Raw genomic sequence first — 288,358 nt, 5'->3', positions numbered from 1 at the left:
CGCTGTGCTTGACTTTGGCCAGAAATCTGAAACCACAATATTCCCTGAAAGTGTCTATAAAGGTTCTCAGTTATCCAGGTCATTTTACAACTGCTTGATATTCCCCGAAAGTATTTCAAAATCCACTGAAAATTTGAAAGAGAATGAGTTGGGGCTTCATTTCAATAATTTAATCAGTAAGATGTCATATAAACAGCATTATTTGTTTCTCACATTAATATCCTGTTCTGGGACACAAAATACCGATATGCCCATGTGTAATTGACATTCAGGATTGCCGGACAGCTGCTAAATGAGAACAGAAGATTTAAACAGCCTAAAGAATTCAGGCTAATTCTTTACAAGGACACTTTGTAAGCGAGTTAATGTTTTCTTCCCACTCCCCTTCTGTAACTCACTTGTCTGCCACTGATTCTAAAATCCCACAGGAGTGTAGCGATTAGTACGACTCTATTACAGCTCTCCGCTTGCAAAGAGTTTCTATGTTCTCCTCTTGTGCATGTAGGTTTCCTCCGGGTGCTCCAGTTTCCTCCCACAGTCCCACGATGTAGCGGTTAGTAGGTTAACTGGTCATTGTAATTAGACTAGTTTTTTAAGTAGGTGGGTTGGTTTGAAGTGCGACTCATTGGGCCAGAAGGGCCTGCTCAACACTGTACCTCCAGATAAATAAATAATTTTTGCTTTGGTCCACACCATGCTGGCATGAGGAAGAGGTGAATCTAGAGTCAGGCGGATTCCAGACAGGAGCTTTGAGCCAACTGTGTCCTCAAGATTTTGCTCATGGCACTGAGGCAGACAGATGGCATCTAATCTCTCATGAATTTGAAACCTCAGTAGCTGAGCATCTGACCCAGTCATCAACCCCACAAGACTGCAGCCGTGGCCTTGCACTCTTGCATTGATTTATTGTCAATCACTTGGAGGCATTATGAGTAATGACACCAGTCAGGAAAGATTTCAAACGCGCTCTGTGTATATTTTCTGTGCGGGCAACACAGCAGAGGGTTCCCTGCTGTGATGTTGAAATCTTTATGATGCTAGTCATTTTCAGCAGTGCTGTGTGTAAACATTAACATTTTGGCTTGTAATCTGGAAAAAAAATAACTTATAGGCCTTCTGGGACCAAATCTGGGCAGAAGGGGATTTAAAAATCTCATTTTGGTTTATTTCCTTTTAATATTATTCTTAGTAGAAAACATCAGAAGAGTTTCTTGCTCCTTTCTGCATGTTCAATTAACCATGTGAGACATCAGTGTGGTTTTCCACAATCCTTTCATCCTGTATCAGTCACAAAACTCAAAAATGCAACCTTCTCTCTGGTTCTTAAAACCGCTGCTGCTATACTTCATTTCCAGACTTGACGTCCCCAGAACCATGCCGCAGCTGGAAGCACTCTCTTGGCTGAGTTTGGTTGGATTCCAGAAGCTTCCACACAAAAGCTTGTGGCACCGTGTTTAAGAGGGGATAATAAACAAAGGCCCTTTTGATCATTTGAGTGATTGTAAATGATCCCATAGCATTACCGAGCCATAGAATTATACAACACTAAAACCGGCCCTACTGTTTCAAATGAACCGTGCCGACCAAGTTGGCCTCATTCGCTTGCATTTGGCCCATTTTCCTCTGAACATTTCCTATCCATGTACCTGTCTAAATGTATTTTCAATCTTGTAATTGTACACCACTACCACTTCCGCTGCCAGCTCTTTCCACATACCCACTATCCTTTGTAGGAAAAGCTTTTCTCTCAAATCCCCTTTAAATTTTTCCCCTCTCATCCCCAGGAAATGACAGTTAACCATTCACCTTCTCTACACCCATCGAGATTTTGTATGTCTTTACCTGTCATCCCCCTCCACCCTGAGGGATAAAAAAAGCCCTAGCCTGTGCAGTCTATCCTTTTAACTTAGACCCCCCGGTCTCAATTAATATCATTGTGAATCTTTTCTGCACCCTTTCCAGTTTAATTATATCTTTCCTATAGCTGGGAACCAGAACTGTTAACAAAACCCTAAATGCAGCCTCACAAACATCTTGTACATTTGTGATGTGACATCTCAACTCTCATTTTCAGTGCCCTGATCAATGAAGGCAAACAGGCATTTGGAGCACAGAGGATGAGAGGTGACTTGATAGAGGTGTCCGAGATTATAAGAGGCATAGACAGAATGGGCAGTCAGAGACATTTTCCTAGGGCGGGCATGGCTAATACCAGCGGGCATGGTTTCAAGTTGATTGGAGAAATGTATAGGAGATATCGAGGTAATTTCTTTACCCAGAGAATGGGAAATTCATAGAATTCCCTGCCAGGGGTGGTGGTAGAGGCAGATACATTGAGGCATTTAATAAACTCTCAGATAAGCAAATGGATGATAGAAAAATTGAGGGCTATGTAGGAGGGAAAGGTTAGGTTGATCTTGGAGTTGGTAAAAAGGTCGGTACAGCAATGTGGGCTGAAGGGCCTGTACTGTGCTGTAGTGTTCTTTAGTCTATGTTCTAAAAATGTATGTGTATGCAAAAGGAATAAAATCCAATTGTCCTTATAATTTTCTGAACTACTGCTAACGACGTCCTAAGAGTGCAGGATTATTGACATTTAACTAGTCCTTCAGAGTGAATATCATTATTTCTAAAAGATTTTTAATCTTATAGAATAAATATTGAAACTATGTATAAACCTAGAAATCAGCTTCTCATCACTCAGTGATACACACAAACCGCTCATGTTCTTTTGTGGAAACATGTTTGATGAAGGAGCACTAACCAAATATGAGGAAGTGTAGTAATTTGTTCCCAGCAGACTTTTAAATGATTTTCTTTAGCTTATGGGCCAGAATGTTAATATTTATGCATTGTGCTGTTGAAATTGACTGGCAGAGTAAAGCTGCCAACAGCACAGCATGGAAGTATTTGCTGCAAAACCCTTACAGAAAAAGCACAGAAATGCATTAGTGATCTTTCCTGATTGATGTCATTGGTCATAGCTTCTACTGCGAGCCACAATAAAACAGTGTAGAAGTACCAAGCTGAGGATATAGTATTAGTGACTGGGTCAAATGCCCAATGACTGGAATTTCAAATACAATTTATCTGCAAAAGCATTTAAATGTGAAGGTCTGCCTCCATACACTGAAGAACTTCTTGTAGGCAGAGTAGGCTCAATGCTTCAGTTTACTACCCCTTTGCCTTTTCCCTTTTTCTTCGAATAGTGTTGGTGGAAGAAACACAGTGTGCATTACAATTTTGAAATCAAAATCCAGCCCACAAAACTGGTAGGGGTCAAGTAGTGCAAGTCATGGAAGAAAAAATATATACACATGAAGTTTCTGGTTAAATAATTAGTTTGACGAATAAACCCTTCTCAGGCTTCCAGCCGGGTTCAGATGTCAATTTTAACCGATGTTTTGATGGCAAACTCTGCCAACTTCAACAGGGCTTATGCCTCGGCACGTGTAGTCAGTGGTATTTATACCCCGGCCGTCCATCTGTCCTGATTGGTTAGACCTCATCCGATTAGGTCTCTGTTGTCCCACCTTGTTTACAGTCAAATTCCAGTTCTTATTTAGAGAGAGACCTTCGCCTTTGTTAAAATTCTTTTCCTCTAGTTTTATCTTTGATAAGGTCTAGCTCTAAGTAAGAACCAGAATTTGACTGTAAACAAAGATGGGTCAGCAGAAACCTGATTGGATAAGGACTAGCTAATCAGGAAGGATGGACGATGCAGGTATAGGTACCACTGACTAGACATGGACAAGCATTATCCCTGATGAAGATGGCAGAGTTTGTCATTGAAACATCAGTTAAAATCGATACCAGCACCCGTCTGGAAGCTCAAGAAGAGTTTATTTGTTATATACACCGGGAAAGCACAAGATCCTTTATTTAATTATTTTGAATTTATTTAACTGATTAGATCTTCAATTCCAACAATCCCAGAAGTTTATTGTACATCAGCATTTGGATTTATCGGCTGCAGGAAATGTTGAGAAACCAATGTTTATATCTTCCGGTGTATACTTACTATATATGACATCTGCCAGCATTCAGTTAATCAAAATGAACCCCCACCTCTTTCTATTTCCAATCTGCTGTGTCGCAAAAATATAATCTGGAAATAACATTGAAGCACTTAAAAGCTGAAATTATGCACAACAGAGCCCTGCCCATATACACTCAGTGGCCACTTTATTAGATACCTCCTGAACATAATAAGGTGGACACTGAGTGCACTTTGGTAGTCTTCTACTACCATAGACCATCTACTTCAAGGATCACAGTATTGTGCTTTACACATGCTCTTATGCACACCAGTATTGTTACTTGTGTTTGTTTGAGGTACTGTCAGCCTGAACCACACTGGCTATTCTCTTCTGACTTCTCTCATTAACTTTCTTTCTTTTTACAGTTACAGACTGCAACACATAGATACATCTCAACATAAATTGTGTACATTCATATATTGTAATAAAATTGATCAAAATGTGATAGCATAACACATAAAGGTATACCACTCTGTAATCAAAAATTTAAAGATAGGTCATACATCATAAAAGAAATGTTTTATATAAAAAAAAGTCAACCCCCTACCAACTACCAAAGAAAAAAGCTGACGGATGATAATGGATAATTGGAAAAAAAATATTCGCTTAAGAAGAGAAGATAGAAATATACATAAAAGTCTGTGCACTGTTAAACATTATAAATTGGAAAAGTAATTTAGGAAAGGTCCCTAGATATCACAAAAAGATTGTTTAGAATTTAAGACTGAGCAGCGGATCTTCTCTAAATTTAAATAAGACATAATATCACGTAGCCATTGAAGATGTGTAGGAGAGGTAGACTCCTTCCATTTAAGCAAGATTGCTCTCCTTGCTAAAAGAGAGGTAAAAACTAAAACCTGTAGGTTAGGAGTATTTAAAGTTATATCTTCATTTGCAATAATACCAAACAAGGCAGTAAGGGGATTTGGGTCAAATTGGACCCTAAAAAGTTGTGAGAAGGTATGGAATACTTCCTGCCAAAACTTTTCAATTTTAGGGCGAAACCAAAACATATGAATTAAAGAGGCATCAGCAGAGTTGCATTCATTACAACGTGGAGAAATGTTCGGATAAAAACTGGACAGCTTCTGTTTAGAAATGTAAGCTCTATGAACCACTTTAAATTGTAGAAGAGAATGTCGAGCACAGAAAAATGATTTATTAACCCTTCTCTCATCAACAAGACATTTTTTCCCACAGACCTGGCACTCACTGTTTTTTTTCTTTGTTTCTGACACCATTCTCGGTAATCTCCAGAGACACTTTTATTAAGTGTCTTAATAAAAAGACACTTAGATCACATTTCTTCCCCATCCTGATGTTTGGTCCAAACAACAACTGAACCTCTTGACCATGTCTACATGCTTTTATACAATGAGTTGCTGCCACATGATTGGCTTATTAGATATTTGAATTAGCAAGCAGGTGTACAGGTGTAACTTATAAAGTGGCCATGTGTGTATCTCCCATAGAATGTGCATTTTATAGAATCTAATATTAAGCTCTCCCTCATAATAGAAACTTAAAGTTGGCAGCATGGAAGGAAGCCACATCTTACATGTGTCAGTTCTTTTTAAAGAAGTGTGCTGTTACTCCTTTGCCTTTTCATTCCATGGAGCCCAGCAATTGTTTCTTTCCTAACACCCTTCCTAGTTTATCTACTTCCACCAAAGTTTGAGTCAGTGCATTTAGATGATAATAACTTCCTCCGTTAATAGTCATATTAATCAGTTCATCTGTCGTCTTGTTCTTTTCAACAATAACTATACCTATGGTCTTTGGTTATCAGCTCTCTTAATATCGTAAACAGTTTCTGCCTAATCACTCCAGCAAAACATTTTGGATGGAAGCTTGCCCTTGGCTGCATGTGTTAACTACACAATAATATGCCTGCACATTTAACTTCACTTCCAAAATTGTAACATATACAAAATCCTGGAGGAAATCAGCAGGTCTATGGAAAGGAATAAAGTATCGATGTTTCAGGCTGAGATCTTTCATCAGGACTGATTCCATTGAATTGAAACAGATTTTGAAAAAGAGTTACGATAACACATTTAGACATGTGGTCGAGAATGAATTTCTATTCCAAAAACCTCATAGTTCCCACGCCCCGCACTTCCTGTTTCTACCTCCTACCCAAGATCCACAAACCTGCCTGTCCAGGTAGACCCATTGTCTCGGCTTGCTCCTGCCCCACCGAATGCATTTCTGCATACCTTGACACCTTGACACTGCATCCCCCCCCCCCCCCCCCCCGTTCAATCCCTTCCCACCTACATTTTTTCAATGATTTTAAGTTCCCTGGTCCCCACCGCCTTATTTTCACCATGGACATCCAGTCCCTATATACCTCCAACCCCCACCAGGAAGGTCTCAAAGCTCTCCGCTTCTTTTGGATTCCAGACCTAACCAGTTCCCCTCTACCACCACTCTCCTCCGTCTAGCAGAATTAGTTCTTACTCTCAATAATTTCTCCTTTGGCTCCTCCCACTTCCTCCAAACCAAAGGTGCAGCCACGGGCACCTGCATGGGTCCCAGTTATGCCTGCCTTTTTATTAGCTTTGTGGAACAGTCCATGTTCCAAGTCTATATGAGTATCCGTCCCCCTCTTTTCCTTTGCTACATTGACAACTGCATTGGCGCTGCTTCCTGCACACATGCTGAGCTCGTTGACTTCATTAACTTTGCCTCCAACTTTCACCCTGTCCTCAAATTTACCTGGTCCATTTCCGACACCTCCCTCCCCTTTCTTGATCTTTCTGTCTCCATCTCTGGAGACGGCCTATCTACTGATATCTACTATAAGCCTATGGACTCTCACAGCTACCTAGACTATTCCTCTTCCCACCCTGTCTCTTGCAAAAATGCCATCCCCTTCTCGCAATTCCTCCGTCTCCGCCGCATCTGCTCTCAGGATGAGGCTTTTCATTCCAGGACGAAGGAGATGTCTTCCTTTTTTAAACAAAGGGGCTTTCCTTCTTCCACTATCAACTCTGCTCTCAAACATATTTCTCCCATTTCCCACACATCTGCCCTCACCCCATCTGCCCACCACCCCACTTGGGATAGGGTTCCCCTTGTCCTCACCTACCACCCCACCAGCCTCTGGGTCCAAAGTATAATTCTCCATAACTTCCGCCACCTCCAACGGGATCCCACTACCAAGCACATCTTTCCCTCACCCTCTCTTTCTGCTTTCCGCAAGGATCGCTCTCTACGTGACTCCCTTGTCCATTCGTCTCCCCCCCCATCCCTTCCCACCGATCTCCCTCCTGGCACTTATTCTTGTAAGTGGAACAAGAGCTACACCTGCCCTTACACTTCCTCCCTCACCACCATTCAGGGCCCCAGACAGTCCTTCCAGGTGAGGCGACACTTCACCTGTGAGTCGACTGGTGTGATATACTGCGTCCGGTGCTCCCGGTGTGGCCTTTTATATATTGGTGAGACTCGATGCAGACTGGGAGACCGTTTCACTGAACACCTACGCTCTGTCCACCAGAGAAAGCAGGATCTCCCAGTGGCCACACATTTTAATTCCACATCCCGTTCCCATTCTGATATGTCTATCCATGGCCTCCTCTATTGTCAGAATGAATCCAAATTCAGATTGGAGGAACAACACCTTGTATACCGGCTGGGTAGCCTCCAACCTGGTGGCATGAACATTGAATTCTCTAACTTCCATTAATGCCCCTCCTCCCCTTCTTACCCCATCCCTGATATATTTAGTTTTATTCCCCCTCCTCTTTTTCTTCTCTCTCTGCCCATCACTCTGCCTGTCCTCCATCTCCCTCTGGTGCTCCCCTCCCCCTTTCCTTCTTCCTAGGCCTCCCATCCCATGATCCTTTCCCTTCTCCAGCTCTGTATCCCTTTTGCCAATCACCTTTCTGGCTCTCAGCTTCACCCCTCCCCCCTCCGGTCTTCTCCTATCATTTTGCATTTTCCCCTCCCCCTCCTACTTTCAAATCTCTTACTACCTTTCCTTTCAGCCCGAAAGGCCCGAAACATCGACAGCGCTTCTCCCTATAGTTGCTGCCTGGCCTGCTGCGTTCCACCAGCACTTTGTGTGTGTTGCTTCTATTCCAAACTCTCTGACAAGGTGACAAATGTGACTAATATGTCTCGGTTATTGATTGGTCACAAAATTCAAGGTGCTTTCCATGTTTTTAAAGAAGATCAGAAACATTTTAATAAATTCACTAAAATACGAATCAACAGACAGAGAGACAGACAGACAAACAGACATACTTTATTGATCCGGAGGGAAATTGGGTTTCGTTACAGTCGCACCAACCAAGAATAGTGTAGAAATACAGCAAAATAAAACCATAAATAATTAAATAATAATAAGTAAATTATTCCAAGTGGAAATAAGTCCAGAACCAGCCTATTGGCTTGGGGTGTCTGACACTCTGAGGGAGGAGTTGTAAAGTTTGATGGCCACAGGCAGGAATGACTTCCTGTGACGCTCAGTGCTGCATCTCAGTGGAATGAGTCTCTGGCTGAACGTACTCCTGTGCCTAACCAGTACATTATGGAGTGGATGGGAGTCATTGTCCAAGATGGCATGCAACTTGGACAGCATCCTCTTTTCAGACACCACCGTCAGAGAGTCCAGTTCCACCCCCACAACATCACTGGCCTTACGAATGAGTTTGTTGATTCTGTTGGTGTCTGCTACCCTCAGCCTGCTGCCCCAGCACACAACAGCAAACATGATAGCACTGGCCACCACAGACTCGTAGAACATCCTCAGCATCGGCCGGCAGATGTTAAAGGACCTCAGTCTCCTCAGGAAGTAGAGACGACTCTGACCCTTCTTGTAGACAGCCTCAGTGAAGGCTGTCTAAAGGAATTTAATCAGTCCAAATGCCATCATTTGTTAAAAATAGAACTGAAAGGAATTCCTCTGTATCTGATATTACTCCCACTACCAACAAAAGTATGCAAGCCTTCTGGGAGAGAACTCATCTGGTGTTAAGAGCAGGACACCAACCCACTGATATTATAGGAATAATTTACCATTTCTAAGGCTTACAATTTTCTGATATCTATAGTGAGCCCACCCATTTTCCTATAAGATTCTAATAATATGGAACCTATGCTGAGATCTGCTGAGTTCCTCCAGCATTTTGTGTACATTGCTTATATCATTCAATTCTTTCACTCTGACTCTTGTCAATTGGCATTGGAATATGTGACAACATTTGTGGGCTGCCTCCAGCTCTTCCTCAAGTTGGCTGGTTGCTAATGCAAATGCTGTATTCCCCATAAGACCATAAGAGTGTCTGTAATAATTGTATGTACATAAAGTAATGCTAGGTACAGGAGTATCAGTACATAAGGTGATACTGACAGGAAATAGGGTAAAATAGTGGTGATGGGGCGGATTAATGGGTGGAGGGTACAGATATTTAAGTCTGATCATTGACATTTGCACGTGTTCTGCTAATTGTCGATTGCTTACGGCTGTTCATACTATTGTCTTGTAAATTGTTGGTTACTATAGTGTTGTCTGTTATGGTCTTGTCCTGTGCTTTACGCTTGGCACTGAACCACAATCAATTCTGGTATGTTTCACATACTGGCAATAAAGTGATTCTGACCAGAAAAAGCTGCAGGGAGTTGCAAACTCTGCCAGCTCCATGAAGGGAAATAGCCACCCCTGTATCTTGGACATCTTCAAAAGGTGATGCCTCAAAAAGGTAGCATCCATCATTAAGGACCCCCATCACCCAGGATGTGCCCTCTTATTTCTACAATCAGGGATAAGGTGCAGGAGCATGAAGACATGCACCCAATGTTTTAGGAATAACTTCTACTATCCACTATCAGATTTCTGAATTGGCAATTAACCCATGTACACTATCTCACTATTTTTGCTCTTTTTTGCACTTACAATAAGATATAACCAGATCAATGTAATTTATAGAAATCTTTATGTATTGCACTGCAATGCTGCTACAAAACAACAGATTTCATGACCTATGTCAGCGATTTTGATTCTGGTTATTCAGGTGCTAAATAAGACCATAAGACATAGGAGCAGAGTTAGGCCATTCAGCTCAGCAAGTCTGCTCCACCAGTTCATCATTACTGCTCCATTTCCCTGTCAACCCTAAACAGAATAGAATGCAGTCGCAGTCAGATCTGCGCAGGAGGCTTCATGCAGGTCTGGGAGCAAGAGATTTAAGTAAAGGCGCTTTCACGGATCTTTGCCAGCGCAGATGCAGTCGAACTGGTGCAGGAGGCCTCGCTCATTAGCAAAGGCAAATAAAAATAAGGCAAGAACAAGTAGAGCAGCCATTGTGTTGGAGTGGACATTGTGTGAATGGACCAATGTTAGAGTGAGGAGGCTTTGGCTCATCAAACATGGGTGAGGTACGTGTATGTAAGTTTTTTCTTATTTATTGTTCATTCTTTGTCTGCTTGTCCCATAAGACCATCAGAACAAAAGACACAGTAGCAGAATTAGGCCATTTGGCCCATTGAGTCTGCTCCACCATTTCATTATGGCTGATGCAATTCTCCTTTCAGCCGCAATTTCTTGCCTTAGACCAAAAGACACGGGAGCCGAATTAGTCAATTCAGCCGACCAAGTCATCCCCACCCTTTCATCATGGCTGATCCCGGATTCCATACAACTCCCTTCTTAAAGGGAGGAGTGACATTTGCAACTTACAATTTCCCAGTCCTCTTGGATAATGCCAGAATCAAGTGATTCTTGAAAGATCATGACCAATGCATCATTTATCTCTTCATCTTCCGCCATATCTTAAGGCATTCCCTCGTATCCCTTCATGCCTTAACCAATAAAGACTCCATCAGCCTCTGCCTTAACATACATAAAGACTTGCCCTTTGCAGCTGCCTGAGGCAAAGAATTCCACAGATTCACCTGTCTCTGGCTAAAGAAATTCCTCCTCATCTCTGTTCTAAAAGGACACTCCTCTATACTGAATCTGTGTCCTCTGGTCTTAGACATTCTCTCCAAATCCTCCTTATCTAGTCCTTTCAACATTCTGTAGGTTTAAATGAGATTCCGATGTATTCTTCTAAATTCCAGTGAGTACAGGCCAGAGCAATCAAAAGCTCTCCATATGACAAGCCATTCAATCCTGGAATTATTTTCATGAACCTCCTTTGAACCCTCTCCAGCTTCAGCACATCCCTTCTTGGATAAGGGGCTCAAAGATGTTCAGAATACTCCAAGTGAGGCCTCACCAGTGCTTTATAAAGTCTCAACATTACATCCTTGCTTTTATATTCTAGTCCCCTTGAAATGAATGCTAACAATGCATTTGCCTTCCTCACCACAGACTCAAACTGCAAATTAACTTTCAGGAAATCTTGCACAAGGATTCCAGACCCTTTGTGTCTCAGTTTTTTGTATTTTCTCTCCATTTTGAAAATAGTCAGCCCTTTCATTTCTTCTACCAAAATGCATGACAATACACTTCCTAACGCTGTGTTCCATCTGCCATTTCTTTGCCCATTCTCCTAATCTATCTGAGTCCTTTTGTAGCCACTCTACTTCCTCAAAACCATCTTCCCCTCTACCTATCTTTGTATCACCTGCAAACTTTGCAACAAAGCCATAAATTCTATCATCCAAATCATTGACCAATAACCTAAAAAGAATTGGTCCCAACACAGACCTCTGTGGAACAACACTAGTCACCGGCAGCCAGCCAGAAAAGGCTCCCTTTATTTTCACTCTTTGCCCTCATACCAATCAGCCACTGCTTTATCCATGTCAGAATCTTTCTTGTAATACCATGGACTCATAGCTTGTTAAGCAGCCTCATGTATGACACCTTGTCAAAGGACTTCTGAAAATTCAAGTACTCAACATCAACCAATTCTCCTTTGTCTATCCTGCTTATTACTTCTTCAAAGAATTGTAACAGATTTGTCGGGCAAAATTTTTCCTTGAGGAAGCAATGTCTACTGTGGTCCATTTTATCATGTGCCTCCAAGTACCCTGAAACCATAACTAATGCCTCCACAATCTCTCCAACCACCTCGTTGAGAAGTCTGTGGTGTACACAATCTGGTCCAGGTGACTTATCAGTCTTTTCAGTTTCCCAACAACTTTCTCTGTAGTTATGGTAACTTCACACACTTCATACCGCCTGACACATGGAACATCCACCGTACTGCCAGTGTCTTCCACTGTGAAGACTGATGTAAAATACTTAATCAGTTAATCTGCTATTTCCTTATTCCCCATTACTACCTCTCCAGCATTGCTTCCCAGTAGTCCGAGTTGTCTCTTTTACACTCTATGTATCTGATGAAACTTTTGGTATCCTCGTTAATATTATTGGCTAGCTTACTTTCATATTCCATCTTTACCTTCTTAATGACTTTGTTAGTTGCCTTCAGTTGGTTTTTAAATGCTTCCCTATCCTCTGACTTCCCACTAATTTTTGCTCTATTATATGCCCTGTCTTTGGCTTTTACATTGGCTTTGGCTTCTCTTGTTTAGCCATGGTTGTGTCATCTTTCCTTTAGAATACTTCTTCGTCTTTGGGATGTATGTATCCTGTGCCTTCCAAATTGCTTCCAGAAATTCCAGCCATTGATGCATTGCCTTCATCCTTGCCAGAGTTTTTCCAATCAATTCTGCCCAACTCCTCTCTCATACCTCTATTATTGCTTTATTCCACTGTAATATTGATTCCTCTGACTTCAGCTTTTCCTTCTCAAATTTCATGGTGAATCCAAACACATTGTGATCACACACCCCTGAGAGTTCCTTTACTTTAAGCTCTCCTATCAATTCTGATTCATTGCATAACACTCAATCCAGAATATTTGATCCTGTAGTGGGCTCAACCACGAGCTGCTCTAAAAAGCCATCTCATAGGGGCTCTAGAAATTCCACCTCCTGGAATCCAAGAACCAACCTGATTTTCCCAACCTACCTGCTCATTGAAGTCCCCCATGACAATTTGTAACATTGCCCTTTTGGCATGCATTTTCTATCTCCCATTGTAATTTGTAGACTACATCCTTCTGACTGCTTGGGTGTCTGAATACAACTCCCAACAAGGTCTGTTACCCTTGCAGTTCCTTAGCACTTTCTACAATGATTCAGCATCTTCCAACCGTATGTCATCTCTTTCTAATGATTTGATTTCATTTTTTACCAACAGAGCAATGCCACCCCCTTTGCCTTTCTGCCTGTCCTTTTGATACAATGTTTATCCTTGGATATTAAGCTCCCAGCTATAAATTTCTTTTAGGCATGATTCAGTGATACCTACAACATTTAGATACTGTGCAATGAATTGGACTTGATTAGAGAGCTTAAGGTAAAAGAACCCTTAGGAAGCAGCGATTATAATATGTTAGTAATTTGAGAAGGAAAAGCTAAAGTCAGATGTATCAGTATTACAGAGGCTTGAGAAAGGAGCTGGCCTAAGCTGATAGCAAGGGGACACTAGCAGGGATGATGGCAGAGCTGTAATGGCTGGAGTTTCCTGGAAGGAATTCAGAAGGCAGGGAATAGATACATACCAAAGAAGAAGAAGCATTCTAAAGGCAGGATGATACAACCATGTCTGACAAGGGATGTAAAAACCAATATTAAAGCAAAAGAGAGGGCATATAATAGAACAAAAGTTACTGGAAGTTAGAGGACTGGGAAACTGTTAAAAACCAACAGAAGGCAACTAAAAAAGTCATAAGGTGGGTGAAGATGAAATATGAAGGTAAGCTAGCCAACAATATCAAAGAGGATACAAAAAGTTTTTCAGATATCTAAAGAGTAAACAAGAGGCTAGAGTATATATTGGACTGGTGGAAAATGACACTGGAGAGGTAGGAATTGCCAGACAAATTGAACAAGTATTTTGCATTCTATTTTGCAAATAGAATGGTTAATCAGATTAACTATGAAAATCTGCATTGAGGTCAGTGAACAATGGTGTGCCTCAGGGATCTGTTCTGGGACTCCTACTCTTCATGATTTTTATAAATGACCTGGATGAGGAAGTGGGAGGATGGGTTAGTAAATTTGCTGATGACACAAAGTTTGGGGGTGTTGTTTATAGTGTGGAGGGCTGTCAGAGATTATAGTGGGACATTGATAGGATGCAAAACTGAGCTGAGAAGTGGCAAATGAAGTTCAACCCAGTTAAGTGTGAGGTGGTTCATTTTGGTAGGTCAAATATGATGGCAGAATATTGTATTAATGGTAAGACTCTTGGCAGTGTGGAGGATCAGAAGGATCTTGAGATCCGAGTCCATTGGACACTCAAATCTGCTGCGCAGGGTTGACTCTCTGGTTAAGAAGGCAAATGGTGTATTGGCCTTCATCAACTATGAGATTGAGTTTAAGAGCCGAGAGGTAATGTAACAGCTATATAGGACCTTGATGTGACTCCACTTGGAGTACTGTGCTCAGTTCTGGTCACCTCACTATAGGAAGGATGTGGAAACTATAGAAAAGGTGCAGAGGAGATTTACAAGGATGTTGCCTGGTTTGGAGAGCATACCTTATGAGAATAGGTTGAGTGAACTCAGCCTTTTCTCCTTGGAACGACAGAGGATGAGAGGTGACCTGATAGAGGTGTATAAGATGATGAGAGGCATTGATCATGTGGATAGTCAGAGGCTTTTTCCCGGGGCTGAAATGGCTAGCACAAGAGGGCTCAGTTTTAGTAGGTACAGAGGAGATGTCAGGGGTAAGTTTTTTACACAGAGAGTGGTGAGAGCATGGAATGGGCTGCCGGCGACAGTGGTGGAGGTGGATACGATAGGGTCTTTTAAGAGGCTCCTGGATAGGTACATGTAACTTAGAAAAATAGAGGGCTATGGGTAACCCTGGGTAATTTCTAAGGTAAGGACATGTTCAGCACAGCTTTGTGGGCCAAAGGACCTGTATTGTGCTGGAGGTTTTCTATGTTTCTATAAAACTTTGTCAAGTAACTATTCATGATAAGCAGTGAACTTTTATAAAGCAAATGTCTGTAAGAATAAAATTATCTTTGAAAACATCTGTAAATTCCCCTAAATAATGATATTAAATCCTTACTAACATTCTCTTATTCATTCAGGAACAAGTTAGGTGCTTTACTGGATGAAGGGCAATTTTAAATATTGTGATTTGAGTATGCAACCTTTCCAAGTCTAAATGGACCTCGAATGACAATCTCTTAAGATGTGCACTGACTAAACCACAAACCTACTGAATGTATACTCTGTTCCTTTGTCTGCTGAGATGGCTGTAAGGAAAATTCTATATTGGAAAGAGTTTTACCAATTCTGGTGAATGGGGAAGGACAAAAGAGACACATCATTAAATGTGAGGTTAATCTGATTGCAGAGATAAGTATCTCAGAGCTTCCCCAGTACAAGTTTACAAAAAGTGGTAGATAAAACCCAGTCCATTATAGACAAACCCTTCCTCACCATTGAGCTCATCTACAAGGAATGCTGCCACAAGAAAGCAGTATCCATCATCAAGGATCCCCACCATCCAGACCATGCTCTCTTCTCACTGCTACCATCAGGTAGGAGGTACGGGAGCCTTAGGTCCCACTCCACCAGGTTCTGAAACAGTTATTATCCGACAACCATCTGGCTCCTGAACCAGTGTGGATAATTTCACTCACCTCAGTGCTGAACTTACTCCACAACCAAAAGACTCACTTTCCAGAACTCTAAAACTCATGTCCTCAGTATTATCTATTTACTTTTTTTTTAAATTATTTGCACAATTTGTCTTCTTTTGCACAGGTTATTTGTCGTATTGTTTATGTATAGTTTTTGCATAAATTCTTGTACATTTCTTTATTGATCTCTAAATGACTGCAAAAAGAGAATCTCAAGTAGTAAATGCTGACACATATGTGGAATAGATTTCCTTTGACTTTAACTTTGAAGATATAAGTCTATAACCTTTGATGTACTTCTTGATGAGGACAGCATTCTTTGGTCACAGTAGATGCGCAGCCCAATATATACATGGTCCCGGGAGAGTTCCACTAGCATTGTGAAACTAAAACATAATGTTCTCCCAGGATATAAGTCTCTCTCCTACCAGTGGTTAATTGTTACACTCTTGTACATACTATATGACTGATTTCCTGAGTCTGCAACTGTAATCCAATGCACACCAATCACCAAACAGGTTTTCCAATACATCTCAGAACAGTAACACAGAGAAGGAGACCATTTTGTTCTTTGAGTCAACTGTATGAACAATGAAATTTATTGTATTTCCCTTTTCTCTCTCTGTATCATTGCACTTGCTTCAATTTTAAAATCCATGATTGAATTTGCCCTTGAAGTCCTTACAGGAAATGTTTCCCAGATGTCAGCATTTGCTGCATTGTCATTATTGCCAATCAGCAGGACAATAGGTCCTGATTTACGTAGTCTTAAGTCCATAAGACATAGGAGCAGAATTAGACCATTCAACCCATCGAGTCTGCTCTGCTATTCCATCATGGCTGATTTACCATCCCTCTCAACCCCATTCTCCTGCCTACTCCCTGTAACCTTTGACACCCTTCCTAATAAAAAAACAATCAATCTCCACTTTAAATATACCTAATGACTTTGCCTCCATGGCTGTCTGTGGCAACGAATTCCACAGATTCACCACCCTCTGGCTAAATAAATACCTCCTCATCTCTGTTCTAAAAGGATGTCCCTCTATTCTGAGGCTGTGCCCTCTATGGCCACTGTGGTATGGAGATGTTACTGGGGTTAAATTAACCCAAAGGCTTAGATTAACTATCTAGAGGCCTATGTTCACATTCTATTATGGCTACTATGGTATGATCTAGAAACCTTTTTTTTAAACCCTCTGGTGTGAGTCATGATAACTAAAAAAAATTGGATTGTCAAAAGAAAACACCAAGTTACATAATATTCTTCAGGACAGTAAATCTGTCAGGTTTATTTATACACACACATTGTTAAGCTTCTCAGCATTGTCTCATATTCCTCTTAATCTGATCACATATAGCAAATAGGGTAACACACACAAAATGCTGGAGGAACTCAGCAGAGCAGGTAGCTTCAAAAGAAGGGAATGAAGAGCTGACATTTCAAGCTGAGATCCTTCACCTGTTTTTCTAGCATTTACTGTGTGTTGCTCTGGATTTCCAGCATCTGCAGGAATCCATTGTGATACTAATTTAGCATTTTGGCAATTTCCAATCTCTGTTTCTACCTTCAATTCCATATCCAGATCACCATCCTCTTGCCAAATTATTTTCAACCCTCCAAAAAGTACAAGCAAGCTTCCTGAAGGAATATTAGTTCCCAAGTTTACAAATCTAGAACTATCCCTCTTCCAACATCTCCTCATCCACTTATTTTCTTCTATGATTTTCCTAATCCTATAGCCACCAATAGAAATTCAGAGACTGCTACCTTAACTATCATGCATTTAAGTGTTTTCCTTATCTTCACAAAATCTGCCCGCAAAAGCTCATCTTCCTGGCTTTGATTACTCAAGACCTCCCATTCTCCCTCTGAAATCTTTGCAGCCACTCAAAAATATCCTTGAATGTGGCACCAGAAGGACAAAAATTCTGAAATCACAAACGCAACTGCCAACCTGCTTTTCCTCTAACCATGAATCTACTATAATCATTCTATTTCACAATTTCCTTCTTTAATTTTTTAATTGAGTGTTACAGCACAGTAACAGGCCATTCCATGACAATGAGCCCACACCATCCAACTACAGCCATAATTGTATAATTATATAATTAACCTACTAACCTGTGCATCTTCGGACTGTGGGGGGAAAGCAGAACAGCCAGAAAAAACCCATGTGGCCACAGGGAGAACATACAAATTCATTCAGACCACGGTGGGAATTGAACCCTGGCCATTGACACTGCAATGGCATTACATCACCCCTATGCTATTGTGCCATCCCATGTTCCCTACTAAACATCTGAACAATCACTGGAATCATAGGCTCAGCGCTGACAAGCATCTTCAAAGAAACCATTGCCCTCACCGGCATTCAGAGCCGAATATTAGTTACATTGTGAAATGTACTCCGACGTTTGCACGGTCTTCAGAGTTTCAGATCTAAATGACAGTAATGCATTCTCTCTTTGTCTGCAGGGTTTAAACTGCAGGTGATCATCTCCTAAAAAATATGATGCAGGTAACTTTCAGCCTTGTGAGTGCACTTCAGTGATAATGGCTGCTGATCAAACAGTGAAGCCCAGAGTTTTAGTTCCTTTTACTGATGACATTTTCCAACAAAACTGGCTGTCCTACACATAAATAAAATCCTGAACCTCCCAGACGGCATTGGATGTGTATTCATCGGGACTGAGGTACCCTGCCATGCATCTATTACCAGACTATTCCAACCAGTTGTGGTTCTTCTTCACTGAATATCTATTAAAAGTTAGTTTATCTTACTTCCTGCCACATCTTAAGCCACTGTAAGCATATTCTTAATAAAATCTTAGCAACTTCTGCTATGGAAAGGACAAGATTTTAACTACTTACTGTTTGTAGCTTTCTTGATCCAACACAACTATCAGAGGCACAAAGCAGCATCTATGTGAGTGTCTTCAGCACACAGACATTTTCCACCCTGTAAAATACCAATTATAAAGGAAAATATGTCAGGCTATAAGATTGTTGGTTTTAATTTACTCTGAAACCATATCTAGTCTTGACTATTAAAATAGGCCATTACCTACAAGAGCAGATTTGACCTTAGTATTCAATGCATGAATGGTGTGGTAGCTGCCTTAAAATAGAACTGCTCTATTTGATGCTCTGTTTCCCCTTCAATTTCTGATCCATTCCTACTGATGGCCCTTAGAGGAGGAAATCAGTCATCCTATATGTGACCCCAGGCCCACAGCAATATGACTGAATTTTAATTGCCATCTGAACGATTGAGCAAACTATTCAGTCCAAGGACATTTGAGAATGGACAATGAATGTTCTGAGAAATCATTTTGAAAAAATCCATTCCTTTGAACGCAGGAAAATGCCTCTTAAAATTAGCCTATGATTGAACTACTCATGAAGTACAACAAAACAGACAGCACATGTTCCACCCCCTTGATCTTGTTGTGACCAGCCTCTGACAGTAGATTTTAAAGGGTCCGCTGCCATCAGGTCCGCAATGGTGTAGAAGATTTTTATGGATCTAGCAAGAGCGGGAGTGATCATCTCAGTGACATTAAAGTATTGAGGTTCTCCATTCTACTCTTCCCTTCTTAACTTCATCCTCTACTTCCTCATCACCGATTATGCTCACCTGCATGACGAAAACAAGGATAGAAGTCAGGCAATTTACCCACTAAACCTGTTCTGTCACTCAGTGATATTATGGATGATATATATGAATATTCCAATATAACTAAATTATAAGAAGTGTACCAGTTTGGCAGCTCTATTCAAATCTCTATTTTAGATCGTCATTTTATTATCATGCTGATTTTACACTTGAAGTTTGTTTGAAACAATCTTAATCTATCTCAAATTCATAGAGCTTCTGGTGACTGTCAGAGAAAGAACGCAGAGATTCATTCTTCTGGTCCGAGCTGCATTTATGATGCTCTAGAGGTGGGGAAAAAAAGCATAATTACTTCCAAGTGTGTTGAAGGTCCCCAAGATAAGTGTGATATTAATTCAAAAACTGCTTAATATTGAGCACATGAAGTGATGCAAATCTTCTTTTCATTGTTAAGCTCCATTTCAGAGACATTATGCTGGTCCCCAGAACCTCCCCCTCTCTATTGAGCTGCAAAATTAGGCTGTATATCTTAAGTTCTTTGGATGTCACAGTAGCTGAATTAATTCCAAAATGGATTCTGTGGTTGTGCCCATGGTACGAGTTACACTGAAGCTACATTGGTATATATTATAACATAAGAACTGCTGATGATTGCTGAAAACGTGCAGAATGCAAGATCATGATGTCAGTGTGCGCAACACCAACTTGATGCCAGAGAGCCATTTCAGAAATGGAGACCCTTCCTTAACTTTGCCTGCTTTCTGTATAAATAAGGTATGAACAGAAACTGCTGGAAAACTTAGCAGTTCAGACTATGTCTGTGTGAAGAGTAACAGAGTCAATGGTTCAGGTCAGAGATTGTTTCTCACTTGAACTGTATCCTAGACTGAGCAAGCTAGGGCTTTTCTCTTTGGAGAGAAAGAAGATGAGGAGTGACTTGATAGAACTGTACAAAATGACTGAGTGGACAGCCAGACACTTATTTCCATGCTGGAAATAGCTAATACAAGGGGACATAATTTTAAGACCTGTCAAGTTCCTCCAGCATTTTAAGTATATTGCCTTGGAATTCCAACATCCACAGAATTTCTTGAGTTTTTAATTTTAAGGTGGGAGGAGGGAAGTATAAGGAGTTCAGCCTATGGACGCAATTATGGAAAAGGTAGACCAGCGACTATATTTCATTAGGAGTTTGAGGAGACTTGGTATGTTATCAAAGATTCTATCAAATTTCTACAGATGTACCATGAAGAGAATCCTAATGAATTGCATCACTGTTGGGTATGGAGGAGCTAATGCACAGGATCAGACAAAGCTGAAGAGAGTTGTGAACTCAGCCAGCTCCATCATGGGCACTAGCCTCCAATCCATTGAGGACATCTTCAAAGGATGATGTCTCAAAAAGGCAGCATGCATTAAAAATACCCCCACCACCCAGGGCATGCTCTCTTTTATTGCTACCATCAGGGAAGAGGTACAGGAGCCCGAAGACACACACTCAATATTTTAGGAATAGCTTCTTCCCCTCCACCTTGAGCTTTATGAATGGTCCATGAATCAATGAACACTACCTCACTACATTAACTCTCTTGTTTTGTACAACTGTACTGCTGCCACAAAACAATATTTATGTCATCCAAGTCAGTGTGATAATAAATCTGATTGTGATTCATGACAAAATGTCACTGATAAGTAACCTGATTCTCATTGTGATTCTGGGAGATGTCAGAGGCAGGTTTTATTTCTTTTACACAGAGAGTTGTAGGTATGTGGAAAGTGCTGCCAGAGGTGATGGTAGGGTCAGACACATTAGAGAATTTAAAAGAATCTTAAATAGGCACATGGGTATCCTCTTCCTTGTCTGTTGGAAAGACGAATCTCAGGGTTGTATACATACATTGATAATCAAGGTAATTCGAATCTTTGAATCTTCGGTATGAAAGGAAAATAGAGGGCTATGTTGGAGGGAGTATTACATAGATCTTAGAGTAGGTTAAAAGGTCAGCACAATATCATGGGCCCAAGGGCCTGTACTGTGCTGGTGTGTCCTATGTTCATCTTCTACATTCTGTGGAAGTGGCAACAATGGCAGACTACATTGTTTGGTTGGGGAATTGAATGCAAGAGCTGGGACATCATGTTTCAGCTGTATAAGATGTCAGTGAGACCACATCTGTAATATTGAGTACAATACTGGTCACATGCAATGGTCAGAGAGTCTGTTCTCCCAATAATGTGAAATCAATGGCACCCCACCATTCAGGTTAATTCTTGGCTGAAGTCACATTGTCACTATCCAGCAGTGATCCACTGCATCTCTGCATCAGAGCAGCCGATGCAAATGTAAAGGTGGTCAGAGGGCAGCAAGGACTACAAGCTGCCCACTTGGCTTTTAATTCAGTATGCACACACAGACTTTCTGAAACAATGCTGTTTTTGCCTAAGCTGCTCTGTAAGGGTTCCTTGGCACTTGGCAGAGTGGAAATATGCAAATCATATAAATCAGTGGGCAGAAACAGGTTGCAGTACTGTCTATATTATAAACATGGTTTAATCCTGCACTTTGATCTCAGAGACCATTTTACAAAGCCAAGTGAACTTCGCTCCCCACTTACCCTTTGCTCCCCTAATAGATCTCTAAGTGTCTGAAAACTTTGCAATAGGGATCAGCTAGAATTTCTTACATCTCCTTATAGTTTTACTTTGTACCAAAGTCATCTTTTGCAGGGGCCTCCAAATGACATTTGTATAATTAACAGACAAATAGAATGGAAATCAAGACATATATGGGTAGTTAAATTAGGTCACGGTGTATATTTCCGTACAAAAGCTAGTTTAAACCAGTCCTAAATGTAAGTTGGCTGAAACGTACTGTAAGATATTAGCATACAAAAGACTTAATGTGCTCATATGAAATATACTTCTGTCTACATTAGCACAGAAATTAAATGTTGCAAAAGAAAACCAATATCTCCACTGAAAGAACACGAAAAAAAACATAACAAATATGCTTTTATATGCCAGTATCATAATAGATAGTTATCCTATTAATGCCTAAAGAGATTTGAAATATGTGCAAATGTAGAACAACACAGGGGCAAAACACAATGCAATTAATACTTTATCGGTGGCACAGTCGTGCAGTAGGTAGTGACCTGGCTTTGCTTTTGACCTTCGCGTCTGTCTACATGAAGTTTTGCACATTCTCTTGTGTGAATGTGTGGGTTTCTGTCGGGTGTCTCGTTTCCTTCCACTTCCCAAAGGCATGCATGGTGTTGGGTTAATTGGCTCCTGTAGATTATCCTCAGTGCGGATGGGACGTTGGAGAACAAGGAGTGGAGTTGAGGAGCATACGAGAGAGAATACATCAGTGATAGAACTGACCCAGTCTCACTATACGACATGAGAAATATGGCGTGCAGTGGATGGTGTCAGCACTGCTACCTTACAGCTCAACGATCTTGCCTCCAGGCATAACTGAACGTACAAACGTATATTGAGCAGCTGGATGAAGCTTTCTAGAGTTCCTTTAAGTTGCACAGAAAGAAGGATTTTGGCTTGACTTCAGGCTGCTGCTGGAATGATCTGCTACCAGACATAGCATCATCAGTGAGGCTTCCATTGGAGTAGAAGATGATTGGGTAAATGAACAGACACCATGCCGAGCAGGGTAAGCTGCTGAAGAAGGAACATGCATCAGTGGCTAAGGGCTCTTAGAAGGAGACAATAACTCCACCGCTTGTTCAATTCTCATTCTTAAATCCCTCCAAGGAACACTTTTATTGAAATGTGCCAACAGGTCCCAACACAATGTCCTCTGGACTGCCCAGAGACAACGATCACGTTTGGAATAGTACCCCGGCAATAAATTAAAGAACTTCAAGGGCAGATCAGGTGAAGAAAGAGAAGAAATCCTGATGAAGATTCTCAGCCCAAAACATCGACTGCTTATTGCTGTCTATAACTAATTCCTGACCTACTGAGTTAATCCAGCATTTTGTGTGCATTCCTCCAGAACTCTAAGGTGCACGTTCAGCTGAACAATGAGATGAATAAACAGTCAAAATTAAGCAAAGATATGTTATGCTTGACCTGTCCCCAATTCATCTTAATGTTTTTGGATAATTTTTGTCATCCGCAGAGTATCAAGTTTAAGTTTATTGTCATCTGACTGTAAATATATACAACCAAACAAACAAAATGACTGGTTATTTATTTAGCTGAGGTCCTATTTTGGTTGTATACCTTAACTGGAAGTCTTAAGTATAAATTAACAAGCTATGCCATTAGATGACTAATCTATTTGCATTACATTTCAAGCAAATTTACTAGTAGTTTTTAAATATATCTCTAGAGGCTATTGGAAGAATGCCCAAAGTCATTGAAGATGTTTGTATTATGTGGAAAGGAAAATGAAGACCCACTTGTAAACCTGCTACTGGCATCACAGCCAACAAAATGTGCTGTTACTTAGTATCACCCAGCTGTTTCTGACAGTCTCTTGGGGCCCACAGCTCAGCAGTTAAATGCAGATGAGGTTTGCTACTGATCTTGGTACAGATCATTCCAGTGGAGACTGAAGCAAGCAACAATTGCTCCAAGCTCCTCGAATTTTGGATTGATCCCAACCCTATCCCTGGCTCTCTCTGTTCACGCTCCATAATCCTTTTTTCCTCTTGAAATCCATCTATTCATCCATCTGTTGCTGTCACTTTAACAATCTACCCCACTCATTTTTTTCACAAATTTGCTGAACTATAAATGAGATTGAAATGAGCCTGACCTTCTCTCTTCCTCATTTCCTTTAGTTTGACTTTTGAATCTGCTGTTTGAACTCTTCTTTATAGTTAGACACAAATCAGTATTTATCGTGGCTAAACCTGATTGGGAAGGATTATTCTTTGGATTTGATCTATATTTCTGATCTCCTGAAGGCTCTAAATCACAAAATGGTGACACATCGTACATGGAAAATTACTCTATTTATTAATTCAGAAATTAGAGATTTACAGTCCAGAAAACAACAGTGGCAAAATTGAATTGCTTATGTCAGCACTTACAAAATTGTTTATGCAGAGTTGTCAAGGTCATACAATCAGAAACAGTTAGCCTAAAAAAACACAAAATTCAAATAAAGATTTTCATTAAAAACTGAAAATAAGTGAGACAATGACAGCTTTATTGTTTATTTAGAGATATGGTGCGAACAGGGTCTTCCAGCCCAACGGGCCTCATCCACCCCCCCCCAGCAACCCACCCATTCAACACTAGCTTAATTGCAGGACAATTAACCTACTAACTAATATATCGTGATGCTGCAGACTGTAAAATCTAAACGGCGAGTTGTTGATCTCCCCTCTCGCTGTGGAAGGGGAGGGAGAGCCTCTGGCATGCCATGTTTTTGATGGACTATAGATTGGGGTCTTTGGGGGGCTTGATGCTGCTTGGTGGATGGTAGGGGGGCTGACACTTCTTGTTGGAGCGAGTGGAGGAGGGGGGGGGGTGTGTGTGTGTGTGTGTGTGTGTGTGTGTGTGTGTGTGTGTGTGTGTGTGTGTGTGTGTGTGTGTGTGTGTGTGTGTGTGTGTGTGTGTGTGTGTGTGTGTGTGTGTGTGTGTGTGTGTGTGTGTGTGTAGGGGGGACTTCAGGGTTCTAACACTGTCATTCATTCTTTGGGTTTCTCTTCTGTTTCGCGGATATCTGTGAAATTTAATTTGTAAGAATTTAAAATGTAAGAATTTCAGGTTGTATTCTGTGTACGTTCTCTGATGTTAAATGGAACCGTTGAACCATTGAACTGGTACATCTTTGGACTCCGGGAGGAAACCGAAGGACCTGGGGGGAAACCTACACATATCATGGGTAGGACGTACAAATGCTTTACAGAGTAAGCTGGAATTGAACTCTGAACTCCGACGCCCTGAGCTGTAAAATCACTGCCAATGTGCCCAATATATGGTATCCGTTTGATGAAGAAGTTCCAACACTGCAGAAATGTTATAAAATATTCTTATGGGATATTAAAAGGACAACAAAAGGAGAGAAAAATAAACAGAAGGAGTAGCATGAATATTCATCCCGACGGATAAAGTCACTGTAAAATACACATTGGATTGAGAGCAACAGCGGAGTAAATTTTGGCCTCAGATGGTGTGTAAAGTATTTGCAATAAGTAGTGTGGTTTACTGATCTTTGTAGTGCATTGAACCATGTGCAAATCACCAGCCACCTTGTACAATGTGCCAGCGTGGCTGGAGTTCTTAATCAGAGGGCTTAAAATAGAAGCACTGTCGGCAGTATGGGGTCTGTACCTCCAACACAGACACAAGACCAAGCACACAGTTTGCCCACTCCAGATTGGAGGTTGTAGCTGAAGGTGTAAAATGCCACAAAAAAACGTGCAAGGTCTATAGAGTCAGAGAGACACACAGCACAGAAAGAGGTCCTTTCATCTAACCTTGTCTGTGCCAAATGTAATACTTATCTATGCTAATCCCACCTGCTGGCATTAGGCTTGACTCCCTCCTCACCTTTCCTATCTAATACCTGCCAAATGCCTTTTAAATGTTGTAATTGTGTCTGCCTCCTCCATCTACGCGACAAGCCTGTTCCAGATACTCACCACCCTCTGTATGAGAAAATTACCTCACAGATCTCTTTTAAATTTCTACCATCTCACCATAAACCTGTGCCCTCTAGTTCTAAGCTACCTTACCTTGGGAAAAATACACTGACTATATATTCTGTCTATGCTTCTCGTGCATTTGTGAGACCTCAAAATAATTGTCTATTTCAAGAGAGTCCCTTTAAGCTGAAACATGGCTGGGGGGACCACAGACGAGAAATAGACAAAATAGACGAGCCAGCTCAATGCCAGGGACATTTTAGAAATCCTTAAATAGGTGCAAGGATTATCGGAAAAGGGAAGGCTAATTGATAGATAGATAGATAGATAGATAGATAGATACTTTATTCATCCCCATGGGGAAATTCAACATTTTTTCCAATGTCCCATACACTTGTTGTAGCAAAAACTCATTACATACAATACTTAACTCAGTAATAATATGATATGCATCTAAATCACTAACTCAAAAAGCATTAATAATAGCTTTAAAAAAAAATTGGAAGGGAAGAGTTAGATTGATCTTAAATAAGACACACAAAATGCTGAAGGAACTCAGCTATGGAAATGAACAAGCAGTCAAGGTTTCAGGACTCTTAAACTAGGTTAAAAGATCAGCACATTGTGGGCCGACGTACCTATACTGCGCTGTACTGTTCTATCTTCTGTGTTTCCATAAGGTTGTCATAGTCGGGGGTGGTAGTGGGGATAAGCTCCCTCTGCCTATTAAAATGCTTCCAATGGCCTCTGATCCAAAGAGCCTCTGACAACCTAGTCCAGCTCCTGGCCTTGACGTGTGGCTTAGCTACGAAGCCCAACAGAACTGTTTCTACCGACAGAAGAAGGGGCAAAGGCGGGTTACTGGGGCCGTAAGACCAGTTGCTTCAGGCAGATGGGGATAACCAGCAGCTCATCTAAAAGGAAGACGCTGATCTCAAACCTCTGCTGCCTTGCGGCTATACCCACTCGTGGAGAAGACTTCAGGAGTAAACCCTGAAGTAAAATCCAGAGCTGGGATCCCTAAGGCAGTCCTATGCTGAGTTCAATGCTGACTGGCAACTCCTGCGATGCTGCTGGTGCCAAACCATATCGGTCTCTGTCTTTCCTTTGGATTCATCAGCTACATGGAGAGGGGGAGCCTGCTGCGTGGGCAACAGCTTCCTCTCCATATCGTACTGCCCTGGGTGATGACACTCTATATGACCTACCAGAAATTGGCTTCCTAAAATGCATCACTTCCCACTTGTCAGGATTAAATTTTATTTGCCACCTGTCTACCCAAATTTCAACTTGATTTATACCACACTATATCCTTTGACAACTTTCTTCTCTAACGATGCCTCCACCAAATTTTGTCTCATCCACAAATTATTTATCATACCACTTATACAGTCATCCAAGTCTTTTATTTAAATGACAAACAGTAAATGCCCCAGCACTGATTCCTGCTTCACATGAATAATCTCACAACATATATTAGCGATCATAAACCTGATTCTGTTTCTGATTCATAGCAGGTTATTAATTGATTCTCATTTAAGGGATGAGGGCTTCACAGACTGAGCCAGCATTTAATTACCCATCCTTAATGAAAGCAATCATAAACTGCCTCCCTAAACTGCTTCAGCCACTGTTATCAGGCTGAGAGTTCCAGGATCTTAATCCATCAGCAGTGAAGGAAAGATGATATATTTCCAAGTCACCACGGTTATGGCTTGGAGGGCAACTTCTAGGTGGTGCTGCTGTCATGTTTTTGTTGCCCTAGTCTCCCTAACCAGTTCTAGCAGAAGTGAAGTCGTTGGTTGGCTGAGTGGAGTGACAACAAAAACCTTCCACTCAGTCTTCACGAAGGGGAGACTGGGAGAACACACACCAATCCCCATTGAGGGATTAGCTATGGAAACAGTGAGCAGTTTCAAGTTCTTGCACGTCAACATCTCATGGGGATTTATCATGACCCCGCTCTATTTGCTTCAATATTCGCTATGGAAAAGGACCTTGGCTAATATAGGGATGACTTACAGCAGGCTGTAAAGCTTGAGCTTATAAACATAGAAAGAGGATGTGCTGGAGCTTTTGGAAAGCATCAAGTTGGATAAGTCACCAGGACCGGATGAGATGTACCCCAGGCTACTGTGGGAGGCGAAGGAAGAGATTACAGCAGGACATTGATTGGATGCAATACTGGGCTGAGAATTGGCATATGGAGTTCAACCCAGATAAGTGTGAGGTGATTTATTTTGGTAGGTCAAATATGATGGCAGAATGTAGTATTAATGGTAAGACTCTTGGCAGTATGAAAGATCAGAGGGATCTTGGGGTCCAAATCCATAGGACACTCAAAGCTGCTGCGCAGGTTGACTCTGTGGTTAAGATGGGATTGAGTTTAAGAGCCGAGATGTAATGTTACAAGTTTATAGGACCCTGGTCAGACCCCACTTGGAGTACTTCTTCACTACAGCAAGGATGTGGAAACTACAGAAAAGGTACAGATGAGATTTACAAGGATGTTGCCTGGATTGGGGAGCATGCCTTATGAGAATAGATTGAGTGAACGGCCTTTTCTCCTTGGAGCGACAGAGGATGAGGGGTGACCTGATAGAGGTGTATAAGATGATGAGAGGCATTGATCATGTGGATAGTCAGAGGCTTTTTCCCAGGGCTGGAATAGCTAACACGAGAGGGCACAGTCTTAAAGTGCTTGGAAATAGGTACAGAAGAGATGTCAGGGTTAAGTTTTTTTTATATAGAGAGTGGTGAGTGTGTGGAATGGGCTGCCGGCAATGGTGGTGGAGGCGGATACGATAGGGTCTTTAAAGGAATTCCTGGACAAGCATATGGAGCTTAGAAAAATAGAGGGCTATAGGTAATTTCTAAAGTAAGTACATGTTCAGCACAGCATTGTGGGCCAAAGGGCCTGTATTGTGTTGCAGGTTTTCTATCTTTCTATGTATTGATGCAGTCATGACAAAGGCACTCCAGCAGATATATCTCATTTGGAGCCTGAAGAGATTTGGTATGCCACCAAAGACTCTTACAAATTTCAGCAGATGTACTGTGGCGAGCATTCTGACTGGTTGCATCACTGTCTGGTGTCTGGAGTTCAAAGTTCAAAATTTTAAAGTAAATTTTATTATCTGAGTACATATATGTCACCTTATACAACCCGGATAGTGTGGATCTCAGATGATGGATGCTACTTTCCTATGATAGCATTTCATGTGGATCTGCTCAATGGTTGGGAGGACTTTACCTGTGACATACTGGGCCGAATCCACTTCCCTCTATGATTTTCTGTTCAAAGGCATTGGCATTTCCATACCAGTCATTAATGCAGCCAGTCAATAGACTGTACGCCACACATCTATAAAAGTTTGTCAAAGTTTTAGATGTCATGCCAAATCTCCATGGACTCCTAAGAAAGCAGAAGTGCTGTTGTGATTTCTTTGCAATTGTACTTACGTGCTGGGTGCAGGACAGATCTTCTGCACGGCATTTTAAGAAGCTTCAGAGGGTTGTAAACTCATCCAGCCTCCTCACTATTGAGGGTATCTACAAAAACCGGTACCTGAAGAAATCAGCAATATCATTAAGGACTCACATGTGCTTTTCCCATTGCTGCCATCAGGGATGAGGTATAGGAGCTTGATGACCCACGCTCAAAGTTTATACAATAGCTTCTTCCCTTCTGCCATCAGATTTTAGAATGGTCCATGAACCTGTGAACACTAACTCGTTATTCCTCTTTTGTACTATTTATTTAATGATCTGTTTTTTAAAAAAAATTATATATCTATTTATTATTGTAATTTGTACTTTACTGTGCCTGCACTGTACTGCTGCCACAGAACAACAAATTTTCTAACAAACAAGAGTGACAATAAACCTGATTCTGATTCTGAAGATAATGGATTTGGAAGGTGCTGTCTAAGGAGTCTTGGTGAGTCGCTGCAGTATATCTATTAATAGCTTCTGCTCTGTCATTCAACATCCAGCCAAACTCTTTCTGTAACAAAGTGGACATGGCAATTGAAAAGCTTCATAAAAGTACTGTCAGTTTTGAGCGGTTTCTCCTCAACTGTTCAAATTCCAATCTATTAATTCCTTCCTCTCTGCACATTACTAAAATATCTGCCACTTTATTTTGTAAGTCAGAACAATTCCTTCTAATGTCTTTGCGCTAAGGTTTCTCAGTACCTCATAGACACGTAAAAAAAACTGCTCTTGGAATTAGAGGATAACTTTCCCTGAATATTTCAGGCACTAAAGAGGTGACCAAGATGTGGGCTTAAATTGAAATGCCAACTTAGCCACGTGTGGCTATTTTTAGTCCAAAATGCCCAGGAGATTGTTAAACAGATCTTTGCCATTTAAAATGACTGCTCAAGCTTATTAAAGATTCCACGTACTATTTTGGAGATTAGTAGTTGAACTGATGCTCATTACTGAAAACCAACCATCTGCCTGAGAGCAAATGCAGCACTGATGTCCATTTTAATAGTCAGCAATGGCGTAATCTCCCAGATTGTGGAATTCACACCACTTCACAGTCATAAGTGCTCGAGTAGAAAGCAGGAACTGTGAATCATAATTGGACACTTTGTAGGGCATCACATCAACACTTTATAGCATTTGAGCGTAATGTATTCTGAAATATTTCTACGGAAGTTTCCTAAAAAAGAGCGATTCCTGCACGAATCCACTTTGCAAGAGTCACCGAGAGAAAAGGGCCCCTCCCCCCAAGTCGCAGGTATCTTGAACATCAACGGGTACATGAAAAGGAAAGGTTTAGGAAGTTATGGTCCTTTCGAGGGTTATAAGGAGCAGCCCCAATCGGCATCTTGGTAGGCGCGGACCAGAAGGGGTGAAGGACTAATTTCCATGCTGTGTGACTCCATGACTCCGTCTTGCTTTAGGCTGGATGGCACAACTTCTGCAAGAAAACAGGCAGGCGGTAAGGAGTACACATTTCATTCACACTGCCTTATTCAAAACATCCCTTTTCATTAGGTACCATCCATTTGGACCTTCAGAGCCACGTTCAATAAACTGTGTGCTTTCTTCCTTAATAACTGAGCCACCCTTCCCTTTGCCAGGTGAACTCCTCCGCATCTTCAGTGAATGTTGGTGTGAAGACCACTCAGACAAACGTTGCATTCAATCCTACTGTTGTCTGCCTTACCAATCAAAGTTATGATAAACAGCAAAACAGGACTAAAATGGCATTTGAACAACATAGTGATATTAACGCTGCATTTTGTTCGGGTCAGAGAAGATCTTAAGTGTAAATTGGCCCAACCGTACAAGATTTGATCAGGGTCCACAGAGATAAACAAGTCTTTCCGCACCATGATACTGAGCTGCCCTTCAATCAGCCATTGACACTAATCGCACTTTAATCCCTCAATTTCATCAACTCCCTGCTGATTCTATCCACTAGGCATAATTTACAGTGGCCAACCCATCTACCAATTTACATCTCTTTGGGATGTGGAAAGAAACCGGGGCATCTACAGGAAACGCAAATGTCAGAAGAAGGATGTGCTAACTCCGCACAAGCATTAAAAACAAAATAAATAGATATACAAAGCAGTTTTGTTACACACAACGTACAGGGAACTGTAAAGTGGCAGTGCATTTGGGGTGAGGGGTGCTGAGGGGTTGTGGAGAGGAATGGCTGATGTGGATGTTGTAGTGGTGGTGTGGGTTAATGGGTGGATGTGCTTATCAGCCTGATGGCTTGCAGGAAGTTACTCTTTATGAGTCTAGAGGTCCTGCAGTTGATGTTGAGTTGGATCTTCCCTGATGGGAGTGGGACAAACAGTCCATAAGAAGGGTGGGTGGGATCCTTCATGATGTTACTGGCCCTCTTCCAGCATTTTTCTGTATATATGTCCTTGACGGTGAGTAGGTGGGTGCTGCGGATGCTTTGGGCAGTTTTAACTACCCGCTGTAGAGTCCTAATGTCCACCATAGTGCAGAATTGCAAGGTCAGGGTTGAAAGCAGGTCATGTCACTGTGAGGAAACAGATCTACAAGCAGCGCTCACTGTGCCATCTTTTCCCTGCTTTTCCTATAAGCACACTTACTGTTTTGCCAAATTCTCAGTTCTGGGGCCTTCCTGTCAGCTGGAGTAGCCCGCAGTGACCGAGCCTGGAGCATTGGGATTTTGCGGTCTGCTTGCTAGCTGTCCTGGTAAGTGCACGCTGGCTGGCACAAAGCTGGAAAGCAGAATGCGAAGAACACCTGGCCCTTCAGTTCAGAAGGTTTGTGTTCTGTCATTAGCCCAGTGCTCAACCCAACAGCAGAGCTGGTGATCATGTACATGAGAACCCGATGGCCAGTTCAGCTCGAATTTCTGTGTCATGGTGCCAAAGAACAAAGGTCAAAAATGAGCTGGCCCACAAAGAGCAAATCCCCAGCAGCTCAGTATAGGCAAAGGAAGATGCATTTCAGACTAGTGCCCTCCCAAACCTTAACAAAACTCCATTTTGAGGAAAGACCAAATCAAATACTAGAAGTAGGATTATGGTCTTTTTTTCTGAACTATGAAAAGTCCAGTGCAGGTCAATGGGACCAGACAGAATAATTATTCAACATGCACTAGATGGGCCAAAGGGCCTGTTTCTGTCCTGTAGTGCTCTCTGACTCTGTGACTCTATGACTTTTTAAAGAGTTCACTGCAGTGTTTTAAAGAACTGCTGAGGATGCCAGAGATACTGAAAAATACCAAAGAAGTTATTACTGCAAGGTGACTGTGCAAACATTGGACAAATGTGACGAATATTTCCAATGCAATTTACTTAATACTTTACAAAAGTAATGTTCAATCGGAGTAACTTCCCTGGTTGTTCTCCCCCCAACTTTTCCAGTTTCTAGTTATTTAATATTTTTCATTGAAACTCCCACGTTAGATTAATCAGTCAGGATTTCCACTCACAGGGCGTTCATTCTGCCTCTGCAGAATGTATGGTTGCGAGCAGAGCCCTACGTCAGTGGGATGAGGAGCAAATGCCTCAGATAGGTCCTTCATTTAAATGTTAGTTCTGGAGGTGGTAGTGTCTTACATTTCATGTCGCAATGTGCTGATAGATACACAGTGGCCACTTTATTTGGTACAAGGTTCAACCTGCTGTGTGTTCAGAAATGCTTTTCTGCACACCATTTTTGTAATGCATGGTCATTTGAGTTACTGTTGCTTCCTTGTCAGCTTGAACCAGTCTAGTCAATCTCCTCTGACGCCTCTCATTAACAACACACACAAAATGCTGGTGGAACACAGCAGGCCAGGCAGCATCTATAGTGAGAAGTACAGTCAACATTTTGGGTTGAGACCGTGCTGCCTGGCCTGCTGCATTCCACCAGCATTTTGTGTGTGTTGTTGCTTGAATTTCCAGCATCTGCAAATTTCCTTGTGTTTGCGTCTCTCATTAACAAGGCGTTTTTGCCCACAGAGCTGTCAACTGGATGTTTTTTTAGTTCCTCGCACCTTTCTCTGTAATCTCCAGTGATTGTTATGCATGAAGATAAGCCTCCCAAACCATCTCGTCTGGCACAATCACTTCACAGTCGAAGTCACTTGATCACATTTCTTCCCCATTCTGATATTTGGTCTGAACAACAACTGAACCTCTTGACCATGTCTGCATGCTTTTATGCTTTGAGTTCTGCCACATGATTGGCTGATTAGATATTTGCATTAAGGAGGGGGTGTAGAGGTGTACCTAATAAAATGGCCACTGAGAGGAAATCTTGCCTGTGTGAGACTGCTACCCTGGATCACAAGGCAACATACGCAAAATGCTGGAGGAACTCAACAAATCAAGCAGTATTGAAGGAAATAAACTGTTGAAGTTTCAGGCTGAGACCTGTCATCAGGGCTGGAAAGGAATGGGGTAATAGCCAGAATAAAGTGAGGAGAGGGGAAAGAGCATAAACTGGCAGGAGTATCAGAGGTTACAGAAAGGGCACGATAATGTTATGATGAGAATATTTCAGCCAATGCTTAATAATTTACTTTTCTGCTGTCATCCAAGTTGTCATTAGCTTTTATTCAAACTACAGCAAATTATTTTTGGCTTACCCAGTGTTAGTAAAACTGGAAAAGTCAAGATGTTTCACAGAGAAGAGGAAGCAGTGAAAAGATGATTCAGGGTGGATCACAGTATTCAATACTGGCAATACAGATCCATAATTCCCTGAAAGTAGTGTCATAGGTAGATATGGTGGAAAAGAATCCTGTTCAAGATCATCCAATTGTATAGCTTTGCTAAGATGCAGGTCAAGCTGATACCGCGGTAGTTATCGTCTTCGTGAGGGATCCAGACTTGGGGACAGGGATAATGTTTGAGAGTGACCACTGTTCTGGTTTGTCGCCTTTCATCAGTGCCGTATTACATATGTCCAGCAAGATGTCATCCAGGTTGCAGTTCTTCAGGGCATCTGGTGGTATTCCATCTGGTCCAGCACTCCTGTCCTGTTTGAGTGCATATTTGGCCTTCTTCAGTTCCTCAACGGTGAATGGGCCGTCATCGATGTCGACTTGCATTAGTATCGTGGGTATGTCCTTTTCCTCTTCCGTGATTGTTGGATGGCTTCCCAGCGGGTTCTTGAAGTGGATAAACCATGTCTGGATATGGTCCTCTGCTGTTTTACCACTTATTTGACTTCTTCCGTCTGCTGATCTCATTGACTAGGTGCCATGCTTCTCCATGCTGCTTGTCTTCATTAGCAGCCTCTACCCCTCTAATCCTCTCAGCTAGTTCTTCTTCCATCAGTCAGTCATGGGTGGCAAAGAGATTCTTCTTTGCTGTCTTGAACTTGTCTCTTAGCTCTTCTGTTTCACTCCTAAGTTCGGCATGACAAGCATTGACCACATTTCTTGCTGCGACGTCGTCAGGATGTTTCGAGATCTGACTCTTTTTGGTTCACTTCACAGTAGGCAGACTCTTTGTTGCATCTGTGTGTGCGTCAATGAGCCGTTGATAGTGGTCGGTGGCAGTCTCTTCCTCCTCCCACTCCAGTGGGCTGAAGCGATTTCTCACTTCCACAGTGTACTGGGCTTGAAGAATAGGTTGTGAGGTTGTGCCTTCCGCCATTGACCCTAAGCTAAGATTCAATCAGAATGGTTTCCGGCAGAAGTGCACAACAGTAATTCAAATACTTGCTGTCCGTAGAATCATCGACGAAGTCAAGAATTACAACCTACCAACTGTGCTTACTTTCAGCGATTTTTGCAAAGCTTTTGACTCCATTCACGGAGGTAAAATGCTGAAGATCCTGAAAGCTTATGGAGTGCCAGACCATCTACTGAGAGCAATACCCAAGACCATGGTGAAAATTATATCACCAGACAGAGAAACAGCAGTGTTTGAGCTCCTAGCTGGTATGCAGCAAGGAGACACTCTGGCACCCTACATCTTTATAATCGTCCTTGATTACGCTCTACATCAAACTACCAAAGATCATGACGAGCTTGGTTTTACCATAAAACCAGGACGAACCAAAAGGGTCAGACCAGTTTCGCTCACAGATCTCGATTTTGCAGATGGCATGACCAGATGGAGGAAGCACAGCAGCGTCTGACCAAAGTGGAAATTGAGTGCAATAAAGTTGGACTTCACCTAAACACTAAAAAGACAGAGTACATTGCGTTCAACTGCGATGAAGGTACTCTCAAAACCGTAAAGAATGTTAACATTAAGAAAGTCTTAGACTACAAGTACGTCGGGTCAAGAATGATGAGTTCGGAGAAGGACATAAAGATACGGGAGGCGCTGGCATGGAGGGCTATGAATGACATGAAGGAAATCTGGAGGTTTATACCTGACCAGAGGGTTCAAAAAGAGGATCTTCATAGTGGTCATAGAGTCCATTCTCATGTACGGATGCGAGACGTGGACTCTCACCAAGACCATGAGAAAGTCACTAGATGGTTGCTATACACGAATGCTCCGGATGGCTCTTGACGTGAGTTGGCAGCGGCACATGATGAACGTCTAGCTCTATGACAACCTACCAATGCTCCCTACTAAAATCGACGTGAGAAGACTGCAACTAGCGGGGCACTGTCTACGCCACTCTGAGCTACCTGCCAGCCTAGTCATCACATGAGAGCCCAAGCATGGGAGGATGACCCTGGGCGCCCTCCCAAGACTATGGTCAACACGCTCCTAGAAGATAGCAGTGCAGCTAATGTAAATGAACTGAACACACTGATGAGGGAGAGGGAGGAGTGGAGTCCATCATCATGCCCGATGCCGGCCCCCTGGGCTTGAGTCGACGTAGTAGTAGTGGAAAAGAAAGGTTTTGGGACATTGCCCTTCATAAATCAAAGTGTTAAGTACAGTAGTCGGTATATAATTTTGAAGTTGTTTAAGACATTGATGAGGCCAAATTTGGAGTATTGTGATCAGTTCTGGTCACCTATATATAAGAAAACTATCAATAGAATTGAAAGAATGCAGAGGAGATTTACAAGGATGCTTCCAGGACTTGAGGACCTGAGTTATAGGGAAAGGTTAAATAGGTTAGGACTTTACTCCCTGGAGTGTAGGAAAATGAGAGGAGATTTGATAACAGGTGTAAAAAATAATGAGGGTTATAGACAGGGTAAATGCAAGCAGGCTTTTTCCACTGAGGTTGGGTGAGACTAGAACTAGAGATCAGAGGTTAAGGGTGAAAGGTGAAACGTTTAAGGGGAACACGAGGGGGACCTTTGTCACTCAGAGGGTAGTGTGAATGTGGAAGGAGCTGGAAGCGGAAGTGGTGGATGGTGGTTTGATTTCAACATTTAAGAGAAGTTCGGTTAAATACATGAAAGAGAGCTCTATGGAGGGCTAAGGCCAGCGGCACATCAATGGGACCAGACAGAATAACAACGCAGCATGGACTAGATAGGCTAAAGGTCCCGTTTCTGTGCTGTGGTGTTTCTAAAACTCTATGAAGATGGATAAGGTCCCTCCCAGTGATAAATATACATGCAACTCCACAGACAGGGATGAATGTACAGTGACATTTCATTATCATGGAGGAAGAATACTTTGGCTGCCACCCTACCTTTTTTTTTATGTACGGTACAATGAAGCTATTTAGAGAGACATAACATTTTTTACTGTTTTCCCTTTTGGATCGTACCTACCAGTCTTTCTTCAGACTGCATTTAATTGGCCTTGCAGCTTCCTAGCGGTATTTTCCACTTGACTTTCACTTATAATCTACTTGACATTTTTTCAGTGAATGCATTGTCACTATCCTCTTGAACACAGCAGGGACAAAATCACATGTCATCAAATGGTATTTACAGCAGTCGGGATTCACTATTGAGATGGTGTGCAGAGATTCAGCTATTCATTTTGTCTTTCTAAACTCCAGGCAGTAAATTATTGGTATATGAGTACCTGGTTTCACAGCCAACTATACAATAATGGCTCACAGAATCATTTACTATTGGTCAGTGTTTCAAAATGTCAACATTTCTATGGGGGGAGGGGGGTTGAAATCTCATTGAATATTGAAAGGCCTAGATAGTGTGAGCATGAAGGGGATGCTTCCTGTAGTGAAGCAGTCTAGGAGCAGAGGGCAAAGCTTCAAAATAGAAGGGATGAGGAACAGAGATGAGGAGGAATATCTTTAGCCAGAGGATGGTGAATCTGTGGATTTCTTTGCCACAGACAGCTAGGGAGGCCGAGTCATTTGGTATATTTAAAGCTATGGTTCTCGATTAGTCAGTGTGTCTGGTTAGAATCAGAATCAGAATCAGATTTATTATCATGAAATTTGTTAACTTAGCAGCAGCAGTTCAATGCAATACATAATATAGAAGACAAAATAATAAAATAATAATAATAAAAGTAAATCAATTACAGTATACATATATTGAATAGACTAAAAATCATGCAAAATACAGAAATAATATGTTAAAAAAAGTGAGGGAATGTTCACGGGTTCAATGTCCATTTAGGAATCGGATGGCAGAGGGAAAGAAGCTGTTCCTGAATCGCTGAGTGTGTGCCTTCAGGCTTCTGTACCTCCTGTGAGAAAAGGGCATGCCCTGGGTGCTGGAGGTCCTTAATAATGGACGCTGCCTTTCTGAGACACTGCTCCTTGAAATTGTCCTGGGTACTTTGTAGGCTAGTACCCAAGATGGAGCCGACTAAATTTACAACCCTCTGCAGCTTCTTTCAGTCCTGTGCAGAGGCCCCTCCATACCAGACAGCGATGCAGCCTGTCAGAATGCGCTCCACGGTACATCTATAGAAGCTTTTGAGTGTATTTGTTGACATACCAATTCTCTTCAAACTCCTAATAAAGTATAGCCGCTGTCTTGCCTTCTTTATAATTGCATCAGTTTGTTGGGACCAGGTTAGGTCCTCAGAGATCTTGACACCCAGGAACCTGAAACTGCTCACTCCCTCCACTTCTGATCCCTCTATGAGGATTGGTGTGTGTCCTTCGTCTTATCCTTCCTGAAGTCCACAATCAGCTCTTTCGTTTTACTGACATTGTGTGCAAGGGAAAGAAGGCAGGAGAAAGGTATTAAATCAGCCATAATGGAATGGCAGAGCAGACACAATGGGCCGAATAGCCTAATTCTGTTCTATGTCTTATAGTCTTCTTATCTGAGGACTGATCCCTACAGTACCACATTGGTCACTGGTTGTACTGTGACCAGACAGAAGATGAAGTGCTGTTCCCTATGCTGGTATGCTGTTCAGTATAACAGTATTGGAGCCAAAGAGTATTAGATCAGAGCGTGATGGAGAATTAAGTCAAGTAGGCAACAGGAAGCTCAGAATTATAATAATTGTTTGAGTCTTTGGATGATGGGAATGAACAAGATGAAAGGACAGGTGTTGCATTTTTGCAGGAAAGTGCCATTGGATTGGAGAGTGTTAGGTGGGACCACAGCCTTACATTAACAAAACAAACACTCAAAGAAATATAATCTCGATCCTAACTACTCCTTAACTACCATTTTAAGTTATCATAGCTCAATGTACATTCATTTATTTATCACATGTACATCGAAATGCAAGCAGGCGTTTTCTACTGAGGTTGGATGGGACTACAACTAGAGTTCAAGGGTTAAAGGTGAAAGGAGAAACATTTAAGGGGAATACAAAGGGAAATTTCTTGACTCAGTAGATTGTGAGAGTGTGGAATAAGCTGCCCGATCAAGTGGTGCATGCAAGCATGATTTCAATGTTTAAGAGAAGTTTGAATACGTACATGGATGGTAGGGATATGGAGGGCTATGTTCCCAGTGCAGGTCAGTGGGAGTAGGCAGTATAAATGGCATGGCACAGACTAGATGGGCCAAAGGGCCTGTTTCTGTGTCTTAATTTTCTAAGACTCTATGACTACGAAACATACAGCAAAAATATGTCATGTGCGCAGACAACCAGTGTAACCCAGGGATATGCAAGTGTCTACACACACACACACACACACACACACACACACACACACACACACACACACACACACACACACACACACACACACACACACACACACACACACACACACACACACACACACACACACACACACTGAATCCACTTTGTTATACCTGCCTCCCCCCCACCTTCTCTGCTGCCTAACTTATTTTTCCCTTTGCCAGTTTTGATGAAGGACCCCAGACATGAAATGCTAACTGTTTGTCTTTCCCTGGATGCCGCCAAACTTGTTCAGTGCTGTCAGCAATTTCTACTTTTATTTCAGGTTTCCAGACTTGGCAATTCTTTTTTTACTGCTTTTATTTATGTAGTCAGTGTTGTTTTGCGCTGAAGAGAGATACAGGTGTCCTTTACTCTTTCCCAATGTCATGTCGAAAAATCATACCTAGTTTGAAGTCAGCAGTTAATTAGGATCCCCAAATATAAAAAATAATCATCAGGGTCTTATACCATTCAATCACTATCTTTGATAACAGCTTGGTATAGTTACTGCTCTGCCCGAGACTGCAAGAAACTGCAGGGAGTTGTGGACATAGCTCCGCATGTCATGAAATCTAGCCTTCCCTCTATGGTCACTCTAAACGTCTTGCTGCCTTAGCCCAAGCATTCTCTCTGTTCTCCCTCCCATCAGGCAGATACAACAGTCTGAAAGTACATACCAGCAGGCTCAAGGTCAGTTTCTATTCCATTACTAAAAGATGATTGAATGACCTCCTTTATGATAAGAGGGACTCTTGATGTCATGATCTACCTCTTCATAGCCCTCCACCTTGTTGTCTACCTGCCCTACACGTTCTCTGTCAGTGTAACATTACATTGTGCGTTCTGTATCGGTTTCCTTTGTAACTCCTCAATGAACTCATAGTCATTATGTGCCATGCCATATGACATGGACGATCATGTCTTTAATCTGCTTATTTTATACAAGAACACGATTGTTCTTGGCAAATTTCTCTACAGAAGTCGTTTGCCATTACCTTCTTCAGAGCAGTGCCTTTACAAGACAGGTGACCAGTTATCAATACTCTTCAGAGATCATCTGCCTGGTGTCAGTGGTTGCATAACCAGAACTTGTGATATGCACCAGCTGCTCATATGGCCATCTATCACTTGCTCCCATAGCTTCACATGACCCTGATTTGGGGGGGGGGGGGGGTTGCTAAGAAGGTGCTACATCTTGCCCAAGGGTGACCTGCAGGCTAACTGAAGGAAGGAGCATCTTACACCTCCCTTGTGTAGAGATGTACCCCCACCTTGCCACCCATCAATGTACTAATGTTATGAAATGATCTGTATAGTTGGCATGCAAAACAAAGTCTTTCACTGTACTTTGGTACATATGACAATAATAATCGTATTATCAATTGTCCATGGTGATGATATATTTTAGACACCTAACATCATAGAACATAGAATAGTACACCGCAGGAATAAGCCCTTCAGCTCACAATGTCTGGGCTGAACAAGATTCCAAATTGAAACACACACATCAAAATGCTGGAGGACTTCAGCATTTCAGGCAGCATCTACGAAGGGAAATGAACAGTCAATATATTAGGCAGAGACCCTCACGAGCCTTGATGAAAGGTCTTGGTCCAAAACATCCTAATATAAAACATTTAACATTTCCATTGTGGGTGCATGCCCATGATCTGTGCAAGACTTTTTTGTAACATTGTTTAAATAGGAAACACTGATTCCTTAATGTTGTTATAGCCAGGGGAGGTAGTGGGTATAAGTTCCCACTACCCATTAAATATGCTCCCAATGGTGTGTCTCAAATAGCCTCTGACAACCAAGTCCATCTCCTGGCCTTCACGTGTGGCTGAGCTACTAGGCTCAGTAGAACCATTTCTACTGACAGGAGAAAGGACAAAGACAGATTACTGGCTTTTTATAACCAGTTGTTTTGGCTGGGTGGGACTCATCAGCCACAGTTGATAGCTCATCAGGTACAAGGAAACTTCTGACCTCAAACCTCTGCTGGTTTGCAGCTATACCGACTCATGGGGAAGGCTTCGGGAGTAAACCCTGAGCAACAACCCAGAGCTGGAGTCCCTAAGGCAGTCTGACATTGAATTCAATGCCGACTGGCAACTACTGCAATGCCACTGGTGCCAAACTGTGTCAGTCTCTGCTGTTCATTTGAATTCACCAGCTCCATGGAGAAGGGGAGCCTGCTACACAGGCAACAACTTGCTCTCCTTATTGTACTGTCCTGACTTGTCTACCGGCTTGTGTATTACATAGGCAGCTGAGATGGAACATCCGTAGCCGGTTCTGAGCAACGGACGTTCTCAAAAATGAAACATTTCAGTGTGAGTTTTTATATCCGGACAGTACTTAGCCAGGGTGTTGATTAAAGACTGAAAAATAAATTAACATATAATCTGAAACCACTTAGTAGTTCAAACTCATAACAAGTTTTTCTCAAAAGGAATGCTTAAATTTCACTCTTCAAAGACAAGGTGCAAAAAACAAGCAATGTGCGGCTTAGTTGTTAGTGGTGACACAAGGTACTAATTTATAACACTCTTACGTGAAGGAATAACATATGGAAGAAGTAGCGTCAATTTTTTTACATCAAATAGCAATTGTTAAGTATTTTGAATGAAGGTTGGCCAACTGCACAATGGTAAAATTCCTGAGGTATACACACACAAAATACTGGAGGAACTTAGCAGGTCAGGCAGCATCTATGGAAAAGAGTAAACAGATGACCTTTCGGGCCCAGATCCTTCTTACTATCACCTTCCCCAATGCAATTAGGAGATGGAGAATAAATACTGATTTTGCACCACTTCACAAATTCTTTTAAAATGTTTAAAAACACTTACTGTTGTAGTGACAACATAATAGTAATTAAATAAATACAAACAGTGGTGAACAACATAGCTAACAAAGGAAAGTGCTGGCTAGCTATGTATGATGAGCTTTGACTCATTAGAGTAGTAATGGGTCTTCTATAGTGTTGTACATTTTAGGGAAAAATCATATTAAATGTTACAGTTGAATTCCCAATGCCCTCTCTCTGTCTCTGCCCCTCTCTTCCTACTCTACGCTTTGTTTTCCACTTGTGATTTCAGTGATGATAGAGAGCTACATGATACGATGAGTGAAGGATTTTCCAATGGTCATCACAAAATTAGGACACTCATCAGCTTTCTTCTCCCCTTTTCCAATAACGTATACGAAGTTCTCAATCCTGGAAATCCCAAGCAACATATCAAACGCTGAACAAACACAGCAGGTCAAGCAGCATCTGTGGGAGGGGAATAAACAGTTCCCTTCATCAGGCCCGAAACAGTGACTGTTTATTCCCCTCCATAGGTGTTGCATGATCTGCTGAGTTCCTCCAGCATTTTTTGTGTCACTCCAGTTCTCGATCCATTCGTTTTGTATTTAACCTTCTCACTATCAGTCTTCTTTCCACCAGTGTGTGCTCCTATAAATCTAGAACTGTTTCGAAATATTTACATAAATCTGAAAACTACTCTCACCACCTGGTACATCAATAACTCCCGAACAGCAGTTTCAAAATTTCAGCACAAGACCTTTCTCATGCATCGGTATGTTATTGAGGGCTTGACTGAAAGTCCGGTGCATAAATTTCTATAGAATATTTTGTGCTTCAAATGAAACAATTTTTCCTTGAAAGGGAATAATTTATTTCAGTCTTCAAGGGTCATAACTCTAACTTTGGTTGTCTTTATCTACCAGACACAAACTTTTATTTCCACTAGCCCTTTCATTTGCCAGGTAAGATGCATTTTGTCCTCAGCCAAGTTTTCTTCTCTACCTTCCTCCTATCTACTTCTCTGAGAATTTTTTTCTTTTTTACATTTGAACTGTTACTTATTTCAAAGTAACTACATTTGAATTATAAAAGACATAATTAATATAGAATTTTTATTTTGTCTCTACACATGGCTTTGTCCAGCTACAACAATTAGAATGTGTATATTTGCTGATCATGGTGAGATAGTTAACAGCTTCCTGGTGTTTAATTATTTGAAGAATGAGCCAACATTCTATCACTTTAAGTCAAAATTGACACTCTTATTTGCTTTTTTTCTTTCTTAGGCACTAAGAAAAAGAGCCGTGTGTGTTCTGAGAGATTAACATAGGTATAATTTCGAAGTCAAAACCAAACAAACCTGAATCCATCCTTTTCAGTTTTATGCAATATATATATATATATATAATTATTTCATTTTGCTGAAAAGGCCATTTTGTACAAACATATCATTTACTTGAAAGTAACTTGAATAACCTCACTTGAAAATAAAATGCTCACGAGCGTCTCAGTAGCTTTTAGAGCTCATTTTATCGGATCTAAATGAAATCTGTATCTGACTGAAACATCACAGGGGAAGATTTCACTCACTATGCATGTTCCAACATGACACTCTTATTTGTAGTGCCATTTGCCTATGAGCTGGAGCAACAATTTTAGCATATCATAAATGATCAGAGGACTATGAAGTCATTGTAAAGAATTATTTATTTATTATTGACATACAGCACGGAGTAGGCCCTTCCGGTCATTCAAGCCTTGCTGCCCATTAATCCCCCCGATTTAATCCTGACCTAATCACGGGACAATTTACAATGACCAATTAACCTAATTAATTATTAAGACATCTTTGGAATGTAGGAGGAAAGCGGTTCACCAGGACGAAACCCATGTGGTCATGGGGAGAACGTACAAACTCCTTACAGGCAGCAATGGGAACTGAACCCGGGTCGCTGATACTGTAAAGCATTGAGCTAACCACCACACCGCCGTGCTGCTCCAGGATTATGGAGGAAGAACAAAATGAGCCACTACCATTGAATATTATCTTAGTATATATTTCTTTAAAATAATATATATTATAAATTTTACCTGGTTCTGCTCTAATTCTAAATCTCTTAATAGGTTGTGTTTCTCCTCTTGGAGCAGAAGAGGCTGAGGAGGGATCTGACAGAGATATACAAAATTATGAAGGAATAGATAGGGTGGGTAGTAGGAAACTTTTCCCCACGCCAGGGGTATCTAGAAATAGAGGATATTGGTGTAGGGGTAATGGATGATGCAGTTTAGAGGAGATCTGTGGAGAAAAACATTTTTTCCCTGAAGATGCTGGAACCTGGAAGAAAATGAGTGGAGGAGGCAGAAACTCTCACAGCCTTTAAGGTAAATCCAGATGAACACTTTAATTACCAAGGCACATTTAGGCTAGAGGTTAAGTGCCAATAAATAGGACTGGTGATGAGTACTTGATGTTTGGCTTTGGTATTCTGGGCTCAAGAGCCTATTTCTGAATTCTCTGGCTCTATTGCTTTGCACTGACTTTGCCCATAGGCAAATAATATTTTACACAACCAGGGTAATATTCAGAACCTAATCGTGTCAACACTAATGTCTAGAAACTCATCTCCAATTGGTTGCCAATGGATATCTATGGGAAACATAAGAAATTCTCCAGATGCTGGAAATCCAGAGCAACACACACAAAATTCTCGAGGAACTTAGCATATCAGGCAACATCCACGGAGGGGAACAAACAGTCGACATTTTGGGCCGAGACCTTTCATCAAGAACAGATGAAGTGAGGGATAGGGAGGGATGAAGCAAGAAGCTGCAAGGTGATAGGTGGAAGACATGAAGAGCTGAAGAAGAAGAAATCTGATAGGGAAGGACAGTGGACAATAGGAGAAAGGGAAGGAGGAGGGCATCAGAGGGAGATGATGGCGTGCTAAGAGAAGGGAAGGTGTAAGAGAAGTCAATGGAATGAACTTTTAATGTAGAATACCAGCTAAACCGTATGGTTGTCAAAAAGGAAGGCAGGGAATTGTGAAGAATAAAATCTTGTTCTAGGCATAGACTTACTCGAGGTAGTGTTTTGCAGTGTGGGCAAAATGGCAGATCGCAGTCTGTGCTGGTCGCAGGTGGCACAAGTAATTATTCTTAACGAGCAGTGACATTCACACCAAGAAGGCTGTTTGTCTTGACCTCAGTGCTCCAACCTTGCAGGAGACCTTGGCGCCTTGAATGGGTGACATTGTGCTTTCTTCTCCTTTGGCTTGATGCCATATCCTGCTGCCCTTAGGTTTTTTTGAGTGCTCATAATTCTGCCTGAATGTAACAAAAATATCAATAACACATGCAATGAAAAAAATTTGAGAGAAAAAAAATGAGGAAAGTTGTTGTTTTCCTAGCATTCCATTGAAAAGAACAGATCAAAAACCACATTTAAACAGGTGCACGTAAAAAGTTTCCTTCTTATTGCACTGCATGGATCCCTACATGGATGTAATTAACATACTGAGAAAACCTCTGCACATCTCCCTCTAGAGGCTACCTTTGGAAGTTCTCAAGGAATTTCTGAGGCTAATGGTGTCAACTGTTTAGCTGTGTCTTAAGTCTTGGATTTCCGAGTCCATGTAAAATTGTTTTAACACGTGTATTGTAATGCACCATTTATTTGATATGACCAATATTATAATAATTTTAAAGCTTTAATGGCTATTTTATTCAATTAAGTATGCATTAATTAACAGGTGATTTCAGTTTAAATGCCAGGATCTTCATACACAACCCAAACAAGGATAGACTGATTATTTCACTGCCATCATATAGGATTTGAAGATGTAGAATCTTTGTGGGTAGAGTTAAGAAACTGCAAGGGCTGACAAGGGAAGTCAAAGTTAGCATAAAAGCAAAAGAGAGGGCATAAAATATAGCAAAAATTACTGGGGAGTAGGAGAATTGGGAAGCTTTTAAAAACCATTAGAAGGCAACTAAGAAAGCCATAGCAAAAGAAAAGATTAAATATGAAAGTAAACAAGCTAATGATTTAAAAGAGGATACCAAAGTTTCCTTCGGATATATAAGGAGTAAAAAAGAGGTGAGAGTGGACATTGGACCACTGGAAAATGATGCTGGAGAGGTAGTAATGGAGGACAAAGAGATGGCAGATAAACTTAATATTTTGCATCAATCTTCACCATGGAAGACACTTGCAGTATGCCAAAAATTAGAGAGTTTCAGGAGACAGAGGTGAGTGTAGTTGCAATTACTAAGGAGTAGGTGCTTGAGAAACTAAAAGGTCTGGAGGTATGTTGGTCACCTAGGCCAGATGGACTACACTCCAGGGTTTTGAAAGAAGTGGCTGAAGAGATTGTGGAGGCGTTCATAATGATCTTCCAAGAATGACTAGATTCTGGATAGGTTCCAGAGGACTGGAAAATTGCAAATGTTACTCCATTCTTTAAAAGGGAGCGAGGCAGAAGAAGGAACATTATAGGCCAGTTAGCTTGACTTTAGTAGTTGGGAAGATGTTAGAGCCCATTATTAAGGATGTGGCTTGGAGGCACTTGGAAGCACATGATAATGTAGGCCAAAGTCAGCATGGTTTACTTAGGGGAAATCTTGTCTGAAATAGCTGTTGAAATTCTTTGAGGAAATAACAGTCAGGATAGACAAAGGAGAGTCAGTGGACGTTGTTTATTCAGATTTTCAGAAGCCCTTTGGTAAGGTACCACACAAGGGGCTGCTTAACAAGAGTCCATGGCATTACAGGAAAAATGTTAGCATGGACAGAAGATTGTCTGACTGCCCGGAGGTACAGAGTGGGAACAAAGGGGGCTTAATATATTAGGCTACATATGACCAGTGGTGTTCCACAGGATCAGTATTTGGACAGCTTCTTTTGACATTATATGTCAACAATTTGGACGATGGATTGGTAGCTTTGTGGACAAGTTTTCATACGAAACAACATAGATGGAAGGGCCGGTAGTGTTAAGGAAGCAGGCAGTCTGCAGAAGGTTGCGCAAAGAAATGGTAGATGAAATATGGTGTAGGGATAAAGTCTACTCCTATGTTTTATGATCTTATGACCTTCACTCCTCTTGCACAGAATGTGGTCATTTTACTATTGTGTATGGGCCAAATAACTACCTTTGATTCCATGGAAAAGTTAGTGAATTGACCATCTCTTTCAATGTACATAATTCTCTCCCATATGTCGATCCAACTCCTTTTTGTAGCCAGTGATGTGTCACAGCTGGAGAAAGTGCAGTGCAGGTGGACGATAAGGTGCAAGGTGATGAGGTAGGCTTTGAGATGGAGAATCCAATTTGTTGTATGAGGGAACTAATTAATGATTTGTGAATTCTAAACCCTAAACAGTAATTTTTTTGTCTCAGTAAACTTGTCATGTTTGTTCAAAATTTTAAATCTGCGCTGGAAACACAGATGCTTGAACACTGACACATTGAGTGAGACATGGTAGGCAGGAGATGGGTAGTCCAAAGGCAAGCTGAATAAACAAAAAGATGAATAATATTTTATGCATTAGGCTTTGCCATAAAGAATAAGCTAGTTTGGCATTTCAGTGATTCGAGATAAGTAAGTTTCTCATTTACTAAGGTGAAACCAACACACAGTGATCATCAGCCGGAGTGCCCCATTCCTGGAAGCCACAGACTTAGATACAGACTTTTAAAAAATTCTGGCTTCTGTCCCAGAATGAGACCAACTGATTCTCCTACAATGTCATGTTGGAAAGGACACATACTCCTGGAAGGGCATAATTGGCAAAGGTTAGTTAGTGGCACAATAGTGTAGCAGTTAGCATAACGTTTTGCAGTGCCAGCTATAAGATAGGGGTTCAATTCCTGCTGCTGTTTGTAAGGAGTTTGTATGTTCTCCCCATGACCACATAGGTTTTCTCCAGGTGCTTCAGTTTTCTCCCACATTCCAAAGGCATATGAACTAGGGTTAGTAAGTTGTAGGCATACTACGAAGGATGATTGATAAGTTTGTGGCCTAAGGTAGGAGTCAATTTTAGAAAACCTAGCACATTTATTTTTCACCTCCCCTAGTGTTGCCACCATGTCCTTGTGGTCCTCCTTGGGTGATAAGCCCTTGAGACCGAGATAGCGGATGACTGCATGAAGGCCGATGTTGTCCATTTTCAGACAGTGTTTACTTGCAATTTTTAATTATCTGAAACAGAAATACCACAAAAGTTATTAACTTCAAACTTTCTGCATAATCACTCAAAGGGTTGAACTGCATGTGCATGTAACGAGAGCTGTATAACTCATCTCCTTCTACCTTAGGCCACAAACCTATCAATCACCCCTGCTGTGGACTCTTTCTGGAGGTCCAAGATGCCGACTTCCACAAAGGATTCATATGCTCCACGACCGCTGGACTAAGTGCGTAAATGTGGGAGGGGACTACGTTGAAAAATAAATGTGCTAGGTTTTCTAAAATTGACTCCTTCTACCTTAGGCCACGAACTTATCAATCACCCCTCGTAAGTTGGCTCCAGAGCATGTTAATACTTGTGGGCTGCACCCAGCACATCCTCGATGTAAACAACGCTTTTCACTGTGTGCTTCAAAATTTCAATGCTTACATGATGAACTGAGCTGATCTTCAAAATCTTTATCTTTAACGGAAGAAATCGGTACAGTTAACTCGGATGGAGTCCTCCTCCTGACGGAAAGTTTGGCTGTCACAACCAACATCCTGTTGCATCAGAGAGACAAGCACAAGACTTAGCTTGCCTCAATCCATGACTGATTAAATTGTGCCCTTAACCGTGCATGACATTTGAAAAATGTTCTCGTCACCGCAACATAATGACTTTCAAGGATATGATTGCTCTGGAGAAAGTGCAGATGAGATTCACTATTTATATCCAGACTGGGTTTTTTAGTTATGGAGAGAGATCAAATAAGATGGGATTGTTTTTATCTGGAGTAAAGGAAACTGAGGAGTGACCTGATAAAAATAAATAAAAGCATGAACAACAAAGATAGAGTGGATAGTCAGAATCTTTTCCTAAGGTACTATGATAAACTCATCCTGCATACTGTTCATACAGATCAATTCATTACACCAGTACATTGAAGTAGTGCATGGTAAAATACCAAAGCGCTGAATAAAGTGTGACAGTTTAGAGAGTATGCAGTGTTTAGAGAGTATACAGGTTGACAATAAGGTGCAGGCCAAATGAGGTCAAGAGCCCACCTGATTGTACTAGGGAGAATTGTTCAATTGTCTTATAACAGTGGGATAAAAGCTGTCCTTGAACCTGAGGTAAAAAAACACGAAATGCTGGCAGAACTCAGCAGGCCAGACAGCATCTATGGCAGGAGGTAATAACGACGTTTCAGGCCGAAACCCTTCATCAGGAGGGTGAACCTGAGGTACATGCTTTCAGGCGTTTCTATCTTTCAGTGTGATGGGTGGGGGTGGGGGGTAGAAGAGAAATTGTCCAGGGTCGATGGGGTTTTTGATTATGTTGGCTGCTTTAATGAGGCAGTGATAGTGCAGATAGAGTGCATGGACGGGAGTTTGGTTTCCATGATGTGCTGCACTATGTCCACAATTCCCTGCAGTTACATCCCAATAACAATGAGTTAAAGTACAGGAAGGAGATGGACAGCCTAATGGCACTTAAACTGATCATTATTCGGATGTGACTCACTACAGTGGTGTCATCTGCAATGGAGCTGACAGTCATGAATATGGAGCAGCGTTAGGGACTGGGAATTTAGACATGTGAGGTACTAATGTTGAGAATAATTGTGGTGGAGATATTGCTATTCTTTTTTCTGATCGTGGTCTCAGGTAGTCGAAGATCCAGCTGCAAAAGAAAGTGTTGAATACCAGGTCTAGGAATTTGAAAAGGAGTTTGCTTGGAATTATAGTATTGAGGGTTGAGCCACAGTCAATAAACAATAGTTTAACCGAGCTATCTTTGCTGTACAGACACTCCAGAGATGAATGTAGAGCTAGGGAGATTGTGTCAACCACAGATCTGTTTCAGCAGTTGCAGTGGGTCAAGGCTGGCTAGGAGGCTGGAGTTAATATGTGCCATGACTTCTGAAGCTCTTCATGATGATAAATGTCAGAGCCACCAGACAGGAGTGATTAAAACACATTACCTATTTCATTTCTCAGTTACAGTTATAATGGTCTTCATAAACCTCAGACTAAAGTAGTGATAGGTTAAAAATGTCTGAAAATACCATGCCAGCTGATCTATACAGGATCTAAGGACATGGCCAGGGACAGAATCCAGGCCAAATACTTTCCTTAGGTACACTTTCCAGAAGACTGACCTTCCATCCACAATGGTGACTGTGGTTTTAGGTGCTTTGGGATGGGTGGTAACATTCCAATACCCTTCTGTTCAAAACATGCATAGAATGCACCAAGCTCATAGCAATGAGATGCACATTTGTCTGACTTTGTCTGTAACCCATTACACCAGATCAGCCGTGCCACAACTGATGACTGGTCTGGAACAGGATTTTGGATTGAATGCTGTTGTCCTACACATCAATAAGGAATGGATCTCCATGCTCATCCATGGTTTCTGGCTTGTCCTCTTCAGTGCACAGTCTTCTATACACTTGCTAATAAAATCTGTGACAGTGGTGACATAATCATCTTGGCTAGCTGCTGAGAATTTGAACATGAATCATACTAGTGATCCAAACCAGTCACATAGAATCACATCTATTTCCTCAGACTGGTCAACCAGCTCAGTACAACTTTCTGTACTGGATCCACAAGGTTCAGCTTCTGTTTGTAAGGAGAGAGGAGCACAGCCTGGAGGGCTCATTTACTTAAGTGTGGTTGAGGGTGGGTCAATAGGCATCATTGATAGTCACAGAGCAAAGAAAAAGACTCTTTTGAAGCTTCTACTTGAGAGAAGCAAGGGTTAAAAATTAATATGTCTCTCTTACTGTCCCCTCCATTGGAGTTCTGACCATCTTGTCCTCCAGGCTTGCCCAAGAACTGCCCTCTGGTTAAACTGTTATGCCTTTTCCCTCAAACTCACCTGTCCCATCATGCTGGGCTCAGTGCAGGAACCATTGCCTTTCTGTCCCACCTTACTTTAAGTGTATGGACTATGACCATAATGAAAATAAGTTTTAACCGATCAAATATGAGGACTCTGAATCATTCCAAATGGCAGGTGATGAGCTCATATAAGTGATACTCATATACCCACCCAATGAAATCAGTCTTCCAAAAAATAAACCCTGTTCTAGTAATATGTAACTATTTTTAGAGGATATTAAATCAAGCAGAATCAACTACAAGCTAAATTACAATGTAAGTAACAGTTTGTAATTCCAAGGAGTAATTTGGAATTGTACTTATTTAGGAATTTATTAACAAATTTCCAACAGTCGATCAATCATGGCAAACTAACTTGACTTTCCATAAGACATAGGAGTATAAACAGGCCATTTCGCCTATTAAGTCTGCTCCACCATTTAATCATGGCTGTTCCTTTTTACCCTCCTTAACCCCATGTCCCGGCCTTCTCCCCATAACTTTTGGTGCTCTGTCCAATTAAGAACCTATCAATTTTTGCCTAAAAATACACCCAACAAAATGGCCTCCACAGCTGCCTCTGGTAACAAATTCCATAAATTTACAACCCTCTAGCTAAATACATTTCTCCGCATATCTGTTGTAAATGGATGCCCCTCTATCCTGAGGCTGTGCCCCCTTGTCCTAGACTCCCCCGCCATGGAAAACATCCTTTCCACATCTACTCTGTCTAGGCCTTTCAACCTTCAAAAGGTTTCAATGAGATCCCCTTGCATCCTTCTAAATTCCAGCAATTACGGACCCAGAACCATCGAATGTTCCTTGTATAACTCTTTCATTCCCAGAATCATACCTGTGAACCTCCTCTGAACCCTCTCCAATGGCCGCATATCTTTACTTAGATGAGGAGCCCAAAACTGTTCACAATACTCAAGGTGAGACCTCACCAGTGCCTTATAAAGCTTCAGCATCACATCTTTGCTCTTGTATTCTAGACCTCTTGAAATGAATGCCAACATGGCATTTGCCTTCCTCACCACTGACTCTACCTGTAAGTTAACCTTTAGGAGGTTCTGCACAAGGACTCCCATGTTCCTCTGCATCTCAGATTTTTGGATTATCTCCCTGTTTGGAAAATAGCCTGCACATTTACTACTACCATCAAAGTGCATGGCCATGCATTTTCCAACACTGTATTTCATTTGCCACTTCCTTGCCTTCATCCTAACCATTTACCAGTAAGTCCCTCTGCAGCCTATCTGTTTCCGCAACACTACTTGCCCCTCCACCAATCTTTGTATAATCTGCAAACTTGACAACAATGCCACCTATTCCATCATCTAAATCATTGATATACAACATAAAAAGCAGTGGTCCCAACACCGACACTTGCAGAACACCACTAGTCATTGGCAGCCAACTAGAAAAGGATCCTTTTATTCTCACTCGCTGCCTCCTACCAATCAGCCAATGCTCTAACCATGCTAGTAACTTTCCTGTAATACCATGGGCTCTTAACTTGGTAAGCAGCCTCGTGTGTGGCACTTTGTCAACAGCCTTCTGAAAATCCAAATATACAACATCCACTGCATCCCCTTTACTGTACTCACTGCATCCCCTTTACTGTACTCACTGCATCCCCTTTACTGTACTGTACTGCATCACTGTATCCTACTTGTAATCTCTTCAGAAAATTCCAACAGGTTCATCAGGCAAGTTTTCCCTTAAGGAAACCATGCTGACTTTGTCCTATCTTGTCCTGGGTCACCAAGTACTCCATCACCCCATCCTTAACAATTGACTCCAACATCTTCCCAACCACTGAGGTCAGGCTAACTGGCCTATTATTTCCTTTCTGCTACCTTTCTCCTTTCTTTAAGTGCAGAGTGATATTTGCAATTTTCCAGTCTTCTGGCACCATGCCAGAGTCCAATGATTTTTGAAAGTTCATTTCTAATGCCTCCATAGTCTCTAGCCTTGCCTCTTTCAGAACACTAGGGTGCAGTTCACCTGATCCAGGTGACTTAAGTACCCTTAGATCATTTTAGCTTTTTAGCACCTTCTCCCTTGTAATAGTAACTGTACTCAGTTCGCTTCCCTCACACCCTTCAACTGCTAGTGTCTTCCACAGTGAAAACTGATGAAAAATACTCACTTAGTTCATCTGCCATCTCCTTGATCCACAATATTATTTCTCCTGCTTCATTTTCCAGCAGTCCACTCTAGATCTCCCTTTGATGTTTTACATTATTGAAAATGCTTTTACTCTCCACTTAGACATTGTTTACTAGCTCCTTTCATATTTCATCTTTTCCCTCCTAATGATTCTTTTAGTTGATCTTTGTAGTTTTTTTTAAAAACCTCCCAATCCTCTATCTTTGTTGTATGCCCTCTCTTTTGTTGTTACATTAGCTTTAACTTCCCTTGTCAGCCACTGCTGTACTATTTTGCCTTTGAGTATTTCTCCATTTTTGGAATATGCATGTCCTGCACCTTCCTCATTTTCCCCGAAATGCACTCCATTGCTGCTCTGCTGACATTCCTGCCAGCATCTCCTTCCAATTTACTTTGGCCAGCTTCCCTCTCATGCCACTGTAATTTCCTTTACTCCTTTGAAATACTGCTATGTCAGACTTTACTTTCTCCCTATCAAATTTCAAGTTGAACTCAATCATATTGTGATCCCTACCTCCTAAGGGTTCTTTGATTTTAAGCTCCTTAATCGCCTCCCAATCAAGTATAGCTGATTCACCAGTAAGCTCAAAGAAAAGCTGCTCTAAAAAGCCATCTCATAGGCATCCAACAAACTTATTCTTGAAATCCATTACCAACCTGATTTTCCCAATTGACCTGCATGACTATTATAACATTGCACTTTTGACCTGCTTTTTACTTCCTACTGTAATCTGCGGTCTACATCCCAGCTTCTTTCCTGGGGATATAATAGATAACTTAAATTGTGGAACAAATAATCTGATGATCCAGAAAGCACTCCTCGGGGCTCCACGTGACAAAGTTTCAATGCAATTTAAAGTATAAACTATATTATCAAACTATTGATAATATTGTAAATAGTCATGGATTTTCAACTAAGCGACCGGAGATTCGGCTGTCTGCAATAAGATGAATCTCAAGGTTGCATACTGTATATACTTGATAATCAATGTACTTTTAACTTTTTAAATTGGATTCAATGGGCTGAATGGCCATTTTAAAGTGCATCCTGAAGCAATTCAAATTCCAAATGTAATTCTAATGCATTGTATCCTTATTTGACAAAGGCTTATTTCATATCATGCTTTATTTATTGTATAACTTACTACACAATAATTAAAACAACTCAAAAGTTTCATGTTCTTTCAAACATTGGTTCCTTCTCATGGGCTCAGATTGATTTCTATAAGGCAATGCTGTTCTTCATGATACAGAAACTGTATTGCTTTTTGGTAATTTGCCCTTGAACTGCAGGATGACATGAAGGTTAACAATTATCTCTAATGCAGTTATTTACATTCTGGATTAAATGTAATCTTTTACTTAGATTGTTGAAACATCAACACACAGTGGGTGCATTTTAGGAACAAAATAATGTACAATTAAATGGAATACACAAAGTAAAACTCGCTAAATTTGCCAACATGCATGCACTTCTATACCGTAAAGAATTTTGTCATAATTTTCATGAACAAATCTTTTTATTTCATTCTTGCTCTTGTTTTTGAAAGCTTTCTCTTCTGAATTTAATCAGAATTTAAACTGGTCTGGAGGTTTGCACCAAAGACTGGACATTAATCATTAAAATTTAATTTCTGTGTGACAGCCAACTAAAGGAGCTGTCTGGATTTTGTGATCAGTGGTAATCAATGGAAGAGAGCAGCCTGCAAAAAAAAAATGCATCGGGTTATGCAGCAGTAATTTCCCCATATGTTTAGACACATTTTTACACGTTGGGGATTCCAGGTGTCCAGGATCAGAGAAAATCGAACAGGTTAATCAGCCAGCATACTGAAGAACTCCCATGAGCAACAAATCAGAAGTAGGAAGCAAAGCCCACAATAAACTTGTTAAGATCATAAGACATGGGAGCAGAATTAGGCTATTTGACTCATCGAGTCTGCTCCACCATTCAATCATGACTGATTTATTATCCCTCACATCCCCATTCTCCTGCCTTCTCCCCATAACCTTTGATGCCCTTGGTAAACTTGAACCTCTGCTTTAATGAATTAGCCTCCACAGCCATCTCTCAAAATGAATTCCACAGATTCATCATGCTCTGGCTAAAGAAATTCCTCCTCATCTTTGTTCTAACCTATTGCCATCCTGAGGCTGTGCCCTCTGGCCCTAGACACCCTGAATGTAAATATTTCCGAGAAGAACAATATAAAGATGTAGCAAACAAAAAATGTTTATCATCTTGGCTGAATTATCACAAATTTAAAAAATATTAAGTCTAGAATTTAATTTATCTGCATAGAAGGAATGACACTGCATATTTATAAAAAAATGTATTCAGAGCTAGAGATATTGCTTCAAGGTAATCATAACTTGATACCTTGTTATTCACAACTTATTCAACAAGCAGTAACATTTCAATGGCTTTTACAATGAGAGTACAGTACTCCAAAAAAGTTAGTGTTCGCTCACCGCTGATTCTGCATTGTTTGCATCTGTGAAGGCTACAACAAGGCACCTAGTGGAGGATTAAAGTATTACTGAGAAATCTAATTGTGCATCTGTGGGCATCAGAAGTTGATAACTTTACGTGACAGTATTGCCATCGTATAACCTCAAATTCGGGGCCAATGAGTTGAGGTACTTGTAAAGAGGCTTTTGGGTCATGCAGGAAGAAACACGCTTACAGAAACACAATCTAGATTTTTTATAGATATTCTAGCTAGCGTTAAATAATCAAAGCGATAATCGGTTTCTGGTCCACGGAAACCATGTGTGTAGAAGACCTAGTCTGTAATTGACTGACAGGAGGCATCGCTATTCCTTCAGATGTCTGTAATTCTTAATTAAATAAACTATACCGCATCAGTGATTTTAATAGTCTTCACGAAGTAACTAAATTTAATTTTCCAGGTATTATGAACACTTGAGATTCACGAGGCCACCTTAAAGTCAAGGCAATTTAATCATCCACCCTAACGATAATCATAAAAGGAAGCCATATTAAATGTTTGAGTTAAATGGTTCCACGATTTATAATATTTTAATACCTGCCTGTAATACAGTAGTTGCAACAAATCATTCGCTTCTGGGATGTGGAATATTACAATTTAACTTTAATGTATCTTCTGCGCTTGCCTGTATATAAATTTGTTTGATTCTTTCGCTTACACATATACTCTTGATTGACGCAGCTATTTTGGCTAAACCCCAAGGTCTCAAAACGTAGCGTCAACACTTTCAATTGCCAGATGCACTCAGTAGCTCAGAGAAGGCGCAGAGCGAACGCTATTTTGCTATCACAGCACGCACACCTGAATTTGACAAAATGGTTGCAATTTGATCATTAAAATCGGATACCGCTAAATTTAAAAAAAAAGCCGTGCAAATAACATCCAAGGAATATTTTACAAACCCAAGGATCAACGGACTTCAGAGCACCGAAGTCGAGCTGCATTACCTAAGCGCGCTAAGTGGGACAGAAAAGTTTGCGATTCTTTGCGGTACCAGTTCTGTGGGACTGAGCAGTATTAATACAGTTGAACTCTGTTTTCGCAACAAAGCAACAGGCAAATCTGGACTTTGCATTACGTTGCAAGTGAGTATTTGTGGAATTATCGATAAAGTGAACACAACTGGGGGGGGGGGGAAACTTGCTGGTGAGCTTCGGCACGACCTCCCAGAAATGTTACTGCTCTCGCTCCGACGTGTTGCAAGCCCCGTTCTCCAGTCCCCGGAAAGAGTTTACTCCGCTTCAGTTGGCGAATCCAAACGCTTGTTGTTTGTGACAGCGGATCGTGTTTACTATTTGCCTGTTATGGCCGCTTCTGAGTAATTGTTACTTAAACTAACCGACAGAAATTGAATTTCAGGATCGGCCTTGGACAACATATCTGGGAAACCGCGGCGTTCTACCGGGTCGGGCAGAAATGAGTTTCACCCCTGCGTTTACCAATTAAACCAAGAATCGACTGTCATTGAACTTCTGCTAGGATTGCAACGGGGACGTTGTGTGCAATTGAAGCAACAAAGCTGCCTATCCCCGAATCCAGCCTCTCTTAAAAGTATTTCACCAGTAATTCGAAAACGGAAAGTAGACGAATATATACGATTTGCAGTGCAAATAACGTGTCACGGCTGAGAGAAGGCGGAGTTAATATATGGGATCGTACACTATTGACGTGAAATGAAAGAATTTAACACGTTATCTGGCTATACGTGGGGGAGGGAAAAAAGTAAAGCTGGCAACTCCCGCTGATTGCATTAAAACTGCATGTAGTCTCGTATTTTTGAGAGCTATGAAATACTCATTAAATACGCTGGAGAGAGAAAAATGTATCAAGTAACGGGATTTTGAAAATTGCTACTTTGTTTTTTTTTGTAGTCCTCCTAATTGCTTTCCTCTATCTGCATTTTGGAATTGAACATTGTGTTTGCATTTTAACAGAGAGAAAGAAAACAAGTGAAGAGCGTAACTTTGCAATCAGATACATTTATAAACGCAGACCCACAGAGAGATAAGAGGACACAATGGAGACCGAGAACCGCTACGGCAATTACAATGCGGGACCCTCGGAAACGGCGAGCATGCAGCGGCAGGGGGCGGTGTTCCAGAGCGTGTTCCACACGGCGTGCGCGCTCGACGATGAGCGGGAACGCGGCGGCCAGGAGACGGCGGTGCCGCCGACAGCGACTGGAGCGCGCGATGCCGGCGGCGGCAGCGGCGGCGGCGACTTTGGCGCCTTTTGCGAGGACGCCACGTGCCGCCAGAGCGGCGCCATCTTGAGCGAGGAGGAGGGGGAGGCGGCGTCGGCGGCCACCGCTCCCGCCCCCGGGGCACGGCCGTTCGTTGTCCGTACGCTCTTCAGCGCCTGTCCGCAACGCGACAAGAACCGCGGCTATCACGGTGACTTCCAGGACCGGGAACTGGCGAGCGTTTACTCGCCCGACGCCGAGTTTAGTGGCAGTTGCTCGTACTCATTGACCAGCGACACCGCCCGGGAGCTTTGCAAAGCCGTTTCGGTCTCCATGGGCCTCAATGTGGACAGCAACGAGCTGGGCGAACTGCAGTCATCCTACGGCGGTTCTGGCAAGAGGGACTGCATGTTCGCTTTCCCGGAGACCAACAGCATCGACGCTGTATCCGATCAGCTGAGCCCCGGGTCTCAGAGCCGGAGGCTGGCCGGTAGGTTGGCGGCGGCGGCGCCGCTGAGCCAAGCAGAAGCCGACTACGAGGTGATCCCGCCGCGCCGGGAGGCGACCCGAGGCGGGCTGCTAGAGGACTCGGGCGGCTGTGTGGCCCGGGTGACTGGCGACAGGCCGGTGGGCAACAACGGGCAGGCGGGTGAGCTCCCCGAGAAAGATCACAAGCAGTGCCCCCACACCAGGGTATTGGTGACCAACTACGGCCTCGGCACTCCTCCCTCGGAAGAGGGCACCCTGTACAACCTTCCGGACAGGGCCGGCTTCGGTGGGGGCAACGACCACTGCGTTCTGAACGGCGGCGACTGCGACGTCCGTGTCCCAGCTTTCACTATTAAAGTCGAAGAGTCAGACGGGGCGGACGGCCGCGAAGTTTTCGGAGCCCAGTGCAGGTACTCGGACTGCTCCGGCCACCCACTTTACGGGTCCCCGTCGTCCTGGCGTTATGTTGAGAAAGTGGGCTTGGAGAATGATTACGGCGGATGCCCCGAATATCCCGGGAACACGATGGCTGTTCGAGATGACGCCGTTACCTCCGAGTCATGGTACTCCACTGGGATGCTGGATCGAGGACCGCACCAATCCTCTTGCCACATTAAAAGCGAAATGGATAATTGGATCGATGGATACTATAATATACGGTAAGCCTTAAGTCAATTAATTTGCAGCGATGTGGGGCATGCTAATTTGTTGTTCGAGCTCGTGAAGGTTTGGATTGTAATTACTTCAGTATTTGAAAGTGGTTAATAAAATGTTTGCTTAGTTATAGTGTGCAGGTAGAGTCTTAAAACGTATTTAAAAAGTTTGATATGGCGTTCTGATACTTTTCGTTGGTGAATTTCATAGGTTTTTAATTCTACCATGTTCAAATAATGGCCGATTAATGCAGAAAACGTTGTGTTTTCATTTTGGTAGGAAGACCAAGAGAAGTAATGCGTACTGAAAGGGATACAGCGCCGTGTTGTCGCGATTGTGCATCTCTGCTGACCTTGGTTTGATCGTGACCATTTGGTTCAGTCTGGTGTGTAGTTTGTATGTTCCTCTTGAGAACAGCGTGGTTTCCCTTAGTGGTCTGGTATCTTCTCAAGGCGGTGCTATTGATGGGTTAATTATCCCAAGTACCGGACAAATTATTTGGAGAACCAAGGCGATTGATGAGCATATGAAAAAGAACATCGGTTACCGGGTAACAAGTCGGGAAGTAGATGAGAATACTCTGTCATGCAGGCATTAAGTATACTGAGTTTTATATAGAGCACAAGGACGTGATGCTAAGCATTTTAATAAAACACTAATTTGGATGGGATATTTTGTTCAGTTGTCACCACACATTCGGGAAAGATGTAAAGCCTTTGGAAGGGTGGAAAAGAGGCTTGTTACAATGATACCAGGCATTGCTAGAATTTAAGTGTCAAGGATAAAGTGGATAATCGGCACTTAGAGTCACAGAAAAGAGTAGCGCAGAAACGGGTCATTCGGCCCATCAAGTCCGTGCCGAGCCATTTAAACTGCCACCGACCTGTATCGGGATCATAGCCCTCCGTACGCTACTATATATGTACCTTTTCAATCATTTTCACGAACATTTGAAATCGAGCTTGCGTGCACCACTTGCACTGGCAGCTCGTTCCACACACTTAAGATCATCTGAGGGAAGTTTTTCCTCATGTTCTCCTAAACATTTGACCTTTCTTGTTCATGGAACAGGAGGTTTCTAAGGTATTTGTTAGAGGTATTTAAAATAATGTACTGTAGAGGAAACTACTCATTGTTGGATGGCTCAAGACCTAGAGAAAGACAATGAAGCTGAGTGGCAACAGAAGGAAAATGCTTTTATGCTGCGAATGGTCGGTTAGAATCTGGAAAACGGTGTCGGGGAGTTTTGGAGGCAGATTCTATTGTGTTCAAACGGAGCAGGATTAAAACTTCCCTGCCGAAGGGTTTCAGCCCGAAACATCGACTATACTCGTTTCCTAGATGCTGCCTGGCTTGATGAGTTCCTCCAGCATTTTGTGTTGCTAGGATTTTCTCTATTTGCAGATTTTGTCTTGTTTAGGATTAGAGCTTGAAAGGGAAAAACATGCAGGTTGCGGAAGAAGGATAGGGATGGAACTACTTGGATTGCACTTACATAGATATACCTTCCATTTTAAGGGTTTTTAGAACCCCACTGTGTTGTAAAACCTGTGATTTTATGTTATTGATTCGTTTGAGGCTATGTAGGGTAACTACTCTATAGGGTGCTCAGTTAGAGTAGAAATTTCTTTAATATTGCTTGCTGATTGTATTGTTGTAAGTGACTGCAGTTGTTACATGCAATCATTTATTTGTATGAAGAAATTACTCTGGTTTATTGGGAGAAATTCCCGCAATTTCTGTCTTTCTTTTGTTTTTTAAGAATACTCTGCATTAATGGATTTCTATGAGGTACAGACTAGACTGTAAGACTTGTGCCCCATCCCACCTGCAGGTCAATTGTTGAAAACATTTCCATTACTATTTACTGTGAAAGCTATCAAAAATATTTTGCTCTGGACATATAATTAGGAAATTAAGATGAAGTGAGATATGTTTTACTTGACAAAGCAAATGTTTCAGTTTGATTGTAAGAATGTACAGTAATAGTGAAGTAGGCTATCTACAGACTTGGTGTCTTTTGTGTACTTATTCTACCATATGATTTTTTTCCATTAAAATTTATGAAACAACATTCACAAGCAAGTGCTGGGACTACCTAACCTGACTTTGAATCATAGCAAAAACAAATGCAGCATAAAGTGAATATTTTCTTGCTTTGTAATTAAATTCCTGTCACTGTCTGTAAGGAGTTCGTACTTTCTCCCGTGACAGTGTGAGTTTCCTTTGGTGCTCCAGTTTCTTTTCTCAGTCGAAATGCTTACCAGTTAGTAAGTTAATTGGTCATTGTAAACTATCCCTTGAAAAGGTTGGGTGGCACAGCTCAGAGGGCCTATTCTGCTGTATATCAATAAATTAATTAACTTCCAAAGCTTTATTAATTAGTAGAAAGGAAAGGCAACCATTTTAGGCTTCAGTTCTGATGAAAAACTGAAGTTCCATTTTTTTTTTAACGTTTAATATTCATGTGGAAAAGTTAGAGAATTGATTTATAACACTGTGACCTTCATTTTACAGATGTAACAGGTTCTTGTTATGTACTTCAAGTTGAGGATTTTATATTTCAAGATTCTAGTTCCCTTACTAGCATTTGTACACTGTGAAATAGACTAATAATTGACATGTTAGTAAACTGATGGCAGATTAGAATGATAAAGCTATTGTTTTCCATAATTATCTGCAAAAATACATAATTAATTTTGAAAGGCCTCGCTAGAGTAGATGTGTAGAGGATGTTTTCTATGTGGAGGGGGAGACTAGGACGAAAAGGCGCAGCCTCAATTCAAGGACGTTCCTTTAGAACAGAGAGAAGGAGTTTTTTTTAGCTAGAGGGTGGTGAATCTGAAATTCATTGCCACAAACAGCTGTGGAGGCCAAGTCGTTGAGTATACAGGCAGTCCACAAGTTACAAATATCTGACTTACAAACAACTCGTAATTAGAAACAGCCTGCCATAAAGCCTATTATATTAAAAATTCATCAGCGTCTGCCATTTTTAGTCTGATCACGTTGCCATTTACACTGTGTTGAGTGTGTAGCTTTGTATTTGGCTTAAATTTTTCTTAGCAAGATTCACCCTGACCCTCCTTTTCCCATCAGCATCATTTAACCTGTCTCAGTGCAGGTGGATTTTAGGACCCAGGATAGCGTAGGACCTGCTGCCCACTGCTGCACTGAATCCGCAGTGTTTCTGTTCCATTGACGGAAAATGATCACGATTGAAAATAAATGGAAATAATAAAGCGATTGGAAAGAGGTGAAATGCCATCGGTCATTGGAAAAGCATTAGGCTGCAGTCGGTCAACAGTCGGAACATTTTTAAAAGATAAAGGATAAAGTGAGAATAGTGGAGCATGTGAAAGGCCCTGCCCCAATGAAAGCTTCAATTATTACTAAGCAACGCAGTGGTTTAATTATTGAAATACATATGTTTCTTAAATGTTTTATATGCATAGAAAAGCAAAATATATACTAAGACAAACGTTTGACTAACTGACCCTAAATAATACTGGATGTACTTGTTCCGACTTATGTACAAATCCGACTTAAAGACGGACTCAGGAATGGAATTCATTCGTAACCTGGGGACTGCCTGTATTTAATGCAGAGGTTCAGTTCTTGATCAGGAAGGGTGTCAAAGGTTACAGGGAGAAGGCAGGAGAATGGGGTTGAGAGGGATAATAAATCAGCCATGATAGAATGGTGGAGCAAACTCAATAGGCTAAATGACCTAGTTTGCTTCTATGTTTTATAGTCTTTAACTTGTGTCAGAGGCAGAATACCGAACACTGCTTCGGTGTCCGTTATTTGATCTTGTGCATATATGTATACTTTTACCATGTTTTGTGCTATCTGACATTCAGAAGTATGTAGTGTGTGTCAGTTAACCATGCAGGAGATATGTAGATGAGCATCAATTTTCATGCAATGCTTGATAAAAAGGATTACTGCTGTTACGAACCCCGTAACTGGGTTACTTACCAGCAAAGATAGAGGCGTCCGTTGGAGTCTGATGATACTATTTTTAACAGTATTTATTAGTAAAAATACACAAAAATAATATCAATGCAAATACACAGATAATATACATCGTCAATACTAAACCTAAAAGTGCGGGTATAATAATAATCAATAAGAAATAAGCTCTATCGTTGTCTAGGGGATAATGAATTGTCTGATGGAAATATAAAGTTCACTGCAGTTCACACAGGCTGCCGTCATTTGTTTGTTGCTGTGTTGCAATTGTTGGAGAGAGAGAGAGAAAGAGAAAAACTTGCCGACTTTCCTTTATGATTTCGATCCGTCAGGTGTCTCGTTGTCGTGGCCGTTCAAGTGTGACCTCTCCTTTAGCTAAACCATTCTTCCATGATGAGCCCGCCACCCAGGCAAGGGAGGACACACACAAGCTCCCACCGGCTTTCGCTATAAAACGCTGTCACTGGATTTCTAGCGTTTCTCCTGGTGTGTCTAAGGGGTGTTCCCCAGACCCGTCTTTTATCCTCACTCACGGGGTCTCAGATGTCAGTCAGGTTGGGATGATGCAATCCCTCAACCAGACCACTCTGGTTGTCCCCTGAGGGGTTTCAATGAATAGTACAGTACTCAATACACAATTCCTTCTCCAAGAGACAATGGCAGTAATCAGTGGTTCCGTTCCGCTTATGTCAGGAGACATTCCACCTGGTTGTGTATTCTATGTGTCTTTCTCTCTAATTTCCTGGGTCTCAGACCCAAAATAATAGCGATCTTGCGATTCTCAAAAAGGAGGGGGTGACTTTGTACCCTTCGACCCCTCAGAGTTGCTCCACATTTGTAACACTGCAAATTCTCAAGGTTGAACAGCTTTAGTAGAGAGAAAAAGCTCAGTCATTGGTTGACCTTTCATAAATCAATGTGTTGACTTTAAAGCTGAAGTTTTGTTTCTTTCTACTGGTGCAGCCTGACCTGAAAAATTCCAACACTTACTGTTCTATATTTAAAATTTACTGTGAGTACCACTTGCTATAGATATAGGAGAACCAGTGGAATAAGATACTGGATGAAAGATTATTATAGAAATTTAAAACTCATGGTATAGGAGATAACATTGGTGTGGATAGAAAGTTGGCTGACAAATAGCAATTGGTATAAATGGGCTAATCATAGAAAAAAATCACAAAGGGTTTTCAACCTGAAATGTTAAGTTTCTCTTCGCAACTCTGCCTAGCCTAAGATTTTGCAGCATTTTATGATTTAATTGTAACTGGATTTATTTATGGCTAGCAAGATAAAATGGTGCTGGATATCAACTATTTGGTTTATGCAGATAACTTGGATGAAGTTATTAAATTTGTGAATGACGAAGAGTCATTTATGAAGAACCAACAAAAGAATGTAGGTAGTTTAGTTGATGGACAGTTATGTTGCAAATGCACTGTAATGTAGGAAACAAGTATTTTTTTAAAATTTAAATTCTGAAAGTTATTAGAACTAAAATGCAGGGGGATCTGGGTGTCTTTGTGCATGAGTCAAGCAAGCCTGGTATGAAGATATTGCAAGTATTTGGAAAGCTGACAGTGGTGTGTCATATTGCTAGAAGAATTTAATGCAAAAGTACAGAGGTAATGCTTTGGTAAGAACTCTTGGCATCTAATCAGCATTGTACCTGTTAACACACACATGGGGACCTAGTATCCAAAAATAAGAACTATGTCAACACCCCTGTTCTTCACCTTTATTTAAGTTTATTTAATTAGTTGCAGGTTTGATGAGGAAGAACACTGGTTTTGAACATTTTTGATGTTTAGATACCTTTGGTGTTTGAGCTTAGGGGGAGTGCTTTTGCAGAATGTGCACTAACTTTAGTTAAACCCAATAGAAGCTTTTTTAGCAGTTCCTTTGGGTGCACAAAATATAGGTCTCCCCTGCTATCCAAAGGTGGAGCGTTCCCTATGAAACCATTTGTAAGCTGAAATGTCGTAAAGCGAAGAAGCAATTACCATTAATTTATATGGGGAAAATCTTCGAGCGTTCCCAGACCCAAAAAATAGCCTACTAAATAATACATAAAACCTTAAATAACACGAACATATAGTAAAAGCTGGAATGATATGATAAATATACAGCCTATATAACGTAGAAATATTGTATGTACAGTGTAGTTTCACTTATCAGAATAGAGAAAACACTGATCCAAAATTGATTTGGAGAAGAAAAATCGGCACGTACACGCATGCGCACATAACTGCCCGCACAAGGCTTCACGATCATGGTAGTCTTTATCGGGGTAAACACACCTATAAAGCAGGCGTCTTTTTTTTGTAAAAGCGAAAATCTTGTTTGGTTAGCAAAAACAGGTACTGTAGGTCTTTCGTAACAGTGAGCTGTCATAAAGTGAACATTTGAAAAATGGGGGTTACCCGCAATAAGAATGTGACAAAGGCATGTTGTGAAAGCTTTCTGCTAGTAGGGGGACAAAGGTACTGAACAAGATGCTGGGTCCTTGGAACCTGTTCTCTTGTTTGACCTAATGAAAAGTATTTTTGCAAACAAGCTCCGCTTTACAAAGAATGCTACATGCTCTAGATGATTGGGGCCAGAACCTCTTTCTCTGAGGGGGGCAATGGTTATGATTTTTTTTGTATTGGTGTTTTTCTAAGTAGGTGCTGGAGATAAAAGTTACACCTGACACTTGGTATTGTATCAGTGCATTAGGAGAAAATGAGAGGCTCTGCATTCAGAGTTGAATTCAATTCCACATCAATGGGGTGTAACGTAGGAGTTGGTGAGTATGATCCTTCTGAGAATTATCGACTTCCAAAGGAGTTACCGGTGCTGTGCTTATCATGATTAACTAGATGGCAGTGTCTGTAAACTGAGATGTGGCTTTGAAGTTTAGTGTTAAGTTTTGTTTATTCACTTGAGCTTATCACTGGCAATGCCATTCAGTGCTAACTCCATGTTGCCTTTGAATCCTGAGCTCATGGTGAAGTTTCACAATAGTGCTGTTAGACCATAAATTTACAGCATTTTGATGAAAAAATGTTTTTTCCCAATTGAAGTTGTGTGGTCACACATTCCCTCATGCCTCCTGTCTTTGTCTTTTGAAGTGATAGAGGTGTAGTGGAATGGAATCAGTACATTTTGTAAAAGAATGTGGTTATATAACTTGAACTCTGATCTTTTACTGTCCAAGATATTTATGTGACTGATCCAGTTAAGTTCCTGTTCAATGGTGAGCATCAGGCCTTGTGATAGTAACTTCCTATCACAGAAAGTGGTGAAGACAATCTGACAGGAAGATTGTCAGTGCTTGACCAATTATCAGTTTATTGCTGAAAGTTATCTAGATCTTAACTGTGTAAAGGCATGCAAATTTAGGAGTTGTGAACAACTACTTGTTCTGGCAATTATGGTGATGGGGAGGATGAACAAACTGAAAGTGATAGACTCTTGGTGCTCGATCTGTATTTACATCACTGAAGTTTCTCTGATGTCAAAAGCATTCTGTTTCTGTTCATTTCTGGGATTCTTTGTGTTTAAATCAAGGCTGTAATGAGATCTGGAGCCAAGTTTCCTCAGCAGCACAAGTCATTGATGAGCACTTGAAAGCACTATCAATTATAAATTGTTAGTCTACTTGTGATGAGACTGGGCCAGTAATTATCTGGATTGCATTTGTCCTGCTTATGGATCTCATAGACCCCAACATTTTTTCCACCTGATAGGATGAATGCCAGTTGTGCAGATGCACAGGATAAGATTGGCTATAGTTGTGGCTTTTTCTGGAGCAGATCTTTGATTGTCATGTCACAAATCCTGCTCAACTCCGAGTTCTCCCAGCAGTTTATTTTTACTCCAGATACCAGATCTGCAGTTGCTTGTGTCTCCATAATTTCACAGTTTTGGGTGGAATTGCCCTCCTTCAATGTAAACCTTTCGGTGCACCCTTCTGATGTAGATTAGGGGACCACTTTTTTGAGCACCTACGCTCTAAATGCAGGCTCAGTCTGCAAAGCCCATTCTCCTTGAATAAATAACTTTTTTAAAAACTACCATGGAAAGTTGTCTAAATCCATGAGTAAGGTAGGAAATCCAACATCTGTTTAATTTACAGACTCATACTTACAGCATGGAGACTCTAATAATATTCATCCAGCTCTGAAGTGTAGTCATTGTACATTGGTATATCCAAGTATATACTCTGCTCTGAATGCCAACGTGTCAGTTCTGCCTATCCCTGTAAAAACAATAATATCACAATTTCATGTGCTGACCCATGCCCTGAGCTCATCTGCCTTAATTGGCACCAAGAAGACAACAAACTATCCTGGAATCTAATTCATGGCCACAGAATCCCCTACTTGTTTCCCTGTTGAGCCTCCTATCACTGCAATTATTGATGCCATGCTACCCTGCTATGCATCAGAGGCAGTCATTATGCCACAATTATGGTGGTACACATTGCCGCTCTCCTTGCTGTTTCAGGGAAGCTCCTAAATGAATATAACTGCAGCTGCCTGATGCAGTTAGTCAGGATCTGCAACTGGACGCACTCCCTGAAGGAAATCTCTCTGATATTCTGTGTTCTGCAAGGAGGGTTTATGACTATCATCTCTAAACCTCCAAGAAACTAGAAGAAAGTAAAAGATCTTACCTTACCACTGTTCAGTCTTATTGCTGAAGCCTCTAGAGAAAACATTAGCACCACAACCTCAGGAATGGGCAAATGGTACTAGATTAAGAGGGCACATTGGTCAGCATGACAGATTGCACTGAAGGCCTGTGTTTCATTGCTGTATTACCCTACGACTCCATAACAGCCAGCCACTCCAGGGAGATGGTGGAAAAAGTTGCTGGCAACCAGATCTGAATTGTAAACACCTTTCCCAATCACCCATTTGTGAAGTCAAGATCTAATAATTTATTTTTCTTCCCCTGCCCCTCAACCCAAGCTGTCATCAAGCAGAACCATAATAATGGGTTTGTAGGAGGAAGTACTGACCTCTTGTCTCTCCTTGTCTCTGGTGGGTAATAAGCTGTGTGTGAGTGTAAGGACCTGCACCTTGCAATTTTGATATATGCCTTCTCTGTCTCTCAGCCACTCTCTATTCCCTACTTTATTTGCAGTGTTATTAAGAATATAATTTTGTGATTGTTCAGTTTGTTTGCATTATTAAAGTCTGTTGATAGTACATTTCCGATCAAACACTTTAAATGAGCTTCTAATTTTTAGTGATAATTGTAGTCAACACTGAATGACAGTAGATATCCTGATCTGTCAATCTTGTCCATTGTCCATTTTCTCTTCCTAAGTAACTTCTCAAAAATTTAGTCATGAACGTATGTATGATTCTTGGAGAGCCAGAAAGGGTAAATGTTGAGATGATAATTCTTCTCACTGGATAGTCCAGGACTGGAAATCATGATCTCACAAGAAGGGTCACCTACTTAAAATGAAGATTTTCCCTGAGGGTTGTGTGCTTTTAAACTCCTTGTTACAAAGGACTGTATATCGAAGGTTGATGGAGATTTCCAATGAATTGAGGGTTTGGGTAAAGGACAGGAAAGTGAATGCGGAATGTCAGATTAGCCATAATTTTACTGAATGGTGGTGCACGTGTAAAAGCAGAAAGGCCTGTTTCTGTTACCTATGATTGTTTCTGAGCATGAACATAGAACAGTACTGCACAGGGACAACCCCTTCAGCTTGCAATGAACGGGGTACTGATTGTGTATGATCAGCCATGATCACAGTGAATGGTGGTGCTGGCTAGAAGGACTGAATGGCCTACTCCTGCACCTACTGTCTATTGTCTGTGCCAACAAAGATGTTGATGCAAATTAATCCCAATTAATCCTGACTGCTTGCACATGGTCCATATTCCACCATTCCCTATCTGCTCATGTGCCTCTTAAACATTGCTACTGTATCTGCCCATGGCAGTATGTTCCAGGGACCTACTGCTCTGTATTTAAGAAAAAATTTTCTTTATCAATGTACAATTAACTTTTCCCTCAAGCATGTATATAATGTATATAATCTGTGCCAAAAGATATAATGAAAGGAGAAAGTTTTTTTTTAATATTTGAAATAAAATCTAAATTGGACATTTTAAAGCTTTTAATTCAGCTAATTATAGTAAGTCTTTCTTGTCTGTACACAGTAGGAAAGTAATTTCTCTCTTTGACCATCCCTGCTATTCCTGTGGTGGCATAATAATAAATGTAAACTCTTTGTTCAGTATACCTGGTGAAGTCAGATTGGAATGATGTGCTATATATGCAGATGCTGGATCAAGAAAATAATGATAATGAAGTGAAGTTAAGCTGCCAGTCCTGCACACGATTTCAGAGTGCTTTCTAGTAAATGCTAAAACTGCCTATGTAAACTTATAAAGTTGTCTTTCACTTGCACTTTCCTAACCAAACCTTGTATTAACATCTTTCATTATTAAATATGTTTGTAAGAGACTGAGATCAGGCAACAAAATGTATTTCAGGTACTAGATCAGCTGTGATCTAGACTGGCCATATAATCTATTCTTCCTTGTGGTCTTGTGTTTACTCCCATGTCTAACAAAATCTTCTCAGATTTCAAACTGTTTAAAACCAATGCTCTGCATTTTTGAATTGCAGTAGGCCCTTCTTATCCGGTGGGGGGGATTGGTTCTGGGACCCCCCCCCCCCCATACCAAAAAATGCGGATGCTCAAGTCTCTTATAAAAAAATGGCATAATATTTGCATATAACCTATGCACATCCTCCCATGTACTTTAAATCATCTTTAGATTTCTTATAATACCTAATACAATGTAAATGCTATGTAAATAGTTGTTATACTGTATTGTTTAGGGAATAATGATTTTAAAAAGTCTGTACATGTTCAGTACAGACGCAACCATTGTAGCTCTTCTGGGAATGCTGATGCCACCTCGGCAAACTTCCGGATTTTCCCAATCCACTATTGGTTGAATCCACGCATGCAGAACCCACGGATAAAGAGGGCCAACCTGTAATTGTGACCTATGATTTATTTTGCAATGTTGTTTTCTTGTAATAACAGTGTTAGATCTATACTATTTTTAAGTATTTATCTTATTACTTAAGGTTTTTAAATCTTCTGTAGAATTACAGGATCTTGTTAGTTTGCAAAATTTCAGTTTGGGAAATGGAACAGGAATAAGTTTTTATGTTTGATTATTAAGTAACATTAGTCAAGTAGAAAGAAAAGACTAAAAATACATTTAAAATAAAATATGTACAGGCTAGAAATTCAGTATATGTCAAGGGATAAACTAGGATATAAGTCAGCCGGTGTAGTGACATCTGCACGACTTCAAGGTGAATGGTCCCATGTTTGCATCTGGCTGGCTCCTTGCATGTTTTCCATCCATGCTGGGTTGAGTGTCAAGTTAGCAACTTGGCTTCATTTTTAAAAAAACAGACAAAAATGCTTAAAAAAACCAACAAAGTTGCCACCCAATGTGCCACAAGGCACAGAAAGGAACAAGATAGGATACGTTACAAGTGCAGAAAGTTAGTGTAGTTTGACATTTTAACCAAACAAGTGGTAATCAAGGTTCAAAGTAAATTTAGTAAAGTACATATATGTCATTATATACAATCCTGAGGTTTGTTTTCTTGTTGGCATTCTTAATAAATGCATAATGGAGTAATAACCTCAATAGAATCAATGAAAGACTGCACCAACTTGGGTAGTCAATCAGTGTGCAAAAGACAACAAACTTTGCGAATACAAAAATAAGTAATAATGAAAATAATAACTAAATGAGCAATAAATATTGAGAACGTGAGATGAGGAGTCCTTGAAAATCGTTCATTGGTTGTGGGAAGAAGTGATGATGGGTAAGTGAACAACAACACACACAAAATGCTGGTGGAACACAGCAGGCCAGGCAGCATCTATAGGGAGAAACGCTGTCGATGTTTTGGGCTGAGACCCTTCGTCAGGACCCTAGTCCTGATTAGGGTCAAATCTCTTACTATCTTTCCTTTCAGTTAGTCCTGACGAAGGGTCTCAGCCCGAAACGTCGACAGCATTTCTCCCTATAGATGCTGCCTGGCCTGCTGTGTTCCACCAGAATTTTGTGTGTGTTGTTGTTTGAATTTCCAGCATCTGCAGATTTCTTCGTGATGGGTAAGTGAAGTTGTTTTGTTTTTTTTTTGGGGGGGGGGGTTTAAAATGTTTTTTTCCCCTCCCTTTTTCTTTCTTTCTCTCTCTGCCTGTTTTCCATCTCCCTCTGGTGCTCCTCTCCCCCTTTCTTTCTCCCTAGGCCACCCGTCCCATGATCCTTTCCCTTCTCTAGCTCTATATCCCTTTTGCCAATCATCTTTCTGGCTCTCAGCTTCACCCCATCCCCTCCGGTCTTCTCCTATCAATTCGCATTTTCCCCTCCCTTTCCTACTTTCCAATCTCTTACTATCTTTCCTTTCAGTTAGTCCTGACAAAGGGTCTCAGCCCGAAACATTGAGAGTGCTTCTCCCTACAGATGCTGCCTGGCCTGCTGCGTTCCACCAGCATTTTGTGTGTGTTAAGTGAAGTTGAGTTTAGTTTGGTTCAAGAGCCTGATAGTTGAGGGATAATAACTATTCCTGAACCTGGTGGTGTTAGTTCTGAGGATCCTAAGCTTTCTTCCTGATACTAGTAGCATGTCCGAGGTGGTGGGGGATGATGGATGCTACTTTCCCATGACAACGTTTCCTATAGATGCACTCAGTGGTGGGGAGGGCTTTACCTGTGATACACTGGGTCTTATCCACTACTTTTTGTAGGATTTTCCATTCAAGGGCATTGGTATTTTCATACCAGTTGATGCAGCCAGTTGATTTACTCTCCAATAATCATCTATGAAAGTCTGTCAAAGTTTTAGATGTCATGCTGAATCTTTGCAAACTGCTAAGGAAGTAGAGGTGCTGCTAGGCTTTCTTTGTAATTGCAGTTAAATGCTAGGCCCAGGACAGATGCTTTGAAATGATAACACCAAAGAATTTAAAGTTGCTGACGCTCTCCACTGCTGATCCTCCTATGAGGACTGGCTCATGGACCTCTGATTTCCTCCTCTGAAGTCAATAGTCAGCTCCTTGCTGACATTGAATCAGAGGTGGTTGTTATGGCACAACTCAGCCCGATTTTCAATCTCCCACTTGTATGCCGATTTAGCCTATGAAAGTGGTGTTGTTAGCAAATTTCAACGTGGCATTGGAGCCATGCTTAGCCACAGTCTTAAGTGTAAATTCTTTGGTGTTATCATTTCGGAGGATCTGTCCTAGGGCTAAGCACGTGGCCTTATGGTACACCTGTGCTGATGGAGATTGTGGAGGAGTTGTTGCCATTCCTGACTGATTAGGGTTTGCAAGTGAGGAAATCGAGAATACAATTGCACAAGGAAGTACCTACCAGTAATTCATTTACGCAACAGTTATAATGTTGTACATTAAAAATGAACAAAATTTCCGAAGAATTGAGTAATTTTAGTATTCTAACAATCCCTGAATTTATATCCCTGTATGACTCCAATGCTGTAAAGACTCTTGATTTTATAACACTATCCAACCAAATGACCAAAAGGAAATAAACTTAAATACTATTATTAACAAGAAATCAAATATAATTGAGAAGATTTGTCTGACACATAGCATGGTCACAATTCTGTAACCAAACTTACATAATATATTTCTCTAAACCATCACATTATAACCTGAAGCTAATATATTACCGAAGAATCAACAAAGGATGCTCGACAATTGTGACAGGGCTTGAAAAATATCACCTCTTATAAAGTTAATTCAAGCAACATAGGTGATAACAGAGCCATGCTTTCAGATGAGCTCAATACCTTCTATGCTCACTTTGTCCATCAAAATATGGAGGAACCATTACGAACTCTCATAGTCCCTGATGATCCTGTGATTTGTCTCTGAGGCCAATGTGCGAGCAGTCTTCAGGAGGGTGAAGAGCCAGTGAGATGGCATCTAGTGTGGAGCTGCTGTTCTGGAAGGCAAATAGGAGTGGATCCAAGCTGCTTCTCAGGCAGAAGTTCATGTGTTTCATCACCAGCCTCTTAAAACACTTTATCACTGTGCATGTAAGTGCTAATAAATGATGATCGTTGAGGCAGGTTACTGCGTTCATCTGTAGTTGGGTACCTCAGACTGCTAAAGCAAGAGTTTAAAGATCTCAATGAACACTGCAGTCAGTTCATCAACACGTGTCTTTAGTACTTGGCCAGGTACTCCGTCTGAATATCTGCTACCCTTGGGTTCACCCTGGACTATCTGGACAGCAAAGATGTGTACATCAGGATGCTCTTTATCAAATGCAGCTCAGCATTCAATACCATCATCTCCTCAAATCTAATCAATAAGTTCCAAGACTGAATACTTCCTTGTGCAGTTGTATTCTCGATTTCCTCACTTGCAAACACCAATTTTGTGTGCCTCCATATCTACCCTAGCATTCCCTAATCACTACCTACCAAATGCTAAGCAGAGAGGTTGTTCCAGAAATTTGAACAAGTCTTCAGAAATATGACTTCTTTCCTGTGCCTGTTGGCTCTTTCCCTGCAGGTCGATTGCATTTTAATTGCATACCTTGTTTTCACCCCTTCATTCTCTGTTTGCTAAAACTCTCTTCTTTCCAGGGGCACCAGCAATGTAAGTGCATGAGGCCCACAAGCCCTCTCATCGATGTACAGGAAGGGATTGGGGTGGTTTCTATGTCAGTGACTGCAAGGACCTCTCCCCAGTGGCACTCCCTTCCAAACTATCCAGTCGATCACTGGCCCGCCTGCTGAAAGGGCCTAGCTCATTTGGATTTACTCCTCCTTCAGACTGGGGGTGACTGCCTTCAGATGCCGTGTGCAATCTGAGATGCCATCGAAGTTGTGAAACTTGCTGTCTGCTTTAAATTAAAATCTCTCCCCATCTATTTTCCAACATCTTTTCTATTCTATGCTATTAATTTAATCAACTACCTTCAGCAATCAGCCTTTATTACAGAGTACTATCACCATCACACTTAGCATGCTATTCATGGTTTTCAAACATGCTCTGGGTGTCTTCTGCCTTTGCATTTTTTCTGGGTATGTTTTCATCAGTTGTGGTCAGGTCTGGTGTGGCCAGCCGGTGTTCCTCTCTTAGGTTCTCTGTAATTACATGGTTACTGGGTACACTTGATCTCTTGCTCTGTCTGTGGGAGCAACAAGAGGGTGAGTTGTATGCTTTAACCTGAGTCCAGTGCTTGCACTGGCTGCCTTGCCGAGTCTGCACACAGATACAAGTATCATTTGTTAAGAGAACCATTTGTGGTCCTATCCATCTGGGGCAAAGCCTGAACTTTCCGGCAGCACCCTCACCATGACTTGGTTGCTGGGCTGTGGAAGGACCATCTCCTTTCCCTCTGGCTCTCTCTGATCAGCGATGCACCGCTATTGTTTCACTCAGTCCTTCAACACTTTAGTTGGTTACAAAGGTCTTTCACACCGCATCCTGTAATTACCCCATAAGAGAGTCACATTGCTCGACTCATGAATAATTCATAGGGGTTGAAACCCAATGTGCAGTTTGGGGTTGCTCGTAATCTCATCAGGATTCCTGGTAATACATCAACCCATGTCTTTCCCATCTCAGCTATAGCTTTGCCTAAGGTGTTCTTAATTGTTCTGTTGATCCTTTCTACCATTCCTGAACTCTGAGGGTGATACAGTACTCGGAACTGCTGTTGAATCCCTAACAGTCAGCACATTTCCTTCGTGACTTCCCCTATGAAATGTGCTTCCTGATCAGAGCCCACCTGAACTGCGATTCCCCACCTTGGGAGGAATTCCTGAACTAGAATCCATTCAGCAGTGCTGTCCATTGCTGGGAAAGCCTCTATCCACCCAGTGAAGTGATCCATAATTACTTGACAGAGGCTTTCCCCCTGCTTTTGGGTAAGAACCGCATGAAGTTTATCTGGATATCTTCCCATGGTCTCCTTGGCTGTGGTTGATCTGCCAGCTGTAGCTTTCTGCCCTTATCAGAGTTATGCTGGACACAAATCATGTAATGACGACAGAATTTCTCAACGTCCCCGCCCATCCCTGGCCACCATCAGTCCTGCTGGAGGGTCATGAATATGTTCTGCCTCCCCGATGCATCACCCCATGGTAATAACTTCAACAGTATCTGCCTAATACATGGTAGTGCCACAACTCCTTCCTCCCCATGTGTCCAGCTCCCATTTGGTCCTTCCTTTCTTCGCCATTTCTCCTTCTCTTCTGCCTCCACCTCTTCATATAATTTTACTAAACTAGTTTCCATCATTTCTTCCTGCACGCTTGCAAATTCATTTGCCTGTTGTTCCTCTGCTGCTTTATTCACAGTAATGCCTGTCCTCGGAGGGACTGGAAAACTTTTATGTTCTGGAGACAGGCCATTCAGGATTGTTGCAGGGCCCACCACTATGGGATGCAGTCTCGGCATGGTTTTGAGGGTGGTATAGGCTATTGTTAATGGATATGATCCATTGGGCTTCTTTTCTGGCTATGTAGTTGAATTAGTAGTTGCCGCAGTCTCTCTGAGTATCCCCAGGTGTTTTAGTTGCTTCACTTTATCCTGAACAATGGTCAGTGTGTCAGTTTTTATAGGGTCCTGCTTATGGGGTTTATACAGAACCTCCTCTATTTTAACTGGGTTTATCTTTACTCGACCACAATCTTGCTTGTGTCTACCCCACATTGCTGGGAACTGCTGACAAAGTAAATGATAGATACCATCCTGGCTTCAGTCTCTAATGATCGGGGCAGCTGCGACTGCTAGCTGGGTTGTGTTTTCTATTGGTTGTACATGTTCACTGCCCCTGACATGTCCATATTATTTCTCCCTTTCCCGAATCTATAACGGCCCCTGCTTCCAGTAGGATGTCTATTCCAAGGATAGCGCCCTCATTATTTGGACATAGCCAGAAATACACTGGAAGTTGCACTCCCCCAAATTTGAATATTTGCGACTCACTTCTTTCTGCTTTCACTGTTTTCCCTCCTACACCCCTAATATAAATAGCCTGTCCGGTTGTTGGCAAGGGTAGGTCAGTTATTGATGCTGATGTGTCCACTAACGTATTGCATTGCTGTCCCTCTAACAATGCTGTTGTGTACATCTGCAGGGCCCCAGTGCTGACAGTGGGGCCTGCCGCCACATCTTTTTCTGACCTGAGTCATCTTTACTAGCTCCATGGTCTGAATTTCAGTCAGATTGGTCAGACTGGGCACTGATGGGGTGAGAGATGGCATGTCTGCTGTGACATTCACCTGTTTTTCTTTCCTTTTTTTTGGACACTGCCTCCAACCATGTTCTAATAAACCGCACCTGTAGCATATCAACTCCTTTACCCTCCCACGTCTATTTCAGCAGTTCCTTGCTTCGTGCCCTGGTCACTGGCAAACAAAACAAATTCTCTGGGACATCACAGCAGCTGCATCCACTATAGCCACTTTACGATTTCTCTTGCTCTTTCTTCAGTCTGTCTCACTGGCCCATAGAACTATCGCAGAGTAGGTCAACCTCACCGTTATGCCTATATCTAAAACTTCCTGGTGGGCTAAACTCAGGCCTTGCTTCAGTATTTTCAGGAAGACTTGGTCGTCCCTCCCTGGATTATCAAACCCAGATTATTCCTCTTAATGTTCAATATTTACGTTCTGCATAATCCATGGATGTCTCATCAGCTTTTTGAATCACTGCCATTATTGTTCCCCAGTTACTCTCACCTCTCCCACTCCCCCCCCCCCCCCCCATTGCTGCCTCACTTCCCCTTTTAAAAAAAGCTATTTCTTTCTTCATTGCTGGCATTCCAGATAGTTGCCCAGGTACCATCCTGCAGCCCCTGGGCCATCCTGTCCCACATATTCCTCAGACTCTTCACTTTTACCAACACACATATATTTTTAGGGTGCATCTGGTGAATTTCAACCATTTGCTCAAGCTTGTTCCAGAATTCTGAATTCCCACATGTGACTAAGTGAGGGCAACTCTGACAAAATGCTGTTTTTCCCCGGGGGGGGGGGGGGGGGAGAAGGGCTTATGAATGGTCGTAATCATTGTCAAGGGCTGGCTTGGATCATCAAGGTTCTCAAGCTGACGTTGCTTGATCTCAGTAGGTGCCACCCTGACAGGTATATCTGGGTAAAACCTCTCCCTGAAAAATCTCCACACTAATTCCCACACTACACAAAATATAAAAGACTGGTACCAGATAAACAGCACACACTTAAAACCACAGAGTATGTACTCTGTAATCTGCCACTTTTAAGCACCTGAACTCATGATGCCTGCTGTATTCCTTTGCATCACACCCACAAAATGAGTATGCTAAAATGCAGCTCCCTAAAGGAGTATTCATGCCCCCACTCTGGCATCCCAAACCATCAGTAAACATCCTTCGCAACTGGTTGCTCCATCTCACCAAATTAATACGCAAAGTTCTGTCTCTTGCATAAACACACGTACACACACACTCTCTACTTTTATATTTGCCAGTTCAGCTCTTCGTGTTCGTGATACCTCGTGTTCTTGTGTACCACCAATCCGAACAGATCCAAGTGTGAGTACTATTTTTTAAAAGTATTCATCCGCTTAAACTACTAAGATCGCAGGCACAGGATGGGTCAAGAAGGTATCCCACTCCTGACACCAAATGGTGTTGCGTGAATGAAATTGTCAGAGAGAATTACTGGTAGATACAAAGCAGCTTCTTTATTGGACAAAACAAGGTACAGCAGGCGTCATGTGGAAACGCTTTTGGTGGAAAGGTCTGCTGACCCATTGTGGGGCTCATTTTTTTTTGCTAAGCACAATGGACAATTCCATATTTACAAAGTATAGACAATGCTTACTTCTGAAACTACATACAAACTTCACACCTTCTGATTCGCATCCGTCCCACAGACGCCAGCAGTGTCTGGACTGGGATCCACAGTTTTTAAGAATACATTGATCCAAATTAAATCCATAATACATGATCAAGGAACAGAAGACTGGTAGCCAAAGCCATTTGCTAAATGTAAATGACCTAAACCCAAAAATCACTCTGGCCAACTATAAAATGATAATTAGGTTGTGATCCTGCCTTGGGGGAAAGTAGGCAGCACGAAGAGGTGAGAGGGAGGAGTGTATAGGTGATAGGCAGAGGTCAATGGGTTTGTGGAGAGTTAAGATAGAGCCTGGAGAAAAGAAATTTAAAAATTGACATGTTAAAAATACTGGCAAGAACAACTATGTTAATGTTATATTGGTGTTTAAATTTATTAGAAAAAATCATTAGAAAAATAATTTACAGGTCATATACCAATTAATGTGCATAGTGTGAAAACTCCTGAATGATGTGTTGAAACCAAGGTCAAGGCTGATTATTTTATGCAAGCGTGTGGCTTACCACATCTTTGGTTATCAACAGTAGTTGTAATTGTGATCCTGTGGGCACTCAGTATGGTTAAGGGGTTATCACTGCAATCCATTCAACCTAGGTATTGTGCTGTGGGGATATTATTATCATTGAAGTTGAAGAGCTGGCTGTCTTTTCATACTAAATATATAGTACTAAAACATTCAGCTCAGGCTAATCTCTAAAGGGCAAATAATTGGTTTTCCAACACCTTGCATCACTGCTAGCAATATCTAATCCAGCCCTTCAATTCTATCATACATAATACCCAGTTTATTAGGTACTGCTGTACACCTCGTTAATGTAAATATATAATCAACCAAATGTGGCAGCAACTTAGTGCATAAAGGCACACAGACATGGTCAAGAAGTTCAGTTGTTCAGACAAAACATCAAAATGTGGAAGAAATGTGATCTAAGTGACTGACTGTGGAATGATTGTTGGTGCAGACAGGGTTTGAGTATCTCAGAAACTGCTGGTCTAAAATTTTCATGCACAAGTCTACAGTTTACAGAGAATAATGTAAAAAACAAATAAAAAAATCCAGTGAGCAGCAGTTCTGAAGGTTAAGATGCCTTGTTAATGAGAGAGGTTAGAGGAGAATAGCCAGATTGTTTCAAGCTGACAGGTGACACTAACTCAAATAACCATGCATTACAACAGTGATGAGCAGGAGTGCATCTCTAAATGCGCAAGACATTGAACCTTGAAGTGGATGGGCTACAGCATCAGAAGCCCACAACCATACACTCAATGACCACATTATTACACAAAAGGCACCTAATAAAGTGGCCACTGATTGTAGATGTTATAGCAGGGCTGACAGCAAACGGACACATCCAGAGTCCTGATGGAAGAGGTAAACTGTGTTAAACTGTGCATGTATTCACTGTACCTCTAGATGAAGTGCTGTAGTAGTAAACCTGTTCAAGACTCAACCGCATAGTCTGGTCCCTGAGGACTGCCCATTTGTTTCCCCAATACTCATGGTCAAATCCACAGTCACATCTCTGGGCTTCTCTGACCATGGCCTCCAGCATGTTGACTGCCGCCTAAGGACGACCAGAAGACTGGAAGGGGAATATGAAAGCTGAGCTTCAAACTTGTCATTCTGGAAAGAATTTTAAAAATTTGTAAAGGATTCCACAGGTTGAAGTACTGTAAAAGCCCTCTTTGACTCCCTGATTCATTCATTAAAAGTAATTAAGGTGAACATCAAGAGATTCTTCCAATAAGGGTGTTCAGAAAGCAAGAAAAAGTCAGAGGGAATAGTGTCAGCTCTTTTTTTTAAAAGAAGCATGAAGAATCTGCACTTGCTGCAGCGCTTTATGGATATCAAGTACTTCATTTTCAGCTCAATACTTTTGGTAAAAGGCAATGGATGAAATATTCAGTCTATTGTGGGTGTTAGACCGGTTTAAATTTGGTTGTGTTAATGCAAGTCTATTATTTTGTATCCGGCATCAATATGCCACTGTAATCAGTGTCAAAAAGCATGCAGGTTTTGAATGTGCAGTGAGCTGTTTGGAGTTAGTATGGTGGGTGGGACAAATGGCTGCTCAGCACTGAGATCTGGGATTTAGGGCTGCATTCCTGCCTGTAGAGTATGAGGGGCATTTATTGGGAACTAGCAATACCTGTGTCATGTCCTGTTGGACATGATTAAAAACTGCTGTTTGCTGCTCTGTCCGCACAGCTTTCCCTAGCCCAATCTCTTTATGGCAAACAAAGTGGGAGTAAATAATTCTGGTTGTTGAGCAAAGAGAAAGACATTCCGCTCACCAACGTACTTACTTGTGCAACAGATGGTGCACCAACAATGACAGGATGCCACTGTGGGGTTATTACTTTCTTTTAAAAAAATTGTACCTTACATATTTACCATTTGCTGTGTAATTCACTGACAAGATCTTGTCGCAAAGACCTAAGTGAACAGCTGCACAAAACATTACATACTATTATCACAGCAGTAAATAAAAAGAAATCCCATGCTCTCAATTCTTGTCTATTTTGAAAGTTTGGTATTGAGAATGATGAACAGTTTCAATACTTGCTGTTGCACGCAGAAATTAGGTGATTCTCAAAAGGAAACTGCTTAAGGTGCTTTGATGCACTTTTTGAAACTGCTAAAAATTATTTTGAAGATTCAAATGCTTTATTCAGTAATCAACGCAAGAATATTAAGCATGTGGTTGTTTATATATCAAAATTATTCACAAAGTTTAATGAAATCAATCTTCATTTGCAAGGAAATGTGATATTATCAAAGTCAAATCAGTTGTCTCCACATCTGTCCAAGTTAACCCCATTTAAGTGCAACTTTGGCTGTTATGACCTTTTCCAAGTTGAAAATGTCTCTTTAAGTTGAAAGAAAAAGCAATGATACCAGATGATGATCTTCAGTATATCTTGTCAGCCTGAGTGAACTGCATTATCAGAGGTTTCAGGCTCTTCTCTCAATCCAAATTGCAGATTGTGTAATAAATCAATTCCTGAACACTTGTAATAAGGAATCAACAGGAAAGTTGGAGAAAGAACTGATCTCACTACAAAATGAATTTGAAATGAAGTCAAGATACAAAAAATCAATTCTTTCTGTTGTCCTGCACTGTGGAAAAAGATCAAGATGTTCTCTATTGCATTTTCAACATCATATTTAGTAGAGCACAGTTTCAGTGCAATTGCCCAACTTTCAAAGCAATGAAATAGACTGCAAATTACTAAATGTGGGGATCTGAGATTCCTGAGTTACATTCACGCTGATTATCACTGCACCAAACAAGCCCATCTATCTCATTGAAAGGCAAAAAAGTAATGCAATAGTGAATAGTTGGCCTAATGTATGCTCTAAAATTATTGATGAAAATTGTTTTTACTATAATTAAAGAAATATATTTTCTTTTGCTGCATTGCAAATCAAAATTCTTTATAATTTTTATGTAATGGACAGAAAAGGCTACTGTAGATGTCGTCTGGGAGCCAAGGGTGCAGTACCCCAAAAAGGTTTGGGAGCCACTGATGTACATTATACTTGGTTCTTATTTCCTTTAAACACGAATGATTCTGCAGATGCTGGAAATCCTATGCAACACATTAAAGAGGAATTCAAAAAGTCAAGCAGCATTTATAGAGGGGAAACAGACGATTGACGTTTTAGGCCAAGACCCTTCATCAGACATTAACTTGATTCTGCTTCATTAAAATTACCATGCAGTTTTACTTTTAATTTAAAAAAATATTTGAATTTGAGAAATGATTAATTTGGATTTGGCCATCTGTAAGCAAGTTCAATTGTTTTTAGTCCTGTGCAGTCATTAGTCTCCTGCTTGTATCCAACTTTTGCTGAGACTTTGAGTAAAGTTTCATCCAGGTGTGATACTACACAGGCCCCGATGCTGATTATTTTTTTTGGTCTGATTCAATTGCGACTCCGTGGTCAGTAAACCATTTCACATTTAACATCCCAGCTAACCAGACGTGTGTCATTTGGTGGGGGTTTTTAAAAAAATTAATTTTTGTTAAATATGCTGAAACAGTTTGTTTCATATTTGGTGTGTATGTTTTAATTACCATTTTGTAATGTGCGTGCTTTAAAGACTTCTCTATAATCTAAAAATTCTATGATAAGGAGAGATACTGGGGTATTCTGATTACTTTCTGTAACGTTACTGAAGTTTTGGTATTTCTCTGAAACTTTTAGTCCTGTTTAAAATTATAACAGGCAATTGAAAGAATTAAGTGTCTGACATTTCAGCATTTTTAATTTCTACTTAGTTTGACTTTTTAAGTTCTTATAGTTGTCAAATCACAGAGAACAGACTGATTTGTGAAATTTTGCCATGACATTTTGCTCTACCCTATTCTTAATCTTCAGAAACTTCAATTGAGGATGATTTTGCTATCTTATACATGATGCTATAAATAGTGAACAGTAGAAATAATTTCAGCCAAGATTTTCTGGAGTAACAGCTTCACTGGCTCATTGTCTATTGTGACTCATTTAAAGATCAGCAGATAAATCCCCTCGTCCATGATGCTTTTGTGAAGCATGTCCTGGTTGTAAGATTTTTTTTGCCATTGTTATAAAAGGAATATGGAGGGGCCTACTACACAGGATTGGAAAAATCTGCAGTAAGTTGTAAACTCAGACAGTTCCATCATAGGCAGTAGTATCCCCAGCATCGAGGACATCTACAAAAGGCTATGTCTCAAAAAGGTGCCATCCTTCATTGAGGACCATATATTTCTGATCCTGGAATTTCAATTTCTACTCTGTATTTTCAAGTTGTTTTTCTCTTCTCTTTTGTTCTCTCTTCCCCGCGCCCGTGTAGTCTTTGAACAAAACTAACACTATTATTAACCACAAGAGATTCCACAGATGCTGGAAATCCAGAGCAACACTCACCCACAATCCTGAAGGAACTTCGGAGCAAGAAGGCTGCGAGTGAACGGCTGAGGATTTCTGGAGTGAAGGCATTTTACTACCTGGGGTAAAAGAGAGGCAAGACTGCACAGGCGCGTGATGTCAGCCAGTAGAGCAGGAAAAGTTTAAAAAGAAGACCACCATATCCAGCAGGCAGTGGAGTGAGAGGTGGCAGAGTGATAGGGCTGTGGCTGATCAGGCTTAGGCGGTATTGAGGCGAGGTAGGCTACCTCCCAGCCTTCCGCACGGCCATATCTGCACCCGGTGTGTCAAGCTGAAGCTCCTAAGGGACCACGTTAGGGAACTGGAGATGCAGCTCTATGACCTTCATCTGGTCAGGGAGAGCAAGGAGGTGATAGAAAGGAGTTACAGGCAGGTGGTCACACCAGGGCCGTGGGAGACAGACAAGTAGGTAACAGTCAGGAGAGGGAAGAGGAAGAGTCTGGTACTAGACTGTACCTCTAGTAGCTGTACCCCTTTACAATAAGTACTCCTGTTTGAGTACTGTTGGTGGGGGGATAGCCTACCTAGGGGAAGCAACAGTGGCCGTGCCTCTGGCACAGGGTCCGGCCCTGTGGCTCAGAAGGGTACGGAAAGGAAGAGGAAGACAGTAGTGATAAGGGACTCTATAGTTAGAGGGTCAGACAGGTGATTCTGTGGATGCAGGAAAGAAACTCTGATGGTAGTTTGCCTCCCAGGTGCCAGGGTCCGGGATGTTTCAGATCGCGTCCAAGATATCCTACAATGGGAGGGAGAACAGCCAGAGGTCATGGTACATATTGATACCAACAACATAAGTAGGAAAAAGGAAGAGGTCCTGAAAAAAGACTACAGGGAGTTTGGAAGGAAGTTGAGAAACAGGACCACAAAGGTAGTAATCTCAGGATTACTACCTGTGCCACGCGACAGTGAGTATAGGGAATAGAATGAGATGGAGGATAAATGCGTGGCTGAAGGATTGGAGCAGGGGGCAGGGATTCAGATTTCTGGATCATTAGGACCTCTTTTGGGGTGGGTGTAACCTGTACAAAGAGGACAGGTTGCACTTGAATCCTGGGGGACCAATATTCTGGCGGGGAGGTTTGCTAAGGCTACTGGGGAGAGTTTAAACTATAATTGTTGAGGGGTGGGAACCAAGCTGAGGTGGCTGGCTCACAAATAGAGAAAGCCTGGAGACAGTGTGTGAGGGAGGAGAGTCAGGTGATAGAGAAGGGATGCGCTCAGATGGACGGTTTGAGATGTGTCTATTTTAACGCAAGGAGTATTGTGAACAAAGTGGATGAGCTTAGAGCGTGGATCAGTACTTGGAGCTATGATGTGGTGGGCACTATAGAGACTTGGATAGCTCAGGGCAGGAATGGTTACTTCAAGTGCCAGATTTTAGATGTTTCAGAAAGGGCAGGGAGGGAGGCAAAAGAGGTGGAGGCATGAGACTGTTGATCAGAGATAGTGTCACGGCTGCAGAAAAGGTGGACGTCATGGAGGGATTGTTTACGGAGTCTCTGTGGGTGGAGGTTAGGAACAGGAAGGGGTCAATAATTCTACTGGGTGTTTTTTATAGGCTGCCCAATAGTAACAGGGATATCGAGGAGCAGATAGGGAAACAGATCCTGGAAAGGTGTAATAATAACAGAGATGGCATGATGGAAGATTTTAATTTCCCAAATATTGATTGGCATCTCCCCTAGAGCAAGGGGTTTAAATGGGGTGGAGTTTGTTAGGTGTGTTCGGGAGAGTTTCTTGACACGATCTGTAGATAAGCCTACAAGAGGAGAGATTGTACTTGATCTGGTATTGGGAAATGAACCTGGTCAGGTGTCAGCTCTCTCAGTGGGAGAGCATTTTGGAGATAGTGATCATAATTCTACCTCCTTTACAATAGCATTGGAGAGAAATAGGAACAGATAAGTTAGAAAAGCGTTTGATTGGAGTAAGGGAAATTATGAGGCTATCAGGCAGGAAATTAGAAGCTTAAATTGGGAACAGATAGATGTTCTCAGGGAAAATTACAGAAGAATTGTGGCAAATGTTCAGGAGCTATTTGTGTGGAGTTCTGAATAGGTACATTCCAATGAGACAGGGAAGTTATGGTAGGGTACAGGAACCGTGGTTTACAGAGGCTGTGATAAATCTAGTCAAGAAGAAAAGCTTACAAAAGGTTCAGAGAGCTAGGTAATGTTAGAGATCTAGAAGATTGTAAGGCTACTAGGAAGGAACTTAAGAATGAAATTGGGAGAGCCAGAAGGGGCCATGAGAAGGCCTTGGCAGGCAGGATTAAGGAAAACCCCAAGGTATTCCACAAGTACGTGAAGAGCACGAGAACAAAATGTGAAAGAATAGGACCTATTAAGTGTGACAGTGGGAAAGTGTGTATGGAACAGGAAGAAATAGCAGAGGTACTCAGAATACTTTCACTATGGAAAAGCATCTTGGTGATAGTAGTACTGACTTGCAGCAGACTGAAAAGCTTGAGCATGTAGATATTATGAAAGAGGATGTACTGGAGCTTTTGGAAAGCATCAAGTTGAATAAGTTGCCAGGACCAGATGAGATGCACCCCAGGCTACTGTGGGAGGTGAGGGAGGAGATTGCTGAGCCTCTGGCGATGATCTTTGAATCATCAATGGGGATGGGAGAGGTTCTGGAGGATTGGAGGGTTGCAGATGTTGTTCCTTATTCAAGGAAGGGGGTAGAGATAGCCCTAGAAATTATAGACCAGGGAGTCTTTCTTCAGTGGTTGGTAAGTTGATGGAGAAGATCTTGAGAGGCAGGATTTATGAACATTTGGAGAGGTATAATATGATTAGGAATAGTCAGCATGGGTTTGTCAAGGGCAGGTCGTGCCTTACGAGCTTGATTGAATTCCTTGAGAATGTGACTAAACACATTGATGAAGGTAGAGCAGTAGATGTAGTGTATATGGATTTCAGCAAGGCATTTGACAAGGTACACCACGTAAGGCTTTTTGAGAAAGTAAGGAGGCATGGGATCCAAGGGGACATTGCTTTATGGATCCAGAACTGGCTTGCCCACAGAAGGCAAAGAGTGGTTGTAGATGGGTCATATTCTGTATAGAGGTCAGGGATCTGTTCTGGGACCCTTACTCTTCGTGATTTTTATAAATTATCTGGATGAGGAAGTGGAGGGATGGGTTAGTAAGTTTGTTGATGACACAAAGGTTGGAGATGTTGTGGATAGTGTGGAGGGCTGTCAGAGGTTATAGCGGGACATTGATAGGATACAAAACTGTGCTGAGAAGTGGTAGATGGAGTTCAACCCAGGTAAGTGTGAAGTGGTTCATTTTGGTAGGTAAAAAATGATGGCAGAATATAGTATTAATGATAAGACTCCTGGCAGTGTGGAGGATCAGAGGGATCTTGGGGTCTGAGTCCATAGGACACTCAAGGCAGCTGAGCAGGTTGACTCTGGTTAAGAAGGCATACGGTATATTGGCCCTCATTAATCGTGGAATTGAATTTAGGTGCCAAGAGGTAATATTGCAGCTATATAGGACCCTGGTTAGACCCCACTTGGAGTACAGGCAGTCCCCGGGTTATGAACGAGTTCCGTTCCTGAGTCCGTCTTTAAGTCAGATTTGTACGTAAGTTAGAACAGGTACATCCAGTATTCTTTAGCGTCAGTTAGTCAAATGTTTGTCTTAGTATATAGTATATATTTTATCTTTCTATGCATATAAAACACTTAAGAAACATGTGTATTTCAATAATTAAACCACTGTGTTGCTTAGTAATAATTATTGCTTTCACATGCCCCATTATTCTCACTCTATCCTGTACCTGTATCCTTTAAAGTTGTTCCAATTGTTGACCGACTGTAGCCTAAAGCTTTTCCAATGACTGATGGCGTATCACCTCTTTCCAATCACTTTATTATTTCTACTTTATTTTCAATTGCGATGGTTTTCCATCAACGGAACAGAAAACTGTGGATTTTATGTTCTATCGCTGAGCAGCAGTGAACCCTCTGATTGGCCTATCAGAGTTCTCTTTAGGAACTAGTTGACTTGATCAGCATTTCTGATCTGGCTATTGTTCACGATCGCACTTAATAAAAAAAAACAGCAGCAGCCGCAGGCAACGGGTCTTGTGCTGCTCTGGGTCCTAAAGTCCACCTGTACTGAGAAAGGTTAAATGGGACAAGTGGGGGCAGTGCTGACTGGAAAAGGGGGGGATCAGGGTGAATCTTGTTAAGAAATATTTAAGCCAAGTACAAAGTTACACACTCAACACAGTGTTAACGGCAACGACTTAAAATGGCGGACGGTGTCGTCATCCGACTTAAAATGATGGACAACATTCTTTTCCCTCCATTCGTAAGTAGAGTTGTCTGTTAGTTGGACGTTCGTAACTCGGGGACTGCCTGTACTGTGCTCAGTTCTGGTCGCCTCACTACAGGAAGGATGTGGAAGCCATAGAAAGGGTGCAGAAGAGATTTACAAGGATGTTGCCTGGATTGAGGAGCATGCCTTATGAAAACAGGTTGAGTGAACGCGGCCTTTTCTCCTTGGAGCGACGGAGGATGACAGGTGACCTGGTAGAGGTGTATAAGATTATGAGAGGCATTGAGTGTGTGGACAGTCAGAGGCTTTTTCCCAGGGCTGAAATGGTTCCCACAAGAGGACACAGGTTTAAGGTGCTGGAGAGTAGGTACAGAGGAGATGTCGGGTAAATTTTTTACACAGAGAGTGGTAATTGCATGGAATGGGCTGCCGGCAATGGTGGTGGAGGCAGATATGATAGGATCTTTTAAGAGACTAAGGTACATGGAGCTCAGAAATATAGAGGGCTACGGATAAGCCTAGTAATTTTTAAGGTAGGGGCATGTTCGGCACAACTTCGTGGACCAAAGGGCCTGTGTTGTGCTGTAGGTTTTCTATGTTTTTATGAATTCAGCAGGTCAGGCACTATCTGTGGAAATGAATAAACAGTGGACATTTTGGGCCAAGACCCTTCATCAGGATTCACAATTATTAGTACAGTTCTATGATAGGTGTGTCAAATTTGCAAGACCGTCAATGTTTGTTCTCAGGTTAACAATCCTTTGAGTTGGAGAATGAATTCTCCCACTACATCATGGAATGTTCCTGCAGGAATGAGAATGACTAGGTTCCATTCTGTTTCTGTGGGTTTGGAGATAACTGATGAAGTTATTGTGGGACCTGTAGAAAGAGGTACTATAAATGCTCCTTCATTTTCTTTCAACTGGTCTTTGCAGACATCCTTGAATGTTTTATTGACCTGATAATTCCTTCCCATGACAGCTCAGAATGGAATGTCTATTTCAGGAAAATGTCAGGCTGTGGGTGACATAGTCTGCCCAACAGAGCAGATAGAGGAGCAGAATTAGGCTGTTTGGCCCATCAAATTTGTTCCTCCATTTAATCACAACTGATCTTTTTTTCCCCTCCTCAGCCCCACTCCCCAGCCCTCTCCCCAGCCCTCTCCTGTAATCTTTAATACCATGTCCAGTCAAGAACCTATGAAGTTCTGCCTTAAATACTCCCAACGACCTGACCTCCACAGCTGCCTGTGGAAATAAATTCCACAAATTCACCACCCTCTGGCTAAGGAAATTACCGTAGATGTCGGATTATAAGCCGCTACTTTTTCCCCACATTTTGAACAGCTTTGAACTCTGCGGCCTTTAATACGGTGCGGCTAATACATGATTTTTTTTCATGCCGCCAAAAACATTTTGCCTCGTAACAGTAGACCAATAAAATTGATGAGTAGTTCACAGAGGTCCAATGAAATTGTACGATAAATCAAGCGCACTTTCACAATTAAATTATTGTAAATCAGTCATTTGTACTCACCCTCATCAACATGGAAAACACTTGAAGAAAAGCATTGTGCTGCCTTTATGGCAGTTATTTAGTTTATAATATTTTCGCTTAGTAATTCATTTTCTAGTTAAAGTTAGAAGTGTTTTAACTATATTTGTTTTCTGTACTACATCGCGGGATGCTATGACATCACACCCGGTTTCGCCGCGTCTTGTGGGAAAAATGCCAGTTTGCGATAAACGGGAAGGAGGGGGGGAGCGGCATTACGCGAGTGGCTTTGGATCTGAGCAAACGCTGCTTTTAAGTTAAAGGCGATCAATAACTTTTCCTGGTAGGCTGCAGTATATATATTTTTTACCAGTCGTTAGGAGATATTGGAATGTTGTTCAGTAAAAAAGTATACGCAACGTATATTTAAAAGTAGCCGCGTTACAGGCACGGTTCGAAAAAAAGCATTTGCAATATGTATTTGTTTATGTTACCATATGGATTTAATTAAAAGTTAAAAAATCCTCACGTGTAATATCTTTCTGTGTAAATATCTCATATTACAACGTGGGACACCTGCGGCCGAAAATCCGGTGCGGCCTGTACAAGTACAAAATTGATTTTCTTTCTAAAATTAGAGCCAGCGGCTTTTAATCAGGTGCGCTCTGTAGTGCGAAATCTACGGTACTCCGCATTTCTGTTTTAAATAGATGCCCCTCTATCCTGAGGCTGTGCCTTCTTGAACCTGACTCATCCACCTTGGGCAACATCCTTTCCATATCTACTCTAAGTCTTCCAACATTCAAAAGGGTTCAATGAGATTCCCCCCCCCCCCCCCCCCGGCCTTCTAAATTCCAACAAATATAGACCCAGAGCTAGCCAATGTTCCTTGTATAATCCTTCCATTCCTGGAATCATCCTTATGAACCTCCTCTGAACCCTCTCCAATGCCAGCACATCTTAGATGAAGGGCCCAAAACTGTTCACAATACTCAAGGTGAGGCTTCACCAGTGCCTTATAAAGCCTCAGCATCACATCCCTCCTCTTGTATTCTAGACATCTTGAACTGAGTGCTAACATTGCATTTGCCTTCCTCACTACTGAGACCCCTGCAAGTTAACCTTTATGGTGTTCTTCACAAGGACTCCCAAGCCTCTTGGCATCTTAGATTTTTTGGATTTTCTCCCTGTTTAGAAAATAGTCGGCATTCTTTTACTACCAAAATGTATAACTATGCATTTTCCAATATTGTATTTTATTTGCCACTCTCTTGCCTATTCTCCTAACCTGTCTTGAGTCCTTCTGCAGCCTACCTGTTTTCTCAACACTACTTGCCCCTCCACCAATCTTCATGTCATCTGCAAACTTGGCAAAAAAAAAACACCTATTCCATCATCTAAATCATTGATATACAGAATAAAAAGATTCAGTTCTAACACCGATCCCTGCGGAACACCACTAGTCGCTGGCAGACAACCAGAAAAGGATCCTTTTTATTCCCATTCTCTGCCTCCTACCAATCAGCCGATGCTCTAACCTGTTATACCATGGTCTCTTAACTTGGTAAGCAGCCTCGTGTGGCACATTGTCAAAAGCCTTTTGAAAGTCCAAATATACGTCCACTGCATTCAGTTGTGAGCGGTGTGCCGCAGAGTTCAGTGCAGGGCCCAGCAACTGTTCACGATATACATCAACTATCTTGAAGAGAGGACCAAGTGTAGCTTATCCAAATTTGTTGATGATACTAAGTTGAGTGGAAAAGCAAATAGTGCTGAAGATACATAGAGTCTGCAGAGAGATATAGGTAGGTTATGTGTGTGAGCAAGGGTCTTGTCAGATGGAGTACAGTGTTTTAAATGCAAGTCCATCCACTTTGGAAGGAAAAATGGAAGAGCAGATTGTTATTTAAATGGATAAAAAATGTATCATGCTGCTGTGCAGGAGTGCTTGTGCATGAATCACAAGACGCTGGTTTGCAGGTACAGCAGGCAACAAAGAAGGCAAATGGAATGCTAGAGGGATTGGATTTAAGAGCAGGGAGGTTATGCTGCAACTCCAGAGGGTACTAATGAGGTCACACCTAGATTACTGCATGCAGTTCTCATCTCCATACTTGAGGAGGAAGTACTGGCTTTGGAGGCAGTGCAGAGGAGCCTTGGATTGATTCCAGAAATAAGAGGGTTAGACCATGAGGAGAGATTTGAGTCACCTTGGACTATACTCTCTGGAATTCAGAAGAATGAGAGGAGATCTTTCTATGATTTATAATTTATGAAAGGGATAGATAAGATAGAGGCAGAAAAGTTGTTTCCACTGGTAGGTGAGACTAGAACTAGGGGCATAGCGTTAAGATTCGGGAGAGTAGATTTAGGATGGAGATGAGCAGGAACTGCTTTCCCGGTGGGTGTTGAATCTGGAATTCTCTGCCCAATGAAGCAGTGAAGGTTACCTGAGTAAATATATTTAAGACAAGTAGGAGAATTAAGGGTTATGGTGGAAGGGCTAGTAGGTGGAGTTGAGTCCTTGGCCAGATCAGCCATGATCTTAGTGAATGGCAGGGCAGGCTCGATGGGCCAGATGGCCTACTCCTGTGCCTATTATGTTCTTATCCCCTTTATCTATCCTACATATAATCTCCTCAAAGAATTCCAACAGGTATGTCAGACATGATTTTCCCTTAAGGAGACCATGCTGACTTTGTCCTCTCTTGTCCTGTGTCACCAAGTACTCCATAATCTCATCCTTAACAATTGAATCCAACATCTTCCTAACCACTGAGGTCAGGCTAACTAGTCTATAATTTCCTTTCTGTTGCCTTTCTCCTTTCTTAAAGAGTGGAGTGACATTTGCAATTTTCCAGTCATCTGGTACCATGCCAGAGTCTAATGATTTTTGAAAGTCAATTTCTAATACCTCCACAATCTCTACCCCTTCTTCTTTCATAACCCTACGGTGCATTTTATCTGGCCCAGGTAACTTAAGTATCCTTGGATCTTACAGCTCTTTGAGCATCTTTTCGCTTATAATAGTAACTGCACTCACCTCACTTCCCTCACACTCTTCAACAACTGGCATACTGCTGGTGTCTTCCACAGTGAAGATTGATGCAAAATACTCATTTGGTTCTTCTGCTATCTTCTTATCCCCTGTTATTTTTTTCTCTGGTCTCACTTTCTAGTGGTCCTATATCCATTCTCATTTCTCTTTTATTTTTTACGTATTTAAAAAAAGCTGTTATCCATTTGGATATTTGTTCACTTGCATTCATATTCCATCTTTTCCCTCCTAATGGTTCTTTTAGTTGTCTCTTTAGGGTTTTTAAAACTTCCCAATCCTCTATCTTCCCTCCAGTTTTGGCTTTGTTGTATGCCCTCTCTTTTGCTTTTACATTAGCTTTGACTTCCCTTATCAGCCATAGTTGTACTATTTTACCATTTGAGTATTTCTTTGTTTTTGGAATGCATCTATCCTGCACCTTCGTTTTTCCCAGAAACTCACACCATTGCTGCTCTGCTGTCATCCCTGCCTGCATCTCCTTCCAATTTACTTAGACAGATTCCTCTCTCATACCACAGTAATTTCCTTTACTCCACTGAAATACTGCTATGTCAGACTTTACTTTCTCCCCATCAGATTTCAAGTTGAACTCAATCATATTGTGATCACTAGCTCCTTTAAGGGTTCTTTTACCTTAAGCTCCCTAATCACCTCCAATTTATTACATAACACTTAATCCAGTATAGCTGATCTACTAGTAGGCTCGATAACAAACAGCTCTAAAAAGCCATCTCGTAGGCATTCAATAAACTCAACTCTCTTGGCATTCATTTCCAACCTGATTTTCCCAATTGACCTGCATGTTGAAATCTCCCATGACTATCATAACATTGGCCTTTTGACATGCCTTTGACATACTTGTAGTTAGTTCACATCTTAAGGGCAAATCTGAGGACAGACAAAGCACATTGGAAATATATGGGTCACGTCCAATTGGAAGTCTGAATAGTTAATCCTGCATGATTTAGTGGTGGGATTCCAGTGGGAGATAGTAAAAATATGTCAAAAAGGCAATGGGGGATTAGTCATGAGGGATTTCAATATGCAGATAGACTCGGGAAATCAAATTGCTGGATCCCAAAGGGGAGAATTTGTAGAATGTCTCAAAGGTGGCTTTTTGGAGCAGCTTGTGGTTGAGCCCACTGGGAGATCAGCAATTCTGGATTGGGTGTTGGATAATGAACTGGATATGATTAGTGAACTTAAGGTAAAGGAACCCTTAGGAAAGTGATTACAATAAGATAGAATTCACCCCTGCAATTTGAGAGGGATAAGATAAAGTCAGATATATCAGTATTACAATGGAGTAAAGGGAATTACAGAGGCATGAGAGAAGCTGGCCAAAGTTGGTTGGAAAAGGGACACCAGCAGGGATAATGGCAGAACAACAATGGCTGGGGTTTCTTGGAGCAATTTGGAAAGTGCAGGATCGATACATCCCAAAGAAGAGGAAGTATTCTAAAGGTAGAGTGATGTAACGGTGACTCACAAGGGAAGACAAGCTAAAAGCAAGAGAAGGCATACATCAAAAATTAGTGGGAAGTTAGAGGATTCAGAAATTTTTAAAAACCAATTGAGGGCAACTAAAATATGAAATATGAAGGTAAGCTAGCCAATTATATAAAAATTATACCAAGCATTTTTTTCAGATATATAAAGAGCATGAAAGGCAAGAGTAGATATTGCACTACTGGAAAATGACACTGAAGAGTTGATAACGGGATGAGGAAAAGCTGGACAAAATTAAGTATTCTGGTCTAGGTGCAGGTCAGTGGGACCAGGCAGAAAAATGGTTCGGCACAGCCAAGAAGGGCCAAAAGGCCTGTTTCTGTGCTGTAATGTTCTATGATTCTAGTATGTTGGAAGTTCAAGTGGCAGAAGTGAGACAGTGGCTATTACTAGGAGATGGTACCTGGGAAAGTTCTGAAGGTAGCTAATTCATTTGGACCCGACAGACTACACCCCAGGGTTCTAAAAGGGGTAACTGAAGAGATTGTGGAAACATTACTAATGATCTTTCAAGAATCAAGATTCTGACATTGTTCCAGAGGACTAGAAAATTGCAAATGTCATCTACTCTTCTGCCTCCCTCCCTTCTTGAAGAAAGTAGAGTGTAGGCTAGTTAGTCTTGCTTCACTGGTTAGGAAGATGTCGGAGGTGTTTGTAGAGGTACGTTTGATAAGGTACCCCATACAAGGCTTATTGAGAAAGTAAGGAGGCATGGGATCCAAGGGGTCATTGCTTTGTGGATTCAGAACTGGCTTGCCCGCAGAAGGCAAAGAGTGTTTGTAGACGGGTCATATTCGGCATGGAGGCCAGTGACCAGTGACTAGGTGGGTAGAGTTTGTTAGGTGTGTTCAGGAAGGTTTCTTGACACAATATGTAGATAAGCCTACAAGAGGAGAGGCTGTACTTGATCTGGTATTGGGAAATGAACCTGGTGTGGTGTCAGGTCTCTCAGTGGATGAGCATTTCGGAGATGGTGATCACAATTCTATCTCCTTTACCATAGCATTGGAGAGGGATAGGAACAGACAAGTTAGAGAAAGGTTTAATTGGAGTAAGGGGAAATATGAGGCTATCAGGCAGGAACTTGGAAGCATAAATTGGAAACGTTCTCAGGGAAACATACGGAAGAAATGAGCCAAATGTTCAGGGGATATTTGCGCGGGGTTCTGAGTAGGTACGTTCCAATGAGACATGGAAAGGATGGTAGGAAACAAGATCCATGGCGTACAAAGGCTGTTGTAAATAGATAGATAGATACTTTATTCATCCCCATGGGGAAATTCAACATTTTTTCCAATGTTCCATACACTTGTTGTAGCAAAACTAATTACATACAATACTTAGTTTTGCCAGAAATCTAGTCAAGAAGAAAAGAAGAGCTTACGAAAGGTTCAAAAAACTAGGTAATGATAGGAATCTAGAAGATTATAAGGCTAGCAGGAACGAGCTTAAGAATAAAATTGGGAGAGCCAGAAGGGGCCATGAGAAGGCATTGGCGAGCAGGGTTAAGGAAAACCCCAAGGCATTCTACAATACAAGTATGTGAAGAGCAAGAGGATAAGATGTGAGAGAATAAGACCAATCAAGTGTGACAGTGGAAAAATGTGTATGGAACCACTGGAAATAGTGGAGCTACTTAATGAATACTTTGCTTCAGTATTCATTACAGAAAAGGATCTTAGTGATCATAGGGCTGACTTGCAGTGGACTGAAAAGCTTGAGAATGTAGATATTAAGGAAGAGGATGTGCTGGAGCTTTTGGAAAGCATCAAGTTGGATAAGTCACCAGGACCAGACGGGATGTACCCCAGGCTACTGCGGGAAGCGAGGGTGGTGATTGCTGAGCCTCTGGCAATGATCTTTGTATCATCAATGAAGGCAGGAGATATTCCAGAGGATTGGAGGGTTGCAGATGTTGTTCCCTTATCCAAGGAAGGGAGTAGGAATAGCCCAGGAAATTATAGACCAGTGAGTCTTACTTCAGTTGATGAAGTTGATGGAGAAGATCCTGAGAAGCAGGATTTATGAACATTTGGAGAGGCATAATATGATTAGGAACAGTCAGCATGGCTTTGTCAAATGCAGGTCATGCCTTATGAGCTTGATTAAAGTTTTTGAGGATGTGACTAAACACATTGATGAAGGTAGAGCCATAGATGTAGTGTATATGGATTTCAGCAAAGTATTTGACAAGGTACCCCATGCAAGGCTTATTGAGAAAGTAAGGAGGCATGGGATCCAAGGGGACATTGCTTTGTGGATCCACTATTGGCTTGCACAGAAGGCAAAGAGTGGTTGTAGACGGGTCATATTCTGTATGAAGGCTGGTGACCAGTCGTGTGCCTCAGGGATCTGTTCTGGGACCTTTACTCTTCGTGATTTTTATAAATTACCTGGATGAGGAATTGGAGGGATGGGTTAGTAAGTTTGTTAATGACACAAAGGTTGGTGTTGTGGACAGTGTGGAGGGTTGTCAAAGTGGGACATTGATAGGATGCAAAACTGTGCTGAGAAGTGGTAGATGGAGTTCAATCTAGATAAGTGTGAGGTGGTTCATTTTGTTAAGTCAAATATGATGGCAGAATTTAGCATTAATGGCAAGACTCTTGACAATGTGGAGGATCAGAGGGATCTTGGGGTCCGAGTCCATAGGACACTCAAAGTTGCTACGCAGGTTGACTCTGTGGTTAAGAAGGCATTGGCCTCTTTATCAATCGTGGGATTGAGTTTAAGAGCTGAGAGGTAATGTTGCAGCAATATAGGACCCTGGTCAGACCCCACTTGGAATACTGTGCTCAATTCTGGTTGCCTTACTATAGGAAGGGCTTGGAAACCATAGAAAGGGCGCAGAGGAGATTTACAAGGACGTTGCCTGGATTGGGGAGCATGCCTTATGAGAATAGGTTAAGTGAACTCAGCCTTTTCTCCTTGGCTTGACTGAGGATGAGAGATGACCTGATAGAAGTGTCCAAGATAATGAGAGGCATTGATCATGTGGTTAGTCAGATGCTTTTTCCCAGGGCTGAAATGGCTAGCGCAAGAGGGCATAGTTTTAAGTGCTTGGAAGTAGGTACAGAGGAGATGTCAGGGGTAAGTTTTTTACGCAGTGAGTGGTGAGTGCATGGAATAGGCTGCCAGTGGCGGTGGTGGAGGCGGAAATGATAATGGATACATGGAGCTTAGAAAAATAGAGAGCTATGGGTAAGCATAGGTAGTTCTAAGGTAAGGACATGTTCAGCACAGCTTTGTAGCAAAAGGGCCTGTATTGTGCTGTAGTTTTTCTGTTTCTATGTTTTTTTAGGATGTGTTTTCAGGGTACTTGGAGACACATAACAAAATAGACCAAAGTCAGTATGGTTTCCTTGAGGGAAAATCTTGCCTGACAAATCTGTTAGAATTATTTGAAGAAATAACGGGCAGGATAGACAAAGGAGAATCTGTCGGTGTTGTGTACTTGGATTTTCAGAAGACAGTTGACAAGGTGCCACGGTTGAGGCTAGCCGAGGGCATTGCAGGAAAGATACTAGCATGGATAGAGCATTGACTTATTGGCAGAAGGCAAAGAGTGGGAATGAAGAGATCATTTTCAGATTGGCTGCGGTGACTAGTGGTGTTCCATAGGGATATGTGTTGGGACACATTTTACGTTGTAAGTCAACAATTTGGATGTTGCAATTGATAGCTTTGTGCCCAAATTTCTGAAAAAGAATTTCTGAAATTTGTTAACTTAGCAGCAGAACAATGTAATGCATGATAATTTAGAGAGAAAAAATCAATTACAGTAAGTATGTATGTATGTTAAATAGTTAGATTAAAAATAGTGCAAAACAGAAATTTGAGGAAGCAGAGAGGCTGCAGGAGGACTTGGATACAGGAGAATGGTCAAAGAGGTAGCGGATGGAATACAGTGACAGGAAGTGTTTGGAATAGACTTTTTTAAAATGGGAAGAAAATACAAACATCTGAGTCCAAAGGGATTTAGGAGTCCTCGTGCAGGATTTCTTAAGGGTTAATTTGCAGGTTGAGTCTGTGGTGAAGAAGGCAAATGCAGTGTTGGCATTAATTTCAAGAGGACTAGAATATAAAATCAAGGAGGTAATGCTGAGGCTGTATAAGGCACTGCTAAGTCACTTGGAGTATTGTGAGCAGTTTGGAGCCCCTTATTTAAGAAAGGATTAGCTGACATTGGAGAGGGTTCATAGGTGGTTCACATGAATTATTCTGGGAATGAAAGAGTTATCATATGAGCAGTGATTGAAGGCTCTGGACTTGTACTCGCTGGAATTCAGAGGAATGGTGGGGTGTGGGGTTCTCATTGAAACCTATCGAATATTGAAAGGCCTAGACAGTGGATGTGAAGAGGATGTTCCTACAGTGGGGGAATCTAGGACAGAGGGATGTCCATTTAGAACAGAAGTGAGGAATTTCTTTAACCAGAACATGGTGAATCTGTGGAATTTGTTGCCACAAGCGTCTGTGGAGGTCAGGACACTGGCTGCATTTAAGTTGATAGGTTCTTGATTAGGGCATGAAAGGTTCTGGGGAGAAGGCGGCAAATGTGGTTGAGAGAGAAATGGATCATCCATGATGAAATGGTGGAACAGACTCAATGAGCCAAATGGCATATTTCTGCTCCTGTGTCTTATGGTTTATGGACTTCAGTGCTTGCAATGTGTATCCTATTAGTCTTTAATAATGTGGAGTTCTAGCTTTAGTGCGGTCATATTAGGAATTGTTGGTATGAGCAAATAAAGTTTATTTTTAAAGTAGTTTTTTTAGATCCATGCACATTTGAATGTTTGAAGGATTTAATTAAAGTAATACAGAATCAAGTTGACTTGAAAGATTAAGAATGAGGTGATGACAAATTCAGAGAAACGAAATAAACAAAAATATGAGTTATCAAGCTATGGTATTCACTTTCACAGTCAGTGGTTGATGCAGAAACTACAGTAACATTTGAGACGTGAATAGACTGAGTAAATATTATAAAGATCATTACCATCTGTAGAAAGTGAATGAGAAAAATAACTGGCACTGAATGGCCTGTTTTGTTTTGCAGTTTGCATAACAAGTTTAAATAGCTTTTATTAGAACAGGCTACAGGAATAGATTTTAATATTTCAAAGTTTATAGTTAACTGCTATGATTCAAGGGCTGATTCAATACCTTCAAGAACTCAGCATAGGTTTAAGTATTTCAACAATAGGTTGATCAGTCTAATGTGATTCACTTCCTGTTATTACATGAGTATTAATTCAAATGCAATCTCTGCTGGTGCAGAAAGAAATTCTGTTCTCTCATTGATTTGTATTTTTCCCCTGTAACCTATTCTCAATTCCCTTCATATTTTGCAACTAATTGCTTTCAGACTCGGGGTAATTTAAAGTGGGCAAATAACCTACCTACCATATGTCTTCAGAACATGGGAGAAATCTGTAACAATTTGGATAAATCTATGCAGTTACAGGGAGAACTTGCAAACTTTGCATACCCTACGTCAAAGGCCAGGATTGATGTCCAGCTACCTGTACTCTGATTGAATGTAGCTGCCATGATTAAATTTGGTATCTTGTTATAAGCCTGAGCTCTGTTCCACTTTTTCTAAAAAAAAGACACTTTCCAATATCCGTAGTGCAATAGGTACCCAGTAGATGGTGTAATTCACAGAACAATTATGAGCATAAAATACGGGCCCCAGAACTCTACCCTCCAGCAAAGTTGAACGTATGATACTTTGAGGATTGCTATTTTTTCATTTTTTTTAATCCATTCAGATTTGCTATTTTAATGCAAGTTGATTCAGATTCTTTCTGATGATAATACAGAATCTGAGGCCACAAACCAGGCACGCCCAGGATCCTCTTCAGTTTGCGTATAAGGAGAAGGTGGGAGTGGAGGATGCTATCACGTATTTGCTGCACAAATCACTCTCTCACCTAGATGGAGTCAGTTGTGCTGTGAGGATTACATTCCTTGACTTCTCTAGTGCCTTTAACACCATCCAGCCCAAGATCTTAAGGCACAAACTAACGGAGATGGGAGTAGACTCTCACATGGTGGATTGGATAGTGGACTACTTGACAGATAGACCTCAATATGTGCGGTTGGGAGACTGTAGGTCTGACACGGTGGTCAGCAGCACAGGGGCGCCGCAGGGAACCGTACTCTCTCCGGTCCTGTTCACCCTGTACACATCAGACTTCCAATATAACTCAGAGTCCTGCCATGTGCAGAAGTTCGCTGATGACACGGCCATAGTGGGGTGTGTCAGGAATGGACAGGAGGAGGAGTATAGGAAACTGATACAGGACTTTGTGATATGGTGCAACTCAAACTACCTGCGTCTCAATATCACTAAGACCAAGGAGATGGTGGTGGACTTTAGGAGATCTAGGCCTCATATGGAGCCAGAGATCATTAATGGAGAATGTGCGGAGCAGGTTAAGACCTACAAGTATCTGGGAGTACAGTTAGACGAGAAGCTAGACTGGACTGCCAACACAGATGCCTTGTGCAGGAAGGCACAGAGTCGACTGTACTTCCTTAGAAGGTTGGCGTCATTCAATGTCTGTAGTGAGATGCTGAAGATGTTCTATAGGTCAGTTGTGGAGAGCGCCCTCTTCTTTGTGGTGGCGTGTTGGGGAGGAAGCATTAAGAAGAGGGACGCCTCACGTCTTAATAAGCTGGTAAGGAAGGCGGGCTCTGTCGTGGGCAAAGTACTGGAGAGTTTAACATCGGTAGCTGAGCGAAGGGCGCTGAGTAGGCTACGGTCAATTATGGAAAACTCTGAACATCCTCTACATAGCACCATCCAGAGACAGAGAAGCAGTTTCAGCGACAGGTTACTATCGATGCAATGCTCCTCAGACAGGATGAAGAGGTCAATACTCCCCAATGCCATTAGGCTTTACAATTCAACCGCCAGGACTTAAGAACTTTTTAAAAGCTATTATTAATGCTTTTTGAGATAGTGATTTAGATGCATATCATATTTTTTACTGAGTTAAGTATTGTATGTAATTAGTTTTGCTACAACAAGTGTATGGGACATTGGAAAAATGTTGAATTTCCCCATGGGGATGAATAAAGTATCTATCTATCTAATAACTTTATGGTTTGAAAATCAGAAACTGGGTTCAGAACATCTGAAATAAACTTTTTAAAATGCTGTAAACACTTAAATCACTATGAAAAAGTGTTAATTAACAATTCAGATTAAGGGTTTTTCATCCGAAAAACAATCAGTTTTTCAACTGGTTCGTTTTTTCTTCAGATTGTCCATAACCTGCTGAGTTATTTTCTATTATATGTCTTAAATGGATTGTTGATTTTCAAACCTGTTATTGAGAAGGTGAGGGAATGAAGGTACATCTCAGGGAAGTTTGACCTCCTGTTTTGTGTCAATGTAGAGAATAATTGAAGGGACAAAAAAGTTATGATGAAATGGTACTAGCAGACAACCATGCAGTGTTGTTTGTGTACATAGAGTCAGTAATATGGTAATTCCCTACTGACATTTGTCAGAGAGAACCGTGAATGAAAACGTATACAGTGTGAACTTTTGAAGAACAGATTGATTAAATAAGTCCAAGCCAATATGAAATATATAGGGGAAAAATTAAAATACTGGAAGCAGGTCGGTCACCTATTTGAGAAAAGGAGTTAATATTCCAAGGTCATGTTTTTAATTAAAACTTTAAAATATTGCAATTGAAAAGCTTGCATGAGAGCAAATACAAGAGTCAGCAATAAGGGGAAAGGACAACAGGGAAATGTCTGAAAAAATGGGAAGCACAAGTGATTTAATTATAAAGGATTGTTGCAAAGAATGCACATGTTAAAAAACCCTCAAAAGTAGTTATTATTATAAGAGAATACAAAGAAAGAAAATGGCTTAGCACAATTATTGAGAGCACCAGCAAATGTTATTCAGGTTGTCAGGTTATTGCATTTTTTTCAACTTGGCAATTTCAGAGAAATACTAAGTTTGGGTTTGTTCTATTAGCACTTCCATTCTCTGACTGATCTTGAATGGCAGCAATCTGCCAGTTGAACAAAAGAAATGTGTTTTCTGCTAAATTTTGATGATAAGCATCAAGTAGCTTTCACATACAGAGGAAGTCTGCATCTCTAGCCCAGTTTATGTGGCCTCAAGCCCAAATCCCTGCAGGCAGGTTATAAGTGGGCTTGCCACATTTTGACATAAAATCTATTTGTTGGGCATTTTGGTTTTTGAGTTCAAGCTGTTAGAATTTCCAAAATAAGAGTGGGGGCAGACAGTTTACAAATGAGGGCATATGGTTTAAAATTTCATGTCAGAATATAAACATGCATGCATCAGTAATATAAACTTTTGCTTTAATTGTCTTCATTTGATGGTTATAATTTATTTGTAATTTAAGCAATTGATTGAAAAATATAAAATCAACAACTTCTGTATGTTAAATACTCTAAAAGGTTTTTTTCTGCTCATTTTATGAATTCACTCCAATTATTGTTGATTGAATGTTTTTTCACTAATCCCGAACAGTGAAGTGCAATTGATAGTATTTTTAAAAATTGGGTCTTGCCAAATACAAGGAGTCTGTGTGCTACCTTTTTCTGTATTGAATGAGTGTTGATTTTGCCTTGCCTCCTGAGTCATTGATGAAAATTGACTCAATGACTAAATGTGATCTTATTTCCCCTTTTTTGAAAAAAAAAATAAATGAACAAAAGCATTAAAATATGTTGGAAGGGCTTTACTTAGTATAAGGTGATGTTCAGCCACACTTGATGGTGTTTTTCTCTATAATGGAACTTGGAAGAAAATACAACCAGAAAGTATATCCTAACAGAATTAGCAAATAGTTGTTGAAGTAGAATTGTATTTCAATTTTCTAATCCTGTTAGGAAATGATTACTTTTAGAATGCTTTTATGTTTCAGCAGTAGCTGCATCCTTTAAGCTGTAGCTTCTCTACTCATCATTTGTATAATATTGGGAGGGGGAAGAACTATTGTAAGACTTCTGATTTTATTCTCAATGCGGTGCATTACCACTTGAATTTTATACTTAAAATGTAAGGTAAAAATTGAATGCTATTTGAAAAAGTTGTGCATTGATATTGTAACAGTCTTGACTAAGGTCTTCTAAACATAAGCCAAGGCTTGGCGTTTGTTTGACAGGTCATATTAATGTCATTTTTTATGTGCACAATAATGCTTTTGTCTTCCTGGTTCTTGTGTTTTAACCAGATATCAGTACTGTGAAGATTTGTCAATACAGCATTATAAGATGCCTATTTTCAAGGACAAAGTATTACATAATCTGTTTTGTTGCAATGGTTGGTGTTTGTTTAAAATGTTTTTCTCATTGTGGAAGTACTTCAGAGAGAATGCTGAACTCTTCTTTTAAAGAACAGCTATTATTAAATTGGCAAGTCAAAATGTAAATCTTAATGGTTGATACCTTGCTAAGTTTAAATATTTTAAATAGACCTTGTGTACTACCAGATTATTAATTTAGAACTTCTGCAATTGGTTTATTGCAGCTTGTAATAAAAAATCAATTCGGTATTGTAATTGAACTTTTTAAACCTCATTGCATTCTTTTCATACTGGGAATCAATCTAGCAACAATGTTGCTGCCTTTTTAATTTTTAAGGTTAAGCAATTGAATAAAAAGCTTAGATATATATGTATATATTTAGATATATATTAAATATTTATATATTTTTTCCCTTAGATATATTTCAGTTACTTAGCAGCAAATAGAAACATTTATCAACTAATGGAAAGAATTTGTCATGTACTACATCATAACTTGTTCTGGATATTGAGTTAAAATCAACAATCACATGTTAATTTAAAATTATTCAAATTTTAATATTAGTTCACACTAATAACATTCTTCTGTTGCAGTGATTGTCAGTATTTATGTGTAGCATTCCATAAATTTGAATGTTGTAGTTTTGAGTCTTGACTCCAGAAACTGAGCTCTTTTAAAGTTAAATATTGAAGTCAAAATTAAGTAAATTTATTATCAATACAGGCAGTCCCCGGGTTACGTATGAGTTCCGTTCCTGAGTTCGTCTTTAAGTCGGATTTGTACCTAAGTCGGAACAAGTACATTCGGTATTATTTAGCGTCAGTTAGTCAAACGCTTGTCTTAGTATATAGTATATATTTTACCTTTCTATGCATATAAAACACTTAAGAAATGTATGTATTCCAATAATTAAACCACTGCATTGCTTAATAATAATTGTAGCTTTCATTGGGGCAGGGCCTTTCACGTGCTCCATTATTCTCACTTTATCCGTTATCCTTTTAAAAATTTTCCGATCGTTGACCGACTGTAGCTTAATGCTTTTCCAATAACCGATGGCATTTCACCTCTTTCCAAACACTTTATTATTTCCACTTTATTTTCAATCGTGATCGCTTCTCGTCAGTGGAACAGAAACACTGCGGGCAGCAGGTTCCAAGCTGTACCGGCTCTCGAGGTCCGCTGGGTCCTAAGGACCACCGCACTGAATTCCCCGGGTCCGAAACTCCACCACACTGAGACAGGCTAAATGGGACAAGTGGGGGCTGTGCTGGGTTTGGGTGTTTGATCCTCCACAATATTCCGCATGGGAATTTAAACTGGAGGTGACTTTTTTTCACGAGGTTGAGTTTCGAGCTCGACATCAACCCGGCACAGATGGTACAGGAGTCACTGGATTGACATCAACCCGGCACGGGAGCGGTCTGTCACTGGATCGAACTTGAGCCCGGCACTGATCTCACTGTGCCACCAGCCGACCAGAACGGGAGGGCGGGATCGGGGTGAATCTTACTAAGAAAATTTTAAGCCAAATACAAAGTTAAACACTCAACGGCAACGACTTAAAATGGCGGATGGTGTCACGATCCGACTTAAAATGGCGGACGGTATTCTCCTTCCTCGGTTCGTAAGTACAAGTTGTCCGTAAGTCAGACATTCGTAACTTGGGGACTACCTTTATACATGTTACTTGAGATTAATTTTCTTGCAGGCATTTACAAAAGAGTAAAGAAATACAATAGAATTTATGGAATGCTATACATAAATACTGACAATCACTGCAAAAGAAGATAAATAATGCAAATAAAAAATAAATAATACCAAGAATATGAGTTTTAGTGTCCTTGAAGGGGAATCTTGGTTTAGAGTTGAGTTAAGTGAAGTTATCCATGCCAATTCAGGGCTTAATGGTGTAGTTTAATAACTATTCCTGAATCTTGTGGTGTGGACCAAAGGCTCCTGTGTGATGGTAGTAGTGAGAAGAGAGAATGGCCTGAATGTTGCTTTCCTGTTGCAGTGCTCCTTGTGAATGTGCTTTGCACAGGTGGTGAGGGCTTTGCCTGTGACGATCTCTGCTGCATTCACTATTTTCTGCAAGAATCATGTGGTGTTTCCAGCCAGGCCATAATGCAACCAATTAAGATATGCTCCACTGAACATATATAAAAGTTTATCAAAGTTTTAGATGACATGCAGAATATATGCTATCATCTAAGAAAGTAGAAGTGCTGTAGAGTCACCTTTGTGATTGCAATTGTGTGCTGGTTGCAGAACAGATCTCTGATATGATAACTTCAAGGGTTTGGAGGCAGAGAGGGTCAATACCTGAAGTTATTAGCCCTCTCCATCTCCAAACCCTTAATGAGGACTGGCTTGTTGACCTCTGGCTTCTTATTCTTGTAGTCAATAATCATTTCTTTGGCTTTGTTGACTTTGAGTGCAAGGATGTTGTGGTGCCATTCAACCAGATTTTCAGTCTCCCTCCTATATGCTGATTTGTCACCACCTTTGATTTGACCAACGGCTGTGGTGTCATCAACAAACTTGAGTATGGCATTGGAATTGCACTTAGCCACAGAATCATAAGTGTAAAATGAGTAGTGTATTCTTATACATTTTATATTTTGAGAGAGCACTGCCATGAAAAATATGCAGGTGCCAGTTTATTTGTTAAAACAAGGCCTGTTTTCTCATGTCAAGGCAAACGATGCAAATAATTCATTTGAAGTAGTAAAAGTATTTGTATTGCTTAAAGCCAGGGAGTTAGTACAATATTAGAGCAAGAATTCCCCATTGTTTGAGTGTGCAGGCCACTTTTACAGTCTTGTGCACAACCACAAGCTTCTGTTTTGTATTGCATTTTGTTATACAAGATATTTAGGGTTTTGTTAGAACAGAAATACCAAAATAAACCTGCATACTAATTAATCTGGCTGATGGAACATGAACATGTAAAATAGGAGTGGCAGTGGGCTCTCTGGTCCCTTATAGTTTGAACTAATATATAAATAGTTAATCTTAAACCTCTACTTCATTCCCAACTTTATCATTCCCCTCCTGGCCACCAAGACAGAATCCAATTACCCAGTCCCATAGGCAACCATGCTATAACATAACCAAGGACAATAGATGTAACTGCAGTCTCCGGCTTAGCTTCATCTGCTGCAGTAAGGAATCTCTCCCTTCAGGCCCCAGACAGGAGAGATTGGAGATGCTAGAAATGTGAAGCGATGCCCAAAAAGTGCTAGAGGAACTTGGCAAGTAAGACAGCATCTACAAAGGGAAATGAACTGTCAGTATTTTGAGCTGAGACCATTCATCAGTGCTGGAAAAAGGATAGAAGTCAGAGTAAAACTGCGGAGTGGATGAACAAGGGCTGGTAGGTGATAAGTGCATGCAGATGAGAGGGAGAAGACAGGGAGGGAATGATATGAGAAACTGGGAGATACCAGAAGAGATAAAAGGTTGAAACAGGAGGAATCTGATTGGACAGTACTCCATGGAATAAAGGGAAGGGGGTGGGGAACCAGAGAAAGGAATGTGCTGCTGATGGACAGGTCACTAAGGTGGGGTGGGAATGAAAATTGGTAAGAGGGATAAGAGAAAATAAAGGTGGGGACAGAGAGGAGTGTTTACTGGAAGTTAGAGAAACCTCACCTATTAGCTCAAGCTCCTCCCCTTTCCCCCTTCATAGATGCTGCCTTACCTGCTCAGTTCCTCCAGCATTTTTTGTATGTTGTTCCCTCCAACCTAGGCCTTGGAGATCTCCGATCTCCACTTGCCTCCCTCTAGGCAGTGTGGAACATCTCAACAAATCTACATGTTAGGTCCTGGAGTAGGTCAGCTGTCCCCTTGAACCTGCTCCATCATCTAATGAAATCATGACTCTTCCGATTGTAATGACTTATTTGCTTCTGTTGAAAGATGCATGACAAAGAAATGCCAGAGTTCCATGAAAATTTAAGATGGAAAAGCATTCATTCCTAGTCACTTTTATGTTGATAAATGGGAGGGCTGTTATGTACACCAGGTTGTCATGTTTCCTACATCATGACAGTAAATCACTAATAATTTTTGTAGCAGGTGAGAAAATTTCATCATTAACCCTTCATAGGCAAAGATTGCCTTTAGGCACTAGGATATGTGATCATTACAGAAATATAGCTGAGAGAAAGGCAGGACTGGTGGTTCAGTGTTCTAGAATTCTGCTGCTTTATGAATGACGGAAGAGGGAGTGTTGTTTTTTTTTGATAAAGGGAGCACGTAACAGCAATGCTCAGAGAATGTTCTTGAGAGACATTCGTGTAGAACCTAGAAATAAGAAATGGATTGTCTCCTTTGCAGTACTATATTGTGGACCTCCCCCAATAGTCAAGGGAAGTTGAAGGGCAGATATGTTGAGGAATCACAAGTTGTGAGAATAATAAGGTAGCGCTCGTGGAAGACTTTGAATTTCCTGATATCGACCCTAATATTATCACAGCTACATGCAAAGGGCCTAGATAGGACTGAATTTGTGTGTTGTGTGCAAGGTGTTTCCCTTACATAAGTAGGAACCTACTTGAGGAAAGAACTGGACCTCCTCTTCGGGAATGAGGTGGACAGGGCAAAAAAGGATATGAGATGGATTTAGCAGGTAGAGTTAATGATAATCGCAAGAACTTCTTTACCTATATTAACAGTAAAAGGGTAACTAGTTCCTCTTGAAGACCATCAGAGCCACCTATGTTTGAAGCTACCGGAGATGGTTGAGATTTTTGCTGTCTCTTTCTCTTCAGTGTTTACTAAGGAAAATACCAATGCCGAAAGTAATAAGTAGTGAGGTTATGTAGTAAATCATGATGAAATGGTGGAGCAGACTCAATGGGCCATATGGCCCAATTCCGCTCCTGTATCTTATGGTCTTCTGGTTATGGATAATTTACATATTATGAGTAAGGATCAATACTGGGAAAGAGTTTTCTCTGATTGCAGAGTGGCTATGTCTCAGTTTCAGAGTTTGCCATTTAAGTTTGAGGTGGAAAAATCAGTTTACTTCAATGTGATGATTATAAGATTTTTTTCCATTTGGCCTTCAGTTGCTCAGTTCTTGAACATAAACAAAATTAAGAAACATAGATACTTAGAAAATTGAGAAAATGAGAAATCTGGGGACTGGATATGAATATCGACAAAATAGGCATAACCCTTGATCTTATTGAATTATAATGCAGTTTTGAGAAGTCTTTGTACTTTTATTTTTATAGAAAAAAATATAGAACACCAAAAAATAGAACACCTAGAAGACATGGTAAAACTAAAAGCAGAGTGACAGTTAAAATATATACAATTCCTTGAAAATGTATAGGTTAATAATGCAAATCCCACATTGACATGTCTGTTTATGGCCTCCTGTACTGCCATGTTAAAACCATATGCAGATTGGAGGAGCAACACCTTGTTTTCCATTCTTGGAGGTCTCCAACTGGACAACATGACATCGCTATCTCTTACCACTCCGCTCTGTTCCCTCCCCCTCGTTTTTCATTATCCCTATGGTCCCATTATCCCTTCTCTTTCGCCTCTCCTATCCTCACAAACAGCCCATCACATTTTTCTTCCTCCCTCTCATTCTCCATCTTCCCTATATTTCATGGTCTGCTGTCTTCTATCTGATTCCTCCTTTGCCTTCCCCACATGTCACATCTCAGCTTCTCACAATATTTCCTTTTCCCCCTCGCCCAATCTCCTGCCTTCTCCATTATACCTAGGTGCACCTATTGCCTGCCAATACTTGTTCCTCCCCACACTTTTATTCTGGCTTCTGCCTTCTTTCTTTGTGTTCTTGCTGCAGGGTCTTAGACTGAAATGTCAACTGTTCATTTCCCTCCATAGATGCCTCATGACCCACTGAGATCCCCCAGCATTTTGTGTGTTGATCCAAACTGCAGTCCTTGTATACCTGTCTGTCAGTAAACTGGCTATGGCCATGCCAGGAGTTCAGAGTGAGTGAGTTAGTTCTAGTTTTCTCTGGCTGTAAGTAAATGGCATTTCTTATTTGGATCATCTATATTTAATTTGGCATTTCAGGGCTTAAACTTTAAAAAAAAATATCAGCAACACACACAAAATGCTGGTGGAACACAGCAGGCCAGGCGGCATCTATAGGGAGAAGCACAGTCGATGTTCCGGGCCGAGACCCTTCATCAGGACTAACTGAAAGGAAAGATAGTAAGAGATTTGAAAGTAGGAGGGGGAAGGGAAAATGTGAAATGATAGGAAAAGACCGGAGGGGATGGGGTGAAGCTGAGAGCCAGAAAGGTGATTGGCAAAAGGGATACAGAGCTAGAGAAGGGAAAGGATCATGGGACAGGAGGCCTAGGGAGAAAGAAAGGGGGAGGGGAGCACCAGAGAGAGATGGAGAACAGGCAGAGTGATGGGCAGAGAGAGAAAGAAAAAAAAAGGGTGGGGGGGAAATCTAAATATATTAGGGATGGGGTAAGAAGGGGAGGAGGAGCATTAACAGAAGTTAGAGAAGTCAATGTTCATGCCATCAGGTTGGAGGCTACCCAGACGGAATATAAGGTGTTATTCCTCCAACCTAAGTGTGGCTTCATCTTGACAGTAGAGGAGGCCATGGATAGACATATCAGAATGGGAATGGGACGTGGAATTAAAATGTGTGGCCACTGGGAGATCCTGCTCTCTCTGGTGGACCGAGCGTAGGTGTTCAGCGAAACGGTCTCTCAGTCTGCGTCGGGTCTCACCAATATATAAAAGGCCACACCAGGAGCACCGGACGCAGTATACCACACCAGCCGACTCACAGGTGAAGTGTCGCCTCACCTGGAAGGACTGTCTGGGGCCCTGAATGGTGGTGAGGAAGGAAGTGTAAGGGCAGGTGTAGCACTTGTTCCGCTTGCAAGGATAAGTGCCAGGAGGGAGATCGGTGGGAAGGGATGGGGGGGATGAATGGACAAGGGAGTCGCGTAGGGAGCGATCCCTACGGAAAACAGAAAGGGGGGGGGAGGGAAAGATGTGCTTGGTAGTGGGATCCCGTTGGAGGTGGTGGATGTTACAGAAAATTTAAAAATATATATATGATTTGTTTGGAGAAAAAATAAGATCCAATATTTAATCAGTTAAAACAGAAATCACAGCTGCAGTTTTGACTTGGAAATGGACAAAAACTAGCTATTCTGTTCTGCTTCCTCCATCTATTAATTTAAAACTTTGTGATATGTCATCAACATTTCATAATTCCAATTATCCATCCCAAAAGGCCACTGAGGAGCATTATTTTGAATGTTTTCAGTCCCTGCCACAGAATCCATTCCCTTGCTCTTTGCCAACTATCTGATATCAAAACAAACTATTACTGATACTGTATTTTACTCCCAGATGAGGAGTTCACATGTGGCAAGATGGTCTTTTCCAATCTCTGCAACATCACTTACCTCCACAATCGTTTTGGCTTAAATTTATTTGGAAACCTTGTCTCTTTTTAATGTCAGGATTTAATTATATCATTGAACTCCTGGCTAGCCTTTTCATTCTGGAGGTGTTTGATTCCTTTTCATTCATTATCTTTTTCATTGAACTCCTGGTTAAGTAATGTCTTATGTGTAAAATTCTTACTCTTCATTTCAAATCCCTTCATACCTCCATCTCTAGTTTACCTTCAAGCGCCAAAGATATCTAAATGCGTTCAATTAAGGTCACTGGGTCGTCTCTAAATTTAAATGCTGCATGATTAGTGACTATCCCTACAGCTGACACAGTAATGTAATTTACTTTCTAACCTATTTTTGACTTTAACATTTCTCCTGTCTTCGAAGGCATTCTTTTAAAACTCAAAATCTGTTTCCTCATCCTTGTGATTTGTTCCCAAATATTGTGTTTGTATGAAGTACCTTTGCAAGTTTTGCTATAGTAATGGTACTTTAGAAACAAGTTACTGTTATAGTTACCTGTTTGGTTTATTTTAGCAAAACACAAAATGTTGGAGGAACTCAACAGGTCGGGTAGCATCTATGGAAAAGTGTATAGTTGATGTTTCGGGCTGAGATCCTTCATCAGGACTAGGAAAAAAAATGATCAGAGTAAAAAAGTGTGGGGAGAAGGGGAAGAACCACAAGGTGATAGGTGAAATTGGGAGGTGAGGGGAGAGAGGTGAAGAGCTGCTAAGTTTGGTGAAAGAGATACAAGGCTGGAGAAGGGGGAATTTGATAGAAGAAGACAGAAAGCCATGGAAGAAAGAAAAGAGGGAGCAGCACCAGAAGTAGTAAAATGAGGGGAATGGGGAAAGGTATATGGGGGGGGTGGTATTACTGGAAGTTTGAGAAATTGGTGTTCATGCCATCAAGTTGGGGTCTACCCAGATGGAATATAAGGTGTTGCTCCTCCAACCTGAGTGTGGCCTTGTTGTGACAGTAGAGGAGGCGGTGGACTGACATGTCGGAATTAAAATGGGTAGCAGCTAGGAGATCCTGCTTTTTATGTAGTATGGAGCTTAGATGCTTGTGTGTTGCTTTGATTTCTAGCATCTGCAGATTTTCTCTTGTTTGTGGTTTAGTTTGGCTTTGGAACCAATTTTTATACAAAGCATTGCAAGGAAATTCTGTGCAGAACCAACATTGACTTATTGACATTTTTATGCATGCCTATCGTGGGGTTTTCCAGAACAATTAAGGGAGCTTACTAAGGCATTCAAAGAAAACTGAACCAAAATTGCTCTAGTTCCGTTTATTTCTCCTCTTAATGTCATGCATATCTTTATATTACAGATTAAGTTATCTCCACCACTGCCATTAATGCTGTCTAAATCCTTGATTTTTCGTTTTGTGGGAAAATGATATTATTGCAATCAGAAGCTATTCCAGGATCATAAAGTTCAGTACAGGTTCCCCCGCTATTCGAAGGTAGAGCGTTCCTATGAAACTGTAAGCCGAAATGTCGTAAATCATATATGTCAAACTCAAGGCCCGCGGGCCAAATCCGGCCCGTGGTGGAATTATCTTTGGCCCACGAGGTAATATCTAATTACTATTAAAGCTGGCCCCAGTAATCGAAGCGCCTATGGTGTATGATATGGCTAATGCTGAGTTTATTCAGGTACCAGGTTTTCAGGGTTTTTAGTGTTTATTCGGCAGTCTTCTTCATAAGAAACAGAATTTGTAAAGTGAAACACTTTGTAGTTATAGCAGAGACTGAGACACATGAGAGCAGGCTGAAAAAACGGAGGCAACGAAAGCTGCGTTTGCATGCGTCCGACTGATCCGGCCCGCATGAAGCTGCATTTTGCTCAATCCGGCCCGTGACCTAAAATGAGTTTGACACCCCTGTAAATTGAAGAAGCAATTGTAGCAGTGTGCTACACACAGCGCTAAAATAACGACACCGAGTCGGTAAACTGCAGCCAAAGATAAAGTTTATTCCAACTTCACAGCCTTGCTTTAAAGCCTCTCTCCCCCGCCGGATGCCTCGACAGGCACGTACTGAAAACCCCCTCAGGCTTTCTCCCTTTGTTCCGGACCTAGCCTTTGTGCCTGCACGCTGGCTAATTGTCAGCCGGTTCGAGTGTGCTAGAAATTGGGTCGCCACATAACCCCCCCCCAGAACCAGCGATACACCCCCCAATGTCCACAGTCTGAGCCGGACCCTGTTTGGGAGGTCGGCCTCTGCGCCGCGGTGCTGGAAAATTGACCGGTTGTGCCAAGTCCACATGGGCCGGTTTGAGTCGGTCCACCGTGAAAACCTCCTCTCTCCCCCCAACGTCCAGCACGAACGTGGACCTGTTGTTTCTGATCACCGTAAACGGCCCCTCGTAGGGCCATTGCAGCGGTGGCCGATGCCCGCCCCATCGTACAAACACAAACTTACAGTTCTGCAGGTCTTTGGGTACGCAGGTCGGGTGCTGCCCATGCTGCGAAGTGGGTATGGGGGCCAGGGCACCGAGCCTCTCGCGTAGTCTGCCCAGGACTGCTGCGGGTTCTTCCTCTCGCCCCCTTGGGGCTGGTATGAACTCCCCGGGAACGACCAGGGGTGCGCCGTACACCAACTCGGCCGACGAAGCGTGCAGATCGTCTATGGGCGCCGTGCGGATGCCGAGTAGGACCCAGGGAAGCTCGTCCGCCCAGTTAGCTCCTCGCAGGCGGGCCATGAGAGCCGACTTCAGGTGACGGTGGAAACGCTCCACCAGTCCGTTCGACTGTGGGTGGTAGGCAGTGGTGTGGTGCAGCTGAGTCCTCAACAGGCTGGCCATCGCTGACCACAGGCTGGAGGTGAACTGGGCGCCTCTATCGGAGGTAATGTGGGCCGGTACACCAAAGCGGGACACCCAGGTGGCGATCAGTGCCCGGGCACAAGATTCAGAGGTGGTGTCGGTGAGCAGGACCGCCTCTGGCCATCTTGTGAACCGGTCCACGATAGTCAGGAGGTGCCGCGCTCTGCGCGACACTGGCAGGGGGCCCACAATATCCACATGAATGTGGTGGAAACGCCGGTGGGTGGGGTGGAACTGCTGCGGCGGGGCCTTGGTGTGTCGCTGCACCTTGGCCGTCTGGCAGTGCATGCACGTTCTGACCCATTCATGGACCTGCTTGCGGAGTCTGTGCCAAACAAACCTGCTGGAGACCATCCGGACGGTAGTGCGGATGGAGGGGTGCGCCAAGTTATGAATAGAGTCGAAAACACGTCGTCGCCAAGGTGGCGGGACGACGGGACGGGGCTGGCCGGTGGCGACGTCACAGAGTAGGGTCCTCTCACCTGGGCCTACGGGGAGGTCCTGGAGCTGCAAACCGGAGACTGCGGTCCTGTAACTCGGGATCTCCTCATCTGCCTGCTGTGCCTCTGCCAGCGCCAGAGTCTACCTCTTGGGAAAGGGCGTGAATGTTAGGGCGAGAGAGCGCATCCGCCACGACATTGTCCTTACCCGAGACGTGCCGGACGTCCGTCATGTATTCAGAGATGTAGGACAGATGGCGCTGCTGGCGGGACGACCAGGGATCGGACACCTTTGTGAATGTAAAGGTAAGCGGTTTGTGGTCCGTGAACGCGGTGAAGGGCCTACCTTCTAAGAAGTACCTGAAATGCCGGATTGCCAGGTATAGCGCCAACAGCTCCCGGTCAAAAGCACTGTATTTGAGCTCGGGTGGCCGCAGGTATTTGCTGAAAAACGCCAGGGGTTGCCAGCGGCCCGCGATGAGCTGCTGCAGTACCCCACCGATTGCTGTATTAGATGCGTCCACTGTGAGGGCGGTAGGGACGTCCATTCTGGGGTGCACTAACATCGCGGCATTCGCCAAGGCATCCTTCGTTTGAATGAAAGTGGCGGCGGACTCCTCGTCCCAGGTAATGTCCTTGCCTGGACTGGACAGCAAGGCGAACAGGGGGCGCATGATCCAGGCAGCTGAAGGGAGGAAGCGGTGGTAGAAATTGACCATACCTACGAATTCCTGAAGGCCTTTGATCGTGGTGGGTCGGGGGAAATGGCGGACTGCATCTACCTTAGCGGGCAGAGCGGTTGCCCCGTCTGTGGTAATCCTGTGGCCCAGGAAGTCAATAGTGTCGAGCCCGAACTGGCATTTGGCCAGGTTGATTGTTAGACCGTAGTCACTCAGCCGGGCATAGAGTTGTCGGAGGTGGGACAGATGCTCTCGACGGTGAATGCTCCAAATAGATGAATGCGAAGTCCAGGTCGCGTCCCACCGCGTCCATCAACCGCTGGAACGTCTGTGCGGCATTCTTCAGGCCGAACGGCATGCAGAGGAACTCAAAAAGGCCGAACGGGGTGATGAGAGCCGTTTTGGGGACGTCGTCCGGATGCATCGGGATTTGATGGTATCCGCGGATGAGGTCTACCTTGGAGAAGATCCGTGCGCCGTGCAAGTTTGCTGCAAAGTCCTGAATGTGCGGCACAGGATAGCGGTTCGGTGTTGTAGCCTCGTTCAGCCTGCGGTAGTCGCCACACGGTCTCCAGCCCCCTGTCGCTTTGGGCACCATGTGCAGGGGGGAGGCCCATGGGCTGTCGGACCGCCGGATGATCCCCAATTCCTCCATCCTCTTGAACTCCTCCTTCGCCTGTCGGAGCTTGTCCGGGGGAAGCCGCCGAGCACGGGCGTGGAGGGGTGGTCCCTGGGTCGGGATGTGGTGCTGTACGCCGTGTCGGGGCATGACTGCCACGAACTGCGGTGCCAGAGCCGATGGAAATCCGCCAGGACCCTGGTGAAGTCGTTGTCGGACAGCGTGATGGAGCCGAAGTGAGGGGCTGGCAACTGGGCTGCACCCAGGGAGAACGTCTGAAAGGTCTCGGCGTGAACCAGTCTCTTCCTGGGCAGGTCGACCAGTAGGCTGTGAGCCCGCAAGAAATCCGCACCCAGAAGCGGTTGGGCTACGGCGGCCCGTGTGAAGTCCCACGTGAACTGGCTGGAGCCGAACCGTAGCTGCACCAGATGGGTGCCATAAGTCCTTATTGTGCTGCCGTTCGCAGCCCGCAGGGGGGGGATCCGGCGCCCTGCTGCAGGTGTCGTAACTCATCGGAGGTAAGGCGCTGATCTCGGAACTGGTGTCGACCAAAAACCGGCGTCCCGGCCTGCTGTCCCACACATACAGGAGGCTATCCCGATGGCCAGCCGCTGTAGCCATCAGCGACGGCTGGCCCTGGCGTTTCCCGGGAACTGACAGGGCGGGCGACAACGGCGGGCTTCTGCGCCCCACCGCTGGTGGTAGAAACACCATTGCTCGTTGGGCTCCACACCCTGGCCTCTGGGTTTAGCGGGCTCTGCGGCCGGGCCTGGACTGGTTTGCTGCTGGGAGCGTGGCCGGGTGATCAGTGAGATGGACGCCCCACTCCCCTTCTTGGCGTTCCACAGCAAGTCTGCCCGGGCTGCCACCTTCCGGGGGTCGCTGAAATCCGCGTCGGACAGCAGCAGGCATATGTCCTCGGGCAGCTGCTCCAGGAATGCCTGCTCAAACATGAGGCAGGGTGTGTGTCCGTCGGCCAGAGACAACATCTCATTCATTAAAGCTGATGGAGGCCTGTCTCCGAAGCCATCCAGGTGCAGTAAGCGGGCAGCTCGCTCGCGGCGGGAGAGCCCGAAAGTCCTTATGAGCAGGGCTTTGAATTCCGTGTACTTGCCGTCCGCCGGGGGAGACTGTATGAACTCCGCGACCTGGGCCGCTGTGTCCTGGTCGAGGGAGCTCACCACGGGTGTCCTCTGAGGTTATCTGCCGAACGTGGAATTGGGCTTCTGCTTGCTGAAACCATAGGTGAGGTTGTAGTGTCCAGAAGCTTGGCAGTTTCAAGGAAACCGCATGAACAGATGCGGCGTCGTTCATCTCCGGTCCAAAAACGTTTGGACCGTCGGGGTCACCAATTGTAGTGGTGTGCTACACGCAGCGCTAAAATAACGACACGGAGTCAGTAAACTGCAGTCAAAGATAAAGTTTATTCCAACTGCACAGCCTTGCTTTAAAGCCTCTCTCCCCTGCCGGATGCCTCGACTGGCACGTACTGAAAACCCCCTCAGCCTTTCTCCCTTTGTTGCGGACCTAGCCTTTGTGCCTGTACGCTGGCTAATTGTCAGCTGGTTCGAGTGTGCTAGTAATTGGGTCGCCACACAATTACCATTAATTTATGTGGGGGAAAAACTCTTGAGCATTCCCAGACCCAAAAAATAACCTACCAAATCAAACCAAAAATCACACAATACCTAAAATAACACTAACATATAGTAAAAGCAGGAATGATATGATAAATATACACCCTATATAAAGTAGAAATATTGTATGTACGGTGTAGTTTCACTTATCAAACTCGGGAAGACAGCAAGTAAAATAGATTTGGAGAAGAAAAATCAGCACGTACACGCATGTGCAAACAACTGCCCACACAAGGCTTAACGGTCATTGTAGTCTTTCTCAGAGTAAGCACACGTATAAAGCAGGCGTTTTTTTTTCGTAAAAGCGAAAATCTCTGGTTAGCGAAAACAGGTACTAATGTAGGTCTTTTGTAACAGCAAGCTGTCGTAAAGCGAACATTCGAAAAACGGGGGCCGCCTGAATTTGGGGAAAAAATATTGCCACCTCCTGTTGCTGCTGCTCCTTCCCCATTTTCATTTTTGTCTTGCTGTGATTTTCACTGTTCACTGATTAACACAGACTTTACTCTCATCATTGATTACAAAATTTAAGTTGGCTAAGCCTAGACATACAATCAACTTCATAAATATGAAAATTGATACCAAATAGGAAACATACAAACCTAGAAACAATACAGGCCCTTCGGCCCACATCGTTTCTGCCTCCAAAACTGCCGCCGGCATACCATTCCACACACTCACCACTCTGCGTTAATAATTTAAAAAAAACACTTACCTCTGACATCTCCTGTGTACCTACTTTAAAGCACCTTAAAACTATGCCCTCTCATGCTAGTCATTTCAGCCCTGAGGAAAAGCCTGTGACTATCCACGTGATCAATGCCTCTTATTATATTGTACACCTCTATCAGGTCACCTCTCATCCTCCATCGCTCCAAGGAGAAAAGGCCGAGTTCACTCAACCTATTCTTATAAGGCATGCTCCCCAATCCAGGCAACATCCTTGTAAATCTCTGCACCCTTTCTATAGTTTCCACTTCCTTCCTGTAGTGAGGTGACCAGAATTGAGCATAGTACTCCAAGTGGGGTCTGACCAGGGTCCTATATAGCTGCAATATTACCTCTCTGTTCTTAAACGCACTCCCACTATTGATGAGAGCTAATGCCTTCTTAACCACAGAGTCAACATGCATAGCAGCTTTGAGTGTACTATGGACTTGGACCCCAAGGTCCCTCTGATCCTGCACACTGCCAAGAGTCTTGCCATTAATGCTATATTCTGCCATCATATTTAGCATACCAAAATGAACCACCTCACACTTAACCTATGTTGAACTCTCTCTACCACTGCTCAGCTCAGTTTTGCATCCTATCAATGTCCCGCTGTAACCCCTGACAGCCCTCCATACTACCCACAACACCCCCAATCTTTGTGTCATCAGCAAATTTACTAACCCATCCCTCCACCTCCTCATCCAGGTAATTTATAAAAATCACAAAACGTGGGGGTCCCAGAATAGAGCCCTGAGGCATACCACTGGTCACTGGTCTCCATGCAAAATATGACCCTCTTCAACCACTCTTTGCCTTCTGTGGGCAAGCCAGTTCTGGATTCATAAAGCAATGTCCCCTTGGATCCCATGCCTCCTTACTTTCTCAAAAGGCCATGCATGGGGCCTTGCTGAAATCCATGCACACTACATCTACGGCTCTACCTTCATCAGTGTGTTTAGGCATATCCTCAAAAAATTAAATCAGGCTCGTAAGGCATGACCTGCCTTTGACAAAGCCAGGCTGACTATTCCTAATCATATTATGACTCTCCAAATGTTCATAAATCCTGCCTCTCAGGATCTTCTCCATCAACTCACCAACCACTGAAGTAAGACACACTGGCCTATAATTTCCTGGCTATCCCTACTCCCTTCCTTAAATAAGGGAACAACATCCGCAAACATCAGAGGCTCAGCAATCTCCCCCCTTGCTTTCCACAGTAGCCTGAGGTAGATCCTTTCCAGTCCTGGTGACCTATCCAACTTGATGCACATCCTCTTTCTTGCTATCTACATTCTCAAGCTTTTTAGTCCACTGCAAGTCATCCCTACAATCGCCATGATCCTTTTCCGTCGTGAATACTGAAGCAAAGTATTCATAAAGTACCTCTGCTATTTCCTCCGGTTCCATACACATTTTTCCGTTGTCACACTTGATTGGTCCTATTCCCTCATGTCCTGTCCTCTTGCTCTTCACATATCTGTAGAATGCCTTGGGGTTTTCCTTAATCTTGTCCGCCAATGCCTTCTCATGGCCCCTTTTGGCTCCCATAATTTCATTCTTAAGCTACTTCTTGCTAGCCTTATAATCATGTAGATCTCTATCATTATCCAGTTTTTTGAACATTTCGTAAGCTCTTCTTTTCTTCTTGACTAGATTTACAACAGCCTTTGTACACCACGTATCTTGTACCCTACCATCCTTTCCATGTCTCATTGGAACTTAACTACTCAGAACCCCACGCAAATATCCCCTGAACATTTGCCTCATTTCTTCCGTACGTTTCCTTGATAACATCTGTTTCCATTTTATCCTTCCAAGTTCATGCCTGATAGCCTCATATTTCCCCTTACTCCAATTAAACAATTCCCAAACTTGTCTGTTCCTATCCCTCTCTAATGCTCTGGTAAAGGAGTTGGAATTGTGATCACTGTCTGCAAAACGCTCTCCCACTGAGAGACCTGACACCTGACCAGGTTCATTTCCCAATACCAGAACAAGTATAGCCTCTCCTATTGTAGGCTTGTCTACATATTGTGTCAACAAACTCTACCCCATCTAAGCCCCTCACTACCACAACAACCCTGTTGTTATTACTCCTTTCCAGAATCTGTCTCCCTATCTGCTTCTCGATGTCCACGTTACTATTGGATGGTCTATAAAAACACCCAGTAGAGTTATTGACTCCTTCCTATTCCTGACTTCCAGCCACAGAGATCCCGTAGACAACCCCTCCATGACTTCCTCCTTTTCTGCAGCAGTGACACTATCTCTGATAACCAGTGCTATGCCCCCACCTCTTTTGCCTCCCTCCCTATCCTTCCTGAAACAATCTAAAGCCTGGTACTTGAAGTAGCCATTCCTGCCCCTGCACCATCCAAGTCTCTGTAATGGCCACAACATCATAGCTCCAAGTGCTGATCCACACTCTAAGCTCATCGGCTTTATTCATGATACTCCTTGCATTAAAATAGATACATCTCAAACCATCGGACTGAGTGCATCCCTTCTCTATCACATGCCTATCCTTACTTTTGCACTGTCTCCAAGCTTTCTCTATTTGTGAGCCAACATCCCTTTCCCCTGTTACTTCAGTTCAGTTCCCACCCCCCCAGCAATTCTAGTTTAAACTCTCCCCAATAGCCTTAGCAAACTTTCCCACCAGAATATTGGAACCCCACGGATTCAAGTGCAACCCGTCCTTTTTGAACAGGTCACACCTGCCCCAGAAGAGGTCCCAATGATCCAGAAATCTGAATCCCTGCCCCCTGCTTCAATCCCTCAGCCACGCATTTATCCTCCACCTCATTCTATTCCTATGATCACCGTTACGTGGCACAGGCAGTAATCCCGAGATTACCACCTCTGAGGTCCTGCTTCTCAGCTTCTTTCCTAACACCCTGTAGTCTATTTTCATGACTTACTCCCTTTTCCTACCTATGTCGTTGGTACCAATATGTACCACAACCTCTAGCTGTTCTCCTTCTCACTTCAAGATATCATGGACACGATCAGAAACAACCTGGACCTTAGCACCTGGGAGACAAACTACCATCCACGTTTCTTTCCTGCATTCGCAGAATCGCCTATCTGACCCCCTAAATATAGAGACTGCCGTCCTCTTCCTTTTCCTACCCTTTTGAGCCACAGGGCCAGACTCTGTGCCAGAGGCGCGACCACTGTTGCTTTCCCCAGGTTGGCCATCTTCTCCCTCCCTCCCTCCCCCCCCCCCCCCAAACAGTACTCAAGCAGGAATACTTATTGTTAAGGGGGACAGCCACTAGGGTACTCTCTAGTACCTGTTTCTTGCACTTCCCTCTCCTGATTGTTACCCACTTCTCTGTCTCTTGTGGTCCTAGGGTGACTACCTGCCTGTAGCTCCTCTTCATCACCTCTTCACCAGACCAGACAAAGGTCATCGAGCTGCAGCTCGATCCACCTTGTGCAGATGTGGTCATCCGGGAGGCTGGGAGTCTCCAGGACCTCCCATATCAAACACTGAGCACAGAAAACTGGTCTCACACACATACTTTCTGATTTAGGTGGATAGAGAAGAATGAACTCAATTGCAAGTATAGAATAATCTATTTCTGAAATGTGGCTGATTGTAAATGAGCAAACCTAATTATCTTGTATGTAAATAGATAGTGTGCAATTAATAGTATATAATGTTTTATAAATTATTTGCAAAGAACATAAAATGTTTGAGAATGTATATCAGAGATCAATGTGGAGAGATCATGTTGCATAGATTGTGTATCCCATTTTGAAAAATTTCGGATATGTTTCACATTAATGAATAATAGACTGGATCTGTTCTGTTAAGGTATTTGGAGTGCTTTGCTATGCTTGATTAGTTTATTAGCAAGTGCTTTTTAGATTATATAGATAGAATGAATTTTAAGAGGCATTTGGCACTTCTCACTCTTAATTCTGTAAGTTTCAAGAACATGGGAAGGAATAAAATAATTGTGGTTGGTTGGTATTCAACATGCAGGACCAATGTGAAGCCCCGCATTTAGTATTTGGGAGAAGGAATTGTCCAAAGTATTCACTTTGTAAGTAATTTCGATTGTGAATGGTAGCAAATTACAAGTAAACATTGTGTGTAACCTTATAATGATCTTGACAAGCTCATTTGGTGGGCAAATGGTGGTAAATAAAATCTAATGCAGAGACCTGTGAGCTTATGAGATATAGCGAAGGGAAGTTGATATATATTGCATGTTGTGGGAATGTGCATCCGAGAAATTGGAACAGGAAAGATCTTGCAATTTAAAAAGATGTATCAAGAACCATTGAGATTTTAAAACTGTATTTAGCTCCATTGAGACCACTTCTGGAATACAATGTACACTTTTGATCGTGCTTTTTCAAAAATTATAGTTATTGGATGTCTGTATAGAGAGGACTACATGATTGATCCTAACATTTAAGCTAATTAGACGAATGAAGTTGCTATAATCTCTGCAGAATAAGACAAACTGAGAGAGAATGTTATAGTAGTGTTTTTAAATTATAAAAGCCTCGGACAAAAGAATTACAGACTTCTCCAAGCACCTAAAGTGGTCATATTTATAAATTAGGAATGATATTAAAAATTTAAGAGGAATATACAGAGTGAATTATGTAGAGATGTTTATGGAGGATTTTGAGCTACCACTAAAGAATTAAAAAATTAAGCGAACTACACTTCCGTCTTGATTTCTTATCTGCTGCCAATTTTCCCAAGGAAAGATTCAAAGCCGCGAGAGGCTCTGACTGTAAGCAGCTGGACGGTCAGGAACTACATGCAGTTTGGAGTCTAATGAAATTGGAACCAATTTTTTCCCCAAATAGGGAATTTACTAAAACTTAGTGAGATGGCTTGGAGATTTAGAAACTCTGGAATTCAACCATGCAAGCACCTACAGCCTCTTGGATTACTAGCATACAGCAGCTGCTGAGATAGTGTAATTGATATTACTTGTGATTTCCAGTGTTGCTATTTTCTAGTGCACTGGTCAGCTAAATAGCATTCAGTTTATAAAAGGTATTGCAACTAAGCAGAATAAAGATGAAAGTGTGGCATTAACAACTGCAGCAGGGATTGTAGCATTAAGCAGCAGAATAAGAGTGGTTGAGAAGGCTTCCTTACGGTATATGTCATCTGTCACCTTTATCCAGCATGTCTGAACATCCATGCAAGGGTGCAGCTATCAAGGATGATTGGAACTAATTGTTCTTGGTGCTGTATTTGAGCTACCAGAAGTGAGTGATCAAGCCAGATCTTAGAATGAAAGGTGCGAGAAGCAAATTAATTTTGTGTGGCCACACATTTTAATTCCACGTCCCATTCCCATTTTGATATGTCTATCCATGGCATTCTCTATTGTCAAAATGAATCCAAACTCAGGTTGTAGGAACAACACTTTGTATACCGGCTGGGTAGCCTCCAACCTGATGGCATGAACATTGACTTCTCTAACTTGCGTTAATGCCCCTCCTCCCCTTCTTACCCCATCCCTGATATATTTAGTTGTTTGCCTGTTCTCCATCTCCCTCTGGTGCTCTCCCCCCTCCCACTTTCTTTCTCCTGAGGCCTCCCGTCCCATGATCCTTTCCCTTCTCCAGCTCTGTATCACTTTCGCCAATCACCTTTCCAGCTCTTAGCTTCATCCCACCCACTCCGGTCTTCTCCTATCATTTTGCATTTCCCCCTCCCCCCACTACTTTCAAATCTCTTACTGTCTTTCCTTTCAGTTAGTCCTGATGAAGGGTCTCAGCCCGAAATGTCGACAGCGCTTCTCCCTATAGATGCTGCCTGGCCTGCTGTGTTCCACCAGCATTTTGTGTGTGTTGTTGTTTTAATTTTGTGTTTGTCTTTTTTAAAATAAAAATTTCAGTTTTTTTCTTGATTTGTGTACGCTAAGCCCAGCTGCTGTAACAAAACTGAAAAGCTCAGTCTCCATTACCTTAATCATCCAGTTTCTGAATTTAAAATCATTCTAACATTTTTTTCGCATCGCTGACTTTGTTAAGTGAAAGTCATATTATAGTCGGAGTCATTCGATGATGCATTTGCTGTGAGTTCATACAACTGGGTTTGATAATGGTGATGTAATCAATAACTTGCTAGTATCTGGGCTACAAATAAAATATGAGGAACCTCATCCTTTTTTGAATATTGGAGATTTTTCACATTATTAAAATCCTTTGGCTGTTTTGAATGAAAAATATTCAATCGAAGTTCAAGTCTTAGAGAAAGGGTTTAATGAGAATATTGAGACAACTTAGTAAACTTTGTTATACAGTTGGCACTTAAATCAAACTATGTGGTGTACCCAAATGTAAGTTTTTCTAAACCTTTGGGTTTTCCCACTAGATGATCAGAAAATACTGTCCCAGATTTTATAAATAGCTATGTGATTGATTTTTCATACTTAACAGTAAAATTAGAATTGGAATTGGTTTATTATTGTCACATGTATGGAGATGCACTAAAAAGCTTGTCTTGCATACTGTCCGTACAATTCAAATGACAGTGCATTGAGGTCAAACAAGGTAAAACAATAACAATGCAGAATAAGGTGCCTCAGCTACAGAGAAAGTGCAGAGTAGATAAACAGTAAGATTCAAGATCATAATTATATTGTGAGATCAAGAGTACATCTTATCATACTAGATAACTATTTATAACATCTTATAACAGTGGAGTAAAAACTGTCACATACCAGTACTTCTGTTTCCCTCTAACTCCAAGCTATCTTTAACTTGATGTATATTGAAGAATAAAAAAATGATTTGAACATTCGAAGTTGCAGCTTTCTTTAGTTTCTCACTGATGTTTTATTTTATCAATTATTTTATGGCAGTAGAATAAAACAGTATAATTTATTTGAGGATTCTAGTTTGATACTTTTATTCAAAAGTGATTACAGAATACATCCATTCAGTTTAAGAAAATTGAATTATTGTCATGGTAATGTTTCTGAACAAACTGATTCTGACACTATGTCTAGAATAAATGTAATGACATGTATTTTGTTTTTTTTCCATGTAAGATTGGATAACACAAGGAACCTTGGTCTTCAGATGGACTACTTTTTCCAGCCTCAGAAAACATGTCTCATTTGTGGTGATGAGGCATCTGGATGTCATTATGGAGCACTCACCTGTGGTAGTTGTAAAGTGTTCTTCAAGAGGGCAGCAGAAGGTACAAACACCAAGTTATTTATCTTACTCTTTTATTGTGGCAACCTAGATCATCCTGATTTGTGTTAAAAGGCCTACTGATGTGAAATTATCTAATTTTTAGTCCTAATTTTGAATTACCCATTTAGTATATAAGATATTTATGTTAAAAGTTTATATAACTGAGATTTTTCTGTAATTTGTAATTCAGATGCAGATTATGAAGTTATAATTTCAAAACTTTAGATTGGTAGGGGTTGATATCAGCATTGATTCCAAAGATTGTGCCTTTGTACGTTCCTAGTTAGATTTATCAAAGGAACTTGTACTTGTCTTTAATGTACACACTATACATTGATCAATCATTATCAAATGGAAATCATGATTGCATTGAAAAATAAATTAAGTACAACAAAGATTGGATTTGGAATCTGCAGAGAAATTCCTCCTCAAAACAGAACCAAGTGCCTGATCTCTCTCAATAAGTTATACAGCATGAAAACAGACCCTTCAACTGGGCTCATTTAAGAAAAATTATCAAAGTACGTATATCACCGTATACAATCCTGAGAGTCATTTTCTTGCGAGCATACTCAATAAATCCATAATAGAATAATAACTGTAATGGAATCAGTGAAAGACTACCAATTTGGATGTTCATCCATTGTGCAAAAGAGAACAAGCTTCCCAAATACAAAAAGAAATAATAATAAATAAGCAATAAGGATGCTGACTAAAGTATTATGATGTTCTGACTCTTGCCTTCATTGGATAAGGCTTTAAATAAAATTTTACCATCTTTACCACCATATCTACATGTGTTGCTGTTTGTGAGAACCAAGTACATGGAGTGTGCTCAGCTAGAGTTAACTGAATAGTAATTGCAGTTTGTAGCCTTAGAGCCTGAAAACCATAAGCTGTGTCTGGCTTACTTTGCAGTCTTTTACAGACAGACAGACATACTTCATTGATCCTGAGGGAAATTGGGTTTCGTTACAGCCGCACCAACCAAGAATAGTGTAGAAATAGAGCAATATAAAACTATAAATAATTAAATAATAATAAGTTAATCGTGTCAAGTGGAAAAAAAGTCCAGGACCAGACTATTGGCTCAGGGTGTCTGATACTCCGAGGGAGGAGTTGTAAAGTTTGATGGCCACAGGCAGGAATGACTTCCTATGACGCTCAGTGTTGCATCTCAGTGGAATGAGTCTGTGGCTGAATGTACTCCTGTGCCTAACCAGTACATTATGGAGTGGATGGAAGTCATTGTCCAAGATGGCATGCAACTTGGACAGCATCCTCTTTTCAGACACCACCGTCAGAGAGTCCAGTTCCACCCCCACAACATCACTGGCCTTACGAATGAGTTTGTTGGTGTCTGCTACCCTCAGCCTGCTGCCCCAGCACACAACAGCAAACATGATAGCACTGGCCACCACAGACTCGTAGAACATCCTCAGCATCGTCCAGCAGATGTTAAAGGACCTCAGTCTCCTCAGGAAATAGAGACGGCTCTGACCCTTCTTGTAGATAGCCTCAGTGTTCTTTGACCAGTCCAGTTTATTGTCAATTCGTGTCCCCAGGTATTTGTAATCCTCCACCATGTCCACACTGACCCCTTGGATGGAAACAGGGGTCACCGGTGCCTTAGCCCTCCTCAGGTCCACCACTAACTCCCTAGTCTTTTTCACATTAAGCTGCAGATGATTCTGCTTGCACCATGTGACAAAGTTTCCCATCGTAGCCCTGTACTCAGCCTCATCTCCCTTGCTGATGCATCCAACTATGGCAGAGTCATCAGAAAACTTCTGAAGATGGCAAGGCTCTGTACAGTATTTGAAGTCTAAGTTGTAGATGGTGAAGAGAAAGGGAGATAGGACAGTCCCCTGTGGAGCCCCAGTGCTGCTGACCACTCTGTCTGACACACAGTGTTGCAAGCACACGTACTGTGGTCTGCCAGTCAGGTAATCAATAATCCATGACACCAGGGAAGCATCCATCTGCATCTCTGTCAGCTTCTCACCCAGCAGAGCAGGGCGGATGGTGTTGAACACACTGGAGAAGTCAAAAAACATGACCCTCACAGTGCTCGCCGGCTTGTCCAGGTGGGCATAGACACGGTTCAGCAGGTAGACAATGGCATCCTCAACTCCTAGTCGGGGCTGATAGGCGAACTGGAGGGGTCTAAGTGTGGCCTAACCATAGGCCAGAGCTGCTCTAGAACAAATCTCTCCAGGGTCTTCATGATGTGGGAGGTCAATGCCACCGGTCTGTAGTCATCGGAGCCACTGGGTCGCGGCGTCTTCGGTACAGGAACGAGGCAGGACGTTTTCCACAGCACAGGAACCCTCTGGAGACTCAGTCTCAGGCTGAAGACATGGTGAAGTACTCCACATAGCTGGGGGGCACAGGCTTTGAGCACCCTGGGGCTGACACCATCCGGGCCTGCAGCCTTGCTTGGGTGGAGACGTTTCAGCTGTCTTCTCACCTGTTCAGCTGTGAAGCCCACCGTGGTGGTTTCAGATGTGGGAGGGGTGTAGTCACGAGAGCAGGGTAGGGGGCTGTGAGGAGGGGTAGGAGGGGAGAGTGGAGTATGTGTTGGTTGGGGACCGACAACAGATGAATCGTGGGTTCATGTGACCTCGAGGTTGCAGGTTTACTCTTCACCAGAGGCACGTAGCAGGGTTTGAGATGCACCAGGTTATGATCTGACCTTCCCAGTGGGGGGAGGGGAGAGGAGCTGTAAGCATCCTTAATGTTAGCATACATCAAGTGCAGGGTCCTCTCCCCTCTGGTTGTACAGCTCACATACTGCATGAAGTTGGGCAGTGTTCTAGCCATGGTAACATGGTTGAAGTCACCCAAGATGGTAATGAGGGCACTCGGGTGCTGGGTTTGTAGTCCGGCTATGACGGTGTGAATGATGTTACACGCCGACGTCGGGTTGGCAGAGGGAGGGATGTACACAACAACCACAATTGCATGTGAGATTTCCCTTGGCAATGCACTGAAAAGTGATGGAGACAAGTGTCCTCTTAGTTGTCAATTTTGCTATGATGGAAATGTCTGGACTTTTGCTATCAGTTTGAAAATGGGGATTTGAGTGACAACTTTTAGCCTAATGGTAAAGGGAAAGCATATACTTCATTGGTGTTTATTGAGAATAAGAAGATGGAAAAAGACTTTCTATTAGTATATGTAAACAAGAGTTAGGCTAAAATTTTAGAACTGAGGGAAATGTTCATGCATCTAGATAATGAGAATTTTCCATCCAGAAAACAAATTTTTGTTTCTGATTCTGAAATTTGGGGCAAAACAGTGTTCCACAATATTATTGTTCCTCTAAATTACAGCTGATACGATCCATGGGAGAGTTTGTTTATTTTCTTTTTTTCCTCTCCAACACATTCCCCAAATCTGTAATGAAGGTTTTAATGCAGTTTCTGCTTAGTGTTTTCTACAATAAAAAAAACTGGTACTCAGCAAATCAGTATTATGCGAATTAGACCAGCAGGACAAATAGACTGAAGCCTGTTATCTGGATTAGTGATCCGACACATATACTGACAACTGTAGGAAATAAATTATAGACTTGATTCCTAACTTTTGGGAAGAAAAGGCTAATAAATATTACAGCCTTTAAGCAGTCCTTTTGACAGCCTGAATATCAGTAGATGTAAAGTCTTCCAAGCTTAAGGATCTTTGAAAAGAACAGGAAAATTGGGGAAATAATATGAATGGTAATAGTGATAAATCAATATGGGCAATGCAGTTAAATTACTGGATTAGCAGTTGGACTTCTGGGCCATTGATCAAGAGTCATTAATACACACTCCAGTTTAACAGTTAAGGAAAATTTTCAAGTAATCTAATGAATCTGGAATTAAAATAAAAATATTTTCACTACTCAACCTTAAATCTACCAGATAGTTGCAAGAGCTGCTTCATTAATGTTCTTCAGAGGAAAAAAATAAATCTGTAACCATCCTAATTTTAGTTTTGCTTATTGCTGTGGGTTCAGGGTGTGTTACTTCCAGGTCTCGAGTATTTCTTTCATGCCATGGATTCGAGTACTGAAGACAGTGTATTCTATTTGCTTTGTGACCAAAGCATGCTATTCCACCATGAACATCTCAAACCGTGCAGTGTTGTTAAAACAGTTAACAGCAGTTTGAGTATTTAACATTTCATGTTAATTATTTCAATATGCTATTTTGCTTTCTGCAAAGAATTTTCATTTAAAATGTTCTTTATGAAAGAGTACTCTAGCCTGTTTACTGCTGACTTTTTCTCATGTCAGCATATTCCATTTTATTAAGAGCTTGCACTTGCAGCCTTTAAAAGCTGGCATCTGTAACAGAATTACAAATACAACTGAAAACTGAAACATTTTGAACAGAGAAGAATGCAAAGAGTTATTGATTGTGGACAAGCACAGAAAATAATGGTTTACTGGATTTGAGAATGTAAAATAATTAATAATGAAACTTTATACACAATGTCTGGTCAAATGCGTTAGCCATTCCTTCAACACCTCTGAAAAGATCAGTTGAAATAATGTTGTTCTAAATATTTTAAACACTGATCATCAAATACTCCAGTTAAAAAAACTTTTTAATTAAAGAACAAAGTAAATAAAGGTAATTTAGCAGGTAGACACAAATTTCTTAGTGCAACATTTTCAAAAGACAGGGTAGACCTAAGGTTAAAACCATTCTTTAAAAATCGCACAAGAATGTATTTTACTTTAAAATCCGAATCTGTAGTACAGAAGATCAATTATTTTTTTAACAATACAAATATAAAATGGAAATGTACAACCTATGGACTCATATTCAAGGACACCACATCTAATGTTCTCTTTATTATTTATTTACTATTATTATTTCTTTTTATTCCTTGGTATTTGCACAGTTTGTTATCCTTTGCACACAGGTTGAACACCCAAGTTGGTGCAATCTTTCATTAATTCTATTATGGTCATTAGATTTATTGAATATGCTACAAGAAAACGAATCTCAGGGTTATATATGGTGATACATAAGTACTTCGATAATAAGTTTACTCTGAACTTTGAAAGCTTAACTGCTAGGCAACTATAATATTGTGGTGAGCATTTGGTCCATAATGACAGACTAGGAAGCTCTTTAACTCAACAACCTTTTTTTTATTAAACAAAATATACTTTATTCAAAAATAAAATTATATACAATAAACCATTCAATGACTTTCAATCCTTTACAACTGTTTCCATTGCTGTCTTTACATTTTCACACTTTTCACCACCCACGTGGCACTCTGTTATTCCATATTTACATACACTTGTTTAGGGGTATACACCCTGCCCCCCCCACCCCTCAACTCCTGCGGGAGAAGAACCCTAGACTGTGGTCCTTCCCCACCGGGCCTTTGCGGTGGCTGCACCGAGTTTGAGTGTGTCTCTCAGCACGTACTCCTGTAGCTGAGAATGTGCCAGTCGGCAGCATTCCCCCATGGACATCTCCATGTGCTGGTAGACCATCAAGTTTCGGGCCGACCAAAGAGCGTCTTTGACTGAGTTGATGATCTGCCAGCCACACTGGATGTTGGTCTCGGTGTGCGTCCCCGGGAACAGCCCGTAGATCAGAGAGTTCTCCATTACACAGCTGCTGGGAATGAACCTCGACACTGTCCCTTCCATCCTCCTCCACACCTTCTCCACGAACCCACAGTGTGCAAAGAGGTGGGTCACCGACTCCTCCTCACTGCAGTCCTCCTGTGGGCAGAGGGGTGTGGAGACGACGTCCGAGGCATCCAGGAGGGATCGGACTGGGAGGGCCCCTCTCACTGCCAGCCAGGCAAGGTCTTGGTTGGTGCTTGTTGGTGAGGTCTGGCGATGAGGCATTTTGCCAGATGAACTGGACGGTCTGCTCAGAGAAGCACCCCACTGTGTCCATCATGTGCTTTTCCTGCGGTGCCTGCAGGATCTTACGTGCTGACCATTGCCTGATGGCCCTGTGGTCAAAGGCGTTGACCTGAAAGAACTTCTCTACGAAGGACAGGTATGGCAGCAACGACCAGCTGACAGGGGTGTTGTGCGGGAACACCCATCCTTCGTAGCCAGGGCGACAGGTAGAACCTGGGCACATAGTAGTACTTGGTGCCCATGTACCTGGGATCCACACACAACCTGATGCAGCCACACACGAAGCTGGCCATCAGGGTGAGGGCGACATTAGGGACGTTTTTGCCCCCATTGTCCAGGGACTTGTGCATGGTGGTCCGTCTGACCCGCTCCATCTTGGATCCCCAGACGAATCTGAAGACGGCTCGGGTGATTTCCGAGCTGAAGGAGCGGGGGACTGGCCACACCTGCGCCAAGTACAGCAGCCCTGATAGCACCTCAAACCTGATGATCAGGTTCTTGTCCGCTATCGATAGGGAGCGCATTCCCCACAGTCCCAGTTTCCGTTTGACCTTGGCAGTCCGCTCCTGCCAGTTCTTGTTGCATGCCTCGCCCCCTCTGAACCAGATCCCCAACACCTTCACATGATCAGACCTGATGGTGAAGGGGACGCTGGATCAGTCGGGCCAGTTGCCAAAGAGCATGGCTTCGCTCTTTGTGCGGTTGACCCTGGTCCACGACGCCTGCTCGAACTGTTCACAGATGCTGATCAGCCTGCAAATTGACCTCAGATCAGAGCAGAAGACGGTGACGTCGTCCATGTACAGGGAGGTTTTGACTTGGGTCCTTCCACTGCCTGGCAGCGTCACTCCTCTTATGTCCTCATCCTTCCTGATGGCTTCGGCAAAGGGTTCTATGCAACACACGAACAAGACAGGAGAGAGGGCAGCCCTGCCTGACTCCAGACCTGATGGGGAAGCTGTCTGTTTCCCACCCATTGACCTGGACTGCGCTACAAATGTCCGTGTAGAGCAGTTTGATCCAATTCCGGATTCCCTCCCCAAATCCCATTTTGGAGAGTACATCCGCCGTGTACGTGTGTGATACCCTGTTGAAGGCTTTCTCCAAGCTGACCAGGCAGGCGTCCACCCTCCGGCCTGCACGTAGGCAATGGTGTCCCTCAGCAGTGCGAGGCTGTCTGAGATCTTCCTGCCCGGTACAGCACAGGTTTGGTCCAGATGGATCACCTGCTCCAGTGCAGACTTGACCCTGTTGGCGATAGCCTTGGACAGGATCTTGTAGTCCACATTCAGGAGTGAGATGGGCCTCTAATTTCTAATGTCTTCCCTCTCCCCCTTCTGCTTGTAGATGAGGGTGATGATGCCCTTCCTCATACGTTTGTAGATTCTGACATGCTGCCTGCCAGGAGCATAACGTTGTACACTTGCAGCAGGTTAGGGCCCATCCGGTTCCACAGAGCCGAATACAACTCAACCAGTAAGCCGTTGCTTCTGGGAGTCAACAGACCAGGCACCATGACCCAGAGAGTGAACCCAACCAGTCACACACCGATGGGGAAGGTGACCATCACACACCCCAGTTACAGTTAGGGTGACCCACAAATACACAAGCAAATAACTGTACAACCCAAGCTAAAATGTAACAATAAACAAATTGGAAATTCCCACCATAATCCCACAAAATCATTTTAACACAAAAACAATAAACTGTATTGGTCATTAGAAATGCAGGGGCAGACAGTCAACCTGGGCCCCACCCAGAACGTCACAATATGTTGCAACTTCAGCTTTAGACTGTGACTCACTGTACAACATACAGTAGAATTTGTTAATACTCGAAGCATACAGTAAAGTCTATTATTAAGGATGAGGTTTTGGGGTATTTGGAAGCAGATGATAATAAGCCATAGTCAACTATGGCTATGTTAACTAGCGATCTTTCAGACAAATCTGTTGGAATTTGAGAAGTTACCAAGCTGAATAAACAAAAGGAAAGGCAGTGGATATTGTTTATTTCTATTTTCAGAAGGCTTTTGATAAAGTGTCACACATGAGGCTGCTAAACAAGAGAGGAGCCCATGGTATTACATGTAAGGGATGGATATGGCTAGAAGATTGGCTGACTGGCAGGAAGCAAAGTGTGGGAATAAACAAGGTCTTTTCTGGTTAACTGAAGGGGTCTGTGTTGGATCTGCTACTTTTCATGTTATGTGCTAATAATTTGGATGATAGAATTGATGACTTTCTGGCTAAATTTGCAGATGAGATATAGATAGCTGGAGAGGCAGATAGAGTTGAAGAAGCAAGGAGTCTGCACAAGGACTTCAATAGACCAGGAAAATGGGCAAAGGAGTAGCAGTTGAATATAGTGTATGGTCATACCTTTCAATAGAAGAAATAAAGGTGTGTGCTGTTTTCTAAATGGGGGAAAGAATTCAGAAATCGGAGGTAGAAAGGAAATTCAAAGTCCTAGCACAGGATCCCCTAAATGTTAATTTGCAGGCTGAGTTGGTAGTTAGAAAGGCAAATACAATGTTAACATTCATATCAAGAGGACTAGAATATAAAAGCAAGGATGTGATACTGAGGCTTTATAAGGAAGTGGTCAGACCACATTTAGGACATTATGAGCAGTTTTGGGATCCATATCTAAGGAAGGATGTGCTGACATTGAAGAGGGTCCTGATCCTGAGGATGCAAGAGTTAACATATGAGGAGCATTTGGTGGTTCTCTTAGACTGTACCCACTGGAGATTTAGAAGGATGATGGAGTATCTTGAAACTTGCTGAATACTGAAAGAGGGGTCTCTGCCCGAAACATCGACTGTTTATTCATTTCCATAGATGAAGCCTGGCCTACTGAGTTCCTCCAGCATTTTTGTGTGTGTTGCTTTGAATAGTGAAAGCCCTAGATACAGTAGAAGTGGAGAGGATGTTATGGTACTGGGGCGTCTTAAGATCAGAGGGCACAGCCACAGAGTATAATTATGTCCTTGTAGAGCTGAGATGAGGGGGGATTTCTTTAGCCAAAGGGATGGGAATCTGTAAAATTCTTTGACACAGATGGCTGTGAAGACCAAGTCATTGGGTATATTTAACACCGAAAATAGTAAGTTCTTGATTAGTAGGGGTGACAAAGGTTATTGGGAGAAGGCAAGAGAATGGGGCTGAAAGGGAACAGTAAATTGTGTAAGAGAAAAGTATTGTGAAGTTGGAATTGCCATTTGAATTTTTACAGCCCTGAAGATTTATCAGTAACAGCAATATGGCAAACATGAATTCTTAAGTTGAATTACTTAGAATAATGGTCACCAACCTTTTTAAGCCCAAGATCCCCTACCTCAGACTTAGTAAAAGGCAAGATTGAGCCCAGATCAATTAGTTACACGCATGCGCACCGGGGCAGAAAAGACCGGAAGTAAAACCCCGCAACCTGGAAGTAGAAATAATGTATGAACACCAGGTGTACCCACCCCTTTTTTTGCACCACAGACCAGCTGATGGGATGTTGTTAAACACGACGGGAATACAGTGATACTCGAAGCAGGTTCCCTATGTCCAGTTTGTTCCGCAATTTAGTTTACGCGGCTCTCGGCACTTACCTGTTGTCCCGCTTGTTCACGTTTTTCCACTGAGAAGGCTCAACGGGTTTGTCTTTAAGTGCAGGGTATTTGGACTCGGTACCGAAGCAGTTTTGAGGGCTTCATTGGCTCATTAGACAGCCTTCGGGCCCGAACTGCAGCTTCCTGCCTGCCCGCCGCCAGACGCCTTGGCCAGGTGCAGTTGGTCATGGGTTGGGTGAGAGGATAAGGTCAGGGCTGGAGGTCCCCGTGCCGGGGCTGCCGTGGCTGCAGTCCAGAGAGAGTGACCGACTGAGTGAGGAGAGCGACAGGGCCGCGCCAGCCCCCCTTGTAGGATCTATCGGCCAACAAAAGTTTGTTTCAGTAGATTGCAGCGCAGTAGCTGCTCTGTTGCTTATGAAACCTTGAGCCCGAATTAGGTCGTCTGCGAATATTTTAGCACCGGATTCCCCACGAACATTCAGTGTGTTAAACAGGTTTAGAGTCAGCACCCATCTGTCCGCGCTCCGGGCTGGTAGCAAAGGTGCTTCCTGCCGGCCGCCCGAGGCCAACCAGTGATCCCTGGCGCAAAGGTGTCACTGCGGTTAGGCGACCGATGACCTCGTGTGCGTTCAAGTTCAACAGTGGGGATGAGAGGGAATGAGGGAAGGTGCAGCTGACTCCTATCGTTTCCTCGCGGCCCGGTGGTTGGGGACCACTGAAGTACACTGTGTAGTGCGGGGGAGCTACACGTATACGCACTGGGCAGAAAGAACTGAACTAAAACCCCACAACCCGGAAACAATCTCTCAACATTATGTTGTGTATTTATTTTTCTTTTTTTTTCGGGATCTACTGGGGAAGTCTCAAAGATCAACTAGTCGATCGCAATGGATGGGTTGGTGACCACTAACTTAGAATATTTTCACAATGGCGTACTTCCAACATGTTTCACTATTGCGCTTACACATTGATTACCCTTCTACCTGAGTCCTCTGTGCGTGGTCTTTGAGCCTGGAGGTGTGGCTGTGGTGACTATTTTGGCTGCTTCCTGCTGGTCTTGACTTTTAGGTTGTCCTGTTGTACATCTAAAGCATGAACTTTAACCATTCTCTCCAAACTTCCAAGTAAAACTTGTAAGTTTGAAAACCAATTTGACTCAGTTGCCTTCTGAAATTCTTTAAAACACAAAGCAGAAATACAAAGAACCAATATTTTAGAATTTATCTTTGCTGCCCAATTGCCACTGTTTCTTGAGTTTCCAGTTAAGATGGTTCCTTGGACACATTTCTCTGACAATTCCCATTCTGCTTCATTCCTGAGCAATAGTCCACACCTCCAGCTGTACCTGAGTGTAGTACTGAATTGCTTGAACTCCTGGACTTAAACCTTCCATCTGTTCACAATAGGAATTAGATATTTCAGAGTACATTTGATAATGATTGCTTCTAAATAATAGAAAGCTATTTAAAGTTTTAAGCTTTCAAAGGGATTGCCCTCTCTGCATCCTCTTTATTCCTTAGTCTGAACTTCTTGAGGTTTTGTATTGCATTTCACAGAATAAGAACCATTTCTAAGCATCTATACAGATCTTCCCAATGATCACATGCTTGTTCTTCTACAGTATAAAGGTTCATAAAGCACAATGCCTCTCTACTAGGACATTTATAAAATATTGGTAAAACAAAAGCGTGCTTCTAATTAAAGTTACAAATAAATATACTGGTTCATGATAGAAATATTTATTTTTGTCAGTGGAATTTAAATACTCTGAATTCATTCAGAGTACTGTATGTCTGCAGGTTAATGATTTGCAGAATTCACTATGGTTCATTACCTAATTCGATAAGAATTAGTTTAGAAATGCAGCTGACTGCAATTTCAATCACACTTTTTCTGCTTGAATTCTAAGTATCCATAATTTTCAGTACTGTATATAGATAGATAGATAGATAGATAGATACTTTATTCATCCCCATGGGGAAATTCAACTTTTTTTCCAATGTCCCATACACTTGTTGTAGCAAAACTAATTACATACAATACTTAACTCAGTAAAAAATATGATATGCATCTAAATCACCATCTCAAAAAACATTAATAATAGCTTTTAAAAAGTTCTTAAGTCCTGGCGGTTGAATTGTAAAGCCTAATGGCATTGGGGAGTATTGACCTCTTCATCCTGTCTGAGGAGCATTGCATCGATAGTAACCTGTCGCTGAAACTGCTTCTCTGTCTCTGGATGGTGCTATGTAGAGGATGTTCAGAGTTTTCCATAATTGACCGTAGCCTACTCAGCGCCCGCCTTCCTTACCAGCTTATTAAGACGTGAGGCGTCCCTCTTCTTAATGCTTCCTCCCCAACACGCCACCACAAAGAAGAGGGCGCTCTCCACAACTGACCTATAGAACATCTTCAGCATCTCACTACAGACATTGAATGACGCCAACCTTCTAAGGAAGTACAGTCGACTCTGTGCCTTCCTGCACAAGGCATCTGTGTTGGCAGTCCAGTCTAGCTTCTCGTCTAACTGTACTCCCAGATACTTGTAGGTCTTAACCTGCTCCACACATTCTCCATTAATGATCACTGGCTCCATATGAGGCCTAGATCTCCTAAAGTCCACCACCATCTCCTTGGTCTTGGTGATATTGAGACGCAGGTAGTAATTCTTTATCAGCATTTGTGTTTTTTCAAAATATCAACAGCAAAAAGTGGTTTGAACTTCAGTAGTTTTCTTTCTTCTTGAGGAGCAGACTAAGACATAACAGATAAATGATTTCTTTTCCAGAAGCAAAATGTGATGTGTTGAAAAATTTTGGCTCATCAATCCCATGCTAATCATTGAGAAGAACAAGGCTAATTTTTCAGATTGATGACCATGCATTAGAACTTCAACCTGAATCATTAACTTCTCTCTTCACGTATGCAAAGAATTTACAGCATGTTGTTACGTACCCCGTAACTGGGTGTCTTACCAGCAAAGATAGAAGTGTCCGTTGGAGTCTGGTACTATTTTCAAAACAGTGTTTGTTAGTAAAAATATACAAATCAATATCAACAATGCAAATATACAGATAATACATGTTAGCAATACTAAACCTAAAAGTGTGGGTATAATAATAATCAATAACAAACAAGCTCTATCATTGTCTAGGGGATAATGAATTGTCATATGGAAATATAAAGGTCAGTTCAGTTCATGCAGGCTGAAGTAGTTGTTTGATGTGTTGTAATTGTTGGACAGAGAGAGAGAGAGAGAGGGCAATCAAAAAGTGACAGCTATTGTCTTGCAAACCTTCCTTTACGATCTTGATCCGTCGATGTGTTGTTGTGGCCATTCAAGTATGACCCCTCTGTCCTTTAGCTAGACCGTTCTTCCGTGGTGGACTCGTCACCCAGGCAAGGGTGGACACACACAAGCCCCCACCGGCCTCGCTATAAACACTGTGAGTTAAAATTGACCGATCCGTTCGGTCCCCGATGCCCCACACTTTCTCGTGGGTTTCTGATGCTCACTAGTGTGTCTCCTGATGCGTCTGAGGGGTGTCTCCCCAGACCTCACTTTTATCCCTACTCACGGGGTCTCAGGTGTCAATCAGTTTTGAATGACTTAACCCATCAAACCAGCCCACTCCGGCTATCCATGAGGAATTTTAATGAACAGAGTAGTACCAAGTGAACAGTCCTCTCCGGAGCCATGAGCCTTACAGGAGTCATAATATGGTCTCTCTCCCCCGATGTTATCAGCAGCAGATGTTCCCACTTGTTTTCCTCTTATCTGTGTCTCTCTCTCATTCTCTCTCATGAGCAGCGTGGTAACAGTAACAGTTTGTGATTCTCCCAGGGGAGGGGGACATGGGCAACCTTGCACCCTTTTGCCCATCAGAGCTGTTCATCCTTCGTAACACCCCCATCCTTCTAGGAATTTTCACCAAAGGGGAAAATTAACTAATACAGCGTTTTACAGGATTACAGAGTTTAGCAAAAAAAATACAGAAGTGTTCTTAACTATAAAGCAATACAGATATACCTTCAACTTAGCATCTAGATAAGCAGTCAGTGATTACATTGTCACTTCCTTTAATATGTTGTATCTTAATATCAAATTCTTAATAAATTCCTGTAGCATCAGACTCCAATTTAATAACCACCTATTTTTTCTCTTTTGTCAGCAAAAAAAAACTAAAGGGTTGTGATCTTAGCTTAAATGTATATAACAAAAATGTGAACTAATACAGGTGTGATTATACTGTGGTATATTACAGAAGTTTGTGCAAATACTAATCTTTATTTTACTTTTAAATTTAACAGTCAATCTTCCATGGTGTTGTCTTTCACATGTTTTGTCAAATTCCCTCAAAACCAGATCCTATTATTCAAAGTGGCATTTTGTTAACCTTTGCCCCTTTTCCATTTAACTCTCACGTGGTTAGCTTGCTCACCAGTGTGGAATAGGCTTTCACATACTCCTTTCATAGGAGTTATCTTATCACCAATGTTTTCCAAACTTAGCCCATTTTCTGAACTTACACACAATTCTTTATTTTTGAGCAAGTCATTAATTTTATCTTCAGGACCCTTCATTCTATTAGTTTTCAGTTTAACATCTGCAAGTGTTAAATTGTCAAAACAACACTTTTGATTCTGTCCCTCCAAATCACATCCTTGAATAACATCAGCAAGTTGTTTACCTTTAAATTCCAAAACAAACTGTAATTGATTCACAGGCACTTTGTTAACAAGCCATTGTTCCTTCAGCCTGGTTACTGCTTCTAAAACCAATTCAGACTTTAAATTTTCTTTATTCAATTTAGGAACAACACTGTTCCCTTCTCCTTCAATAATATTCACATCACCACCTTTCATCTCCTCACTAACTTTTAACACACCTTCTAACACAAACAACTGAGAATTCTCACTTTCCACTGGTACCAAGATTAACCCTTTCTTCACTGAACCAAGTCCATCTGACCTAAAAGGACTGCATTCCTTTTCAACTAAATCAGATACCTCAGACTTTTCCTGAGTTTCATTACTAGGTTCAGTACCCTGTGCATCCACACCCTTCACATCCTAAACACACTCAAACGGGACATCTACCTCTTCCAGGCTTTCCATACCAGTCCCTTTTTCAACTTCTAAGTTCCCCTGATCCTCCCAGTTACTCTCTGGGCAACACCCATCCGGAGTAAACTCAATCCTGCGGGTTAAAACAACTTCATCTGCTAACCCAGCAGACTCCTTCAAGGTAATGGCATCCTTTTCATCTAGGACTGCCCTTATATAATTATCGGGAACACATTTAAATTTTTCAACTTCTTCAAACTGCTCTGTCAAGCCAGACAGATCATCCATGTCCAACTCTGGACCTTCTAACTGCCTTATCTGTTTCTCATCTTTACTCTGTGCCTCTATAAAGTCCCTCCTGGCTAAGGGTAGGTCTACCTCCTCTCCTTTACTCTCTTCCACCTCCCTATTCTCCGCTTTACCATCCCCTAACCCCTCTTGGTACAGGGTCAGTAAAAATGTCTCAGCCAAATCAACACTGGACTCAATTAAACTGTCCTCTTTCTCAGCCGCCTTTCTCGACATGCTGTGAGTGATTGCGCATGCGGGATAGATCTTAGAATCCAGGGCGGGTCCTCAGCACTCACAGGCTTGCTCGTTAATTTCACCGCTGAACACACCTCACCACCTGCTAAATCATTACCAAGAAGGACGTCCACGCCGTCTCTCGGTAATTCTGACCGCACCCCCACTTCGACTGGTCCAGATACCAGGTCACATTTTAAAATGATCCCATGCAAAGGCACAGCTTCTGTCCCTTTTCCTATACCTCTTAAAACTACCTCTCCAGTCTCAGGACCAAAATCTAGCACCTTACTTAGGATCAATGACTGATCAGCCCCAGTATCTCTCCAGATTCTCACTGGAACTGGGGTCTCTCCCTCTTTCACAGACACTGTCCCTTCTGAAATAAATTTCTCACGCCCCTCTCGTACTCTATCTACCTTTGCCTTCCTCGTCGATTTACTGATCGACTCAATACACCCTGTAGGGACTGCTGTTTTCCCTTTTCCTGTCTCCTTCTTCGGAGTAAAGCACTTAGATGAAATATGACCAACCTTTCCACAATTATAACAGGTCAAGCCAGGAACCTTCCTGCCAGCCTGCTTGTCTTCCTCCTTACCTTTACCACCAACTCCCGACTTATTCTCTACCTTAGCCGGTGGACATTCTTTACCGTCCCTACTGCCTTTCTGATAACTTTTATTTGAGGAAAACTTTGTCTTGTGGGTTAGGGCATATTCATCTGCAAACCTGGCAAATTCCGATATAGACTTATTCGGCTTCTCGTTCAGATAGATCCGGATATTATCGGAAACACAACCTTTAAATTCCTCAATCAGAGTTAACTTTCTGAGATGATGGAAATCCTCCTCCACCTTTTCTGCAGCACACCAGCGATCCAAGAGCACACCTTTTTCATAGGCAAACTCTGCATACGTCTGATTCCACAGTTTCTTTAAATCTCTGAACTTTTGTCTATATGCCTCAGGTACCAACTCATAGGCCCGAAGGATAGCCTGCTTTATTTCCTCATAATCCTCAGACTCGTCCATGGACAATGCCGCATATGCCCGTTGAGCCTTCCCTTTTAACACACTTTGTAACAACGCCACCCACTGATCTCTGGGCCACTTTTGATTCACTGCCACCTTTTCAAAATGCAAGAAGTAACTGTCAACATCTGTCTCCTTGAACGGAGGTACTAACTTAAACTCCCTACTAACATTAAACTTCTCCTCTCGGTCTGCCCCGCTACCCACATGTTGCCATCTCTCCCTCTCGAACTGCCGTTGTCTCCCTTCCTCCTCCATCTGCCTTTCAGCTTCCTCTTTCCTCCTTTCAGCTTTCCTTTCTCCCTCCTCTGCTTCCAGTTGTTTTAACCTAAGTTCATGCTCCCTCTGCTTCTCCTTCTCAACCAAATCAGCTCTTTCTTTCTCTCTTTTAGCAGGATCTCATACTCCATTTTCCTCTTCTCCGTCTCCAACCTTATTTTTTCCATCTCTAACTGAGCCACCCCAACAACTGGTTTCTTTTCAGGGAACAGGTTCAATGCATCAGGTGTGAACACATCCTCGGATATATAATACTGGGCTATGGCCCTCTGTATCTCCCACTTTTTCATTGACGACTTCACCTCTGTGATATTTAATCATTTCGCAACCTCCACCAAGTCCGTCTTTGTGGCACCCCCTAGTGCCTTCAAAGTCGGCTTTCCTAAAAACTTGTCTATTTCCATCTCTGCTGGTTTCCCGTCTGGTTACCCATGCAACCAGATCAAATAATGGACTTATAGCCCGATTCACTGCCCCCCCCCCAATTTGGTATCAAATCTCGAGACGAGGCCCCAGTTCGTTACGTACCCCGTAACTGGGTGTCTTACCAGCAAAGATAGAAGTGTCTGTTGGAGTCTGGTACTATTTTCAAAACAGTGTTTATTAGTAAAAACACTAATTAGTAAAAACAGTAACACTGTTTAGGGCCCTGAATGGTAGTGAGGGAGGAGGTGCAGGGGCAGGTGAGGCACTTGTTCTGCTTGCAAGGATAAGTACCAGATTCAGAATCAGGTTTAATATCACTGGCACGTGTTGTGAAGTTTTAACTACAGCAGCAGTACAATGAAATTGATTGTTGATACAAATCAATATCAACAATGCAAATATACAGATAATACACATTAGCAATACTAAACCTAAAAGTGTGGGTATAATAATAATCAATAACAAACCAGCTCTATTGTTGTCTAGGGGATAATGAATTGTCATATGGAAATATAAAGGTCAGTTCAGTTCATGCAGGCTGAGGTAGTTGTTGGCTGATGTGTTGTAATTGTTGGAGAGAGAGAGGGCGATCAAACAGTGACAGCTATTGTCTTGCAAACCTTTCTTTACGATCTTGATCCGTCGATGTGTTGTTGTGGCCATTCAAGTATGACCCCTGTTACGAACCCCGTAACTGGGTGTCTTACCAGCAAAGATAGGAGTATCCGTTGAAGTCTGATGATAATATTTTTAACAGTATTTATTAGTAAAAGTACACAAAAATAATATCAATGCAAATATACAGATAATATACGTCATCAATACTAAACCTAAAAGTGCGGGTATAATAATAATCAATAAGAAATAAGCTCTATCGTTGTCTAGGGGATAATGAATTGTCCAATGGAAATATAAAGTTCAGTTCAGTTCATACAGGCTGCAGTAGTTGTTGTTCACTGTGTTGCAATTGTTGGAGAGAGAGAGAGTAACTTGCCGACTTTCCTTTTACGATCTTGATCCGTCTCCATCCTTTAGCTAGACCGTTCCATGGAGGACTCGTCACCCAGGCAAGGGTGGACACACACACAAGCCCCCACCGGTCTCGTAACGTCTCTCCTGGTGCGTCTGAGGGGTGTTCCCCAGACCCTACTTTTATCCCCACTCACGGGGTCTCAGGTGTCAATCAGTTTTCTCTCTCTTTGTCAGTAGGAGACATTCCAACCTACACTGTGCCTCTCTCACATAAATTTGTATGAGCTGTTTATCTCTCTCATTTCCTGGGTATCAGACCCGAAATAATAGCGATTTTGCGATTCTCAAAAAGGGGGGGGGGCGACTTTGCACCCTTCTGCCCATCAGAGTTGCTCCTCATTCGTAACACCCCTCTGTCCTTTAGCTAGACTGTTCTTCCGTGGTGGACTCGTCACCCAGGCAAGGGTGGACACACACACAAGCCCCCACCGGCCTCGCTATAAACACTGAGTTAAAATTGACCGATCCGTTCGGTCCCTGATGCCCCACACTTTCTCGTGGGTTTCTGATGCTCACTAGTGTATCTCCTGGTGCGTCTGAGGGGTGTCTCCCCAGACCTCACTTTTATCCCTACTCACGGGGTCTCAGGTGTCAATCAGTTTTGAATGGCTTAGCCTATCAAACCAGCCCACTCCGGCTGTCCACTGAGGAATTTTAATGAACAGAATAGTACCAATTGAACAGTCCTCTCTGGAGCCATGAACCTTACAGAAGTCATAATATGGTCTCTCTTCCCCGGTGTTATCAGCAGCAGATGTTCCCACTTGTTTTCCTCTTATCTGTGTCTCTCTCTCATTCTCTCTCATGAGCAGCGTGGTAACAGTAACAGTTTGTGATTCTCCCAGGGGAGGGGACATGGGCAACCTTGCACCCTTCTGCCCATCAGAGCTGTTCATCCTTCGTAACAATGTTCAGTCTTTAATACTTTTAAATTCCTTCCTCACCACTGCAACCAATTTTCCTGCTCATTTGTATCTAAGTTTATTTTCATCACTGGTTCCCAGGCTTCCATTCAAGCATCCATGTAATTATTTCTGTCCTAGGAAAACACAAGTTTCTGTGTGCCAGCAGGAATGATTGTACCATTGATAAAGTACGGAGAAAAAACTGTCCATCATGTCGTCTGAGAAAGTGTTTTGCAGCTGGGATGACGCTTGGAGGTAAGAAGTTCCATGATTTTAAATAATAAACTTGGTTTAAACAATTCAGATTAAAGTGAAGCCATGTTCTCTGAATTCTCTTAATTTTGGACATACAGTAGGTCTGGCCATCACTTTCATTTGATGTTACTAAGTTAGAGGCTTCTACATTGTAACAAATTTGAGACAGGGATTCACAATGTCAACAAGGCATTTGGCCCACCATGTTCATGCCAACAACTGAGTGCATAATCGTACTAATCCCATTTTTGAACACTGGACACCTGTCCTTTTATGTCTTGGTGATTCAAGTGTTCATCTAGATACTACTTAAAAAATCCTCAGGTGGGCTGTGTTTTCTAGATTCCAGTTACCATCAGGGTGGAAAAACTCCTTTCAGTTCCTCATTGAACTACCTATCCCTTACCTAAGACCTGTGGCCTCTGGTTTTACCTTTTGCTCTGGGGAAAAGTTTCTTACTATCCACATTATCTGTGCCTCTAATTTTGTACTCTCAGTCAGGTACACTCTCTCCAAGGAAAACAAACCTAGCCTATCCATTCTTCCCACATAACTGAAATACTAATCATAGTCAACACATGATGCATCACCCTACATCCTCTACAGTTCAAACACATTATTGTGTGGTGACTGGAGCTGCACAGTACTCCACCTGGGGTTTAACCATTGTTTTATACTCTGTACCCTGGCTAATGAAGGGAAGTGTTGTATATGCTATTTTGTCAACTGTGTAAATATTCAGTGGTTCAGTAGCTCAACTTAATATCAGTATGTATATAGTATACAACCTGAAATTCTTACTCTTCACAGACATTCACAAAACAGAAAAAAGCCTCAAGAATGAATGATAAAAAACTTTAAAACCTCAGAGCCTCCTCCCTTTCCATGCACAAGTACCAGTAGAAGCATCAACCCTCAGCCACCCTTGCTTCAGCTTAAACATCAACCCCTTACCACCCATCATGCAAGCAATTGCAAGGTCTCCTGAGAGCATGATCCAGAGTCCATCAAAAACTAATATCCATGCCAACATTTTGTTATCGCCCACTCCCCCCGCCCCTGTTACAGTCAGCCGCGTTGCTTATGTTACGTACCCGTGACACATGACAGTGGTACCCTTGTCACGTGACTGGGGTTGAAGTTATACTGGACTTGAGGTAATGGTCTTGTGATGGTGGAGTGATGTCATTTTCCCGCCGGTAGAGGTCATGTGACAGGTTTTTTTTTACAGGGTTTAAAAGGAAGACCCACCCTGTCAGGTGGGGCAGTTCGTGGCTAGATTTGCCAAGCTGACTTCATGTCACTGCGTGATTTAATGTGATGATGCAGTTTAGTTGAAAAATGAAGTTTTATATATTGCCTAAAGTTTAAAAGGTCATTACCAGTGGTTTCTTTGCTGGTGGAGAGTGAAGATAAGAATTTGGAAGTTAAAGATCGAGGAGAATCGATTTTCGACGGTGGAAAGTTCAACCTTGTGTGATCCTCATTCGGAAGGATTTCGTTGACTGTTCTCGTGTTAATCTCCGCTGGGACAGCGGGAGATTGAGAATAGTGTGGAAGAAAGGTCAGTGCCTTTAAGCCATTATATTCCATAAAATTCTTCGTGGGAAAGTTCGACGCTAGGGAATCGAAGGACAACGACGTGGAAGAGAATTTAAATCGCCTTTTAAAAAGTCTCTCCTTTTAAAAGGACTGTGAGCTTTTGAACTTTCGGCATACCACTTTAAAGAACTGTTTTTTTCCAATACCGCTTTAAGAACTGTTTGAACTGCAACGCTATTAAGAACTCTGAATCTGCCGCACAGCAGCTGAATTCCGGTTAAGCTAGTGTTTGTTTACTTTTGGGGGGGTTTGTTTTCAGTGTTTAATAAACGTGTTATTTGTTATAAAAACCCTTGCCTAACTCATATATATTTATTGTTGCCTGAATACGTAACACTTATTAGAGTTCCTCTGACTTGATGTTATATTCTCCCACAAAGCTACATTTGCTAACACAGGGCCGCACGCAAAAGAAGTACATTTTCTGGGCTACACACTGGAGATCCCGAAAAGCAGATTGCTCAGTGATTTCTGAGCGAGAACCCACTGCCATGAACAACCACAGTTCCAGTGCAGCTGTCGATCAGACTCTGACAGAATCTCAGCCACCTTGAAAAGGATAAAAAAGATAGTAAAAGAGAAGAAATTTAGCAGTTTCATGGACAAAGTGGAAGAAATCGCCCAGATCTAGTCTAGTCAAGTCAAGTCAACCTGAAACCTCTGGCATTATCTTTGCTCCCTGTCCTATCTTATCCCTTCTTATTCCTTTAGCAATCTTTGGACTTGATCTCCAGAACTGTTTCTACACTGGAGTGAATGAGGAGCTCAAAGGAATTAGTATTAATAAAAATAAAGAGAAATTAATGGTATTTGGACTTTCAGAGAGCTCTTGATAAACTCCATAAGATACTATTAAATAAAGTTGGAACAGATGGTGTTGGTGATAATAAATTACTTTATTTGTAGATCAGTTAAAAGATTAGAAACGGAAGGAATAAACAAGACATTTTCAGATTAAGAGACTATTTAGTAAGTTGTTGCAAGCATTTGTGCTGGGTTTCTTGATGTTTGCAATATGTATTCCTGATCTGAATACAAATATTTGCTGATTGTCCAAAGCAGGGTAGCATTTTGGGCTAAGAGCAGGATGCAGAGAGTTTTTGAGGAGATACAGGCAAGTGAATGGATGAAGACATGTCAAATTGCACCTAATACAGACAGACATACTTTATTGACCCCGAGGGAAATTGGGTTTCGTTACAGTCGCACCAACCAAGAATAGTGTAGAAATATAGCAATATAAAACCACAAATAATTAATTAAATAAATAATAATAATAAGTAAATTATTCCAAGTAGAAGTAAGTCCAGGACCAGCCTATTGGCTCAGAGTGTCTGACACTCTGAGGGAGGAGTTTTATAATTTGATGGCCACAGGCAGGAATGACTTCCTATGTCGCTCAGTGTTACATCTCGGTGGAATGAGTCTCTGGCTGTAGAAAGATGTGAAGTAGTCTCTTTAAATAAGGAGGGAATTCTTATTAAATGATAAAATTTTGAAAAGGTTTGGTTTCGTTAGGATGTTCTTACAAATCACTGGAAGTTAACATGCAGCAAGCAGATAGGAAGACAAATACTATGCTAACTTTTATTAAAAGCTTTTTGAGTAAAAGACTAGCGGCAACTTGCTTCAGTTAAATATAGCCCTGATTAATAGGCACGAATGACTAAATGACATACTCCTGTTTCTATTTATTACGCTTTTTATTACACATATATTGGACAGGCTTATTATTTTATAAGGGAATAGTATTTTTAATGTACCATTGTAAAGATTGCAGGGTGTGTCTCATATGATGAACCTTTAATATGTTTGCAGTAGCATGTACATTGCAGAGTTTGCTGATTTAGCAGCAGTGTGGTTAATAGATCTGCAGAATAAATCCAGGAATTTCAGACATCTGATGTTCCTCTGCAGTCCTGTTCTGTTTCAAGTATATTTTTGGACGGTGGTGGTTGTCTTAAAATGTAAGGAGGAAGTTGTTACGTACCCCGTAACTGGGTGTCTTACCAGCAAAGATAGAAGTGTCCGTTGGAGTCTGGTGATACTATTTTCAACAGTATTTATTAGTAAAAATATACAAAAATAATATCAATGCGAATATACAGAGAATATATGTTAGCAATACTAAACCTAAAAGTGCGGGTATAATAATAATCACTAATGAAACAAGCTCTATCGTTGTCGGGGGACATCACGTGATGACGTAGGATCGAGACGCAGGGACCCAGCTCTCCCGTAAAAAGTTAATAAATTAATGTTTAAATGAAGAAAAGTTAGTCAATACTTTCTAAAAGTTACTTATAAACGACTCCGGACTGTGTCAAGCTATGCCTCAAGGAAGGAAGATGAAGAAAACTAATACCGGGAAGACTATGCAATTTGGAACAAGAACAAGGCCCACGTCTACCGAGGTACCGCGGTCTCAGGTACATTATATCACCGGCGTTACGGAACAGGAGACTGTGGCAACATTGGCCACAGGAAAAGACCATCATGAGCTGCGCAAACGCGAAGGATGGAGCATGCGCAAACGGGAGCAACAAGAACTACAAAGCCCAGCTACCACTGCAACTGAAAGTGATAGCGAATCGGAGGGAGAGTCAAATCTCTCGGAAGGATCAGCTGAAGAAGGGGATAAAAGTCCTTCTAGAAATATAGAAAAGACTTTGAGGCAAATAATGCGTAATTAGACACATTAAAAGTAATTAAAAATAATCAAAAAATACTCGAAAAAAAAATGACCAATATGGAGACTATGCTTGATAAAATGGCAAAGAGACAGGAAAAAATGGAAAAAAGAATTACGGACTTGGAAACTACAACGGAAGACATGGTTGAAAGAATGGACAAAATGGAAAAGGAAAATACTGCTTGGACATCAGAAAGAAAACAATTTATGGAAAAAATTGATAAGCTTGAAAATCTCAGTAGACGAAATAATATTAAAATTGTTGGACTTAAAGAAGATATAGAAGGAGAAGATCCAATAAATTTTTTTCAAAAATGGATCCCTAAAAAATTGAAAATGGAAAGAGAAACTCCAATTGAGATTGAAAGGGCGCATAGATCTTTAAGGTCAAGACCTCGAGCTGATCAAAACCCACGATCAATTTTGATAAAATGCTTACGATACCAAGACAAAGAAAAGATCCTGAAGGCCGCTGCCCAAAGTGCCAAAAATAGAAACGGGCCATTGATGATAGCAGGGAAACCAGTTCTTTTTTATCCAGATATAAGTTACAACCTGTTGAAGAGAAAAAAGGAATTTAACCCAGTGAAAAAAGCCTTATGGGAAAAGGGTTATAAATTTACAATGCGTCATCCAGCAACACTGATAATTTTTTTGGAGGAGGGAAAAATTTTTTTTTCCGATTATCGAAAAGCGAGGAGTTTGTACAAGAACTTCCATCTATTCGCTAATTACACATAGAGGCTTCCAAACATAATGGATTAAAGATGAAGATAGACCCAAGGAACAGAAGTGATGGACATTTATGGATATTATAGAAGAGAAAAGCAAAATTTTAGAAATACTAAATGAGAATAGTATTTTTTTTCTCTTATACATATACCGTACTTTTTTATGATGCGGTGGGGCTGGGAGGCTGTGGATCGGTTACTGCGGGATTCACGTGTGTAATCATGGCGGTTGCCATGACCCGTACAGCAGAGGGGGGTAATGTTGTGTTTTTTTTTTCCACAACATTAGTAGGGGGGTATTTTGGTTATTTTTCTTTATATTTCAATTTTTTTCTATCTTTTTGCTTGGATGATTGGTGGGGACACACATAGCAACATGGAGATTTTTATAAAGATTCCCCAGGATACCACGAAAGTGGAAAGATTAGGTATTATTATAGATTGGAGTAATATAATAAAAAAAATAATGACTAATCTACTAAATTTTTTAAGTTTTAATGTTAATGGGCTTAATGGGCCAGTAAAAAGAAAAAGAATTTTAACATATATTAAAAAAAAATGAGAACTCCGTGGGGCATGTGGGGATCTTCCAACATCCAGGCATTCCCTTTTTTTTTTCTTTCTTTTTTTTTAATAGGGATGTTAGGGGGGGGAGGGGCTAAGGGGAGGGGGGGCTGGGTAACACTTTTTTTTTCATACACATTTATTCTGTAACTATTTGAAAACAATAAAAAAGTTTTTTTTTTAAAAAGCTCTATCGTTGTCTAAGGGATAATGAATTGTCAGATGGAAATATAAAGTTCAGTTCAGTTCATGCAGGCTGCGGTAGTTGTTTGTCGATGTGTTGCAATTGTTGGAGAGAGAGAGAAAACGTGTAAGCAGTAACAGCTATAGTCTTGCCAACCTTCCTTTACGATTTTGATCCGTCGATGCGTTGTTGTTGTGGCCATTCGGGTATGACCCCACCGTCCTTTAGCTAGACCGTTCTTCCGTGGTGGACTCGTCACCCAGGCAAGGGTGGACACACACACAAGCCCCCACCGGCCTCGCTATAAAACACTGTGAGTTAAAATTTACCGACCCTTTGTTCGGTCTCCGATCTCCCACCCTGTCTCGTGGGGGTTCTGATGCTCACTAGCGTTTCTCCTGGTGCGTCTGAGGGGTGTTACCCCAGACCTCACTTTTATCCCCACTCACGGGGTCTCAGGTGTCAATCAGGTTGGGATGATGTAACCCATCAAACCAGCCCATTCTGGTTGCCCCCTGAGGGGTTTCAATGAATAGAACAGTACCAAGTAAACAATCCTTCTCCAAAAGACAATAGCAGTAATCAATGGTTCCACTCCTCTTTTGTCAGTAGGAGACGTTCCACCTTGTGTATCTCTGAGCTGTGTCTCTCTCTCATTAACTTTCATGAGCTGTTATCAATAACAACTGCCCTGGCAGCTTTCCTTTGTCTCTCTTACTTCCTTGGTAGCAGCATCGAAATAGTAGCGATTTGTGATTCTCCAAAAGCGGGGGGGCGGGGCCACTCTGCACCCTTCTGCCCATCAGAGTTGTTCAAGTAACAAAGTAAAGTGGTGTGATGAACACAGTTAATCATGAGAGAACCTGAATAGAGCTGAGAATGTAGGATATGAAACTGAAAGCAAAAAGGCAGTGCAATGATTTCAAACTCCCAGCGGGCATGTTGCAGTTGAGATTAAGGGGTTAAGTTTGCAAAAACAGATGGTGGATTGAAAATACAACACAAGGCCCACAGACTTCGAGATTTAACTCAAGCAGTTTGTGCAGCAATCAGTGTTGTCTCCCACCCCAACAGGTGGCTGGTTGATAGTTCATAGTAGTCTTTTGGATCATAATTGTGCATTAATAGCAACCATACTGAAAGCGTTTCTAGAGTACTCTGAAATTGAGTGAGCATTGTGGCATTAAGTGAGACCTAAGGAGTTAATGTGATCTCAGTTAAGTACTACAACTTTGAAGCTTCCTTTCTTGTACTTCAGTCTATACTTGTTAGTTATAGTTAGGTTGTATTTGTATGAAAAGTGAAGGTTTTCCAGTCATCCTTTGGTGCACAAATCTTAGTGGATTGTGTAAACCCTTCTAAAGTCCTGGTTATCTGTCACTAATGGTAAATTTTATGTTAATAAAATCGTTTTGCATTGGAGTGACTGTGTGTGTGTGTGTGTGTGTGTGTGTGTGTGTGTGTGTGTGTGTGTGTGTGTGTGTGTGTGTGTGTGTGTGTGTGTGTGTGTGTGTGTGTGTGTGTGTGTGTGTGTGTGTGTGTGTGTGTGTGTGTGTGTGTGTGTGTGTGTGTGTGTGTGTGTGTGTAAAAAAATTTAAAAATCTGTACTGCCTTAGACATAACACCTTTATTTAATGAGACAATTTCAATACCACCTGCTACTCCATTCCATTCCTTCCAACTCCATTAATCAATGTGAGCACCCTTCAGTACACTCTATTTACATGTGTGACCTTCTTGTATCAGAGGACCAGATTCTTGCCTAATTTCCCTAGGGCTGTTTTGTCAGTGAGATATCTTTATTTTTGCATTCAAATTTTCTTGCAGTAAGGCCAACATAGTTTGTAATTGTTTGCTGTATCTGCATGTTAACCCTTGGGTGATTCATCTACAAGGACATCCATGTCATTCTGAATTCAAACACCTTTCAATCTTTCAGTATTTCATTGTTTATTCTTTATCACTGATATGAAATTACAAGAATATATAAATGATTGGAAATTTGGAATTAACATATCATAGTGAGTCAGAGAAAACAATTTTATGTCAGGATTTTAGGAATAACATATGGTTAAACAGAAAACAAACGTGATCATTATGGCAAGTGCACTTTTAGTGTAACATTGCTTAATTGAAGTTTGTTAACCATTGTGATATGTTTTAGTTGTTTGATCAGAGGCAGAAATAACCAGCATTAGGAACACACATACAACGTCTAACTGTACTGAGAAGAGGGCCTTGTCGTCAGTAAATAGATTTTGGTGCACGGCCTGTTTGAAGAACACTGGGACAGAGTGAAGAGCACTGTCCAGGATTCAGATAGCATAATAGGGGATCAGCATGAATGTATGATTTGCATTATGATCTAGGAATATATTTCAGATATTTGGAGCAAAGAGCTGCAAATGGTAGATGTTCCAGGCAATAAATGCTAAGTACATTCAGCAAGTCAAGAAGCATTTATGAAAAGAGAAATAATTCATTCATTAAAGTCATCTTCTGTTGAAATGCTTCTGGAATTGAGTATATATTTGTGATACTTGTCAGCTTTTAGACAAATCAAAAAATCTGTATTCCTTGCCCTTTAGCCAATTTCTTATCCATTTCCAGAGCTTTGCACTAAATCTCCAAGCTTTGGTTTTATATAGGAGCTTTTTGTATGGACTTAATCTTGACGTACTTTTTATGGGTCCTTATTAAGTGCTTTCATTGTCAATTCCTCTAACAAGAGATTGTTGATCAGGCAGGATCTGTCCAATCTGAAAGCATGGCATTTCAACAACGCAAATGTACTCTGAGTCTTTAAAATTGTGGTTGTCTTCTAAATGCAACATAGTTTTACTGATCAGTAAGGAGCGCAAAAATGGGGCAGCCACAGTTGGGCAAAAAGTACTGGTGGAATTGCCTCTATAAAATAGTAGTCAACATAAACAGGAAAAAAAAACTATATGACTGTATTTCAGAATCAGAATTCCAATAAGTATATATAAAAACATTAAATTAGTGCAAAATAAGAGGGAAAAATGGTGAAGTAGTGTTCATGGATTCATTGTCTATTCAGAAATTTGATGCTGGAGGTAAGAAGCTGTTCCTGAAACATTGAGTGTACATCTTCGGGCTTCTTTACCACCTCCTCGTTAGTAGCGATGAGAAGAGGGCATGTCTTGGGTGATGGGAGTCCTTAATGATGGATGCCGCCTTTTTGACACATTGCTTTTTGAAGGTATCTTTGATGCTGGGGAGACTAGTGCCCATGATGCAGCTGGCTAACTACAACTTTCTGCAGCTTTTTCTGATTCTGTGCAATGGCCCCTCTATACTAACCAGATAGAATGCTCTCCATAATGCATCTGTAGAAATTTGTGAGTGTCTTTGGCGACATACCAAGTCTCCTCAAACTCCTAGTGAAATATAGCTGCTGAAATACACCGTTTCACTATTGCTCCAATCTACCCTTCTTTATGAAATTTTACAGGATTCCTAATCATGAGTATAGCAGTAGGTTTCAGTAGAAATAAGGCATTAACTAGAGCTCACAAGTCTAGAAGAGATCTCTGTTTTCATGTTAAAGCCGTTGTACTGTTTTATGCAGAATTTGCAAGAATTAACAAACTGGAAGGATAATCCACCTTTGGAATTTATTGTTCCATTTAAGATGTCTTGCTACTAGCTACAGCCTCCCCTCAGTGGACACTGTCTGTACTACTTGCTGCCTCAGTAAAGCTGCCAGCATAATCAAAGCCCCACCCACACTGTATGTTCTCTCTTCTCCCCTTTCCCCATTGGGCAGAAGATTTTTTTTTAAAAAGCCTGAAAGCATTGTTTTTCCAGGTTCAAGAACAGTTTCTTCCCCGTTCTTATAAGATTTGAATGGTTTCCAAATAGAATAAGATGTATCCTTTACCTCACAATCTACCTCATTATGATTTTGCATCTTACTGTCTTCCTGCACGCACTTTCTCTGTAACTATATTCTGTGCTTACTGATTTACCATGTACTTAATGAACTGTATAATAAATTGATCTGTATGAACAGTCTGCAAGAAAAGGCCTTGGTACATGGGACAATGATAAACCAATTCCATTACTTTATCTTTTTCTTGAATGTGAATAAACAACCCTATGGATACACCTGCCATTTGTATCTTAACAAGTATCTACTCTCCCCTTCCCCCACCACCACTCTGCAATCCCGTCTCCCTCAGATCCCATCATCAGCTCCTGGGCCCTCCAAGGCTCCATCTTCCTCCCACCCCAACCCTCCCTTCTCCACTGACACTACCAACCTCCCTCCCCCTCTGATCCCAGCTCTCATCTGTGCCATCGCCCTCTGACCTTCCACTCTCTGAGGCAGAGCGTTCTGTCCTCAGTAAGGGCCTCATCTTTATCCCCCTGCGCCCACACCTCAGCGAGTTCTGTGTGTGTCATAACGCAGAACTCTTCTTCCGCTGGCTCCGTCTCCGAGCTTACTTCTTTGGCAAGGACTCTCCTACCCCCACCGATGACCCCTTCTCCTGTCTTCAACCCCACTCCTCTTCATGGACACCCTGCTCTGGATATTTTTATTGCTAACTGCCGACGGGACATCAACCATCTTGACTTCTCCACACTTTGTTCCAATTCCAACCTCACTCCTTCTGAACGCTCTGCTCTTCAGTCCCTCCGCACCAATCCTAATCCTACTATAAAACCTACTGATAAGGGGGACGCTGTAGTAATCTGGCATACTGACTTCTACCTTGCCAAGGCATAGCGACAACTCACTGATACCTCCTCTTATTTACCCCTTGAACATGACCCCACTAAGGAGCAACAGGCCATTGTCTCTCACACCATCTCCAACCTTATCAGCTCTGGGGATCTCCCATCCACTGCCACCAACCTCATAGTTCCCATACCCCGCACTTCCTGTTTCTACCTCCTACCCAAGATCCACAAAACTGCCTGTCCAGGTAGACCCATTGTCTCAGCTTGCTCCTGCCACACCAAACCCATTTCTGCATACCTCGACACTGTTTTATTTCCCCCCCCTTGTTCAGTCCCTTCCCACCTATGTTTGTGACACTTCTCATGCTCTGGATTTTTTCAGTGATTTCAAGTTCCCTGGCCCTCATTGTCTTATTTTCACCATGGATGTCCAGTCCCTATAGACCTCCATCCCCCACTAGGAAGGTCTCAAAGCTCTCCGTTTCCTTCTGGATTCCAGACACAACCAGTTCCCCTCTTCCACCACTCTCCTCCCATCTAGTGGAATTGGTCCTTACTCTTAATAATTTCTCCTTTGGCTCCTCCCACTTCCTCCAAACTAAAGGTGTAGCCATGGGCACCCGTATGGGTCCCAGCTATGCCTACTTTTTTGTTGGCTATGTGGAACAGTCCATGTTCCAAGCCTATACTGGTATCCATCCCCCACTTTTCCTTCGCTACATCGATGATTGCATTGGCGCTACTTCCTGCCCATATGCTGAGCTCATTGACTTCATTAACTTTGCCTCCAACTTTCACCCTACCCTCAAATTTACCTGGTCCATTTCTGACACCTCCCACCCCTTCCTTGATCTCTCTGTCTCTATCTCTGGAGACAGCTTATCTACTGATGGCTACTATAAGCCCACAGACTCTCACAGCTACCTCGACTTCCTCTTCCCACCCTGTTACTTGCCATCCCCTTCTCTCAATTCCTCTGTCTCTGCCGCATCTGCTTTTGGAATGAGGCTTTTCATTCCAGGATGAAGGAGATGTCTTTCTTTTTTAAAGAAAGTGGCTTCCCTTCCTCCACCATCAACTCTGTCTTCAAACGCATCTCTCCCATTTCACACACATCTGCTCTCACCCCATCCTCCTGCCACCCCACTAGGGATAGGGTTCCCCTTGTCCTCAACTACCATTCCACCAGCCTCCGTGTCCAACATACAATTTTCCATAACTTCCACTATCTCCAACGAGATTCCACCACCAAGCACATCTTTCCCTCCCCCCACTTTCCACTTTCCACAGGGATCGCTCCCTGCATGACTCTCTTGTCCATTCATCCCCCCCATCCCTTCCCACCGATCTCCCTCCTGGCACTTATCCTTGTCAGCGGAACAAGTGCTACACCTGCCCTTACATTTCCTCCCTCACCACCATTCAGGACCCTAGACAGTCCTTCCAGGTGAGACGACACTCCACCTGTGAGTCTTCTGGTGTGGTATACTGTGTCTGGTGCTCCCGGTGTGGCCTTCTATATATTGGTGAGACCTGACGCAGACTCGAAGACTGTTTTGCCAAACACCTACGCTCTGTCCGCCAGACGAAGCAGGATTTCCCAGTGGCCACACATTTTAATTCCACGTCCCATTCCCATTCCGATATGTCAATCCATGGCTTCCTCTACCGTCGAGATGAAGCCACACTCTGGTTGGAGGAACAGCACCTTATATTCCGTCTGGGTAGCATCCAACCTGATGGCCTGAACATTGATTTCTCTAACTTCCGTTAATGCCCCTCCTCCCCTTCTTACCCATCCCTATATATTTTTTCCCCTTTCTCTTTCCCTCTCACAATAACTCTTTGCCTGTTCTCCATCTTCCTCTGGTGCTTCCCTCCCCCTTTCTTTCTCCTAAGACCTTCTGTCCTATGATACTCCCCGTTCTCTAGCTGTGTATCCCTTTTGCCAATCAACTTCCCAGCTCTTAGCTTCACCCCTCCCCCTCCTGTCTTCTCCTATCATTTCTGGTCTCCCTCTCCTCCTCCCCCTTTCAAATCTCTTACTATCTCTTTTTTTCCATTAGTCCTGATGAAGGGTCTCGATCCGAAACATTGACTGTACTACTTCTTATAGATGCTGCCTGACCTGCTGCGTTCCACCAGTATTTTGTGTGTGTTGCTTGAATTTCCAGCATCTGCAGATTTCCTCGTGTTTGATATTTTCATGCTGTCAGGTCAGAAAAATATCCTGATGAATGATCTCCAAAACGTGGCTCTTTATTTCCCCCTATAGATCAGGGATTCCCAATGGACCCCTGCTTAATATTAGTCCATGGCATAAAAAAACGTTGTGAGCCCCTGCTATAGATGCTGCCTGACCTGCTGACTCTCACATTTTGTGTATGTTACTCTGGGGGAAGAGGGGAGAGTGTGTCCATCAGTGGTGGAATCTTGTTGAAGCTGACAGAAATTCCCATGAATATGAAAGTTGATGGGGTGAAAGCAGAGAACCAGGAACTGTTTAACCATAATGTCACTTTAAAGGTTATCTTTTCAGTGCATATTTACGAACTCTACTGATTTGAAGCTAGCTTGCAGATAAGTTCCAAGACTGAACATTTTTTGCAGCAACAGAATTCCATTAATGCATTAATTGTAACAATAGTTATCTAAGCAGAACAACTTCCAAAATGAGACAATTGTGCTGATATCAACTGACTTTTTTTATGCCAACAAAATTCACTAATGTAGCCAGGAGACAGAAATGAATTAAGTTTGAAACTGGGGCACCAAACTGTCAATTTCATTTCTATTTCAGTCTGCACTTGGAGCAAATTAATGCCTTCTGTTCTTTGGCAATTGTTTATTGCAACAGTGCAATATCAAGTAATGATTACCATAATAATAGTGTTGTAAAACATTATTTTATGCTGAAAGGAATATTGAAAATGTGACATAACTAATGCAAGTTTTATCACTTTTGATACCATTTGAAATTTCATTTTTATTTAGTGACACTTTTTCTCTCCATTGAACTCAAGGTCGAAAATTAAAGAATACAAGACCATTCCAAACTGCAGAGGAAATGGATTCTCCAGTTACACAAAAGCAACAGGACACCAATCTCATGATCGTACCAAGGATCAGTGTACCAAGAATGCAGAATTTTCAGTGTCAACCCATTTTCCTAGCTGTACTGCAGTCCATTGAGCCTGATATGGTATATGCAGGTTATGACAATACGCAGCCTGATACATCAACCAGTTTGTTGACAAGCCTCAATGAACTTGGGGAAAGACAACTTGTACGTGTTGTTAAATGGGCGAAGGTCTTACCAGGTAAGCATGTGTTTTTTTAAGCTTTGTATTTTCATGCAAAACCTGTAATAAAAAGGGGAAAAAACAAATGTTGTTTAGTAACATGAAATATTGCTTAACCCACTCATTGTTACAGGAGCATAAAAATGTCATTCCAGAGTTGGTGAGGAATACAAGAGTTATGTTTTCAGAACTACCTCTGGCAGCCAGTTGAAGTATACTGAGTAAGAATTGTCCATTCACCTGCATTTAAGTGGTATTTATTAGGTTGTTCAACCTGCAACAGATTACTTGTGATGATGCTTGAATGATTTGTGTTCCCATTTGTTTTGCACACAAGTCACATATTGGAAGCAGTTCAACAATTTTTGTTTCTCTATGTTCTAAGTTTTACTGTTTACTTAGATATGCTACTAGCTTGCAGATTCCACTTGATGTATAACTTATTTCACCATATGTAATTTATTTCACGCGTACATTGAAACATACAGTGAAATTTGTCATTTGTGTCAACGGCCAACGTAGTCTGAGGATGCGCTTGGGGCAGCCTGCAAGTGTCTCAGTGTTTCTGTCTCTATGTCCCAACATTGCATAATACTCCCTTACAAAATTGATTAGCTCTTTCATTCTTTATTCTGGTTCTTTAGATCATTGCAGGCTGTAGATAACCCACACTTGCCCTATTGACTGAAAGAGCTTAAATTAATATAATGCTTTATCCTTTCACAACAGAGGAAAAAATACTTTTATAATACTATTTTATTATGAAAGTCATGGGATCCTGTTTGTAAATACTCAGTAGTCAATTTGGATGAGAAAATAAAATGTCATATAAATTTACATATGACAAAACTGTGGAACTGAAGATGGTTGAGGTGTGCTAGAATGTGAGTTTTGAGGAGGATGCAAAGAAGCTCCAGTGTGATTTGGGCAAATATATTGCAGATACAGCTAATGTGGATACATGTGAGGTGATCTACTTTCTTTCTAAAAACAGGCAGGAGAGAAAAGGTACATGACCTGGATGTCCGTGTATACGAGTCACTGAAAGCATGCAATTAGGATGGCAAATTTTATGTTGGCCTTCATTGCACGTATGCTCAAACTCTCTTACAATGAAGTCTTGCTACAACTGCATGACCTTGGTGTGAACCCATCTGACATTTTGTATGTAATTTTGGTCTCTGAAGAAAGATGTTCTTGTCATGTAGGGAGTGTTGTGAAGATTTAATAAGCTAATTTCTTGGGTAGCAAGGATGTTCAAAGTTAATAAAGTATTCATTGGAGTTTACAATAATGAGAGAGTATCTCTTGAAGTGAAATTCTAACAGGACCAGACAGAGCAGATACAGAAAAGACATCTGAATGACCGAAGAGGCCAGAACTAGGTGTCATGGATTAAAAGTATGGGATTGTGCCAACTAGAATTAGAATACAGTGGGATTTCTTCACCTAGGGAATCTGAATGTGAATCACTTAATTGCCATTAAGTGAAACATACCAAAATTGATTGTGATTCGGTGTCAAGCATACAATACAGGACAGACAACAGACAGACAGACAGACAGACATACTTTATTGATCCCGAGGAAAATTGGGTTTCATTACAGTCGCACCAACCAAGAATAGTGTAGAAATATGGCAATATAAAACCATAAATAATTAAATAATAATAAGTAAATTATTCCAAGTGGAAATAAGTCCAGGACCAGCCTATTGGCTCAAGGTGTCTGACACTCTGAGGGAGGAGTTGTAAAGTTTGATGGCCACAGGCAGGAATGACTTCCTATGACGCTCAGTGTTGCATCTCGGTGGAATGAGTCTCTGGCTGAATGTACTCCTGTGCCTAACCAGTACATTATGGAGTGGATGGGAGACATTGTCCAAGATGGCATGCAACTTGGACAGCATCCTCTTTTCAGACACCACCGTCAGAGAGTCCAGTTCCACCCCCACAACATCACTGGCCTTGCGAATGAGTTTGTTGATTCTGTTGGTGTCTGCTATCCTCAGCCTGCTGCCCCAGCACACAACAGCAAACGTGATAGCACTGGCCACCACAGACTCGTAGAACATCCTCAGCATCGTCCAGCAGATGTTAAAGGACCTCTGTCTCCTCAGGAAATAGAGACGGCTCTGACCCTTCTTGTAGACAGCCTTAGTGTTCTTTGACCAGTCCAGTTTATTGTCCATTTGTATCCCCAGGTATTTGTAATCCTCCACCATGTCCACACTGACCCTTTGGATGGAAACGGGTCACCAGTGCCTTAGCAACACAATAGCAACCAATAATTTGCAAGGCAAAAGTGCAAACAGCCATGAGCAATCAACAATTAGCAGAACTGCCACATGCACAAACATCAATAATCAAATTTAAATAAATGTGAACATATGTACAGACTCAACAATTATCAACAGAACAAGCAGGAAAGACTATTTTAACAGATGTTGGCAGGGACAGTTAAGGTATTGCACCTGAGCGAATTTTGTTAAGAAACTGGATGGCTACAGGAAAGAAGCTTTGGAGGTGACCGGTGGTCCTTGTGGTGATGGATTTGTAGTATCTCCCTGATGGCATTTTGGTGAATAGGTGATTGCTAGATGAGTCGGCAGTAATTTTTTCAGCTCTTTCCTTTGCTCTGGCGATAACCATGTCTTTTAATGTTGGTAGCTGACAGCCAGTGATCTTCTCACTGAGTGGACCTCTTGCTGCAAACTGGAATCTGGTCTTGGAGAGGGAGGAGCCAGTGAGAAACCAAATGGTGGTAGATATGGTCACAACACTGTCAATGATGGCTGAGTAAAAACAGGATACTCCCTGATTTCTTAAGCTGGTGTGGGTAGAGCAATCTCTGGCTTTCCTGTTGATGAGCATAAACGAGAAAGTATACAGATGGTGGAAATCCAAGCAACACACACAAAATGCTGGAGGAACCGAGCAGGCCAGGCAGCATCTGGGAAAAGAGTACAGTTGATGTTTCAGGCCAAAATTCTCGGCAGGACTGGTGATAAAAAGTTGAGGAGTAGATTTAAAAGGGGAGAAAGAAACACAAGGTGATAGGTGAAACCTGAAGGAGTGGAAGAGACAGAAGGCCATAGAAGAAAGAAAAGAGGGAGGAGCATCAGAGGGAGGTGGTGGTCAGGTTCAGAGATAGGTGAGAGAGCGAAAAAGGGATAGGAACTGGTGAAGGGTGGGGGGGGAGGATACCAGAAGTTCAAGAAATTGATGTTCATGCTATCAGGTTGGAAGACACCCAAACAGAATATATAAGGTGTTGTTCCTACAACTTAAGTGTGACCTCATCATGACAGTGGAGGAGGCCATGGATAGACATACCAGAATGAGAATAGGAAATGGAATTAAAACGGGTGGCCGCTGGGAAATCTCGCTTTTTCTGGCGGACCGAGTGCAGGTGCTCAGCAAAGCGGTCTCCCAGTTTACATTGGGTCTCAATAATATATAGAAGGCCACACCAGGAGCACCGCAACTCACAGGTGAAGTGTCATTTCACCTGGAAGGACAGTTTAGAGCCCTGAGTGATAGTGAGGGAGGAGGTGTGGGGCAGGTGTCACACCCTACATGACTCCCTTGTCCATTCATCCCTCCCCACTGATCTCCCTCCAGGCACTTATCTTTGCAAGCAAAACAAGTACCACACTTGCTCCTACACCTCCTCCTTCATTATCATTCAGGGATTTAAACAAGTAGGAGCCCAGCCTTAGAAACTGCTTCGTTCCTGTCGGGAAGTTCACAATCCACTGACAGATAGTGTAGGCTACAGCTAGCTGGGTTAGATTGCTGTAAAGCAAGTCCAGAACAATAAAAGTGAAGGTAGAACTAAAATCCACAAGCAAGAACCTCACAGGTGTCAGGGGAATCCAAATGTTGAAGAATGTTATGAAGGCATAAGTTAACTGCATCCTCAATGGAGCAGTTTGCTCTGTAAGCAAACTTTTTGCTCAAGAAGAGGATCAATAAAGGACTTAAGGTAGGCCAATATCAGACATTCAAAGGTTATTGTAACTACTGAAGTTAAAGCCACTGGCCTATAATCATCAAGTCCAGTAATCATTTCTGTCTTATGAACTGGAACAATTGTAGCAATTTTAAAGTGATCCGGAACCATGCATAATTGGGCAGTGAACTTGTGGAATTCTCTACCACAGACTGCAGAGGAAGTTGATTTGTTAGAGGAATTAGATACACTTTTTAATGCTAAAGTATTTGGACCATAAGACATAGGAGCAGAATTAGACCATTCACCCCATTGAGTCCACTGCCATTTCATCATGGCTAATCCCAGGCCCCATGTACCTGTTTTTTCACCATATCCTTTGATGCCCTGACCAATCAGGAATTTGTCAATTTCTGCTTTAAATATACCCACTGACTTGGCATCGACTGCAGTCTGTGACAGAGCGTTCCACAGAATCACCACTTTTTGGCTAAAATAATTCCTCCTTCTGTTCTAAAAGGTCACCCCTCAGTTTTGAGGCTCTAGTTCTGGATACTCCCACCAGAGGGAACATCCTCTCCGCATCCACCTTTTCTAGTCCTTTCAGCGTTCAGTAGGTTTCATTAAGATCCCCCCCCCCCCCCCACCACCAAATTCTTCTAAATTCCGGTCAGTACAGGCCCAAAGCTGCGAAATGCCCCTCATATGTTAATCCCTTCATTCCCAGAATCATCCTCGTGAACCACCACTGGACTCTGTCCAATGACAATACATCCTTTCTGAGATAAGGGGTCAAAAACTGTTGACAGTACCTAAGTGTTATCTGACCAGTGTTTTATAAAGCTTCAGCATTACTTTCTTGTTTTTATATTCTATTCCCCTTGAAATAAATGGCAACATTGCATTTGCCTTCTTTACCACAGACTCAACCTGTGAATTAACCTTCTAGGAGTCTTGCATGAGGACTCCCAAGTCTCTTTGCATCTCTGATGTTTGAATTTTCTCCCCATTTAGATAATAGTTTGCACTATTGTTCCTTTTACCAAAATGCGTTATCATACATTTTCTAACACTGTATTCCATCTGCTACTTTTTTGCCCATTCTTCCAGTTTCTCTAAGTGCTTCTGCCAATGCATTGCTTCCTCACACTCCCTACCCCTCCACCTATCTTCGTATCATCTGCAAAGTTTGCCCCAAAGCCATCAATTCCACTATCCAAATCATTGACAAACTGTGAAAATTAGTGGTCCCAATACTGATACGTGAAGAACACCACTAGTCACTGGCAGCCAACCAGAAAAGGCCCCCATTATTCCCATGGCTGCCTCCTGCCTGTCAGCCATTCTTCTATCCATTCCCTGTAACACTATACGATTTTATCTTGTTAAGCAGTCTCACGTGAGGCACTTTATCAAATGCCTTTTGAGTATCCAAGTTAATGACGTCCACTGCCTCTCCTTTGTCCTGTTACGAAGGATGAACAACTCTGATGGGCAGAAGGGTGCAGAGTTGCCCATGCCCCCTCCCCTTTTGGAAAATCGCAAATCGCTACTATTACGATGCTGCTAACAAGGAAGTAAGAGAGACAAAAGGAAATCTGCCAGGGCAGTTGTTATTGATGAGAGAGACACAGCTAACAAAAGGAGAGCGGAACCATTGATTACTGCTATTGTCTTTGGAGAAGGATTGTGTACTTGGTACTGTTCTATTCATTGAAACCCCTCGGGGCAACCAGAGTGGGCTGGTTTGATGAGTTACATCATCCCAACCTGATTGACACCTGAGACCCCATGAGTGGGGATAAAAGTGAGGTCTGGGGTAACACCCCTCAGACGCACCAGGAGAAACGCTAGTGAGCATCAGAACCCCCACGAGACAGGGTGGGAGATCGGAGACCGAACGAAGGGTCGGTAAATTGTAACTCACAGTATTTTGTAGCGAGACCAGTGGGGGTTTGTGTGTGTGTCCACTCTTGCCTGGGTGACGAGCCCACCACGGAAGAACGGTCTAGCTAAAGGACGGAGGGATCATATGTGAATGGCCACAACAACAACGCATCGACGGATCAAAATCGTGAAGGAAGGTTGGCAAGATAATAGCTGTTACTGTTCACAAGTTTTCTCTCTCTCTCTCTCCAACAATTGCAACACATCAACAAACAACTACCGCAGCCTGCATGAACTGAACTGAACTTTATATTTCCATCTGACAATTCATTATCCCCTAGACAACGATAGAGCTTGTTTCATTAGTGATTATTATTATACCCACACTTTTAGGTTTAGTATTGCTAACATATATTCTCTGTATATTCGCATTGATATTATTTTGTATATTTTTGCTAATAAATATTGTTGAAAATAGTATCACCAGACTCCAACGGACACTTGTATCTTTGCTGGTAAGACACCCAGTTACGGGGTACGTAACAAATTGGGGCCTCATCTCAAGATTTGATACCAAATTGGAGGGCCATAACTCAGTATTATATTGGGAAGGATGTGTTTTCGGCTGAGGTATTGGAACATATCCCTGAAAAGGTACCAGCTATTGGGACGGCTCAGGTAGAGTTGGAAAAATTGAGGCTGGATGCGGAACAGAAGAAAAGGGAGTATGAGCTCCAGCTAAAGGAGTTAGAGGTGAAAAGGGAGAAGGAAAGAGCTGAAAAGCAGAGGGAGCATGAATTTAGGTTAAAACAGCTGGAAGCAGAGGAAAGGGAGAAGGAAAGAGCTGAAAAGGAGAAACAGAGGCAGCAAGAGCTGGAAATGGAGAAGTTAAAGCAAGAGAGAAGAGTCCAAGGGGCAGACCAAGAGGAGAGGTTTAATGTTAGTAGGGAGTTTAGGTTAGTACCTCCGTTCGAGGAGACAGACGTTGATAGTTATTTCTTGCATTTTGAAAAGGTGGCAGTGAATCAGAAGTGGCCCAGAGATCAGTGGGTGGCGTTGTTACAAAGTGTGTTAAAAGGGAAGGCACAACGGGCATATGCGGCATTGTCTGTGGAGAAGTCTGAGGATTATGAGGAAGTAAAACAGGCCATCCTTCGGACCTATGAGTTAATCCCTGAAGCATATAAACAAAAGTTCAGAGATTTAAAGAAGGTGTGGAATCAGACGTATGCAGAGTTTGCCTATGAGAAGGGTGTGCTCTTGGATCACTGGTGTGCGGCAGAAAGGGTGGAGGAGGATTTCCATCGTTTCAGAGAGTTAATTCTGATTGAGGAATTTAAAGGTTGTGTTTTGGATGATATCCGGAGGTATTTGAATGAGAAACCGAATAAGTCTATATCAAAATTTGCCAGGTTCGCAGATGAATATGCCCTAACCCACAAGACAAAGTTTTCCTCGAATAAGAGTTACCAGAAAGACCGTAGGGACGGTAGAGAAAGCCCGCCGGCTGAGGCAGAAATTCAGCTGGGAGCAAGTGGTAAAGGTAAGGTGGAAGAAAGGCAAGCTGGCAGGAGGGTTCCTGGCTTGACCTGTTTTAATTGTGGAAAGGTTGGTCATATTGCTTCTAAGTGCTTTGCTCCGAGGAAGGAATCAACATATTGCTCGTTGATCAGCAAATCGACGAGAAAGGCCCAGGTAGATAAAATACAAAAGGGGCGTGAGAAATTTATTTCAGAAGGGACCGTGTCTGTGAAAAAGGGAGAAACCCCAGTTCCAGTGAGGATCTGGAGAGATACTGGAGCTGAGCAGTCATTGATTCTCAGTAAGGTACTAGATTTTGGTCCTGAGACTGGAGAGGTAGTTGTAAGAGGTATAGGAAAAGGGACAGAAGCTGTGCCTTTGCATGGGATCATTATAAATTGTGATCTGGTAACTGGACCAGTTGAAATAGGGGTACGGTCAGAATTACCGAGAGACAGCGTGGACATCGTTCTTGGTAATGATTTAGCAGGGGGTGAGGTGTGTTCAGTCGTGAAGCTGACGAACAAGCCTGTGAAGGCTGAGGACCCGGCCCTAGATTCCAAGATCTATCCCGCATGTGCAACCACTCGCAGTATGTCGAGAACGAAGGCAGCTGAGAAAGAGACCAGTTTAAATGAGTCCTGTGTTGATTTGGCTGAGACGTTTTTACCGACCCTGTACCAAGAGGGGTTAGGGGATGGTAAGATGGAGAATAGGGAGGTGGAAGAGAGTAAAGGAGAGGAGGTAGACCTACCCTTAGCCAGGAGGGAATGTATAGAGGCACGGAGTAAAGATGAGAAACAGATAAGGCAGTTAGAAGGTCCAGGGTTGGACATGGATCATCTGTCTAGCTTGACCGAACTGTTTGAAGAAGTTGAAAAATTTAAATGTGTTCCCGATAATGATATAAGGGCAGTCCTAGATTAAAAGGATGCCGTTACCTTGAAGGAGTCTGCTGGGTTAGCAGATGAAATTGTTTTAACCCGCAGGGTTGAGTTTACTCTGGATGGGAGTTGCCCAGAGAGTAAGTGGGAGGATCAGGGGAATTTAGAATTTGAAAAGGGGACGGGTATTGAAAGCCTGGAAGAGGCAGATGTCCCGTTTGAGTGTGTTCAAGATGTGGATGCACATGGTACTGAACCTAGTAATGAAATTCAGGAAAAGTCTGAGGTATCTGATTTAGTTGAAAAGGAATGCAGTCCTTTTGGGTCAGATGGACTTGGTTCAGTGAAGAAAGGGGTAACCTTGGTACCAGTGGGAAGTGAAAATTCTCAGTTGTTTGTGTTAGAAGGTGTGTTAAAAGTTAGTGAGGAGATGGGAGCTGGTGATGTGAATACTATTATTGAAGGAGAAGGGAAAAGTGTAGTTCTTAAATTGAATAAAGAAAATTTAAAGTCTGGATTGGTTTCAGAAGCAGTAACCAGGCTGAAGGAACAATGGCTTGTTAACAAGGTGCCTGTGAATCAATTACAGTTTGATTTGGAATTTAAAGGTAAACAACTTGCAGATGTTAAACTGAAAACTAATAGAATGAAGGGTCCTGAAGATAAAATTACTGATTTGCTTAAAAATAAAGAATTGTGTGCAAGTTCAGAAAATGGGCTAAGTTTGGAAAACATTGTTGATAAAATAACTCCTATGAAAGGAGTATGTGAAAGCCTATTCCACACTGGTGAGCAAGCTAACCACGTGAGAGTTAAGTGGAAAAGAGGCAAAGGTTGACAAAATGTCACTTTAAATAACAGGATCTGGTTTTGAGGGATTTCGACAAAGCATGTAAATAATAAAGACAACACCATGAAAGATTGACTGTTGAGTTTAAAAGTAAAATAAAGATTAGTATTTGCATAAACTTTTGTAATGTACTACAGAATAATCACACATGTATTGGTTCACATTTTGTAATATACACTTAAGCTAAGATCACAACTCTTTAGTTTTGTTTTGTTGAAGAAAAGGAATAAAAATAGGTGGTTATTAAATTGGAGTCTGATGCTACAGGAATTTATTAAGATACAACATATTAAAGGAAGTGATAATGTACTCGCTGACTGCTTATCTAGAGGCTAAGTTGAATGTATATCTGTATTACTCTGTAGTTTAAAAACTCTTATATTGTGTTAGATTCTGTAATTCTGTAAGACTCTGTATTAGTTAATTTTCCCCTTTGGTGAAAATTCTTAGAAAGATGGGGGTGTTACGAAGGATGAACAACTCTGATGGGCAGAAGGATGCAGAGTCGCCCATGCCCCCTCCCCTTTTGGAAAATTGCAAATCGCTACTAATTCGATGCTGCTGACAAGGAAGTAAGAGAGACAAAAGGAAATCTGCCAGGGCAGTTGTTATTGTTATGCCCGCAGCCCCCTCCTTTGTGAGAATCGCAAGAGCACTAAGGGGGGGGGGGGGGGGGTCAGTGGACCCAGGAAATGGGAGAGAGACGTGCTGGATGCCTCGTTCCTTGGAGACACATTTGTGGATTGGGGACTAGGCTACGTGCAAGCCCTCGGGCAAAGTGGGTGGGTTGAGAGAGAGATTGCATCACCCCCAACCTGATTGACATCTGTTACCCTGCGAGTCAAGATAAAAGAGGGGCTGTAGAGACGGCCCCTCAGACGCACCAGAAGACACGCTAGCGATCCCGTAATAGCGGGCAGCCATTTGAAGGAAACCACGTGCGTTCGGTTCCCTTGCCTGGGAGCCGGTGGCAGGTACCCCAGAACCGATTTTCTTGAACTAACAACAGGGAACCAACTCCCCCGACTCAACGGATTGGCCTCATCAAAAGACCCGAGCAAGTTTCTTTTCTCACAAATCAATCTCTCTCTCCAACAAGTGAAAACCCAGCGGTTCCCAAAAACCAGAAGCCTGCAGGAACTGAGTGACTTTTATATTTCCAACGGACAATATATTACCCCCTTAGACAAACGATAGAGCTATTTCTTATTGATGATTATTACTATACCCGAGCTTTAGATTGAGTATTGATGACGTATATTATCTGAATGTTTGTATTAACCTTATTTTTGTGCCCCTTTATAAATAAAGACTTTTAAAAATAGTACCATCAGACTTCAACGGACCTCTCTATCTTTGCTGGTAAGTGACCCAGTTATGGGGTACGTAACATTATTGATAACAGCTCATGAAAGTTAATGAGAGAGACACAGCTAACAAAAGGAGAGCGGAACCATTGATTACTGCTGTTGTCTTTTGGAGAAGGATTGTGTACTTGGTACTGTTCTATTCATTGAAACCCCTCAAGGGGCGACCAGAGTGGGCTGGTTTGATGGGTTACATCATCCCAACCTGATTGACACCTGAGACCCCGTGAGTGGGGATAAAAGTGAGGTCTGGGGTAACACCCCTCAGACGCACCAGGAGAAACGCTAGTGAGCATCAGAACCCCCACGAGACAGGGTGGGAGATCGGAGACCGAACGAAGTGTCAGTAAATTGTAACTCACAGTATTTTGTAGCGAGACCAGTGGGGGCTTGTGTGTGTGTCCACTGTTGCCTGGGTGACGAGCCCACCACGGAAGAACGGTCTAGCTAAAGGACGGAGGGATCATACGTGAATGGCCACAACAACAACGCATCGACGGATCAAAATCGTAAAGGAAGGTTGGCAAGATAATAGCTGTTACTGTTCACAAGTTTTCTCTCTCTCTCTCTCTCCAACAATTGCAACACATCAACAAACAACTACCGCAGCCTGCATGAACTGAACTGAACTTTATATTTCCATCTGACAATTCATTATCCCCTAGACAACGATAGAGCTTGTTTCATTAGTGATTATTATTATACCCGCACTTTTAGGTTTAGTATTGCTAACATATATTCTCTGTATATTCACATTGATATTATTTTGTATATTTTTGCTAATAAATATTGTTGAAAATAGTATCACCAGACTCCAACAGACACCTCTATCTTTGCTGGTAAGACACCCAGTTACGGTATACGTAACAGTCCACCCTGCTTGTTACTTCCTTAAAGAATTCTAACAGATTTGTCAGGAAAGATTTCCCTTCACAGAAACCATGCTGACATTGACTTATTTTATCATTAGTCTCCAAGTACCCTGAAACCTCGTCCTTAATAATGGACTCCCAATACTTTTCCAGCCACTGAGGTTAGGCTAACTAGCCTATAGTTTCCTCTCTTTTGTCTTTTTCCATTCTTGAAGAGTGGGCTGACACTTGCAATTTTCCAGACCTACAGGATCTTGCCAGAATCAAGTGATTCTTGAAAGATGATGACCAATGCATCCGTAATCTCTTCAGCACCCTTTGTCAGGACTCTGGGATGTAGTTACTTGTCTACCTTAAGATCTTTCAGTTTGCCAAGCACTTTTTCCTTTGTAATAGCAATGGCACTCACTCCTACTCCCTGACACTCACAGACCTGTGGCATATAGCTAGTGTCTTCTCCGGTAAAGACTGAAACAAAATACAAAGTTCATCTGCCATTTCTTTGTCCTCCATTACTGCCTCACTAGCAACATTTTCCAGTGGTCCAATATCAACTCTCACCTCCCTTGTATTTTTTATGTAACTGAAAATTCTTTTAGTACCCTGCTTTATATTATTGGTTAATTTCCCCTCATTTCATCTTTTCCATTTTAACTTTTTCGGTTGTCTTTTGGATTTTTAGAAGTTTCCCAGTCATCCAACTTCCCACTCATTTTTGCTACCTTGTATGCCCTTTCCTTGGCTTTTTTTTTTAGTTTTAGGTTACAGAAGGAAAAAAAATTATCAACCCTTCCCCCCTCCCCTTAACCCCTCCCCCAAACAAATCCCTGTAGAAAGAGAAAAAAAAGAGAGAAGAAAAAAGAAAGAAAGAAAGAAAGAAAGAATGCCTGGATATCGGAAGATCCCCACATGCTCCACGGAGTTCATAACAACTTTAGTTATTTCTTTCCCCAGATAACCAATAATTTTATCTTCGGAGCACCTATATATTTAATCCTATCTTTTGTAAATAAGGGCGCCAAATTTTCAGAAATATTTCATATTTATCTCTTAAATTATGTAATTTTTTCAAGTGGAATGCAGCTGAAAATTTCATTCTTCCAACTTCTATACTTAAATATGAATCCGATTTCCAAGTAACTGCAATAGCCTTTTTGGCTACTGCCAATGCAATTTTTATGAATTCTTTCTGATATTTACCCTTTCCTTGGCTTTAATGCAGTCCTTAACTTCTCTTGTCATCTACAGTTGCCTAGCAGAACTACTACTACTGTGAGACGTATCTGTCCTGTACCCTATGAATTATTCTCAGAAACATCAGCCACCTCTGTTCCTCCACATCAGCCACCTCTGTTCCTCCATCATCCCTGCCAGTATCCCCCTCCAATCCACCTGGGCAAGCTCCTCTCTCATGCCTCTGTAATTCCTTTTATTCTATTACAATACTGATACATGTGACTTGGGCTTCTCCCTCTCAAATTGCAGTATGAATTCAGTCAAATTATGATTACTGCCTCTCAAGGGTTCCTTTATGTTAAGCTCCCTAATAAGATCTGGGTTATTACACAACACCCAATCTAAGATAGCGTTTCCCCTAGTAAGCTCAAGCACAAGCTGCTCTTAAAACCTTCTCATTGGCATTCAACAAATTCCCTCTCTTGTGATCCAACAGCAGCCTGATTTTCCCAATCGCCTTGCGTATTGAAGTCCCCCATTACAATTGCATCATTACCCTTACTACATGCCCTTTGCAGCTCCCTTTGCAATCTCACCTCGGCTATTACTTGGAGGCCTATATATGATCCCCATTATGGTTTTTTACCTTTCCCATTTCGCAACTCCACCCACAGATCTGACATTCTCTGACCCCATGTCACGTCTTTCTAAAGATATAATTCCATCTGTTGACACAAAATATATCCTTTGATGATAAACTCCCAACTGTGACCACCTTTTAGCCAACTCAGTGATGTCCACAACGTCATACCAACCAATCTCTTAATTGCACCATGAGTTTATCTACCTTATTCCAAATGTTACATGCATTTAAATACAGCACCTTCAGTGCTGCACTCTGCCATTATGAACGCCCTTATGCCTCTGTGGTACAACAACTCTTTGCTCTCTCTGTAGTTGTACCCAATCATTGGTTGTCCTTCCGTGCATTCATATTACGTTATCTACTTGTAAACCTGCTGACTTATCCTTAGCTCTATCATACTGGTTGCGTTCCCCTGCCATATTAGTTTACTTGATGAATATAGCTAGGAAATAGGAAAAAGGTGATGGAGTGTATGATCAGCCATGATCATGTTAATTGGTGGAATAAAGATGAGTGGCATACTCCTACTCAAAGCTAACAAATACCAAATGTGACATTCTGAGTTGCGTACCCAGCAGGAATTTTGGTAATACTGCTTGTTGAAAAGATGCATATTATCAGCTTGTTTAAGATGAGTTAACACTAGCATAGGATGGAGTTCTGAACACTTGAATTTTGCATTTTATTCTTTACCTTGTGTCTTGTGTATCATGCTATCCTGGGGCCTATATTGTATTGACATAATGGCAGAATAGTGGTTAGATTATCAAACTGGCAGTGCAGACGTCTAAGCTAACTATTCAAAGTGTGATTTCATATTGCCACCATGGCAGATAATCTAGAATTGTGAGTTTAGTTTTGTAGAAACAGAGAAAACCTACAGCACAACCCTTTGGCCCACAAAATTGTGCCGAACATGTCCCTACCTTAGAAATTACTAGGCTTACCCATAGCCCTCTATTTTTCTAAGCTCCATGTACCTATCCAAAAGTCTCTTAAAAGACCCTATCATATCCACCTCCACCACCATTGCTAGCAGCCCATTCCACGCACTCATCACTCTCTGACATCTCCTCTGTACCTACTGCCCATCACCTTAAACCTGTATCCTCTTGTGGCAACCATTTCAGCCCTGGGAAAAAGCCTCTGACAATCCACACGACCAATGCCTCTCATCATCTTATGCACCTCTAACAGGTCACCTCTCATCCTCCGTTGCTCCAAGGAGAAAAGGCCAAGTTCACTCAACCTATTCTCATAAGGCATGCTCCCCAATCCAGGCAACATCCTTGTAAATCTCCTCTGCACCCATTCTATGGCTTCCACATCCTTTCTGTAGTGAGGCGACCAGAACTGAGCACAGTACTCCAAGTGGGGTCTGACCAGGGTCTTGTATAGCTGCAACATTACCTCTCGGCTCCTAAATGCAATTCCACAAATGATGAAGGTCAATACACCATACACCTTCTAACCCACAGAGTCAACCTACGCAGCTGCTTTGAACATCCTATGGACTCGGACCATTATGCCAAAGGTGAAATATAAATTAGACTTTTATTTTAAAGGAGTGATGTAGAAAAAGAGATTAATTAGAGTGGAACTATAGTCCCTGAAGATTAGAAGAATGAGAGTTGATTTCATTTGAAACAAAATTTTTAAGGGCCCTGGCCAGATAGATATTTGGCAGGTGCCCTACTGGCTGGGGCATTTGTACCTAGAGGTCATGTTTCTGGAATAAAGGGCAAGTTATTTGAGGGGAGGAGAAATTTCTTCAGTGCGTTATGAAACTTGAAATACTGTGTTGGTATTCTTTGCTTCAGAGGCTTTAGGTAGCCAATTGTTGAGTTTATTCAGAAAAATTATTGATATGGAAGGAATCAGAGCATATGGATATGAGAATTGCAGTTGAGTGGCAACAGCAGTAATGGCATTGATGAATATATCAGCTGTTGAAGGGCTTTCATTATTTTAAAAGGGTTATTTAAAATCAATAGAAAGATTTTACATTTAAAAATTGAATGGTGAGACATTATAACTAAGCAAAGGAGAAGGTGATATGAGTCTTGAAGTCAGTGGAGGACTTAGTATATATTAGAATATGGGAATGGAATATTTCAAGATGATCTTTACATCCTGAAAGATAAGTGTATCATATATTTAGAGTGAAAGGTTATGAGCATGATTGAGGAAGCAGTCATTTACAACCTAGAGCAAAATAGCACATTATTTCCTAATGTTATAACTACGTTTCCACTATAATGAAAGCTAGATATTTACAAGGAAGTTGAATGGCCAGGTAACCAGATCTTGGCATGCAGTTGACACCTCATCTATTATATTAGAGTCGCTTCCATTCCCGGATTTTCCTCAGCAGGACCTCTGATTTAAGGCTCAAAGAGATATTTTGAGTCTCCACTTTGTGATCAGTTGGTCAACACTTGAGTCATGAACATGATTTGTTATGGAATGGGGCAGAAAATTTTGGCTGACCAACAGTGGCAAATGCATATATTGATTCCATGACAAAATAAAATAGACAACTACCTTAGATTGTTGAAAGCAATTAATATTTGAAAAGAGGTGTGCACGAATTCGGAGGGTTGGATTTGTTTTGCGGATCTCAAAGTTAATCACTATAATAGTGACAGAATATTCAGACAAACTATGAGAAAACAAGAAATCCCTTTATTTGCTCTTCTGGGGTTTCTGGTCTTTGAAGGTGATTTTTGGGTAAAAGCAGAAAATTTTGGACTAAATCAATTGTCCCTCCGTAATTCAGCATACTTATTTTATTTCTTTTTCAACTCTGAAGAGTCTTGATCCGAAATATTGACTCATGATTCTCTCCACAGTTTTGTTGCTTGACCTGCTGAGTGTTGTCTGCATTTTCTGTTTTTGTTTTAGATTATCAGCATATGAAATTGTTCATTACTATAAACAGAAATCTTTTTATATATTCATTATTGACTGACGATCAGGAGCTCATCTAGAGAAATTCAATCCAGTATTTGCATAGTAAGCAAAATAACTGAATTGATCTGTGGCTGATGCATTCAACCCTACTACACCCATATCTGTATGGATATCTAGATTATGTCTAGTGGTAGAGCCTGATCATGCTGGAATTGCCCGTCATTATGCTGAAAAAGACAGGAGACTGCAGATGCTGGAATCTGTGCAACAACTAGTCTGCTGGAGGTAGCATCTATGGTGCAAAAGTGTCTGAAGCAGTATTTCAGCCTCAAAAGTCAACAGTCACTCCAGATACTGAGTGGGCCACTGAATTATTTCAGCAATCTGTTTATTATATGCTTGTTATGTAATATAAATATATTATTTATTTGTTTATTAAGATGCACTCCCCTGGTCCTACACCAGCTAGATCTGTTGTAGAAGTGGCTCTACCCCGTAGATTAGTTATAAAAAGTAAGTAAGTTGAGATAATTGTTTGATTTACTTCATTTTAATGTTGGAATTCTTGTTTCAGTCGGCCCTCCTTCTCCGTGGGTTCCGCATGCGCGGATTCAACCAACCGCGGATCGGAAAAACCTGGAAGTTCTCTCTCCAGCACTTGTTGTTTGAGCATGTACAGACTTCTTTTCCTTGTCATTATTCCCTAAACAATACAGTATAACAACTATTTACATAGCATTTATATTGTATTAGGTATTATAAGTAATCTAGAGATGATTTAAAGTATGCGGGAGGATGTGCATAGCTTACCGCGGATTGGGAATCAAAAAAAACGGTTCTCTAAAGCGGAACAGGTGCATCTGGTATTTAGCATCAGTCAAATGTTTGTCTTAGTATATAGTATATATTTTACCTTTCTATGCATATAAAGTACTTAAGAAATGTATGTATTTCAATAATTAATCCACTGCATTGCTTTGTAATAATTGGAGCTTTCATCGGAGCAGAACCTTCACATGCTTCATTATTCTCACTTTATCTTTTAAAATTGTTCCGATTGTTGACCGACTGTAGCCTAACGCTTTTCCAATGACCAATGGCATTTTACCTCTTTCTGATCCCTTTATTATTTCCACTTTATTTTCGATTGTGATCGCTTTCCGTCAACGGAACAGAAACAGCAGCAGCCACGGGTGGTGGGTCCCTACCTCCGCCGGGTCCTAAAGTCCACCGCACTGAGACAGGTTAAATAAGGGACTTGAGCATCTGCGTTTTTTGATATCCACGGGGGGTCCTGGAACCAATCCCCCGCGGATATGGAGGGCCGACTGTATTTTTATTTATTTTTATTTTATTTTGTGACCTACTCACCTCTGAGGATTTCTGTATCCAGCCAAGGTAAGTGTGGGTGGGCTGAAAAAAATAGGCTATGTGCCAAAGAGGCAGCAGCTCAGCCCTTTAATTTTTTATTTGAACTTTTAGGTGTTGTTAATGCATACTTTTTGAAGAGCTAGGAAATTGTGAACTCGGTGTCTAGAACTCTGTATTCACTCTATTTCCCAGCTATAGTCTGTTGCAGGAAATATGCTGATTTATTTTCAAATTTTAATGCAGTTCAATTTGATGTTAATAGCACCATTTTTAAGAGTGAGGAGGTTGCACTGGCTTTCTCAAGGTCAGCTGAACTTGCAAGTAAGGGAAACATATTGTATCGCTGCCTGTAGAAGATTTGTTTAAGTAGTGAATCTGTTGTAGTGTTAATTGCATCTGTTTGCTTTGAATTATTGTGAAGTTGTAGCAAAAAGCATTATACCAAGCTTGAGGGACCAATTTTCATCCTGTTTTGCTCTCTTAAAATGCTCTCATTCATCCAGTAAAGAAGCAACCAAAAATTTGTTATTTCTAGTCCTTATCTTTTGGCGAATCATTGTGCATCCATAGAACCATAGAGCACTACAGGCCCTTCAGCCCTTCATGTTGTGCTGACCCATATAATCCTTTTTTTAAAAAAGTACTAAACTCACACTACCCTATAACCCTCTATTTTTCTTTCATCCATGTGCCTGTCCAAGAGGCTCTTAAATACCCCTAATGTTTTAGCCTCCACCACTGTCCCTGGCAAGTTATTCCAGGCACTCACAACCCTCCGTGTAAAAAAAAACTTACTCCCTGATGTCTCCCCTAAACTTCCCTCCCTTAATTTTGTACATATGCCCTCTGGTGTTTGCAGTTGGTGCCCTAGGAAACAGGTACTGACTATCCACCCTATCTATGCCTCTCATAATCTTGTAGACCACTACCAAGTCCTCTCTCATTCTTCTACACTTCAAAGAGAAAAGTCCCAGCTCTGCTAACCTTGCTTTATATGACTTGTTCTCCAAACCAGACAACATCCTGGTAAATCTCCTCTGCACCCTCTCCATAGCTTCCACATCCTTCCTATAATGAGGTGACCAGAATTGAACACAATACTCTTTAAGTGCGGTCTCACCAGAGATTTGTAGAGTTGCAACATGACCTCTCTACTCTTGAACTCAATCCCCCCTGTTAATGAAGCCTAGCATCCCATAGGCCTTCTTAACCACCCTATCAACCTACGCAGCGACCTTGAGGGATGTATGGATTTGAACCCCAAGGTCCCTTTGTTCATCCACACTCTTAAGCAACTGACCATTAATCCTGTACTCAGTCTTCTGGTTTGTCCTTCCAAAATGCATCACCTCACACTTGTCTGGATTGAACTCCATCTGCCATTTTTCTGCCCAACTCTGCAGCCTGTCTATATCCTCTTGTAACCTTCGACCACCTACAGCTCCATTCACACCGCCTCCAAACTTCGTGTCATCCGCAAACTTACTCACCCATCCTTCCGCCTCTACATCCAGGTCATTTATAAAAATCACAAATAGCAGGGGTCCCAGGACAGATCCCTGCAGCACTCCACTAGTCACCGACCTCCAGGCAGAATACTTCCCTTCCACAACTACCCTCTGCTTTCTTCCTTTAAGCCAATTTTTTATCCAAACAGCCAAGGTTCCACTTACCCATGCCTCATGACTTTCTGGATGAGTCTCTTGTGAGGGACCTTGTCAGATGTCTTGCTAAAGTCCATGTAGATCACATCCACTGCCATACCCTCATCAATTTCTTTTGTTACCTCTTCAAAAAACTCAGTCAGGCTCGTGAGGCATGATCTTTCCTTCACAAAGCGATGTTGACTATCCATGAGTAGACTATACTTCTCCAAATGCTCGTAGATCCTATCCTTAAGAATCCTTTCCAGTAGTTTGCAGACCACTGACGTAAGACTCACCGGTCTATAGTTCCCAGGTTTCTCCCTATTACCTTTTTTAAACAAGGGAACTACATTTGCCATTCTCCAGTCCTCCGGCACTTCCCCTGTAGCCAAAGAGGATTCAAAGATCATAGCTAATGCTCCTGCGATCTCTTCTCTCAATTCCCACAACAACCTGGGGTGTAATCATATCCGGCCCTGGGGATTTATCAATCTTGATGTTTTTCAGAAGATCCAGCACTTCTTCCTTAATCTCTACATTGTCCAGCACACAGGCCGGCTCTACTTCAACCTCATCCTGATCAAGATCCTTTTCACTTGTGAATAATGAAGCAAAGTATTCATTCAGGACCTCCCCAACCTCCTCCGCCTCCAGGCATATGTTGCCCTCTTCATCCTTTAGCGGTTCCACCTTCGTTCTCGTCATCCTCCTGTTCTTCACATACGCATAGAACGCCTTGGGGTTCTCCTTAATCCTACATGCCAAGGCCTTCTCATGCCCCCTTCAAGCTCTCCTAAGTCCTTTCTTTAGCTCCTTCCTGGCTACCCTATATTTCTCATGAGCCCCTCCTACTTCCTGCTTCTTATATTTAACATATTCTTCCTTTTCCCACTTGATGAGTTGCCTTGATGACGTGTTTCGTCAGCCATGGATCCCTTTTCCTACCATTTTTTCCTTGCCTCAGTGGGACAAACCTATCCTGAACCCAGCTCAAGTGGTTTCCTAAACTTCTCCCACATTACTTCTGTGCTTTCCCCTTTGAACATGTTTCCAATTTACTCTCGCTAGTTCCTGCCTCATCCCTTCAAAGTTAGCCCTTCCCCAGTTAAGCACTTTACCATTTCATCTGCTTTTATCCCTTTCCATAGCTCTGCTGAAGCTAAGGGAGTTGTGGTCACTCTCACCAATATGCTCCCCCACCAAGAGGTCTGTCACCTGACCAGGTTCATTACCCAGAACTAGATCCATTATAGCCTCTCCTCTCGTCAGTCGGTCCACATACTGTGTCAGGAATCCTTCTTGAACACATCTGACAAATTCAGCCCCATCTATCCCCCTTGCACTCAGGAGGTGCCAGTCAATATGAGGGAAGTTGAAATTGCCCATAACTACTACCCTGTATTTCCTGCACCATTCTAAAATCTGCCTGCTTATCTGCTCCTCAGTGTCCTGAGGGCTATTTGGGGGCTTATAGACTACTCTCAGCACAGTGATTGATCCCTTCCTATTTCTGACTTCCACCCAGACTGACTCTGTGGACACTCCTTCTGCAGCGTCCTCCCTTTCTATATCCCTGACCAGCAATGCCACTCCCTCCCCTTTTCTACCCCCCATTCTATTCCTTTTAAAACACCTGAACCCCGGGACCTGTATCATCCAATCCTGCCCTTCCTCCAACCAAATTGCAGTAACGGCCACAACGTTGTAGTTCCACATACTAATCCATGCTCTAAGTTCATCCTTCTTGTTCCTAATACTCCTAACATTGAAATAGACACACTTCAACCCCTTTAACTGGCTACAATGATCTTTTGTCCCCTGCCTGGCCTTCCTCATCAACTCAGAACTCTTAGCACCTTGCCCTTGTCCTTCTACCTTAATCCCTGCACTCACATTCTGATTCCCACCCCCCCTGCCAAACTAGTTTAAACCCTCCCCAACAGCTCTATCAAACCTGCCCGCCAGGATATTGGTCCACCGTACAGGTCACACCCGCCCCAAAAGAGGTCCCAATGATCCAGAAATCTGAATCCCTGCCCCCTGCTCCATTCCCTCAGCCACACATTTATCCTCCACCTCATTCTATTCCTATTCTCACTGTTGTGTGGCACAGGCAGTAATCCGGAGATTACTACCTTTGAGGTCCTGCTTTTCAACTTCCTTCCTAACTCCCTGTAGTCTTCTTTCAGGACTTCTTCCCTTTTCCTACCTGTGTCATTGGTACCAATATGTACCACGACCTCTGGCTGTTCTCCCTCCCACCGCAGGATATCATGTACGCGATCAGAAACATCCTGGACCCTGGCACCTGGGAGGCAAACTACCATCCGAGTTTCTTTCCTGTGTCCGCAGAATCACCTGTTTGACCCCCTGACTATAGAGTCCCCTATCACTACTGCCTTCCTCTTCCTTTCCCTACCTTTCTGAGCCGCAGGGCCAGACTTTGTGCCAGAGGCACGGTCACTGTTGCTTCCCCCAGGTAGGCTGTCCCCACCAACAGTACTCAAACAAGAGTACTTATTGTCAAGGGGTACAGCCACAGGGGTACTCTCTAGTATCTGACTCTTCCCCTTCCCTCTCCTGACTGTGACCTATTTCTCTGTCCCCTGTGACACCGGAGTAACCACCTGCCTGTAACTCTTCTCTATCGCCTCCTCACTCTCCCTGACCAGACGAAGGTCATCGAGTTGCATCTCCAGTTCCCTAACACGGTCCTTTAGGTGTTGCATCTCGATGCACCGGATGCAGATGTGGCCATCCAGGACCTCCCACATCTGACACCGACCAAAGAAAACCAGCCTCACACATATACTACTTCCTTTTGCAATCAACCACTGCCTCGCCTTGTCCCATTACCGCCGAAGCCCGTTGAGCCAAAGCCCTTTCACTCTGTTGCCTCTCACTCCACTGCCCGCTGGATATGGCTGCCTTCTTTTTAAACTGTTCGCGCTCAACAGGCAGACGTCATGCGCCTGTGCAGTCTGGCCTCTCTCTTCCCCCGAGAACTCAAAATGTCTTCCCGCTGGAAATCCTTAGGTGCTCTCCTGCTGCCTTCTTATTCTGAATTGTATAGCTAGATTACGTTTAAAAGATTTTATAGATGAAGTCTCCAAGATTTTATTAAATTACAGCTTCTGTTTGTCTTTTGTTACCCTGTGGCATGTATCATAAACATTTTAAGGGCTATCATGTTGTGAATCCTTCAGCTGAAGCAATGTTTAAAAAATAAAATGAGGAATCTCTTCATGGCACATAAATTTTTGCTTCAAGTTGTTAGTACTTGGATATTCATGGTTCAGCCTATTTACTAGCCCTTGCATGATATGTCGTGAGTTTTTCAGGACAGTAAAAAAGTCAGTCCACTTTTGTCTCTCAAGTTTAAATTTTAAATCTGGGAGCTCAGTAACAGTTCTCAACAATACAACTTATTGTTTTAAGTTGAAAGTATTAATTTGGAATTTCTCATTAATTCTTTAACTATTCATGAAATCACTTGTTTATCAGTTTCTAGATGTTCTTTTATTTTCTAGATAGCAGATCCATCTTTATTTTCAAGATTGTGATATAACAGCAACATGGTAAAATCTCAGTTTGAAGTTGGCAAGGGGCATTTAGATGTTTACATGACTGAATAGGATATCAATGTTTATTATTGAAACAGATTCAAAAATGGCAAAGCAATCTGCACAACTGTTGATTTTTTTTATAAAAATGTTTATTAGTGCAGTTCTAGAACTTTAGATTTGTCATTTAATAAAAAAACATGAATCAGGTGAAAACCAGAATTATATACAGTTCAACTAAGATCTGGAGTATGATTTTCCAAATCATTGCAATAATTTCTTTTCCAGTTTCTGCCAAGTGTCTTCAGGCCTATCCAGTTAACATTTTTAATATATTTGCTATATTTTTTCATCTTGTAGTCATTTATGATTCATATTTTGTTTTTAAACTCTTGGCATTATTCTTTTTAAAATTTCCACAGTCCATATCCGCTGTTGATTCTTAACTGTAAAGTTTCATGTGAGGGACTACGCCTGGCATAACCTTTTTATTAAAACAAAACTGGTCAACAGTATGATTTTTATCTAAAGTGATGAAATACTAGTAAAATCTGTGATTTGCAATTTTTTTACTTTTCATCTGCAAGGAATAAAGTGAAAAACTCTTGTTTTATGGATACAATTACAGTTCTTTAAAGTATTCTTTAAGGCAGTAAGGCAAAAGGACAAGGTTTCAGGGTACTTGGAGACTAATGATGAAATATGAGGACAAGCTGGTCGATACTATAAAGCAGGATGCTAAAAGTTTTTCCAGTTGCATAAAGAATAAAAGGGAGGTGAGAGTTGATATTGGACACTAGAAAATGATGCTGGTGAAGTAGTAAAGGGGGACAAAGAAGTGGCAAATGAACTTGATAAGTACTTTGCTTCAGTCTTTACTGTGGAAGAGGCTAGCTGTATGCCAGAGGTCCGTGAGTGGCATTGCTATTACAAAGGAAAATGTCCCGGCAAACTGAAAGGTGGATAAGTCACCTGGACCAGATGGACTACATCCCAGAGTTGTGAGAGAGGTCGCTGAAGAGATAACAGATGCACTGGTCATGATCCTTCAAGAATCACTTGATTCTGGTAAGGTCCCAGAGAACAGAAAAATTGCAAATGTCAGTCCATTCTTCAAGAAGGGAGGAAGACAAAAGAGAGGAAATTATAGGCCAGTTAGCCTAACCTCAGTGGTTGGGAAAGTGTTGGAGCCCATTATTAAGGACAAGGTTTCAGAGTACTTGGAGTATAATGATAAAATAAATCAATGTCACCGTGGTTTCTGTGAAGGAAAATCTTTCCTGACAAATCTGCTAGAATTCTTTGAGCAAGTAACAAGCAGGGTAAACAAAGGAGAGGCAGTGGATATCATTAACTAGGATACTCAGAAGGCATTTGATAAGGTGCCACACATGAGGCTGCTTAACAAGATAAAATTCTGTAGCATTACAGAAAATATACTAGCAGGAACAGAGGAGTGGCTGACAGGCAGCAGGCAACAAGTAGGAATAAAGGGAGCCTTTTCTGGTTGGCTGTCGGTGACTGTTGTTCCTCAGGTGTCAGTATTGGGACCTCTACTTTCCACATTGTTTATCAATGATTTGGATAGTGGAATTGATGACTTTGTGGCAAAGTTTGCAGATGATAGGTGGAGGGGTGGGGAGTGCTGAGGAAGCAATGTGTTTGCAGAAGGACTTACACACATTGGAAGAATGGGCAAAAAGTGGCAGATGGAATACAGTGTTGGAAAATGCATGATAATGCATTTTGGCAAAGGGAACAACAGTGCAGACTATTATCTGAATGGGGAGAAGGTTCAGATTTCAGAGGTGCGGAGGGACTTCAGAGTTCTCATGCAAGATTCCCAGAGGGTTAATTCACAGATTGGGTCTCTCGTAAAGAAGGCAAATGCAATGTTAGCCTTTATTTCAAGGGGAATAGAATATAAAAGCAAACCGATAATGCTGAAACTTTGTAAAATTATGAAACAGTAGTCAGTCCGCACTTAGAATATTGTCAACAGTTTTGGCCCCCGTATCTCAGAAATGGTGTGTTGTCATTGGAGAGTGTCCAGAGGGGGTTTACGAGGATAACTCCGTGAATTAAGTTGTTTAACGTGTGGGGAGCGTTTGGCAACTTTGGTCCTGTGCTCACTGGAACTTAGAAGAATGCAATGGGTGGGGAGATCTTATTGAAACCTACTGAATGTTGAAAGGACTAGATGGAGTGGATGTGGAGAGGATGTTTCCTATGGTGGGGGTATCCAGAACTAGACTTTCAGGCTTTAGATAATTTGAGGAATGGGATCAACGTGCATGGAACAGCACACCCTAATGCCTTCATCGTTGTTTTAGGGGATTTAAACCAGGCCAGTCTTTAAAAAATCACTAAGTAATTACTACCAACAGATCACTTGTCAGCATACAGAGTATACAGAATTAGCACATAGAGAGGAGGTGCAGCGGCTAACGGACTGATGCAGAGCCAACAACCTGTCTTTGAATGTGAACAAAACAAAAGAGATCGTTGTTGACTTCAGGAGGGCATGGAGCGACCACTCCCCGCTGAACATCGACGGCTCCTTGGTAGAGATCGTTAAGAGCACCAATTTCTTGGTGTTCACCTGGTGGAGAATTTCACCTGGTCCCTCAACACCAGCTCCACAGCAAAGAAAGCCCAGCAGCGTCTCTACTTCTGCGAAGGCTGAGGAAAGTCCATCTCCCACCCCCCCATCCTCATCACATTTTACAGGGGTTGTATTGAGAGCATCCTGAGCATCTGCATCACTGCCTGGTTTGGAAGTTGCACCATCTTGGATCGCAAGACCCTGCAGCAGATAGAGAGGTCAGCTGAGAAGATCATCGGGGTCTCTTCCCGCCATTACAGACATTTACACTACACGCTGCATCCGCAAAGCAAACAGCATTATAAAGGACCCCACGCACCCCTCATACAAACTCTTCTCCCTCCTGCCATCTGGGAAAAAGTACCGAAGCATTCGGGCTATCACAACCAGACTATGTAACAGTTTCTTCCCCCAAGGCATCAGACTCTTTGATACCCAGAGCCTGGACTGACACCAACTTACTGTCCTCTACTGTGTCTATTGTTTTGTTTATTATTTATTGTAATGCCTGCACTGTTTTGTACACTTTATGCAGCCCTGGGTAGGTTTGCAGTCTAGTGTAGTTTTTTTTCTGTGGTTTTTACGTAGTTCAGTGCAGTTTTTGTACTGTTTCATGTAGCACCATGGTCCTGTTAAATGTTGTCTCATTTTTACTGTGTACTGTACCAGCAGTTATGGTCGAAATGACAATAAAACGTGACTTGACTTGACTTGCAGTACCGGAGGAAACAACACATTGGACCACTGTAACACCACCATCAAGAATGCTTACCGTGCTATTCCACGCCCTCAGTTCAGGAAGTCTCATCACTTGGCTGTACTTCTACTCCCCAAGTATAAGCAGAGACTGAAGACTGCAGCACCAGTAGTGAGGACCAAGAAGGTATAGACAAGGGAAGCACAGGAGCGCTTACGGGACTGCTTTGAATTGGTGGACTGGACTGTAGTCAGGGATTCGTCTTCAAACCTGGATGAGTATGCTGCAGTTGTTACCAGCTTCATTAAAATCTGTGTAGATAGTATGTGCCTACAAAGGCTTACTGGACATCCCCAAACCAAAAGCCATGGATTACCCAGGAGGTACGTCAACTGTTGAAGGCTAGGTCTGTGGCATTCAAGCCTGGCGACCCAGGCCTGTACCAGAAAACCAGGTATTATTTGTGGCGGGCTATTTCAAGGGAAAAGAAACAATTTTTGAACGAGGTGGGAGGCGACATCGAATGTACGACAACTCTGGCAGGATTTACAAGACATTATATCCTACAAAGCAAATCCAGTAGCATGAGTGGTAGTGATAAGTTCATCTGGTAATGAAGCAACATTCTCTATACCCGTTTTGAAAGGGAAAATATAACTACAGCTATGAAAATCCCTGCTGCACCTGATGACCCTGTGATCTCTGTCTCAAAAGCTGATGTTAGGCTGTCTTTAAAGAGGGTGAACCCTTGCAAAGTGTAAGGCCCCAATGAAGCACCTAGTAAGGCTCTGAAAACCTGTGCCAACCAATTGGCAGTGGTATTCAAGGACATTTACAACCTCTCACTGCAATGGGGGGAAGTTCCCAATTGCTTCAAAAAGGCAACAATTATACTAGTGCCTACAAAGAAGAATAAAATGAGCTGCCTTAAGGACTATCGTCCAGTAACACTCACATCTACCGTGATGAAATGCTTTGAGAGGTTGGTCCTGACCTGGACTCATTACAATTTGTCTATATAGGTTAACAGCAGATGAAATCTCAGCAGCTCTTCACACGGCCTTAGACCACCTGGACAACACAGATGTCAGGATGCTGTTCATCGAATATAGCTCAGCATTTAATGCCATCATTCCCACAATTCTGATTGAGAAGTTACAGGATTTGGACCTCTGTACCTCACTCTGCAATTTGATCCTCAACTTCCTAACTGGAAGACCACAATCTGTGTGGATTGGTGAGAAAATCTCCTCCTTGCTGATGATCAACACTGGTGCAGTTCAAGGGTGTGTGCTTAGCCCACTGCTCTACACTCTCTATAGACATGACTGTGTGGCTAGGCATAGCTCAAATACCTTCTATAAATTTGCTGATGATACAACTATTGTTAGTAGAATCTCAGATGGATATGAAAGGGTGTACAGGGGTGAGATTGAATTGACTTTATTTCTCACGTTCTTCACATACATGAGGAGTAAATATCTTTACGTCTCCATCTAAATGTGCAATGTGCAATCACAGTAATTTATAATAATTTTTGATAAATAGAACAGTCAGTGTAATATAGCCTGTTGGTCCTGGCTATTATGCTGTGATACCGCATCCCAGATGGTAGTAGCTGGAATAGATTGTGGATGAGATGTCTTGGATCCCCAATGATCCTACGGGCCCTTTTTGCACATCTGTCCTTGTAAATGTCCTGAATCATAGGAAATTCACAACTACAGATGTGCTGGGCTATCCTCACCACTCTCTGCAGAGTCCTGCGATTAAGGGAGGTACAGTTCCCATACCAGGCAGTGATGCAGCCAGTCAGGATGCTGTCAGTTGTGACCCTGTAGAAAATTCTTAGGACTTGGGGTCTCATACCAAAGTTTCTCAACCATCTGAGGTGCAAGAGGTACGGTTGTACCTTTTTCACCACACACTTGGTGTGTACAGACCACATGAGGTCCTCGGTGATGTAGATGCCAAGGAACTTGGAGCTGTTTACCCTCTCAACCCCAGATTCATTGATGTCAATAGGGTTAGCCTATCTCTATTCCTCCTGTTGTCCACAACCAGCTCCTTTGTTTTTGCAACATTTGAGGGAAAGGTTGTTTTCTTGACACCACTGTCTCAGAGAGTTGACTTCTTCCCTGTAGGCCATCTTGTTATTTTTTAAAATAAGTCCAATCAATAGTAGTATCGTCAGCAAATTTAATTAGCAGGTTGGAGCTGTGGGTGGCGATACAGTCATGGGTATACAGAGAGTAAAGGAGGGGAATCAGTATGCAGCCCTGAGGGACTCCTGTATTGATGGTCAGAGGGTTGGAGGTGAGGAAGCCCACTCTTACAACCTGCTGGCAATCTGACAGGAAGTCCAAGATCCAACTGCACAAGGCAAGGCCAAGGTCTGAGCTTCTTGTCAAGCCTGGATGGAACTATGGTGTTGAATGCTGAACTGTAGTCCAAGAACAGCATTCTCATATAAGTATCCATCGTTTGTCAATCAATATTATCAGTAGGTGAATTGTAGGGGTTCCAGTTTGGGTGGTAACAAGCTGCAGATGTAATCCTTGACCAGCCTCTCAAAGCATTTGTTTATTATTAAGGTGAGTGCGACAGGACACCAGTCATTCAGGCATGTTACCTTGGTCTTTTTTGGTACAGGGACAATGGTGGATAATCTGAAGCAGGAGGGCACACTACACTGGGGGAGAGAGAGAGATTAAAAATGTCAGTAAACGCACCTGCCAGTTGTGCTGCGCACATCCTGAGTACTCAGCCTGGGATGCTATCTGGTCCCACAGCCTTGCAACTGTCCACTCATTGAAAACATCTGCCTACCTCAGCCTCAGAGACGACCAGGTTGCAAGTTGTAGCAGTGGCTTTCCGCGGAGGCTCAGAGTTAGCAACATCAAACCGAGCATAAAAGCATTTGAGCTCATCTGGGAGAGAGGCCGCAATATTGGCAGCATCACAACATTTGGGTTTGACGTCCGCAATGGTGTGCAGCCCTTGGCACAAGTCACATGTGCTACTCGTTGTGAATCTTGACTCAGTCTTGTCCCTATATTGTTGTTTTGCAGCCTTGATAGCTTTGCGCAGATCATAGCTGCTTTTCTTGAGCTCTAGTTGATCGCCAGCGATGTAAGTGCGATGTTGCGCAGTAAGTGCTGCTTGCTTGGAACTATTGATCCAGGGTTTCTGGTTCAGGAAGACCCTGACCGTCTCTTGGGGGGACAACATCGTCAGTGCACTTCCGGATGAAGCATGTGACTCCATCATTGAACTTGAAGATATCCTCATTATGGAAGACATTCCAGTTCACCTCATTGAAGCAGTCCTGCAGCATGGAGGCCAATTGGTCGGACCAACAGTGGACGGTTTTAACTCTGGCCACCTCTTGTTTCAGCTTCTACCTGTACATCAGCAAAAGCAGAATCGAAGAGTGATCTGATTTTCCAAAAGCTGGGCGAACTAGTGGAGTTGGTGTCACAGCAACAACCTTGCATTCAACTTCAATAAGATGAAAGACCTGATTGTGGATTTCAGGAAGGATATGACAAAGTAACACAGACCAATCCACATAAAGGGATCAGAAGTGGAGACAGTGAGCAGTTTCAACTTCCTAGGTGTCAAGACCTCTGAGGACCTAACCTGGTCCCAGCGTATCGATGTAGTTAGAGATTTGAAGGGATTTGGTGTGTCAACAAATACACTCAAAAATTTCTGTAGATGTACCATGGAGGGCATTCTGATAGGCTGCATCATTATCTGGTATGGTGAGGGGTGGGAGTACTGCACAGGACCGAAAGAAGCTGCAGAGGTTTGTAAATTTAGTCAGCTCCATCTTGGGTACTAGCCTACAAAGAACCCAGGATATCTTCAAGGTGTGGTGTCTCAGAAAGGCAGCATCCATTATTACGGGCCTCCAGCACCCAGGGCTTGCCCTTTATTCACTGTTTTCACTGTTCACGGTAGAAGGTACAGAAGCCTGAAAGTGCACACTCAGCAATTCAGGAACAGCTTCTTCCCCTCTGCCATCCGATTCCTAAATGGACATTGAACCTGTGAGCACTACCTCACTTTATTGATACTGTTTTTTGTTTGTTCGATTTTTAATCTATTCAGTAGATGTGTACTGTAATTGATTTGCTTATTATTTTTTCTTCTATATTATGTATTGCATTGAACTGCGGCTGCTAAGTTAAATTTCTCGACAGATAAATAATGTAGGTGATAATCAATCTGATTCTGAGCTTGAAGAGTGCATGGAGAGCATTCTTTCATTGTCATATATTTGCAGAGCTGACCTTTTAAGTGCCATACCATAAAAGGTATATATTTGGTTTATTTAGACAACGGGGTGAAGCAGGTATTGAATCATTATGACGGTGGATATCATTTTTGAAAGAATCTGCAGGAACACAAGTTTGAAAGTAAAATGAGCGCAGTGAGCATAATAGCTTGCCAATGAAAGAAATAAAGATTCAAAAATTCAAAGTACATTTATTATCAAAGTATGCATGTGGTATACAACACGCAAAAGAAAGGACAAATCACACAAATGACAAAAAATGAGCAAAAAACACAATATAAAACATTAAACCACAAAGTAATTGAAACAGTCTAGGAATATTCCATTTAGTTCAGTTCAGTTTGACTTAGCGCTGTGTCATTCATTGACTGCAGGCTACAGAGCCAGCCCGCCCCAATCAAAATCTCACAAAACAGCAATTAATAAAGGAGTAACCAGAAATCAAAACCACATCATAACATGAACTACAGATGCTAATTCACAAACTGCATCGATTAAACTTTGCTCAAGATCCAGAACTCCAGCACCTTTTGAGCAAGAGGGGGAGAGAAAGATGCAGGCACCTCTTCAGCCAGCAGCGAACAAGAGCGAGACCAATCAAATGCAGGCAGATGTTACTGAACACCCATTTACCTTCCAATCTCGTCCTTGTTGATTTCAATCTTGCTTGAGGCTTTGATCGGAGAGAAATCGAGTTGAGCATGGGCTCGTACAGTTTCCAAGGTTCTTGACTTGCAGGCTGCACTCTCCACTCTAAATCTCACTGGACTCCCTTAGAGATAGCAAAACAAAAGATCGCTCAATTGGCCGGAAAACACACTCTCAAAATGTAAAACTCAGGTTCTGATAGTAGCAGAATCATGTTTGAAAGAAGTAGTAGTAGTAAAAAGAAGTAATTTCATGAGCTGTCTGAAGGACATCAGTTTTGGTCTCTTGTCTTGTCCATACTGCACCAGCCGCCACCACTGGGCTATAAACGTGCAGGAGCAGTGTGTGGTTAAGTGCCTTGCTCAAGGACTCTCATGCTGCCTCAGCTGAGGCGCGAAATAACGACCTCCAGATTGCCAGCCCAAAGCCTTAACCACTTGGCCACACACCACACTGGTTCACTGGTGCCATCTCCCTTGGGTATCCAGAAATGACAATTCCAGTGACATAATAATTTCAGAATTCATATTCCTGCAAAACAGATCAAAGGAATATTCTATAGTCTGTGCCCTTTCATACATCTTAAAACAGATGTTTTGGAGACAGCTGTGTTACCAAAATAATTCACAAGCAATAGAAAGTAGAGACTAAATACAAACGAATTTATAAACATAATGTTGATCGTAGAAGTTGAGTTACAGACTTCAGTAAGGGATGCTCTGTTGTAGCCTTATCTCGTTAAGTCTTTAGACTACCAACAATAGAGAAATGCACACAGATGGAAAGGTGAAAGTCATGCTAAATGTGTTTATGAATTTTAAGCACATAAAGCTTTAATTGATGCACCAAATTTATTGGCATTATTTGCTGCATCTAGGTGATAGTAAAACTGTTAATTGGTTTACAGATTCAATCCATTGTGTTCTTTCTTTATAACAAACTGTAATTCTAATTTATTATGGGTATAGTAGACGCTATTGATAACCTTGAAGCAGTTTTTTTCATTCGATGAAAACACAAAACTTGCACCAAATTTTTATGCAAATTATAAACTGGTCAGCTGAAGAATGCCTCAAAAACTAACTTTTCAGCTGAATTCTTATGGAGTTCTTCAATATATCATGTGCATTCTAGTGAACTTCTCCCAGTTACATATTCATAGTAAGATTTTGTCTTTCAGAGGTGGAAGTCTTACTGAGAAAAAACTTTGTTCTGCAAATTGTTTTAGCCCTTGCTCTATTGTTTTCCTTCATTCATTGTTCTAACATAACCACACTGCTTTTTACAGATAATATATGTTATTGTCAAAGAAAACGGCTAGAAATTGTCAAAAGAAGATGTGCTTCTCAGCAATTAGCTGTTACTCTTGGAACATTGTGATATAGAAGCATAGAAAGCCTACAGCACAATTCAGGCCCTTCAGCCCACAAAGCTGTGCCGAACATGTCCTTACCTTAGCTTGTAGTGATGACTTGCAGCAGACTGAAAAGCTTGAGCATGTAGATATTAAGAAAGAGGATGTGCTGGAAAGCATCAAGTTGGATAAGTCGCCGGGACCGGATGAGATGTACCCCAGGCTACCGTGGGAGGCGAGGGAGGAGATTGCTGAGCCTCTAGCAATGATCTTTGCATCATCAGTGGGAACGGGTGAGGTTCCGGACGATTGGAGGGTTGCGGATGTTGTTCCATTATTCAAGACAGGGAGTAACAATAGTTCAGGAAATTATAGACCAGTGAGTCTTTCTTCAGTGGTTGGTAAGTTGATGGAGATGATCCTGAGAGTCAGGATTTATGAACATTTCGAGAGGTATATTATGATTAGGAATAGTCAACATGGCTTTGTCAAGGGCAGGTCGTGCCTTACAAGCCTGATTGAATTTTTTGAGGATATGACTAAACACATTGATGAAGGAAGAGCAGTAGATGTAGTGTATATGGATTTCAGCAAGGCATTTGACAAGGTACCCCATGCAAAGCTTATTGAGAAAGTAAGGAGGCATGGGACCCAAGAGGTCATTGCTTTGTGGATCCAGAACTGGCTTGCCCACAGAAGGCAAAAGAGTGGTTGTAGATGGGTCATATTCTGCACGGAGGCCGGTGACCAATGGTGTGCCTCAGGGATCTGTTCTGGGACCCTTACTCTTCGTGATTTTTATAAATAACCTGGATGAGGAAGTGGAGGGATGGGTTAGTAAGTTTGCTGATGACACAAAGGTTGGGGGTGTTGTGGATAGTGTGGAGGGCTGTCAGAGGTTGCAGTGGGACATCGATAGGTTGCAAAACTGGACTGAGAAGTGACAGATGGAGTTCAACCCAGATAAGTGTGAGGTGGTTCATTTTGGTAGGTCAAATATGATGGCAGAATATAGTATTAATGGTAAGACTCTTGGCAGCGTGGAGGATCAGAGGGATCTTGGCGTCTGAGTCCATAGGACGCTCAAAGCAGCCGCACAGGTTGACTCTGTGGTTAAGAAGACATACAGTGTACTGGCCTTCCATCAATCGTGGAATTGAACTTAGGAGCCAAGAGGTAATGTTGCAGCTATATAGGACCCTGGTCAGACCCCACTTGGAGTACTGTGCTCAGTTCTGGTCACCTCATTACAGGAAGAATGTGGAAAACATAGAAAGGGTGCAGAAGAGGTTTACAAGGATGTTGCCTGGATTGGGGAGCATGCCTTATGAGTATAGGTTGAGTGAACTTGGCCTTTTCTCCTTGGAGTGACAGGATGAGAGGTGACCTGATAGAGATGTATAAGATAATAAGATGCATTGATCACGTGGATAGTCAGAGGCTTTTTCCCAGGGCTGAAATGACTAGCACGAGAGGGCATAGTTTTAAGGTGCTTTGGAAGTAGGTACAGAGGAGATGTCAGGGGAAAGTTTTTTTTAAATGCAGAGAGTAGTGATTGCATGGAATGGATTGCCGGTGGCAGTGGTGGAGGCAGAAATGATAGGGTCTTTTTAGAGACTCCCGAATAGGTACATGGAGCTTAGAAACATAGAGGGTTATGGGTAAGCCTAGGTATTTAACATTAGAAACCCCACAGCACAATACAGGCCCTTCAGCCCACAATATTTTGCCACACACGTCCCTACCTTAGAAATTGCTAGGTTTACCTATAGCAGTCTACTTTTCTAAGCTCCATGTACCTATCCAAAAGTCTCTTAAAAGACCCTATCGTATCTACCTCCACCACCGCTGCTGGCAGCCCATTCCAGGCACTCACCACTCTCTGTGTAAAAAAGCTACCCCTGACATCTCCTCTGTACCTACTCCCAAGCACCTTAAACCTGAGCCCTCTTGTGGCAGCCATTTCAGCCCTGGGAAAAAAGCCTCTGACTGACCACACGATCAATGCCTCTCATCATCTTATTCACCTCTATCAGGTCACCTCTCATCCTCCATCACTCCCAGGAGAAAAGGCTGAGTTCACTCAACCTGTTTTCATAGTTGTATTTCTTGAGCTCCTGCTGATTCCGAAAGTTTGTCAAATATATAAAGAGTAAGAGAAGCAGAGTGGATATTGAACCACTGGAAAATGATGCTGGAGAGGTAGTAATGGGGGACAAAGAAATGGCAGACAAACTTAAGTATTTTGCACCAGTCTTCACTATGGAAGACACTAGCAGTATGGCAGAAATTCAAGTGTCAGGGCAGAAATGTGCTGTTGTCTGAGAAGTCAAATTTAGAAGGCCAAAAAGAATGACTTCAACGTTAATGAGTTGCATACAAAATATGGCTGAAAACATGGTTAATATACCCAGTCCTCAATTCCTTTTCTTTGCCAGTTCTGTGTTGCATTCCATACCCCTGATCTTTCAAAAACAGAACATCTGACTCTTTAAATACTTCCCATAATGTAATTTCTGCAACCCACTTGGGTGGAGAATTCCTGACATTTGCCATCCTGAGAAGAAATACCTAGACTCTTCAGTTTTAATTGATAGCCCTCTTAACTACACAGTTGGCCAATGAATCCTGGGTGAGTGGGGAGGGCGGGTTGGAAATTAAAGGTGGAGGATAGAAGGTAATAAGTGGAAGTGCAATTGCTGGAATCTGATAATTGAGGAAAGTGAAGAGTGAAACTAGATAAGGGGTGAGTGAGGAGTGGTCAAACCTGTTGGGGGACAGGATAGCAGTACCGGAAGGTGTAGAGTGAGGGCAGTAACATGGCCAGATAGAGCCAGGTGAGGAAGGGAATGAAACTGTGACAGTTGGGGGGGGGAGGGGGAGAGGAGAGGAATTGGAAGGAGAGTGATGGGAGCATGAGTATGAATGAACCAGTAGACACAGGTAATGATTAAGAGATGAAGTCCTTGCAAGAGGTTTGGGTGTGAGGAGTTGTAGTCAAGGTGGCAGTGGGAGTCAGTAGATTTATAGTAAATGTCAGTGAATAGTTTGTACTCTGAAATTGAGGCAGATCCAGAAAAGGGGGAGAGGTGTTTGGAATTGTAGAAATGAATTTGATGGCAGAGTGGAAGTTTGGAGTGAAGTTGATAAAAGTGATGAGCTACACAAGAGTGCAAGAGGCAGCACCAATGCAAATTCATTTAGGGTTGATGCCGGAGTAGGTATAAACTGGGACTGTAACATGTAGCCATTAAGAAGACAAAATTGGTGAGAGCCCTGTGAGTGCCAATGGCTATGGCTTTAATTTGTAGCAAGTGTGAGGAATTGAAAGAGAAGTTGAGACTAGTGGATGAGGGGAGTTGGTACTGTCCATCTTCCAGAAGGAAGCACAGGGCTTTGACCTTTTGAGCGGGTGGGGGGATGGGAGGGAAGAGTAGGAAGGAAAGACAAATATGTATAAAGAGTAGATGCCTATGTTGAAAATGAGACAGGATGCCTCTTGGTGGATGAGGGTGAGGAGTGAACGGTAACAGCAGCCAAAATGGTAACAGTGCCAGTATGGCAAGGCAGGGCAAAGTCTATAGACAAGCAATAGTGATAGACAACTTGATAACAGCATAGACTGCTGTTCAAGGATGGTGCATTTTCTCTCTGGCGCTAGGGTTAAGGATGTGTTAGAGTAGGAATAGGACATTGTGAAAGGGGAGAGCGACGGCCAGGTGGTGCGGTTCATAAAGGGGAGAGCGACGGCCAGGTGGTGCGGTTCATAAAGGGGAGAGCGACGGCCAGGTGGTGCGGTTCATAAAGGGGAGAGCGACGGCCAGGTGGTGCGGTTCATAAAGGGGAGAGCGACGGCCAGGTGGTGCGGTTCATAAAGGGGAGAGCGACGGCCAGGTGGTGCGGTTCATAAAGGGGAGAGCGACGGCCAGGTGGTGCGGTTCATAAAGGGGAGAGCGACGGCCAGGTGGTGCGGTTCATAAAGGGGAGAGCGACGGCCAGGTGGTGCGGTTCATAAAGGGGAGAGTGACCGCCAGCTGGTGCGGTTCATAAAGGGGAGAGCGACCGCCAGGTGGTGCGGTTCATATTGGTACTAATACCATAGGCAGGGTGAGAGACAAGGTCCTGAAAAGAGAATTTAGTGAGTTAAGTGGCTAGTTAAAAACCAGAACCATAAAACAGGAATTGTAGATGGTGAAGGTGATTGTGAAAGGATTCAGCAGTTTCTAGACCAGTTGCAAATGTGAGCAGAGAAATGACAGATGATGTTTAATCCAGATAAGTGAGGTCATCAAATACAAGAGAAATATAAATAGCTTTACCATCAGGAGTGCTAGCTTCTTGCTCTCTGAAAGTGGCAACAGAAGTAAATAGGAGGACAATGGCTACTTCCACTGGTTGGATGTTGAGTATGAACTAGAGAAGGTGTTTCAGTCTTAATCTTAAACAGCAGTTTTTTTTTACTTTCAAGCTCCTAATATCATTGGTCTAACTAGTTCACAGGTACAAACGTTTAGTTAGAATGCTAATTTGACTCCCAAGTTATACAGTCAGAGAGATGCAGCACAGAGATGAGCCCTTTGGCCTATCATGCCTGTGCTGACTGACAGCCACATTTACATTAGTCCTACATTAATCTCATTTTATTATCATTCTCTCCCAAATTCTACCATGCACTAACCTGGGGCAATTTATATTAGCTGTTTAACTTACCAACATGAACGCCTTAGGCATGTGGGAGAATACTCAAGTGCCCGGAGGAAACACAGGAATCTCCATGGAAGCCAGGATTCACTGTACCTGTTTCTATAAGAAGTTACGTTTTTCATAACAAAAAATCCTGAACCTTTTGCAGAAAAAAAATTTATGAATACTCAACAAAACATATGTAGAATGGGCCATAACATATTAAGGAAAGTCAGTTTATTGTCATGGAATGGACACAATGCCATGAGCAACCAAGAAATGGGAGCATATAGCTTGTGACACTAATTGAAACTGTCCCTTCAGAACTGAGTTGTTTGTCTGGGTTTGGTGTAACACAACTGTCAAAGTACTTTCTCAATCTAAAAGGACTCCTTGATTGCAAATATTATTTATCACTTAAGTTTAATTATGGTTACTTGGAAGTTAGCACCATTCTTCCGTTGTATATTGTTGGTAATGTCACTCTTGGCATTATTATTCTCTTGCACTGATTTGGCAGTGACACTATGGTCACACAAAATTCCTTTATACATGAAATCATAGACTTTGCTGGTTGTACTATAAAACTGAAAGGATTGAAAATTGTAAAGTTGTTTATGATTAATTAATCCGTCCATGTGAAATATTGGTTTCAGGCACCAGTTTGTGTTTTTTGATGTACAGGTGGTCCCCGCTTTTGGAATGTTCGCTTTACGGCAATTCGCTGTTACGAAAGACTTACAATGGTACCTGTTTTCGCTAACCAAAGAGGATTTTCGCTTTTACGAGAAAAAGATGCCCGCTTTATACGTCTGTTTACTCCGAGAAAGACTACAATGACCGTGAAGCCTTGTGCGGGCAGTTGTTTGCGCATACGTGTACGTGTGCACGTGCCGATTTTTTCTTCTCCAATTTTGGCTCGCTGCCTTCCGGAGTTTGATAAGTGAAACTATGCCGTACCTACAATATTTCTACTTTATATAGGGTGTAAATTTATCATATCATTCGTGCTTTTACTATATATTAGTGTTATTTTAGGTTTTATGTGTTATTTGCTTTGATTTAGTAGGTTTTTTTGGGTCTGGGAATGCTCAAAAATCTTTCCCATATAAATTAATGTAATTGCTTCTTCGCTTTATGACATTTCGGATTACAGACAGTTTCATAGGAACGCTCTACCTTCGGATTGCGTGGGAAACCTGTACTTGCTTTCAGCTTGCATCTATAGTTGGCATTTGGTATCATTTGCTGTATCTGCGTAGGATGACCTGTTCTGCTGCTGTTCTTGGACTTTTCATTAACTTTCAAATAAGGATGATATTAATGTACATACTTACAAATTGAAGTTTTTTCTTGTACTTATCTACAGAATCCTGTGGTCACAAAGCCCATGGAAATGCTTTAAACTGTTGTTGCTTATTATGGGTACTGCATTGTCCACCAGTTTCCTGAATGCCATCAAGGCTTCATTTGTTAACTCTTGAGGTTTAATGTAATTTGGTAATCCTATAAGTGTTCAGAATTATTTCCTCTCACTCTTCTTAGTCGTTAACTATTTGATGAAGTGTTGTCTCTACTGAATAATGTGTCTTTGATTTTTGATTGTACTTCAGTAGACAAGTTGTTGAAACTGTGGACAGTTCCATTGCAGGTCTGGAAGAAGTCCAGTGTATAAGGCCTGACTTTAGTGGGAATATGTACTTCATAGGAACATCAGATGTCTTCTAAAAGTCTTCAAGAGTTAATGCTTCCCTATTAAATCTCTCAATCATTAGGTGCAACTGTACTATTATCAAACTAGGTCACTCAATGTAAAGCATATAAATTTTGCCTGCCACTTGATATCCCCCACTGTGTTTCTGTATGTGGCAAAGTTATGTTCAGATAGTTGCATTTCAGTCAAGAGTTTATTCTGTTCATTGCAAGCTCTGCAGCAGCATCCATTCCGTGTGAGGTCAGATATATTGAGCAAGCTATTTGTTTTTTATGCAATGTAAAAATTCACTTGAGAATTTAGTAGCCCACTACACAAATTAAATACTTTAGCAGTTGCAAAAAATATTTAGGTTGCAGCAATATGGAAATCGCCCGGCAGAGCAGCAAGGGAGTATATTTTATCCATTTAAAATTATTGGGGACACAACATAGATTGCAGAAATGCTAAATAATTTGTGTTTTTCAGTGGTGAGCTCCCTTCAATCACTATGATATTTAAGTTGCTCAGAAAATGGCTTACAAGTTTACACAGTGTTATTAAGATTTACCTACTTACAGTGGAATGGGAGAAGGAAATAAATTCAACCTGAAAGAATGCAGGTACTATAATTTAACTCCCAAGAATTGGTAAAATTGCACACCATGATCAGCGCAAAAAGCATCATAACAGTTTATGCATTTGCACCATTAATAATTTGCCCTTAGTACTAAGAAGCTCTGTTCTTTGCCAAGCTGTGTACTGATCATTGCATACTGTAACATTATTTCAGCACAAGTGCTCCTTGTCTGCAGGTTTTCGCAATTTACATGTGGATGACCAAATGAGTCTCATACAGTATTCGTGGATGGCAGTTATGGTCTTCGCAATGGGATGGAGGTCCTATAGAATTGTGAATGCCAGAATGCTCTACTTTGCACCAGACTTGGTATTTAATGAGTAAGTGAACATATTTCTGGTAGGGTTGCCCAACTCAGGTTAAAATTAAATTATTTATAAGTAATTCATGTTAATTTTTCAGTCAAATCCTAAAAAAATGTTGGTGGTAGAAGTCTTCCTCTTTCTGAATAAGAAACATGATTCACATCTGCTTAATTCCAAACTTACTATGTATGATTTGATCATCTAGAATTTTAAGTTTGTTGCAACTTCCATGGGTGCCGGAATCTTGTTTCCTGTTGATGACTTCGGAAAACTGTGTATTTCTTTTGCATCAGTTCCAGTTCGATAAGATAAAACAAGTAGCTAATGGTGGGCTTTACCGACAGGCTTATATAACAACTCAATCTCTATTTTTATTTAATTAAGTTAAATTGAATGCTTTTTAAAAGGATGAAAATTAGCACTATTGCTAATTATTTGTTTGATAAGAGTATTGTTGTATCCTTAATTTTAATAACTTTAATGAGTTCTTCATACAGTTTGAGGGGAAGACCAAAAAAACTAATTTATCGACAAGTATCTGAATACCGTAGATTAGAATTTTAACTAGTTGTGTTTAAAAACAAAGTTTTAAATGTCTGCAATATTTGCAGGTATGATTTGATTTAATCTGAGAAATTCTGTGGACTTACTACTTTTTTTAAATTGCTGATCTATTTTGTTCATGATAATCTTTGCTATTAAAATGTTAAACTGATTAAAATTAAGTATTTGTTGTTTAACATGCGCCAATTACAGGGAGGGTGGCTTTCTTTGAAATTCTTAAGCAATGCCTTTTGCAGTAAGCCCATTAAGTGCGGCAGCTAATTTTCCTCTACTTCACTACACAGCATTTCAGAAGTTTCTTCAGGTTATGAAAAGTTCTATGTGGTAGGCTGTTCTTAATCTATTACAATTCTTTTTTAACAGAGATATGGATACATTGTGCAAGTGTAAAATTTTCTTTCCATGTCTTAATTGTTTCACTTTGATAGTACATTGAAATGTCCCTCAAAGGAACAGGAACTTCAGTAATCTTTAGGAAAATAAATAGATAAGTTTATCAGTTTACATGAAAATAAAATCTATTATATAAATTTAAATCATGACAGTCTGCAGGAATGACATTATACTCAAAAGTCCACTGTGAAAATTCCTCAGGTTTATTTGATGAGCATGTACATCAAAATTGTGCTCCAAAATTAATATTTCTCTTACAATTTAACATGAACTTCTTAGCTTCTCTTGGTATAGTATTCAAGGTGACTTGTGTGCTTAGTATTTAGTAACTTTTATTTATAGCGTAAACTAATGTGCAGTTGTTACTTTCTAAATCAAAATAGTTTAATAGAAATTTTAGAAGGAATGAAGGGACAGTTCATCATCACATTTTCAACTGCGAGCAGTGCTTATTAAAAAAAATCCTGAAAAATTGCAAGTGCACAACACATGCTTTGCTATTCTCTTTTAAAACAATTTTTAAAAATCGCAGAATTGCCCACAGTTGAAATCTTTAAAATTTTTGGTCCGTTCTTAAATAATTTATGTTTTTAAAAAAACACCTTGGGTCTCCATTCCAACACGTACAAACAAGCTGGAGGAAATCAGCAGGTTGGGCAACATCCGTGGAAACGAGCAGTCAATGTCTCGGCCCAAAACATTGACTGCTCGTTTCCACGGATGCTGCCCGACCTGCTGAGTTCCTCCAGCTTGTTTGTACGTGTGGCTTTGACCCCAGCATCTGCAGTGTACTTTGTAGGTCTCCATCCTGCTGGCCACCTCAATGATAATAGCAAAGTGGACTTTCTTGCTTCGTTATAAAGAACAGGCTGCAGAATCATATCTTCTTGACCTCTGGGGGTGGGGAGCATTACTCACTAAAATTCTGCGTACACCTTAAAAGGTGGTCCTGTCTTAATTTGCTATGAGAAATGATGCATTTCAACAGCCTCAAAAATATCAATGTTTTATCCCATATACTATATTACTATTTGGAACCTAATCTTCTGATTGCTCTTTTCGGCACCTCGGGAGGAGGTTGATACGCATTTGAGTCCGACTAAACATCGTAAACTGTCTATTACCTCTCTTTTGGCCAGATGCACAGTCCTCCTTAGGTGGAGAGATGCTGCCCCACCCACTGATGCTCAATGGCTCAAAGACATTATGTCCTGCTTAGACCTTGAAAAGATTCATTATTCACTTCTTAACTCGGACATAAAGTTCCAAAGGGTGTGGGGACCTTTCCTTGAATATTTTTTTAATTCCCGTTTAGGTTAAAGGCCCATCCTTTTTTTTCTTCTGCAAATAAATCCCTTACTTCCAGCTTCTTTCAGTTAAGATTTATGGTTTTTGATGTGTAAACATATTATAGTCCAGATAGTAGGCAATATACCTTCTTTTTATAAATACAGCTGTATGGAGATAAGTTTTGATTAACTTTTCTGTATATTGTAAGGTTGGCTTGGAGTTGGGTAATGGAAGGGTGGTAACTAACTATATATGATTCTACTATGGGTGCTTTTTTTTTTAAACTGTTATGAACTGTACATCGATACCTTTGTTTTGCACTGTACAAACTTTATTGGGTTTTTTCCATTGTAAAATCTAATAAAAAAAATATATCAATGTGATATTAGGAAAACAGATTTGGCATCACTAATCTAACAGCATAGCACAAATGAATGATTTGTTGTAGCTGAAAGATTGTTTTTTGTTTTAGTTATTGCATTTCTCCATACAAAAGGGTCAGCTCTTCAGTCTTAACCAAAACCTGTGAAGATACAGCACAGAAATGGGCCTTTTGGCCCAACTCTTCCATGTTGACCAAGTTGCTTATCTATATTTGTACTATTTCCCTCTAATATTTCCTAAAATATTTGTGTCTAGATGTCTTTAAAACATTCTAATTGTACCTGCTCCTAGTTCTTCCTCTGGCAGCTTGTTTCGTATGTCTAGCACCCTCCACAAGGGGGGAGATTTGACCTTTCAAATCTTTCCCTTCTCACTGCTCTCTAGTTTTAAGCTCCCTACCCAGGGGTGGGGGCAGGGGGAGGTTTCCTATTGATTGCATAAACCTCTCTGCACACTGAGACTGAGAACATTTTCCAGGATTCTTCCTCCTCCAATCCTACTTATTTCTCAGTTCCCTACTTATTCGCTACTTATTTCTGAGTTCTGCCTATATAGCTTCAGAGGATGATGTCCCAAGAATATCTTCTTTAGGTTTATCTTCATGATCTCCCAATCAAAAAACAATTCCCCCCCCCCTTACCTCTATCTCAATTATGCCTGTAAAATTTCGCCCTGAAACATTGAACTATCAGTACTGCTCCTCCTTCAACCATATTTCTTTTTATAGCTATGATATCCATTTTCTAAGCTCACACATCTTAGCTGTCAGGCTTCTTGGATTAAAATAGATGCGGTTTAGTCATCGGACCTTACGTGTTCTCTGTCCTGCATATTGAATTTGTTCACTTCAACCTTTATATTTGCCTCAACTTGTCCATCAGATACACTACTACTTTAGGTCTCATTCCCCTGCCCTAGTTTAAACCCTTCAGAATAGTAAATCTCCTCATTAGTATTCTTGTCCTCCTCCTGTTCAGGTGCAACCCATCCTTTTTGTACAGGTCAACTGAACCTTTGCTTCCTACGCCAACACCTCAGACATGGATTCAGAGCACTGTCCTGTTTTTACCCTGCCTAACAAGTGACACCATGAGTAACTTGGAGATCACAGCCTTTGAGGTCCTACTTTTAAGACTTCTGCCTGTATTCACACTGCAGTAACTCAACCCTTTTTCTACCTGTGTCTTTTAGGACACAGTGAAAGCCCAGAAGCAAGTGCACTTTTATGGTGTTAGACAATTCCTTAGTGGATAGAAAACAGCAAGTAGAGATTGATAAAATGAGGATCATTGTGTTGGAGACCAAGCCAATATGTGATACTTCTGCAAAGGACATCTGTGAGTCTGATCATCGTGAACTGCTAAGATTTAGCCTCAAAATAATCAACTGAAACAGTCATTTATATAGAATCTGCAGTTTTACAGTATCCCAAAAGATTTATCTTCAAGTAAGCATTTTCAATCGAAAGTATTGAAGCATCACAGATGGTCATGAAGAACTACCTGGAGGAAAATTGGTAAAGGTTTATGGAGAGAAGTTCAAAAGTTAGCCATAGCAATTAAAAGACACTGCTACCCTTCGTTGAGCAGTTACATTTAAGGACAAACAAAAATGCATAGAGAATTGTTGGGAAATGTCACTAAACTTAAGGAAAACTCAGAAATTGGGACAAAGACAACACCAGATAAGGGCAGTAGACTCCCTTCCTTGTTGATTGCTTTGCAAATATTTTGCACATTAATTTTGGCTAGATCCATTTTTATACCTCATTTACTTACTGCAGTGGCATTAACTGTTTAACTTCCAACTCATGTCATGAAATTAATGTTTTTATTTTCTCCTTTTAATGCAGTTAAACAATTATTATCTTGTAGACACAACCGATTTATCAGTAATTTCTTAATACTATTTCCATGTCCATTTTTCCATTAGGAAATGAGTAGAATATGAGGGTTAAAAAGACTATCAATTGCTAAAGGAAGCCTAAATACTATCAAGAAGCTATCAGATAAATAGTTTCGAAATAGCACCAATGCACAAGCTTTATACTATTGTGTCCTTTTCATGAAGCAGAAAGGTTTAAAATAGCAACAGTAAACAAAGCTAAATATTATTGTATCCTTTTCATGACCTGCAGGATTATTGTGCTAAAAAAAAACCCTGGGTAACATTTTGAGGTTGTGTGAAGAAAACCAAGTCACTTTGAAATGATTTTAAAAAGCACAGAACATCTTCACTTTCCTACATTTTCAACTGTGTTCTTACTCTTCTTCGGCTGTCCATCTATTTTCAATGATGACTGAGGCCAGGGCAAGGTTGTATGGAAGACCTGCAGTTGCCCATGCTGCAAGTCTCCCCTCTTCACGCCACCAATGTTGTCCAAGGGAAGGGCATTAGGACCCATACAACTTGGCACTAGTGTCGTTGCAGGCAATGTGTGTGGTTAAGTGCCTTGCTCAAGGACACAACACGCTTCCTCAGCTAAGGCTCAAACTAGCGACCTTCAGATCACTAGACCAACGCCTTATCCACTTGGCCATGTGCCACACACTCATCTGTGTTACACCTATACACAAGTGTACTTTTGCTATTTAGGGGTAAAGGTAGGTAGAGTAAGATGGGGGTGGGGAGAGAATAGGAATGCCTCTGTCTCTACCCTTCTTTTCCTTGCTACCAGTCAATTATCCCCTTTTTTGATTCTACCCATTATCTGCTAGGCCCCAGCTCATCTTTCCCTGTCACCCTGCACACTCAGTAATGATGCAGGATCTGGATCTGAAAGATCAACCATCCCTCCAATTCCACACATCTTGTTTGACGAAACTAATTGCTCCAGCAGTTTCTTCATTATGAAGTGGGTTGAATATTTTGTGAGTGATTTGATGAAGTGTTTCACATCTATTAGACTTGCCGTTTATTTCTTGTACTGAGAATAAAATATATTTAAAAAGAACAATGCTGGAAAAATCTAATTATGTTGGTACACGGTGATTAAGTACTTTGAACAAATTGTGCTCACTGTGTAGGTGTGTTTTAAGAATCTTGAGATATTCAATGTTATTATATTCAGAAAAAATTCTCAAATATTCAAAGATTAAATGCAGTTACTTAAACACACATTTGCATATGAAAGACATGCTAATTGAAATTTGGAAAAGTAAAGAAAACTCAGAATTTAAAAACAAATCCAAAATAAGAAATTAGTTTTAAATAGGAGTAGGATAAACTATTGAGCTGTATTTCAAAATATCCTTGGATATTTTTCTATTTTTTCCACACCTTTTGATGGCAATATTTCCCTGTAATTATAAAAGGCAAATGTTTCCTACTACACAGCAACTTTTTCTAAGCAACCGCTGTAGAATGAATTAACAGTACAAATTCGAAGCAGATGAGAAATTCTAAAAAAAAGATTGTTTGCAAAGCAACAATTGCCATGTATAGCAAGTGTATTTTTAATCTTGTGAAAACATCCCAAAGTGCATCAGCAGAGCTTAATCCAAAAAAAAATTAGATGCTGGCTAAGAAATTAGACAAAGGAAGTGGTTTTAAAATGCATATTAAAAGTAGGGTGAAGCAGCAAAGTTATTAGTGCGGGAATTCTAGAGCATTTGACCTTCTCATCTGAATACATAATTGCAGAGACAGATTGTTTAAAACTACTCCAGATCCCAACATGCGCATTCCATTAAATTAAGAGTTGATTAAGGGGCCAGAATTGGGTAAACACATTTTAAAAGGTTAAATCTGGAAGAAAATTTTAGAAATGGAGAAAGGGCAAGGCAATAAAAAGTTTCAGAAATAGGTTGATTTTTTTTTCATGAAAGAGTTACTACCTAACAGCAGCACTTACCAGATCCAATTGCCTCCCAAAATGAGTGGCATGCCAACTCAGGACAGGTAAAAATTCAAGGGACAAATGAAAATGGACTAATATATAGTCCATATATGATACTAATCTTACTAGTAGCATTTGTATGCTGTGAATAAATTAAATATTTTGATATAAGGTTTTGCTTAATTGGGAGCTTCAGCGTGTACAGGGTTGATTGAAACAGAACTCATTGAAGTGAAGATATGACAACAGTTTTGGATTACTTAACTTTGCTAAGTACTAAACAAAGAAAATTGCTCAGCTGAATGTTGAAATAGTCAAGTAATGAGCTGGCAAAGGTGTAGGTGAGTGTTTGAATCGCATATGTTTTGATACTATAGAGGTGTAAAATGATTATTTTAGTGTTGAAATATGTTGCTTGAAATTCGATTTGAGTTTAGATGTTACACCCAGGCTTGCAGATGATGTAATTCAATTTCAGACAGAAGGCAAAGAAAAGAGATTGACAACATAGAATTGGAATAGGGCCTATTTTCAATGAGCTATGCACAGATCTATTCTGGGTAAAGTGGAATCAAAGATTTGCAGGCAAAACTATAGATCATATATGTCAAACTCAAGGCCCGTGGGCCAAATCCGGCCCGCGGTGGAATTATCTTAGGTCCGCGAGATAATATCTAATTACTATTAAAGCTGGCCCCAGTAATCGAAGCGCCTATGGCGTATGATATGGCTAATGCTGAGTTTATTCAGGTATCAGGTTTTCAGGGTTTTTAGTGTTTATTCGGCAGTCTTGCTCGGCAGTCTTCTTCATAAGAAACGGAATTTGTAAAGTGAAACACTTTGTAGTTATAGCAGAGACTGAGACACATGAGAGCAGGCTGAAAAAACGGAGGCAACGAAAGCTGCGTTCGCACGCGTCCGACTGATCCGGCCCGCATGAAGCTGCATTTTGCTCAATCCGGCCCGTGACCTAAAATGAGTTTGATACCCCTGCTATAGATGAACATTTAATAGTGAAGATTTCAGTTGCAGTCTAGGTACACAAGGAAAAGGGGAAGGAAAAATAAAGCAGAGATTCCTAATGACTAAAGTGCTAGAGAGCAAATTAGACCAATAGGAAAGTTGTTTGGGAGGTGCCAGTTTGTTAATATGTGAGAACCAGTTCTGAGGAGAAGTATAAAAAGAAATGTGAATCAGAGAGGATGACAAAACATTGGCAGCAAACATCAGAGGAGATCCAAAAATCTGATCATGAGGCCAAAAATGAAATCTACATGTAGAGGCGAAGTGCGTGTCTGAGGTATTAAATTAATACTTTATACCAGTCATAGGAAGAGATGTCAGTATTTCAGAAAAAGAAGGTACAGCAGAGATTCTGCATAGGGTTAAAAAAAAAGAGATACTCTAAAGGTTAGCTGCACTTGGTAAACACATCACCTGGTTCACATGAAATAGGTTACCAAGAAAAGTAAAGGATGAAGTTAGAGAGGCTTTAATCATAAACTTCGGAAAGCTACAGAAACGAATTTGATAGTTGAGGTCAAGAAAGTTGAAAGCATGACACAGCCAGCCAGCATTTGTGCTTAACTTGATTTGAGATTTTCTTTAAATTGAATAGATGTTTGAAGAGGGAATTTCAGTTGATAAATTAGCAAATATTAGTCTTGTCATCAAGACTGAAGCCCATAGAAAGGCCAGTAGCAGTATGGGCAGATGGTTGGCACAGCAAAACAATACAGACTAGGACTGCCAGATTGTTTTGTTTTTGGATTGAAGAAAGTTGTAATTCTGAAGGTCCCCAAGCATCACTATTAGCATTTGTGGCAAGTTCAAATTATTAATACATATACATTGCATGATTTAATTTTTTGAGGCTGTGACTGAGCACATTGATGAAGGTATTGCAGTGGACGTAGTGTGTATGGATTTCAGCAAGGCGTTTGACAAGGTACCTCATGCAAAGCTTATTGAGAAAGTAAGAAGGCATTGGATCCAAGGGGACATTGCTTTGTGGATCCAGAAGTGGCTTGTCCACAGAAGGCAAAGAGTGGTTGTAGACAGGTCATATACTGCATGGAGGTCGGTGACCAGTGGTGTGCCTCAGGGATCTGTTCTGGGACCCTTGCTCTTCGTGATTTTTATAAATGACCTGGATGAGGAAGTGGAGGGATGGGTTAGTAAATTTGCTGATGACAGAAAGGTTGGAGGTGTTGTGGATAGTGTGGAGGGCTGTCAAGGTTACAGCGGGACATTGATAGGATGCATAATTGGGCTGAGATGTGGCAGATGGAGTTCAACCCAGATAAGTGTGAGGTGGTACATTTCGGTGGGTCAAATATGATGTCAGAATATAGTATTAATGGTAAGATTCTTGGCAGTGTGGAGGATTAGAAGGACCTTGGGGTCAGAGACCATAGGACACTCAAGGCTGCTGCACAGGTTGACTCTGTGGTTAAGAAAACATATGGTGCATTGGTCTTCATCAATTGTGGGATTGAGTTTAGGAGCCGAGAGGTAATGTTGCAGCTGTATCAGACCCCACTTGGAGTACTGTGCTCTGTTCTGGTCACTTCACTATAGGAAAGATGTGGAAACCATAGAAAGGGCGTAGAGCAGATTTACAAGGATGTTGCCTGGATTGGGGAGCATGCCTTATGAGAATAGATTGCATGAACTCGGCCTGTTCTCCTTGTAGCGGTGGAGGATGAGAGATGAACTGATAGTGGTGTATAAGATGATGAGAGGCATTGATTATGTGATAATCATAGGCTTTTTCCCAGGGCTGGAGTGGCTAGCACAAGAGGGCACAGTTTTAAGGTGCTTGGAAGTAGGTACAGAGGAGATGTCAGGGGTAAGTTTTTGTAACACAGAGAGTGGTGAGAGCATGGAATGGGCTGCCGGTGATGGTGGTGGAGGCAGATACGATAGGGTCTTTTAAGAGACTCCTGGACAGGTACATGGAGCTCAGAAAAATAGAGGGCTATGGGTAATGCTAGATAAGGTAAGGACATGTTCGGCATAGCTTTGTGGGCCAAAGGGCCTGTATTGTGCTGTAGGTTTTCTATGTTTCTCTACAGTTTACAAATGCACAATGACAGACTGATAAAAATGGTGACTAGAATGCAGGTGAAATTTTATGTTAAGAAATGGGAAGTATCTTTTGTTAGGAATAATAAGATTACATCTTAAGGTAAGGAAGGCAGGCTCTGTCGTGGGCAAAGTACTGGAGAGTTTAACATCGGTAGCTGAGCGAAGGGCGCTGAGTAGGCTATGGTCAATTATGGATAACTCTGAACATCCTCTACATAGCACCATCCAGAGTGCTAGAGAAGCAGTTTCAGCAACAGGTTACTATCGATGCAATGCTCCTCAGACAGGATGAAGAGGTCAATACTCCCCAATGCCATTAGGCTTTACAATTCAACCGCCAGGACTTAAGAACTTTTTAAAGCTATTATTAATGCTTTTTGAGATGGTGATTTAGATGCATATCATATTTTTTTTTACTGAGTTAAGTATTGTATGTAATTAGTTTTGCTACAACAAGTGTATGGGACATTGGAAAAAAGTTGAATTTCCCCATGGGGATGAATAAAGTATCTATCTATCTATCTATCTATCATGTGCCAGGAGGCACTATTCTAATAGAGTTAACAGGAAAAGAGTTCTGGTGATTATATACTGTATGTGCATACAGGCAGTCCCCGGGTTACATATGAGTTCCGTTCCTGAGTCCGTATTTAAGTCGGATTTGTACCTAAGTCGGAACAAGTACATCCGGTATTATTTAGCGTCAGTTAGTCAAACGTTTGTCTTAGTATATAGTGTATATTTTACCTTTCTATGCATATAAAACACTTAAGAAATGTATGTATTCCAATAATTAAACCACTGCGTTGCTTAGTAATAATTGTAGCTTTCATCGGGGCAGGGCTTTTCACATGCTCCGTTATTCTCACTTTATCCATTATCCTTTAAAATTGTTCCGATCGTTGACCAACTGTAGCCTAGTGCTTTTCTAATGACTGATGGTGTTTCACCTCTTTCCAAACGCTTTATTATTTCCACTTTATTTTCAATCGCGATCACTTCCCGTCAATGGAACGGAAACACTGCGGGCGTCGGGTTCCGACCTCTGCCGGCTCCCGAGGTCCGCTGGGTCTTAAGGACCACCGCACACCGTCAACGGAACAGAAACACTGCGGGCATCGGGTCCCGACCTCCGCCGGCTCCCGAGGTCCGCAGGCTCTTAAGGACCACCGCACACCGTCAACGGAACAGAAACACTGTGGGCGTCAGGTCCCGACCTCTGCCGGCTCCCGAGGTCCGCTGGGTCCTAACGACCCAGACTGAATGGGACAAGTGGGGGCTGTGCTGGGTTTGGGTATTTGATCATCCACAATATTCCGCGTGGGAATTTAAACTGGGGGTGGCTGGGTTTTTTTTTACGAGGTCGAGTTGTGAGCTCGATATCAACCAGGCACAGATGGTACGGGAGTCACTGGATCGACATCAACCCGGCACGGGAGCAGTCTGTCACTGGATCAAAGTCAGAAACCCCCGTTCTCCAGCCTGGCGCCGATCTCACTGCGCCACCAGCCAACTGGAACGAGGGGGCGGGGTAGGTTCAGGGTGAATCTTACTAAGAAAATTTTAAGCCAAGTACAAAGTTAAACACTCAACACAGTGTCAATGGCAACAACATAAAATGGCGGACGGCATCGCGATCCGACTTAAAATGGCGGATGGCATTCTCCTTCCTCGGTTCGTAAGTACGAGTTGTCCGTAAGTCGGGCATTCGTAACTTGGGGACTATCTGTATTTAATTGGAAGTGGGAGAACACGTCTAGAATGTTTCTTTAAGAAACTGAGATCCTTGCCTTTGTAAATGGAGGCATAGATTGTAATGGAAAGGGACACAGAAGAGACACTGCATTTACTGGATATCTGTAGCAACAACTCCCACCCGCGCCCAAGGAACAGCAGGGTAAGGCATTATCTATGGAGGAAATTAACAGTTGATGTTTTAGGCCACAACCTTCACTGGAACTGGAAAGAAAGAAGGCAAAATTAGTCCTTTTATTTGTTATTTGTTAACCCTTTAGTCAAATTAAGATTCATAAATATAATCTTTTAATCATATGCAGTCTACTGTCTGTTATTTTGTGGCACTAATCTGTAAAACAGGGTAGCAAGTTACACAGCATCCACTCAAACAAGGGTTTGGAGTCGGAGAGCGCCAGAGGTAATTTTCCCTAGACTTACTGTGGTAAACTATGTATACCTGTCTGGACATGCCCCTCTGCTGACTGCTCCTGTGGCTCCTCCCACAGACTGCTATATAAAGGCGATTGGGGCACTGCTCCTCCCTCAGTCTTCAACATGGTCACGCTCCCTTTTCGCTGTTAATAAAATCCTATCGTTCACTTCCAGTCTCCTAGAGTTATTGATGGTGCATCAATTTTATTAACAGCGATTTTAAAACATGGAATGCATTTTACAACCCGACAAATTGGATATCGACCTTCAATCCCAGGAAGCCGGCAGCGCTTTCGAACTCTGGCTAGCATGCTTCAAATTGTACCTGGAGGAGATTTAAGTAACCGAGCCTGCCACGATGTGCAGAGTTCTCCTCTCCAGGATCAGTCCACGGGTCTACTCGATGAACAGGGACCAGCCAAGCTACCAGGGCGCTATGGATGCCCTCAAAAGACAATACCTGCGGCTGGTGAACACCGTCTACGCCAAGACATTGCTTAGCGACACGGCAACAGTGGGCAGGAGAGTCGAGCACTGAGTTTGTCTGGGCCCTACAGACACTAGTGTGGGCCTGCGATTGCGGGGGGCTGACGGCCAAACAGCATGCAGAGCTCCTAGTAAGAGACGCCTTCGTCACGGGGATTAGGTCAGTGTACGTGCTCCAGCGGCTACTGGAACACACCGATCTTACCTTGTGTTCGGTGATTGAGCTGGCCGACATGCTGCAGGCCGCTCTGCACAACTCTGACGCTCTCCAGGCGCGCGGTCTCCCGCTGCCCTTGTGGATGCCACAGACCCTGCAAATCGGTGAATCGACCATGGCTGCTGCCACTCGCGAGTCGGCGAAGTGTTACTTCTGTGGACTTGAGAAGCACCCCCGAAAACGCTGCCTGGCCCGAGAAGCTACCTGCTCCAGCTGTGGAAAGAAGGGCCACTTCGCCAGGGCCTGTAAGTCCAAACCGCGAGCGGGGTCAAGCAGCACCACGTGCAAGGTATGGGGATCACCATCTTGCCTGCCCGCCGCGTGTGAGGCATGGGGGCAGCCATCTTGGTCGGCGCCACCTCGCACTGCCTCCGACCCACGGGTGCTTACCGGGCACCCCACCGCGCCAGACCAGGATGGCAATTCAACTCTGGCCTCCGTGACCCTCGAACAAAGCGCTCCACACCAGCTCGCAAGGTCAATGATGGACATCCTGGTGGAGGGGCACAGGACTAACTGCCTGTTTGACATGGGCAGCACAGAGAGTTTTATTTGCCAGGACACGGTGCAACGCTGCGGACTCGTGACACAGCCAGTAAGCCAGAGGGTCGCCATGGCTTCTGGGTCGCATACAGCAGGCATCCGGGGTGGTTGTATAGCGACACTAGTGGTGCAGGGCACAGAATATCGGGACTTTACATTACTGGTCATGCCTCAACTGTGTGCCCCTATGCTATTGGGGCTCGACTTCCAGAGCCACCTGAAAAGTATGACACCGGAGTATGATGGGCCCCTCCCACCAATCACTGTCTGAAATCCCCAGTTCTGTAGGACTTCATCACATACCCCGCTACTGACCACACACTGACCCACACATCCTACCCAACACCATGCCAGCAGCTGCACTACGGACACCACTTGCGGCCTCTTCACCCTCAAGATCCCTCCCCCACCGGTGTTCGCCAACCTGACCCCCGACTGTAAACCTGTGGCAACTAAAAGCAGGAGGTACAGCGCGGGGTACAGGGCCTGTATTAAGTTGGAGGTGCAGCGGCTGCTCAGGGAGGGGATCATTGAGCCAAGCACAAGTCCTTGGAGGGCCCAGGTGGTTGTTGTTTGGAACGGGCAGAAAAATGGGATGTTTGTGGACTATAGCCAGACCAGCAATGGGTTCGCGCAGCTTGACACGTACCCCCTACCCCGCATCGCGGATATGGTCAATCAGATAGCTCAGTACAAGGTGTACTCGACCATAGACCTAAAATCTGCTTACCATCAGCTCCCCATCCGCCCGGAGGACCGCCCCTACACCGCCTTCGAGGCGGGCAGCAGGGTTTATCACTTCCTGTGCGTCCCCTTCGGTGTCACGAATGGTGTCTCTGTCTTCCAGATGGTGGACCAGTGCCAACTGAAGGCCAGGTTCCCATATCTGGATAACATCACCATCTGTGGTCACGACTGGCAGGATCACAAAACCAACCTCCAACAATTTTTCCAAGCGGCCAAAGCTTTTAACCTTACCTATAACAGGGACAAGTGTGTGTTCGGAACCACCCGATTTGCTATCCTTGGGTATGTTGTGGAGAATGGAGTCATTGGCCCTGACCCTGACCGTATGCGCCCCCTGTTGGAACTCCCTCTTCCCATCACCCTCAGAGCCCCCAAACGGTGCCTGGGCTTCTTTTCCTATTACGCCCAATGGGTCCCTCACTACGCAGACAAGGCCTGCCCCCGGTCAAGTCCACCACATTTCCCCTCTCAGCCGAGGCCCACTCAGCCTTCAGCCGCATTAAAGGAGACATTGCCAAAGCAGCAATGCATGCGGTGGACGAGACCATTCCCTTCCAAGTAGAGAGTGACGCCTCTGACTTTGCGCTGGCTGCTACCTTCAATCAGGCAGGAAGGCCGGTAGCATTCTTCTCTCGTACCCTTCAAGGCCCTGAAATTCGGCACTCTGCGGTGGAGAAAGAAGCCCAGGCCATAGTGCCTCCAGTGCCTAACAACTTCCACTATCTCGCCGACAAAAAGTTCACCTTGCTGACCGACCAGCACTCAGTTGCATTCATGTTTAGCAACCAACAGCAGGGCAAAATCAAAAATGATAAAACTTTGAGGTGGAGAATAGAACTCTCCACCTACAACTATGACATCCTGTACCGGCCTGGAAGGCTCAATGAGCCCCCTGATGCACTATCCCAGGGAACATGTGCCAGCACACAGCTCGACCGGCTATACGCCCTCCATGCAGATCTTTGCCACCCGGGGGTCACCCAGCTTTACCATTTCGTGAAAGCCCGGAACCTGCCTTACTCCCTTGAGGAAATCAGGACGATGACCAGGGACTGCCAAGTCTGTGCTGAGTGCAAACCACACTTCTACCGTCCTGAAAAGGCACAACTTATAAAGGCCCCCCGCCCCTTTGAGCAACTGAATGTCGACTTTAAGGGCCCCCTTCCCTCCACCGACCGCAGTGTGTACCTTCTTAACATAATCGACGAGTACTCGTGGTTCACCTTTGCCATCCCCTGCCCCGATACCACTGCCACATCCGAAATAAAGGCCCTGCGCCAGCTCTTCAGTCTGTTCAGATATCCCTGCTATATCCACAGTGACAGAGGGTCCTCGTTTATGAGTGACGAGCTGCGCCAATACCTGCTGGCTAGGGGTATTGCTACTAGTAGGACCACGAGCTATAATCCCCGGGGGAATGGACAGGTGGAGAGGGAGAATGCCACAGTGTGGAAGGCCACATTCTTAGCCCTTAGGTCAAAGGTACTGCCGGTCTCTCGCTGATAGGAGGTCCTCCCCGAGTAACTGCACTCTAACTGCTCCCTGTTATGCACTCTTTTCTTTTCCCAGGAAGTCAGCCACCAGGACCACCCTACCGGCTTGGCTGATGTCCCCAGGGCCATTGCTGCTCCGGAAACATGAGAGGAGCAATATATACTCCCCGATGGTCGAGAGGGTCAATATATACCCACCAATGTATATACCCACGAGACACCGTGCACACCAAGCCCTACACAGACTCCTCACGACACTCCCATACCGGGCACCACGCACATGCATGAGGAGTTACTCATGCCTAACGGGCTGGCACCTCAAGTCGGGCCGGAGCCAATCACCCTCAATACCAGCAGAGATACCTTCTCTGCTAGACTGAAGCATCCAGTACACATTCCTGCAGTAACTTGTTTTAAAGTGTTTCTATGAATGTGATCACCAAAAAGGCTCAACCATTTTTCCACTGTGGTGCACCTCCATATCTTTGCCTTGTCAGAGTCCCTGTCTTGCCAAAATCATATGGTCTGTTTGTCTCTTGTTCTTTGTCATTCATTGGCATCATCTTTAAGTGCCCAACACATTTAATGTTCTAGTAATCCCACAACTAGCTCTGATTTGGCGTTGATTTCCTTATGCACAAGATAGAATTTAATCTATTTAAACATTAGAAAAATGAAGGACATAATTTCAACTTTTGCCAAAAAATGCACACATTATTCACACACATCTCAGATACACCCAGATTATAAAACAGATTTATTTGCTATAGATTTATTCTTCAAGTATAAATAATTTTATTCTCCTAACATTGCTTATCTTCTCTGCAGTTCATCAATTGCACAAAAAGATTATTCCTATTTGTCATGGATTTAGATCCATAAATGCTGTGATCCTTGATGTACAGTTACTACATGTTACTATTACTGATGCACATAATCAATTTCCAAGTATCAAGACAGAAACTTAATAAGATGTTCCAATACTGAACTGTATATTAAGAACTCAGAACTCTCATCCGGCCAAAACAGAAATCAAAGGTCACTGAAAAATTGGTGCGTTCTTGTGAAATATCAGAGGCATTTAGTAGTGTCATCAAAGCAGTAGATAAGCAAATAAATGCACTGTTGTAATTAGATTTCAGTGACATATCTTTTGACCCACCATTATTAAGCTAGCTTATTTGGTCAATTGGTTCTAATGCCACCCATTGAGCATCATAATAGAATCAAAGTGCATGCATTTAATGTAGCTCAAATTATTTTACACAGTGACGTTTTGCACACGTGGGATACCATTCACATTTTTTATGATCTTCAGCAAAACTTTGTTATCTCACCAAACACTTTCAATATACTCCACAAGAAGTTTTTTTAATGAGTGTATATTAGCTCTTTAAAAGTTACTTTGTCACCTGCCCCCTACTTTTATATTCTCAGCATGAACATCATATGCAAATTGCAAAGCACAATCTGTTATTAATAAGGTGACTGGTATCATCCATTGCAGCAGTGCTTGGGGAACATTATTAGTTCCTACTTATGTACGGTATATCTAATTGCAATTCATAGTTTTTTTGCACAACTGTATAAATGTGTATAGATTGTGCAAATGGACAGCATAGTATAATAGCAGTGAGCATTTGTAATAGAAGCAGAACTGTTGTGACTTGTGCTCATTGAACAACATTGAGAGTGACATTTTATAATATTTTTTGCATTATTGCAACTCTAGTAAGTTCTCCCCTCAAGGCTTTATCTGTACATTCATCTGAAAATGCACAAAATCCAAGGCAGCACAATTAACGAAGCAGTGCTGGTGATAAAAGCAGGATACTTGGGTAAAAGTGTCGCAGTAATTTCCCTCCTTTTAATTTCGGAGTCCTTTCATAACCAAAGTATGTAGATATATCTGTAGCTTCAGATGAGCGCAGAAGTTCATTGGGGCGATGTGAAATCTTTGTGTCACTGCTAATCAAAACATAGTTCACTGCTAAATACAATTGTAATCCTAGTATTTACTATTTCTCATCATTCCAACAATGTGCAAATTTAAATTGCCATTTCCCAAGCCATTTATATTTTTGTGTACAGCCACTATACTTAATCTGCATATTTTATCAACGTTTCCTGAAATTCAAATAATGTTTTTAATAATGCTGGGCAAAAATGTCATGGTGGTTGCTTCTTTGCACACATGACTGTGAGCAAAAATATAACTAGCGTAAAATTTCTATTGTTCTTAAGAGCTAGGGAATCCATTAGTGAACCATTTTTGGACATAGTAGGAGCTCTGGCACATGCATCTGTACATTAGTCTTTGATCAGCTGAATACTTCAAGCGAACAATGAAGCTATTACCACAGGAAAATTTATGATTTCTTGTTTGTTTATTGAGTTCATATTGCTCATTGCATTACTGTAGTAGATATCTCCTGGAGAAGTTCAGAAGAATTACATTAAGTGAAAAGAGTGTGCCAATGAAAGCCTTCATTGCTGTCAAGCTCAAAGTATTGGCTATTTAAGTTGCAACTGGCCATGAACACTTTTACTGTTCATAATCATTTTATTTTTGTTTGTGATAGTTGGGATCCCTTTGACCATCCAGCCTGTTCAAATCTATTCACTTGGGATTTTTGTCCATGTCCCAACTGTTACCATGAGCTATACTTCTATAGTTATTAAGCTTTTGATTAATTATTATTCAATCTTAGTTCATTTTTTGATATCCAGGACTTATTAAATCAGTCATTAGCTATGCTATTAGCTCATTGGTCCCAACTGCTCTCAGTAATATACCTAAAAATTGTAAAGCATCCAATTGCAGTGAATTCCAGTGAATGGAAAAGATGACGGTAAAAATCCATGAGACACTGATGTTAGGTATTTACAGTATATTAAAATAGCTCGGAATTCACACCCATTTTGCATTAGTAATAGAAGTCCTGAAAACTATAGTGGATCTAAAGTGCAGCATATCACAAAGGCAATTTAAAACTTGGGGAAAGAAAGTAGTAAACACGGACTAAGTTGAAATTAGTGACGAAGATAGAAATACATTTAAACTTTACAAAGTTTGAATCAAGAATTAGGAGAGAGAAACATAACCTTGAAGCTAATAACCTCCAGATTACTGCCTCTGCTGAATGCTTTGGAAAATCATTTAAACATCTACTTGATTTGATTAGTTTTATACCCTGATAACCCATATAATCAAACATTTCAGCTACAGTCAGGTCACACCGTGCAGCTCATTACTTTATCTAGGTCGGGATGATTTGATTAGTTAAAAAGTAACTTTCAGAAAGTTCAGCCTCTCAAGTGCACTTATTTGATATTTTGTTCAAATATTAGCATGGTTTATATTGTATTTACTGTGATGGGATGTAGAAAATAATAAGCACTTAGATTAAGTTCTGATTGGCTCTCAAAGAAAGGAGGAGAATGATGATGACCTTATTCAAACAAAATATCCTAAGGGAGCTTGTCAGGGTAAATGTTTACACTCATGGCTGAGTCCCAGACGGGTAAGGTTGAGCATATCCTCCAACCCCAGAAAGGAAAATAAAGACAAAAACTTGTGGTTTACTTTTTGCAATTCACACTTGCTGTCGTCTATGTTCTCATTCACTCATTGACCAGATAACCTTGTTTACAGTTTATCACCGTGGACATCCTTTCAGAGACAACCCTCCTCTACCCTCCCACTACATTCACTGTTTTAATTTTAATCTCCAGCATCTGCAGGGTTTTTTTTTTCATTATTTGTATTCAACTGTTTATTCCTCTCCATAGATGCTACCTGATCTGCCTAGTTCCTCCAGCACATTGTGTGTTGCTCAAGAGTTCCAGCATCTGCAGTGTCTCTTGCTTGATTTGCAATATCTGATTACCCTTTGAAAATTGTATCCTCTCATTATGTCACTTTACAACATGCTTTCCTGATAGATGTAATTACAATGAAAACTCTCATTGCATCACCTTGTTCCTGCACAGCTTCTGCCAGAATCTGTATACATTTTTCTAGTTCTTAATTATTGATCCTAGCAGGAAGTCTGCAGAAGGATTTAGACAGATTGGGAGAATGGGCAAAGTAGCAGCAGATGGAATAAATGATAAAGTACTTTGGCAGACAGAATAAAGGCATAGACTAAATGGGCAGTTTATTCAAAAATCAGGTGCAGAAGGACTTGGGGGTCAATTTGCCTAAAGGTCAACCTGCAAGTTGAGTTTGTAAGGAAGGCAAATTCAATGTTAGCATTCATTTCAAGAGGTCTAGAATACAAAAGCAAGGATGTAATGTTGGGGCATTATAAAGGATTGGTCAGATGACACTTGGATTATTGTGAGCAGTTTTGGGCCCCTTATCTAAGAAAATATATGCTGGCATTGGAAAGAATCCGGTGGAGGTTTACAGGAATGATTCTGGGGATGAAAGGGTTAACATATGTGGAGTGTTTGATGGTTCTGGATCTGTACTTGCAGGAGTTAAGAAGAATGAGGTGGGGGTAGTATCTCGTTGAAACCTATCAAATGTTGAAAAACCTAGATAGTAGATGTGGAGAGGTTGTTTCCTTTAGTGGACTAGTCTATGACCGGAGCACACAGCTTCAAGGTAGAGAGCCATCCATTTAAAACAGGTGAGGAGGAATTTCATTAGCCAGAAAGTAGTAAATCTGGAATTCATTTCCTCAGGTAGCTGTGAAGGCCAAGTGATTGGATATATTTAAAACTGAGGTTGATAGGTTCTTGGATAGGCAGGGCTCCAAAGGTTATGGGGAAGAAGGCAGGAGATTGGGGTTGAGAGGGATAATAAATCAGCCTTAAAGGAATGGTGGAGCAGACTATGGACCAAATGGTGCATTTCTGCTCCTATATCTTATGGATTTATCCTCCTTAGTGAACTCCTTTTCCGCTGTGGCAATTATAACACTTAGTATTGCTGCTACTCCTTACTTTTGTTCTCCATTCTTCCCTAAGGTTTTAACAGTCCAAGATTTTGCTCTCCCATCATATTGATTTTGACAAACAAATCCAAACTTTAGCCATGTTTTATTGTTTAATTAAGTGTATTCCAGCAAAAGCTTCTTTGCACTGTGCTTAGCTTGCTTGCTTCCTTCTCTGTTGGAGATTATATATTTTTTTTAATTTGATGATATTTGACAAGGTCTCTGTAGGATGCAGCTGTTATCTGTTCTACAATTATCTGATATGGAGCTTCTAAATAAAAAAGGACTTTGATATCCTACCTCATGCACATATGGAAGGAATTCTTCTGCACATCACATGTTGTTGCTGATATTGTCACTTAGACCAGGTGGGCTTCATCCCAAGGTTCTGAAAGAAGTTGCTGAAGAGATTAGAATGTAGAACAGCACAGCACAGCTTAGGCCCTTCAGCCCACAGTGTTGTGCATAGCCAAATAAACTAGTAATCGTGGCTAACTAAACTACCGTAGATTTCGCACTACGGAGCGCACCTGATTAAAAGCCGCTGGCTCTAATTTTAGAAAGAAAATCAATTTTGTACTTGTACAAGCCGCACCGGATTTTAGGCCGCAGGTGTCCCACGTTGTAATATGAGATATTTACACAGAAAGATATTACACGTGAGGATTTTTTAACTTTTAATTAAATCCGTATGGTAACATAAACAAATACATATTGCAAATGCTTTTTTTCGAACCGTGCCTGTAACACGGCTACTTTTAAATATACATACGTATCGGTAACACACAAATTACGTTGCATATACTTTTTTACTGAACAGTGCATGAACAACATTCCAATATCTCCTAACGACGTAAAAAAATATATACTGCAGCCCACCAGGAAAAGTTATTGATCGCCTTTAACTTAAAAGCAGCGTTTTCGCTCGGGTAATGTGCTCGGCTAATGTGCTCCCCCCCACCTTCCCGTTTATTGCAAACCGGTATTTCCCACAAGACGCGGCAAAACCGGATGTGATGTCATAGTATCCTGGGATGTACAGAAAACAAATAGATAGATAGATACTTTATTCAACTAGAAAATACTAACAAATGAATTACTAAGCGAAAATATTATAAACTACCGGTAAATAACTGCCATAAAGGCAGCACAATGCTTTTCTTCGAGTGTTTTCCATGTTGATGAGGGTGAGTACAAATGACTGATTTACAATAATTTAATTGTGAAAGTGCGCTTGATTTATCGTACAATTTCATTGGACCTCTGTGAACTACTCATCAATTTTATTGGTCTACTGTTACGAGGCAAAATGTTTTTGGCGGCATGAAAAAAAATCATGCATTAGCCGCACCGTAGTAAAGGCCACAGTGTTCAAAGCTGTTCAAAGCGTGGGAAAAAAGTAGCGGCTTATAATCCAACATCTACGGTAATCCTTTCTGCCTACACAATGTCCATGTCCTTCCATTTTCCTCCCATTCGTTTGCCTATTTGAATGTCCTTTAAAAGTTTCTGATGTATCTGCCTCTATCACCAACCCAGGTGTCACATTCCAGGCAGCCACCACTGTTTACTTTTTTAAAAATCTTGTCTTTCACATCCCCTTTAAAATTACCACCTTTCACCTTAAATGCATACCTTTTGGTATTAGACCGTTCACCCTTTGGAAAAAGATACTGTCTGTCCACTCTATGCCTCTCATAATCTTATGAAGCTTTATCAGATCTCCACTCAGCATCTGCCACTCTATGGAAAACAACTCAACTTTGTCCAACCTCTTGTTACAGTACACTTCCTGTAATCTTGGCAGCATCCTTATAAATCTCATCTGTAGTCTCTCCAAAGCCTTAATATCCTTCCTATAATGGGTGACCAGAACTGTATGCAATACTCCAGAAGCACCCTATCTAATCTAGAGTTCTATAAAGCTGCAACATAACTTACTGACTTCTGAACTCAGTGCCTGGACTAATAAAGGCAAGCATGCCATATGCCGCCTTAACCACCCTATCACACTATGTAGCCAGTTTCATGGATCTATGAACTTAGACCCCAAGATCCCTCTGCTTATCAACATTATAAAGGGTCCTTAATAGTTTACTGTCTCTTCACATTTGACTTATCAAGAGGCAACATTTCACGTTTGGCCAAGCTAAACTCCATCTGCCATTTCCCTCCCGATATCTGCAACTGACTGATCCACATCCTGCTGTATTCTTTGTCACTCATTTACGCTATCCACAACACCACCAATCTTTGTATCATCTGAAAACTTACTAAGCCACCCATCTACATTTTCATCCAGTTCACTTATATACTTAACAAACGGCAGGATCCCAGTGCAAATCCCTGCAGAACACCACTAATCATAGCCCCCAGCTAGAATTAAAGTCCTTTCAACCACGACCCTTTGTCTTCCATGGGCAAGCCAGTTCTGAATCCATAAGGGCGATTCACCATGGATCCCATGCACCTTAGTCTTCGGCATGAGCCTCCCATGAGGGATCATGTCTAAAATCATGTAAACAACATCCGGAGCTCTTCATCAATCACCCTTGTCACTTTATCAAAAAACACAATCAAATTAGTAAGACCTGTTGACTGACAGACGACCAACATAGCTCTCCCTAATTAGAGTCAGAGAAGTACAACACAGAAACAGGCCCTACAAAACCATTTAAACTGCCTGCTCCCATCGACCTGCACCAGCACCATAGCGCTACTATCCATGTACCTATCCCAATTTCTCTTAAGTGTTGAAATCAAGCTTGCATGAACCACTTGTGCTGGCAGCTCATTCTACACACTCACAACCCTCTGAGTGAAGTTCTTCCCCCCCCCCCCCCCCAAAATGTTCCCCATAACTTCTCACCTTTCACCTTTAACCCATCACCTCTGGTTGTAGTCCCTTCCAACCTCAGTGGAAAACCCCTGTTTCCATTTACCCTATCTAAACCTCTCATAATTTTGTATATCTCTATCAAATGTCCTCTCAATCTTCTACATTTAAGGAATAAAGTCCTAACCTAATCAATCTTTGCTTATAACCCAGATCCTTCAGACCCGGCAACATCTTGTAAATTTTCTCTGTACTCATTCAATCTTATTTGTATCTTTCCTGTAGGTAGGTGACCAAAACTGTAATACTCCAAATCACGTCTCACCAATATATCATACAACTTCGACATAACATCCCATCTTCTGCACTCAGTACATTGATTTATGAAAGCCAATGTGCCAAAAACTTTCTTTTATGACCCTATCTTCCTGTGCCACCACTTTCAATGAATTATGTACCTGTATTCCCAGATTCCTTTACCCTACCAATTGCTGTGCAAGACCTACTCTGGTTGGTCACACCAAAGTACAAAAGCTTGCACTTGTCTGCATTAAATTCTATCTGCCAATTTTTAGCTTATTTTTCCAGCAGATGCAGATCTCTCTGCAAGCCACAATAGCTTTCATCACTGCCCACTACACCCCCAGTATTGGTAACAGCCATAAATTTGCTGATCCAGTTGACCACATTATCATCCAGATCATTGATAATAGAGAACAAAGGACCCAGCACCGATCCCTGCAGCACACCATTAGTCTGATAGGCCTCCAGTCAGAGAGGCAACTCTATTACCATTCTTTTGCTTCTCCCACAAAATTAATATCTAATCTATTTTACTATCTCATCCTGAATGCTAAGCGACTGAACCTTCTTGACCAGTCTCCCCTGCAGGACCTTATCAAATGCTTTACTAAAGTCCATGTAGACAACTGCCTTGCCTTCATCCACTTTCTTGGTAACTTCCTCAAAAGTATCTAAGATCGGTTAGACGTGACCTACCATGCCCAAGGCCATGCTGACTATGCTTAATCATCCATGTTTATCCAGATACTTGTATATTCATTCTCTTAGAATATCTTCCAAAAACTTTGCCACAACTGATGTCAGACTCACAGACCTATAATTTCCTGGTTTATGTTCAGAGCCTTTTTAAAACAGAATCAACATTGGCTATCCTCCAGTCCTCTAGTACCTTCCCTGGTGCTAAGGATGATTCAAATATCTCTGCTTGGGCCTCAACAGTTTCTGCACTTGCCTCCCATAGGGTCAGAAGGAACACCTTGTAAGGCCCTGGGGATTTACCCATCCTGATTTGCCTCAGGGTAGCAAACGCTTCTTCCTGTGTATTCTTTACAAGGTCCATGAAGTTGATGTTGCTTTGGTTTACTTCTATAGACTGTGTCCTTCTCCTGATAAATACGGATGGAATGAATTCATTTAAGATCTCCCCCATTTGTTTTGGCTCCACACATTGATTATCGTTCTGGTCTTCCAGAGGACCAATTTTGTTCCTTGCTATCCTTTTGCTCTTAACATTATCTGTAAAATCCCTTGGGATTCTCCTTCACTTTGTCTGCTAGAGCAACTTTATGCTGTCCTTTAGCTTTCCTGATTTCTTCAAGTATTCTTTTGCATTTCTTGTACTCCATAAGCACCTTATTTGTTCCTGCTATGCACCTCAATTTTTCTCTTAACTAGGCCTCAATATCTCTTGAAAACTTAGATTCCATCATTTATTATCTTACCTTTTATTCTAATAAGCTTGGTACTCTCAAAATTTCGTTTTTGACAGCCTCCCACTTAACAAGTATACCTTAGCCAGAAAACAGCTTGACCCAATCCACACTTGCTAGATCATTTTTGATATCAAAATTGACTTTCTCCAATTTAGAGTCTCAACCTGCAGACCAGACCCATCTTTTTGCATATTTAGTTTGAAACAAATGGTATTGTGGTCACTAGATGAAAGTGTTCCCCTACACAAATTTCTGACTTTTGCTCTGCCTCATTCCCTAATAGCAGATCCAGTATTGCACGCTGTCTCATTGGGACTTCTATGTACTGACGAAGGAAACTTTCTGGAACACATTTGACAAAATATCTCATTTAGTTCTTTTACCGTATGGGATTCTTGGTCAATGTGTGGAAGGCTGGAATGACCCATTATAATAACCTTATGTTACTACAGTCACCTGTTTACAAATCTGTTCCTCAAAATGCCTAAGACTGTTGGGTGGTCTGTAATGGAGCCCCATTAATGTGGTCATACCTTCTGTTATTTCTCCATTCCACCCATAATGCCTCACTAATAGAGTTCTCCAGTCTGGCCTGACTGAGCAGAGTGACATTTTCCATAACAAGTAATGCCAGCCCTCTTCCTTTAATTCCTCCCGCTCTGTTATATCTAAAACAAAGGAATCTTGGAGTGTTGAACTGTCAGTGCTGCCCCTTCTGCAACCAAGTCTCACTAATGGCTACAATTCCAGGTGTTGATCCATGCCCTGAGCTCATATGCCTTTCCTATGATTTTTTTTATTGAAATATACACAGCTCAGGACATTAGTCACACCATGCTCAACCTTTTGGCCATGATTTTCCAAATGTTTATAAATACTATCCTTAAGAATTTTCCTTACCACTGATGGGAGACTCACTGATCTATTTTCTGAGGTTATCCCTGGTTCCCTTCTTGAACAATGAAACAACATTAACTACTCACCAGTCCTCCAGGACCTTGCTTGTAGTTAGGTCCTGGAGGGCTGGTCAAGGCCACAGAGATCTCTTGCCCCTCTCTATAAGCTAGGGTATATCCGATCAGGCATTGGGAATTTATCCACCTTAATCTTCTTTAAAAGACCCAAAGCTACCTCCTCCTTTACTTCGAAATTCCTTGGCATATTAATTCTCATGGCACTGATCTTCATATTCTCCTCATCTATGCTCAATTAAATAATGATGTAAAGTACACATTAAGGATGTGACATACATCCTTGCATTCCTCCTTTGTCTTTGAGGTGTCCCACCCTTTCTCCAGTTAACCAATTGCTCCTGATGTATGTATGCCTTGGGATTCTCTTTAATCCTACTTTCCAAGGACTTTTCATGCCCCCCCCCCCCCCGTCCTGAATTTTATTAATCCCCTTCTTGAGTTCTTTTCTAGCTTGTTTGTAATCCTTCAGAGCTCTGTTTGATTCTAGCTTACTAGACCTTACATTATTTTTCTCAATGACTAAATTTGCTTTGCCATGCATGGGTCTTACTGTGCCATCCTTGTCCTTCCTTCTGTTTTGAATATACTTGTACTGTATTCTGCAACTAGTCTTTATACACCGCTCAAAAACAGTTGTTTCTAATTAACTCGCCCCAATTCCTGCCTAATGCACTTTTAATTTACCCTCCTCCGGTTTAATATTCTACCACAAGGTCTATTTTTCTACTTATCTACAGCTATCAATTGGAGGTATATTCCTTAACAGCTCACCCACTGAAAGATCAGTCACCTGGTCAGGCTCATTACTCAACACCAGATCCAGTACGTCCCTCCTCTTGTTGGGTGATCTACATATTGATTTAAGAAACCCTCCTGATGCAGCTTGTCCCACCTAAATGACTTGCAGTAGTCATAGTTTACATAAGGGACGTTGAAGTCCCCCATAACGCTCTTGTTTCTACACCTTATTATGCCTGTATATCCATTTCTCAATGTCCAGATGGCTATTGGGAGGAGGGGTCTGTTGTACAGTCCCATCAGAGAAATTGCGCCCTTCCTGTTTGAGTTCTGCCCATATAGACTCAGTGAACTAGCATTCTATTATGTCTCCTCTGAATGCAGCTGTAATATTGTTTCTAATTAGTAGTGCTTCTTACATCATTGTCCCATTCCCACAAAGAACTGTAGTCAGCGTGTAATTCCAGGACACTGTCTTCAAAAGAACCCTGAAAGGGAAAAACAGAGATATTAAAGATGGAAATGGAGCTGTTTCCAAAGATACAAGCAAAGGAGTCACCATTCAGTGCCATTAACCCTCATAAGCTCCACCTTCTCAAGGTTAGATTGATCTCAGTACTTTAAAAAGTCAGCATAACATCATGGGCCAAAGAGCCTGTCTTGTGCTCTAATGTTCAATGAATCTTCACTGCACACATTACCTCAAGTGCAGTCTCAGCAACATCTTGCACTATTGTAACTTGATGTCCCAATTCCTGTATTCAGTGTTCCAACCAATGAAAGCAGTCATGCCAAACACCTCACCACTCTTTGTACCCATGTTACCACTTCCAGGGGGCATTTAACTTGTACCCCAAGGTCTTCTGTTCTAAAACTAGGGCAGGGCCCTACAAAGTGTTTAACTTCACAAAATGCAACACCATAAATGAATTTAACTCGGACAACTACCATTCCTGGGCCCATTTTGCCAGTTGATTTAGATTCAGTTATAATTTTCCTCAGTGTACATTTCACCTCCAATTTTAGTGTTCAAGTTAAGCTTACTCCCCATTCTTAAACAAATCATTAATATAAATGACAACAGTGGACCCACCTCTGTGACACAGCATTGGTCACAGGCTTCCAGTCTGATTTATGCCATCAAATTTGTTGTTTTGCAAAAATCTTTGGTGACATACCAAATCTCCTCAAATTTCCAATGATTTAGAGCTGCTGATATGCCTTTTTCATAATTGTATCAATGTTTTGGGCCTAGGACAGATTCATGGAGATGTTGACACCCAGGAGTTTAAAGCTGCTCTTAGTTTTTACCACTGACCCCTCTATGAGGTCTGGTCTGTGTTCTTCTGACTTCCTCTTCCTGAAGTTTGCAATCAATTCCTTTGTCTTGCTGACACTGAGTGCAAGATTGTTGTTGCAACACCACCCAACCATCTGATCTATCTCACTCCTTACACGTACTTGTCACTATCTGAGATTCTACCAACAGCAGTGGTGTCATCTGGGAATTTATAGATAGTGTTTGAGCTGTGCTCAACCAACCAGTCATGAATGTAGAGAGAGTAGAGCAGTGGGCTAAGCATACACCCAAAAGGTGCACCTGTGTTGAGGGGATGTTATGACTAACCTGTACTGACTGCTGTTCCCCAATGAGTAAGTCATGGATCTAGTTGCAGAGAGAGATGTAGTGGTTCAAATTGAGAAGCTTGGTAAATAATACTGAAATGATGGTGGTATGGAATGTTGAAGTGTAATCAATAAACAGTTTTCTCTAGGTATTCCAAAGCAGAGTGATGAGCCAGTAAGACTCTGTCTGCTGAAGACCTGTTGCAGTGGTAGGTGAATTGCAGCAGGTGCAGGTCCTTGCTCAGGCAGGAGCAATCTCCTGAAGCACTTGATCACAGTAGATGTGAGTGCCTTTGGTTGATAGTCGTTGAAGCATCTTGCCCTGCTTTTCTTGGATACCGTTATAATTCCTGTTTTATTGAAGCAAGTGGGAACCTCAGACCGCAGCAGTGAGAGGTTGAAGATATCCTTTAATACTCCAGCCAGTTGTCAGAATAGATTTTCAGTGCCCATCAAGGCCTGACACCTTGCAAGCTTTCATCCTCCTGAAGGATATTGTTGATATTAGTCCTGAGACAGACATCACTTGATAGATAAATAGATAGATAGATACTTTATTCATCCCCATGGGGAAATTCAACTTTTTTCCAATGTCCCATACACTTGTTGTAGCAAAACTAATTACATACAATACTTAACTCAGTAAAAAAAATATGATATGCATCTAAATCACCATCTCAAAAAGCATTAATAATAGCTTTAAAAAGTTCTTAAGTCCTGGCGGTAGAATTGTAAAGCCTAATGGCATTGGGGAGTATTGACCTCTTCATCCTGTCTGAGGAGCATTGCATCGATAGTAACCTGTCGCTGAAACTGCTTCTCTGTCTCTGGATGGTGCTATGTAGAGGATGTTCAGAGTTATCCATAATTGACTGTAGCCTACTCAGCGCCCTTCGCTCAGCTACCGATGTTAAACTCTCCAGTACTTTGCCCACGACAGAGCCCGCCTTCCTTACCAGCTTATTAAGACGTGAGGCGTCCCTCTTCTTAATGCTTCCTCCCCAACACGCCACCACAAAGAAGAGGGTGCTCTCCACAACTGACCTATAGAACATCTTCAGCATCTCACTACAGACATTGAATGACGCCAACCTTCTTAGGAAGTACAGTCGACTCTGTGCCTTCCTGCACAAGGCATCTGTGTTGGCAGTCCAGTCTAGCTTCTCGTCTAACTGTACTCCCAGATACTTGTAGGTCTTAACCTGCTCCACACATTCTCCATTAATGATCACTGGCTCCATATGAGGCCTAGATCTTGGTCACTGGATGCTGTAGAGATTCATATTGATGTAGTGTTATTCTCCCTTTCCAGGCATGCATGGAGCTTTTATAATTTGATTAAATTGCCGCTGATTATTTTGAAGAAAAGTAAGTGGCATTTGGGATTTATTACTAACAAAGGAAGACTGGATATCTTATACCCAATGTCGTTGACCAGTTGCTGTTCATATCTTTACATGTGTTCACAGGCAACGGATGCAAACGTCAACTATGTATAATCTTTGTATGGAAATGCAGCGTCTATCCCAGGAGTTTCAATGGCTGCAACTCTCACAGGATGAGTTCCTTTGCATGAAAGTGTTACTACTGTTTAGCATCAGTGAGTATGGACTCATTTATTTCAAATCCCAGGAAAACAGTTGTATCCTATTTGCAACTTTTAGTTACGTTAAAGGTACAAAATTACTGTTCAATATTATATTAATGTTGTTTCTAACTGAATTCAGTGCTTCCTGTTGCTTTTTTTTTCATTTCAATGTGAAAACAGAACAGTTGCAAATAAAAACAAAATGCTGAATATTAAGCTTTCCAGGCAGCATTTGTGGAGAAAGAAAGAAAATTATTTTCAGATCAGTGCCCTTTCTTAAGAATTGGAAAAAGGTTGGCAGACAAGAAAGGTAAAAGAGAACAAAATGAAGTTAGGGTTAACTCAGAGAAGAAAAGCTGGGTCAAGGCTCCGATCAATATAACTTAACAACCAAACTTAATGATGTGTCTAAAACCGTGTCCAGCTGCTGTTATGCAGAAATAAGGCAGGAGCAATATTTATTATTTTGATTGGGATTCAGGGGAGGGCAGAGGAACACAAAAGATGGAATCAACAATGTAAACTAATAATGTGAAGATACTGACTTTTACCATTAGCGTCAGCAACGATGACTATTACTTATAAGACTCATGAAAGTATATTCAAAAGGCTGCGACCAAGACTCATCAGGGGCACGACCAGTTTTCAACACCTGCAGTAAAAACTGACTATAGTTATGCTGAGAGCACCACAAATTTTCTGCTAGAATGTTATGTACAATTCTGTGCCATTTTAATCTATGTGGATCAATGTACAGTGCACCTATTTGTGTGTGTGGGTGGGTGTGAGCATGCACCCATGTGAGTGTGTATGTGAGCTTGTGACCTAGAATATCATTAGCTGCATAGTGGTGCCAGGTGAGTATCAGCCATGCTTAGGTGTATGATAACTGGAAGTTCACAGAATAATTTATAGCTACTTAGGTGAAACTGTCATTATAATGGGGTGGGGAATTTAAAATATTGTCCATTTAGTACTGGGTAGCTATCGATTGTCAGAATATATGAAACTGGCCATTGAAATTTCTGTTAAAATGTCGTGATGCCTCATTGTTAAAAGAAGTCTTTAACCAAGACATATTTTTGATTTTCTTCATAATTTTAAAGTTATCGTTGCCACTGCCTTTTGATTGTATTTTATATAATATATACTCGGTAGGATATACTTGCAGGATAGGAATATTTGGTAGTGTGGAGGAGCAGAGGGATCTGGGGGTACATGTCCACAGATCCCTGAAAGTTGCCTCACAGGTAGATAGGGTAGTTAAGAAAGCTTATGGGGTGTTAGCTTTCATAAGTCGAGGGATAGAGTTTAAGAGACGCAATGTAATGGTGCAGCTCTATAAAACTCTGGTTAGGCCACACTTGGAGTACTGTGTCCAGTTCTGGTCGCCTCACTATAGGAAGGATGTGGAAGCATTGGAAAGGGTACAGAGGAGATTTACCAGGATGCTGCCTGGTTTAGAGAGTATGGATTATGATCAGAGATTAAGGGAGCTAGGGCTTTACTCTTTGGAGAAAAGGAGGATGAGAGGAGACATGATAGAGGTGTACAAGATATTAAGAGGAATAGAAAGAGTGGATAGCCAGTGGCTCTTCCCCAGGGCACCACTGCTCAGTACAAGAGGACATGGCTTTAAGGTAAGGGGAGAGAAGTTCAAGGGGGATATTAGAGTAAGGTTTTTCACTCAGAGAGTGGTTGGTGCATGGAATGCACTGCCTGAGTCAGTGGTGGAGGCAGATACACTAGTGAAATTTAAGAGACTACTAGACACGTATATGGAGGAATTTAAGGTGGGAGGTTATATGGGAGGCAGGGTTTGAGGGCCGGCACAACATTGTGGGCCGAAGGGCCTGTAATGTGCTGTTACTATTCTATGTTCAATGTTCTAAAAGCTGAATTTTATATAACTTGTTTTTAGAATAGGAAATCTATTGTCATGCCTGATACAAGTTTGTAACATAATCTTCACTACATATTTGGCAGTTCCAGTTGAAGGTCTGAAAAACCAGAATTACTTTGATGAGCTGCGTATGAACTACATACAGGAACTGGATAGAGTAATCTCCTTTCAGGGGAAAGATATCATGCACAATCCACAGCGTTTTTATCAACTAACCAAGCTTCTAGATTCTCTGCAAATGGTAAGTCGTGATTCTATTTTAAAGTACTTAATACTGTATTACCATTCATCAATGGAACTAGGTTACAGAACTCACTAAGCAACTCGTAATTAATCGAAGCTCGCACTTTATTGTCTTTGTACAAACAACATAACTAGGTTGACTCCGGACCAACAGCTTAGAACATGAATTCTACTGTGCCCTCAGTACCAATACTCACTCAGACCACTTTTCCAATTTATGATAGATAGATAGATAGATAGATACTTTATTCATCCCCATGGGGAAATTCAACTTTTTTTTTCCAATGTCCCATACACTTGTTGTAGCAAAACTAATTACATACAATACTTAACTCAGTAAAAAAATATGATATGCATCTAAATCACTATCTCAAAAAGCATTAATAATAGCTTTTAAAAAGTTCTTAAGTCCTGGCGGTAGAATTGTAAAGCCTAATGGCATTGGGGAGTATTGACCTCTTCATCCTGTCTGAGGAGCATTGCATCGATGACACAAAGTAGGGGATTACTGTTGACTAGATGGTTCTTCCTTGCAATGGTGAGTCTCTTGAGAGAATTATCGCTGATACCAGACTTGAAGTGTCCACCTTTATACTCGTTCCTTACCAATTCGAATATTGCGTTTCAGTGTCATTGGCTGTAGATCATCCAATTAACCTTTAACTCCTTTTTATTGGCTCTGCTCCAGGCCAGCATCCATTTATTGTCCTCTTTCCAGCTCGTGGCAGTCTATAATTTATGGCTCTTTGTTCTGTTCAGTAGCCAGCTCAAATCACTCCAGGCAGGCACAAACACTAACATTCACAAACCTGCATGCTATGTTATATCAAAGAACATCTCACAAATAACTTCTTATTTGGAAATGATCTCCAGCCCAGCAGATTACCTGAAACATCATTGTGTCTTCAACTCAGAAAGCAAAGAAACTACAATCTCACAACATGGAGAATGTAAAACAGTTCCACAAAATGCTAGCCTCCATCTCCAAACACATGGCAGGAACAAAGACAATTGATCTGTCTGCTTTCACTGTCCTTGAACCATTCAAGTTCAATGTTTTAAATCTGCCAAGACCAACATCTCCCCTTTTTGATCCACAGAAAATCCTGTGGACCACACTGCTGTCTATAAGTCTGAATATAGCACAGAACACCAGCATTCATGACTGCATCAAATGAGACATAAAAATTTAAAAATATCAATACAAAAACATGAAGAAACACGATAAAAATATACCCAATTTCATACCAAATATTAAGGCATTTAATAGTAATTAAAAATACTTAAACACAACATCACAGTATGAATTCAAATAAAAATCACCAGAAAGAAATTCAGAATGGCTTGTAGCACCCAAATACCAAACACTAGTCATTAATGTTGCCATGAAAAATAAAACACTGGGGAAAGTACATTGGATAACCATTAGAGCAAAGAGTAAAGCAATAATAACATGTGAAGTAATACACATTCAAGAATGAACATTAACGTTTGAACCCCAGTTCCAAACTTTATGCCAAAAAGGATGGATTCTACAAAACATCATTAACTAAACCCATAAGATCTTTAATAGTCAGGGATAACTCATCCCATTGTTGAATAATAGCTTCATTATTGTAAATAACTCTATCCCACTGTCATAGAGTAAGTGAAAAAACAGTTGATACTTATCTAAGCAGTATAATTAATAATATCTCCATCTCCAGTTGAATAGGTGGTATTTCAGAAGGTTTGGGTAACACCTGCACAGTCAAAACTAAGTATCTCAAAACATTAAAACCAGTTTACAGATCCCTTCATGTCAGAGATGCTTGAAGTAATAATGTAATAAGTATTATTCACCAAGCATATTTCAAGAAAGTCCTTTTAATGACAGGTAAAACAGATAGAGAATAACCATAAGAAACAATCCCACAATCTGTTAACCAATTCTTAATTAAATCCTTAGACAAAGCTAATATTTTCCTTTTACAAGACTAGAACCAAATTCGTACCCTTTGTAGATCCCATTTTCATCACACAAAGGACTAGCAACAGTTGGCATTGTAATGGTTGTGGCATCAATTGTCATCATAGAGTAATGTATATATGAAAAGTCTTTGAGCTCCAGAGCCATTGGGATTGAGTTAACTGGGGCGCCTGATAATCCATAATCTTGTTTCTGATTTGTGTTCACATCAATAATACCATTACATTCAAACTAAGTGTTACTCAGATTATAAGTCCTTTTCTCCCGGAAAAAGGACTTAAAAAGAAACATGACTTCCCGCTATCACTTCCATCTTTTCCCCATATTACTATTATTCACCCGCAAATGTCAACAGACAATATAAGGGTTAATTTCCATTCCTCTGCTTCATTTAAACCATGAGATGTCCTATGCTGCTGAATGCATTGAAAGAGTTCCCAGCAATCATCTCCCATTCCACACTTTGGTATATTCGCAGCTATAGCAGTCAATTGGGCCACATCGAAAAGGTCACAATCGGTGCCCCTGGCTGTGGTGTTTCCTGCACTATCTCCATTACAATGGGTGCTATTGGGACAGCAGGCGTTGAAGTTTTCACTTCCTCCACTTCTTGCGGAGGAGGGCTACTTCCCCAATGATCCTCACTATTGTAATATGTCGCCTCATATGCTAAATTACCCCAGTCTATATCACCATCACCGTTATCCCTCGCAGCAAATGCACATAATCACTCCTCTCTGAGCTGAGAGTTGACTTTGCAGCTTTTTGATTTGTTTTAAACACTTGTTTTCAGCTGTCGATTTCTATACAACATTCATAGCAGTCCGTAAATCCTGACACTGACATTTCCATTTCTCTACTTCGGTACTTACCTTTTATATTCCTCTTCCCGCTTCTCCTTTTCTCTCACTGAGTCATGTGAATCAAATTCGCCTGACCTATACCCTCTGAATTTCATTTTCTTGTCCTTCCCTCTCCAGCTCTTCCCTACACTTACACAACTCCTCAGTCAGTTTCTGTTTTTCTCTCTCCACTTCAATTAAATCATCCCTGCATACATGCCATTATAACGGCTTTTTTTAAAATCTCTTGTAATTTATTTGACTTCTCTTCACTAACTCCTTTCCACAATGCATCCCCCAGGGTCCCTGACCCTCCACTCTCAATCTTTCCTCTCCATGCCTCATAGGCCATTTTCTTAATAAATATTTAAGAAAATGATCCCTCCAATTATCCAAACAGCCCTGGGTTCTTTTTGTCTTTCCTTTTTCCATTTTAATATCCTAACCTTATGGGTGGTTCAGCTGGAAACTAGGGTTCCAGACCTGTAAGTTTTTTCCCAAGTGCACCCCGGGACGCCAAAATATGTTGACTGTTCATCAACGGAACTAGGTTGGGAAATTCATTACACAACTCGTAATAAATCGAAGCTCGCATTTTATTGTCTCTGTACAAACAACAAAGTAACTATGTTGACCGCAAGCCAACAGCTTAGAACATGAATTCTACTGTATACCAATACTCACTCAAACCGCTTTTCCAACTTATAACACCGATATATGGGAGCTCCGTTGGCTAGATGATCAATCTTTTCTTCCTCCAGCCACTGGCATGGGAGTTTTTCCTTGTGATGGTGGGTCTCTTGAGAGAGCTATCGCTGATACCAGACTTGAACTGTACACCTTTATACTTGTACCTTACCAATTCAAATATTGCGTTTCAGTGTAATTGGCAGCAGGTTATGTGATTAACCTTTAACACCTTTTTATTGGCTCTGACCAGCACCCATTCATTGCCGTCTTCCCAGCAATAAAAGTCAGTAATTTATGGCTCTTTGTTCTGTTCAGTAACCAGCTCAAATCATTCCAGGCAGGCACAAACACTAACATTCACAAACCTGCATGTTATGTTATATCAAAGAGCATCTCACAAATAACTTCTTATTTGGAATTGATCTCCAGCCCAGCAGATTACCTGAAACATCACTGTGTCTACAACACAGAAAGCAAAGCCACTCCAATCTCATAAAATGGGAGGATGTAAAACAGTTCCACAGAATGCTAGCCTCCATCTCCAAGCACATGGCAGGAACAAAGACAAGTGATCTCTCTGCTGCCACTTTCCTTCATTCGAGTTCAACGTTTTAAACCCACCATGGCCAAAAATACGATGTATTAGCCTTGTTTGATCTCTTTCGCTGAATGATCTAATTGCATCACAAATTTGTTGTGGTAACATTAGCATCTTTTTAATGTGCTTGATGGTACTATCTATTTTGTGTGTTGTACATTGTGTATGAAAACAAATGATAATATTGAATTAAGTGGCATGATCAAAACTACTTATTATCCATGCATTTCTACAAACTGTGTATACAGTAGCTAAATAACTAAAACTGGCATTGAGACATTCATCAGGCTGATTCCTGTGATCAGGATTGTCCTATCAGAAGAGGTTAAACTGGTTGAGTCCATGTTCTTTGGAATTTAGTAAAATAACTGGTGTACTTTTTGATACATACAAGATCTTGAGGAACATAATGTGCTAGATGTTGCCATGTTTTCGCTGGTGGGGGAATCCGTGAACAAGGGGACATTGTTACATATTTGAGGGGTTGTAATTTAAAGTAGAGATGTGCTGAACTATCCTTTTTGCTGAGGGTAGTGAATATCTAGAATTCTCAATGCCAGGAAGTTCCGGAGATTATATCATTAGGTGAATACAGGTGCATTTTAAAAGGCTGTGGAATTGAGAGCTATGGGGAAATGGCACAGAAAAGGAAATGCAGGCAGATCAGCCTTGAGAAGTCAATTCACCTACTCCATCTTGTTTTCATGCCATTGGTGTAAATATTTTAAACAAATGTCAAAATGTAAGTTAAGGATTTATTCCATGGTCACTACTTTTTCAACACTACATGATTTAGAAATGTCCATCATACAGGTAATGTGTGCAGTAAGAATTTTGACGTTTTATTGGATGCAGTGATGTTAGAATTCGTAGAAATTATATTAGCTTCTCATCCATTAATTCATAAATATTATAAGAAAGAACATGGCGGATAATGGAGAAATTGGCCCACTTTGAAGTACACAGAATAATCAGATGAATATCAATAAGTAGAATCAAAATTGGGTTATTATTAAAATCAGGTTTATTATCACTACATATATGTCATGAAATTTGCTGTTTTGCAGTAACAGTATAAAATCATCATAAGTTGCAATAAGAAATATATAAAGTATAAGCAAATTGTGCAAATAAAGAGCAAAATAGTGAGGTAGTGTTCATGGGTTCATGGACCATTCAGAAATGATGGCAGACGGTAAGAAGATGTGACTAAATCTTTAAGTGTGCATCTTCAGCTCTTGTACCTCCTCTCTAATGGCATAATGAGGAGAGGGCATATACTGGATGATGAGGTTCCTCAATGATGGATGCTGCCTTCTTGAGGTTTCATCTTTTGAAGATGTCCTTGATAATGGGGAGTCTAGTACCATGTTGTACAATAACTGACATATGTCATTAAATTTGTTGCTTGTGACAGCAGTACAGTTGAAAACAAAAAATTACTATAAGTTACAAAAATAAATAAATAATGCAAAAGGTGAATAGTGAGGTAGTGTTCATGGACAACTCAGAATTCTGTCTTTTCCTATATGTTAAGTGTGGGTCCAATGCTAGTAATGCAGAGAGACGATGCCCCAGATGGTGAAGATCTTTAATGATGACAGCTGTCTTCTTGATGGCATGATGGAACCAGCTGAGTCTACAACCCTTGCAGCCTCTCAAAAAAATCATAGAAAAGTTAAATGTTTTCTCAAGCTAGATGCAAAATCCACGTTGAAGTTGCAGTTCTTTCTACTGAAAGGCAATGCTTTGAACATGGAGACAGTTTTTTGGTAACCCAAGTGATTGATCTGGAAGCTCATGAAGTCCAGGATATTAATAACTTCTGTGAAATCCACCTGGAGCAAAATTGGCTCAATATGAAGTGCATGGATGAATAATCTTCAAGTCTTATTTGTTTCTATACCTTACATCAAGATAGATTAGTGTTATCACATGTACATTGGAATATACAGTGAAATGCATCATTTGCATCAACGACTAGCATAGTCCAAATATGTGCTAGGGACAGCCCGCAAGTGTCATCATGCTTCCAGGTCAACAGAGCATGCCCACAACTTGTTAACCCTAACCTGTAAGTGTTTGGAATGTGGGAAGAAATTGGAGCATCTAGAGGAAGCCCACACAATCACGGGGAGAACTTACAAACTCCTTACAGGCAGCAGAGGGATTTGAAACCTGATTGCTGGCGCTGTAATAGCGTTATGCTACCATGGTTGCCATTCATCTCCAAGAGTAAACTAAAGTAGATATTTCAATTCATGTAAATGTCTTGCCTCAGTGGAAGAACACAAAACCATTTTCAGTCTAAGACAATGTATGAATGCCTTCCAGTTAAGGAAATAACAGCATAACTATAAGCAATCTAGAGGGTATAAATTAACAATGAACAATAGGATGTTGATTTAAGGAAGTCTGATCATAAGTGGTACAGGTTTCCCCCACAATCCGAAGGTAAAACGTTCCTATGAAACCGTTTGCAAACCGAAATGCCGTAAAGCAAAGAAGCAATTGCCATTAATTTATATGGGAAAAAATTTTGAGCGTTCACAGACCCAAAAGATAACCTACCAAATCAAACCAAATAACACAAAAAACCTAAAATAACACTAATATATAGTAAAAGCAGGAATGATATGATAAATATACACCCTATATAAAGTAGAAATATTGTAGGTACAGTGTAGTTTCACTTATCAAACTCGGGAAGACAGCGAGCCAAAATCGATTTGCTTGTGCATGTACACGCCTACGCATGTACATGCATGCGCAAACAACTGCCTGCACATGGCTTCGTGGTCATTGTAGTCTTTCTCGGGGTAAACACACGTATAAAGCAGGTGTCTTCGTAAAAGCAAAAATCCTCTTTGGTTAGCGAAAACAGGTACTAATGTAAGTCTTTTGTAACAGCAAATTGTCATAAAGCAAACGTTCGAAAAACAGGAGCCACCTGTAAGTGGGGATGGGCAACTTGCATGGTTTGTTACTAGCTAGGTATTGATAATTTGATACTGGTTTCTTAAGTTCTGCCAGTATTTCTGTACTGTCATTAAACATTTATTAGTGTATAATTTTTTAAAATTAAAACAATATGGCTCTTACTTAATTCTTTTACCAGTTAATTTTATATTTTACAGACAGTGAGGAAACTTCATCAGTTTACATTCGATCTCTTTGTTCAATCTCAGTCTCTCAGCGTCCAGTTCCCCGAAATGATGGCAGAAATAATATCTGCCCAGGTACCAAAGATCCTCGCTGGTATGGCCAAACCGATTCTTTTTCATGAAAAGTGACATTCATTGCTTATATGTGTTATACTGCCTGTACTACCTAGAGTTTATCTTGTTTTCAACTTCAGTTCAGTCAAATGCAGAATGTGTGAATTAAGAAATGGGGAAAAATGCAAAATCTACCTTTGTTTCTTGATTTCAGTTGACACATTTACAGACTTGGTCAAGTTATACAACCACTGTGGTAGGCAGGTTGTAATCTTACTAACCAGTTGTTATGTTGGACCACACAAATTACTGGATAAAATGTTTAGAAAAAAAAGTTGAATTTACCTCTTCATTGGTCCTTCAGAAGAGTTTCATTTTCTGATTTTTACTTAAAGCTACCTACATTTTGTTCTTGTTATTTTGAAACTACCTAGTGACCTTTTTTCATTTTACATATCAGATATTAGTTTTGCCTGGTGTTAACATAGTGCCTAATATTATACATTTATCAAATTATATTTATTAAATGCAAAATTTGATGTAAATTGCAATTTTTTTAATTTGCACTATAAATTTCCTTTTTCTGAATGCCAGAAAAAAATTATTTTATGGTAGTTTTGGGATGTCCAAAATTCATAAATTTTTTTTAATTTCCAAAGAGGTACATTATATAATAGGCATTTCCGTGCAATGATTTACTACAGATCTTACTTTCTGTTTAAAAGTATACATTTGAAAATCTAACATCATAGAATTTGTACTTCTAAATCCCAACTTTATCATGTTTCACTATTAAGGAATGCATAAGTTCTGGTTGCACTCTGCTACTTCTGTGCGTAATTGGCAGACTTGTTCTTTTGATGGAATTGAGCTTCTGCCTAGTCAATATAACATGCAGTGATATTCCAAACTTGATACGTACCAAAGCCATTTTTGTTACTTAAATGAGGATCCTGGTATATATTCTTTGACTATGCAGTGCAGCACGATACTAACTGCATGTTTGGATCTTTATAGCTCTTGCTCATATTGCCAAATTTGTTTTATTCTCTACACACTTAACCAGAAATAATATTTAAAGATAGACATTTACCGTAAACCAACACTGATAAGTTCCACCAGGCAATAAAAAGACACACACTACTTAACCACTCTTATTGATCAAAGATGAAAAGCATTTCTTCTTTGGTATGCAGTCTTCCTGGCTGTTATTCGCATTTTGATCAGTAAATATTTTTGCTGTTTTTTTGTACTTGCCCCTTTTTTATTCAGTGTAAAAGCATAACAAAGATACAAACAGCATAATATGAAAATACATCTGAAAATGTCTTAAGTATACCGCATATCTGTACCAGATTTGGTTTGCTGCAAACCATTCAAACTCTCATTCTCCTACAAAAATGAAGTATGAATATAGACCACATGGTGAAAGCAGCTTGCATCTGAAGAAGAAAGACGTTATGCCAGTAATTTTTTTTTTTCAAAAATTGAGTTTAAAATAGTCCTTTTTTATTCTAGGCATGAGCATGTTATTAACATTTAGTGTTAACGAAAAGAAAATGATGTAAATTTCCGAACTTCATTAGTGTAAAGTAAAAATATGGAGATAATGCATTTCTCCATTGGAAGTATTTTCAAATTAAATGTCTTGTGTAAAAATGTTTCTGTAGGCTTCACAGTTTAAAAAAAAACTTTTTCCGTCATATGTGAATAGCACCAATGTAATGCGTACCTTGTTTGGAATTCTTTCTGAAATAAAATTTCTTTGTTCAGTGCAGTCAAAAGACAGGCTAAAGCTAGATGTACAATTCTATAAGCATATTCTTTAACAAAATATTGTATTTTTGAGAGATGGGAAGGATAGAGGAATGCACTTGTTCATATTTTAAGCAAATTAAAAGGACTTGCTACTTATTTTAAAATGACTTAGTTTTTGCTTTTCTTTGGGTGTACAGGAAAGAGATTATTTACTTGACAGTGCAAGTTTAATTATTGTTGCATTTCAGTTGTAGTATATCTTTAAAGCATTGAGGACTTGGTCATTGAATCCATGACTTTCAGTAACCTAGGTGATTGTAGATACTGGGAGCAAATAAAATCCTATAATCTTTTTGTTTCATTTATCTCACAAAATATAAACTGAATAGTTTTGGTTCTTCTAAAGAAAGTGTGGTAAGCTGAGACCTAAGAGATGGACCAGTGTTTATTTTGCAAATAAATAAATACTTATTGTTTACTCAGTTTATCTTGCCAATTTTTTGGCTCCTAACTCCGAAATGCTTGTAATCCCAGCCATAATTCAAAGTAGTTTATAGTGTAAGTCAAAAATAAATGAGTTCCTGCACTGAATTCAAAAATATCCTTTTTCATTGGTCTTTTCAGCATGTGACAGTATTTTTGTAAGATTTTGAAATGCTGACAGTGCTGAGATTTCAGAAGTAGAGTGACAATCACTTGGAATGAATGAATTATGTTATGTAAATGTACAAATCTGTGTTGCAGTAGTAACATGTTGCTGGTTAAGCAAAAGTAATGCATATAACAGATAATTCTTAATTCACCACTATGGCAATTAAAATATTTCATCTATCTAGTCATTCCTGTTAAGTAGAAGGCACCCAATGTACAGGAAATAAACTAACATTTGCCATGATGTTTCCTTAAGCAGGTATCCTTATTGAGAAGGTGTATGTTGATACTCATATATTTGTGTTCCAATTTTATAAATTTCTGGATATTATTTTTCTTTTATGGAAAATTATTCCCAAGTGCTAACTAATATCGGTATATATATTTCCCATGCCTTAGCTACCATAAATGTGTAAATCAATTTGTAAGTGCCTTCACAAATTTGTTAAAGCTAACAGGGAAAAAATATAGTCTAATATGTTAGAATGCTATCAGACACTCTTTAAAAATTAGTTTTAAATTAAGTTTAACTGGAATCACAACATTAGGAATCTCTTTATCAAGGTGAAATTTTAAAGGTATCTTCAGAATTTTTGTCCCTGTTCTCAGCTTTTGTTTCATATTTCGTTTTATGTTAATAGCCCTAAAACCTACAAATTCATAACTCCAGACTATCATTAGATCCGATTATATAATTGAGAAATGCTTCTGTTTTGGAGTTACTTTATGAAAGAAGTTTCATTATGAAAATCTCCTTTCCACTAACTTTCAGTGAAATTTAGTTACCCCACAAGTCATGCGATTCACAAATTTGCTATTCACAACCTACCTTGCTGTGTACCATTAGCAAAGACATTTTTTGACAGATTGATTAAGAGAGACCCCAGCCAACAAAACTTACCATTATGGTATTAACGTATATCACAAAGGTAGTATTCAATATAAAATACTGTAATGAAATTGTATTTTGTAATATTTCAACATGTATTGTTGCCTTGTAATGTAGTTCCAGATTAGGTATTTTTCTACCCAGAAGCAGAAAGCTCAGAACGCTTATGGGTAGTGTGGTGAGTATGAGAAGAAATCAGTTTATGATTTGGGTTAAGACCCTTTATGGACTGAGTTAGGAGAATCTAAAAAATCAGAACTTAAAAACAAAACATATTTCAAATCCTTTTTTCAAGTTTAGCTTCAGATAGTAGGTATTTCCAGTAGTTCCTTTTTTTGTTTTGTATTTCTAAAATCTTCTGATGCTATTTTTTGTTTTGAAATGATAAATAATGCACCTTAAGACATATATAGATCTCAAAGAGAAATCTCAACTATGTTTCAAGGTCCTTGAATAAAAATTTACCAGAGACATATAATATTTGACCCCTTGGTTTTTTTTCAGGCAAACCTAAAGTCACTTTCCCAACAGTTTGAGTGTCTGACCAGTACCATTTACTTAATGTAAATGTATGGTTCGCCCCAATTTTAGTTTTAAGTTTGTTGATAAATAAGGTCTGTTTCTTTAATGGTCTGAGAATAGAAATATTTTGTAAGAATAAGCACCTTATAACTGACTGTTTTTATTAGTCTTTTTTGATTCCTTTTTGTATTGTTGAGCATTTGGTTAATAAAGGGAATATGCATATTTCTATACTGTTTTGTAGAGCAGTGTACTGTATATATGCATTACATAGTTTTTGCAATGCAGTAATGTACTGTGCTTGAAAATGTTAATGTATTTGTTTTATTCTGTTAACGTCTGTATAGTAGTATAGGGTGGTGGAGACTGCCTGGGCACCTGCAGGATAAACTATTGAGATGAAGCAAATGGTACTGCTGTATAAGTAGGATTGTCACAATAAGATGCATTTGTAATGAATATTAATGTTATCGCTAAAGTTTAGGAAAAGTATTATTGGGATCTCCTGTTGGTATCATGTCTTTATTTTTGACAACCTAAAGTGAATGTGAGATGGCAAAATAAAAGCTTACTAAAGTCATTTAAAGAAACAATGTTAAGAAATAGATGCTGTTTTCAACAAAAGTACATAAAATGAAAATAGTGTTCTTTTGAATATTCAACAGAAACATTAAATCCATTTTAATCCTTTTTCTGCACTCAACAGAGTGGTCATTGATGGCTATCTCATTGTTTAATAGCAGTAGTAGGTAGCTTAGGGGTGGCCTGGGACTAGGCTTGACAAAGAAATCATGACAGATTTTCAATTATGCGAATCATAGAGGTAGCAGTAAAGTTGTGATTTAGGTGTGGTCTATTTCTCACTGATCTACAGGTAGAAATGAGAAGTATAAAACAATGCAGTCATTGACATACTTAAGGCAATAGAAAAGTTTGTCACAGTTACTGTTATTTAATGAATTAAAGAAGTCTGGTTGTCTTTTCCTGCCAGATATCAGCTGATGCAGCAGCAACATCAAGCATTTTTGAACTGTTTGTATTTTCTAAAGGGACAGAATATCATATGCCTACCAATGCTTCCATAGTTCACTCTACTTGAAAAGGCTAGTACCTTTAGAAGCAATGAATAGTGTGTGAATTGCACCATAAAAAAAGTACATTTCCTGGACAATGCCCTGTGTGCTGTGTATGAAACAAAGTTTACATACATATATCATAAGAGAAGGATTGAGAGCCAATGCACCAATTGACCAGCAATTGCCAATTACTAACCTAATTTATAATTAGGAGCACCAGAAGTGAACCAAGCTCTTCCTTTGGGAGGCTGCCTATAGAAGAGCCAATTCTTGAGAGGATTGGAGAAATTCTAATTACAATTACAATATAATTACATAATATTCCTAACAAACTGTCACTGGGAATGAACTAAAGGAAACAAGAGTTGAGAGAACACAGGTGAGATTCTTATTATGTTACCTTTATGTTGACAAGCTGTTTTAAGGCCATTTTGGCTTTCTTCTAATAAAACATCAGCTACAATCTGGATGACCTTGATTTGGGAGTAACAGTGAGCAAAGGTTCATTTATTATTAAATCATACACAACTCTCGAAATTTGTCTTGTCCAGATACCCATGAAACAAAGAAAGAACATGAAAGTTGTTCAGAGAGAAACATCGATCCTCCACCAGCGGCACAAAAGCATCATCCCAATCATTGACCACCAAACCCCACCCCCCCTTCCCACTCAAAAAACTAACAGAACATCAACCCCCAAATACCCTTCACTCACATGACAAAACAGAAAAGGAACAGGTGATAAAAAATCACAAAATAAAAACCCATGTCAGAAAAAGTCCACAGTCCATAAACACAGTAGGCCAATCTGTAAATGCAGAACCACTATACCTATGATATCACTGACATTCATTGAAAGAGAAAGCCTGCCTTCCTGCCACATCGAGCCACACAGCTGCTCACAGGTTCCTTTCCAGCAGCAATCAAAAGGAAGGCAGTCAGTGCTGAACTCTCACTCACCTACTGCATTCACCTTGATGTCTCAATCTTCCTCGACACTTTAATCGGCGATTAATGGACGCTTTAACCTGCAAAATAGAGTCTAATATCGGCTCACGTCCCGTGTCAAAGTTTCTTCGCGTCGAGGCCATCCAAGCACACATTCACTTCCCCAAATCATCATCTCGGAGACAGCAAAGCACTGGAGCACTTGAATAATCTTCAAAACTGTAAATTGCATGCTCTAACAGCTATCTGGAAGATGTCAACCAAGGGAGCTTTGACTGCTGGCAACATCTGACCTATGTTTGTGCTTTGTGAACATACTGCATAGTTGCATATATCAACCTTATGACATTTCAGGAACAAAACAATGCATAGTTCAAAGTATATTTATTATTAAAGTATGTATACTGTATACAATCTTGAAATTAGTCTTCCTGCAGGCAGCCAAAAAACAAAGAAACACAATAGAAGCTATTAAAAAAAGCCCACACAACAAAGAGCATTGGCACCCAGCGTGTGGAGGAGATAACAAAGAAGAAATCTTGCAAATAAAAAAAAAGGAAGAACAACCCATGTAGTCTCTGAAAGTGAGTTCATCTCCATGGAGCAAGTTCACTCTGAGGCATGTGCTGATGTTTTCAGGCCGCAGCTGCAGAGTCGGTTTAGTGATGAAATACATTGCTCAAATTGTGCAAATAGTAAAAGAAAATATATGAAAATACATGGAACATGAACTGCAGAATTCCCAAAAAAGTGAGTGCACAGCTGCATTCAGCGCTCAAGCAAGTGAAGCCAGTCCAGGAGCATAGTTGGCTATAAGGCAACAACTGCTCCCAAACCTGATGGCGTGGCAAGAAGAGGGGGAGAGCAGTCAGCCGCAGGCACTTGGCACTGAACACCTGTTTGTTTTCCACTCTCATCAAAAATGATTTTAATCTTCCATGACACTCCCAATCGGCGCAGAGTAATGGAGCTGACCAGGGTTACAATGGAATGCAATACACAAATGGGATCATTCTATTGAATTACATTTCTAAGTCTATATCATAAGCTATATGTTCACTAAAGGCATGCCTACTTTGTTTCCTTATCCTGCTGGTGCTGTCATAAGTAACGTGTACTAGGTTTTCAGAACTAGCATTTTCAGAACTTAGAAAAATAGAGGGCTATGCACTAGGGAAATTCTAGGTAGTCTCTAGGGTAGGTTACATGGTCGGCACAACATTGTGGGCTGAAGGGCCTGTAATGTGCTGGAAATTTCTATGTTCTATGTTAACTCTCACAGCTGGGGGGAAGTTGTTACCCAGTCTAACAACCTTTATTGACTAACCGTCCTTAGTCATTTGTCATAGCAAATGGATTTTTTTTTTGTTGTGACTGAGTAAGTACTAAATTTCACATAAATATGTCTCTTGTCAATTGATTTTCAGATAGTACTTTATCCTTGATAGTAATCTTTCTTTCATGTATATTTTAAATAAATTTCTTGCTTGTCCATTTTAAAAGTCAAGAATTCATTTGTTCTATATTACATTAACACTAAGATAAATTTAACAATTCATACTTCCTTTCTGGGATTTCAGTCACAGCAGACCAAAACAATATTTGCCCACTATTTAATTGTCTTCATTTTAAAATGATTAAATATCCTGTGGAAATCTTAAAAAACAAGTGTTTAAGAGCACTGTCATTGCTTTTGCCTTCAAATCTAGGACTTGGAATTAGTCTACCTGTAGGATTGATTTTTAATTTCCAGCCATATGTTGGCAGCTGAATCAACATACTTACAGGAATTTTAGTAAATCTACTTCGTTAAAGCAAGACCTGTGAATTGGTATTGTTGTAAGTAAATTTGTGTATACTATCAATGGCAAGAAGCTAACAGTTTGAATGCTATCTTAATTAATATGTAAGTAAACTTAGTAAAGCTTAAATATAAAGTTTATTTTTACTTAGGACAAAATATATCCCAAGTTTTGGGGTGTGGGCAGTATAATCATTAAAAGAGTTAATAATGTCATGTGAAGTTAATTATTGGGAGGTAATCATTAAGTATTACAATATTCTGCTTAATTTGCAAGCATCAGAAATAGCATTGTATATTTATCCAAGTAAGAAAGTGTGTACCTTCTTTATTGGTTTGTCACATATAACAAGTTAAGCAATCTATTCCTCCATTTAATAAGATCCTGACTGATCCAATAGTAACCTCAATCAATTCTGCATTCCAATCTACCAGTGATAGCCTTTTACCGCTTCTTATATCTAGCTATCTCTACCTTAAAATAATCAAAAAGTGTGCCTCCACAATATTATTCCAAGCACATAACCCTTAGAAAGAATCTTCGAATCTGCTTAAATGGACAACCGTTGATTTTTAAACTGTGACTCCCTAGTTGTTGATTTCCCCACAAGAAAAAATGCCCCGTCAAGACTCTTAAAATTCTTTCATGTTTCAATAGTATGTGTTATATATACTATATGGTATATACTATACACTTCCAAAATAATGAATGTGTTTTTGTGTGTGTGTGTGTATATATATATATATATATATATATATATTTGATTTAGCAATGGTGAAAGGGTTAAATACTACTTGTCTCTCTGCCTGATACGACCATCTCTGATCAGCAATCACTCTGAGGTGCAACTGGAGATAAAGTTCATGGCTCCACAATCTTGCACAGAAAAGCTGTTTATGGAAGTGTAGCATGGAAGCACCCCTAGCTAAAAAAAGCAAATCCTTGTCCATGAAAATTTTGCAAAGCATCACTTAGAAGGTACTGTAAATATATGGAAGAAAGTTCTGTGGTTGGATAAGACTAAAGTAATTTTTTTTGGCTTAAACACTGAGCAGTACTTGTGGTATAAATCTAATACCACATCCAGATAACACCATTCCAACTGTAAAGTATGGTGGAGGTAGCATCATGTTATGGTGATGCTTTTCAGTAGCAGGGACTGGAAATCTGGTCATGATTGATAAGAAAATGAATGCTGCTAAATACAGAAAGATCCTGAATAAAATCCTGCTATCCTCTGTCTGAAAGCATAAACTAGGGAGGAAGTTTGTCTTTCAATTAGTTTGGCTTTAGTTTTGCTAATTGTTGTATCTGCATACTGTCCAAAGCTAGGATAATGCAAAATTAAATAGAGCAGCAGGTAGTGTTGAGGAAATGCATTATGCAGAATAACTTGGATTTAGAAGTAGCAGGTGGAATACAGTGTAGGGAGGTGTATGGTCATGCACTTAGGTAGAAGAAGTAAGAGTGTAGATTATTTTCTGAAAGGGGAGAAATTTAAGAAATCAGAGCTACAAAGGAATTCTGGCATGGTTACAGGGGACTGGAACATTGCAAATGTCACACCACTCTTTAAGAAGGGAGGAGTGCAAAGGAAATTATAGGCCAGTTAGCCTAAGCTCAGTGGTTGGGAAAATGTTGGAGTCCATTATTAAGGATGAGATTTCAGTGTACTTGAAGACTAATGGTGAGTCAAAGTCAGCATGGTTTCTGTAAAGGGAAATCTGGCCTGAAAAATCTGTTAAGAGTTCTTTGAGGAATTACAAGCAAGGGGGACAAAGGAGAGGCAGTGGATGTAATTTTCTTGGATTTTCAGAAGGCACTTGAAAAGGTGCCACATGAGGCTGCTTAACAAGATGGAATTCCATGGTATTACAGGAAAGATACTGGCATGGATAGAGGAATATCCTATTTCCTGTCTTCTTTGGGTGTTTACACAATGTTGGTTACTATACCTTTTATGCCTTCATCCAAATTATTCATGTAAATTGTAAAAATAAGTCTGAGGCTTCAGAACCTTTCCTTGTGGCACACTGCTCTTTATATTTAGCCAAACAGAAAAAGATGCATTTAAGCTTTCCCCCTGCTTCCTGTTTTCTATTAGCCAGTCGGTCTTTATCCACACCTGTTACTTCCTTTACAATGAGCTTTTATTTTCTTTAATAATCCTTCATGCAGTCATTCTGGACATGTTAGTACAAACACCAGCACCCATCAAAGAACTTCAGTGCATTGATCAAACATTTCCTCTTATTTCACAGGCAGCACATCTTTTTTTTGGGCTCAATATATGTCAAAATATTGTGATTACCTTTCATTGTGTTATTAAAGCTACAGTATCTACCCCTAAGGCTATTGCGAAATCAAAATTTCAATCTAAGCAAACAGATTTCATAATTTAATCCTTAACATTTACTTAAGTCTTTTAATCAGCCCTATTACCTTATTACCATTTCAAAAATCTGGTAATTTTTTTTCTTATTTCCAAAACAAGTTTCATACAGAAACAAAATACTTTTCATCAAAATATGCAAACTTTGTATGACAGTCATTTTATTATGTATTTTGATGACATAATTCTTAATTGAATAGTTAATTTCTCTTCAAGCTCTTATAAATGGGTATGAATTCTGGAATGCTGGTGTAAATAAGAGAATATTTGTTTACAGTATACTTGTCATATAGGATGGACATAATATGTGATAGATAATCTGATTAAATGCTAATTGATGGAATAGAAAATTCAATCTGCTTATAAAGAATGTTGTTATTCATTGTTATTTAAACCTTTTCTAAAGACCCTGAGGTGGAGTTTAATAAAAAATACTGCTACTGCACTTCATCCAAGGATGAACTTATTTGCCATATACAGTACCATATGTACAGTATGAGGAATTTGCAGTGATAGGTTGGGGCAACATGCAACAAAGAACAACATTCAACAATTATAAAAGAAATATTTAAAATATAAAGTTAGAGTTCAGTATTAAGATATAGACTAAAATGTGCATAAATAATAACAGCATGTATTGAAGACACGTAAATAGCATTATAAAATGTGATTTAAAGTGTTTACAGTGTAGTGCATTTATGGGGGTGGGGCTAACTAGAATGATTGATCAGATTAATTGCTTGGGAAAAGAAACTACTAGAATACTCGATACCTGTCCAGGTAACTATTGTATATTTATCTCTTCTGATAGCGAGTAGTTAGCAACATAGTTATACAATATCACAAATTGTATGTTCGATTTGATATTTGTACTCTACAGTCAAAATTACTATATAGCTATTTAGAGTTAAACCCTGACTTATTCTTACCTCCTTGAGTGATAGGATCAATTATATTTCCAAAGGATCACACAACAATGATTATTAAGCCAACAAAATCTAGGTGTTCAACATATTTCATTATTTAAACAATTGAGACTGATTATGAAGTCAGGTTCAACACTAAGTACAATATCATTAGGTTTTTGATGCATTTTATCAATTTGCACTTGGAAGTTCATTCAATGGGTTATTTGTCAAAACCTTTGGCAATCTGAATACTCAGTTATTGATGTGGGAATGGAAATATTGCAGGTGCTGGCGGACTATTTTCACAGCCTGACTGTTCTGAATTTGACAGTTTCTAATCCACTGTCATGCCTACTACAAGATGATGTCCAAATTAGAACATTTTACCTTTATGACAGTTGTCATAATGCATTAATTACCAAGGAGACTCAGAATTTTTCCCTTATGCAATATCTGATTCCAGATAATCCCTTTATTTTCATTAAAGATTTTTCATATACAGAAGTGGAAAACCCAAACTCCACCCTTGTGATTACATTTCTAAGTTAGCGAGGATTCAGTGTTGCAATCTTTTATATCACTATCCTTCTAAAAACAAACATGTTGTAATAGCAGTCCTGCCAAATTAATAGGATAATCATGCAAAATGGAAAAACAACCTTCCGCCCAACTCATTCTTGCTGACTGTCTTGCTCATCATGCCAGTCGCCACCATATTAGATAAAGTGACATAGAAAGCAAGTATGTTTTCCATGTTGGTTGCCTTCACAGTAAAGAAACATAAAGAAGCCTAAATGGGGTGGGTCTCCATGGGCACTTTATTAGGTATTGGAGTGAAACCTGGTGCGGGCTTCTGCCACTGTAACCCATACACTTAAAGGTTCAACATTTGGAGATGCTCTAATGCACATCACTGTTGTAATGTGTGGTTATTTTAGTTACTATTGTCTTCCTTTCAGTCTGAACCAGTTTGGCCATTTTCCTCTAATCTCTCATTAAAAAGGCATTTTTGTCCACAACTGCTACTCACTGGATGTGTTAGGTTTTTCTTTGCATCATTCTTTGTAAACTCTTGAGACTGTTGTGCATGAAAAGCAGTTTCTGAGATACGCAAACCACTCTGGTGTCAACAATCTTTCCAAGGTCAACATCACTTACATAAAATTTCTTTCCCATTCTGATGTTTCATCTGAACAACGTCTGAACTTCTTGATCATGTCCATGTCTGCATGCTTTTATGCATCGAGTTGCTGCTGCATGATTGGCTGATTAGATTCATGAGCAGATGCACAGGTATACTTATTAAAGTAAGCTAAATGTAGGTTAATAAAACAAATTTTCTAGTTAGTTTATAGAACATTCCCCAACACTAAGAAAGGATCTAGGTACATTTGTACCTTCTCATAATCAGATGTACGAAGTCATTTTTCATTTAATTGCTGTTGCTGGCAAGACCAACATTTATAGTCTACCTGCCATTGGTGGATAAAGGGAATGACCATGGTAGTGAGCTGCTTGAATCATGTCAGTAAGATAACTGATGCCTTGTAGGTGGTAGAAAGGCTCTGAGGAGTGACCCAATGCAGGATACACACACTCACTTGCTTTTCTGGATACTATGATTCAATCAGTTAAGTTACTGATCACTTGTGACCTCCCAGGATATTCATGTTAGAAGATTTACTATTGGTGGTGGGAATAAAGGTCAATTGTTGAAGATTATTGTTTTTATTTTATATTCAATCACTAGCCCTTATGCAGAGAATCCTCAAAATTTAGGAAATAGAGATGGGAACTACATGAAGTGACACCTTGGGCAAGGAAGGTCTGCAGCCAAAAAAAAAGGGAACAGGACAATACAGGTTCCAACTCCTGGGTAAGCTCCTGATTTTTTTTTCTATAAAAAACTATGAAAGTGCAGTAGCTGACACATGCAGAAACAATGGATAGTTACTGAACATAGACCCCACCTGAGTCATGGAACTGTTGGGTAAAGAAGATTTTGTTGGGTCTGGACCCGGAGGTCTTCACTGAGGACAGAAAGGTGGTTCCTAGGTTTTCACCCTCGTGCTGTTTGTCAGCTGTTCTGCATGCAGTGTAAAAAAGCTATTATGCCCTATTCCTCCAAAAGCATGGTGATGTCTCCCAACTCTTCTTCAAAAGATCAGTAATCCACTGCAGCACCGCTGATAACCATCTTCACTGTCACCTTTGTGGCCACTGCATTGCCTCAATCAGGCACACAACCAATGAGAATCTGGATTCATCTTCAGCTTTGGGATCAACTTGCAGATTAGGTATCTTCGGCCCCAAAAATAGACAAGATCGAGTCTTAGGTCTCCAGGCTGATGAACTGGCTATTTTCAAATGCTCTTTTTCCCACTCCATAAAATTGTCTTAGCACAAGATAACATAACAAGCATAAGCAAGGGAGTGTTCATTTATCATACATTCACCCAATGTAAATGAAAGTACTGGTAGTAACTAGGAGTTCTCAACACTAGGAATGTGACTCAGAACCAGAAATTAAAGCAACAGTCTAACAAGACAGCCGCTCTGCACTTTCTCCCGGGAATCTCAGCATATTTTGCACTGTACAAAAGTAAATCTTTAACAATGAATAAAGAATGGTGTTAATGAATAAAGTTATTTCAGTATGGCTGCCTATTAGTCCTTGCATATTAATCCCAAAATCTACAACTTACAGTCAGATAAATATCAACTCACTTCTGTCATCAAGAGAAACTAGGCCTACCAAGTGAGTTCCAGCATTCGTAGAGCATTTGCACTAGCCCTACGTTATACACATTTTCTTTATTTATCCCACATTTTCAGTGACACATCCCAGGTTCTATAATCCACCTACACACAAGGGGAAAGTTACAGCAGCCAATCAACCTACCAACCCACTTCCAGATGTGGGAGGAAGCTCGAGCACCTGGAGGAGATCCATGTAGTCACGGAGAATGTGCGATATATATATATATGTGTGTATATATACACACACAGGATTGAACCAATATCTGGTGGTGTGAGGTGTCTGATGCAAGAAGGCAATGCGTGAAGAAGATGACATCCATCATTAAGGACTCCACCATGTAGAACATGGTGTCTTCTGTTTACTACCATCGGGTAGGAGGTTCAGAAGCCTGCAGACACATACTGAATGTTTTACTAACAGATTCTTCCCCTCTTCCATCAGATTTCTGAATGGTCCATGAACACTACTTCACTACTTTCTTTTTGTACTAATTTTTAAATATTTTTATTGCAGCTTTCTGTATTTTGTGTTGCATTACTGCTGCCATAAAACAAATTTCACAACATACTGTATATTCGTGATAATAAACCTGATTTTTAAAGAACTGCACCACTAGGCTGCGCTTACCATCGCTAAATACCTAATTGTTGGCCTTCCTCTCACTTATTAACTCTAATTACTGAGAGCAAATTTCAGAATTAATATGAGAACATCTGCCCTGAGAATCAACAAAGCATTTGGTTGAATGTAGATTCAACTAGCCCTGGCCATAAGATTAAGTGGTGCAGTGGACATTACAGAGTCTCATGCTCTCAACCCAAGCCGCAGAATCATAGATTTTTGAAGTGAAGGCCAGTCAGCCTACATTGAAAAGGGTGGCAAATTTATTGTCTTAACCAGCTTTTTCCATATAACTTTTTAAATTTCCTTTAGGCTCTTATTCCACCATTTTGTAGTCAATGCCAGAGCCTTTATTTTGGGTGAATGAAGGAAAAAGTTTCCTTTTTTTCCTGGTTCATAAGCTCTATTATCCAGAAAGAATCTGCTGGATTGATATTTCATGCACAAACCGAAGCATCTATTTTCCTCAGCTGTCAATGTATTATGCCTGCAAGGTGACAGCTATAGTTTTGACAGCACTTCATAATTCCTCTGGCAGCACTGACTAGATCCACAACCAAGATTCTTGGAAAGGACAAGAACTGAAAGGAATTTGGAATGTTATTACCTACAATTATCTTTACTAATTCTCAAAGTGCCCTGATGCAGGATTTCAATCCAAAACATTAAAAATTCCTCCCCCATCCACAAATCATGCTAGACCTGCTGAGTCCTCCAGCAAATTTGTTGATGCTATGGATTACAGCATCCACAGTCTCTTGTATCTCCCATTACAAAATAATGATTCTAATCTGGCTTTTCCCTGGGTCTCTGTTCCTACTTCTTCATGTTACTCCTTTCACTGGAATCTAATGATGGGCCATTCTATTGCAGTAGTTCACTGGCTTAGATTCATAGTGATCTACAGCATGATAACATCTATCATTCCATTGGCCAGCATGTGATGCCTAGCCTTCTGTACCTTTCTGATACACATGCCCATCCAAGTGTCTTAAAATTGGTAGTGAACCTGCCTCAACCAATGTCTCTGACAGCTCATTCCACATACATAAGCATCTGTTGTGTAAAAAAAAACTTGCCACTCATGTTCCCATGAAATCTGCCATCTTAAGCATATTAGTTCTTTATTCCCTAATCCTTAGGAAATCCTTCTCTCTATAAGATCACCACTGATTCTCCTGCACTCAAAAGAATAAAGCCCTGGTCTATCTATTCTCTCCCTATATAACAAGGTCCCAAATCCCGACAACATCCATGTAAATATTTTCTGCACTCTTTCTAGTTTAATAACATGCTTGTATAGCAGGGTGATCAAAATTGAATACAATGCGCCATGTGTGGCCTCACTAACTTCTGTACAACCATACCATGATCCTCCCACCTTTTATACTTAATGCCCTAACTTATGAAGGGCAATGTACCAAGTCTTCTTCCACAGCCTTCCTAACTGACTATACTTTCATTGAACCATGTGTATGTACTTAAAGGTCCTTCTGTTGTGTTACACTCCCCAGGGCGCTGCTTTTCACTGTGAAAGTCTAGTTGGATTGTAACACCTCGCACTTATCCAAATTAAATTGCTGGCTTCTCCCGTGAAGGGATGACCAGTTAACCTTTCCAAAGGAAAGATATAATTTTGGAACTGCAAGGTCTTTAAAGCTTGGATTCTGAAACAGAGGTTACATATGCAAGCAATAAAGTCTCTGCTTGTGCTGTGGTCATCTGATTGGTTGAGGAATTCAGGAAAAAAAGAGCAGAGAATGACATGTTGAACATTCTGGTGTTTAAAGGTAGCTTCATTTGTAGCTTCCAATTATGATTGTTCCTATAGTTGCTCTGCAACAGCACCCTGTTAGCTCCAGTGGCACCCCCTTTTATTAAAAGTGCTCAGCCTGGTGTCTCACTGAAGTCAAATCCTGCAATAATAGGTTGCAGGGTTATATATTGACATTGGATTTCAAGCATCAACATCACTGAATCCAGTTTCTTCCCGTTCTTCAAGAGCTTTGTTAATTTTGTTCCAGCCAATGCCCTCAAAACATAAGACTACACACAAATGGTAAGGTAAGGAGGTTTTGAAGGGCAGGGTGATGGAGGTGTCGCCAGCTGGAGAAAGAAGACACCCAAGGTACTCTTGTGAGAGTAACAGCAGTATTCGTTCTGAGGAACATAACTGATTTCAGAGTCTTCCGGTTAGCCTTTGCTATGGAATGGAGACAATGTGAGCATCATGTAGCCTACTACAGTATTTAAATTATTCTTACATTCCTCCTGTTACGACACACACCCGACCGCGCCCGCCTCTGGAGTTTGGATGCGCTAACTCCCCAGAGTATGGATAGCTGGCACGGCTCTTTAAAGATTCAGACCCGTCCCGCTAATTGGCGGCCATGTTTTGGTGTCAAGATTTTAATGGTTACAGAGCAGCTGAGCTGAGGATCTCTGCTCAATTTTTGATTCTCATCTATCGTCTAGTTTAGAACCATTTCAGTCTCGCATTGTGTCTCAATTTTAGTCTCGCATACTCCTGCACTAACCATCCTCAGCTGGGTCTCTCGCTATACCTCCAATAGGGGTAGGAATCGTGTCTGAAGCCAAAATAATTGGACCCAAATATCCATTGAATTTCCAATTAGTGAATATTCTACGTGATTTATATACTGTATGTGCCATCTAAAATTGGTGGAAATCAAGCAAAACTCACCCATAAAACAATGTCCAGAAATAAACAGTATATTTGTATTACAAAATGAAGTGCTGAGTTCTGAAAAGCACGAGTTAGAGTTGCAGGGAAATAGAAAAATAGGATTGACTTTGTTGTTGTATATTATTAGTTCTAATTTAGCAATAATATATACACAGAAAAAAGCAATTCACTTTCTATTGGTAGCAACATCATGGGTTATCTTCGAATCTTTTTAATGTTCTGTTTTTTATTGGTACTTGAACTAAGATTTTTACATTGAGAACATTTACAGACACATTATGGAACAAAATATGTCTGCCAGTCACATCAGGGATCAAGGTATTAAGGGTAACTGGTTAGAAAAATGGTTTTCACAAAGGTAGAGATATTGAGAGAAGGAATTCTAATGCTTAGGTCCTTGACAGCTAAAATGTTCCCTTGTTAACTTCTAGTGCACTTAGGAGGCTGAAAATGGAGAAATGCGGTATCGATATTTCAGGGCTCAGAATAGAGAAATCAATGAGATTTTTGAGGATAGGATCAGAATTTTAAGGTTGAGATGCTGATTAACCTGAAACTAACTGATGCCTTCAAGCACAATAGGAGAGCATTACAGTCAGTATATTGATATGAATGGCACCAAAATAGCACACCCACCACTTACTAACCCTAAGCCATACATATTTAGAATTTGGGAGGAAGCTGGAGCATCTGGAGGAAGTCCATGGAGTAATGGGGAGAACATACAAAGTCCTTACAGGAATTTATGCTCTGACTGGATAACAAAAAAAGATGGTTGCCCTGGTTGCCATCCATTTAAATGTGGAGTCTTACCATTAGTGTGGTGGGTGCACGATGAGTATAGCATGTGAGAACATCAAATATTGGGGAGCAAGAGAATAGATTGTTGAAAGAAACCAGGAGTAATACTAGTGAGCTTCCCTCTTCTAGAACTCCTACATTGTGATTTTTATAAATGATTTGGATGAGGAAGTGGAAGGGTGGATTCAGTTTGCAGGTAACAGGAAAGTTGGTAGTGTTATGGATAGTGTAGAAGGTTGTCATAGGTTGTGACTGGATGAAGAATTAGGCTGAGAAGTGCCAGATCCAGAGATGTGCGAAGTAATTCACTTTGAAAAGTCAAACTTGAAGCAGAATGCCGGGTCTTGAGGACCACATCATAGAACCCCCAAAGTTGCCACACAAATTGATAGGATTGTTAAGAAGGCGTATCATGTGCTGGACTTCATTGGTTGAAGGATTGAGTTCAAGAACCATAAGATAACGTTGCGGCTCTGTAAAATGGTGGTTAGACCACACTTGGAGTTTTGTGTTCAGTTCTAGTCACCTCATCATAGGAGGATGTGAAAACTTTAGAGAGGGTCATCATCATCTTTATTTGCTATGTCGTATGACATGGGCGATAGTGGTCTATGACCATGATTGTTCTAGGCAAATTCTACAGAAGTAGTTTGCCATTGTCTTCGTCTGGAAAGTGGCTTTACCAGACAAGTGACCCCAGCCATTATCAATACTTTTAAGAGATTGTCTGCCTGGAATCAGTGGTCACATAACCAGGACTTGTGATATGCACCAGCTGCACATACAACCATTCACCACCTGATCCCTTGGCTTCATGTGACCCTGATCAGGGAGCTAAGCAGGTGCTACACCTTGCCCAAGGGTGACCTGCAGGCTAGTGAAGGAGCACCTTTCACCTCTTTTGGTAGAGACATATTTCCACCTTGCTAACTGGAGATGGACCAGAGGAGATTTTCCAGGATGCTGCATTGCTGTTTGGATTAAATAACGTCTCTTTATGAGGAAAGTTTGAGTGAGCTAGGCCTTTTCTTTCTGAAGTGAATTTGAGAGTATCTTGAGAAGCATAGATAGTCTGGGCAGCCAGCACCTTTTTCCCAGAACAGCAGTGACTAACACCATTAAAGGGATTAATAGGGAGATCAGGAAGGCTAAAAGAAGGCATGAGGTTGCTCTGGCAAATAGATGGAGAATCCCAAGAGTTTCTACATATATATTAACAGCAAAAAGATAGCAAAGGAAAAAGTTGGTACACTTGGTGGTCAGCATTGTCATCTACGTATGGAGCTGAAAGAGATGGGGTAGATCTTAAATTTTTTTTTTGCATCTGTATTTACTCAAGGAGATGGACACACAGTCTATAGAACTGAGACAAAACATTAGTGAAGTCATGGATCATATCCAGGTTACAGAAGAGGAGGTTCTTACTGTCTGGAGGAAAATTAGGTTGGATAGGTCCCCAGGGCCTGACAAAATGCCCCCTTGGACCTTGTGGGAGGCTATTGCAGAAACTGCAGTGGATCTAGCAGAAGTATTTAAAATGTCCTTATTCACAGATGAAGTGCTGGAGGATAGCTTCAGTCACATGGCATTCAGAATAAAGTAGTAAATGGGATTTATCATTGCTTAGTGGGAGAAGCCAGAGAGTGATAGTAGATGGTTGCCCCTCTAACTGGATTCCTATGACTAGTGGTGTGCCACAGGGATTGGTAATGGGTCTGTTGTTATTTATCATCTGTATTATTGATTTGGATGATAATGTGGTAAACTGGATCAGCAAATATGTGCATGACTGAGGGCACAGTGGACAGCAAGAAAAGCTATCAGAACTTGCAGCAGGAACTGCACCAGCTGGAAAAATGAGTTGAATAATTCAGATAGAATTTAATGCAGACAAGTGTGAGGTGTTGCACTGGGGAGGAGAAGGCAGGGCAGTGCTTACACAGTGAAAGGTTATGCACTGAGGAGTGTGGTAGAACAGAGAAATCTGAGAATTCAGATCCATAATTCCTTGAAAGTAGTGCCACAGGAAGATAGATTTGTAAAGAGAACTCAAACATGAGGACTTGGGCCTTCATTAATCAGTGTATTAAGTACAGGACATGGGATGTTATAGTTGAACAAGACATTGGTGAGGCCTAATTTGGAGTATTGTGTGCAGTTTTGGTCACCTACCTATAGGAAAGATATAAATAGGATTGGAGGAGTGCAATGTGAGTTATAGAGATAGGTTTAATAGGTTAGGACTTTATTCCCTGAAATGTGGGAGAATGAGAGGAGATGTGATAGAGATATACAAAACTGAGAAGCATAGATGGGGTAAATGCAAGCAGGCCTTTTGCTGTTTGCATTTCTTGGGTGAGACTAGAACATAGGTTGAGGGTGAAAGGTGAAATAGTTACAGAGAACTTGAGGGGAACTTTTTCACTCAGAGGGTGGTGTGGAACGAGCTGCCAGCAGAAGTGGATGTGGGTTGAAAGGCCTTTTTCTCTGCTATAGTGCTGTATGACTTCATGACCAAAGGACATCCATTTAAGGTAATAGAATAGAAGAGTACAGCACAGGAAAAGGCCTCTTGTGACAGCAAATTCCCTCTGAACCAGACAGCATCCTGGTAAATCTCTTCTGCACTGTCTCCAAAGCCTGACCATCCTTCCTGTAGTGGGCTGACCAGAACTTACGCAATACTCCAGATATGGCCTAACCAGTGTTTTATAAAATAGCAACATAACCTGTAGGCTTTTGAGCTCAATGCCTCAACTAATAAAAACAAGCATTTCATAACCCTTCTTAATCACCTATTGACTTTCAAGAAGCTATGAACTTGGATCCCAAGATCTCTCTGCTCAGCAACACTGTTAAGGACGTTGCACTGCCTTTGTGCCCTGTCACCAGTACACTGTCTCCTTGCATTTGTCCCACTGAGGAGCAACACCTCACACTTATGTGTGTTAAGCTCCATCTGCCATTTCTCTGCCATATCTGCAACTGATCTATATTGTGCTGTATTCTTTGCCAGTCTTCTACATTATATACAACTCCACAGATCTTGATATTATCCATATATTTTCATCCAGGTCATTGTTATGCATTACAAACAGCAGAGATCCCAGCACAGATCCCTGTGAAACTCCACAAATTACACTCCTCCAGCTCAAGTAAGTCCCTTCAACCATTAACCATTACCATCTGTCTTCCACGTGCAATCCAGTTCTGATCAAACAGCCAATTTGCCATGGATCCCATGCATCTTAATCTTCTGGATTGGCCTTCCATAAGGGATTTTGTCAAACACCTTACTAAAATCCATATAGACAACATCCACTGCTCTGCCCTCATCAGTCTCTCTGGTAAGTGGATAAAAGTTTAGTGGTGATGTCAAATGGAGCTATTTTACAGTGAGAGGGTTATGGGTTGTGTTCAAGGGGAGGTTTAGAGTAATGTAAGTAGGTTTATCTAAGTGGTCACAAAGCTGTGAACCAAAGGGCCCATATGTTCTAATAATGCAGAACTGAGAAGAAACACGACTGCAGATGATTCTCTGACCATGAACAGAGGGATAAAAATAGATCCTAGTGTAAAAGAATCCCATCCAACTGAGCCACAGAAAAGAGAAGAAAGTAATGTCAAACAAATTAAAGGCCACAGACAAATTGGGAAGAACAGTGTCTGCCTGGAATCAGTGGTCACATAACCAGGACTTGTGATATGCACCAGCTGCACATACAACCATTCACCACCTGAATATTTATTACTCTCAAGTTTCGATATGTAAACAAAAGAATGGCAGAGGCTAAAAACCTGATTTTTTAAATTAAATGCTGGAAACACTCAGGAAAATCTGTAGAAAGTGAAACTGAGTTAATTTGAAGACACTTCATCATTAACAGAATGTGAGATATATTTCCTTAGCTAAGGCTTCCTGTCTCCCAGGGTTAACAGAGACCTTGACTTCATCTCATCTATCTACCAAATTTAACAGAGTGATGACAGAGATCTGTTGACTCAGTTTGCAAAATCTTTTCCTGCCTGCAGTGGCAACGCTAACCTTACTGTCACTTTAGTTCTCCATCCCGTTTGCATTTTGACCGGTCTCTGTGGTTTCCTGCAACATGACCCGACATAAATCGGAGGAGCATTTCATCTTTCACCTAGGCATGTTGCACCTTTCTGGACTCAATATAAAAATTCAACACGTGGATAATTCACCTTTCTTTGAATCACAACAGACGAGTTCTGTTGTAGGTTATCATCTTGTAATGTTAAATCAGATATTCTCCCTTCATTGATGTACTCTGATCTACTGGACATACCTCACATTCCTGACCTGCTTTTCAAATCTTCTATATATCTATTCGTTTTTTTTAGTCTAGTTGTCCTTATTAATCTGCCAAAAAATGGCTTCCTCAAGATGGTTTATCACTGTTAAAACTTAACTTCACTCTATCAGAGAGACTCCCTTTGTAACCATCCCTCCCCACCCTCTCTGCAACTTAACACCAATCAGTTTTCTTTCTTTCCCAGTTCTGATGAGACATCTTCAACTGATCTACAGAGCATTTCCAGAACCATTTTTTTAATTGTATAGGATAATAGACTGAGCAGATTGCCATTCCAAGGTCTTGCTTTAACAAAACATTTTTGGATAAGACACCAATCTAACAGAAGACATGGGTTTTCAGGGCATTAATGGAGAAATGAGAGTCTAGCTTAGGAAAATGAATATTAATACAATCATTTGATAACCATTGGAAAGTATATGCAGGGCAGAAGTGCACAGAGAAACATAGAACACAGAAAAGTACAGCACAGGGCTGAATGGATTGAATTAGTAATCAAATGGCCACCAAAACTAATCCCTCCTAACTTCAGTCAGGATCAGAATCAGGTTTATTATCACTAACATACAGTATGTCATGAAATTTATTGTTTTGCTACAGCAGTAGAGCGCAATGCATATTAAAAATACTATAAATTACAACATGAAATATAAAAATAAATAAGTAGTGTCCATGGGTTTATCGTCCATTCAGAAATCCGATGGTGGGGGAAGAAACTGTTCCTAAGTTGTTGAATATGTCTTTAGGCTACTGAAGCTCTTCCCTGATGGTAGCAATGAGAAGAGGGCATGCCCTAGATGGTGAGGATCTTTAACAATGGATGCCACCTTCTTGAGGCATCTCCTATTGAAGATGTCCTCGATGGTGGGGTGGCTAGAGCCCATGATGGTGCTGGCTGAGTTTAAAACCCTCAGAAGCTTTTTCCGATCCTGTGCAATGGCACTTCCGTACCAGATGGTGATAAAACCAGTCAGAATACTCTTTTCGTCTAACCTTTCCCTAATAGTACGTGCCCTCTAATCTAGGCACCTTCCTGGTAAACCTCTCTAAAGCCCCAACATTCTTCCTACAATGGGGAGACCAGAACTGAATGCGATGCTCCAGATGTGGCCTAACTGAAGTTTTATAAAGCTGCAGCAAGCAGTTACTTCCCGACTCTTGAACTCGGTTTCTCAACTAATAAAGACAAGCTTCCTGTATACCTCTTCTCCACCCAATCAACCTGTGAACTGTTTTCAGGGAGCTGTGGATTTGGACATCAAAATCCCTCTGCACATCAATACTGTGAGGGTCTTGCCATTAATTGTGTACTGTCCTTTTTTACATTTGATTTCCTGAATTACTACCTTTCACATTTGGCTGGGTTAAACTCCATCTGCCATTTCTCCACCCACATCTGCAGATGATCTATATCCTGCTGTATCCCATTCCTACATGTCAGTCCATGGCCTCCTCTACAGCTGCATAGAGGCCACACTCAGGTTGAAGGAGCAACACATTACATTCCGCCTAAGTAGCCTCCAACCTGATGGCATGAACATAAATTTCTTGAACTTATGGTAATTGCCCCATCCTTCACCATTCCCACATTCCCATTTCCCTCTTTCACCTTAGCTCCTTACCTGCTCATCACCTCCCTCTTCTGCTTCTCCTCCTTCCCTTTCTTCCATGGTTTTCTACCCCCTCCTATCAAATTTCCCCTTCTCCAGCCCTTTATCTCTTTCAGCAATGAACCTCCCAGCTCTTTAGAACATAGAATAGTACAGCACAGTACAGGCCCTTCAGCCCACAATGTTGTGCCGACTCTTAAACCCTGCCTCCCATATATCCCTCGACCTTAAATTCCTCCATATACCTTCTAGTAGTCTCTTAAATTTCACTAGTGTATCTGCCTTCACCACTGACTCAGGCAGTGCATTCCATGCACCAACCACTCTCTGAGTAAAAAACCTTCCTCTGACATCTCCCTTGAACTTTCCACCCCTTACCTTAAAGCCATGTCCTCTTGTATTGAGCAGTGGTGCCCTGGGGAAGAGGCACTGGCTGTCCACTCTATCTATTCCTCTTAATATCTTGTATACCTCTATCATGTCTCACCTTTACTTCACCCCAATCACTCTCCCAGTTTCACCTATGACCTACCACCTTGTACTTCTCGCTCATGTTGTTTTCAGTCCTGATGAAAGATCTCAGCCTGAAACATCAGCTGTTTTCTATTTTCCATGGATGCTCCTTGGCCTGCTGAGTTCCTCCAACATTTTCTGTGTGCTGCTATATCCTGCCGTATCCTTTGCCAGTGGCAGAAATTATCATATAAGTGTAGGAGCTGGTTCTATAAGAGAACAGTGGATTGGCCCAGATGCTATACATTCCTGTTCCCTTCTTGCCACATTATGGGGCCCAAATGTATGATCTTGGTCACTTGCAACCAGGTTTCAAATGTAAGTTCCCAATGTATCATAGCCTGAAAACAGCAAGCCCAATCAAGCACCACAATGATTAGGTATTACCCTGCGGCATTGGAGTAAATGTTCACTTCAAGTTGAAACACATTATTGGACCAGGATGTTGGAAGATTTACCTGAATTAGAAGTGCTTTACTGATACTGTCAAAAATGGAAAACCTTGCCTTTCCCTGTAACCAACATCCTGTACCTTGAGCATAATGAAGGCTTTTTCCCTACAGTGTTACACAAGTAAAAATAGCATTTTTGTACCCAGGAAGAAACCCTAACAGTACATTACTAACAGATGTAATGACAAAAATAACACATCCAGCAAGCAACAGCACAATCAAGGGCATAGAGGGTTGAAATTTGCCTTGAAGCTGGTTTGACCCTTCAAAGAGATCCATGGCCTTGTCATGGTTTGGAGGCTTGCATGCCCAAATGGCCTGGAGAACAATGTTGGCTGATGTCAGGGCTTTATGCTTTGGCTTTTGGTAGGGTCACCAGGTCACCACCTCCACCACCCTCATCTTAAAAATAAGCACCCCGCAGGGCTGTGTGCTGAGCCCTTTGCTCTACACACACTTCACACATGACTGCACCCCCATCTACACCTCCAAATCCATAATTAAATTTGCGGACGATACCACAGTGGTTGGCCTGATCTCGGACGAGGATGAAACAGCCTACAGGCTCGAGGTGGATCATCTGACGGAGTGGTGTAAGAACAACGACCTGGTCCTTAACACTTCTAAAACAAAAGAGATGATCATTGACTTCAGGAGGTCAAAGGACAGAGTACAAGCTCCCCTCCGTATACATGGAGAGGTAGTGGAAAGTGTGGAAAACCTAAAATTCCTTGGAGTTATGTTGTCAAAGCAACTGACATGGACCACCAGCACCTCGCTGCTTGTAAAAAAGGCACAACAAAGACTTCTTCCTCAGAAAGCTGAAACAGGCCGAACTCCCACAAAAGCTGTTGCTTAACTTCTACAGAAGCACAATTGAAACCATCCTGACTAACAGCGCCACAGTGTGCTAAGCCAGCTGCACAGCCACTGAGCAACAAGACCTGCATCACGTAGTGAAGGCCGCCCAGCGAATTGTCAGGATGGAGCTCCCAGAACTGGACACCATCTATTCCAGCAGACTCAGGAGGAAAGCAATCAGCATAACCAGAGACCACACACCCCGGCCACTCCCATTTGACCCGCTTCTGTCCAGCAAAAGGTTCAGGACACTAAAAACCAGAACAAATAGACTGAGGAACAGCTTCTACCCCAGCGCTGTGGCCTCCATCACACCACTCCCACAGAACAAAGACTGAAACTGTGAGCACACACAAGGACTCAAATACTTGCACAAACGGCACTTTGTGCATTACTGTGATATTCTGGTGCTGCTGTAACTTATTTTCTGCTACTTATCTATTTAATACTGTTTTTCTATTACTGTCTTGTTTTTACCTACCGCTTTGTTTGATTGCCTGAGAGGAAGCCAAACAGAGTTTCATTGTACCTATGTATAGTGACAATAAAGATCATTCAATTCAATTCAAACAGGTCAAAGGGTAGAGGACAGACTCAGAGTGGTCCATTGGTCCTCCAGGTTTGGGGGTTCAACTTGGGGCTAACAACCCTGACTGGTAAAACAGAATTGTTACTGGAACAGCAATGAAGAATCCTTCTACATCTGAGTGCGAAACTATTCCTGAGTCTCCACCCGAGATTTGCATGACTGACAGTAGTGAAAACCGAGAGGAAGCTACTAACACGATGATGGAAGCACTGAATACCGCCAGAGATGGAGGATCTTCATTGCTGCCCTGAACACCAGCAATGTAACAGGCAGTAAGTGGTACTACCCCAATGGTAGCATGCAATTGAAAGGCTAGTTCCAAAAAGTCTCAAAAACACAAGACTGGAAGTTGAATGCTGTGATACCTTACTTTCTTTCACACTTGAACCAAATGAATACTTGCCTCTATGAACAGAATTTTCATTGTTGGGAAGACCACAATTGATGGTGTTTATCACGCGGCGATTGCACACATTAATGATCAACAGTCACAAGCAGTGCCTTAAAAAGTGAAAGGCAACTATCCATGGGTGGGTTCCTGCCATAGTTTCAATAATATTTAACTAGGCAATTTATCATTTATAGTTTTGTCTCCAAGAACAACATGCTTGTTGCTATTATCTGCATCTCTGAACAATGCCAAATAAATGTGAGTGTGCCCCATTTAATTTACTCTCAACTTTTGCCAAGCCTCCTAAATAAAACTGCCAGGTCAAGGCATCTGGAAGCTAAGTTTCATTTTTTTCCAAATAACTTTTGAATAGAGATGTGGACTTACAGTTCAAAGAAACTTATAAAATGATTATTGAATGATGGCAGTGACATATTTTAGTTGTATATATGAGGCTTTCACATCTGGAAGCTATTACAAGGATGATAGCAGCACTGTTCAAGGCATGACCTTATGTTTTGTAGGAGAATCAGTATTGAACTTGTTGTAATAAATAGTCTTTTGATGTAATTCAACTACCATAAGTCACTTTACAGCAACCACATCAATATGCAGTTGTAAATCACTGTTAACATTAGAGAAAACCTAAAGTGTTTTCATATTATAATGAAATTCATTTGGAGCCAATTGAAGTTGAAATCACAAGGAACTAATTACTAGAACAGCACGGAGCCTATACAAATAGAAATTTGCCTTCTAACTGATTTGACAAATTGCATGTGTCTATTTTAATTAAGATAACATATTTATTGGAGTTTTTAGACCAATATAACAGGATTAGTATGTTTTGATAATATACTACTTTTTCTGTATATAATACAGTACATTTTCCTGAATTGGAATGCGAAGGCTTAAGGAACATTTCTTTTTAAATGGTTCAGTCTGTCTGATGTACTTGGCTGAAGAGGATCCAATTGCCTCAGAGCTGCCTTCCTTGTGCTATCTGATCATGTAGACTGCAACTAAAATCATTTACAAAACGCTAACTATCAGCTGTCCTTCAGCTTTCAGTTTATACCTTTTTTCTTTTTTTGTAGTTAACTAATATTCTAATTCCACTGATCCAAAAATTTACTTGCATTCTTTAAGAATTAATGACAATAACTATATACAAAAAAAAATGCTTGTCTCCCAACTGCTTTATTCTCCAGTTAAAGTGAAATGGGGAAATATTCAGAACATTTATTTGTATTCATGTATTTCCCAATATTTTCTGGGAATTGAACTTGAGTGAATTGTATTACAATTTTGCAAATGTTTTGGACCAATAGAAACCATGAAAGTTGCAGATGATTGATGATATTCAACTGATTTAAACCTTCTAATTCTTAATCGTGTTGGATAAAATTATGCAAATGGCTTCATTGCCCATACTCAAATGGTCGCATGCTTTTGGGCATGAGGATTTGAGTAAATTATCCACCATTTGTGAACTCCACTTTGCATGATGACCTGCTTGGACAAGGATTGTGTGGAGAGGAATGCAAAAGACCAGCAATTATTTAATAAATAATTGCAGTCTTACCCTGAAGAAAGCAGGAAGAAACTTTGAGTTACCGGACGCCTAAATATTCATCAGTTATTGTGCAGGCATGCACACATCCAGATTCACTTGCACTACATGGAAAGTAGTCCAGATAAAGAGAGGTAAAGAATGCCGCTCTTTCAACCAAAGTGCACTTCAAAAGAAACTAATAGTTGAACAAGCCAAACTGCAGGTTACTGGGAGGATAAGTGTTCCCTCTCTCTCACCTTCTTTAACCTATCACCTTTCAGTTTGTGTTCCATTCATTCCCCCACCTTCTTATTCTGGCCTCCATCCCCCTTCCTTTCTAATCCTGATAAAGAATCTCAGCCAGAAATGTTGACTGTTTACTACCTTCCAGAGATGCTCTCTGAGCTGCTGAGCTCCTCCAGCATTTTGTGTGCTTTGCTCTGGAATTCCAGCGTCTACAGAATCTTTTGTGTTTATGAATGTTGCCATCAACTTGACACACAACACTTGTCATGGATTCAGATTTTTTAAAAACAGCTTAAAATGTCAGCAAAGTTTGGACATTAGCCATCCTAATAGTGCTTGCACAGGTACGTGCTTGTAACCTGTTAAATGTCTGATTTCCTGGTTCTGGTTCCTGGTTTTATGAACAAGGAAACATTTAGTTTCAGGACAAGAAGATTCATCAAAGATCTAAATGTTGCAGTGAGAGGCTGTTACAATTCCTGTTAGGTACCTTCCTCACCCTCACCTTGTTCCTTTTGTCCCCACGTAATATGTAGAGGCAAGGTTCATTACCTCTAACAGTACCGTGCCACCAGTAACCCTGATACTTGCAGCCATAAAAATGTTACTTGAGGAACTCTAAATCATGACAGATTGTTTCTTGTGGTATAAGAGCTTTCCGTTCTATAAGCCACTTTCTCACTGCACAACCCATGTTACTTAGTAGTTAGATGTTATCAAATGTCATTCCAAATAAAGTCAAAGTAAATTTATTATCAAAGTACTTATACGCATGTTGAATTAAATTGAATTGACTTTATAACTTACATCCTTCATATGCATGAGGAGTAGAAATGTTTACGTTATGTGTCTGTCTACATGTGCAATGTGCAATTTATAGTAATTTATAATAAATAGTATGTACAAAAGTACAGTAACAAGAAGGTTAAATATGAACAGTCAATATAGCATAGAAATACAGTTGTGTCAGCATGAATTAAGTGTTCTAATGGCCTGGTGGAAGAAGCTGTCCTGGAGCCTGTTGGTCCTGGCTTTTATGCAGTGGTACTGCTTCCTGGATGGTAGCAGCTGGAACAGTTTGTGGTTGGAGTGACTCGGGCCCCCAGTGATCCTATGGGCCCTTTTTACGTATCTGTAAATGTCCTGAATACTGGGCAGTTCACATTTACAGATGCGCTGGGCTATCCGCACCACTCTCTGCAGAGTCCTGCGATTGAGGGAAGTACAGTTCCCATACCAGGCAGTGATGCAGCCAGTTAGGATTTTCTCAATTGTGCCCCTATAGAAAGTTCTTAGGATTTGGGGGCCCGCACCAAACTTCTTCAACCTACCTTGATTAACTTGAGATTAATTTTCTTGCAGGCATTTACAGGGAAATAAAGAAATATAATAGAAAATTTAAAAACTACATAATAAAGACTAATGTGCAAAAGAAGACAAATTGATTCAGATCTGACAGAGCTACATAAAAGATAATATTAGAGGGGATTCATCGATGGAAGTTGTTTGCATAACCAGTCATACGTATTGGACATACAATACTGAATACTTGGTTATTCTTACCAGGATTGTTTCCATAGTCTTGGTTCACTTGGTTCACCGTCTTTTGGATGAACATCTTGGTTACACAAATATTTCTGCAGTAATATCTTTGTAACCAGGCACCTGTTCTGTCTGGTTTTAATTATGTCTTGGCTCCTGGCTCCCCAACATCCTCCTCGAATTGAAAAGGTTGCATCAGATGATTATTTCAGATAGCAGAGTAGAAATTTAAAATACCTAGAAGCTGGCCCAGATTTCATAGTTGAAACACTGATGAAATTACGAGCATTCATATTACTTAAGACTATGGAACTGGCAATGTATATGGAATTTCCGTCTGCAAGTAGTTTGAAATGGAAGTCTCCAAGTCAATAATAATTGTGGCCCACTCCAAATGTTGTAGCGTTGGAGACGTCAAGTGAAGTTACATCTCAGCAACTTTGGAGATCCTCACTATCGCAGCAGCAAGTATTCCAACAGTCTGATCCATTCCTTATGATATAACATAATACCACGAGCGTTGGATAGAACAAATGTTATAAGACAAGTCAAAACAGGGAACTGTTAAACCCAAGAGATTCTACAAATGCTGGAAATCCAGAGCAACACACCCAAAATGCTGGAGGAACTCAGCAAGCCAGGCAGCTGACTAACTTGAGGGAATGAACGAGTTTATTGTTGAATGTTAAATTCATTATATTTTTAAATAGTGTCAATTCCTTCAATGTCTGCTACTATCATGCAGATAGTGAGTTCAGTTCTAAGTATTTCCAGTTTTTGCCAAGTCCAGGAGAAACAGGCCAAAACATAATTCTTTAGTTTTAGAACAAATTTATACCTATCTGAGAGTAGTTTTGTTAAACACAAGGGATTCTGCAGATGCTGGAAATCCAAAGCAGCACACACAAAATGCTAGAGGAACTCGGTGGGTCAGGCAGCGTCTATAGGGGGGAATAAACAGTCAACATTTTGGGCTGATGTCCTTCCTCAGGACTGGAAAGGTAAGAGGAAAAAGCCAGAATGGAAAATGTTGTTAGAATTGTACAGGCAACACTTGAATTTTGTGTACAGTCTTGGTCCCTTAATTTCAGAAAGGACTTACTAGCATTAGTTGCAGTCCAAAGGAAATTCACAAGGAATAAGTGCGTTGTCCAACTTGACCTCCATCGGGGAGTGTTGCAAACTCAATATTGAATTCTACGACTTCAGAGAACTTGCTTTCTCTGCCTTTATCAGAACTGGCCATCCGAGATATTAGCTTGCTTTCTCTCTTTTAGCATAGTTTAACCTGCTGGGCATTTCTTACAGCTCTGCATTTTTGCAAATTTTATGTTCCTTTGTTTGTGCGCTAACTTTCCCATTAACCTCACAGCTTTTATGCTTCCTGGTAACGGGGAGAAGGCAAGAGAATTGAGTTGAGAAGGATAATAAATCAGCCACAATGGTGGAGCAGACTTGATGTGCCTAAATGGCACAAATCTCCTCATTTGTCTTATGGTCTTTATAGTCTCACTTATCATCTATCACTATTAGATCTGTGATGGGGATAATCTATACATGAGATCACAATTGTGAGAGGTTATAGGAAAGTTGTAGTGCAGTGATTGTTTGGTCCATTGTACACAGTGAGTTTTCCATTTAATTGTGTTCATCTGCATTGTTATACTTACAAATATTGAATCCTTCTATTTCCAAAGAAGGATTCTAATACAAGTACAATTATATTTCCAAAGTTATATAATTTGGATAGTTTTGAAGATAAACTAATTGCACTAAAGCTGTGCATAGCCTTGATATCTTTCCTAAAGGCATATAAAATTGGATGTAAAATTCTGACTGAAGCCTGGTGAATCATTTGTGTCAGTTTACCTTCACTGCTTTGCTTTGTTTTCTTTAACCACAAAGACCTCGTAAGCTTAGCCCACTTACTGCCTCAGAGTTCACTTCGAACGTTTGCTGTCCAGTTCAGGTAGCTTCCTTTGCAAAATGTGCCGTTTTGCGTTTCCCTGACTTTACCCCATGTCTTTCTCAACGTTGCTGACAATCCAAATCAAATTCTACTTTTTCAGGATAACGGATTTTGATATTGCAATCTCTTACGAGTTGTGAATGAGAACTTCATCAATAACATCTTGAACATTAGGCAATCCTAACAGGCACAATACAAGTCCCAGGCCGCTCCCACATTTATTATTGCCTATAGGAAAAGTAGTAGCTCTGTTTGCTATGGTTAAGTTAGTTTTATTTGTCATGTATTCATCAAAACATATGGTGAAATATTACATTTTGCATCAACAACCAACAGAGTCCAAGGATGTGCTGGGGGCAGCCTGCACATGCTTCTAGTGCCAACATAACATGCCCACAACTTACAAACCCTAAACCAAACATCTTTGTAACGCAGGAGGAAACCATACCACATTGAGAAACCCACACCGTCACAGGGAGAATGTATAAGCTCCTTACAGAGAGCTGGGGGAATTGAATCCTGATCTCTGGTGCTGCAAACCATTATGCTAAATGCTACACTACCATACCAGCCTTTTTTTTTTACAGGTTAAAAAATACAAAAATAATCTTTTTAGAAAGTGATGCAAGGTGGACAATTTATTGTTACAAAACACTCTTAGTGCATTAAACTTGAGATCTTTAGGCCTTTGACTGCAAATGTCAATTGACAACTGTCTCCAACAGCAGGTATATGTGAGCCATCTGGAGATCCAAGTGCAGATCCACACATCCTTCTGTTGATGCAGAATGTTTTGAACTACTAGAAACTTGCTAATTTTCATAATTTCTATTTTCAAGGACAGCTTTTACCCCACTGTTATATGACTACTAAATGATCCCCTAGCACTACAAGACGGACTCTTAAACGCATAATCTGTCTCATTACGATCTTGCATTGTTTACTTGCACCGCACTTTGCTTTCTCAGTAGCTGTTACACTTTATTTGCATTGTTATTGTTTTACCTTGTCCTACCTCGATGCACTGTGTAAAAATCTGATCTGTATAACAAGCTTTTCATACATTTGACTATCATCGTCATTAGTGATCACTCATAGTTGAGTATGATTCTTCTCCTGGTGGATGACCTGGTCACTTGTGGGTCTTGAGGTGACTGAAGAGGCCGATCTGTGATCCACAAGTCCTATTGCAGTGTTGGCAGGTGTAGGTCATTGAGGTGGTGGTGGATGATACTGTTGGGCCTTTCCCAATCTCTCCTTACATTGAAGCTGCTTAGTATTCTTCGATCTGTGCAGTGCCCTCATAGACAGTCCTTCTCCAGCTTTCCCTATCCCGTGCCATTTTCTCCCATCCGCTCAAGTTGATGTGGCACCTCTTCAGGTGTGTCTTAATATTGTTCTTGAACTACTTTTTCTGATCTCCGGGAATGTGCTTTGCATCCTTGGGTTGGCCAAACAGGAGTTGCTTAGGGAGACGGGAGTCAGCATACGGATGATGTGGCTGACCCATCACAATTGGTGTTGAGGCACAATTGTGGCTGTGGAGTTAATGTTAGCTTCCTCCAGGATGCTGGAATTAATACAACTAACTCTCAGAGTCTTTTGGAGGCATCTTTGATGGTAAGTTTCTAGGGACTTTATGTGCCTACTGTATGTTGTCCATGTATCCGCTCCCTATAGCAAGGAGGGAAAGATTATAGCTTTATAAACCAGAAGTTTAGTGTTGGTCTTGATATCCTGATCTTCAAAAACTCTTTTCCTCAGCTTGGCAAAAGCTCCACTCGTACAGCATATTCTGCAATTTATTTCAAGGTGAATGTTGACTCTTAAAGAAAGAAAGCTGCCAAGATAAGGAAAATAATCAGTGTTCACCATGGGATGTTGTCAGCTTAGATGGTTGGAGGTTGATCTGGAGCAGGTAGGTGCAGGACTTGGGTTTTCTTGATGTTTAGATCAAGCCCCAGGAGCTTGTATGCTCTGCAAAGAAGCATCCATCATACACTGCAGATCGTCCTCAGAGCGAGCTACAATGACGTTGTCATCTGCATATTGGAGCTTCATGATGGAAATAGTTGACACCTTGCTCTTTGCCTTGAACCTGTTAAGGTTAAAGAGCCCCTTATCTGTCCTATAGAGAATCTGGACTCCATGTGAAGGTTTTGGCCTGTGAGGTGAAGAATAGTTGCAATGAAAACGACAGAGCTGGGGCAGTGGCACGCCCTTGTTTGACCCCGGTCTCAAACTTAAATAATAGGCCAATCCCAGTACTCATTTAAAATCTGGAGAGTTCCAAAGTTTGCTCACAGACCCAGTGCCACAGAAATATCACTAAGATAAAGGCCACTTATCTTGGATTACAGTTGCACATCCTCCCCAGTACGTAGCCTAGATCCATCCTCTTCCTCTTCAGACTTACCAGTTCTGCTCTCAAAGCTGTAAGAAATATCTTTATTGATGGTAGATTAGCAGGGAGCCATCCCCATGAGAAATATTGCATTCCACAGACATCTTAAACTTCCACACAACTTCCATCTGCTCTTCCCTCTTCCCTCCCTCTATTCTGTGCTCCACCTTCCTATAGACTTCATCAACTTAATCCCTTTGTCACTTCCATCTATCATGATGGCCCTGTCATTTCAGTCACCATCCTTCAGGAGGGTGAATCCATGGCAAGTATTTGGCCCTGTCAGGGGGTACTTGGCCAAGTACTAAAGAGCTGTGCTAAGCAACTGGCTGGAGTGTTCGGCAATATCTTTAACCTCTCATTTTGGCAGTGTGTGGTACCCAGTTGTTGCAAGCAGACTTCATTTATACAGGTGCAAAGAAGAACAGGGTGACTTGCCTGAATGACTATCGCCCAGTAATGCTTACATCCACGGTAATGAAGTGTTTTGAGAGGTTGCTGATTAAACATATCAACTCTTGCCTGAGAAGTATCTTAGATCTGCTCCAATTTGCCAACTGAACCAACAGGTCAACAGCAGATGACTTTTCATTGGCTCTTAATATATATCAGCTCAGCTCAGCATTTAATACCATCATTCCCTCAAAACAAATCAATAAGCTCCAAGACCTTGGTCTCAATTCTTCCTTGTGCAATTGAATGCTCAATTTCCTCACTTGCAGACCCCAGTGAATTAAGAATAGAAACATCATCTCCTCCACAATCTCCATCAGCACAGGTGCACCACAGGGTTGTGTGCTTAGCCCCCTGCTCTACTCCTTTTAGACTGTGAGGCTATGCACAGCTCCAATGCCATATTTAATTTTGTTGGTGACACCTCTGCCGGTACCGGGCTGAATCAAAGGTGGTGACAAATCAGCATATAGGAAGGAGATTATACAAACGTTTGTAAGTCTGGCTGAGTGGTGCCACAACAACAATCTCTCACTCATTATCGGCAAGACCAAGGAGATGATTATTGACTTCAGGAGGAGAAAACTGGAAGTCCATGAGCCAGTCCTCATCGGGGGAGTGAGATGTGGAGAAGGTCAGCAAATTTAAATTCTTTGGTGTTATCATTTCTGAGGATCTTCCTGGGTAAGTGCATTATGAAGAAAACAGGGCAATGCCTCTACTTTCTTGGAAGCTTGTGAAGACTTGGCATGCCGTCTAAAACCTTGACAAACTTCGATAGATGTACGGTGGAGAGAATATTGACTGATTGTAACGTGGCCTGGTATGGAAACACCAATGCCCTTAAACAGAAAAGCTGACGAAAAGTAGTGAATATGGCCCAGTCCACCACAGGTAAGGTCCTCCCCACTACTGAGCACATCTACAAGTGCACTGTTACACACAAAATGCTGGTGGAACACAGCATTTTGTGTGCGTTGTTGTTTGAATTTCCAGCATCTGCTCGTGTTTGTTCTACAATGCACTGTTGCAGGTTAGAGGCATCCAGCATCAAAGACCCACATCCAGACCATACTCTCTTACTGCTGCCATCACGAATAAGGTACAGGAGCCTCATGACCCACATAATCAGCTTCAGGAACAGTTATTACCCCTTAACCATCAGGCTCTTGAACCAGAGGGGATAACTTCCAGCATGTGCAGATGTTCCCATGTTTGTGTAACTTCACTCAACCTCTCTTGCCCTATCACTGAACTGTTCCCAGAACCTGTGGATTCACTCTCAAGGACTCTTCATCTCATGTTCCCGATTTTTTATTGCTTATTTATTTATTATTATTGTTGTTATTTCCATTTTTTTCTTTTTGTATGAAATCCCTTTTTGTTGGGCTTCTACAGAAATGCGGCTTGTTAGCCCCTCGCTAACAGCCACTGAATTCCGCTGCGAGAAACGCACCTTTCTCTGGCTTCGTACATCCAGGCTGTATACGATAGTGGTTCCACCAAATCCGTGAGGCCCACCCAGACCCCGGCTTGTGTGATTTACTAACCCTGCCAATTGCCCGTTGGCTAGAAATAACAGATTGCACACTGCATACAGTTATAAAGAAGTATGTTTAAGAATGTTAACTTAAGCAAACAGTTATTAAAGGAAAGAAAGAAAAAAATGAAAAGGGCCTTTTATTCTTAAACGGTCAAATGTGCACTTAAGTTGGAGCTCATCTTGAATTTGTCTGTCACGCGCTGGACCCTCGGTCTGCAAGAAGCACACACCACCTTCTGAATGTCCCTCGAAATCCATCTTGAACAAGTGGGTCTCCCCTGGGAATATAGGTCCTCCTTGAATCCATTCTGCACAAAGCACCTTGTGCAACAGGGACGGCATCCTCAGCCATCCCCCCTCCTGTCTCCCCCCCCCCCCCCCAAAAAGGCCTCAACTCAGCATTCTCCAGAACCTTCTCCCAACTCCACCATTCTGATTGGCTGACAGCACATTCCTAAGTTGAACAACAAAGCCTCTTATCTCAGCTCAAACCCCAACAGGCTGAAAGCAGAACAGACTGCTCGTACAGAACTGCTAAAGTGAAATACCTACCGCACAGCGATGAATAACCAGGGCATTACCTGCAGTTTGCACAGTTTGTTGTCTTTTGCACTCTCCGGTTGTTTGTCTGTCCTGTTGGGTGGGGCCTTTCATTGATCCTGATATGTTTCCTGCATTTACTGTGAATGTCCGCAAGAAAGTGAATCTCAGGTTGTATATGGTGTATAGTATGTACTTCGATTTACTTTGACCTTTGAACATCCCAGCTTCTGCTGCTCCTCCCAGTCTAACCTCCACATGCTCAACTGGATCTTCCTATAACCTCCCATTCTTGCTCTAACTGTTCTCCTCACCTTTTTATTCAGTCAAGGCATTGATCGTGTGGATAGTCAGAGGCTTTTTCCCAGGGCTGAAATGGTTAACGTGAGAGGACACAGTTTTAAGGTGCTTGGAAGTAGGTACAGTGGAGATGTCAGGGGTAAGTCTTTTACGCAGAGAGTGTTGAGTGTGTGGAATGGGCTGCCAGCAACAGTGGTAGAGGTAGATACGATAGGGTCTTTTAAAAGACTCATGGATAGGTTACATGGAGCTTAGAAAAATAGAGGGCTGTGGGTAATCCTAGGTAATTTCTGAAGTAAGTACATGTTCGGCACAGCATTGTGGGCCGAAGGGCCTGTATTGTGCTGTGGGTTTTCTACTTCCTTGCTGTTACCAGCGCTTTTTCTCCTGATGTGCTGGGACTGCGTCAAATCATTCTCTGGGCCAAAGCTCATCGGACGAGATTTTCAAGTGCCAATCCAAAATAAGGAGAGTTATTACTGTACAATGACTTCCACAGTCAGTTACAGTGTTTGCTTAATGAATCCCAGCCATGGTATTTACAAATTGCCTTTATGGTTGTAATATTGTGTTGTTTTCATCTGGCAAATTGCAAAAATCTAATGTTCTTGGTGAAAGGGTTAGCAGACATAAACTGAACAAACACTGAAAGTAATCCTTTTTTTTAATGAACACTAAAGCATTCCCAAAGCCCATATTTCACAGCTGCACATTCCAATGCAGCCTTGTGCTTGAGTAAAATTACATGCCTTTAACACATCATAAAAAATAAATATCAATAGTGAGGATTAGTACCAAATTAAATCTATAGTTACAGATGACAGACACCAAATTGTACCCTGCAATGTGAAATCCAATGCTGAGTTTGGTGATATGCTATATATAGTCTTATTTTTAAACCCCTCCTCCACTGTTTGAATGAGCAGATGTTGTATTGGTATTTTTGTACTATTTTTTAAAAGGGTCTCTCAAAATAACGCCCGCAAGCAGTTCACGAAACTACTTCTTTTACTTCTTCTGCTTTCAAATATGATTCTGCTACTGAGCCGTGTGTGATTGGAACCTGGGATTTACATTCTGATGGTGTGCTTTTAGGCTGATGAGCGATCTGGCTCTGCTGTCTCCGAGAGAGTTTGGTGAGGTTGGGAGCGGAGTGTGCGGCCTGAAGGCCTGGACGCAGGGCGTGAACCCATTGCTCCTTTCCGACTGAGCAAGGTTGAAGTCGATGAAGTTGAGGGCGGAGGATGGGTGGGTGTTCGGCGCCATCTTCCTGTGTTTGACTAGTCTTGCTCTCCCTCTCAGTAGCCGCTGTTGGAGGAAAGTGCGGGAGTCTTGGGATACACTTTGCAAGGATTGATCAGCAAGGCTCTTGGCTGGAGAATAATTTTGGGGGACTTTGAGGTTCGTGTTGCATGTGTTTCTGGATTCTGGTTATTCTTTTTATCAGCTTCATTCTGTGTTTCAGCTTCACGAGCTCTATTCATTTATTTGTTTGTTAGTTTACTTAACTATTTTTGCACAGTTTACCTTATTTTGTCCATTGGTTGTTATTCTTAGTTTTGTGTGTAGTTTTTCATTGATTTGTTCTACTGTGAATGCCTGCAAGAAAATGAATCTCAAGATAGTATATGGCAACATATACGCACTTCAATAATAAATTCACTTTGAACTTTTGCTGCAGTAATGTTGTGAGCACTTGAAATAAAAAGTACTTTGATGTTCCAGTCTAAAGCACATCTCTCAAAAGACTGGTTATCATCATGGCTTGGGAAAATAGGAAAGTACCTGCATGACCAGTCCTGAAGAGGGGTCTAGGCCCAAAATGTCAACTGTCTGTTTATTTCCATGGATGCTGCTTAATCTGCTGAGTTCATCCAGCATTTTGTGTATGTTGCTTGGATTTCCAGCATCCTCAGAACTTCTCGAGTTTATGATTTGCAACTCATTCAGTTATCACTGTGTGCTAGAAACAGATGTTGTGTCAACTCTTGGAACTTAGCAAATTCCATGTTTTACAGTGGCAGCTGTAAAATTGATCTGGGTTCAATTCCTCCCACTGTCTGTAAGGAGCTTGTGCATTCTTCCAAACCTGACCACATGTGTTTCCTTCAGGTGCTCTGGAGGAATATCTGGGGAAAATAGTTTATTCACCTAAGAATATTTTCACTTTTGCCCAGCTTTTATGTAGTGTAAGCTCAACTGAAATTCCGAGAGATTGAATTTTTACAAATGCCATCAGGAAATCAGGATGCTATTACTCATATATCCTGTTGATATTGGACTGATGGATGCCCCAACTGTTCCTTTCATTGGTTGGGTAGTAGCAAATTAGACTTTGATAGGTATTGATTTGCTGTAAAAGAGAAACTTTTCTTTTCCTAATTTCTGCCTCTGGGCATAAATTGATTACCAATCATAGTGTCATATTAAACCTTAATATCACCATCCACTGATTTTATGTCTGTATACATTTTCTTAATTCTTTATTTTTGGATCACAGGATGTAGTTGCACTTCATTATAACTAATCAACCTTCAAATCCTTGCTAATCTCTGTCTTGAATTCTAACTTCACATGTTTCATGGGAGTGGTGCTTAAACAGCTATTATAGTTGTTATTTTAGTTTTTACTCTTCACCCATAGACTCCTGAACCAGAGTAGATAAATTAGCTCACCTAAACACTGCATTAATTCCACAACCTATGGATTCACTTTCAAGGACTCTACAACTTATGTTCACAGATCCATTTATCTATGTATCATTATTATTTTGATTTTTCTCAGCTCAAGTTGGTAAAACCTGAGGTATGGGCATAGCCAAGTTACACTCATTTGTCAATTGCTAGGAACTATCATACTATTCTAGTGGTGTTTAGTATTGTGGCTTTCTAGAGACTTACATAAATATTGCTGTGTAGGCCTAATTGTTTAATGCTATTGTGTAGTGACTTAGGGGTGATACCAGTTGTAGATATTACTATTGGGACAGTGAACCTTGTTCATGTTCCATAGTCTTTCAATTTCTTCTTTTAATTCAGCAGATTTATAGTATTTTACATTTATTGATTTCTGTATGTTGGGTGTCTTTGGAATGGCTATATCTGTGAAGTAAGCTGTTTATCCTGCAATATAATGTAAGATGGTTACTATGGATTGTCCTCTCTGTAACAATGGATCAGTCATAATACAATTTGTAGGACTTGATACTAAAACTGTATCAGGCTTGTATTTATACTAAGGCATGGTGTCTCCTTTGAGATGTATTTCAAAGAAAATTTTGATAAATGATGTTTACTACTTGATTGTGCCTGTGTTAGTAATCAGATTGAGTTAAACTGCTGCAGGATCTGTAATTAATCTGTTAGATTGCTTCTGGATTCTCTTGGCATTTTCTTCATTTGACATCTTGAATTTGCTAGTCTTTTATTACTTATTTGGGATATTTTTAATGTTAACCACTGGTCCTATATTGCCAGAAGGCACCCCTCTGTTTCTGGGAAGAGGTCTCCAACTCTGAGCCAAGCATTTGACACTTGTTTGTCATCACCTAGTTTGCGCAGATCACGGAGATGTCTTCTATGGAAGGCCATGCTCTTCAATTGGTTAACTTTTTCCTTCTATGTAATAATTTCTTCATTCTTTCCTCACTTTTGCTCTCATTTAAGTTTAGTGGTGTGTAGTTCTTCTCAGGATTGTGTCTGCTCACATAGAGTGCTGAAACCTGGTTTCATTGATGAAATTACATTCTGAGAAGTCCTATCTGACTGTTGTGTAATTTTTTTTATGTCTGTTATTCCTCTTTCTCCTTCTGTCCTAGATAGTGTTAATCTAAGTGTGTTCAAGTGTACATAGTGTTTTCTAAAATATGTCATTTCAGTTCTCATTTTTCTATCTACATCTTCCAGTTTCAGACCAAGATATTATGGCAGAAGAATATGTTAATATGCGTATAGCACAAGTGTTCATTACCGTTGTTATGTTCTTACTATTGAATCTGTCTGGCAGATTTTCTTAAGCCTTGAAGCAAATTCTGTCAAAAGTTTTCCCTTGATTGAACTATGATTTATTTTCTTTGCTTGTTGATATCTCAGATATTATATGTTTCATGTTCATCCTTGGTTGTATTGTATCCCGCTACTCTGTTTTATATTCTACTAGTTCTATTGCACATCTATTATTAGTAGTAGTAGTAGTCGTAATAATAAAAGTAGTATATTGTATTTGTACAGACTGTCTTCTTTTGCACATTAGTAGTTGTTGTTTTTTGTGTGCAGTTTTTCATTGATTCTATTGTCTTTCTTTGTTCTACTGTGAATGCTGCAAGAAAATTAATCTCAGGGTAGTACATGGTGACATATATGCACTTTGTAATAAACTTATGTTATACTTTGCACTTACTTTGAAACTGTGAGTCATGGTTCTAGCCAAGGGAAACAGCACTGTGCTTACACTATCAAGCCTTGTGAATTTGTCAGTGCTTCAATAACGTCACCCCTGACCAACCCCTCAAGTGTAGGCCAGTCTACTTAATACGGCACTTTGCCGTGGTGGTGAGGCTTGTGAGTTCATGAGATCCTGAGAGCGATGCCATCTAGATCTTAGCTCCAGGGAGATTCACCCATGGTGGTAAGGTTAAGGGAGAGATTTCAGACTAAGAATGATTCAACCAAGGCCATCAGCGGTGGAGTTGGCGGATTATGGCACATTACAATGGCAGTGAAGGTGGAATAAGGCTGCAGTAGAGGGGTCTCTTGCATTCCGTGCCATTGGACCCTGTCCCTGAACTGTCATGGACCAATGTGGTGGCTGCCCATACATCAGCCTCAAAGTCACACCCAGATGTTGCCCATTAAGGGAAAGCATTCTAACTTCTCAGATTAAGTTCCATGGCAATCAGCAAGTGGCAAAGGGAGCAGGATCATGAGGTCTGGAAGCTCCTCCGAATATGTGGATCCTAGATTGCCCTCTGCAGCGACCTGAATTCCCACCAATAGACAACTCCTGAGGAGTACATCATACTCAACTCGAGTGATCACCCTATTACCTCATATAACAAGCATCTATTCCAGGAATCATTTTGGTGATCCTTTGCTGCCTGGCCCTTTGTTACAAATGTATCCTATATAACTGAATCATCATCTATTGTCTTTACTTAAACCCTCAGACTAATGGCCAACATATCATTTCCCTTCCAAATTTCCTTTATGAACAGGAAAACATTCAGTTTCGGCACAAGAGCTTCATTATAGATCTAAATGTTACAGAGAAAGGCTGGACCACTGATAGTTATTTTATCACATTGATTGTTACAATTCCAGTTAGGTATCTTTCTCACCCTCCTCTTTTCCCTCTTGTCCCGGCATAACATAGATCATTATATAGATCATAAGACTACAAGATTATAGGTCCTGTAGGCGGCGCGGCACACGGCAGCAGCAGCCTTTCGGATCTGGTGCTACTTTAATTGAGTTTTTTAAATTTAATTTCAAGGCACACTTAGGGTTTAGGGCAATGGATAACAGAGCGACTATCTACCATCGCCAGATACTGCTACAATACAGAGATCGCCCAAAAACAACCCTTCATGAAAATCTGCCGGTTAGATTGCGCGACCTCGGCTTGCTGAGGGAATCGGGCCTGCAGTCCTCGGAGTCGCCTGATGCCGGTGGCCGGAATTGGGGATGTCGTAAGTGGTGTGCGAGGAAGCGGAAGTGAGGCGAGCGGACAGGAGTCCGTGCCAGGAAAAAAACAAGCCCTAGCCAGCCAGCTCTCCCATCCATTCTGCTCTCCAATGGACATTAAATTGGACTACATCTGTGGTAATGAAATACTCGGCAGGAGTACAGAAACGGACGGAATCCCGGATGCCGCCATTCAGCTGTTTATTTATGTAACAGATTTTCCCCCAAGCCATTGGACTATGGACCTACTGACCTCTGCTGTGCCTATTGTCTTGTTTATTATTTATTGTAATGCCTGCACTGTTCTGTGCACTTTATGCCGTCCTGGGTAGGTCTGTAGTCTAGTGTAGTTTTTGTGTTGGTTTACGTAGTTCAGTGTAATTTTTGTATTGATTCGTGTAGCACCATGGTCCTGATAAACTTTGTCTCATTTTTACTGTGTACTGTACCAGCAATTATGGTCAAAATGACAGTAAAAAGTGACTTGACTTGAGAAACAGAATTAAGCCATTTGGCCTAACGTGTCTGCTCCACTAGTTCATCATGGCTGATCCAGTTTTCCTGTCAGGCCCAATCTTTTGCCTTTTCATCATATCCCTTCATGTCCTGACTAATCAAGAATCTATCAACCTCTGCCTTAAGTACAGGTAAAGACTTGACCTCCATACTCATTCCCACTCTTTGACTCCTGCCTATCAGCCACTGCTTTATCCATGCTAGAATCTTACCACGGGCTCATAGCTTGTTAAGCAGCCTTATGTGTGGCACCTTGTCAAAGGCCTTATGAAAATCCAAGTACACAACATCAACTGATTCTTCTTTGTCTATCCTGCTTGTTATTTCTTCAAAGATTCCAGCAGATTTGTCCAGCAAGATTTTCCCTTGAGGAAACCATGCTGATTATGGCCTATTTTATCATGTGCCTCCAAGTACCCTGAAACCACATGCACTCTTTAAGAAAAGACGAAGGCAGCAGAAAGGAAATTATAGACTAGTTAGCCTGACCTCAGTGGTTAGGAAGATGTTGAATTCAATTGTTAAGGATGAGGTACTTGATGACACAGGACAAGATAGGACAAACCAGCATGGTTTCCTTGAGGGAAAATCTTGTCTGATGAACCTGTTGGAATTCTTTGAGGAGATCACATGTAGGATTCCGTCTGGGTAGCCACCAACCTGATGACACGAACATCGACTTCTCGAACTTCCGGTAATGCACCTTGCTTCACCATTCCCAATTTCCCTTTCCCTCTCCCACCTTATCTCCTTACCCGCCCAAAACCTGCCTCTGATGCTCCTTCCCCCTTTTCTATCTTCCATGGCCTTCTGTCCTCTCCTATCAGACTCCACCATCTCCAGCTCTGTTTCTATTTCGCCAATCAATTCCCCATCTTTTCATCCCTCCTCCTTCAGGTTTCACCTATCACCTTGTGTTTCTCTCTTCCCTCCCCCCCCCCCCACCTTTTAAATCTACTCCTCAGCTTTTTTTCTCCAGTCTTGCCGAAGGGTCCCGGCCTGAAACGTCGACCGCACACTTTTCCATAGATGCTGCCTGGCCTGCTGAGTTCCTCCAGCATTTTGTGTGTGGAGGTTGGCGGTGTTGTGAATGGTCAGCAGGTTGCCATAGTGGGATATTGATGGGATGCAGACCAGGACAGGTCCCCGTGGACTTGCTCTCTTCATCCTGAGCCATCTGGAAGCTTTCTCTGCTGCCTCAGTGATGTTCCTGATGGCTCTCTGCCTCCTTGTACCAGCGATGCACAATGCACTGAGGCCTTTGTGGAGAGTCTGTCCAACGAAGCCCTGGCAGCCCACTTCAATGGACATGCACTTTGCCTTCCATCCCTGCCTCTGGCAGTCACTGACCAGTTCCTCGTATTTAACAAGCTTCCTCTCATGGGCATCCTCTAGAAGCTCCTCTCATGGCACGGTCAACTCCAGCAAGATGACATGTTTTGCTCCCTCTGAGATCAGGAGGATGTCTGGCCTTGATGATGTGGTGTGGGAACTTTAGTTGTATCTCCAGGTCATTCATGAGGTACCAGTCATGGGCAGGTACCAGTATTTAGTTCAGTTCTGGTCACCTCGTTATAGGAAGTTTGTGAAAGCTTTAGAGAGGGTGAGAGGATATTTGCCAGGATGCTCTGGATTAGAAAACATGTCAGATGAGGAAATGTTGAGCTTGGACTTTTCTCTTTGGAGCGAAGGAGAATGAGAAGTGACTTGATAGAGGTGTATAAAATGATAAGAGACAGGCAGCATCTTTTCCCAAGGGGCAAAGTGTCTAATACAAGAGGGCATAATTTTAAGGTGATTGGCAGAAAGTATGGGGTCGGGGGAAATGTCAGAGGTAGAATGCATAGAAAATGCAGCCGGAGTGGCGGTAAAGGCAGATACATTAGGGACATTTAGATGGGCACATGGCTGAAAAAATCAAGGGCTATGTGGCAGGGAAGTGTTAAATTGATCTTGGTGTAGGTTAAAATGTTGCCACAACATTATGAACCAAAGCACCTGTACTGTGCTATGTTCTTCTGAATTTAAAAGAGTATAGATCCAATTTACACAGTAATTCTTCACAAGCCAACCCCTTTGTCCCAGGAATCAGTCTGGTGAAACTTCTCTCTGCTGCCTTCAGAGCAGTTTGGGTTCTTTGTACACTTAGTGGCCACTATATTAGGTACACCGATACACCTGCTCATTAATGCAAATATCTAATCAGACAACTATGTGGCAGCAACTCAATGCGTAAAACCATGCAAACAATTGTTGCTCAGACCAAACATCAGAATAGGGAAGAAATGTGATCTAAGTGACTTTGATTGTGGAATAATTGCTGGTGCCAGATAGGGTTGTTTGAGTATCTCAGACACTGCTGACTTCCTGGGACTTTCATGCCCAACAGTCTCTAGAGCTTACAGTGAATGATGCGATAAACAAAAAACATCCAATGAGTGGCTGTTTTGTCAGTGAAAATGCCTTGTTAATAAGAGAGGTTAGAGGAGAATGGCCAGACTGGTTCAAGCTAACGGGAAGAAGACAATAATTCAAATAACTACGCGTGACAACAGTGGTGTACTCAAGAATATCTCTGAATGCACAACATGTCAAATCTTGAATTGGATTGGCCACAAGAAGGCCACATACTGATACTCAGTGGCCATTTTATTAGGTACAGGAGGTACCTATAAAGTGGCCATTGTGTATATAAGACCAAAACTGTGTGCAGTACTCCAGATGTGCTCTCACCTACTCCTTGGGACGTTGGTTTAACCACTCGAAGTACTGTTTCCAAGACTTCCCTACTTTTGCATTCAATTTCACTTCCAATAATTCAATATGCTTCATAATAACATGCTGTAACCATATGCTAACTTTGTTTCTTGTACCAGGACACCCAGCTTGCTTTAAACACCAGCATTCAATATTCTCACACCATTAAATATGTTATGTTTTCCTATGCTTCCTACCAACGTGGTTAACCTGACATTTCCCCCTCCACCTCCAGCAGTCTGCTCTGATCTGTACAAGCTTTCAAGTTAACAAAAATGCTCTTCACCATCAGCCAAACCTCACCCAGCAAAGTCGACAAACTTTGGCCAAGTACAGGAGAGTTCCAAAAGTACATTAAATTGCACCAATTGTAATAACACAATTATCTTATGACCTCTTAAAGTAGTGTTGGTGGGTGGGGGAGACTTTATGCCATTAATGTTAAACATCAGACACTGTGGATGTGAGGAATTGATGGTATTTGACATGAAATGTTAATTCTGTTTCTTCCTCCACGGCTCCTGCTGTCCCTGCTGAATATTTTCAGCTCTCTGTCTTTTTGTGCTCTTTAGCTTCTTAGGGGAGTGGTGTGAAAAGTGTAGATGGAATCTACGGATGGTTTCCATGATGTGCTGAGCTCCATCCACAACTCAGCCGTTTCTTGCAGTCACATTCAGAGCAGCTGCGATGCTTCCAGATAGGATGTTTTCTATGTTCATCACCATTACATTGCATGTTGTATGACCATGATTGCTCTTGGCAAATCTTTCTATAGAAGAGGTTTGCTATTGTCTTCTTCTGGGCAGTGTCTTTACAAGACAAGTGACCCCAGCCATTATCGATACTCTTCAGAGGTCGTCTGCCTGGCATCAGTGGTCGCATAACCAGGATTTATGATATGCACCAGCTGCTCATGTGACCGTTCACCACCAGCTCCCGTGGTTTGGGAGGGGTGGGGTTAAGCAGGTCCTACACCTTGCCCAAGGATGACTGCAGGCAAGCGGAGGGAAGGAGTGCTTTACACCTCCTTTGGTAGAGACCTACCTCCAACCCACCACACAAACTTCCTATGGTAGATCAATTAAAAAATGGAAAATGGTGAAGGAAAACTGGAGTAGGGTGTAGCTGTTTCTGGCAGCTGGCCCAGTCATGACTGGTCTGCTTCCGTGCTGTGTGAATCAGAGAGCTATCACACTAATGCAGCAGGAGCTGATTATCAGATATAAACAGAAATTATTGGACATACTCAGCAGGTCAGAGAATATGAAATTACATTTCAGTCCAATAATCTGCGTAGCACCTACCGAATATTGAAAGGCCTGGAAAGATTAGATGTGTAGAGATTGTTTCCAATGGTGGAAGAGTCTACGGCCAAAGGATACAGCCTCAGAAATTCATGTTCAAGTACAAGTTTATTGTCATCCAACCTTTCACATGTATAAAACTAAACAAAACAACATTCCTCTGGGACCAAGGTGCAAAGCCTAGTATCACATACAGAACATAGAATAATATCAGCACAATAATATTAACATCCAATAAAACATTTTTGTAGATGTACAAGTTGATTTAAAGTGCATGTATGACATATAGTTAAACATACAACAGTATAATGCTACAGGCATTGTGATAGATAATGTGTACTGGGTGATAACGGGGTGTTTAGAACCTGGGGGAAGAAGCTGTTACCCAGCCTAAAGGTCCTTGTTCTTTTACTGCAGTACCTTCTGCCCGATGGTAGGAGGTCAAAGAGACCGTGTGACAGAGCTATGTAGGGTACAGAGTAGGCCTAGTTGCACTCTGTGTATTGATACTTGTTCTGTGTGTTGCCGATAAGGTTTAACACATAAGTGCAAATCACTTCATGTAGATTTACTACAGCTTAATTCTGAACACATTGCGATAACAGGGCTTTATAACACCGCTTTTGACCATTAGGAAGCGGCTTGGAGCTTAAGACATGGTCCCCGTGAAGCCTAATTTTGCTCCCGTTTACTGTGAGCAAAATTATAAGGCACTAGTATAAGTGAAAGGAAATTTGTTTCAATAGTAGTGTAACACCCTGGGAAAGGTTTCACTGCTGATGAAATGGTCTTTCTGTAGCAGCAGTGTTTGGGTTATGGCTAGAGATAACGGGGGCTTTGGAATGTGAACTGTCCAATGGAGGGAGTGTTTTTTCTTGTTGTGTCCTGAGACTGAGGTGATCTAGGTCTTTTGTTCAGCGGAAGATGGAGAGTGAAGATGTGAGAATGGAGAGGTCGTAGACAGCAGAAAGGAGTGGACTTGGAATGGGGCCAGGAGTCAACAAAGTCTGGGGAAATCGATGGAATTGAAGAATAATGAGAGTTGCCTTATTGAATATCGCCAGGTAGCACTCACATCAACAGTGATGAAATGCTTTGAGAGGCTGGTCATAACTAGACTGAACTCCTGCCTCAGCAAGGACCTGGACCCATTGCAATTTGCCTATCGCCACAATAGGCCAATAGCAGATGCAATCTCAATGGCTCTTCACACGGCTTTAGATCACCTGGACAACACAAACACATATGCCAAGATGCTGTTCATTGACTATAGCTCAGCATTTAATACCATCATTCCCACAACCCTGATTGAGAAGTTGCAGAACCTGGGCCTTTGTACCTCTCTCTGCAATTGGATTCTCAACTTCCTAACCGGAAGACCACAATCTGCAAAAATTGGTGATAATATCTCCTCCTTCCTGACCATCAACACTGATGCACCTCAGGGGTGGGTGCTTAGCCCACTGTGTGCTTATACCCTCTATACCCATGACTGTGTAGCTAGGTATAGCTCAAATACCATCTAAAAATTTGCTGATGATACAATCATTGTTGGTAGAATCTCAGATGGAAATGAAAGGCGTACAGGAGCAAGATATACCAGCTAGTTGAATGGTGACACAGCAACAACCTTGCACTGAATGTCAGTAAGATGAAAGAGCTGATTGTGGACTTCCAGAAGGGTAAGACAAAGGAACATATACCAATTCTCATAGAGGGATCAAAAGTGGAGAGAGTGAGCAGTTTCAAGTCCCTGGATGTCAAGATCTCTGAGGATCTAACCTGGTTCCAACATATCAATGCAGTTATAAAGAAGGCAAGACAACAGATATACTTCATTAGGAATTTGAAGAGATTTGGAATGACAACAAATATACTCAAAAACTTCTATAAATGTACGGTGGAGAGCATTCTGACAGGCTGCATCACTGTCTGGTATGTAAGAGCTAATGAACTAGACCGAATGAAGCTGCAGAGGATTGTAAATATATTTGGCTCCATCTCAGGTACTAGCCTACAAAATACCCAGGACATCTTCAAGGAGCAGTGTCTCAGAAAGGCAGCATCCATTATTAAGGACCTCCAGCACCCAGGGCATGCCCTTTTCTCACTGTTACCATCAGGTAGGAGATACAGAAGCCTGAAGGCACACACTCAGCGATTCAGGGACAACTTCTTCCCCTCTGCCATCCGATTCCTAAATGGACATTGAACCCTTGGACACTACTTTACTTTTTAATATACAGAATTTCTGTTTTGTGCACAATTTTTAATCTACTCAATATACATATACTGTAATTGATTTAGTTATTTATTTATTTTTATCATTATTATTTTATTTTGGGTTTTTTTCTTCTATATTATGTGTTGCATTGAACTGCTCCTGCTAAGTTAACAAATTTCACATCACATGCTGGTGATAATAAACCTGATTCTGGTTCTTTTTTTTTGTAATTTATTTTTTATTGAAGTTCATCATCAAACAAACATTTCCATAAGATGTATTTCAGATATTGTACATATATATCATATATGCCTCAAATCTCCACATAATATTTATCTGAGGTATACACATATAGAAAAGAGAGGAAAGAAAGAACAAGCAAAAGGAGAAAACTACGTACAAGTAGGGAGTGATTTTTTTTACAACAAATTCATTGATTTGTGAGAATAAAATCAGGCCTATGAGGCGTTATGTAGTTAAACCATTTTTCCCCAGTATGAATCAAATTGTTCCAACTTATGATTAACAGCTGCTGTTATCTTCTCTATTTTGTAAATGTCCATTGTAATTTCCATCCATGCATTTAAGGCTGGGCTCTCCTGTGATAACCATTTCCTAGTAAGAGTCTTTTCACCAGCCACCAGCAGTATATTCCTTAAATGTTTATCTCTTTTCAACTATTCTTGAGGTATATACCCAAAATATATGGTCTTACTTTCTAAGGGTATTTCACATTTAAAGATGTCTTGTAGGGTATTGTGTATCCCACTCCAATAGCCTTTAATAATGAGGTATTCCCAGAAAATATGATAATGGTTTGCATTTTGATTTCTACAATGTCTCCAGCAAACAGGGAGGTTACTATCATAATGAGATTTCTGAGAGGGTGTAATAAAATATCAAGTTTTTTCCATCCAAACTCACTCCATTTCTGTGAACTGGTAAACTTCCATTGATACCTCCATATTGTTGTCCATTCTTCTTCAGATATAATTATCCCTCCTTCCTTCTCCCATTTTGTTTTAATGTATGAAGTCGAATGTGTTTTAAGATTTGACAAACCCTTATATACGCTTGAAATTATTCTACTACTGTTTTCTGAATTATATGCTTTTCTAAATAGCTCTATCAGACATGTACTTGCCTTGGTTACATTTTTAACCGTCATATTAACATATTGTCACATCTGTAAATACTGATAAACGTCTTGTTTTTCTAGTAAGTGTTTCTCTTTAAGCATTTCAAAACTGACCAGTGTTCCTTCTTTCATTATATTGCAAAGAACTGTTATTCTTTTAGCTGTCCATTCCTTAAATCTAGCATCCAGTTTATTTGGCATAAAATCCAAGTCATATGCACACCATTTAAGAATTGCAATATCTCCCTCTAGTTTATATTCTTTTACAGTATAACAGTTTTCCATATTTTAAGAGTCCATTTCACCCATGAGTTATCAATAATATTTATGTACCTTTACAGGTTGTTATCAGCCAAAATTGCTTGTATGGGGATGAGAAGTACCCACTCCTCAATGTTTTTCCATTGAGCGTCATATGATAGGATATCACAGCTCTCTAAGAGAAGGTAGGCCCCATCCCCCCCTTTTCCTTGGCTAATTGCAAAGCTTCTGAGATGAACTCTAGGCCTTTTACCTTGCCAAATTTATCTTGATAACATTTTGTTCCATTCATTGAATTGATTTTGATTAATCTCTATTGGTAAGGTCTGAAAGAGATATAATAGTCTGGGCAGTATATTCATTTTAATAGATTCAATCCTTGAACCAAAACTAAAAAAAGGAATTAGGTTCCATCTTGTTATATCTTCCTTAATTTATATATATATAGGCTGATAATTGTATTCTGATAATTTTGCCAAATCTTTTGGCATAATGATGCCCAAATATTTGAAAGACTGTTTGCCATGCCCAGAGATATCTACTTTTAAATTCTCTTGGTGGGCTATAGTTATATGAAAGTAATTGAGTTTTATCTATGTTGATCTTGTATCCTGATAATTGACCATATTGTTCAAAGGATTGCATCAATTTAGGTAAAGAGTATGTTGGTTGCCCTAGATAGATCAAAATGTCATTCATGTAACAAGCCAATTTATGCTCTGTCCCTTTAATAGTAATTCCTCTGATATCTTCATTTTGTCTGATGTATTGAGCTAATGGTTCCAGATATAATGCGAAGAGTAGTGGTGACCATGGACAACCCTGTCTCATGCCCCTTTCTAGGGTAAGACTACTTGATAAATATCCATTGATTTTAATCCTAGCAGTAGGTTTGTCATAGAGTGCCTGTATAGTTTTAATAATTTTGTCTTGGAAACCAAATCTATGTAAAACTCTGTAAAGAAAATTCCAATTAACCAAATTAACTGCCTTTTCAGCGTCCACGCTTATCACTACTGCTTCGATTTTATTTTTTTTGTATATGATCCATAATGTGAAGTGTCCTTCGTATATTGTCTTGTGTTTGGCATTGTTGTATAAAACCTGTCTGATCATTATGTGTCAGTTTGGGTAGAAACTCTTCTAATCATTTGGCCATGATGGAGTTAAATAATCTATAATCTACATTAAGAACGGCTATTGGTCTAAATGACCCACATTCCATTTTATCCTTGCCTTCTTTTGGTATAGCTGAGATTATCACTTCCTTCCAGCTGGGTGGCATTTGTACCTTTTTTAGAGCCTGATTCTGATTCCAAGTACCAGTGGAACTGAAGCTGTGAGCTCCAACTTGTGCACATTAGGCTGCTACATTAAAATGGGCCCTTTCCTTCTTGTTTAACTTTACTAACCCTTTAGTCAAATTAAGAATTATAATACTATATCGTTTAATTGCATATGGTGTACTGTCTCTTATTTCATGGTACTGATTTGTAACATCATGCAGCATCCACACAAACAGGAGATTTTGCACCTCAATCTCATAAGTTTGGTGGGGCCAGAGACTGTCTTCCCTA

General features: G+C 41.3%; 1 protein-coding gene across 5 annotated transcripts; it reads left to right on the top strand.

The window, feature by feature from the left end:
- The first annotated feature begins 56,666 nt into the window (after nt 1-56,666).
- ar (androgen receptor) lies at nt 56,667-240,269 on the top strand. Of its 5 annotated transcripts, none has more exons than XM_073057887.1 (9): nt 56,667-57,002; nt 57,852-59,247; nt 124,160-124,311; nt 143,163-143,279; nt 156,783-157,079; nt 196,509-196,653; nt 226,178-226,308; nt 228,283-228,440; nt 235,679-240,269. In XM_073057887.1, exons 2-9 carry the CDS (start codon nt 57,935-57,937, stop codon nt 235,832-235,834), a joined length of 2,469 nt encoding a protein of 822 aa, XP_072913988.1. In that variant the 5' UTR covers nt 56,667-57,002; nt 57,852-57,934; the 3' UTR covers nt 235,835-240,269. The 5 variants fall into 5 exon arrangements, with proteins under 5 accessions (XP_072913988.1, XP_072913985.1, XP_072913990.1 ...); XM_073057884.1 differs by having other exon boundaries at nt 57,277-59,247; XM_073057889.1 differs by lacking the exon at nt 57,852-59,247.
- Nucleotides 240,270-288,358: the final 48,089 nt, after the last annotated feature.

This window comes from Hemitrygon akajei, chromosome 10 (assembly GCF_048418815.1).
Source record: "Hemitrygon akajei chromosome 10, sHemAka1.3, whole genome shotgun sequence".
Lineage (NCBI taxonomy): Eukaryota > Metazoa > Chordata > Chondrichthyes > Myliobatiformes > Dasyatidae > Hemitrygon > Hemitrygon akajei.
The sequence above is the reverse complement of the archived record's forward strand: the minus strand, read 5'-3'. Positions and strand labels throughout refer to the sequence as shown.

What these genes read in the sequence shown, in the direction of transcription:
- ar (XM_073057887.1), top strand. Translation starts at nt 57,935, where the DNA reads ATGGAGACCGAGAACCGCTACGGCAATTACAATGCGGGACCCTCGGAA. An exon ending in ATGGGCGAAGGTCTTACCAG is followed by an intron (nt 157,080 to 196,508) that starts GTAAGCATGTGT and finishes CCTTGTCTGCAG; the next exon opens with GTTTTCGCAATTTACATGTG. An exon ending in CCAGACTTGGTATTTAATGA is followed by an intron (nt 196,654 to 226,177) that starts GTAAGTGAACAT and finishes ATGTGTTCACAG; the next exon opens with GCAACGGATGCAAACGTCAA.